This window comes from Balaenoptera physalus (genome assembly GCF_965194825.1).
Source record: "Balaenoptera physalus genome assembly, chromosome: 15".
Classification (NCBI taxonomy): domain Eukaryota; kingdom Metazoa; phylum Chordata; class Mammalia; order Artiodactyla; family Balaenopteridae; genus Balaenoptera; species Balaenoptera physalus.
The window spans coordinates 45,020,699-45,309,056 of NC_138894.1; the positions used below are offsets into that span (position 1 = coordinate 45,020,699).

General features: G+C 41.4%; 2 protein-coding genes, 3 long non-coding RNA genes and 1 pseudogene across 7 annotated transcripts in view; 4 read left to right on the top strand and 2 right to left on the bottom strand.

Annotated features, from left to right (window-relative positions):
* Nucleotides 1-7,656: 7,656 nt before the first annotated feature.
* Nucleotides 7,657-113,955, bottom strand: LOC309643728. Its single transcript, XR_014254035.1, has 2 exons — nt 113,422-113,955; nt 7,657-15,187 (listed from the first exon to the last, which is right to left on the bottom strand). It is a non-coding gene; the product is annotated as an uncharacterized lncRNA (long non-coding RNA).
* LOC309643717 lies at nt 24,674-59,578 on the top strand. The gene is made up of 2 exons (XR_014254024.1): nt 24,674-25,232; nt 25,536-59,578. It is a non-coding gene; the product is annotated as an uncharacterized lncRNA (long non-coding RNA).
* LOC309643721 lies at nt 72,808-87,360 on the top strand. Its single transcript, XR_014254028.1, has 2 exons — nt 72,808-84,374; nt 84,413-87,360. It is a non-coding gene; the product is annotated as an uncharacterized lncRNA (long non-coding RNA).
* Nucleotides 113,956-114,053: 98 nt separating the features above from the next.
* Nucleotides 114,054-122,280, top strand: LOC309643684 (hypoxanthine-guanine phosphoribosyltransferase pseudogene; annotated as a pseudogene). The gene has a single exon. The product of its transcript is annotated as a hypoxanthine-guanine phosphoribosyltransferase pseudogene (transcript).
* Nucleotides 122,281-126,981: 4,701 nt separating this feature from the next.
* TMEM17 (transmembrane protein 17) lies at nt 126,982-133,466 on the top strand. Its single transcript, XM_082426664.1, has 4 exons — nt 126,982-127,162; nt 130,787-130,890; nt 131,049-131,162; nt 132,111-133,466. Exons 1-4 carry the CDS (start codon nt 127,063-127,065, stop codon nt 132,387-132,389), a joined length of 597 nt encoding a protein of 198 aa, XP_082282790.1. The 5' UTR covers nt 126,982-127,062; the 3' UTR covers nt 132,390-133,466.
* Nucleotides 133,467-186,417: 52,951 nt separating this feature from the next.
* The window catches only part of LOC309643692 (uncharacterized protein), a 104,534-nt gene continuing 2,593 nt past the window's right edge, over nt 186,418-288,358 (bottom strand). Inside the window, exons 1-8 of one of the 2 annotated variants that reach the window (XR_014253969.1) lie at nt 282,376-288,358; nt 260,626-264,160; nt 249,451-249,642; nt 210,328-210,464; nt 206,421-209,533; nt 205,998-206,177; nt 191,445-205,373; nt 186,418-189,807 (exon numbers count right to left, since the gene is read on the bottom strand). The exon at nt 282,376-288,358 is cut by the window's right edge and continues 2,593 nt beyond it. Coding sequence is in view for 1 of the 2 variants with exons in the window: in XM_082426673.1 (XP_082282799.1) it covers nt 189,530-189,807; nt 191,445-191,538; nt 193,506-193,517 (384 nt within the window). In the remaining variant the exon portion in view is untranslated. Of the gene's footprint in view, nt 189,808-191,444; nt 205,374-205,997; nt 206,178-206,420; nt 209,534-210,327; nt 210,465-249,450; nt 249,643-260,625; nt 264,161-282,375 lie in introns of those variants that run through there. The other variant, XM_082426673.1, reaches the window with a different exon arrangement.

Here is a 288,358-nt window from a genome sequence, read left to right on the forward strand (position 1 = left end):
AGACGTTCCCCACTAGCTATCTATTTTACATTTGGTAGTGTATATATGTCATTGCTACTCTCTCACTTCATCCCAGTATACCCTTTCCCCTCCCCATATCCTCAAGTCCATTCTCTACATCTGCGTCTTTATTCCTGTCCTGCCCCTAGGTTCATCAGAACCACTTTTTAAAGATTCCATATATACGTGTTAGCATACAGTATTTGTTTTTCTCTTTCTGACTTACTTCACTGTGTATGACAGCCTCTAGGTCCATGCACCTCACTACGAATAACTCAATTTCGTTTCTTTTTATGGCTGAGTAATATTCCATTGTATATATGTGCCACATCTTCTTTATCCATTCATCTGTCAATGGACACTTAGGTTGCTTCCATGTCCTGGCTATTGTAAATAGTGCTTTGCAGAGCATTTTGAAAGAAAACAAAGTCTTCTATAGAAAACTACTGGTAAAAACTGCCCTTTGAGGAATGCATATGCAAAGCCTCTAAGCCTGCCATTAGAAATAAGGGCCCTGAAAGAGAAGCGGAATCCCAACCTAAGGAGCTGAGGCAAGAGGATTTCTAAAACCTAGAAGAAGCAGAACAGTTCTTGGGCCACACTAATTAGGGGTTTCCTCACTTCCTTAGTCAGTGAAAAAGGGCAATAGACAGCAGAATCCACAATAAACAATATATTAAATACAAAATACTCTTTACTGTATTCAGTTATATATGATAGACTATTTTAATATTAAAATTCTCATTTCAGAATGAGGATTCAGTTTTCTCATCAAATCCATTGGTTGCCTTTGTAAATTCCAAAATAAAAGGGCCCTCTCAGGTTTTAGTTATTTAGTACATGAGTTGAATGCATACTAATTGAGTATTATGGTCAAAACTCTTGTGTCTAGAATGGACAAAATCCTTCACAATTCTTCCCTCCAAGGTTTATTTATCTCTGGACCCACCACATGTTGCCTTAAGATATCCATGAGGATGATGGAAAAAGAGGCCAGCATAGTCTGATACTCAGTTTGGGCTCTATGAGTTACCCTCTCTACCCACAGCTGGACTAACTAGTTTGAACATATCTGTAGGCCAGTATGGATTAGAAAAATAGGTTCAATATATTTTATTACCTAGCAAAAATATCTCTTAGAAATTGCTCAACTTATTATTGGCAAAATCTGCTATTACCAGGGCAGGATTTTCAGAGAATGGTTCTCAAAGAGAAGAAGTCTAGTCTGTCTTGATGGGATTACATTGTAAGGTTGCCCATATCCTAAACTTTCAAAAACAACTCCAGTGGGCATGAAATATCATGCAGATTTGTGTGTGTGTGTGTGTGTGTGTGTGTGTGTGTGTGTGTGTGTGTGGAGGGCATGGTTGGTGGTGAGTTATTGATGAGGAGAGAATCAGTGATTCCCAAGAGAAGAAGGAAGAAAACTGTTGCGCTTTGAAAAATAAACCCATGAGTACTTTTAAATTTATTTGAGTTTCTAGTGTGTAGGGGTTTTACACATAAAACTTATTTTTGAATGTGATAGTAGTTTTCTATGATCAGTTTATTGCAACATGATTCTTCACGGTCAGTCTTCTGCCCCCTGTCCAGTTTTTCGCACTAAACTCCACCTTACCAACCCCCACTCCATGCTGAAGGTAAGTGGGATGACATTCACTTCTTCAGATATGCCATATTCTGTCACACTTCTGTGTCTCTGTGCCTCGAGTGCCCTTTCTTTCTTTGAGTACCAGGCAAACACCTACTCATCTTTTAAGAGTCAGTTCAAATATCACCTCCCCTATGCAGTTCAATATATTTTATTACCTAGCAAAAGTAGGTAAGGTTCCTTACCTTGAACATTATTCCTAACCCTTGCCAGGAACAATTGACCATTCCCTCCTTGGTAATCCTTATTAATCTGAGTGTATTTCTATAGTAAAGTTACATACTTTATTGCTTCTTTTTATTTAACTGTCTGTTTCCTTTCCTCCCACCAAGAGGTAAGCATTCTGAGGGCAGCTGCATGGATCCTTTTAGAGACCTAGGACTTCAGTTTTTCATTCAATTGGGTAGAAGTTCTCAGCTCTCTCCAATAAATTCCACTCTTGTGCTCAAGTTAGTGGAAGTCAGTTTCTATTTTGTGCAACCACAGAACCCTAACGGTTGCAGAAATATACTGAAACTGAACCAACTGTCTGAGTAGAAGGGTCTCAGGAAGCTTAGAGCACAGAGAAAGGAAATCCAGAGAGTCAGCAATTGGCAGTGTCTGCCCAGTGCCCTTCAGAGGAGGGTGTGCCTCCCCTGGGAACTCACTCAGTCTGGTGACTAGAAAGGTATTCTCTATGTGGGTGAAGGATAATTCTTCGAACCTCTTTGTGGCCTGGAGGATATTCTTAGACACTCCTCCACTTTTTTCTCTGATTCCATGCCTACCAGCTAACCTTATAATCACAAATTCAATTCTTGGGGTATTATGAGATCAGGAAGGAAGTAACTTTGGTAATTGGAAAAGAATATTCCCACCATAAACACGTGTATAACGTCCGTAAGTGAATAATATTGTACAGCAGTCCCTTGACAGTTTGGACAGTCCCAATCAGTTGTCTCAGTCTGACAAACATCAGAGTCCTAGCAAAGTTGTTTCTCAACCTGCAAGATTAAGACTGGCCTGAGGTGACCTCATCAAGGTGGTGTCACACTTTGAGGCTCCACTGTTTCTCCAGATTATATTCCTCTTTCCTACCACGTCTCCTCATTTCACTGCAATGTTCAATAATACACTAGTGGTGGGTAAATCTCCAAGGCCCACATTCTTTGCTACATATAGGTTTAGACAGCAAGTAAAACATAATTAATTCTAACCATCAGCTATAATTAGAAAGGCAAGGGCATCGACAGTTGAATGGATAAAGAAGATGTGGTATATATACACAATGGAATACTACTCAGCCACAAAAAGAGAATGAAATAATGCCATTTGCAGCAACATGGATGGACCTAGAGATTATCATACTAAGTGAAGTCAGAAAGAGAAAGACAAATGCCATATGACATCAGTTATATGTGGAATCTAAAATATGACACAAATGAACTTATTCATGAAACAGAAACAGACTTTCAGACATAGAAAACAAACTTATGGTTACCAAAGAGGAAAGGAGTAGAGGAGTGATAAATTGGGAGTTTGGAATTAACAGATACAAGCTCCTATATATAAAATAGATAAACAACAAGGTCCTACTGTATAGCATAGGGAACTATATTCAATATCCTCTAATAAACCATAATGAAAAGAATATGAAAAAGAATACATGTATATATATGTATAACAATCACTTTGCTGTATACCAGAAACTAACACTACATTGTAAATCAACTATAGTTCAATTTAAAAAAAAGGCAAGCAAGCAAGGTTTAGTTCTACCTCTGTATGAGAAAAGGGTTAAGAAAATTGACCATGTAAAGCAGTAGTTTCTCTGTTTTTTTCTGTGAAATACAAGAACGGTGTTGGCATGAGCAACACAGCCCCATGTGCAGTTCCTGGCTTCATCTCTGTAACCCCACCCTTGCTTTTTCTCTCAAGAAAGCATATTAAAATGCAAATGTGTGACCATGATATTATTGGGATAACCTTAAGTCTTCTCTGATTTATTTTTAAAAGTCAATCATGTGCAAACTTTCATATTTTTACTATGATTGGTATTAGGTTGCTTTCAACACAGCAGTGTGTTCTGTTGAGACCTGCTGATGTACATATTAAAGGGAGAATGTTTCAGCTAATTATTAACTAAGTTGTTTATAAAACTTTTCTAGTGTTTGTAGAATTAACATGCCAATTTCACTCTTTCTTGTCAGTGCCAACAGGATGAACAGAAAATAAACAAGATTTTACTGAATATTAAAAGTTTTGAGAAAGCCCAAGTCACTTGACACTGATGCTCTTTTCATTCTGAGATTGTTGGTTTAGATTCCTCAGCTCCACAGTGCTTAATCCCTGGCTGCAGGTTGAACACTATGAATGCTGGGTAATACCTTCCTTAGGCCACTTAGGGATTTATCTAGTACTTGACCTGCAATTTTTGCCTCTAGAATGATAGACCTATCTGATAGAACTTAGAGAAGCAAGTGATACTTAATGAAAGGTCATAATGAAGTATTTCTCATGACAATATCACACAGAATACATGTGAGTTAGACCCTAAAGTTTGGAGTAATATGCTGTACTGCTTATACGTTGCATTGATGGTTCTAACTGCAGAGTCTTTTAAAAAACGCTGCTGTGAGCCTGCATCCTGCATACGTGGAATTGCCTGGGAACAGAACAATGAATTAAAGATGGCACAGCTCCCTTTGCTTAACATTTCTTATTTTTCAGGGGTTTGTTTTGCAACTTTAATATTATTAATCTACACAACCTTTTACTTTTCATTCAGAATTTATATCAAAATCAAGCTAATAAATTAAAGATGAGTTAGTTCATTGTTGGGTGGTTTAACATAGACCTAGTATGTTAATCCTGACGTGCTTGTTACTAGGATTTTAAATTTTTTATTATTATTATTTTTTCTGCCTCGTAGCTGTGGTTAGGCAGCAGCAATAAATCAGAACAAAGGAATGAAGGTATTGGGGCTTTAGGGAAAACATGTATTAGAAAAAATTGGTTTGGCACTAAGGGCTGTATTGCATTAAGATGGATTTAAGAGATACAGAGGTAAGAGAATGTAGACAAATAAATTGTATAAATAATCTGAGAAATAGCAAGTCTGTACAGACCCTGAGTAACCCTGTAAGCTACCATCAACAGGACTTCCTAATTCCTGTTCAAGCAGACCAAACAGGTACACTCTACTAAAATAGCCAGGAGAAATGGGCACATGGCTAATGCTAGGGAAAGTGGAAGGAACAGATAAAGCTCTTTAGAATGGCTCAAAGGATTGGAATAATAGAAGTCAGTGTAGAAGTCTGACATAGCATCTTCTGTGAATAGGGCTTTATTGCCACTCCAGGCAGTGATATTGCAAACACTCGCTGAGACAACCAGAAACTGGGAGCCTCACAGGGCAACTTGCGCCTGAGAATGCAGTTCTCTGCAGTAGGGAAATCACATTGGCAGCCCGAATACAGAAGAGACAGGAAAGAGCATTTAGATAAGGCTGAGCATATGAATAAAAGACATGGTGTGGAAGGTGGAGTTGATGGGAATAAGATAGGACCATTCCAGGGCCCCAAGGAAGTGCAAGGATGCCTGAAAATACCTAAAGAACTAAAGGAACAAAAGAGACTTCTCCTAGCAGCCTAAATGGTACCTGAACTGAGAGATCCATATGTTCTGGAACAGATTATTTTCAACTAAAGCATAAAAGCTCTGTAGATGTGGAGAGACAGCTTGTTTGAAGCCCTGAACTTGTTTTGTGGCTCAGATATATCTGCTTTGTCTCTGGCTCTTTAATCTAAGTTGATCCAGGCATGCATCACGGTGCAGGGAGTAGACTTCGTCCCCATTCTTATCTTTGATGTTTGCCTAGAGCCCTTTCCCTGACCCTGAATCCATCCCCTGCAACTGCTTCAGGCCCTGCTCCTCACTGGGCCTCTCTAGTCTACCTTTCTTTCTCTTACCCTTTTTAACTCACCTTCCTCAGCTTCCCCCACAAGGTGTATCTGACAGGATGTGACTAGTAAACCACTGGAGGTTATCTCCAAGATAATAGTAATAAATAGTAACCACACTATCCCATGCAGCCTGGCTGAGTTCTGTACATTGTCATTAAAAATGGGTATATTTCTTTGGCTTCACGTGTTTGCAATAGCTGAGAGCCCCAGTTCAAGTAGAGGTTACCACTTTTTTGACCCTTTTCCTTTCCCTCTTATTCAAATAAGAATAACACATGGACTCTGACTTCAAGGAACTTAAAAACTAATATAAATGATTAAAAATAAATGTTGAAAGTTCAATAACAGGAAAGAAGTAAAGAATTGCTTAAAAAGCAGTAAAGGAAAAAGTAACAAGTCAGCACATGGCTATTTGGCAAATGAACGGGTACTAATTGGTACAAAAATTCAAAAGCAGGAAGAAAGACTCCTTCAAGCTGGCGAGGTCAGGGGGACCTGATAGGCTTGTCAAGGAAAGTTGAAGGTTTAGACTTGAGCTCTTGTGGAGTCTCCAGGGTTGTAGCTGAGACAAAGGAAAAGGAAGAAAGGGCATTTTATAACTTGGGAACCAATGAGCAACTGACAAGAAAGGACATGGACAGATAAGTCTCATCCTTTACATTAAACTTTGACCGTAACCTTTTATATATCTTCCTGTGAAGACATGTGTATCCCCATGATCTTGAACCAAGATCTTGGCATATCTAAAATTTGACAACATGTTTCTTGGGAAAGCCTGTGAAGTGTGAATTGACAGGAAAATTCTGCTTGCAGGTCAGCATACGCAGCCTAAGAAGTTTGTGCTCTTCAACCAGCCTGAGGCTAAAACCAGGCTATTTTCACTCTTTGGTTAAATGCTAGCTAAATTCATTTTAATACTGCACTGTCAGTATTTTATTTATTTGTCTGGATGCCACATTTCCTCTCCCAAATCTCTCTTGCGTAAATGATTTACTATTTGTTCCTACAGCCGAAGATTTTATGCCTTTTCTCTTTTTTCTGATAAGAGGATATTGCAGCAGCTTTCTTTTTATGCTGCTGATGGTTTTTATTTTGTTAATTCATAGTTCAGCAGAGTAACTAGTTTAGTAAGGCATAGAAAACCAAGAGGTTCAGCCCTCGAAATGACTAAGACAGTAAATCTTCACTGGCCCATTATTGCATAGAACCCTGTTGAATTTACTTTCCTAAAAAGTAAGTTAGCAAAGAGTGGTTCTTAAATAGGTTTTACATTTTCTTAACTCTCCCAACTAAGCATATTTAACTACAGGACACTTAAGGTCCTTAAGATAAAGTTATGAAAAAGCAGTTTTACAATGGAAACACATAAATCTTGGAAAAAAATGGGAGCAATTCTTTCTGAGTGTACCCTCGATAGGTCTTCACATCGGAATGTAGAGTGTGCTGCATTTAAGACAGGGATTATGTGATTTAAAAAAAAAAAAAATTCTCCATTTCTTTTAAGGCAGCATTTGGGATGTTACACTAAGAAAGTTATATGCCATAGTTCTTCATGATGGTGGTCACTAGACTAAGCTAAAAGATTTAAACTAAAAACAAACTCACAAAACTAATTCATCGAGTCAGTACTGAGCTACTTTCCAAACTCTAATTTTACAAAATGCAAATAAAGAGAAGGTCTATTCCATATTAAAAATGCTGCAAGCAGAGCAGAGACCTGACTCCTGGAAACTGCCCTGTCTCCCAACTTCCCTCCCTTGGGATTTGGGGACTAAATTGGTTATAAAACCCCAAATTCCTCTCAGAATGCTTCACCAGTTTCTTGAATTGCCCTATTCTTTCAAACTTTCTAGACTGTAGATCCTGGGAAGCAAAAAATTCTCCACGTTCAAGAAAATGGTGAGCATTAAAGAACAAAGTTAGTGGTGGGGTACCAGTGGGGTCAGTGCATTAAATGCAAGAAGAAGAAATGGCAAAAACTCATTAGGATGCTTTTGTGATACTATGTAAACAGATTTCTCCAGTTTTAATTAGTTATATTTCTATTCAGGATCATTGGTTATATATAACATGATTTAGGTCTATATAGTGCTTTTTCTCTCCCAGAAAATTGTAGAATAATTCACAATCCAAAATAGAATGTACACTTTAGTACATCTCTCTAAAAAATGGCAGATCAAGGCAATGAAAATAAATGAGGATATAGAGAATTTGGTTAACACAGTTACAAACTAAATCTTATAGATATATAGAACTTTATACCAAATAAACAGAAAATACATGTTTTTCTCAAATGTCTGTGGAACTTTTACAAAAATTGGTCATGTATTAGGTCACAAAGACAATATCAACAAAATTCCCAAAGTTGAAAACATAAATGTTACATTCTCTGACCATATTGCAATACACACACACACGCGCGCATACACACACACTAGCCCCAAGTCCAAAGAGTTGGTAATTTTAGAACAGGCTTCTAAGTGACTCTGGGAATAAAAAGAAAGAAAAATAATGAGATTATAGACCCTTTGGAAATGAGTGACTATGGCAACTTTCCATATCAAAAGCTATGGAAGTTAGAGAGATGTGATGTGACAAACTGATTTTGCAGGCTTTGTAGAGAAATGGGGCTATGCACCAAGGAGTGCAGTGGTCTCTAGAAGCTTGGAACAACCTCGTGTTACAGCCAAGAAGCAAATGGGGACCTTAGTCCTACAGACACAAGGAATTGAATTCTGCCAACAATCTGAGTGAGCAGAAAACAGATTCTCCTCTAGAGCCTCCAGAAAGGAAAACAGCCCTGCAGATTTTAACTCAGTGAGTGTCAGACTTCCAATCTACAGGACTGTAAAATAATACATTTGTGCTGTTTTAAACCAATAGATTTGCAGTTATTTGTTATGGCAACAATAGAAAACTAATACAGATTTTGGTACCTGGAAGTGAGATGCTGCTGTAACAGATAACTAAACATGTGAAAGTGGCTTTGGAATTGGGCAGTAGACATAGGCTAGAAGATTGCTAGAGAAGCATGATAGAAAAAAGTCTAGATTGCATTGAATAGACCTTTAGTAGAAATAGGTACTTCAAGGATTTGTATTCTGCAGTTCTGTGGAAAACAGAATTTAAAAATGATGAAACTGGACATTCAGCTGAGGAGATTTTCAAGCGAAGTGTTGAAGATGCAAATGGTTTTCTTCTAGCTGCTTATAGTAAAATGTGAAAGAAAAGAAATAAATTGAGGAAAGAACTGTTAAACAAATAGGATTCAGAATTTGATGTTTTGGGAAATTCTCAGCCTATCCAGATTAGAAAGGACACTAAAATTGAGAGGTTCACTGTCAGGGAAGTGTACTCTAGAGAAAAAAACTGAGGATGTGGCTGGACAAACTTCTGCTAATAGCTCAGAAAGATCAAAAGTTCAGAGTATTCAGTCACACAAAAGGTTCTTTGAAAGGGGTATGACTCACAGATTCCCTCAATCAAACCAGAGAGTTTCTAAGAAGTTTAAAGACTTTGTCCCTCAGCTATCTCAGCAAAATCCAAGAATAGAGATGGGATTATCTAGGAAAGACCTATGGATGAGCCTCTTATCTAATAGAGCAAATTCTTGTGACATACATGGGAGACCCACAAAGTTCTTGAGAATTTTACATCAGCAGAAACACTGTCAGCTTGGAGTAAAAGAAAGAGAGAGCATGAAAAGAAAGAATGCTGTGAGACTGTCATGATTCTACAGGCAGAAAACAGGCTGATAAATTTCATAGCTGCCAACACATACTTTTTCATGAAAAAGAAAGAATGACTCATTCCACACACCATAGAGGATAATTCCAGAACTTGAAACTTAATGGAGTTTCCCCAGCTTAATTTCAAAGTTCTTGGGATCAGCCACTTCTTTTTTACCTTCTTCTATTTTCTCCTTTTTGAGCTGGAATATCAATAAGTGTTATCCTATGCTTGTCCCAACAGTGTATCTGGGAGCAGAAAAACTTGTTTTCTAGTTTCACAGGTCCACAGATAGAGACAAACTGTGCACCAGGATGGATAACACCCTTACCTGATTTAGATGAAAAGCAAAAGAAAGCTAATACAACATGTAAGGAAAATGTAATACACCATACAATTTAAAATTACTTTTTTATTTAATAGGAATTCAACAAACTTTCTTGCATGCTAACTTACTTCAAAACACTGTACTTAAAAATAGAGTTATGCTATTTATTTATAGGTAATAGTTACTACCTTGATTTTTAAAGATCAGTATAAATGCAAATCCAAAAATTACCATCTTTATGAAGTTTTACTTTCTTTTCAGAATAAAAATGAGGATCTCAATAATCTTTTCCCATAAAAAGATTTTGCTGTAATTTCACTAAAGTTATTCTTATCACCAATTAGCACAAAGTAATTTACATACACATAAAACATAAAGAGATAAAACCTTAAAACTTTTGAGAGATAAAATTATTCTAGAAAAGTTATCCCATTTCACAGAAGGGAAAACAGGTACTTGGTGGAGAAAAAAAAGCTTGTCTAAGGAAACACTGCAAATTAGTGACTGTCCTGGAGTAGAACACAAGTTTGCTGAGTTTGAACTTTTGCCTAGTGTATCAGCTATTACCATATTTTTCTCTCATGAGTTTGATTAAGATTGTGGCTGGCCCTCACCCTCAGGAAATTTGTGTTAAAATACTGGAAACCTGTCATCTCATTAGGCACTAAAACAATAAAATTTTGAGTTAAATGGTGAGAAACAGAAAACTTTCCCCTTAAGATTAGGAACAATGTAAAGATGCTCACTCTCACCACTTCTATTCAACATAGTACTGGAACTCCTAGCCAGAGAAATCAGGTAAGAAAAAGAAATAAAGACATACAAACAGGAAAGGAAGAAGTAAAATTAGCTCTGTTTGCAGATGACATATCTTTTGTGTAGCAAATCCTAAAGATTCCACATACAAAAGAAACCCTGCTGGAACTAATAAATGAATTCAGCAAAGTTCAGGATACAAAATAAACACACAAAAATCAGTTGCAATTCAATACATGAACAATCTGAAAAGGAAATTAAGAAAGCAATCTCATTTATAATAGCATCAAAATGAATAAAATCCTTAGGAATAAACTTAACCAAGGAGGCAAAAGACTTATACACAGAAAACTACAAAACATTGCTGAAAGAAATTAAAGAAGAAACAAATAAATGGAAAGACATTCCATGTTCATGGATTGGAAGGCTTAATATTATTAAAATGTCCATATTACATAAAGCAATACACAGATTCAATGCAATCCCTATCAAAATCCCAATGATACTTTTTTGGGCAAAAATATAAAAATATCATGTTAAAATTCATATGGAATCTCAAAGGACCCACAATGGCCAAAACAATCTTGAGAGAGAAAAACAAAGTTGGAGGCCTCAAACGTCCTGGTTTAAAAACATACTACAAAGCTACAGTAATCAAAACAGTATGGTACTGGCATAAAAACAGACATATAAACCAATGGAACAGAATAGAGAACACAGAAATAAGACCTTATATGTATGATCATATGGCGAAAGAATAGTCTCTCCAACAAATGGTGCCTGGAAAACTGGAGAGTCACATGAAAAAGAATGAAGTTTGATGTTCAACTTACATCATACAAAAATTAACTCAAAGTGGATTAAAGACCTAAACATAAGACCTGAAGCTCTAAAACTCCTAGAGAAAATATAGGGGGAAAGATTCATGACATTTGATTTGGCAATGATGCCATGGATGTGACAAGAAAAACACAGGCAACAAAAGCAAAAATAGACAAATGGGACTACATCAAACTTTAAAACTTCTGTGCAGCAAAAGAAATGATCAACAGAGTGAAAAGACAACCTATGGAATGGGAGAAAATATTTTCAAACCATATATCTGATAAGGGGTTAATATCCAGAAGATATAGAGGACTTGTACAACTCAACAGTAAAACACAGCCTCATTCAGAAATGGGCAGAGGACTTCAATAGACATTTCTCTAAAGAAGATATACAAATAGCCAACAAGCATACAGAAAGATGCTCAATATCACTAATTATCAGGGAAATACGAATCAAAACCACAATGATATATCACCTCATACCTTTAGGATGGCCACTATCAAAAAAACCCAGGAAATAACAAGTGTTGGGGAAGGTGTGGAGAAATTGGAACACTTGTGCACTGTTGGTGGGAATGTAAAATGGGTAAATGTAAAATGGGTCCAGGCTATAGAAAACAATAGAAAGTTTCAAATTACCATATGATCCAGCTACTCCACTTCTGTGTATATCCAAAAGAATTTGGGATTGACACATACACACTGCTCTATTTAAAATAAAGTGCCTTTCCATGAAAATAAAATAAAATAAAATAATTTTAAAAACAAACAAAACAAAACAAATTACCTGGAAAAAAAAAAAAAAAGAATTGAAAACAGGGTCTCAAAGTGGTATTTGCAGACCTATGTCCATTGCAGCATAATTTACAATAGCCAAGAGGTAGAAGCAACCTAAATGTCCATCAACAGATGAATGGATAAAGAAAATATGGTATACACATACAGTGGAATATTATTCAGCCTTAAAAGAAAGGAAATCCTGCCCTATGCTACAACATGGATGGACCTTGAGGACAAGATGCTAAGTGAAATAAGCCACAAGTAAGACACAAACACACAAAATCTGCATGATTCCACTTTTATGAGGTATGTAAAATAGTCAAAGTCTTAGAAACAAAAAGTAGAATGATGTTTGTCAGGGGCTGGGGGAAGTGGGCAAAGGGGAGTTGTTGTTCAATGCGTATCGTTTCAGTTTTGCAGGATGAAAAAGTTCTAGAGCTCTGTAGTATAACAATGTGCATGTACTTAACACTATTGTAGTGTACAGTTAAAAATGGTTAAGATGGTAAATTTTACATTATGTATCCTTACCTCAATAAAAGAGCTTTATAGTTATTATATTGCACTATATCCACAAATGGCATAATTACAAACCAATCCCTAATTTGAGAATTCCAGAGAGTTCAAATGTTTAATTTAAATGGAATATTTTAACTAAATTGCAAGAGCATGACTTCAATATTATTGAAGTACTAATAAATACATTAAAAAACTGTTGAAAAAGAGTACTTCCTTCTGAAGAATAATTATCCAAAGAATAACATTGGTTCATTTTGTAATATATAGAAAATGCTGGTTCAAGCTAATTAAATCCAATGCATTTGTATAGTAATTAACAATATGTGGTTAATTATTGTTATGCAGGATTTGCTATACAGCGTTAATTGTGATGGACTCGTTTGGCTTTCTAAAAAAGAGGAAATGTGTTGTTTTGGGAAATAAAATGCTTTCAATGTTTTATTATAAGTTAGACTTTAATAAAGTTTAGAATTGTATATGAAAAACAAAGTGTTTTCTAAAAAAGTTTTAAAGTTGAGTGAAAAATATCTCTTAGGGAATAATATTTGTAGATTTGACACCCTGTATAAATAAAGTCCGTTCTACTTTAAAACATACATTTGAAGCATTGCCTTTACGTTAATCACTATACTTAGCATTGTGAGAAATATAAAAATGAATTGATTAAATCCCTGAATGCAAGAATCCCGTGTTACCAAGGTAATTTAAAGAATTTGATTCCTTAAACTGTGTTCCAGTGAATTATTTAACTTCCTAACTCTTCTTGATTCCTCTCTAACCAAGCAGTTTAAATACTTTCTTTTCACATCAAGGTGATTCTCAAACCTGGGTCAAAGTTGAATCACCTGAATATCTTTTAGGATATACACATGTGAGGAGCACATCCCCAGAGGCTGACTCACATAGGAGTTTACAGTGCGATTTGGACATCTGTGTTTTTAAAAATGACCAAGTGCCTGGGGACTGGGGAATGACTGCAAAAGGGTGGAAGGTTTCTTTTTAGGGTGGTGGAAATATTCTAAAATTAGGCTGTGATGATAGCTGCACAACTCTGTACATTTACTAGAAATGAATGAATTCTGCACTTTAAATGAATGAGTTTTAGGATATATAAATTTTACCTCAATAAAGTAGACAAGAAGAAAAAAAAGCTTTGGGATATGACCACAATGTTATTCAGAGATGTGTATAGTCTTTTCAGATCCAACTATTGGTAAGAAAAAGACTAAAAAAATAAATAAACTGAGCATTCAACATAAGAAACTGGAGAAGGAATGAGAGTTTGGGACTAGCAGAGGCAAACTATTATTGAATATATACAGGATGGATAAACAGCAAGGTCCTATTGTATAGCACAGGGAACTATATTCAATATCCTGTGACAAACCATAATGGAAAAGAATATGAAAAAATATATACATATATGTATGACTGAGTCACTTTGCTGTACAGTTGAAATTAACACAACATTGTAAATCAACTAGACTTCAATAATTTGTTTTAAATTAAAAAAAGAAATTGGAAAAGAACAAAAACAACAAAAATAGAAGGGAGGAAATAAGAAAAATAAAAACAGAAATTTGATGAAAATAAAATCTGCAACTCCAAAACTGTTTCTTTAAAAAGAGCAATTTAATGAGCAAGGCTCTACCAAACTCTAATAAATAAAGAGAAAAACCACAATAGTAGCACCACCAATAATAATAATAAAAGAGTATAACCATATATACAGATGTTTAAAGGATTAGAATAATATATGAAACATAATAAAACACTAAGAAACTAGATGAAATGGAAGAATTTCTAGGAAAATATAAATTTGCCAAACAATATACAAGAAAAGGTAAAAAATAGATCAATATCCTTAAAATATTTTTAAGTTAGTCAAAGATATTCTCCCTTCAAAAGTTCCAGACTCAGGTGATTCTGTGAGTAAATTTTCTCAAACCTCCAAGGTACAGATGACTTCTATGTCATTTAAACTGTTTCAGAGAATGGAAAGAGATGGAAATCTGTCAAATTCCTTCTATAAGTTTAACATAACATTTACACCAATGCCAACAAAAATTATACAAAAGAAAAATAGAAAGAAAATATTGGAACCTAATCTCATTCATAATTATAAGTACAAAGAACTTAAATTAAATATTAGCAAACTAAATACAGCAGTATATTTAAAAAACAACACATCACTACCAAGTAGAATTTAGAAATGGAAGGATGGTTCAACATCAGAAATAGTACATTAATTCATGACATTAATTTAGTAAAGGTTACTTACTCGTTTTGATAGATTCAGAAAAGGCATAACAATTCTTGACAAAAATTTTAGTAAGCTAGGAATAGAACAAACATTTAATCTAGTAAAGAGTACCTAGACATTCAAAGAAAGACAGACAAGATGAAAAGGCAGAGGGCTATGTACCAGATGAAGGAAAAAGATAAAACCCCAGAAAAACAACTAAATGCAGTGGAGATAGGCAACCTTCCAGAAAAAGAATTCAGAATAATGATAGTGAAGATGATCCAGGGCCTCGGAAAAAGAATGGAGGCAAAGATCGAGAAGATGCAAGAAATGTTTAATAAAGACCTAGAAAAATTAAAGAACAAACAAACAGAGATGAACAATACAATAACTGAAATGAAAACTACACTAGAAGGAATCAATAGCAGAATAACTGAGGCAGAACAGATAAGTGACCTGGAAGACAGAATGGTGGAATTCACTGCTGCAGAACAGAACAAAGAAAAAAGAATGAAAAGAAATGAAGACAGGGAGGAGCTTCAAGATGGCAGAAGAGTAAGACGTGGATATCACCTTCTTCTCCACAAATACATCAGAAATACATCTACATGTGGAACAATTCCTACAGAACACCTACTGAACGCTGGCAGAAGACCTCAGACCTCCCAAAAAGCAAGAAACTCCCCACGTACCTGGGTAGGACAAAAGAAAAAAAGAAAAACAGAGACAAAAGAATAGGGACAGGACCTGCACCACTGGGAGGGAGCTGCAAAGGAGGAAAGGTTTCCACACACTAGGAAGCCCCTTCGCGGGCAGAGACTGCGGGTGGCGGCGGGGGGAAGCTTCGGAGCCACGGAGGAGAGTGCAGCAACAGGGGTGCGGAGGGCAAAGCGGAGAGATTCCCGCACAGAGGATCGGTGCCGACCTGCACTCACCAGCCTGAGAGGCTTGTCTGCTCACCCGCCGGGGCAGGCGGGGGCTGGGAGCTGAGGCTCGGGCTTCGGTCGGACCCCAGGGAGAGGACTGGGTTTGGCTGCATGAACACAGCCTGAAGGGAGCTAGTGCGTCACAGCTAGCCGGGAAGGAGCCCGGGAAAAAGTCTGGAGCTGCTGAAGAGACAAGAGACTTTTTCTTGCCTATTTTTTTCCTGGTGCGCGAGGAGAGGGGATTAAGAGCGCCACTTAAAGGAGCTCCAGAGATGGGCACCAGCCGCGGCTATCAGCGTGGACCCCAGAGACGGGCGTGAGACGCTAAGGCTGCTGCTGCTGCCACCAAGAAGCCTGTGTGCGAGCACAGGTCACTATCCACACTGCCCCTCCCGGGAGCCTGTGCAGCCCGCCACTGCCAGGGTCCCGTGATCCAGAGACAACTTCCCCAAGAGAACACACGGCGTGCCTCAGGCTGGTGCAACGTCATGCTGGCCTCTGCAGCCGCAGGCTCGCCCTGCATCCGTACCCTTCCCTCCCCCCTGGTCTGAGTGAGCCAGAGCCCACGAATCAGCTGCTCTTTTAACCCCGACCTGTCTGAGCAAAGAACAGACGCCCTCAGGTGACCTACACGCAGAGGCGGGTCCAAATCCAAAGCTGAACCCCGGGAGCTGTACGACCAAGGAACAGAAAGGGAAATCTGTCCCAGCAGTCTCAGGAGCAGCTGATTAAATCTCCATAATCAACTTGATGTACCCTGCATCTATGGAATACCTGAATAGACAATGAATCATCCCAAATTGAGGAGGTAGACTTTGGGAGCAAAGATATATATATATATATTTTAACCTTTTTCTCTTTTTGTGAGTGTGGATGTTTATGCTGCTGTGTGTGATTTTGTCTGTATAGCTTTGCTTTTACCATTTGTCCTAGGGTTCTGTCTGTCCATTTTTTTTTAATTACTTAAAAATATTCTTTTCTTAATAATTATTTTTTATTTTAATAACTTTATTTTATTTTATTTTACTTTATTTTCTTCTATTTTATCTTCTTCTTTCTTTCTTTTTCTTCTCTCTTTTATTCTGAGCCATGTGGAGGACAGGCTCTTGGGGCTCCAGCCAGGCATCAGGGCTGTGCCACTGAGGTGGGAGAGCCAAGTTCAGGACACTGGTCCACAAGAGACCTCCCAGCTCCACGTAATACCAAATGGAAAAAATCTCTCAGAGATCTCCATCTCAATGCCAAGACCCAGTTCCACTCAACGACCAGCAAGCTACAGTGCAGGACACCCTATGCCAAACAACTAGCAAGACAGGAACACAACCCCAACCATTAGCACAGAGGCTGCCTAAAATCATAATAAGGCCACAGACACCCCAAACACACCACAAGACGTGGACCTGACCACCAGAAAGACAAGCTCCAGCTTCATCCACCAGAACACAAACACTAGTCCCCTCCACCAGGAAGCCTACACAACCCACTGAACCAACCTTAGCCACTGGGGACAGACACCAAAAACAACGGAAACTACAAACCTGCAGACTGCGAAAGGAGACCACAAACACAGTAAGTTAAGCAAAATGAGAAGACAGAGAAACACACAGCAGATGAAGGAGCAAAGCCAAAACCCACCAGACCTAACAAATGAAGATGAAATAGGCAGTCTACCTGAAAAAGAATTCAGAATAATGATAGTAAAGATGATCCAAAATCTTGGAAATAGAATGGAGAAAATACGAGAAATGTTTAACAAGGACCTAGAAGAACTAAAGAGCAAACAAACAGAGATGAACAACAAAATAAATGAAATTAAAAATTCTCTAGAAGGGATCAATAGCAGAATAACTGAGGCAGAAGAACGGATAAGTGACCTGGAAGATAAAATAGTGGAAATAACTACTGCAGAGCAGAATAAAGAAAAAAGAATGAAAAGAATTGAGGACAGTCTCAGAGACCTCAGGGACAACATTAAACACACCAACATTCGAATTATAGGGGTTCCAGAAGAAGAAGAGAAAAAGAAAGGGACTGAGAAAATATTTGAAGAGATTATAGTTGAAAACTACCTTAATATTGGAAAGGAAATAGTTAATCAAGTCCAGGAAGCACAGAGAGTCCCATACAGGATAAATCCAAGGAGAAACACACCAACACACATATTAATCAAACTGTCAAAAATTAAATACAAAGAAAAAATATTAAAAGCAGCAAGGGAAAAACAACAAGTAACACATAAGGGAATCCCCATAAGGTTAACAGCTGATCTTTCAGCAGAAACTCTGCAAGCCAGAAGGGAGTGGCAGGACATATTAAAAGTGATGAAAGGGAAAAACCTACAGCCAAGATTATTCTACCCAGCAAGGATCTCATTCAGATTTGACAGAGAAATTAAAAGCTTTACAGACAAGCAAAAGCTAAGAGAATTCAGCACCACGAAACCAGCTTTACAACAAATGTTAAAGGAACTTCCCTAGGCAGGAAACACAAGAGAAGGAAAAGACCTACAATAATAAACTAAAACAATTAAGAAAATGGTAATAGGAACATACATATCAATAATTACCTTTAATGTAAATGGATTAAATGCGCCAACCAAAAGACATAGACTGGCTGAATGGATACAAAAAAGAGACCCGTATATATGCTGTCTACAAGAGACCCACTTCAGACCTAGGGACACATACAGACTGAAAGTGAGGGGATGGAAAAAGATATTCCACGCAAATGGAAATCAAAAGAAAGCTAGAGTAGCAATTCTCATATCAGACAAAAAAGACTTTAAAACAAAGGCTATTACAAGAGACAAAGAAGGACACTACATAATGATCAAGGGATCGATCCAGAAGAAGATGTAACAATTGTAAATATTTATGCACCCAACATAGGAGCACCTCAATACATAAGGCAAATACTAACAGCCATAAAAGGGGAAATCGACAGTAACACAATCATAGTAGGGGACTTTAACACCCCACTTTCACCAATGGACAGATCATCCAAAATGAAAATAAATAAGGAAACACAAGCTTTAAATGATATATTAAACAAGATGGACTTCATTGATATTTATAGGACATTCCATCCAAAACCAACAGAATACACATTCTTCTCAAGTGCTCATGAAACATTCTCCAGGATAGACCATATCTTGGGTCACAAATCAAGCCTTGGTAAATTTAAGAAAATTGAAATCGTATCAAGATCTTTTCCGACCACAATGCTATGAGACTAGATATCAATTACAGGAAAAAAATCTGTGAGAAATACAAACACAGGAAGACTAAACAACACACTACTTAACAACCAAGAGATCACTGAAGAAATCAAAGAGGAAATCAAAAAATACCTAGAAAAAAATGACAATGAAAACACGACGACCCAAAACCTATGGGATGCAGCAAAAGCAGTTCTAAGAGGGAAGTTTATAAGTATACAAGCCTACCTTAAGAAACAAGAAACATCTCAAATAAACAACCTAACCTTACACCTAAAGAAATTAGAGAAAGAAGAACAAAAAACCCCCAAAGTTAGCAGAAGGAAAGAAATCATAAACATCAGAAATAAATGAAAAAGAAATGAAGGAAACAATAGCAAAGATCAATAAAACTAAAAGCTGGTTCTTTGAGAAGATTAACAAAATTGATAAACCATTAGCCAGACTCATCAAGAAAAGAAGGGAGAAGACTCAAATCAATAGAATTAGAAATGAAAAAGGAGAAGTAACAACTGACACTGCAGAAAAACAAAGGATCATGAGAGATTACTACAAGCAACTATATGCCAATAAAATGGACAACCTGCAAGAACTGGACAAATTCTTAGAAATGTACAACCTTACGAGACTGAACCAGGAAGAAATAGAAAATATGAACAGACCAATCACAAGCACTGAAATTGAAATTGTGATTAAAAATCTTCCAACAAACAAAAGCCCACGACCAGATGGCTTCACAGGTGAATTCTATCAAACATTTAGAGACGAGCTAACACCTATCCTTCTCAAACTCTTCCAAAATATAGCAGAGGGAGGAACACTCCCAAACTCATTCTACAAGGCCACCATCACTCTGATAACAAAACCAGACAAAGATGTCACAAAGAAAGAAAACTACAGGCCAATATCACTGATGAACATAGATGCAAACATCCTCAACAAAATACTAGCAAAAAGAATCCAACAGCACATTAAAAGGATCATACACCATGATCAAGTGGGGTTTATGCCAGGAATGCAAGGATTCTTCAATATACACAAATCAATCAACATGATACACCATATTAACAAATTGAAGGAGAAAAACCATATGATCATCTCAATAGATGCAGAGAAAGCTTTCGACAAAATTCAACACCCATTTATGAAAAAAACCCTCCAGAAAGTAGGCATAGAGGGAACTTTCCTCAACATAATATAGGCCATATATGACAAACTCACAGCCAACATCGTCCTCAATGGTGAAAAACTGAAACCATTTCCACTAAGATCAGGAACAAGACAAGGTTGCCCACTCTCACCACTATTATTCAACATAGTTTTGGAAGTCTGAGCCACAGCAATCAGAGAAGAAAAAGAAACAAAGGGAATCCAAATCAGAAAAGAAGAAATAAAGCTGTCACTGTTTGCAGATGCTATGATACTATACATAGAGAATCCTAAAGATGCTACCAAAAAACTACTAGAGCTAATCAATGAACTTGGTAAAGTAGCAGGATACAAAATTAATGCACATAAATCTCTAGCATTCCTATACACTAATGATGAAAAATCTGAAAGTGAAATTAAGAAAACACTCCCATTTACCATTGCAACAAAAAGAATAAAATATCTAGGAATAAACCTACCTAAGGAGACAAAAGACCTGTACGCAGAAAATTATGACACTGATGAAAGAAATTAAAGATGATACAAATAGTTGGAGAGATATACCATGTTCTTGGATTGGAAGAATCAGCATTGTGAAAATGACTCTATTACCTAAAGCAATGTACAGATTCAATGCAATCCCAATCAAACTACTATTGGCATTTTTCACAGAACTAGAACAAAAAATTTCACAATTTGTATGGAAACACAAAAGACTCCGAATAGCCCCAGCAATCTTAAGAAAGAAAAACGGAGCTGGAGGAATCAGGCTCCCTGACTTCAGACTATACTACAAAGCTACAGTAATCAAGACAGTATGGTACTGGCACAAAAACAGAAATATAGATCAATGGAACAGGATAGAAAGCCCAGAGATAAACCCACGCACATATGGTCACCTTATCTTTGATAAAGGAGGCAAGAATATACGGTGGAGAAAAGATAGCCTCTTCAATAAGTGGTGCTGGTAAAGCTGGACAGCTACATGTAAAAGAATGAAATTAGAACACTCCCTAACATCATACACAAAAATAAACTCAAAATGGATTCAAGACCTAAATGTAAGGCCAGACACCATCAAACTCTTAGAGGAAAACATAGGCAGAACACTCTAAGATATAAATCACAGCAAGAGCCTTTCTGACCCACCTCCTAGAGTAATGGAAATGAAAACAAAAATAAACAAATGGGACCTAAGGAAACTTAAAAGCTTTTGCACAGCAGAGGAAACCATAAACAAGACGAAAAGACAACCCTCAGAATGGGAGAAAATATTTGCAAACCAATCAATGGACGAAGTATTAATCTCCAAAATATATAAACAGCTCATGCAGCTCAATATTAAAAGAACAAACAACCCAATCCAAAAATGGGCAGAAGACCTAAATAGATTTCTCCAAAGAAGACATACAGATGGCCAAGAAGCACATGAAAAGCTGCTCAACATCACTAATTATTAGAGAAATGCAAATCAACACTACAGTGAGTTATCACCTCACACCAGTCAGAATGGCCATCATCAGAAAATCTACAAACAAATGCTGGAGAGTGTGTGGAGAAAAGGGAACCCTCTTGTACTGCTGGTGGGAATGTAAATTGATACAGCCACTATGGAGAACAGTATGCAGGTTCCTTAAAAAACTAAAAATAGAATTACCATATGATCCAGCAATCCCACTACTGGGCATATACCCAGAGAAAACCACAATTCAAAAAGACACATGCACCCCAATGTTCATTGCAGCACTATTTACAATAGCCAGGTCATGGAAGCAACCTAAATGCCCATCGACAGATGAATGGATAAAGAAGTTGTGGTACATATATACAATGGAATATTAGTCAGCCATAAAAAGGAACGAAATTGGGTCATTTGTTGAGGCGTGGATGGATATAGAGACTGTCATACAGAGTGAAGTAAGTCAAAAAGAGAAAAACAAATATCACATATTACGGCATATATGTGGAACCTAGAAAAATGGTACAGATGAACTGGTTTGCAGGGCAGAAATTGAGACACAGATGTAGAGAACAAACGTATGGACACCAGGCGGGAAAGCCACTGGGGGGTGGGGGTGGGGTGTGATGAATTGGGCGATTGGGATTGACATGTATACACTAATGTGTATAAAATTGATGACTAATAAGAACCTGCTGTATATTTTTTAAAAATCCTATTAAAAAAAAAGATTATCTATCAGAAGTCAATAGTAGGGACTTTCCTGGTGGCACAGTGGCTAAGAATCCGCCTCTCTATGCAGGGGACACAGGTTCGAGCCCTGATCCGGGAAGATCCCACATGTCGTGGAGCAACTAAGCCCATGCACCACAACTACTGAGCCTGTGCTCTAGAGCCCACGAGCCACAACTACTGAGCCCGTGTGCCACATTTACTGAGGCCCATGTGCCTAGGGCCTGTGTTCCGCAACAAGGGAAGCTACTGCAATGTGAAGCTCACGCACTGCAACAAAGAGTAGCCCCAGCTCGCTGCAACTAGAGAAAGCCCGCGTGCAGCAACAAAGACCCAATGCAGCCAAATAAGTAAATTTATGAAAAAGAAATAGAATTCAATAGTAAACCTAATATGAAATCTTAAAGCACTAGAGAGATATTCCCATTGGACTCAGAAACAAAACAAAAACACTTGTGATAATGAATACTGTTCAGCAATGTTCTGGAGATCCTAACCAATGCAGTAAGCCAAACAAACTTATTTCATTCTCCTTCTCTGCAGATAGATACATACACACATACACAGATAACACATAAAAAGAGAGAAAATTAAAAAAGGTTAAACAAAATGCCATGTTTATGTACCTAAAAAAAAAGATACAAAAGAATTTATTTTAAAAAGCTATTAGGGACTTCCCTGGTGGTGCAGTGGGTAAGAATCCGTCTGCCAATGCAGGGGACCCGGGTTTGAGCCCTGGTCCCAGAGGATCCCACATGCCGCAGAGCAACTAAGCCTGTGCGCCACAATTACTGAGCCTGTGCTCTAGAGCCCGCAGGCCACAACTACTGAGCGCATGTGCCATAACTACTGAAGCCTGTGTGCCTAGAGCCCGTGCTCTGCAACAAGAGAAGCCACAGCAATGAGAAACCCATGCACCGCAACAAAGAGTAGCCCACGCTCGCCACAACTAGAGAAAGGCCTCGCACAGTAATGAAGACCCAACGCAGCCAAATATTAAATAAATAAATAAATAGCTATAAAATAAGAGATTGTAGTAGGGAAGACAGGTATAAGATCAATACATACCTTACTAATAGTTTTTGCAGATACCAACAGTAACTAGTTAGAAATAATGAATAAAAGACCCCATTTATATTACCAATAAAAACTATCAACTACAATGGAACAACCATACTCAAAAATACACAAGATGAAGAAAACCATAGAACTTTCTAGAAAGTACTTAAGAAGATCCAGAAAAAGAGAAAACCATACTATGATTCTAGATGGGAAGACGTAATGTTGTAAAGATGAATCACTTCAAATTTGAAAGCTCCAATGGAATTTTTTAATGGAACTTGGCAAACTAATTCTAAATTCATTTGGTTAGTAAATTAGCAACAATTACAAAGCAAATTATAAGAATAGAAATGAGAAGGAACTAATCCTTTAAGTAACAAAGCTTACTATAAAGCTATAGTGGGGGGTGCCTTCAAGATGGCAGAGGAGTAAGATGCAGAGATCACCTTCCTCCCCACAAATACATCAAAACTACCTCTACATGTGGAATAATTCCTACAGAACACCTACTGAACGCTGGCAGAAGACCTCAGACTTCCCAAAAGGCAAGAAACTCCCACGTACCTGGGTAGGGTAAAAGAAAAAAGAAAAAACAGAGACAAAAGAATAGGGGTGGGACCTGCACCTCGGGGAGGGAGCTGTGAAGGAGGAAAGGTTTCCACACACTAGAAGGGCCCTTCACTGGCAGAGACGGGGGGTGGGTGCGGGGAAATCTTCAGAGCCACGGAGGAGAGCACAGCAACAGAGGTGCTGAGGGCAAAGCGGAGAGATTCCCGCACAGAGGATTGGTGCCAACCAGCACTCACCAGCCTGAGAGGCTTGTCTGCTCACCCACCGGGGTGGGTGGGGGCTGGGAGCTGAGGCTCGGGCTTTGGAGGTCAGACCCCAGGGAGAGGACTGAGGTTGGCTGCGTGAAGACAGCCTGAAGGGGGCTAGTGCACCACAGCTAGCCGGGAGGGAGTCTGGGAAAAACTCTGGACCTGCCTAAGAGGCAAGACACCATTGTTTCTGGGTGCGCAAGGAGAGGGGATCCACAGCACCACCTAAACGAGCTGCAGAGATGGGTGCGAGCCACGGCTATTAGCGCGGTCACCAGAGACAGGCATGAGACACTAATGCTGCTGCTACAGCCACCAAGAAGCCTGTGTGCAAGCACAGGTCACTATCCACACCCCCTTCCCGGGAGCCTGTGCAGCCTGCCACTGTCAGGGTCCCGTGATCCAGGGACAACTTCCCCAGGAGAACACACATTGTGCCTCAGGCTGTTGCAATGTCATGCTGGCCTCTGCCGCCACAGCCTCGCCCCGCATTCCGTACCCCTCCCTCCCCCCCCCCCCGGCCTGAGTGAGCCAGAGCCCCCTAATCAGCTGCTCCTTTAACCCTGTCCTGTCTGGGTGGGGAACAGATGCCCTCAGGCGACCTACACGCAGAGGCGGGGCCAAGTCCAAAGCTGAACCCCAGGAGCTGTGCGAACAAAGAAGAGAAAGGGAAATTTCTCCCAGCAGCCTCAGGAGCAGTGGATTAAATCTCCACAATCAACTTGATGTACCCTGCATCTGTGGAATACCTGAATAGACAATGAATCATCCCAAAATTGAGGTGGTGGACTTTGGGAGCAACTGTAGACTTGGGGTTTGCTTTCTGCATCTAATTTGTTTCTGGTTTTATGTTTATCTTAGTTCAGTATTTAGAGCTTATTATCATTGGTAGATTTGTTTATTGATTTGGTTGCTCTCCTCCTTTTTAAATTTTTTTTATAAATATGTATATATTTTTTTCCTTTTTCTCTTTTTGTGAATGTGTATGTGCATGCTTCTTTGTGTGATTTTGTCTGTATAGCTTTGCTTTTGCCATTTGTCCTAGGGTTCTGACAGTCTGCTTTTTGGTTTTTTTTGTTTTTTTAGTATAGTTTTTTTTTTTTTTTAATTTTTATTTATTTATTTTTGGCTGTGTTGGGTCTTCGTTTCTGAGCGAGGGCTTTCTCCAGTTGTGGCAAGCGGGGGCCACTCTTCATCGCGGTGCACGGGCCTCTCACTATCGCGGCCTCTCCCGTTGCGGAGCACAGGCTCCAGACGCGCAGGCTCAGTAGCTGTGGCTCAGGGGCCCAGCTGCTCCGCGGCATGTGGGATCCTCCCAGACCAGGGCTCGAACCCGTGTCCCCTGCATTGGCAGGCAGATTCTCAACCGCTGCGCCACCAGGGAAGCCCTTAGTATAGTTTTAAGCCCTTGTTATCATTGGAGGATTTTTTTTTTTTTTGGTTTGGTTACTCTCGTTTCTTTCTCTCTTCTTTTTTTTTTTATTACTTTTTTATTTTTTTATTTTTAATATTTTTTTCTATTTTAATAACTTTCTTCTCTCTCTTTTTCTTTCCTTCCTTCCTTCCTTCTTTCTTTCTTTCTTTCTTTCTTTCTTTCTTTCTTTCTTTCTTTCTTTCTTTCTTTCTTTCTTTCTTTCTTTCTTTCTTTCTTTCTGTCTTTCTTTCTTTCTTTCTTTCTTTTTCTTTCTTTCTTTCTTTTCTCACTTTACTTCTGAGCCGTGTGGCTGACAGGGTCTTGGTGCTCTGGCTGCATGTCAGGCCTGAGCCTCTGAGATGGGAGAGTTAAGTTCAGGACATTGGTCTACCAGGGACCTCCCGGCCCCACATAATATCAAATGGTGAAAGCTCTCCCAGAGGATCTCCATCTCAATGTGAAGACCCAGCTCCACACCCTATGCCTAACAACTAGCAAGACAGGAACACAACCCCACCCATTAGCAGAGAGGCTGCCTAAAATCATAATAAGTTCACAGACACCCCAAAACACACCGCTGGTCATGGTCCTGCCCACCAGAAAGACAAGATCCAGCCTCATCCACCAGAACACAGGCACCAGTCCCCTCCACCAGGAAGCCTACACAACCCACTGAACCAACCTTACCCACTAGGAGCAGACACCAAAAACAACGGGAACTACAAACCTGCAGCCTGTGAAATGGAGACCACAAACACAGTAAGCTAAGCAAAATGAGAAGACAGAGAAATACACAGCAGATGAAGGAGTAAGGTAAAAACCCGCCAGACCAAACAAATGAAGAGGAAATAGGCAGTCTACTTGAAAAAGAATTCAGAGTAATGATAGTAAAGATGATACAAAATCTTGGAAATAGAATGGAGAAAGTACAAGAAACATTTAACAAGGACGTAGAAGGACTAAAGAGAAAACAAACAATGATGAACAACAAAATAAATGAAATTAAAAATTCTCTAGAAGGAATCAATAGCAGAATAAGTGAAGCAGAAGAATGGATAAGTGACCTGGAAGATAAAATAGTGGAAATAACTACCACAGAGCAGAATAAAGAAAAAAGAATGAAAAGAATTGAGGACAATCTCGGAGACCTCTGGGACAACATTAAACGCACCAACATTTGAATTACAGGGGTCCCAGAAGAAGAAGAGAAAAAAAAGGGACTGAGAAAATATTTGAAGAGATTATAGTTGAAAACTTCCCTAATATAGGTAAGGAAATAGTCAATCAAGTTCAGGTAGCACAGAGAGTCCCATACAGGATAAATCCAAGGAGAAACACACCAACACACATATTAATCAAACTATCAAAAATTAAATACAAAGAAAAAATATTAAAAGCAGCAAGGGAAAAGCAACAAATAACATACAAGGGAATCCCCATAAGGTTAACAGCTGATCTTTCAGCAGAAACTCTGCAAGCCAGAAGGGAGTAGCAGGACATATTTAAAGTGATGAAAGCGGAAAACCTAAAGCTATAGTGATTAAAATAGTGTAATATTGGAATAGAAATAGATCAGTTGACTAAAAAGGATTCAGAAACAAATCCATATAAATTTGAAATTTAGTGTATAAAAAATATGTCATTTCAAACCATTGTGGAAAGACTGGCCTAATCAATAAATAGTTTGGGGTCAACTGGCTGTCCATTTAGCAAAAAAAATTAGAGTTCTCTTCATATCACACATTTTAAAAACTAAATTCCAGAGGGATTAATAAGCAAAATGTAAAATGGCAAAAGCTCTAGAATACAGGAAATATTTTTATAATCTTGGGGAAAGATCTTTCTAAGACACAAAACTCAGAAGCCACAAAGGAAAGGAAGGACAGATTACTGCACAAAAATGTAAAATTTCTGTATAAGACATTTTTAACAGAGAAAGTATTAATATCCCTAGTATAAAAACAACTCATATAAATAAATAAAAAAACAAAAGGCAAACACCCAATAAGGCAAAAAATATGAACACGTAGTCCACAAAAGAACAAAATACTAATACATAATAAACATATGAAAAGATGTTCAACTTCACTGGCAATTAGGAAAATACAAATTCAAAATGAGATGCCACAAACGACCTGATTAAAAAATGGGCAGAGGCTCTGAATAGGCATTTTCCAAAGAAGACGTGCAGATGGCCAACAGGCACATGAAAAGATGTTCAACATCACTAATTATTAGGGAAATGCAGATCAAAACACAAGATACCACCTCACACCTGTTAGAATGGTGATTATCAAAAAGACAAGAAATATCAATAACAGTGTTGGAGAGGATGTGGAGAAAAGGGAAGCCTTGTGTACTGTTGGGAACATTAAATTGGTAGAGCTACTATGGAAAACAGTATGGAGATCCCTCAAAAAATTAAGAATAGAACTACCATATGATTGAGCTATTCCAATTCTGGGTATTTTTCCAAAGAATACAAAAACACTAATTTGAAAAGATATGTGCACCCCTATGTTCATTGCAGCATTATTTACAATAACCAAGATGTGGAAACAACTTAGGTTGGTTGTATTCATGATGGATAAAGAATATATGGTACACATATATACAGTGGAATGCTACACAGCCATTAAAAAAGAATGAGATCTTTCCATATGTGACAACATGGATGGACCTTGAAGGTATTACACTAAGTGAAATAAGTCAGATGGAGACCAACAAATACAGTATGATTTCACTCATATCTGGAATCTAAAAAAGCAAAATAAAACAAAAAACAAACTCATAGATATAGAGAACAGATTGCTGGTTACTGGAGGGAAGTTGGCTAAGGGGTAGGAGAAATGGGTGAAGGGGGTCAATGGTCTGGTGAAGAATGGTAACTAGACTTGTGGTGGTGATCATTTTGTAGTGTATACAGATGTAGAATTCTAATGCTGTACACCTGAAACTTACATAATAATAAAAAAATGAGATCCCATTTTTGTTCACCAAAATTACAAAAAATTAAACATAGTGATGAAGTCCAGGGTTGTCTAGGGTATAGGGAAAAGAAAATTCACCTTCTTTTGGTGTAGGGTGAGTTGTGACAACCTATTTAGAGTGACAAATAACTGTCAGTAAATATCATCACAATATGACAATAACTATCAAAATTAAAAATATTTTTAACTCATACTTTCAGATTTACATTCTATAGGAATACTTGCACAAGTGTGCAAGGATATATATAGGGAAAATTATTTCTAATAGCTAAAAATATGAGACAACCTAATGTCAACAGTAATAGAATGGTTGAATGGATACTGAAATAGTCATAAAATGGAAGCCTCTGTAGCCATTTAAAAATTAGAGGTAAGTCTGATAAATTATATATTTTAATTGAAGTACAGTTGATTTACAATGTCGTGTTAGCTTCTGCTGTACAGCAAAGTGATCCAGTTATACATATGTATACATTCTTTTTTATATTCTTTTCCATTAAGTCTGATGAATTATTAAGTGAAAATTATGTAACAATATGCAGTGTATGATTTCATTTTTGTGAAAACAAATGTGTTCTTGAATTTTCTTCAAAAATGTCTGGAAAGATATCAGAAGTTTGACTGTGTTTACTTCTTGGGGATGGGTATGGAAAGGGTTTGGGGGAATATGTGAGTGGTTGGAGTTTTTTACTTTTTCTACTTTACAAATTATTTATATATGTATATGAGATCCACAAATAATTCTATATTAATTGAGTTACAATAAAATGGTAAAAATTAAATGAACATGTACAAAGGGATATAAGAGACAATCAATTGTACAAAACATATTTCATAGAAATTTACAATTTAAAGCTGGGTAGAATAGAAATAAACTGTGACTCCCTTAAATCCTAAACAAGAAGGAATTTGATCCCCAACTCCATTTTTATGCACCTGTGTGAATTGAAAAAACAATCACAAAATTTAGGGATTTAATTGACACTAGACCCAAACCTGCATATTTTCTAGAACAAAACAATAGTGGAGCATTCAAATATTCGTGCATTCTGTTTTGGATCTGGGCCTACCCACACAAATGGACCACCCCACAGACACTGGTGCCTTACTTCTGGAGCTCATTCAGATTATCATCTACCTTTTCACTCCAGGAAATCTACTCCTCACTCTCAGCTTACTTGGAGGAGGAAGAGGAGAAGAAGGAGAAGAAGGAAAAATGAAGGAGGAAGATGAGGAAGAGGGGGAGAAGGAAGGAGAAAGCAGTTTTGACCTGTAATACAAGTACAGATTTAAAGCTGAATAATCACTTAACTCCAGAAGCACACAGGCATAAGCTACAGACCTAGCCTGCAAATAAATTTGGTCTCAATTTGGACTCCGGTTTAAGACCAAATTAGGTGACTTTTTCCCTTTATATCAGTAGTTTCTTTAAAAGTGGATATACTTTTGCACAACTAGGTAGATCCAAACAATAGCCAGAATTGACTACATAGCCATAAAATTTAGTACAATGCCTCTAAAATAGCAGAGATTGGGCATTGCTTTCAGTTCAACAAGTTTTTCTTAAAACTGAGCAACTTGGCTAGAGAAGATTTATTAATTCAGAGTCTGTAATCTAAGGGCAATTGAAGAAACAGCATGAGCCATGTTCATCAAAATTTATGAATCCCTTTTGTAATTGTGACTTTATTTCTACTGCATAGTAATATAGTGTTTCAAACTCTGTGATTCCACTGAGCCAAAGACAGCTCTTCAACGTAAAATAAATGAGAGCTTCGGGTAATATCTTGCAAAATCCACATGGTCAGTTTGAATCTTAATACCTGTACTTCCTGAACAAATAAGTGATGCATTTGTTTTTTCTTTCCCAGATTTAAGTTCAATTTCCTCACCTTCTGGTGTCTCACATCAGTAAGAAAATACAATCTTGTGAGCCACGATGGAGATTCTCACGTTGCATCTCTTAGAGGCATTTAATTTCCAAAGACCAAGAGTCATGAAAACTTCAATTAAAAACAAATCAGGGCTTCCCTGGTGGCGCAGTGGTTGAGAATCTGCCTGCTAATGCAGGGGACACGGGTTCGAGCCCTGGTCTGGGAAGATCCCACATGCCGCGGAGCAACTGGGCCCGTGAGCCACAATTACTGAGCCTGCGCGTCTGGAGCCTGTGCTCCGCAATAACAGAGGCCGCGAGAGCGAGAGGCCCGCGCACTGCGATGAAGAGTGGCCCCCGCTTGCCACAACTAGAGAAAGCCCTCGCACAGAAACGAAGACCCAACACAGCCATTAAAAAACAAAACAAAACAAAACAAATCAAATATTAAGTCAAATATACTTCAATAAAAAATAAATAAAATCTAAATAAAATAAAAATTATAGCCATCGCAGTAGGTAAAAAAATTAAATGTTTCCTTGACTTAGCTATTCAACTGCTTTAAGATAAACAAATGTTGCTTCAAGTTCTTTCAAATGTCCCATACCTTGGCAACAATGAAAGGCATTAACATTCACAGTCCTCCGTCACATGGGACAATATTTCATACTTGACAAGTTCACAGCATGAATTTCCAGTAACTGAAACAAAGGAAAGACTTTCTTTGGATTCAAATAAACTGATGATGGACCCTATTTTCCCTTTTCTTACAGGTGTCCCATCTGTGCCAAATAAGCTTATCTTTATTTGAGGAACGTGTAGAACTAAGATGAAATAATAGAGATGGGAAGAAAATGGGACAAGAGAGTGTCCTATAAAGTAACAGGTTTCATACTTGCTTATGACTGGTGGTGATCTCTACAGGCAGTTACAAAGGAGGATTTCTAAAACATTTTATCTGCAATCTGCCCAAAACATTTGTATAAGTGGTCCAACTTCCAAGATGACTACCTTAAAAGATAATACTCCTTTTGGATAAGATTGTTTTTTTAAATAACAACATCAGCATCTTTGCCTGATAAGTCCAATTCTTTATACCCTTTAAAATAGCTGATGAAAAAAATATCAGAGCCTTAGTATTGATTACAATTCAATTTTTAAACTTTTTGTTTTGAAATAATTATAGATTCACAGGAAGTTCAACGGTGGTATAAAGAGTCCCACGTACCCTTCATGGTATCATCTTACAGCTATAGTATATAATCAAAACTTGGAAATTGGCATTGGTACATTACTGTTAACATACCAATCCCAGTTGGTATGTTACTCAGTTCTAACCTTTTTTAACCAGCATTTATTTGTGTGTGTGTGTATAATTTTATACAGTTTAATCTCATGTATAGATTCATGTAACCACCACTACAATCAGGATTCAGCTGTCACATTATTGCAAAAGAATTCCCTCCTGCTACCACTGCGAATTAGCACTCACCACCTCATCCCCTCCTTGTCATCTGGCTACCATGAACCTCTTCTCAATCTCTGTAGTTTTGTTTTCTCAAAAATGTGATATAAATGGAATCTTACTGCATTTAACATTTAAGATTGATTTTTTTTCACTAAGCATAATGTCCTTGAGGTGCATCCAGGGTGTTTCATTTATCAGTAGTTCATTCCTTTTTACTGCTGAGTAGTATTCCATTGTGTGGATGTAGAGTTTGTTCAACCATTCACCTACTGAAGGGCATCTGGGCTGTTTCCAGTATTTTGCTAGTAGGAATAAAGCTGCAATGAGTATCACTGTATGGGTTTTACATAAACATATATTTTAATTTTTCTGTGATAAATGTCCAAGAGTTGATTGCTGAGTTGCATGTTTAGCTTTGCAAGAAAATACCAAACTGTTTTCCAGAGTGGCTGTACCATTTTACATTCCCACCTGCAATGCATGACAGATCCAGTTTCTCTGCATCCTCACAAACACTTGTGTAGTAATGTCTCATTGTTGTTTTAACTTGTATTTCCCTAATGACTAATGATGCTGAACATCTTTTCATATCATTATTTTCCATCTATACATTATCTTCTGTGAAATCTCTCCATGTCTTTTGCCCATTTTATAATTGGATTGTTTCTTTTTCACTGTTGAGTTTTGAGGATTTTTTTTTAAAACTACGTATTCCAAATGTAAGGTTTTGTCAGATAGGTGCTTTGCAAATATTTTCTCCTACCAATTCATTTTCGTAAGACAAAAATCAGAACTGGGTCTTAGGTGAGAGGACATTTGATTTTGTAGATACAGGATTACACTCAAGGCTATGTGACTTTGATTTCAGCCATTATTTAAACCCAAACTTTGAGGCTTCTTGATACAGTGATGTCCCAGTATGATAAACAAGATCAAAAGATGAGAAGTCACCTCCACTGGTCAGGATTAGTTCATATGTTTAAAAGGCAGGTGTATTCTGCATAACATCATATTGCAAGGGAAAGCTCTTACTGTTGATGAAATGTGTAGTTCAAGAAAGCAAAAAAAATCTATTTTCAAGGCAGCAGAATGATAGGCAACCTGATCTTTAAGTCTTATTCTAGGTAATATTCTAAAAATATGTGCTATAAAGTACTATAAAATAATCTGATTTCAGATCCTATGTTTTTTTCTAGTGTACCTTGCTTACTCTAGAAATGGTGACTATACAGCTCTAAATTTGAGGGGACAGTTCAAATTTCAAATATTCCAAACCATTGCCTCCATAAACCATTAAAATTACTTCCAAGTATTAGACCATCAAAATTATACCTAGTAGACTTCTCTTTACATCTGACAAAGATCCCTGTTTAGAATATTCCAAATATGGCTACCTTGTCATATACCCTTCCCTGCTCACACCCCTTATGGTCTAATGGTCATACTCTACACGACATGATCCTGCCCCCTTGCTATAGCTAATCAGACAAAGGAGGTACCCAAAGCACCCATCCATAGGCTGTTCAGTGACCTCTGCTTTGGATTTACTGGTTCAAAAGAAGATGAGCTGGGTCAGTTATACTCCTTATTCAGGAACTTGGAATTAAAAAGCTGAAGTGAGGGTAAACAACCATAAGAGCTGGACTGAAAGGTCACGACATGACCACTATGGGCCATGTGCAAGCTGGAAGCCAGCCTCTGGAGGGTGGCGTCAGCTGATGCACAGAGAGAAGCAGAGATGCCGTGAGTTTGTTGATGATGTTCCTGAGAGGCAGGCAGAAGGAGTAACTACTTGGGGGACCTGATGGCTTTCTGACTCTAGCTCAGGTTCCCATTCACACATAGCTTTAGAAGATACTCTGCTTTTGAAATACCTTAAGTGGGTTCTTAGCAGCCGAAAGATTTATAATTATGACATGCACCTAGTGGTCTTATTTTTTTATTTGGAAGTTATAGTTGATAGCTATAGAAAAATTTGCATGACCTAATGAGAGCAGCATTCTCTCAAAAAGTTTTCAGTTGATGTAAAATCTCCCCAGAAAGAGACAGAACTACCACATACGACTGGTGGGAGTACACAGTTCAGCCTTTTTGGGGGGCAATTGGGCAAAATTGATCTCAAAATAAAAGTATGTGTTATAGATGCTCTTTTTAGAAAGAAATATATGCATAGATAACCCTGGAAGCATATATTAAAATGGTAATAATGGTTATCTCTAGATGATAAGATTGTGGATGATTTCAACGTTCTCCTTTTTTACGTTTTTATTTCTTACAATTCTTTTCAAAAGCAGATGTTTAAAATATGAAAATCAGCTACCAGTTCTTACATGTGCTAGGTGCATTACAGACATTACATAATTTAATTTTAAAAATGACCCTTTAAGGTAGGTGCTGTTATTCTTACTTTATGAATGAGGAAGTTGAACCCTAAAGATGTTTAAAAAAATGTCTTATGTCATGACCAGCGAGTGGTACTAAAATGTAAAATCCATGAGATTGGGGATGTTGTCTGTTTCATTCACTGTGGGATCTGTGGCACCTAGAACTCACTAAATATTTTTAAATGAATGATAGGCAGAAGCAGGCTTTGTGCCCAAGTATGCCTCACTCCAAAACCTCTGCTCCAAATTCTTTCTCTAAACCAACACTCCAAACAAGCCTTTCTGCAATTTATGACCTTAATTCACCTTTTAATTTACTTTGTTTAAAATAGGAAGAAATCTCAACAACCAAAAACCAAACTACCCAATTTTTTAAATGAGCAAAAGTTGTGAATAGACATTTTTCCAAAGAAGACATATAGATAGCCAACAGGCATATGACAAGATATTCAACATCACAAATTATTAGGGAAATACAGATCAAAACCACAATGAGATGCCACCTCACACCTGTTAGAATGGCAGTTATCAAAAAGACAGGAAATAACAGTGTTGGTGAGGATGTGGAGAAAAGGGAACGCTTATGCACTGTTGGTGGGAATGTAAATTAGTGCAGCTACTATGGAAAACAGTATGGAGATCCCTCAAAAAATTAAGAATAGAACTACCATATGATTGAGCTATTCCAGTTCTGGGTATTTTCCCAAAGAACACAAAAATACTAATTTGAAAAAATATGTGCACCCCTACGTTCATTGCAGCATTATTTATAATAGCCAAGATATGGAAGCAACTTAAGTGCCCACTGATGGATGAATGGATAAAGAAGATATGGTATATAGATAGACAATGGAATACTACTCAGTCATAAAAAAGAATGAGATCTTGCCATTTGCAACAACATGGATATCCAACCTTGAGGATATTATGTTAAGTGAAATAAGTCAGAGAAATAAAAATACTGTATGATTTCACTTTTATGTGGAATCTAAAACAAAACAAAACAAAACAAACTCATAGATGCAGAAAACAGATTGGTGGTTATTGGAGGGGAAGGGGGTTGGGGGGTGGATGACATGGGTGAAGGGGATCAACTGTCTGGTGAAGGATGGTAACTAGACCTTTGGTGGTGGTCACAGTGTACACAGATGTCAAATTATAATGTTGTATACCTAAAACATATAATGTTATATACCAATTTTACTTCAATTTTTTTTAAAAAATTAAAATGAAATAGGAAGAAAAGACCAAAAAATATTTACAGAACATGATGATACTCTAGGAAATATAAAGGCACATGATGGGTAACTGAATTGCCCTAGTCAATAAATTAACAAGTTATAGATAAACTCAACAAAGCTTTATATTATATAACCTTTACATTTTATTTAATATGGTGTTTGTAATCATTGCTAAGAAAATTTGGATATGTGACCCTTCGTTTTGAATTCAATTCTGGATTTATTATACCATTATTTCTATGGAAAAACTCGGCTTCTCTTACATAATTTTGACTTCCAGAAGATTTTCTAGGAGTGTAGTACAATGGAAGAATGAACATTCTTGGTATTATTATTCAAAATCATAATTTATTCCTTAGTAGCTACATAGCCTTTTAAATCAGCATGAAATACTATTTTTGGAGGAAACCTGATGTTCAAACTATAATTTTGCAATAGTTGTAGCAATGTCAACCCAGAGCATTAGAATAAAGTTTCAACTCATGACAAACATCATATTTCCAGTTCTTGATTCCATTTTAATTATAGCACCACAATATCATAATTACTAGACCTTAGCCAAAAGACCAAGATGCATAAGTCCGTCATAGTTATTAAATTTATGAAAGGCTAAGTTTTCCATACGGCAATGTTTAATCCCAAATTTACTGCCGTTCCTCTTCCCCCACTCAGTGATGCTGATTAGCTTAAGGTATGAGGAGAAATATTTAAGATGATATTACTAGAGATGTGTTCTCTATCATCATTTTGATTTAATATTGTTTGGGGAGTTCAGGATGATGTAAGAAGAGAGACTGAACAAATCCAAGAGAAATACGTAATGGAAGAAACAAAACATCGCTATTTGACGACAATTGATTATGCATCTAAAAACATGTCCAAGGAATCAGCTAAAATTTTAAACTTACTACAATAGTAAATGGCCAGATAAAATATAAAATATAGAAAAGCCATTAAGATTCTTGAATACCAACAATTACAAACTAGAAAAACCTAGTTTTAAAAAAGAGATCCAATTTATAATAGCAATAAAATATATATAAAGAAGAGTAGACTTAATAAGAAGTGTTTGGCTATATAAACAAAATAATGAAATTTATCGGGCAATAACATCTAGGAAGAACAAAATATTTTAAAGATGTCAATTCTTAATATGATCTTTTTAAATTTAATGCAATCCCAATCAAAATAAAAACGGAATTTCTTTAGGATTTAAAAAGAATGTCGTATGTTCATTTAGAAAAGTAAAAGGTGAGAATAACAAAAACATTCTGAAAAAGAGAAAGGACAATGAGCAAACAAAACAGAAACATAAGTCAGTGAAACAGAAGAGAAACCTCAGAAATAGGCCCCATTATATATAAGGATTAAAAAATGACCAGGTATAATGCAAAACAATAGGAAAGATTTGAAAGTACATATCTGTGGGAATCATTCATTAGAAATTCAAATTATTTTAGGTCAAATACTTCATACCACCCTTCAAAATATATTCCAGAAGTCTTACATAACTAAATACCTGTAAACTCAAAACTAAGCAAATAAACAAGAGTGAGTGAATGTTAGATCACTAGAAAGATGATAATATTTTTGAGTTTGAAGCAAAGAAGAGATTACAAAAGAAAGGATCATGGTTTCATGCTTAATTGAAAAAACCCATTTATTCAACTTAAAAATAGGAAAACTAGGTATAAATTAGAGACATGCATTAATTTTTTGGTCTACTGGAACTTGTGTGGCCTGTTTTATCCTTTGCACCTTGCACAGTGCTGGGCACACTGTAAATGTTCACTAGTTATTTGTTGAACAAATATTGCAATAATTAACTAAGTAGACTTTGATTAATTGCATAAGACAAAGAAGTGACCCCAGAGTCCAATTAGCCAGCTGCAACTAAGAATGATGAGTGAAAATTAATTTCTTTGGCCCACATGCAAAAGAACCACACAGGAGGCTGTCTACTCAGCTGTGGAATGGGCAAGTGATGGCAACCATAGGTGGGCTGTGGAAGTGCTATCAGGCCAAATCATGTCACACTATAAGCATCAGCTGTGGGAGGGTGATAGCCAACAGGCCACACTGGCCAGGGTCAGTCAGCAAATGAATGGCTTGACTCAATCAAGAAATCTTGTTCAACCTGGGAGGCCCAGACATCAGGGTGCTGAATGACAGGGCTTATAAACAAGCCATCTCAGCTGCTAAACAAAGGGCATGATTGTGTTCGAGGAGGAGAGAGACAGAGGACCAAATACTTCTTGTCAGTCTTTTTCTAGGATAATTACTCAGTGGAGTGAAGCATCTTTAACCACTTTGACTTGATGGTTGCTGTATTTTCCATCTGAGACGATCCTCTGACTAGAGGGATTTTAACATCAGTGTATGACTGTTTGAGATTATAGTAAGGAATACATTCATTCAAAATCATTTAGTAGTTGGGGAGTCTATGCAGCAAGATGTTTTGCTTTGTTTTCAGTCTACTTTGTGCTGATGGCTCACAGCATTCAGTACGATTTTGCCGAATCAGTAAACGAATTGGGCATTATTTGGATAAGGCTAAAAAATAATCATTTTGGTTTTGTCAACGTCTTGTTTTCCAATTTGGTGCTGGAAACATGGGGAACTAGTCTAATGTTTGCTAATAATATGCATATATGTGTTTCCATCTCTTTAGCCCTGTTTCCCCAGGGTGATGAAAATAAACACATTAAGAGAAATTGGGAGCATCTTCACTGCATGCCTGGATCCAGTGTTCTCTCTGCTATAATGATGCCCCCATACATTATTTCCCACTTGTCACCTAGATTGGAGGACAGATCCTTCAAATGAGTAGAACTTTTTAGTTGTTGTTGCTATTATTACTTAACCAGCAGACAGGTTACCGGCTGGAATGGGCCGGAACACTTTGGCAAAATATTCATTTCCTGGCTATGCCTATGGCAACTTGGTATGTACAATGAGGAAAGGAGAGCAGACTTTTTTAAAATTCAAGGTTCATTCTTTTATTCAAGGTCGAGACTACAAAATTCTGAGCTATCGGATCCTGAAGTGCTTGCTTCCCTGTAATCCATTCCAATAGAAGAGCAGATTTTTAAAAAATTATTTGTGAAATAGCTGGTAATGATAGGACCAGTGCTAAGCACATGTAAAGTAGATATTTCCACATAGTGGCAGGATGAAAGAGACTGATAGGTCAAATATTTTAAACTCCATGATCAAATTGGAATAATATCAAAAGTGATTGTAATCTGAAGCAGTAGAATTCAATTTTCCTTGCATTATGGATATTTCTCTTAGCAGACCCAGGTTAAATGACTGCTTTGAGGTTGATGACATACAGATTCCTATTGCCAACAATGACTTCAGCCTGATGGCAACCTTTACAAATTGCTTCCTGTAAATTCTTTGTGAGAATAACAAGCAATTCATTTTGCTTGAGAGTGACTTTTAGCTAAGGGACTCCACCCAACAGTCTGGATTTAATAAAACAAAAAACACTTTGGTATTACAAACATCTTTTTTGAGATGCAAGTTCCCCACATAAGGTTTTGTAAAAGCAAAGCATTTTCATTTTCTATTCAGCGAAAACCAGACAGATCCTTATGCACGGCCAACGATTACTTAGTTTTTCTGATGAGTTGGTGGGGAAGAGCAGAAAGGGAGAGAAGGTCACTGAAGAGCCACATGTGTGTGTGTATGTATGTAAGATATTCAGGGTAATATTTACAAAAGACTTTTAAGTCACAGCCAGTGGCTTGGTAATTCAATCATTTATCCATTCAATTATTTGGCACTCAGTATTTACTAAGTACAAGGTACTGTTGTAAGCTCTGGGGATACCATAGTTGAACAAAACAGACAGTACTTTTGCTCTCACGGACCTTACATTCGAGTGAGAAAAGACAGATCATAAGCCAAACACTACACAAAGAAAAATCTCCTTAAAGAGGACTCTGGATTTAATGGGCAAGGTAGAGGAATTATCTGCTTACAGAGATTAGGTACTGGGAACATTTATGTCTCTGTGATTGGTAGTAGATAAAATCACACTAGTAAATATTTAAGCTTGGCATTGCTCAGATATATATAATTTATGACCTAGTTCCTGAACTCATAGAGCTTACAATTCCAACGTGCAAGGTGTTCCTGCACATCATGCAGGCAGAGAGGGAAGGAAGAACCACCAGATATTTTGCATCCTATCTGAATCAGAGCTGAATCATTGTGTTCAAGCTTATAACAGGGGTGAAGGAGGTTTAGAATCCTTGAGTCTTTAGGAATTCAAATAGGAATAGGAATTCTTTGACACTGTGTGTCCTTTCCTATTTGGTAAAAAAAACAAAAACAAAAACAATGAAGTCATTGGCATGACAGAGAAATTGTGTGTGTGTGTGTGTGTGTGTGTGTGTGTGTGTGTGTGTGTGTGTGTTAGAAAGAATGTCCAATCCACTTTGCTCATTCCAATGAACTTACTAGGATTAAAGGAGGTAGAAACAGAAAATCTGACAGTATTTAAAAAATAACTGTAAAAAAAGGACCTTGGGCCTTATGAAGGTAAAACCATAAGACTTCTTTGGGATAACACCTCTGAAACTTCTCTGATTTCCATTCCCGCTTACTCATTTTTTCAACTTTTCTCTTTTCGTTGTTCTCTGCTAGCTGCTATCATCAATCAGGGCTTATGATTGTCTTCATCATCTCCAGATGTATTGGCCTCAGAGCTCATGAAATCAAAATCACCTTATGCTTCTGCTACTCTTGTGGAGTCCCTCAGAACTATACCACTCACCTCCTCAATCTGGGAAAAGAAATAAGTTTCTTAAGAACAACCCTTCTAATATCCCCAGTCACAGTTGCTTGTTCAAAACTGAGCCTTCCAAGTCTTTTTCTCCTTACTCTTACAAGAATACTTATTCATCTAACAAACACATATTGAACACCCACCGTATGGCATTATGTGGGGCTACTTGGGCCTACAAAGATGTTGAAGATACATGGTTGCTACCTTTATAGAGCTTATGGTTAAGAAAGGGGCCAAGTGCACAGATAACTATAAAACAAGGTGGAAAAAGGGCAAGCACCACAAGAAAGAGACGAATGAAGTACCCTGTCTGCTCTGAGGAAGTTTCTGATTGGGGGCCTCAGGATGGCAGCACTGGAGCAAAAGAGGGATAGTTAGGATTGCAACAGATCAGGAACAAACGAGCAGATGCAAGTTTACCTTTTTTGTTTATACTTTTTCTCTTAGTACATTATACACTCCGTCCCATCTTTATTTATATTCTTCAAATGAGGCTTTCCCAATAAAAAATCTTTTCTTAATCTCACAAGCCTCTCTTCCTTATTTTTCCACTAATATTACTTTAAATCTTTAATAAGTTTGCTTTTAATTGGGTATTTAATCAACTTTACAATGAAAGTTAAATAGAAATATCTAAGTACCAAGAGCAACAGACATGAACTTACTAAAAAACTCCTCAAATTTCCATGCTTTCATAAACCCTGAAGACTTTTTCCGTTCTGCTGCTTGCATAAAAACAAATATGTGTAATTGTTAGGAACCAGTATTTATCATTCTGAATTATACTTTTTCTCATTTGCTATTGTTTTCTATAATCCTTTACCCATTTTTATATGTCTCTCATTTTTATCATTCCAACCAGCAATGTCATGTTTTATTGTACCAATGTATCATATTTGCTGTCTTCTTATTTGCTGTAGGTGTGCATGTGGGCTTTTTCTAGTTTTTAGATATGCTAATAATTGCTTCTATACACATTTATATGCCTTCTCTTTCTTTTGAATTATCTCCTTGGTATATGTTACATTTTCCAGAGTTAAATAAATTAATATATAATGTGTGACTAAAGGCATGAGTGCTGGCAGACTGGCTGTGTTTGAATTCTGGCTCTACCACTTATCTGTGTGAACTTGGGTAAATTTCTTGACCTCTCTGATGCACTTTCCTCAACTAAAAAACAGGCATAATGATAGTACCCACCTCATATTATTAGTATGAAAATTACATGAGATAATATACACATATTGTAAAGAATGTTAAAGGTTTAGTCTCTGATTCATGTCATGTGTATCCAAGATGCTTTCCAGAAAAAGAGCATCAGCTTACAGGATCATCAGATGCATCCAAACTTTCACGTTCATGTATTGTTGCTCTTATTTTACTGGTACAAGAATCCTACCTTACACTTATTTACATTTGTATTTTTGCATTGTAATAGATGGAGCCCTTGGTTTCAAGTAAAAATCCACAACCTTTTACAGGAAGGAAAGGTAGGAATATGGCTAAGTGCTTATTTTTTCCCTCTGTCTCTGGCCTCTGCTTTTCTCAATCTGGCTTCCTTCACATAGTTGGAAACCTGGCCACCAGGAGTTCCCATGCTTCATATTTATGGTGACTGCATGTCTTTACCAACTCCACATTCCCAGGGAAGGAGTCTTATTGGCATGGGTCAGTCAATCACTCCTAAACCAATCAACTGTGGGCAGGGAGTTGGGTACTATAACTGGTGGTCCCTATCAGAACCATTTGTCTGGAGTGGAAGGAAGAGCATTAATCTAAAGACAGGGTGCCACATTAAAAGGATCATACAGCATGATCAAGTGGGATTTATCCCAGGAATGCAAGGATTCTTCAAATATGCAAATCAATCAATGTGATAAACCATATTAACATATTGAAGGAGAAAAACCATATGATCATCTCAGTAGATGCAGAAAAAGCTTTTGACAAAATTCAACACCCATTTATGATAAAAACCCTCCAGAAAGTAGGCATAGAGGGAACTTTCCTCGACATAATAAAGGCATATATGACAAACCCACATAGGACAAACCCACAGCCAACATCGTTCTCAATGGTGAAAAACTGAAACCATTTCCTCTAAGATAAGGAAAAAGACAAGGTTGTCCACTCTCACCACTATTATTCAACATAGTTTTGGAAGTTTTAATCACAGCAATCAGAGAAGCAAAAGAAATAAAAGGAATCCAAATCAGAAAAGAAGTAAAGCTGTCACTGTTTGCAGATGACATGATACTATACATAGAGAACCCTAAAGATGCTACCAGAAGACTACTAGAGCTAATCAATGAATTTGATAAAGTAGCAGGATACAAAATTAATGCACAGAAGTCTCTTGCATTCCTATACACTAATAATGAAAAATCTGAAAGAGAAATTAAGGAAACACTTCCATTTACCACTGCAACAAAAAGAATAAAATACCTAGGAATAAACCTACCTAAGGAGACAAAATACCTGTATGCAGAAAACTATAAGACACTGATGAAAGAAATTAAAGATGATACAAACAGATGGAGAGATATACCATGTTCTTGGATTGGAAGAGTCAACATTGTGAAAATGACTCTACTACCCAAAGCAATCTACAGATTCAATGCAATCCCTATCAAACTACCAATGGCATTTTTCACAGAACTAGAACAAAAAAATTCACAATTTGTATGGAAACACAAAAGACCCCGAATAGCAAAAGCAATCTAGAGAAAGAAAAATGGAGCTGGAGGAATCAGGCTCCCAGACTTCAGACTATACTATAAAGCTACAGTAATCAAGACAGTATGGTACTGGCACAAAAACAGAAATATAGATCAATGGAACAGGATAGAAAGCCCAGAGATAAACCAAAGCACATATGGTCACCTTATTTTTGATAAAGGAGGCAAGAATATACAATGGAGAGACCTAAATATAAGGCCAGACACTATCAAACTCTTAGAGGAAAACATAGGCAGAACACTCTATGACATAAATCACAGCAAGATCCTTTTTGACCCACCTCCTAGAGAAATGGAAATAAAAACAAAAATAAACAAATGGGACCTAATGAAACTTAAAAGCTTTTACACAGCAAAGGAAACCATAAACAAGACGAAAAGACAACCCTCAGAGTGGGAGAAAATATTTGCAAATGAAGCAACTGACAAAGGATTAATCTCCAAAATTTACAGGTAGCTCATGCAGCTCAATATCAAAAAAACAAACAACCCAATCCAAAAATGTGCAGAAGACCTAAACAGACATTTCTCCAAAGAAGATATACAGATTGCCAACAAACACATGAAAGAATGCTCAACATCACTAATCATTAGAGAAATGCATATCAACACTACAAGGAGGTATCACGTCACACCAGTCAGAATGGCCATCATCAAAAAATCTACAAACAATAAATGCTGGAGAGGGTGTGGAGACAAGGGAACCCTCTTGCACTGTTGGTGGGAATGTAAATTGATACAGCCACTATGGAGAACAGTATGGAGATTCCTTTGAAAACTAAAAATAGAACTACCATATGACCCAGCAACCCCACTACTGGGCATATACCCTGAGAAAACCATAATTCAAAAAGAGTCATGTACCACAATATTCATTGCAGCTCTATTTACAATAGCCAGGGCATGGAAGCAACGTAAGTATCCATCGACAGATGAATGGATAAAGAAGATGTGGCACATATATACAGTGGAATATTACTCAGCCATAAAAAAAACCAAAACTGAGTTATTTGTAGTGAGGTGGATGGACCTAGAGTCTGTCATACACAGTGAAGTAAGTCAGAAAGAGAAAAACAAATACCATATGCTAACACATATATATGGAATCTAAAAAAATTAAAAAATGGTTCTGAAGAGCCTAGGGGCAGGACAGGAATAAAGACGCAGACGTAGAGAATGGACTTGAGGACATGGGGAGGGGGGAAGGGTAAGCTGGGACGAAGTGAGAGAGTGGCATGGACATATATATACTACCAAATGTAAAATAGATAGCTAGTGGGAAGCAGCCACCTAGCACAGGGAGATCAGCTAGGTGCTTTGTGACCACCAAGAGGGGTGGGATAGGCAGGGTGGGAGGGACACACAAGAGGGAGGAGATATGGGGATATATGTATATGTATAGCTGATTCACTTTGTTATAAAGCAGAAACTAACACACCATTGTAAAGCAATTATACTCCAATAAAGATGTTTAAAAAATAAATAAATAAATAAAAAATAAAGACAGGGTGCCAAATAGAAGGGCTCTGGCCAGATCAAATGATAGATTCCACCAAATGGAGTTACTAGAGGAGTTCGATATGGTTCACATCTGTTGACTGTTCTCGTGTGAATCTCCTCCACTTGTGCGAACTATTCATATCTTTGATCATTTGTCAAGACGTATTTTTCATTATAAATTTATACATTTTCCTAATGGTTTTAGAAATACAACCTTGTAACTATTTTAAAATTTTAGGATGGCATCAACAAGAGTATTGGAGAACTACTATGTTCAAGGAGTTGTTCTGGGTGCTATGAAAAGTTCAGAGGGCTGCATCACTATACAGAATTCAGTTTCTAATGGGGTTGAACAACATAAATAAGAAATGAAATAATAAAAGGCTGGACAATAGCAGCTCCTCAACTATGCAGACCACATTCTTAAGAACGCTGACGCAGGAGGACTTGTGGTTCAAGAACTTAAATCCTTATGGTGGAAACCATGTTAGGGGAAATGTTTGGAGTAAACCTCTGCAAGCTGTTAGAACTATGTTTTCTTGTACTAAAATAAATATAACTTTTATACATCTTACCTTAGTAATCATGACTACTCTATGGATAGTCAACAATTTACCATTTCATACTCACTAGCAAGATACCTTTCAGGACCTTCTTTTCTGCATTTTCAATAAGATATTTATAAACCATTTTACAGAATTGATAAAAGTATCCATAGTGAGAAGAATTATTTCTGGAGTTGGTCCTCCTCTGAATGTTCACGTCCTTTCTTATTTTGTGACTTGGTGGTTTCTATCAGACACACTATTGCCCTGTCCATATTGCTTACATGCCAAGGGCTTTCTACTATAAGTATCTGAGACTCTGCCTGAGGCTTTTTCCAGCTGCAGGGGCAGACTTGGTCCGGAGCATGCTGGAAGTGCTGGGGACTTAATGTCTCCTGGAGAAAAAGAGAGTTGGTGGGAAAAGCACCAGTTCTCACCCCTCAGGTGGGACAACTCAGAGGCAGGGGCTGCAAGTGTCCCAGAGGTCTCTAGAGGCAGGGGGCCCCCACTGACCACAGCAGTAATATGTTCATTAACACTTTGTATTGACTTCCTAGGATAACATCTAAGCAAACAACTTGCATTAAAATCCTCGTTTTAGGGAGAACCAAGCCTAACATGAAATTTGACTTCTATCTCCTGGATTCTGCCTCCTAAATACCTGGATCCCACAGCAATGTTGGAGGCTTTAGATGGAAAAACCTTTGAGAATTGATCACCCATAATACCCAGAGTTTTGCAGCCCTGCATCTGCCTATGGTAACTTCATGCCAGCACATGCATTTCTCCCCTTGTCCTCCTGAAGAAAACCACGGGAGGTACTTCCAAAGCCCAGGATTATTACCTCTTGTCTCCCTTGGTCTGCCTCAGTCTTCATTTCAAAAATCTCTCCTTTAGTTTCTCTGCTTAAGTTTCTTTGCAAGTTTCAACCTTCATTTCTCTCTTTCCCAGCTACCCATGGAAGGAGTGATCTGCAATTTACATATACCAGGACTAAAATTCTATAGTCACTGATAAAATATAAATCTGTATGTACTGAATAAGAATTATGCCAATTGAACATCAATATATATCAATATATCAATAACTTTATCAATAACTTTTTAATATATCAATAACTTCTTTAAAAAGTCAGTATAAAAAAAAAAAGAATTATGCCTAAGAGAATGTCATGGTTAGGGAATTTAAAATGGTATATCATCCTCACCAGTCAGAATGGCCATCATTAAAAAGTCTACAAATAACAAATGCTGGAAAGGGTGTGGAGAAAAGGGCACACTCCTACACTGTTGGTGGGAATGTAAATTGGTACAACTGCTATGGAAAACAGTATGGAGGTTCCTCAAAAAACTAAAACTAGAGTTGCCATATGATCCAGCAATCCCAGTCCTGGGCATATATCCAGAGAAAACCATACTTTGAAAAGATACATGCACCCGAATGTTCATAGCAGCACTATTCACAATAGTCAAGACATGGAAATAACCTAAATGTCCATCGACAGAGGAATGGGTAAAGATGATATGGTACGTATACTCAGCCATAAAAAAGAATGAAATAATGCCATTTACAGCAACATGGATGGACCTAGAGATTATCATACTAAGTGAAGTAAGTCAGAAAGAAAAAGACAAATACCAAATGATATCACTTATATGTGGAATCTAAAATATGACGCAAATGAACTTATCTATGAAACAGACTCACAGACATAGAGAACAGACTTGTGGTTGCCAAGGGGGAGGAGGGTGGGGGAGAGATGGATTGGGAGTTTGGGGTTAGCAGATGCAAACTACTATATATAGAATGGATAAACAACAGGGTCCTACTGTATAGCACAGGGAACTATAGTCAATATCTTAAAATAACCTACAGTGGAAAAGAATCTGAAAAAGAATGTATGTATATGTATAACTGAATCACTCTGCTGCATTGCAGAAATTAACACAACATTGTAAATCAACTATACTTGAATAGAATAAATTTTAAATATGGTATATTGAAAAGGAACTAGAAATACAACCTGAGTAATCAGGGAAGGCTTCGCAGAGAAGGTTGGGACTGCTGATCTAGTCCTGTCACCCATTTCACAGATGAAGAGACTAAGATCCAAGAGATTAAGTGACTGACTCAGGGGTTTTATTACAGTTTACGAGTGGTGAGCTGCCCCCCATTTTCAACGCTTCAATTCCCTCTGTGTTCCACCCCATGCTGCCCCACTCATCATTTGTCCAGGGGCAGCCTCTGCCTTTGTCTTTTGTTGGTCTTGAAATTTGCCACGAGGATGAACAAGTCCTGGAAAAGGATGAGAACAAATAGCATATTCTCCTAAGCACTCTCCACACTGCACAGTTGTCCTAAGAGGGTTTTGATATGGATTGAACATTTTGTTTGTTTTAAATCTTGGAAAAAATTCTAGTTGCATGGAATTTTTTCTCCAGAATTAATCATGAGTAGCGTATTCTTTAGCCTCGTTCTTTGGGGAAGCAGAAAACAAAATACCCATTGTAGGCCCCCTTTGTTTAAACCCAGGGACTAATGACACTGTTCACCCCTCCCACTGAGCAGCCTTCAGGCATTGGTCTCTCTGGAGAGCCCTGAGTACCCGGGGTGCTGAGTAAGCCCTTCCTCAACCCAAACTTGATTGCAAGGAGACAATTCCTCTGACTGTTTATCCTTGAGCTTAGTCGTATCAAATATTCTCAACAAGTTCTTCCAATTTCTGTTTTTAGAATAAAAATAAAAAGACCAGCACATTCCTTTTATGTTTGTGCAAATGAAGCAGAGGCAAGAAGATGGGGAAACTCTAGCAAAAGCCTTTAGTTGTGTAACTTGAGTAATTTCCTACTGAAGTCCTAAAAGATGAATTAAAGTAATATATTTACTTTGTTTCACATTTCAAGATTGTATTTTTAGTATTTTCTACAGGCTGTGGAATCAATATTCTAAGAACCAGTCTGTCTTTATCAACCTCTGTTAATAGTGACGCAGACATAATTTGGGGATCCATTAAAAATACAACTTTCTCTTCCTATTATGCTTTGTTTTAAAGGGGCCATCATTAGCTCACTTACTGTTCACTATAGAACATGTTATTCACCATAAAGTCATTTAATTAAAAAGATAATTTCCCATAATGTGAAATTTCAGGCAACTCAACGTCAGCTGAGAGATACCCTGACAGTAATATTACGCACACTGCACTGCACTGATTCATGTTTGACTCAGATCTAATTGGGCATGTCTCACTACAGAAAACACTCTTTTTCTGCAAAGATTTTTAGGACCTGGAGTGTGTACTGCTGCAGGGTGTGGATGTATGATATCTACATAAGGCCCCCAGCCTGCCTCTGAATCCGCTTAGTACCTAGTATATGTGTCCCCAACTAAAAAATGAATGTAATCTCTATTCCATTCCCCCCCCTCCTTAAGATTTCCCCACCACCAGGGTCCCTGCTACTTCTCCAGCAAGAGAATCACTGTAGAAAAATATTAGAGCCTCTAGAAAACCACGGGTACCTAAAGGAAAAGAGGGAAGGAAATATATGAAGCAGGAACAGCTTGGGGGAGCTGTTTCCAGGAGCAAACATCCAGCCAGAGATGGGCCTTCATTTTGGTAACCAACCCCTTGAAAGCAAATCGCAAATATAAAAAAGAGGGGGGAGGGGGGAAACTTGTAGGAAAGTACAGTGATCATCTGTTATTCTTATCTTAGTGTGGTTTGGTTCAGTCAGAGCGCTTTCCTTCTTATAAACGAGCAGCACCAAGAAGATGGACTTTGTTTGCTGGGGAAAGAAAAGTAGATAATTCTGAAACATGGTACCCTTCTGGAAGTGGGTCAGGGGTGTGTGTGGATACAGTGAGGGCACAGGACACTCTAGGAGAGGTAGAAAGGAGGTAGAAAAATTGCCCAAAGCGAACATCACTAATTTCAACATGTGGCCTAAGAAAAGTCAATTCTTTCCTTCTCTTCCTGCTCCTTTATCTCCTTCTCCTCCTGTTCTCCTTTCTCCTCCCATCTGAGATTTGAGCCAGTAGCCCTTGCTCCAGGAACAAGAACTTAAACCAATATTATTAGTAGGAGAATTTAGCAGCATTATTTGTTAAGTCTGGCTTTTCTGGGAGTATGCTATGAAACCTGATTGCCATAATAGCTCATTATAATAATAATATTATTAATGACTAACAATTAATAATTATAATAACTATTATTGTCATTCTCTTCTTCTCCCCCATCATCAAAGCTTCTTTGGGGAATTTCGTGCTAAGTTCCAAATTTTGTACACTACAGCTCCCAGGCTGGACAACGAACGAATTCGAGGATAGTGGGCAAACAGGCAGGGTGTTGGATATAGGTGTTAGGCTGGGCCCTGTACCTCAGGGTCAGGCCAAGAAGGTGAGTGGATGCTGAAATCTGGTCTGTGCTCTGCTCTCCAGGCTGAACATCTTGGCTCATAGCAGCATCTGCAAGGAAGATGGGACCTCTTTTCTCATCTGCACACAGCCTATTGGCTGGGCATGGCCCTGAGCCTAAGACAAGCCTAGCGTTGATCACCAGAGTCAAGAAGAGCATGCACAGGAAATGCTAAGCCTCCTTAAAGGAGTTCCAAAACCATAATTTGGGGCTGTTAAGGCCAAGCATTTGGGGAATGGTAATGAGGAGATGCACAATCAAGTGTTTAGGTTAAAGACTGTGACTTCCTTTCTTGCTGCTCTCAGGCAATTTTCACTACCTTACCTTCATCTCTGGCGTCTTCAAAGTACTCCTTGGCTTGCGCCATTAATACTTTTCGTAAGATTTTTAGAAATTCAGTTTGGTCGTCTGCTGTGTCCTATCTGTATTGAATAAGCTCTTAGAATTTCCTCTTTATCTCCATATACCTCTTTAATTTTCTTATCTTTAATAACTAAAGTAAAATTTGGTCTTTTAACAAGTAATCAGATTTGCTTGATTCTTGATTTGACCTGAGACCTCTTTAAGCAAAACTTGTTAGAAAGTGAGTTAGAGTGTGGCTCATTAGTCTGGAGACTGTGAGGGATGTTACAGCTGCTGTAGCGAGACAAGCAGGCTTTGTCTGCATTGAATCGCAGCAGAGTCTCATGCTCTTCCTTGCTCTCTATTTAGCACTTCATCTTTATCTAATCTTTAACAAAGCAGAGTCTGTGCAGGCAGTCTGTGGTAAGCATAGTGAATCAGCCTATCCTTCTGGAGGGGGGCAGCGGTGAAGAATGTCTAAATATTTATTTCAAATATAATCTATCCTATAGTCCTCCACATCCAAAAATTTTCCAGTTTAAAATATCTGTGACCCTATAAATCATATGGCTTTTGTTATAAGAGACCAAGTTATTGGGCTCAAGTGTCACGATCACTGCCAATCTGGTGCAAACCACACAGCTGGCCCTCCTCGGGATAACACAGAGACGGAAGACTGCTGTGAGCAGGATTGTCACATATGATTGTGCATAGTGGCGGGGGTCCCCTGTGGAGTGGATGGCTATGAATGGAGGTGCAGTAGACAGAAGGGACTAAGTTTTCTACAGTAACAAATAGTCCCAAAGTCTAAGTAAGTGGCTCAACACAACAAAAGTCGTTTGCTTGTGCCAAATGTCCAGCGTGGGTCAGCAGGGGGACCCAGGGGGAGCTAATCCATCTCATCATGTGCTTTTACAATTTCCTCAGCAGGGAGAAGAAAATATAGGGAATCATGCACTGGCCCTTAAAGCCTCTGATTGCAAGTGACATGTCATTTATGTTTCTATTTCCTTGGCCAAAGCAAGTCACATGTTCACACCTAATTACAAAGGAGGCAAAGAAGTGCAATCTTACCACATATCCAGAAGGAGAAGAGAATGGGAATACTTGGAACAATCCTCATGGCTACCACCACGGTCCCATTTGGAAGGGCTCAGTGCCACCTTTGTGTTCTAGTAGCTCTCAACTGAGATCAGGAAAAATGATTTTCACATTTATATGTCTGGTAACCACCTCTTAACTCAAGCACCTTATTTCCAGACATAGGTTTTATGGACAATTATCTAGAAAGAAAAGCAGTAAGTTCTAACTCTTCCAGCAGGTTCACTATATTTTCATGTTTAAACTAAAGAATTCCATAAAACACAGACACCATCATTGAGAAATAGCATAAGGGAGAGACTGATTCTCAGAGGCTTCAGAAATAAAACATGCCTCCAGGTAGTGGACACTAACTAATTGTCTGAAGGGCCTCCTCTTTCTGAGTACTGCCCTTCCTTCCCACATTCGAGTCACATATTGAAGGTAGTGAGAATCTGGCAGCCATTCTGTTCAACATGACCCTCTCTCCAAGACAGAGCATACCGAGTCAGAATGGACATCTGACCAAAGCTGGGCCACAGTCTCTTTCCTAGAAATTTGGTGTTTGGACTAATATAACACTAACAGGAAACAAGAACTTTGGCTAATTGTTCTGGGTTATCTGTTGATTGGAGAGATAACTGAGACAGTTAGTGCTCACTAACTATCCATGTGATCCTCTCCATTTCCCAGTTTCCCCTGCAGTTAGATTGAGGCCATGGGACTAAGTTCTGGCCAATGGGAAATGGACAGAAGTGATATAAGCCATTTTGGGGGCTTCACTGTTGAAAACAACCCTCGTATCACTCCACTTCGTTTCCCCACCACAGTGACCTTGGAGGCCACATGTTAAAGATGATGCAGCTGTAAGATGGAGAAAGGCTACCCACCCCATAGAAAATTATGCCATGAGTGAGGAAAAAAAATCTTTATGGCTTAGGATTTCTTTCTTTCTTCAGCAAAGCCTAGACTATCCTGACTAACATAGAACCGACACAGGAGTGGTCTCATTCGGCCAGGAAGTAAAGAAAAGCTGACCTGCGAAGGGGGAGAAAAATGATGTACACAAGTAGAGGGGAGCAGAGTTGAGAAAAAGAGTCACTGGGTCATTCTAATTCCTGGTTCCAATCCCTTCTTGAGGGTAAATCACAATTTTATCCTTGGCTTCTGTGATCCCCTTGTCTCCTTATTACAGTCAATCTTCTGCTTTTATTAAGCTTCTACCAAAGAGTTTCTGTCCTTTGCAACCAAAAACAGTTATAACTAATACCTCTCATATCTCATTGCTTCAGGTTATGCTTTACTCATTCTACAGTGAAAACAACTAATGTAGTATAGATAACAGAGAGGTCTTGTGTTTGAAGCACTACACTGTTATGAATAAAAGATTTTATTCAAGTTAACAAGTTAATAGGTATTGTTCTGACTTAGATTTCTAATTCTTTCATTCCAGAAATGCCAAGAACTACAGCATTAATCTTGTCCAGATGTAATCCACAGTATAGTCAACCCTTAAGACACAATTCCAAAACTACAGATCTTGTTTATTGATCCAAAATTTAAACAGTGGTGGGCAATCTCTTCAGTTTTATTGGTTACAAATGGCCAGCTGACAAGTTACTCAACTTCTGCAATTAGAGTAAAATTCTAGGGCTATCAAGAAAGGGTTGCTTGTTCAAGAAGAACAGCTAAGGAATTGATTGGCTCTTCAGAACCTGTGCCAACTTCCTTTCTGCAGGTGGGCTGGATAGTAGATACTTTTTATAAAAGGAAAGCCATCATCTTAGGAAGAAAAACTCTTTCTCTGCCATGAACAAGCTGAATGCAATCACAGAAACTGCAGACAAAAGAGCTTTTGATGACAGATACTGCTGATGCCTGATGCCTTCAAAGGCATTCCAGGAAAGGTGAAGGAATAATTATGATTAACAATAACTCATGCTTCTTCCAGGATGTTACTCATTGGACCAATGGATCACTTGAGAAATATGTCAGTGAGTTAAGCTCATATTTAATTTGGCAAAAAGATCCCAGGTCCCCAGGTTCTTTGCACTGAACTGAGTAAACCCCAAATGGATACATACTGGGGGAGAAGTAAAGGCAGGAGAGCTTGATAATAAAAAACAGAATTTGCTCCTTCAGTCTCCCCATCCACCACCTCGTGCCATATATCTGAGCAAAATGAAATTATCAAGGCCAATGAAGAAAATCTTAAGCACACCCTTCATAAGGATAAAGGACCCAGATGATAGAGAAAGGCAGGAACACCAGTAGGAAGTCTAATAACTCACCAAGTATCTGAAACAACATGAACTTATAAGTTTGTATTGCAACTTATACAATAATGGTGTCAAAAAAACGGAGGTTGGACTGAATGGTGTAAGATCTTTTATTTAAAATTCCATGATGAAAGGACTATGTGGACTGGTGTAGCTCAAGGGCCAAATGTGGCCATTGATTAAATTTATCCTATGATAATGGCATTGACATTCATTGTTTTATTTTATTTCTTACTGTATCACGTATTCAGAAGAGTTTATTAAAATATAGACCCAGTTTAAAGAAGAATAAAAACCCAATACCCATCTACTCACCACCTTGCCTAGTTTAAGAATAAAATATTAACAGTACCTTACCAGATCCCTGCACCTACCCCAGTTGCATCCTCCTCTGCCTACTCCCCCTCAGTAGCCACCCAGAGTTTACTACTACTTTGTACTTTGTGTTAGTCATTCCTGCTTTCTTTATGGTCTTACCACCAATATTTATATACCCAAACAACACACTGTTTAGTTTTGAAAATTCTGCAGCTACATAAAGACAGACCAAAGTTACACTATTAATCGAAAACTCAAGGATGCATGCAACAGAATCCCTTGATGTGAACTTCCTTGAGAGTTCATAAGAGCCCTTTCTGAGCAAGTCAGTGGGCAAGGTAGTAAGCTAGTCTTAGTAAACTCTGCAGAGTCAGGGCATCTGGCAAGGCCACCAGGTGAGCATGGTGTTGGAGTCAGGCAGAAATATGGTCAGAGGTGGACTATTTTCTACCTTATCCCCAGCTCTCAGATATAGGTTTAAGCAGAAGGTTTGATGAGATGAAATGAATGTCTTCAGCTGATTCAGGCAGCAGGGCATGGAAAACAGAGCAGGAACTTCATCAACAAATGGTCATGGCACAGATAAGAATCTGGGCAAGGTTCATTCAAGCCTTCTGTCCTCAGGTTGAAAAAGAGGGTTAAACAGCAGTGGAAACTTTTATGACAGCCACCAGCATGTCTGTCTCTTGAATTGCATGCTCCTGTCTGGGAGAATTGTCCTCTATGTCTGTTGACAGCTATCCTGGAATCTCCCTTCTCTGTCCTCATGGGAATTCCCTTTGCCTTTCTCCTGAGTTGGATCAACTGTTTCCTGTATCCAGGACTGGAATGCTTAATTTGTGGGGCCTGGTGAAAAATGAAAATGCAGAGTCTCTTGTTTGAAAAATTATTAAGAATTTCAAGATGGCAACAGCAGAGCATTAAACCAAGTATGGGGCTCTTGGGACTTCTCTGGTGGTCCAGTGGTTAAGACCTCTCCTTCCAATGCAGGGGGTGTGGGTTTGATTCCTGGTGAGGAGGCTAAGATCCCACATGCCTTGTGGCCAAAAAACCAAAACATAAAACAGAAGCAATATTGTAACAAATTCAATAAAGACTTTAAAAATGGTCCACATCAAAAAAATCTTAAAAAACACAAAAGTATGGGGTCCTTCTCGCTCTCTTTTTTTTTTTTTTTTTTGCTGTGCCACGCAGCTTGTGGGATCATAGTTCCCTGACCAGGAATTGAACCTGGGCCGCAGCAGTGAAAGCCTGAAATCCTAACCACTAGGCCACCAGGGAACTTCCATGAGGCCCTTCTCTTTGTGGGACCTTGTGCAACTGTATGGGTTGATGCCCAGAAGGCCAGCCCTGCCTATATCCCATGTCTTCCTCTTTCCTGGTTTACTCTCTTGTTTTAGTAGAGCACATTCCCCAGGAATCTTTTGAGAGAGTGTGTATGGGAAATAAGTTTTCGAGATTGCAGTGTCTGAAAATGTCTTTGTTCTATCCTCATACTTGAATGTAAGCCACTTTATCGTGCAACACTGTACTCTGAACGTTGCTCCTTGGAGTTGAGCAACGCAGTAGCCCTGCATGATTGATGGTTTGGCTGTGTATAAAATTCTAGGTTGGAAACAATTTTCCTTCCAGAACTTTAAAGGTATTGCTCCATTGCCTTATTTATAGTGGTACTGTGAGGAGGTCCGAAGGTATTTAGATTCTTAATTTATGTGACCTGTTTATTCCTCTCTAGAAACTGATGTAAATTCTCTTAGCTCCAGAGTTCTGAAATTTTAGTGTACCCTTGTGAGGTTCTACCTTCATCCACTGTGTTTAGGACTCCATAGGCCCTTTTGATCTGACAACTCATGTTCTTCAGTTCTGAGAAATTTTCTTGAATTATTTCATTGGTGATTTTCTCTGTTCCATTTATTTACATTGTTCTTTCTTTCTGGACCTCTTATTATATATATATGTATATATATATATATATTTAATTTCATGATTATGTTTTTAATTTCTAATATATCTTTTTTGTTCTGTAAGTGATCCTTTCTTATAGCAGCCTATTCTTGTTTCATGTATGCAGTGTTGTCTATTCTCTGAGGATAAAGGAAGTCTTGTTTGTTTGTTTGTTTTTCTCCCTGCTTAGCTGCTGTTGCTCCATGTTGCCTTTTTCTTGTATTTATTGGGTCTCTATCATTTTCTTTGGGGACTGTCCTCAGTTATTTGGTAATCCTTATTTTTCTGCTCTTGATTAATATTGGAGAACTAAAAAACTGATTAAAAGCACTGAACAAGTCAGCAGGGCTTGCTGGCTTTGAATTTTAAGGTGACCTGGGTGAGCTGTTTCTTGGGGGACCTTTGAAGTCAGCATTCTTACATTTTCTTTGTGTTTTGGTCAGATTCGCAGAGAAGAATTTTTCAATCTCCTGCCTGATGGATGAAAGTCTGGCTGAGAAACAGGTGAGGGAAGAGGTCTGGAGAATCAGAACATATGAGTTCATTGTCCCCCCGCGTAAGAAGCACTGCTCTCAACTGTGCCTGGCATCCCTCAATCCAGGACCATTTACTTAACTTTCTACAGAGACAAAACCTCCAGCTTTCTCTCAGGATATGGAAGGGACAATTACTTGATGCCATGAAGAGGGGGAAAGGCAGCTAGAAATCTAATTGCTTCTCAAGTAGTTTTTCTTCCTTATTTAAGATCTCTCCTTTATCCCAGTCCTAGGTGTACCTGATGCTGCCAATTCTTGAACATTTTGAGGATCCTGTGGTTTGAAGCCAGTTTTCTCGGACGTGTTACCACTTGTCCATATGCTTTCCAGCTTCCAAAATGTCATTGCTGTTACCAACTTTCCTATTTTCCCTGTATTTGTGTCTATGTCTTTTGTAAAAACTCTCTTTAATGTGGTTTTAGGGTAGGTACTTCATGAGGAGGTGAGGTTAGATACATTCAGTCCTCCCTAACTGCAAGCTCTACATCCATGGATTCAACCAACTGTGGATCAAAAATATTTGAAAAAAAATTCCAGAAAGTCCCAAAAAGCAAAACGAATTTGCTGCGCAGTGGCAATTATTTATATAGCATTTACTTTGTATTTACAACTATTTATGTAGCATTTACATTGTATGAGGTATTATAAGTAATCTAGAGATGATTTAAAGTATACAGAAGGATTGTGTAGGTTATATGCAAATACTACGCCATTTTATATAAGAGATTTAAACATCCAAGGGTTTTGGTATCTGCAGGGGTCCAGGACCAATCCTCCACTGATAGTGAGGGATGCCTATACACACATTCAGTCCACCATCTAAACTCAGAACCCCACTGGCTTTCTTTAAACAGCTTTTTTAGAACTTGTGTACCTTTTTTTACTTACTCAAATGTACTGATGATGGAGCCAGTGCATTGGCATGGCAGTGAGATCTAACCTTCAAATCCTAGCCATGGCTTCTGCTAATGGCTTGATGTGGGAAACATCTACAGAATTATCTGCTCAGTACTCCCTCCTCTTCTCTAGCAGCCCCTCAGCTTGGCCACCTCAGGAGTTGACATGTGCTAACATGATCTCACACGCAGGCTAGAGTTGATTGGCTTAGGGAAAGCCATTATCCAAGTTGGACCAATGACTCTTTTCTCTGGGATTCTTGGATATCAGCCAGAGAAAACATTGTTGGTGACAAACTCTAAGATGTAAATTCCTTCTCTCCTGCCTCCCAAGTTTTGTTATGGGTCAAGGTTACCTGCATCATTCTTTCTTCAAGGTGTATCTCTTTGAGTGTTCCTCAAGACCCCCTCTCCCCACCTGACAATAGATATGCAACCCAACCTGTTCATCAGACAGATCTAAATTCTAGCTTTTGAGTTTAGATTAAAACGGAAATCTCCTCCCACTACATCCATTTTCTCATAACCATATAAATACTTCCTCAAAAATACTTAACAAAAATAATTTGGTTTTTCCCTCAGCCCCTTCCAGAGAACTGACATACATCAAGGCTAAGGTGACAGAAGGGGGCCTTTGATAACGCAATTCAAGCATATACACAAGGGGATATACTAAAAGGAGGTTAATCTGAGCACTGTGAGAAGTCAAATTGCTTTGCTTTCCACCATTGCAATCCAAAGCCCCTTCCTCCTGCATATCCTCCCATAGCTCCAGCATGCAGCAGGATCCCACTGAAGAAAGGGAACTCCGGAGAGAGATTAGTCAGGGGGCAAGTGGGAGTTCAGAGCTCTCATATTCTATAATGCTGATGATTTAGGAGATAACGTACATTTCCCCCCCGAAGGAAGTAGGGTTTAAAAGTATTTTAATATTAAAATGCAAATTTCACCAGTGATAAAACTTTTCCCTCTGGAAACTCTTAGTGGAGTAGAAAAGGTATTGACTTTGGATCCAAAGACTTTTGAGATCTATATTCAAATGCTGTAACTTGGGCAAGTTATTTGATCTCTCTTGCCTCAGTTTCTTCATATGAGAAACAGGGATTGAAGGTGTGGGGATTTAAAAGGACACAGTTGAAAAGGTGCCTGGCGTGTGGTTACACTCTCTAAATGTACATTCTTCCCCATTTTCCTCATTTGCTACCAAGAGCACTAAGATAGCAGAGCTTGTCCTGTACAGTAAATATTCCCAAGAGTGTTTAAGGAGGAAACATCAGCAAAGGCAAAAATGCTCTAACAGAAAGAGGCCTGGGGGAATCTTTGAGAAGGGGACTCCTTACAGATTTGTATTTGAAAAGGGAAAAGTAACTAATAAGCCCCATATTTGTCAGGCATGGTGGAGGGAAGTTTAACTTGGACTTTTTTTCCCCAACACATTTATTTTAACCATTAAGCTCCTGATCCCAATGCATTTGAAAAACAACACGCACATAATACCAATATTAGTTTGGTAACACTTTCTGAGTCATTGATTCCTTTGATACTTTTCCCCCCAAAAATGCACGTGTGTATTTGTACTCACACAACTACACTTTGGGGTAGTCACTCCATTCTCTGAAACAATAAACTCTGACCTACAAAAGTACTTTGACTTCATTGTGGTCCTTCCCCTCCTCTACACCCCACACCACCTGCTGCCAAGAGGAGACTGGCAAGTGGCACTGGGCTCCGGGAAGGCTGGATGTCAGCAGGACGCCTGGGGATGGAGTCGGCGGCGGGGATGGGCGGAGGTGTCAGGGCAGCGCGCCATCCGGCTGTTCCTGTTCCGATGTGTCAGGAGAGCGGCGGCAGCAGAAGCGGAGAGGAGAGCAGAAGCAGAGCGGCAGCAGCAGAAGCCCACGACAGTCAGCGCTCAGCGACTCCCTCACAAGGCGTGGGCGGTGCCTCCCAGCAGGCGGCGCCCACGTGGGAGAGGAGCGGAGAGGGAGCAGGGTGAACCCTGCCCTTTAGGAGCACTGCCAGAGAACAGTCACTGTAAGTCCCAGGCGCGGCGACAAGAATTTTCGCTAGAATCTGGGTGATCTTCTCCCTCCTCAGTGAGAAGCGTCCTGCCACGCCCAGCCTAGGGGCGTCAAGGGGTGAGCAGGGACAGAAAAGCAGCTGAGACTCCGCGTGTTTGTCAGGCATGATGGAGGGAGGTTTAATATGGGCTTTATTTTAAACCAGGAAGTCCCTGATCCCAGTGCATTTGAAATATAACCGTCACAAAACACCGATATTAATTTAGTAACATTCTTTGAGTCACTGATTTCTTTGACATCTGCTCCATGGTGGGCAGGACCCACAGAGCCAGCGGACCAGCTGCAGGGGATGGGACTCTCCTTAACCAAGCGACCTGGAATTACTGTAAACTGCGCACCCGCAGGGCGGGGCCGATTGGCAGGCTGGGCCAGCAACTCCGAAGCCTTTGAGGGTAGGTTGGAGGTCTAGATGCCGCCCTCCCAGAGTCAGGAGCTGAGCTCGGCTTCTGGGCTCCAGGGTGGGGACGGGTGGCGAGGGGCCTGCCGCACTCCCTGCGACGTGGGTGTTGAGGGCCAGGTGGGGCATCCCTCCGCGCGGTAACCCCCATCCCCAGATCTAAAGGGAGAACGCAAAACAAACAGACCAAAACAAAACCGGGGAGAACACAGCTAATAATTCTGTAAACTATTCAATGTACAAAGGCCTAAAACAGACACCTCAGGCTGCCTGCACTAATAAATAACAACTGCATCCCTAAGTCCTGTTGGGGGTACAGAGTGTAATATTTAAAAACAAGATAAAAAGAAAGCCACACTTGGTCCTTAACATTAACTTGCCTTCCCTCATTTTACCCTCCCACCCATGGAAGTGGGTGTTTTTACCTCCACTTTTACTTACAATGGAAGAAACTGGCGCTGTGGGGTTGCTCAAGGTCACACAGTTAATAATTGACAGAATCAAGATCTAAACTAGGGACTTCCCTGGTGGCACAGTGGTTAAGAATCCACCTGCCAGTGCAGGGACACAGGTTCGAGCCCTGGTCTGGGAAGATTCCACATGCCGCGAAGCAACTAAGCCCGTGCGCCACAACTCCTGAGCCTGCGCTCTAGAGCCCGCGAGCCACAACTACTGAAGCCCGTGCACCCTGGAGCCCGAGTGCCGCAACTACTCAAGCACGAGTGCCTAGAGCCTGTGCTCCTCAACAAGAGAAGCCACTACACTGAGAAGCCCACGCACCACAACCAGAGAAAGCCCACGCACAGCAACGAAGACCCAACACAGCCAAAAACCCCCACAAGATCTGAACTAGGTCTGACCCCAAAAGAGTGTCCTTAGTCGGTGCTGCATTCCCTCCTCAGAGATGAGGCAGATATACTTCATCACCCTTAGCGAAAAGAATGAGCCCCTCTCCAAATAAAGATGCCACTGCCAAGGTACCTGGGAAAACTATTGCCTTTCCTTATTTTCTGACCAAAGGATGTCTTTGCTTTGAGCTACTTACACCCTCCCCCTTATGAGATGGCTTGCTGGATTAAACATTGCAGTCTATGATACTCAATTTTCTTTTTCTTTTTTGAATCTAAATGGACCTATGATATGGACCTAACTAAGCCCGTGTTCAGACCAAATGATCCAGCCTGGCATTACTGACAAATGATGCACAGTCTCTTCCAATAAATACAGGATTTTAAACTACCTTGGTCATTTAACCATTAATTATCCAACCAGTCTACAGATATTTAATGAGTATCTCTGCCTTTCCCCATGCCAATCGACTTTTTCCTCTGCCAACTATTTTTTTTTTTTCAAACACGGTTAAGATCCAGTTTCTCCTTTGCTTAAAAACCCTCAGTGATTTCCCACCATCTACAGGATGAAGACAAGTCTTGTCTCAAGAGCCTCCTGACTGTCCCTGCAGCTCTTAAGTTTGGAGTAGAGACAAAGTAAAACTCCAAAGTAGAGCCAAGTGTTTTTTATAGCCGCAAGAGTACTAATTCTTGTCCTCAGATCCTATGTGAGAATAATCAGAGTATAAAGTATAAATAGTAAATCAAATCCTTCACTCCTCAGCCCTAGAGAGTTTCTAACAGGGAAATGTGGGCTGCTCAGAGTGAGGGATTCAGAATTTGTCTCTTTCTTTATAACCTATTCCTATCGCTTTTGAAAAATAAGCCCAGGAAGCTTTGGAAAAAAGTTAACTGGAAATAGAAAAAACAGGACCAAAGCAAAAAGGAAATGTAAATATTCTAGGTTTAAAGGTCAATGTCATTGCTGGGTTCATGCTTCAAAGTTTACTCTGGATTTCCTGGTAGCCAGGGAAAGAAGGAAAGAAGGGTACATTACTTGAATTTTGTTGATATAAAAGAGAAAACTTACCAGGTCTTGAAACAAGCAATTATTTTTTGTTGCTGTTTTTATCTTTGTCTTCATTGCTTTTTTAATTATAAAATTAGTGCATGTCTTTTGTAAACAATCCAAATAACACAAACAATAAAAAGTGTATGCCCCCTTACTTCCATTACCCTTCTCAAGAAATAAACCCTAAACCCTGAAACTAACCATTTATTTCTGGAGTTCTTTTGTTTTTGCAATCAGAAGTACTTACACAGCTTTCATAGAATATGGGGGGTTTTGTTTGCTTGCTTTAAAAATATACACGTATCATATTAACTATGTTCTTTTGTAACTTACATTTTCACTTAGTGTATGAGGGACATCCTTCTATATCTATATCTATCTATATATATCTACCTCTTTCATTTTAATGAGAATAATATTCCATTATATGAAGGTAGCATAATTTATTTAACCATTCCTCTATTTAACTTGTTTCTGATTTGATAGTCTTATAAATAATGAGCATCCTTGTACATACACTTTTGGGCAGATGTATAAGTATTTCTGTAGGAAAGATTTCCTTAGTGGAACCTGAGGGATCACCTGGCTCATACATTTAAAATTTTGATGAATTGTCTTAAAAAAAAGACTGTACCAATCTATACTCTCAGCAACAGTGTTTGAGAGTGCCCATTTCCCTGTTCCCTTGCCAATACTAGTATACTATAGATAGTATCGACGTTTTTCACTTTCTGGCACAAACTTCTAAATGGAATTTCTTCTGGCAAGGTCAGTATAATTTAATCAAGAAAGGAGACCAATGATACAGTCTCATTTCTCTTGTTCTAGGGTGTTGGTTTTCAGGCTGTGCTCTGTGGATACCCACGAATTCTAAGGGATGGGCGTGGGAGAGCACAAAAGGAAAAGACTGCTACCCTCTCAACCAGGGCAACTGAGTTTTTTGTTTACCTGTTGCACTTTGGGATAAGACTTTATTTGAAGATAAGATTCCATTGTTAAAAACAAGTTTGCAAACCACAGGTCTGGGCCTTGTTTCTTATTGAACCATTAGCAACTTGAAGAAGAATTGAAAGTGGGTTCCTTCAAACCCACAGTGAATCTCCAACTGTAGCCAAAATATTGTCATTTATAAATTATGTGCACGTGTGAGTGTCTGCTAATGGCTTTGTTCATGCTGGGTGTCACCCTATAATGCCCAGCTGCTATCCTACAACCAATCCTAAAACACCATTCCTTCCAAGATTTGGATTAAAATTTCCCTTCTCTAACTACCCACCCCACCTCGAAACACACACATGCACCACTTGTGTGATCATATCCCTGTTTGTCTGTGGAAACTAGATGTCAGCTGAGGCTTCATTCCCTGGAGACCCGGGTACAAGTCCATGGCCCACAATCCTCTATGATTTCTGTGAGCTCTTCTGAGCCTTGGGTTCTCAGGCCTACTCTGCCTCCCTTCCAGGTGCTCTCTGAGATCCATACTGTGAAACTTAGCTCCTTCTTCGGCAGTCACACACACACAAACAACAACAATAAACTACTCCTTTGCACACAGCATTCCTGAGAAGAGTCATATTTACTGTAGATAGCACCCTGGGAAGGAAGGTCAGAGAAAGAGGGCTTTGAGTCACAAGGATACAAACAATTTCAAAATGACATGTTGAGCATCCTGTGACCTTTCATGGCCTGACAACAGCCTGTCTTTCTCTTACTGGCTCCTCTCTTCTCTCTTTCCATTCTTTATCTTCCCCTACTTCCCTCCCCTACCCCCAGACTGAATCAAGAACCTTGAAGTATTTTCCTCTATGAAGCATTGCAATTCAGCTTTTTCCAGCTTTTACCCTCAAACTCCCATGACCAATCTCTTCCTAGTGCTCATCTCACTAAATTATTCCATTGGGTAGAATGGCAGTTTTCTTTAAAAACAGCAATAGAAATATTGTTGTTTTTTTCTCTACACCCCTGCTATTTCTTCCTAACTGAAACACTGTCATTGTATTGCTTTTGTCCTCTTATTATTTTATATATCTGGGCCTTCCAACCAAATGTTAAGCAGTCCACAGACAAGAACTCTGCTTTTTGTACTTTTTAAATGCCCAGTCTCTGACATCTGCCTCACAAGTGCATGATGAATGAAACAACCACTAATTACATAATTAAAAGAAGAGTAAATGATAAATGAATATAAGAAGACCCCTGGATATTTTGAAAGATGTGGCAGATATCTCCTTGCAAAGGCCATAAAATTAGTAATTCTTAGAAAGTTCAGTTAAAACATTTAGACATATTTTCAACTTTTATTTATCTTTTAGGAGATCCATAATGTAAGCTTATCCTACTCAAAATATCCACTACTTCACATTTCTTTTTTATGTTGGCCTTTTCTCTTCTAAACTTTCTTTCCTACTTCTCCTATGAGCTAGATGTTATTTTTGTTTATTCCCTTCCCACCTGGCCAGATAGGAAGGAAGCAGAGATGATTATCTATATCAATACAATATCTCCTCTTGCTGGGATCCCAAGAATAAAGAATACTATATAAAGTAGCATGCTATGTAAACCAAGGCTTAGAACATCCTGTAGTGAACCATCGTAAAATATCACTTGAAATTCCTACAGGATCTTCTGCCTGCTGTGTTTAATTCCTAAATCTCATGTTATTAAAAAAAAAAGTCTGTTTGCTCTTTCATCAACACTCACATTACAGAATTTTTTTCATCAAAACTGGCTTAGTTTGGAGTGAGGAAGCAGGAACATATGACAAGTTAGAATTTCTTATATTTGACCCTTTGCTATAAATTTAAGCCCGTGAATAGCTCAAAGCTCAGACACTGGGACCAATTCCATTGTGGATATATATAATTTTATACAGAAAGCATAGACTCTGTCCTATTCTGTTTGTCTGTATAACAGAATTTTTGACAATACATTCAAGTGAAAGAAGTTTTGCCCAATTATATGCTGCCTACAAGATGCAGATTTAAGGACACACATAGGCTCAAAGTGAAGGGATATAAGAAGTTAGTCCATTTAAGTAGAAGTCAAAAGAAAGCAGGTGAACTATATTTATATCAGACAAAATAGACTTTAAGCCAAAAATGGTAACAAGAGACAAAGAAGGTCATTATATAATTATAAGTGGTCATTCATTAAGAAGATATAATAATTGTAAATATATACACATCCAACATTGGAGCACCTCAATATATTAAGCAAATAATAACAGCTCTGAAGGGAGAAATTGACAACAATACAATAATAGTAGGGGACTTCAATAACCTCACTTTCAGCAATGGATAGATCCTCCAGACAAAAGCAACAAGGAAATGTTGGACTTCAACCATACATTAGACCAAATGGACCTTATAGACATTTATAGAACATTCCATTCAACAGCAGCAGAATACACATTCTTCTCAAGTGCATGTGGAACATTCTCTAGGATAGATTATATGATAGGCCACAAAACAAGTCTTAGCAAATTTAAGAATACTGAAATCATACCAAGTATCTTTTCCTATCACAGTGGTATAAGACTAGAAATCAACAACAAAAGGAAAGTTCAAAAGTTTACAAATATGTGGAAACTAAACAACACACTCCTGAAAAACCAATGGGTCAAAGAAGAAATCGAAAGAGAAATTTTAAAAATCTTAAAACAAATGAAAATGGAAGCACACACACCAAAACCTCTGGATGCTGCAAAAGCAGTTCTGAGACGGAATTTATAGCAATAAATACATATATTAAGAAAATAGAAAGATCTCAAATAAACAACCTAACTTTACATTTCTAGGAACTAGACAAAGAAGAACAAACAAAGCTCAAAGTTAGCAGAAGGAAGGAAATTACAAAAATCAGAGCAGAAATAAATGAAATGGAGACCAGAAAAACAATAGAAAATATTAATAAAACTAGGAGCTGGTTTTTGGAAAAGATAAACAAAAAGCCTTTAGCTAGACTGACTAATAAAGAGAACTCAAATTACTAAAATCAGAAATGAAAGAGGAGACATTACAACTGATACCACAGAAATACATAGGATCATACAAGACTACCATGAACAACAATATGCCAACAAATTAGATAACCTAGAAGAAATGGATAAATTCCTAGAAACATACAACCAACCAAGGCTGAATCAGGAAGAAATAGAAAATCTGAGCAGACCAATAATGAGTAAGGAGATAGAATCCATAATCAAAAATCTTCCAACACAGAGAAGCCCAGTACCAGATGGCTTCACTGATGAATTCTGCCAAACATTTAAAGAATTAATACCAATCCGTCTCAAACTCTTCCAAAAAATTGAAGAGGAGGGAACAATTTCAAATTCATTTTAAGAGGCCAGCATTACCCTGATACCAAAGCCAGATAAGGACACCACAAGAAAAGAAAACTATAGACTGAAATCCCTGATGAATATAGATGCAAAATTTCTCAACAAAATATTAGCAAACTAAATTTAACAACACATTAAAAGGATCATACACCATGACCAAATGAGATTTATCCCTGGGATGCAAGAATGGTTCAGTATACACAAATCAAGAAATGTGATATACCACATTAATAGAATAAAATATAAAAGTCATGTGATTATCTCAATAGATGCAGAAAAAGCATTTGACAAAATAAAACATCCTTTTGTGATAACAGCCCTCAAAAAATTGGACATAGAAGGAACATATATCAACATAGTAAAGCTACATACAACAAACCCATAGTTATCATCCTATTCAACAGTGGAAGATTGAAATATTTTTCTCTAAGATCAGAAACAAAACAAGGTTGCCCACTCTGACCACTCTTCATCAACATGGCACTGGAAGTTCTAGCTAGAGCAATTAGGCAAGACAAAGAAATAAAAGCCATCTAAATCGCAAAGGAAGAAGTAAAATTGCCATTATTTGCAGATGATATGACCTTATATATAGAAAATCCTAAAGACTCAATCAAAAACTGTTGGATCTGATCAGTGAATTCATTAAATTTTCAGGATATAAAATCAACATATAGAAATCAGTTGTGTTTCTATACACTAACAACAAAATATCTGCAAAAAAATAAAGCTATCCCATTCACAATAGCATCAAATCAAGAAAATATTTATGAATAATTTAACCAAAAAAGTGAAAGAGCTATACAATGAAAACTGCAAGACTTCAATGAAAGAAATTGAAGAAGACCCAAACAAATGGAAAGATATCCCTTGTTCATGGATCAGAAGAATACTGTTAAAATGTCCATGCTACTCAAAGCACTCTATAGATTCAACACAATCCATATCAAAATTCCAAGAGCATTCTTTACAGAAATAGAAAAAATAACCCTAAAATTTCTATAGAACCACATAAGACCCTGAATAGCCAAAGCAATCCTGAGACAGAATAAAACTGGAGGCATCATATGTCCTGTGTTCAAACTATACTACAAAGCTACAGTAATTAATACAGTATGGTACTGGCATAAAAATAGACACAGAGACCAATGGAATAGAACAGAGAGCCCAGAAATACACCCCAGCATATATGGCCAACTAATATTTGACAAGGGAGCCAAGAACACTCAGTGGAGAAAGGATAGTCTCTTCAACAAATGGTCTTGAGAAAACTGGATAACCATATTCAGAACAATGAAATTGGACCCATATTTTACACCACTCACAAAAATTAACTTGAAATGAATTAAAGAGTTAACCATAAGACCTGGTACTATAAAACTCCTAGAAGAAAACATAGGGAAGAAAGCTCCTTGACATTGGTCTTGGCAATGATTTTTTTAGATATAACACCAAAACATCAAGCAATAAAAGCAAAAATCAATAAGTGGCACTACGTCAAATTAAAAAGCTTCTGCACAGCAGAAGAAACAAACAACAAATCAAAAGGCAACTTAATGAATGGAAGAAAATATTTGCAAACCATATATTGGATAAGGGGTTAATAACCAAAATATATAAAGAACACATACATTTCAATAACGAAAACAAATAATCTGACTTTAAAATGGGCAGAGGAACTGAGTAGACATTTTTCCAAAGAAGAATGCAAATGGCCAAAAGGTACACAAAAGGATGCTCAGTATCACTAATCTTCAGCAAAATGCAAATAAAACCACAATGAAATATCACCTCACACCTGTTAGAATGGCTATCACCAAGAAGAAAATAGCAAGTGCTGATGAGGTTGTTGAGAAAAAAGAACGCTTGTGCACTGTTGGTGGGAATGTAAATTGGTTCATCCACTATGGAAAACAGTATGGCACTACCTCAAGAAATTAAAAATAGAACTATCATATGATCCAGCAATCCCATTTCTGGGTATATAGCTAAAGGAAATGAAAACAGGATATTGAAAAGATGTCTGCAGTCCCATGATCAATACAGCATTATTCATAATAGCCAAGTTACGGAAACAACCTAAGTGTTGGTCAACAGATGAATGGATAAAGAAGATGTGATCTGTTTGTCACATATCATACACACACACACACACACACACACACACACACACACACACAATGGAATATTATTCAGTCATGAGAAAGAAGGAAACCCTGCCATTTGAGACAACATGGATGGACCTTGAGGGCATTATGCTAAGTGAGATAAGTCAGACAGAGAAAGACAAATACTGTATGATATCACTCATATGTGGAATCTAAAAAAGCTGAACTCGTTAAAAAAGAGAGTAGAATGGTATTTATCAGGAGGTGGGGGGTTGGGGAAATCGGGGAGATGTTGTTTAAGGATACAAACTTGAAACTAGTAGATAAATAAGTTCTGGGGATCTAATGCACAGCATAGTGATTATAGCCAACAAGAGTGTATTATAAACTTCAAGGTTGCCAAGAGAATAGATCTTAATTGTTCTCACCACAAAAAAGAAATGATAATTACGTGATGTGATAGAGGTGTTAGCTAATGCTAAGATAGTAATCACATTGCTATATATAAATGTATCAAATCAACATCTTGTACACCTTACATTTACACAATACTATATGCCAATCATATCTCAATTTAAAAAAGAAAGAAAAAAGTTTCTATAATTCAGCAAACTTATTTGGTATCATATAAATAACAAAGAATGATCAAACCCAGAAAATATTATCCAATTGCTCCTAAGTCTGGTGAAAAAGGCTGACCTGCTTACTTGTTGACATTCAGCTCTTATCTGCTATCATTCCAGCTGTCCATATAACTCAGTTATAGCAGAAAAAAAAAGTTTTATAAACCGAAAACAACACACAAAAGAAAAAGAAGGCAAGCTTATAAATTATATGTGTGGGCAAAATGAGTTATTACTTTAAGTACTTACATTTTCTGTGGTTCTCACAATAAATGTGACAAAGAGAAAAAGATTGAAGATGTAAGTGGAGTGACTTAAGCTATGGCTTAAGAGTCAGCCACACCTGGATTTAAATCCTGGTTCTGCAACTAAGCAACTGTGACCTTGGGAAAGTTGCTTAACTTCTTTAAGTTTGTTTGCTCAGCTCTGAATTGAAAGTCATAATATCTTTCTCATAATTGCTACTGTGAAGACAAAATGCAAAATATGTGCTTAATAAGTGTAGCTATTTTGTTGTAATTATTATCACAGAAGCTTTGCTATGTAGCACCTTGCCATCTAAATTAATTTTTGTATTTGTGTCTCCCTTTGAGCTTCTTCAAAACACTTTATATGCATCATTTTATTTGAATCTCATAACAACTTGTAAGCTAGATATGACAGACATAATTAACCTCATTAGGAAACCAAGATCAATGCATTGCCTCAGTCATCCAGCATCTGATAGCGTCGGGACAAGAATCCACGTCTTATTCTTATCTTCAAGAACAATTCTCCAGTCTGTTCTCACACAGCAACCAGGGGAAGCTCTTTTTTAAAAAAGCATCATCTGATGATAATGTTATCCCCTGCCTTTTTGTCCCCTTCCCCTCCCCTTCTTCTCTCCCTCTCCCTCTTTTCTCCACCTCTATCTCTCTCTCCTTTTAAGTTTCTAGTTTGAGATTGGTCCAGAAAAAGAAAATCCTGACTCCAGCTCAACTGGGTGAATCTCTATACAGGACAGGAAAGCCTATAGTTCTATGACTCAGTCTAGATAAACACCAGAAAGAAAAAAGAACAGGTCAACAGTAACCTAACTGAACAAGTGAATACTCATGAGTTTCTCTTGCCTCCTTCCTTCTACCTCATTCTCATTCTGCTCTGGAAAGATCAGAGGGCACTCCAATTAGAATGCCTCTGCTAGAAAACAGAAAGAGAAATACTGGGAGGGAATTTTTTGTGCAAGAACATTTATATTCACTTTCTTCTGAAAAGTGTCATGGGCAGAAAGTATGAGAAGAAAATATAGAAATACATGAGGCATTGCAAATATACATCTAATATCCTAATATCAATTTGCTGTAGGTCAGTGATTCCTCAACTTTTTCAGAGTTGGAACATCATCCTTTAAAAGTTTCATAATGTTTTTAAAATTAAATGCAATTAAAATCAATTCAAATAACAATGACAGCCTTTTAACTGATGTTGCAAGACCATCATTGCTCTATACTGCAATGGAAAAATTCAGATTTCAAAGTTTTTCCATTTCAGTGTATAGTCAGAAAACATAATTGTTTGTGACTGAGGACAGCATTTATCAGATCACTTTTATCCACAGAAGAAGCATGTAAGCATTTGTATTATGAGATACATTGTGATGCTGAGGGGGAGAATTTCCCCTCAAAACCCATCTCCTCCTCTCCTCCTAACTTTGCCACTAATCCTAAATTTCATTATTAAAGGTTAATTCCTTTAGGGAGGCAATATTGTTTTATACCAAGTTTTATCAGAACAAAGATATAATCAATTGTAAGATGTACCACTATTTTATGTGCCACTAAGAAAGAAAAACCAATGCCAATTATAATAAGACATCACCAATTGTAAGAGGCATCCCAATTTCGGAGACACTAAAATGTGAAAAATGTGAGTCTTAAACTCTATGAAATGAAGTAATTAAGAGCATGGACCTTAATATCAAACACATCTGGATGGACATCCTGTTTCTGCCATTGGATAGATGGCTTGCCTTGGGGAAATCACTTAACTTCTTTGAACCTCTTTCTTCTCCTCTGTGAAATTAAAATATTAATATACTCCTCTGTGGTTAGCAAGAATTACCTACAGCGAGATATAGAAATGTGCTTAGTGCAGAACCCAGCCCTTAGTTAGGGCTCCAAAATGAAAACTATTATTGTTATTAAGGAATTATCCTTTTAAATTAATTACCACTAGGGATAGTGGGGTATTAAGTCCCCACTGCCTCTGATTCCTGACTTTCAATGAGTTTGTGAGATCTGAGATAAAACAGATCTTCACAGATTGAAGCTTTTGACAAGACATTTGTTTGTGGGAGAGGAGATAAGTCCAGAATTGCAAAACGACTTAGGGAGGGAAGGCCGGGGGGTTGGGGAGCTAGATCACCAAGCCAAATAGTACTGTGTCTTCAAACTTTGGCTCAGGATTGCTTTTGGTTTCAATTTGATTCTACATTAAGAATATACTCATACCCTTGAAAACAATGTTAAGTGAAAGAAGCCAGTCAATAAAAGACCACATATTGTATATGATTCCATTTATATGAAATGTCCAAGAATAGGCAAATCCATAGAAATAGAAGTAGATTAGTGGTTTCCAGTGGCTGAGGGAAGGGGGATGGGGCGTGGTAGCTAAGGAGGATGGGTATTTAGGGTGATAAAATTAGATTGTAATGATGGTTGCATAACTCTTGAATATGCTACAAACCATTGAACAGTACACTTTAAATGGGTGGATTTTATGGTATGTGACTGAAACCTCAATAAAGACATTCAAAAAATAAAAAAAGAATACATTCCTATATCCTGCTATTTTGAAGTCTAAACTAAACTTTAAAAAATCACTTTACTTTTTAAACAATAGAAACAACTGAATACACTTAGAAAAAGAAATGTATCAACTTTACCTTAATTACACATAAATCGATAAAACTCACAAAGTTCAGTTAAGGTTTTCACTTTATTTCCACCCACTACATGTAAAAATGGTCAATTCTAAACATAGTCTCCAATTTTGTGAACTTCAGAAGATTTAGTCACAGGGATAATGATTTAGCCTCTGTCATGAGCCAGCATGCATTGTGCACTGGGCATGCAAAGGAGCTTCTTATAATCAGGAGAGTTATTCAAAATATTTAAAAACTGGATGGAGTCAGAAACTGAGTAACGAGAATGGATGCCAGCTGGAGGCCCCTTAGTTGGTGGAATTTGGAGGCGGCTGAGGGTCCAGGAGGAAGGGCCAGGGACATTGAAAGTGGTGGGACTGCAGAATGGGGGCACTTGGAAGCTCTAGCCGGGGGAATTTTAATAAGTGATGCAAAAGATTTCAATATTTTATCAACTAGTTAGAGCTGTTCCAGGGCATTTCTGATATGCCAACAGGATGCTCACCTGGTTCTCCAAATGTGGCCTTAAAATCTTAGAAGTTTAGAGATGATCTCTTTTCCTCCTGACATTTTACAGATGAGAAAACCAAGGTTGAGGAAAGGTGAGTGGCTTGCTTACAATGCACGAATAGTAACAGAGTCAGAAAGAGGGTCCATGCCTCCAAAATCTCAATCCAGATTAGATAAGGTAGGGAAAGTGGGCAAAACATCCTCATACCAAATTAACTTGCCCATTCATCATCTTTAACCATTTCCAAATCAAAGTTGTAATTTATTTCCTAGTTGTGTGCATAGCAAAAGCATATATATTCTTCATGAGAGTAAAAGACCTTGAACGTGGAAAACAAAGGGACAGTGGGTCCAGACTTGCAGGTAATTATTGTTAAATTATGTTAATGTGAAGCATCATGGTACACATGTAGCATTTCTCAACAGAAGCCATGCATCATTGCCAAAGCAAATTTGAAGAGAATAAATCAAAGGCATTTAAAATAAAATATATTGGCACATAATCTCATTTTGTAACTTTTGTCTTCCTAGTTATTAGAAAGAAAAGATTAGAAAAGAAATAACAAAAGCTAGGCAAAAATTATTGCACTCACCTTAAGTTTTATTTAGAGAATTGCCAATAGAATGATGCAGGAAAACTTTCTGGATGCATAGGGTTTTGTGTATATTGGGGAAGAGATGAGGATATTCATTCATTTATTCATATTTTAATAATAACTACTGATATATGAATGGCCCTTCACAGTTTTAAAAGGGCTTTACTGGGAATTCCCTGGAGGTCCAGTGGTAAAAACTCGGGGCTTTCACTGCTGTGGGCCGGGGTTCAATCCCTGGTTGGGGAAATAAGATCCCGCAAGACATGCGGTGTGACCACACACACACACACAAAAATTGCTTTCCTAAACACGTAGTAGAAGACTATTGACACAGGAAATATTTCGCAATATATTGCTAAGTAGAAACGCAGGCTACAAAAACATATGCAGTTAAAATGTTATTTTTGTTTAAAAGGAAGAGTGTGTGCGTGTGTGTGTGTGTGTGTGTGTGTGTACTCATACATATAAAAAAAGATTGAAGACACTGAAATACTATCTATTCTCCTTGGTTGATAAAATGATGGGTACTTCTTTGGTATCTTCCTTTTTCTTTTTCTGTTTTCCAAGCTTCTTGTGTTAAACATGTATTAGTTTTTAAATTTAAAAAAATTTCTTTTAGGGCTTCCCTGGTGGCACAGTGGTTAAGAATCTGCCTGCTAATGCAGGGGACACAGGCTCAAGCCCTGGTCTGGGAAGATCCCACATACTGCAGAGCAACTAAGCCCGTGTGCCACAACTACTGAGCCTGCGCTCTAGAGCCTGTGAGCCACAACTACTGAGACCGCATGCCACAACTATTGAAGCCCGTGCTCCTAGAGCCTGTGCTCTGCAACAAGAGAAGCCACCGCAGTGAGAAGCCTGCGCACCGCAACGAAGAGTAGCCCCCACTCGCTGCAACTAGAGAAAGCCTGCATGCAGCAATGAAGACCCAGCGCAGCCAAAAATGAATAAATAAATAAATAAATAAATAAATAAATTTAAAAAATAAAATTTTAATTGCTTCCATCTAGGCCAACAGGCACTTGAAAAGATGTTCAACATCGCCAATATTAGAGAAATGCAGATCAAAACCACAATGAGATATCACCTCACACCAGTCAGAATGGCTATCATCAAAAAGTCTACAAAAAATAAAAGCTGGAGGGGGTGTAGAGAAAAGGGAACCCTCCTACACTGTTGGTGGGAATGTAAATTGATGCAGACACTATGGAAAACAGTATCAAGTTCCTTAAAAAACTAAAAATAGAGCTACCATGTGATCCAGCAATCCCACTCCCGGGCATATATCCAGAAAAGACAAAAACTCCAATTTGAAATACAATATATAGAATGGATAAATAACAAGGTCCTACTGTATAGCACAGGAAACTATATTCAATAGCCTGTGACAAACCACAATGGAAAAGAATATGAAAAAGAATGTATATATATGTATAACTTTGCTGTACAGCGGTAATTAACACAGTATTGTAATTCAACTATACTTCAATAAAAAATAAATTAAAAAAATAAAAACACTTTGTTAGATTTTAAAAAAAAAGAAAAGAAAAGATACATGCACCCCAATGTTCATGGCCGCACTATTTACAATAGGCAAGACATGGAAGCAACCCAGGTGTCCATCAACAGATAACTGGCTTAAGAAGGTGCACATATACAATGGTATATTACTCAGCCATAAAAAAAGAATGAAATATTGCCATTTGCAGCAACATGGATGGACCTAGAGGATATCATAGTAAGTGAAGTAAATCAGAGAAAGACAAATATAGTATTATATCACTTATATGTGGAATCTAAAAAATAATACAAATGAATCTATATACAAAAACAGAAACAGACTCACAGACATAGAAAACAAACTTACAGTTGCCAAAGGGGTAATGTGGAGGGGATAAATTAGTAGTATGGGATTAATAGATAGAAGCTACTACATATAAAACAGATAAGCAACAGAGATTTACTGTATAGCACAGGGAACTATATTCAATATCTTGTAATAAGCTATAAGTGCTTCCATCTATACTTTATATCCATTGAGCCTCATGACAATCATGTGACATATAACAGCTCATTTGATAGAAGAGCATATTGAGTCTCAGAAGAACTGAGTGACCTGCTACTTGACAGGTAGCAAATATTAGAGCTTGGGTTTTCATCTTGGTCATTTGACTCTAAATCTTATGCTCTTTCCTCGACATCACAATGCTCAGTTCTCAGAGCTGGCTTATGTGATGGCTCAGGGTGGCACATTCAGAGCTATCTTTATGTTATCTTTGCAGCAGAGCATCTTCCACTCATTTGTACCTGTTAGTCATTCTGTAGAAACCAATTTTCCAATTAAACGAGTAGCTGTTCTGGAAGTGGCACCAAAGTCTTGAAGCAATTAAGCTCCCACAACAAATCCCTGCAGCTTATTCATTTGAGTAGCCTTTGTTCCAAAGCAGTACGCTACGCACCACTCTCAAATCTTAAAAGCTTCCTGGATTCTCTCCTGGACTTTGTCATCTATATTACATGCAATTTTCACTCCTATCAGTTTTTATGAGGTATGTGTTTTTCTGAGACCTTTTTCTTAAAAGCTACTTCTTGCTTCCTAATAGACACAGTTCCACTGTGAAAAAGCAAGGAGAGTTATGAGCAGGTAGAGCTATAGAGCTAAATGTGACCACAAGCTCTGCTGGAAGCTCTGAAAATTACCGCATTCCCTCAATACGTCACAAATGAGCTGGGAAGGCTGCTGCTGTTTGTTTTCTGGGCATAGAAAGAGTTCTCAGTCAACTGAGAGTCCCTGCCTTAGGATTTACTGAATACTGTTTTATTCCTTGACTTTTCACACAAATTTTACAGCATCAGGTAAATGTTCTGAACGAGTAACACTGTCCAGATCAGAAAGATTTGGAGTGGAAGCTCTATAACCATTTTGTGAGGCACAAAGGGAAGATGTAGGTTAAGCCAAAATCTTCTGGATTTTGTGTTCCTTTGCCAGATGAAACTATCTTCATCCTTCAGAGATTCGATGTGTGGTTCTGGGCCTAATAATGATGGTTTCTATGTGTTTATTTCTTTATTCTGCTTTTTAAAAACAACGCATATCTTTGGCCGGAGGAGAGGATGCTGATATCTAAGTAATATGACCCAGATATGTCTGGACTTCATAGGCAGCCCTGTCCTGGACTCACAGACACCTTGAAGTAGGACTCAGCACTTCTATACTTCTCAACAAGAACAAATTCGACTCCCCTGAGACATTATGAGAAACACAGGTTTTATTATAGATTTTATAGAGAGATGCATGAAAGGGTTATATCAAGCACCAGATGGCAAACTTTCACAGAAACTCCTATTAAACATCTCCATGTGCCCCACAAAGTTCCCCTCGGCTACCTCTTCACCCTTTAATCTTGTCCACACATAGGCTTCAGTTTTCCCTGGTTCTGGATCTCACTGCCTTGTCCCTTGGCCCTGCCCTCCCCTTCTACCTCCTGCAAAATATAAATAAATAAAAAGTTTCCAATGCAGAACAAGTTAGTGAACTTTCTTAATCTTGCATCCTCATACCTATCACACTGTTCAGCAAAGAAGTTCTTTTGGAATCAGTTGGGTATTATAAATTGCAAGCAATTTTTCTCTGTCACAAATAGTGTTGGCCATCACTAATTATTAGGAAAATGCAACTCAAAACCACTCTATTACCTCACATCTGTAAGAATGACTATCACGAAAAAGACAAGAAATAACAAATGCTGGCAAAAACATGGAGAAAAGGGAACTATTGAGCACTCTCAGTAGAAATGTAAATTGGTAAAGACATTATGGAAAACAGTATGGAGGTTCCTCAAAAAAAAAAAAAAATAGAATTACCATATGATCCAGCAATTTCACTCCTGGGTTATATCCAAAGGAAACAAAATCAGTATCTCGAAGAAATATCTGCACCTCATGTTCACTGCAGCATTATTTACAATAGACAAAACACGGAAACAACCTAAGTGTCCATCGACAGATGAATGGATAAAGAAATTGTGGTATATATACACCCAATAGAATACTATTCTGCCATGAGAAAAAAGGAAGTCTTGCTATTTGCAACAACATGGATGAAGCTTGAGGGCATTATGCTAAATGAAACAAGTCAGAGAAAGACAAATACTGTATAATCTCACATATAGGTAGAATCCAAAAAACCAAACCCATAGAAACAAAGATAAGATTTGTAATTGTCAAAGGTAGGGGGTGGGGAGTAGGTGGGGGGTGTAGTAGCAGGGGATGATGGAATTAGGTGAAGGTGGTCAAAAGGTACAAACTTCTAGTTATAGGATAAATAAGTTCTGAGGATATAATGTACAACGTGATGACGATAGTTAACAATACTGTATTGTATATTTGAAAGTTGCTAAGAGAGTGGATATTAAAAGTTCTCACCATAAGGAAAAAAGTTGTAACTATTTGAGTTGATGGATGTTAACTAATCTTATTGTGGTGATAATTTTGCAACATGTACATAAATCGAATAATTATGTTGTATACCTTAAACTTATACAATGATATATGTCAGTTATATCTCAATAAAACTGGGGGGGAAAAGCAATAGTGTTGGCTTACCGTGCCAATTCCTTCTGAATATGTGGGTCCAAGTTCCGAGGAGGTTTTCTTCAAGGGTATTTCAGTAAAAACTCGAGTCTCTCTTTAGCAGAGCCATCTAGTTGGGATGTGAAGAGACAGGGCTTGAGATGGGAGGAGCCTAAGGAATTTAAAGTGAAGAAAAGAGAAATTAAAATTTATTAACTATTGTGCTGGGTTCTTAACAGTCTTTATTTCACTGCATCTTCACAACTAAATTTTACAGATGAAGAAACTAAGGGCTTAGAGATATTAAAATAAATTTGTAAAGTCTCATTGCTTCTAAGAAGCACAGCTAGGATGCTAAGCCAAGTCCATTTACTCCAAAGTCCAAGGTCTTTCCTTATACTCCATCACCTACCATGGGTTTTGGATTTCCAATATTTAGAAAGCTACCTCCTCTACCATCCCGTCAAGATCCTTGGCAGCTCAGGGGTGCATCTGTCCACAGAAAGCCATTTCCTCTCTTACACTGACCTGGCCCAGGGACAGTTGGATTTAACAGCCTCTCCTGGCCCAGTCTCTCCTTGTCCCATTGCCAGTTCTATCCAAGCAGGCACATGAATCCCTGACATCTCATAAGAAGGTCAAAGTATTGGCATTGTTGGGAAAGGGATGATGGATGAACTTGAGTGCTGTAATGGGAAGGACCCTGAAACAAGATGTAGGCTACACAGACTATCACAGAATAAATCAGTGTGTTCTCCTATCTTTGATCTCTTTGGAAACAATGTCTGCATAAAATGAAGTGAAACAGGAAATAAAAGAGAATTCATGTTTGTGGACTGTTTCTCATAATGTCTCTCAAACATACAAAAGTAAACCTTTTTCTTTATTTTATATTGAATGATTTAGCAACTTGACATGAACAGATTTAGTCTTGCAGTATAAAATAGGACAGAACATATTTTAGTTCTTTCTGTCTTCTGCAAGATGCATTATATTTATATATCCAGGGCAGGCTGTATGTAGACCTACTTCAGCTGCCCACTCAATGCCTGATGTGTCATTGCTCAAGTTACTTCTTTTCTTTCTATCCTAATTTCGTTGACTATAAAAGGAAGAATGTAGACTAGATAACCCCCAGGTTTCCTTCCAGCCATGTGGTTTACAGAGTGGTGAACTCTGCAAAGAATGACTTCCCTTGTGGGAAACACTACCTCGCATTCTGTGAAGAATCTCAAACTCAACATATTTACCCACAATCATAGCTCCCTTAAGGTTAACCCCAAAAGTACAGGTAGAAAGGGGAATAAGGGACAGAATGTAAAGAAAGCTGAGTGGAAGGTGAAACTAAGCCTGAGGAAAATGTAATTGTGGGTTAACATGACTTTGCAGTTTTTTAGGTATGTGTGTGGATTCCACTTGCTCTAGTTATTTATCTCCAAGTTATATTTATTATATATTATACATAATACTAACATTATACTACCTTAAAGAGTAGACCATGTGGAATTCTTGATTTTGGTTTTTGGATTTTCAGAGAAATCACTTCAGAGATAGCCTTAGCGATTTGCCCACATGTATGTGGGTAGGGATTTTTCAATCATTAGCTGTTTGGATTTTAAACTTCTTCAGATATTTACAAAAATTACACATTGATATAGAAATCCACTGAGAATTAAAGGAGCCCTGTCTCCTGGTTATTTTTGTACAGTTACACATGAGATTTATTCCTGGATTAGTACAGAGAACTTTTTGACTAGACTGAGATAATCCCAGACAGCTTGTGAATATTGTCACTGACAGAAGGCAGGCCTGCATTTTGAAGACACTTGTCAGACTGTGACCTGTGCAGCATTTAACACTGTATCTCACTCGCTCATCCTTGAACCATTCTCTTCTCTTGATTTCTATGACACCAGATTCTCTTATTTTCCTTCTCTTTGTCCTCTTTTTCTTGGCCACCTTTCTAGGCCACCCTTCTTTTCACAACCTACTAGTCTACCTAGGAGCTGTTATTCACTCTGTTCTCAAGATGTTGATCACCACCTCTACCCTGATAAGTCCCACAGCTATATCTCTAGCCCAGACTGTGTCTTGACCTATACACCTAAACACCCAACTGCCTACTCAACATCTACACATGGATGGCCCATGGGGATCTCCAACTCATGTCCAGAATGAATCTCATCACCTTCCCTCTAAACCTGACCCTCTCCTCTGAGTTCCCTGTCTCCACAAATGACTCCACTATCCACTCAGTTGCCTGAGCCAGAAAATTGAATAGCATCCTTGATACTTCTTCTTCCTTCCATACGCAACACCCATCCCATCGATCATCAGACTCAGCGGAATCTAACTCTGCATCATCTCTGGAATCTGGCCACAGCTCTCCTCCTGCACTTGTGCTCCCTTAACCCAGGGGACCCCCATCTCTCACTTGGAACACTCTAATAGCTTCTCCTCTGATTCCCCACTCTGCTCCTCTTCATTCCATTCTCCATTTTACAGCCAGAGTGAGCTTTTAAAAGAAGAAATCTGATCATTTTGCCCCACTGCTTCCCATAGCTCTTACGTTTAAGTCCATACTCCTTAAGATAGCTTACAAGCCTTCCCTATATTGAACTCCACACCCCAGAGTTAACACATTTTTTTTTTCAGTTCTTCCAGAGAGCCACAATGTCTCTCCCCCACAGGCTTTTACAAGTCCCATCTCCTGAACACTCCTACTTCCCTACTTTTGCTTCATTAATACTCAGAAGCCTTTCTTGACTCCTTCCCGCCAACACACATACCTAGTTATCACAGTGCATTAACTGCCCATCTTTCTGCTAGACTACATGGTCCATGAGGGTAGGTATGCTGCCTATTCTTAGTTATATCCCAGCACCTAGCACACTGCCTAGCATATAGGAGACGTTCAATAGATATTTGTAGAATAAATGAATAAAAAATAAATGTGTCACTGCTTTGTACTAGCAGCAATATCAGTATCTTAAGCCTACTTTATTTGCATGCAGTGTAAGCTCACTATTGAATCCAAAAAAAAGGATTCTAGTTCTGTTTTCTTTTTTTAAACTTATCTTTAAGCAGTAGAACCCTTTTTTTTTTTTCCAAATGAAATGTGTGTTAGAGCCCAATTTATATAAAGTGGATAAAAATAGAGCTGCATATATTGAAACTGGGCTGGGGAAGCATCATCTACTCACCCCTTTTGATCCTGAGGGATTTCTGCAGGACCCATTAGGACACTCAGAACTTAGTTTAAAAACCACTGATCGAACCAAATCCTACTGCAACTAGGCAGGGACATTAATATCACTTGAGACTTTGGTTTTTAAAATCTTCTGAGAAGCATCCACTAATAGAAGAAGGTGCTTGTTTATCTAAAGAAATGAGGAATCTAATATGAGACCAACAAGTAACTCTAGCTCAGCTTTTCTGATGATGCTTTTCTAACCCGGAATGAAAGGGTAAAGTACACTTTGAAAGATTTAGAGGCTCAAAGTACTTCAGGACATAGATTGACCACACTTTACCATGAACCTTGACATCTGGGGGGTGGTTCAGAGTGAGTGCAAACATAAGAGGATTTCCCTGATGGTGTTTTTGCTTTGGTTGGAGGCTGAGGTCAATCACACGTGTAAAGTTCTAATCCTCATATGCAGGTGTGCTTTTCCTTATGTTGCTGATACTCAACATTGAAATCTAGGATTCTTTTCATTAGGAAATTTTTTCTCACAAACAGTGTTTTCTGCCAAAGGGAACCAACTTGCTCCAGACAGAAAAGCATTTAGAAAAGCACAAGAAGGACATTTTTCAATAGGAAATCACATAGAATCATTTCAATAGGAAATGTTGCTTGGGCAGATGAGCCACAGCTGGAAGTGGCTGAGAGGAAACACTAGTCAAGGGCCCACACAATACACTGGGGGAGGCTGTGGAATCAGCTATTATCAGAGGGCCATCAACACTTAGTGTACCAATGGAAGCCTTGGCCTTAAAACCAGCAAGAGATAATTTCCTCTAAATTTCTTGGGGGGAAAAATGGGAACACTTTCATGCCTATAAATACGGTTTACTTTGACTGTAGGCAAAACTTGAAGCACGAATAAAAATCTGAGTAACTTAATGACTGTACGATCAGGAAGCGTGGAACAACCTCTATTAGACAAAAGTATGATAAAAATTTATTTTCTTTCACTGACTATAACATTAAGAAGAAATCAAGAAAAATGCTCTACATAATAATGGATAAATTTAGGAGCAAGGGCCATTGGAAAGAGGCTACCTCTAACTTTGCTTATGCTTAAAACACTGTTGACAGTCACTAAATTTGACACAATTATACTACAAAAATTTATTCTTTGCTGAGGCAGATGAGGCAAATAGATCATTTTCTTAACAGTACAGTCAAAACCTAAGTACTTAAGAGATGTTCAGTTCAGTTCCTGGCTAAAGAGCTTACAATCTACTTTTAGCCTCAGAAACAGGCAAGCAAATGAAGAATTGTAGAGGGTACGGCAAGTGTTGCAATAGCTGGAAGCACAGGGAGAACACAGGAGAGGAATACCTAACCCAGCATGCATTCTGACCAGGGGAGGCTTTGACGGGAGGTGATAGCTGGGCGGTCTTGAAGGTAAATAATGCAGAAAGGAGGGAAATGGGGAAAGGGTAGTGGAGGTGAGATGGGGGAGGAGTTCTAGATGAGAGAGCAGCATGTACAAAGAGGAGAAAGTGTTGCTTGTTTAGTAGTGTCATATGGTTAGAACATAAAGTGTTTGTGAGGGGATGGCAAGAGATTTAGCTAGAAAAGTAGGGAGGACTAAAGCCATAAAGGACATGAAAGTGTCAAGCTAAGGAGGGTGAACATCAGTCCTTAAGGTTACAGGGAGCCATTAAGGGAAATAAACAGAGAAATAACATGATCAGATAAGCAATTTGGAAAGAATTTATTAGTAGCAGCATGGTGTCAAAGTATAATTTTCAAAAAGTTTTTAAAATGAGCCTCATGTTAATATAGAATGGACACTGGTCAAGAATTTTATTTAACTCATTAAATAATGAGGGAACCAGTAATTTAGGTAAGCTGGTTCCAAGACATTTGAAGAATGGGGGTTTACATAGGCTATCAGGAGAGGAATCAAAATTAGTTTCTTATTCTTTTAAGTTAGAGACAGTTATGGTTAGCGTTAGATCAATAAAATCTTGGGATTATCTCCTTTAGGGACAAAACTGTTTGCATCTCTACCAGGCAAAAATCTACAAGTTAACATGTAACTGCCTAAGGTGTGAGCCCTTACCTTACAAATTCCAATAATAATAATAATAATAATAATAATAATAAAACAACTCCAATGGTGGTACATTCCATAATGAAATAATTACTTGGTAGACCTGTTAAATAACACATCAGATTGAAAGGATCTACTGCACAGCCTTGGCCTTTATTTCCAAGCACTGTATGCTTTTTCTTAACAGTAGAAGGAAGAGGGGATAAGATGGAAGCTTGGGAAAAAAAAAAACACAGTTAAAAGCCAGTGTAATAATTTTAGGAAAAGTTGGAAGATGACAAGTATAAACTAAGGCAATAGCAGTGGGATGGACAGCTAGAGAAAGGGTTTGAGCAACTTTAAGAGAATAGTGGGAATATGACTTGGCTGTTAATGGAATGTGGATACTAAGGGAAAGAAAAGATCCATGGACAATTCTCAGGTATTTTGGCTTGTGTGATTGAACAAAAGTATTATTCTTCCAGGTAGGAGTAGAGAAGGGGGAGTAGTTGGGGAGTATCGTGTAAGGGCAGGGGAGAAAGGCTGAGTTCTGTCTAGAGAGTGTTAATATGAAGGGATAATCTGTCTATAAAGGGAATCTCCAGCATGTGAGCCTGAGCTCAGAAGACCAAGCTGGAGATACAGACAGAAGAGTTATTTGCATGCAGGTAGCAGAGTGCACATGCACATTTCACTTATGCAAATCCAAATATACACCTTTGGCAAAGCAAAGGAAGAACAAAAGGGATAGAGAAAATCAATAGTTACAATGATTCTTCCCACCATTCCTCTCATACAGCTTACGCCCCAAAATTGCCTCGTCCCAAGACGAGAGGCAATACTCTTAGCAAGTTTCCATTTCCCCGGTCTAAACATTCCCTCCTGCTGAGTGTTGGTCTTATATTTAAAGATACTGTGCCTATTTTTTTTTAATAGTTTTGGTCCTAAACCCAAGTCAAATATATATAACCTGGTGCTCAGTTGAAATTCAATAATCTCTTCCAACACTGAAGGAAAAACCATGGGGGCTTATGGAACATTGTGTTCTACTGTGTTCATAGACTATTAAAAGGATCTCTAAGGCTAAGTTATATTATACCTCACACTTGACTTTAGAACATTCCTTCTTCATCTCCACCCCCAAAACTCCATGTCTCAAAATGTGACCCCATTATAGGTAAAGCCGAACGTTTCAACTATGTCACCGAAGCAAACTTGAAAAAAGAGGAGGATAGAGTCTAGGATGTAACCCCAGAGAACACTGACCACTAAGTAGGGCTCAGACAACCAAAGATCTTGAAGGAAACTGAGAGCTGGCTAGCGAGGTAAGAGGAAGGAAAAATCAGAAGAGGATGGAAGTTAAAGAAATCTCAAGAAAGGGATGGTCTGTAACTTCAAATAACCACTGGGTAAGGTAAAGGTAGAAAAATGTCCATTAGATTTGGTAATAAGAAACTGTTGGCCTTAGCACCAAATCTTACAGAGAGGTAGAGAGGGTGCAGAAGCAGTTAAGGAGTGAGGAGACGATAAGGAAGAAGAAACAGCAAGTGTAACTTACAGCTTTTTTTTTCCGGGAAGAGTAACTATAAAGGGAAGGAGACAATTTGAAGAGGGTCACTACATATAATTGCTCAGGTTGTGTAATGGTCAGTCCCAGAAAACCTGGTCACCATGTTGATTCTGTGAATGCTCCCTGCTGGGCACATGCAGTTCACAATAGGATGTGGTAGCCTGTTTTGAGGGGGACGCTGGATTGAGGAAGAGCTGTTTGTTTGTTCATTTGTTTAGTATTAAAAAATTAACTTTATATATTTATATATATTTTATATATTTATATATATATATTGGGAGGAATTTATATATCGGGAGGAAAGAGGTATCAGAGAGGAGGAAGTTGTGGTCTGTGTGTGCAAATGTGTGTGTGACAGAGAGAGAGAGGGAGACAGAGAGAGACGGCGGGGGGACAGTTGAGAGCATATGGTTCTGAATAGGCAGGAGGGGGTTTAATCAGAACACACTGGAGTATTTAACCTTGGATAGAATGAAGAATACTGCTTACAGTGAAATGGAGGAAAGAGTGAGAGAAGATAATTTGATGGTGGTACAAGTTGGGGATTTATCAGGAAGTTGAGGTGTGTGTGTGTGTGTGTGTGTGTGTGTGTGTGTGTGTGTGTGTGTGTGTGTGTGTGTGTGTATGTGTGTGTGTATAGGAGAAAAATGCCTTTACTGAGAGTAAGGGCATGGAGAAAGGGAATTACTTTTAGCCAAATGATGGGGAAGACATCTTGAAGTTTGGACTAGCCACTGAAGAAAAGGAGACGAGGGATAACTCAGCACCGAAAAAGATTACTGTGGTATTGAGGGTCCAGCTGATAGAAGAGACCACAATTTTATAGTGGAAACAACCCTTGGCAAAGCTTGAAAACAAATCCTGAACTAGTAACAAGGAGTAAATGATGGAAAGATTCCATTTAAGCCTTTTTATTTTGCATTTTAAAAAAAGAGAGAGATGAATAGGGTTTATAATCTACTGAAGAGGCAAAAGAGTATAGGAAAAATATTATAGTCATTCACTGAGTATATCCATATGCAGACTATTAAACAGTCAACTATAAAACTAAAAGAGATGATGTTACGTGGACATCAAGTACACAGGACCACCCCTAGGGTGTGCGGGGCCATAATCGAATATATTTTTGCTCAGTTAACTGACTATAAATACAATTTGATTTAAAAATTGCATTACAAAATTTATGGGCCAATCTGAGAAATAGTGGTTTATCAATGAAGATTTAAAATAGTTAATAGAAAAGATATAAAGAATTTGTTTATTGTCCAATCAGTACAGATGAATATTCTTCATAGAGTCCAGGTACCATCTCTTCCTGTTCTTTAGTGTCAAATGAGTTGTTCCGGGCTAATTTCATATGTCCCACAGCTGGAAAAAGGTAGCAACACCATTACTACTCACAATGCCATGGCTCTTTGGAAACTGCTTGAATTTAAACAATATAGATTTCTTACTTCTGCAGTTCCCTAATACCATTTACTGTCTTTAATACTGGTTATAGCATTACTCATGAGGCTGCACCATCTATCATGCCAATCACTCTCTCAAAGTTTGTCCTGTGCTTCCATGATGATGACCACAAACATGAGGCCAGAGTATGCAGAAACATGTGAACAGTAATTTGTTTTCTAGTCATGTTAAGCTTACTGATAGAAATTTTATAGTGAAGGCATAGAGAAACATCTTCTGATCTTGCCTTCTCTTAAACCCATTAGGACTAATCACTGCATTCCATATATATATACACCAATATGTATAAAATAGATAACTGATAAGAACCTGCTGCATAAAAAATAAATAAATAAAATAAAATTCAAAAAATAAATAAAGGGAACTATATTCAATATCTTGTAATAACCTATAATGGAAAATAGTCTGGAAATAACTGAATCACTGTGCTGTACACCTGAAACTAACACAATATTGTAAATCAACTATACTTCAATTAAAAAGTCTAATAGTTTAAAAAAAAGAGAGAGAAGGCACCATTGCCTTCCAAACACTTCACCAGCAGGGAGGATAAGTGAGGGACCCAGGGGCGGAGCCAGAAGATGGATCCCATTAGCTTAAGGTCAGTCCCTGATCGAGAAAGGCTTAAGACCCCCTGGGACAGCATGACTGTCATCGATCAAAAAGATTCATTAGTATTGCAGAACAATGGCCTTTAAAAATTCCTGGAGGAGACAAGCAAGGCCACCCCTGGGGGCTGTCTGACACAAGGCCGGGAGCCTGTGGTAGAGGTGGGGTGACAGTGATGAGGGGAGGAGGGTGTGCCATAGAGAATGGGACACCCACTGCCACCCTGCCACCCTTGGGTGCTTACACTGGGAGTGACTCCACAGTGGGAACACACGTGGGTGAGAGTCAGAGCATGGCCAATACACGTTGCTCAAGCCCAAGTCAGTGCAGGGTCACCAGTACTCCAAAGCCCTGACCTTGTCCTTAGTCCTACATGAGTGAGAATCTCCCAAAACCAGCGTGTCCACACCATCCCAGTGGCCCTGCCACCTTGCAAAAGAAATATCTTGCTGGCAATGGGAGCGATCTGTCACCAGGTCACCCCTGCAGCCAGGCCCTGGCACCAGACCCCAGGCTCCACTTCATAGGCATGAGTCTAAAAGCTCCACCGGGCATCTGGCCAACCTGGTGGGGGAGATGCGGTGAGGTGATAAAGAGTCAGAGATTGCCCTAAAGGAGAAATGGACCCCTGAGAGAAATAAGTACCTGGGACCAGTGGGTCCTGGTTAAAGCAGGGTACTTTGCCCAGACAGTATTGCCAGCTGCAGTGATCCTAGTCACTGGAGGAAGACTTAAAAACTTTTGAGGAAAGCAGTTCCCTCCATTGGGACCCACGTGGGATCAGGTCTGGGCTCAGGTGCAGGATGGCACTGCACATCTCAGTCCTTTCAAGCACTGAAGAGGGACCTACAAAATTCCAAGGAAGGCACTCCAAAGCTGGGGCCCAGGGCAGAGACCCAGAATGTCTAGCCTAAGGGAGGCACAGCATGTACCCACTTTATGAAAAGAAACTCTTATATTTTTTAAAGTTCCGTGTAAGCCCCTCTCTGATACTACCTCTCTCCCTCCATACTCAGAGATAAACAAAATCTTAAAATTTTCCTTTTTTTTTCTTTACGGTTTTACCACATATATTTGTATTATTTTTTAAAAAAAAAGATAGTTTGGTTTTTCATTGTTTGAACCTCACATAAATAGAACAAACTTGTATATATTCTTGCTTCTTCCTTGAATCCATGGATCAATTAGGAGAAAATAAAAATCTTTATAATATTGTCTTCCAATCCATGAAAATGGTTTATCTCTTCATTTAAGTCTTCTTTAATCTTTAATATAATTTTACACTTAACTCCATAAAGGTTTTGTACTTATTTTGCTAGATTTATTTCTAGGTACTTGATATCATTAATGCTGTTTAAGTGGTATATTTTTAATTTTATATTTTAAAATTACAATGTTGGTAGTGGATAAAAATGCAATTGATTTTTGTCCATTGATTTTGTAATCAATAATCTGGCTAAAAATGTTCAATTCTCATAATTTGTATTATGGGATTTTGTATGTAAATGATCATATATCATCTGCAAGTAATGAGAGTTTTGTTCCTTTGTAGCCATGTGTATACTTTCATTTCTTTTTATTCTTGTTTTATTGAACTAGCTGGGTTCTCCAGTATAATATTAAATAGAAGTAGTAATAGTAGTATTGTCTTTTTCCTAATCTTATAGGGAATATTTCCAATGTTTCATTATTAAGTATGATGTTTGCTGTATATTGTGGCAGATATACTTTAATAGATTATGAAAGTTTCCTTCTATTCTTAGTTTAAGAAACATTAATAGCCAAGATACGGAAAAAATGTAAGTGTTCATCAGTGGATGAATGGATAAAGAAAATGTGGTATATATATATAATGGAATATTATTCAGCCATTAAAAAAAGAAATTTTGCCGTTTGCGACAACATGGATGAACCTTGATGGCATTATGCTAAGTGAAAAGTGAAATGTCAGACAAAGACAAATACCATATGATCTCATTTACATGTGGACTCTTAAAAAAAAAAAGAGTTCATAGATAAAGAGAACAGATTGGTTGTTGCCAGAGGGCAGGGGTGGGGTGTGGGCAAAATGGGTGATGGGGGTCAAAATGTACTAACTTCTGGTTATAAAATAAATAAGTCCTGGGGATGTCATGTACAGCATGGTGACTATAGTTAATAATATTGTACTGCATATTTCAAAGTTGCTAAGAGAGTCAATCAAAAGTTCTCAACAAAAGAAAAATAACTGCGTAACTATGTGTGGTGATGGAGGTTAACTAGACTTGTGATGGTCATTTCACAACATATACAAATAGGGAATTATTATGTTGTACCCCTGAAACTGATATGTGGTATGTCAATTTTACCTCAATTTAAAAAAATTATCAAGAATGTATGTGGAATTTTATCATTTTTTGCATCTATTGAGATGATCATATGATTTTTTTTTGCTTTTAACATATTAATTTATTTAATTAACTGATTATCTAATGGTAATACAACTTTGCGTCCCTGGAGTAAATCCACCCTGGTCATGATTTATTAATTTTCCATATACTTCAGTGTTTGATTTGCTAATAGTTTATCTGGATTTTTTGCATCAGTGTTCATAAGTGAGATTGACCTCAATTATCAGTTTTGCTAACTTTAGAAAACAAGCTAAGGAGTGTTCCCTCTTTTCTGTCTTTGGAATAGTTTGTGAAAGATTGGAATTATTTGTCTCCTGAGTATCTGTTAGAACTCACCAGTGAAACTACCTGGTCTTGAGGAACTACTGAAGACTGGAGGAGACTTCTGATTGTAACCTGGATGAAAAAAAAACATTAATGGGAAAACTTGTGATATTCAAATATAGTCTGAAGATTAGTTAACACTACTGTATCAAAGTTTACTTAGCTTTGATTAGTTGTATTAAGATTATGCAAAATGTTAACAACAGGGGAAGCTGGGTGGAAGATATATGGGAATTTTGGTACTGTTTTTGGAACATTTCAGTAAGTCTAAAATTATTTCAAAATAAAAAGGTTTTTTTTTAAGTAGAGAGGGAAGAGTTTGAATGAAAAGGAAAGGCAAATGCAGACAATCATTGAAGCTGAGTCATGGGTATAGAGGAGTTTATTTTATGATTCTCTCTCCTTTTTTTGTATGATTGAAAATTATTACCAAAAAAAATTTTTTTTAAGGAAAACAATCACAACAAAAAAAATTTATCTGGTCTGGGTTTTCACTTTGTGGGACAATTTTAAACAACTGATTTATTTTCTTTAAATTTTTTTGGACTATTATTTTCTATTTCCTCTTGAAGAAGTTTTAGTAGGTTATATTTTTCTAGGAATTTATCCATTTCTCTAAATTTTCCAATCCATAGCCTTAAAGCTGTTAATAATCCTCCTTATTAATCATTTAATTATCTGCTTCAACTGTAGTTATCTCTTTTGTTCTAATATTTATCTGTAAGAGGCTTTTCAAAGAAAGAATTTTGGGCCTTGTTAATTTTCTTTTATATTTTTTTCTATTTCATTGATTTCTGCTGTTATCTTTATTATTTCCACACTTTTATTTATTTTTATTTCATTATTATTTTTCTAACTTCTTAGTTCATTGTTAACTTTTCATGTTTCCTAATAAAAGCATTTAAGGATGTAATTTCTCACTAGATCTTACTTTATCTGCGTTGAATACATCCTGCTTTATAGCACTTTTGTTGCCACGCATTCTAGTATTTTCTAATTTCTACCATAATTTCCTCTTCAGGCCACAGGTTATTTAGAAGAGGATATCTTAATTTTCCACATATGGGCTTTTTCTAGTTATCCTTTTGTTATTGATTTCTAACTTAATTGCATTATGGCCATAAACTGTGGTCTGTATGATTTCAAACTTTTGAAAATTGTTGATATTTGCTTTATAACTCAGCGTATAATCAATTTTCAAAAATGCTCCATGTTGGTTGAAAAGAATGTGAATCCTGTAGTTGTTAGGTACAGTGTCATCAATGCTTATTCAATCAGAGCCAGCTTATTAATTGTGTTGTTCTAAACTTCTATCTCCTTACTGATTTTGTCAGCTTGATCTAAGTACTTACAAGGTTAGAGAACTCTTAAATTTTCCTGGAGAACTGAACCTTTTATCCTTACAAAATGGTTGTCTTTAGAGTTTTCTGTCTTAAGGACTGTTTTGTCTGATACTAATATAGCAAGACCAACTTTCTTGTGGTTAGTGTCTGCATGGTATAATTTTTTCACACTCCTAGTCTCAATTTTTCTGAATCCTTATGTTTTAAACATGACAGATAAACAGAATATAGCGGAACACTTTAAAACAGAACATATATGTATGTATACACACACACACACACACACACACACACACCATCTGTAAATCTTTGCCTAATATGTTGGGCATTGAGTCTATTTTTGCTTATTTTAACTCCTGAAATATTTAAATTTATTTCCACCATCTTATTTTGTGCTTTTTAATGTGACTTGAGCCTTCAATATTTCTTTTTTCTCTGTTTTCATGCACTTTTGTATTGAATATTTTTCTCTTTCCCCTTTTTTCCTTTTTAATTAAGAAGTTATACACCCTTTTGGTAGTTTTTCTGGAAATTTTTACTTGGATACTTAATATCGTTACCATTCTCCCAAACAATAAAAAGGACAGAACACTTGAATTTTGATCATTCCTCTCCCAATTTACCTGCTATTCATGGCTGTGTATTTTATTTCTAGCTAGCTTTTAAAAATCTCTTAAGAGATTATTATTATTGTTGTTCTTTTTAGCCCATATTTATTTACAGTTAAACACGTATTTAGCACTTTCCTTGCTCCTCACTCCTTTGTTCATTTCTGACCTTCCATCTGTGTTCACTTTCTTCAGGAAGAAAGTGAGAGCAGCCTATAGAATTACCTTTTGAGGGTCTAATTGGTGGCAAGCTCTCAGTTTTTGTTTGCTTGTTTGAAGATGTTTGACCTTTTCCATTGCTCTTGAAAGATAATATACAAATTTAGGTTGACAGTAATCTTTTAGTACACTGGCTTCCGTGGTTGTTAGGTTTAATTGTTGTCCTGTTGAAAGTAATCTGTCTTTACTCTCTTTGGCTGCTTTTACATTTTTTCTCTTTGTTTATGGTATTCTGCATTTCTACTGGAATGTGCCTAAGTGTAAATTTCCTTTTATTTATCCTTATTGGGATTGTTGGGCTTTTTGAATCTGTGGTTTGTCATTTCTTGGAAATTCTCAGTCCTTATTCTTTCAATTATTGCTTTCACTCCTTCCTTCCTCTACTGTCTGCCTGGAACTCTGATTAGATAATTGTTATATTTCTTATAATATCTCCATGATTTATAACCACTCTTTTATGTTTCCATTTCTTTGGGTTACATTATGTAAAATTTTTCAGTTCTATATTTCTTAATCCGTTCTCTAGCTGTGGTTATTCTGGTATTAAATCCATCCATTGTGTTTTTAATTTCAAATATTACATTTTAAAGTTCTAGTAGTTCTTTTGAGTCTTTTTCAAATCTGCTGGGTCATGTTTTATGTATATTTTCAATCCCTTCTCTTATTTCTTTAAATACATGTAAAATACTCATATTATAGGCTGTGCCTGGTAATTCCAATGGCTAATGCTTTGAAGTCCGATTCTGTTGTTTGTTGTTTCTGCTGGCCCTTGTTCGTGGTCTATTATTTCCCTTTGTATTTTGTGATTTTTGACCATAAGCTCATATTTCTTTAGAACTTATTGATGGGAATTCTTTAAGGCCTGTGTTGAAGATGGGTACCCCCAGAACAGATTTGTATTTGTTACTGCTAGGTGCCTTGGAACTACACATTGAGGTTTACTTTAAACTTAATTCTTGAGTTTTTTGGACTCCCAGGTATAGTGTGGATTTGGGCTGCAAGCCTGTGTGTTGGCTGTGTTACAAATCCTCAGGGAATTTCTTGTTTTTTCTCTCCCTCTATTTAGAGTCATCCTCAAGGCAGGCAATTTTCCTTGCAATTTTCTGGGGGTGGAGGAAATGCGGTAGATTTATATGTAGTTCATCCTTACACAAAGGGGTAGTCTTTTGGGCACCCAGGTTTAAGAAGTGGTGGATGGGTCTATACTTAGACTTCTAACTTTGTGCACACCTTAACCAATGCGTTCACTCATCTGGCAAAAGCCCTCAAGGCAAAAGACTCTCTTGGTTTTTGCTTATTTCCTGGGTTCCCACTTGCATTTCATTCTTGGCCTCTAAGTGTTTCTTACTTTGCTGCGAGCATAAAATGCATTTCAAGAGATTTAAAAAATACTTTGTTAACTCTTTTTAGTTGCTTTCAATGAGAGGATTATTCCAGATATCTAGTCCAGCATATTGCCAGAAATGGAAGTCCGTCTGCCTCTGCCTGAGGGTTGAGAGTTGACCTCAAGTGTTCTTTCCTGGGTCCTCTTCTTTTCTTATTCTACATACTTAGATAATTTTATTCATTCCCGCTCTTTTGGTACTCCTTACCAATTAGTCCCTGAACTGTACCTCTGTATTAGTTTCCTATGGCTGCTGAAACAACTTTACCACAAATTTGGTGTAAATCAACACATTTATTTTCTTACAGTTCTGGAACCCAGAAGTCTGAAATAAGTTTCACTGGGATAAAATCAAGATGTCATCAGGGCTAATTTCCCCTGGAGGCTGTAGGGGAGAAGTCTTTCCTTGCTTCTTCCAGCTTCTGGGAGGCTTCCTGCATTCCTTGGATTATTACTCGTTCCTTGCACCCTCCAGCATCTTGCTTCCATCATACATCTCCCATTCCCTCTTCTGTAGTCAAATCTCCCTCTGCTTCCTTCATATAAGGACAATTGTGATTACATTTAGGGTCCACCTGGATACTCCAGGATAATCTCCCTATCTCAAGATTCCTAACTTAATCACATCTACAAAGTCACTTTTGCCATATAGGGTGACATTCACAGATTCCAGGAAGTAGAATCTAGACATCTTTGGGGACCATTATTCAGCCTACCACAACTTCTAATCCTGATCTCCAGACTCAAATTTTCAGTTTCCTTTTGAATATCTATTAGACATCCCCTAGGCACTTCAAACTCATTTTATCTAAAACTGAATTATATTCACCAGCTCAGCCAGTGACATCATCATCCTCCCAAGCATACAATTTCAAAGTCAGTATACACTGCTTCTTCTTCACTCTTTACATCCAGCTGGTCACTTAACTCCTGTCTAATCTACCTCTAAAAGGTCTCTCAAACCCAGTCCTTTTCTTTATCCCAAGTGCCACTACTTTTCAGACCTTGGTATTTACGGTAATTATGACCTAACTGAACTCCTTACTTCTGTTTTTCTCCCGCCTAAAATTACCCTGTTGCTTTGAGTTATTTTTCTAAAACTCAAATGACTATGTTGCTGTCCTATTAAAATCTCCTTAATGGTTCTACCTTTGCCTACTCATTAAAATCCAAATCATTCAAGGCCCGTTGCCATCTGGCCACAATGTGTGAGACCAGCCTCATTGTTGCCATGCCTTACCAAGTACCACTGTGTTCTAGCCACCCAAACTGTACCGTGTTTCCTGAACAAGCCATTCTGCTCCTGCCTCAGGGCCTTTATACATTCTGTTCCTTCTGTCTTGTGAAGTTATTTCAATCTAAAATGGAACTGGAAAATCTCACACATGCGCCCTCAGGAAAATGAAACTTAAGGATTGAGAGACTGATTTCCGGTAAATGCCTGATTTACAGAAACCTGAAAGTTATCCCTCAACCAATGAACATCTGCCAAGAACCTGTCCCCATCCTCAAGCTAAAGAACTTGCTACTTGGACTTTAGCTAAACTCCTTGCTCTTTTGAATTCCTTGACCATAAATAGGGCCCTAAACCCTCAAGAGACTCGCCTATAGCTTGCTACAGTTTGCATGTCCCAAATTTCAATTCCTCTACTATTCCCAAATAAACTCAATTTTTGGTGATTCAAGCTTGCCACAGTTTACCTCTTTTATTTAGGTTGACAGCCTGGAAAATCTTTCCTTATCACCAACCTAAAAAAGTCTTTCCAATCCTTCAAGAACCAGTTGAATTCTTAATTTTTCTAAGTATTGCAGGAGTCTACCACAAAGTGAGGATTAAGGCTCTGTTAACGCATTAGATATTGATTCAATTATTTAACAATACTTATTGAGAGTCAAATATGTCAAGGACACTATGGAAAACAGTGGGTGTATAAAATGGTGAACAAGGTGTAAATAGATCTTTCCTTTACAGGGCTCATAGTCTACAGATGGATATAGACCAGTAAACAGGCAGTTATGATATTATACAAGCCCTCTGGTAGCAAAAGCATAAGATGATGTAGGAATAGACAGGAGGGGAAACAAGTCCAGATGTGGAGGATCATCAAGAGATGACAACTAATCTGAAACTAAGTCATGGGTAAGAATTGATGAGGGAAAGGGGGATCAGACAGAGAAAGTGGTCCATGATGAAGATAGCATTCTATGGTCTGAATGCTTGCATCCCCCCCTTCCCCTAAATTCATGTGTTGAAATCTTAACCCCCAAAGGTGACAGTATTAGTTGGTGGGACTTTTGAAAGGTGATTAGGTCATGAGGGTTGAGACCTCATGAACAGGATTGGTGCTCTTATGAAAGAGACCCCACAGAGCTCCCTAGCCTATTCTACCATGTGAGGATACAAGGAGAAGTCTGAGACCCTCACATAACCATGCTGGAACACTGACCTTGGACTTCCAATGTCCAAAACTGTGAGCAATAAATTTCTGTTGTTTATAAGCTACCAGTCTGTGGGATTTTGTTATAGCAGCCCGCAGGAAGTAAGACACAACATGTTTGAAAACCTAGACATAAAGAAAACATAGTGTGCCCACAGAGCTGAAAAAGGGTCAGCAAGGATGGAACGTAGACAATGGGGCGGGGAATGTCAACAGATGAAGATGGTGTATGAGCAGGAGTCCAATCATACAGGGCCCTGAAGGCCGTATTCAGAACTTGGGTCTTTTTTTTTAATATATAAAAATTTATTTATTTATTTAATTTTGGCTGCATTGGGTCTTCGTTGCTGCACACGGGCTTTCTCTAGTTGCGCTAAGCAGGGGCTACTCTTCGTTGTGGTGCGCGGGCTTCTCACTGAGGTGGCTTCTCTTGTTGCGCATCATGGGCTCTAGGTGTGCGAGCTTCAGCAGTTGTGGCGCAAGGGCTCAGCAGTTGTGGCTCGCAGGCTGTAGAGCGCAGGCTCAGTAGTCGTGGCACACGGGCTTAGTTGCTCTGCAGCATGTGGGATCTTCCCGGACCAGGGCTCCGAACCCATGTCCCCTGCATTGGCAGGCGGATTCTTAACCACTGCACCACCAGGGAAGTCCAGAACTTGGGTCTTTATTCTAAGAGTAAAGGAGGGCCACTGAAGAGTTTTAAGCATGTGAGTGACATAATCTAATGAATGTTTTAAAAGATTATTCTGGTTGCAGCAAGGGTAACATATGTAAATATGGCAAAAATATCAATTAGGAGGTTGCTGCAAAAAGTCAAGTGAGAGCTCACAAATAGCTAAACTACAGCAGGGGCAGTGTGCGTGAGCACAGTCAGATGGATTTCGAAAATATACAGGACATTATGAAGAAGAGAGTCAAATATGCTGCTCGGGTGACTGGTTTGAGCTGCTGAGAGAACGATGGAGCCAGTCCCTAAGAAAGGGAGACTGAAAGAGGGTCAGCCAACGGGGGGTGAGTTCAGTTTTAGAATGTTGTGGAGCAAGGCTCTTTGTGCCCTGCTTTCTACCCTACTGGCTCATCTCTGATTTCCATGCAGCTGTGGGGAACAAGTCCCTGTACTCTGAGTTTCCTACTTATGCTTTTCTGCCACACAGCTTTCTCCAGAGCTGGGGAAATTCATTCAACCTGGCAAAGATGCAGCCTGGAAATGCCTCAAGTTACCATTTCCTGGGGGCAGTCTCCATCTGATGGGTGCTGGGAGCTGATGGACAATGTCCCAGCCTCCCTCATTCGGAGAGAAAATTCTGAGCCTCATAGACAGTGATGGTCAGTCTATGGCCATAATGATTACAGCTCAGCAATGTATCCTTTATGGACTTTTCCTCCTTCTCTGTTTTACTATTCTTGTTCCCTCACTCTTGCTTCCTGGAATTGTCTTTCCAAATAAACTTCATGCATCTAAGCCCTTGTCCTAGGCTCTATTTGAGGGAGGGAGGTCCAAACTGAGATAAATTTCTGGAGGACTTCAAAGTGAAGACCCACTTTAGACCTTCAGAAGAAGAAATTTGGGGTAGAAGCATAAAGTTGTGCTTTCTTTCCAGTAGAGGCTGAAAACAAAGAAGTAGATTAAATCATCCAGTGAGAAGAGAAAGGAGCTTATGAGGGAAACCTGAGGGACAGTAACATTTTAGGCACTGGCAGAAGAAGAGACAGGAGACTGACAAAGAGATGACCAGAGAGGTAGGAAAAGAACCAAGAGAGTTAGCAGACATGGAAGCCCAGGGAAAAGGAAGCTTCAGGAAAGAGGGAGTGATTGGTAGTGTTAAATGCTATTGAGAAGTCAACAAAAGTATAGATAAGTAGCCATTAGATTTAGCAAATAGAGTTCATTTGTGACTTGGTGAGAAAACAACTCTAAAAGCATGATGAGGCTGAAGCTAGGAAACAAAGAATTGAGTGTTTTGGGGAGAAGTGAGAATATGAACAGAGTAAATACAGGAAACTCTTTTAGGAAGTTTGGTTTTAAGGGGAGGAGAAAGATGAGAAGATATCTGGTTGAATGAAGTAGGGGTGTGTGTGTGTGTTAAGATGGGAGAGACTTGGGTCTGTTCAGACTGTTTAGTTCATGAGAAGATTGGCACAGAAAAAACGTTGAAGGTAGGGGAGAGTGAGGAACAGCGAAGATAATGAGCTTCTAAAAAGAAAGAAAAGGATGAATTCCAGGTAGGTAGTTCAATTCAGTCTGAGGGAGGGACTTGTCTTCCATTGAAATAACAACCTGGTTCCCTGCCTGTTTCAAAGATGATACAGGTGGATAATTCCAAAACATGGCTGCATATTTCTTTTGCACTAAATTGTCTTTATCTGATAAATTTTAGTTGAATTTAACCATTGGTAGTACTTGATAATAAATATATATGTCCATCAACTAGTTTACTTGATGTTACCATAATATTAAGATTATAATCCCTCAGATGTTACATGGGTATTTGCTTGACAGTCAGTGAAAAATATGTGTTCCTCAAGTAACAGAGAAAAAGGGAAGCATCATTAAACTTTAGTCTAGTGATGTGGCATTATGTGACCTCATCTGCCTTTTTTAGGGGAAGTCAGCAAGTCACTTGCTGCTTTGTGGTCTGTTCCTCGTTTATAAACTGAGACTCATATAATTGGTATTTATGATTTGATTTATTCCTGGATATTGGTCACAAATTGAGTTTCCATAAGTTAAACATTTAATATCTGTGAAGATAGTGTTCCTGAAGACACATTTTATACTCTAAAATACCAAAATCGATCATGGAAAGACAAATACATGATTTTACAATGATTTTCTAAGTTTGTAAAGAAAAAGTCAAAGTTTTAGATGCTCTTAGAGAATTCTTTTTTATCACCTGGTTGAGGCTTCTTAAAAATGCCTGTCCAAAGAAGTTCTAACTAAAGAAATTTTATTTTTCTGATAAATCTCCCTGAAGCAAGAAAATGCTTCAGTGCTCTAAAGACCTTCAAACTGTGATGAAAATTAGGGCCATCTGTCTAAAAACTACCATTGCAGATTCAGTGCGTAGAAATTTCTTTGAATGTTAAAGTTTTCCTTACTACTGTGTTCTCTTCTTTTTCTCCTCCTCCTGCACCCCCTCATCCTCTTCCCATCTCCACACCTGATTTCATCATCATTAAACACCCAGAGCACATAGTAGATGTTATCTTTAGCAGACTCTGTGGATAAATTATCTGATGCTATTCTACTGGTTCTTATGGCTTCTTCCCTGAATAGTTAATGTTTTGCCAACTATCTTCTAAAAGTGATCCACCCAACTTTTGCTTGCAATAAAAACTTCTCCCTTTGATGTCTTGGGGTAGCTCTTTATCGACATAAATGGACAACGCCTTTGCAAGAGCATTGTCTAATTCAGATGCTTATGGATTTGCTTCATGTACACCTGCATCCATCAAATCAAAAGTTGTTCTTTACTTCTGGCACCAATTCACATAAAAGCAGCTTCAGTTCTCCTGTCACTTATGATGACAGTCATAGGCAGTCGCATCGTGAGATTTGACCAATACTGGGAGAGTCATATTTACAATAATAAAGGTCATAACAGCAGGGGTCTAAAGTGAAGCAGTTGTGAGTCAGGAACCATCTGTACCCTTCTATCAGTGTTTATTGTGAGGATTAAGAGCATAAAGTGCTTCAAAAACTGCAAAACCTTATACAAGTGGGAGGAATTATTGTAATCCAAACCTGTATAATATATACAAAACCACACAAACCAAACAGCACTAATGCGTTGCTCATACAGGTCTGTGTAGCTAGAATTTGAAGCATTTCTTTTCCCTAAAAATCACAGGCTTCTTCTTGCTGAGTTTCAGAAGGATTTTGGTCACCGTAGAAAAGTAACAGCCAGTGAACAATCCACCCATGACTAGGAAAGGAGCCATTCTTTCTCCAGCCTCCTCCCTGGTCCCCTCCATCCCTGTGCATCACCCCTGGTCTTTCTCCCTGGCCTTGGGCAGGGCCCACTGTCTGCCACTCAGGAATGACATCTCTCACCTTGGAGTTTTCAGGCTTGAAAAATTCTTACGTAGATGAAAGCACAAAACACCACTGTACCATTCAGATCTGAAACAGTCTTCCACCTCAGTGACAGACTGCTAAATAAAAAAGTTTGCCCCTCCCCAAAGCTTTTAAAGGATCAGCGTTTCTTTTATTTAAGGACAAAAAGAAGAAAGAAAGACCCAACTAACTTGTTATAAACAAAGCAATTTGAAATTCTACTCACATTCTAGAAAAATGTCAGAAGATTGTTTTTCCATAGAACCCCCCCCCCCCCCATTAATGCCTCGTGTGACTTTCAGGAAGGCTTCAGGTAGTAGAATGCATGAGAAATTCACTCTGGCTTTTGCTGTCCCACATCCTCCTGTAGTGCTGAAGTACCCTATTGGCTCTGAGAAACGAAGCCTCAAAGCAATTGCCCAGCCATTTCCCCCTTAAATTTCTAAAATTAACGAAACATGGAGGTGTTGGTTACATTCATATGTATTAATTCAATAATGTTGATTAAGTCCCAACCACACCCACACATGTTGTCCCTTTCTCTTAGCTGCCCACAACTTGCTTCTAGTGTTTCTTACATCCCTAGAACAACAGCTACAATAACAACCACAGGAATTTTCGCTAGAATAAACATGATCAATAGCCCTTGTAATTCTCCATGAAAGCTAAAAAAATGAAAAATAGAAAAGAGTTACATGAAATATGTTTCCCTTGAGTCTACCATGATTCATTTCCATGCTTATTTCCAATGTTAGTTACTTGAAAGATAGTTTATAGATCTTTTAAGTCTCCTTCAAAGATTAAGCTGGGAGAAATGGACCTTTGGACCTGACCTTGGTATGATGCTTCATAGTTTACAGAACACCTCTGTGTTCATGATTTCCTTTCATCTGCACAACAATGGTTGGGTAGGTATTACTGTAGATGGAGAAACTGAATCTCAGAGAATTCAACTGTTACAGCTAGGATGCTCAAAACCAGACCATCTGACACTCTCCACTGCCCCATGTTTCCTTAGGTAGATGAATACAAAGATAACAAGACATAGGAAATGATAGTATGAGAAATCTTCAACTATAAAGAATACAGAAAAAGTTTTAAACTGAGAGGATCAGGAAAAAACACATTAAAAAGACAATCCTGGGCTTCCCTGGTGGCGCAGTGGTTGGGAATCCGCCTGCCAATGCAGGGGACACGGGTTCGAGCCCTGGTCTGGGAAGATCCCACATGTCGCGGAGCAACTAGGCCCGTGAGCCACAATTACTGAGCCTGCGCATCTGGAGCCTGTGCTCCGCAACAAGAGAGGCCACGATAGTGAGAGGCCCGCGCACCACGATGAAGAGTGGCCCCCGCTTGCCACAACTAGAGAAAGCCCTCGCACAGAAACGAAGACCCAACACAGCCATAAATAAATAAATAAATAAATAAATAAATAAATATTAAAAAAAAAAAGACAATCCTGATTTTTTTTTGTATACACACATGCAAACACACATATATCACTGTTTACAATTTTTTAAAATGATAATCTATTTTTCTTCTAACAAGCCTGGTGGTGTTAATAAATTGGAAAAATAAACAAAAACCATTTTAACTAACATGTGTTTCTATTGATTTATTTGTGGTGGTAACACTGGGGCCGCTCGTAGGCTATCTTCTCTCACATAATAATTATTATTTACTGATGGCAAAGCTCTGTGGATGTGACTAAAGTGTCAGTGACATAAAGAAAAGCCTGTTTAAATGATCTGCAAAGCAGGGCCACAGCTGTAACTTTGCCCTGGCAGAGCCTGTCAAGTAAATAGCATGATCTTTTCAAACACAGCCATATTATTTTCTTCCCAGCATTTGTAATTTGTTAAAACTCTCAGTGTGCATGCCTTTCTTCCTATTAACAATGGCAAATGGCCAACCTCTGTATTTATCTCTTGCACACACATTATTTCTATGTATATTTGATCTGGTTTCTATATTTTAAGAAGTTATATATAGATATTGAAGAATGTACCTAGCTGCAAATTTTAAACAGCATTCTGTGATCGGTATGATATAACCTATAACTCCATGACATAACACTCAAAAATGCTGAATAAAACAATTTTGTTTTAGGTGCTATCAAAGTAGCCCAAGATCAATTGCTGGATCTACTTAGAAGAAAAAAAACCACAAAACACACAAAACAACATGACACTTCAAAACTGCTGATATTTGGTTTTGTAAGACATACTACATTTGATATTTATAGGCTTAGTCTTATTGCCAGAGCCCAAGAGCATCTGTCTGGGATCCCAGCCATTGTCTACCAACTTACTTGTACCTTGGTAGATATATGAATATCCAACAGCTTTCTAATTTAGAAATGATGGGTGGATTTTCAGCGACTTTGATTTTATTCATAACTTAAAGATTAGATACTAAAGCAGGAGCCACCTAACATCACTGCCAACAAAATTAATCTTTAATATAAATCCCTTAAGGGATGACTTTCCTCTCTGCACAATTATACAATCTCAGGATTTGATGAAATCTTGAAGGTTATGGAAGCCAACCACTCTTTGCAAACAATGTGGTACATTGATTCAGAGTTGAGGCTCTGGAAACAAACTGCCTGGGCAGTTCATACTTACCTTCTATGTGATACCAGGCAGGCCTTTAGATTCCCTCTGCTTCTGTTGCATTTGTTAAATGGGAATACGATAGAACGTCCCTCACTGGGTTGCCATGATTAAATGAGATAGTGCATGGCGAGGCACATGCACACATTGGGTGCTCAAGAAATGTGAGCTTTTTCGTTCTTACAGCATTCCTGCCACATGGTCACTCAGCCTTTGGTTGAAAACCTCTAGTGACAAAGCACTTTTCACCTCCTAAGGCATCCTTCTAAGAATTTTGAATCACTAACTCTTAAAAGTTCTGCCAGAGCTTATGTCTCTCTTCCTCTTGCCTCTTGATGATCCTGACTACACTTCCTTGGGCCTTTCAGGAAAAAAAAAAAAATCACTATTACACATAACAATTTTTTCTTTAAGTAGCTAATTTGGCTCTTTTTTTTTCCCTCCTGTGAGTCTTTTCCCCATGTAAAATATTTTCAAATCTTTTCCTCATATGCCATGTTTTCAAAGTCCCCGCCTTGTCACCACTATGATTATTTCCCTACAAATCTGTTTTGGTTTATGTCCACACAGTAGTCTTAAAATGTGATACACACAGCTAATGAAATAGTCCAGGTGAGGACTAAGAAGTTAAAAGCATATGAAATTCTGATTCTGAATAATGACAATTTTGTTTCTACTTTTCCAATCCTTACACCTTTTGTTTCTTTCTTTCTTCGTCTCCTTTTTTCTTTTTCTTGCCTGGTTTAGTTTAAATAAAATGTGGGGAGTGGAAGGGGCAGTAGTAGGTATCACTGTCTCCTTGATTTTAAAAGGAAGCCTCACTATGTCAAGCAAATTTTGTCAGAACTTGTACTAAGGTTTTGGAAATTGAGGTGCGGTTAAAAGAAGCAAGGAGGTTTCTAAGTTTTAATAGAGGTTAATGCCTGTGATGTCTGTATCAGACAGTCTGAAAGAAAAACAAACTATTGAAGCTGTACTTTTTATACCTTGTTTTCTGTGAAAATTATTTGCCTTACCTTGAGAATGAGGAAGTGTTTTTGATTACACAGATTCCCCAACAACTGTTAAAATATTAGCCAATAAAACAATCTCAACCACATTTAAATCAAACATACTCTGAAGTTTTGGCAGTGTTATAGGACTATAGCTTTCCTGATTCTGGACCTTAAGCTTTTACTAATGAAGTCCAAGATCCCAAGAGATTTTTGGCAGCCAAAGCACCCTGATGCTGGCAACCTCAAAGCGCCCCCAACCAGAGGTTATGTAATTGGTATTCTGAACCCAAGAGCTGGTCTTCACTCTATTCATATTAAATATTATATGATAGAAGGCATAGGTAAACAGTTATATAATATGAGGATCTCTTTCTGAGTAGGATATGAAAGGCAAGAACAATTAAAAACAATTAAACGGGAACTTCCCTGGTGGTGCAGTGGTTAAGAATCCACCTGCCAGTGCAGGGGATATGGGTTCAATCCCTGGCCAAGGAAGATCCCACATGTCGCAGAGCAACTAAGCCCATGTGCCACAACTACTGAAGCCCGCGCGCCCTAGAGCCTGCGCACTGCAACTACTGAGCCCACGTGCCACAACTACTGAGCCCGCGTGTTGCAACTACTGAAGCCTGTGCACCTCGAGCCCGTGCTCCAGAACAAGAGAAGCCCGCGCACCACAACGAAGAGTGGCCCCCACTCGCCTCAAGTAGAGAAAAGCCTGCGCACAGCAACAAAGACTCAATGCAGCCAAAAATTAAAAAATTAAAAATTAAAAAAAATTAAATAATTATAGATTTAACTTCTTAAAGGTGAAAATCTTTTTGTCAAAAAGTAAACTTCAATAAGCAAAAGAAAAATGACAAACTTGGAAGAAATATTTGCAATATCTATTTCAAGAAAGGATTAATGTGCATAATATATAAATGCCCTTAAGAAACGTTAAGATATACACTCTAGTTAAAAAATGAACGAAAGACGTGAACATAGATGCTCCAAAACAAGAAACGCAAATAGTCAATATATTCATGAAACAATGTTCAGCTTCACTAGTATTCAAAGAAAAGCACAATAAAGCAAGACTCTAATTTGTGCTTTAAAAATGGCAGGAATTTTGAAAGTCATAATATTCAATGGTGAAGCAACAGAGAAATGAGCCAAGATTCTCATACATTGCTAGGAGTTTATCAGAAAGAAATAACTGCAACATTTTTCTAAAAATAATGCCATAGGAATATCATGGTAATCTTAAAGACAAAAAGGGGGCAACATACTCTAATTGTGTAAATAATAGTACAGTCATGCAATTGAGAAAATATTATTTAAGATTTGAAAACCATTTGATTTTGAAGCAAAAGAAAAAAGTTTAGAAAACAGTATTACAGCATTTTTTGAGAGGAGATTGATTAAATAAATTATGGTATATTAAAATAATATTGCAAAATAATATTTAATGATTTGGAAATGTTTATGATTTCAGTGTTAAAATGTTTAGAAAATCGTATTAAATTGTTATCTTAATTATATTTTTCACAAAAAAAGACTGTAAAAAAAGAGAATAATTTTCTCAATATTTGGCAATTGACATATATTATTATTTTATTTATTTATTTATTTTTTGGAGCAGAGAAAGGTTTATTGCAAGGCGATGCAAGGAGACGAGGTGGCTCATGCCCTAAAAAGCCTCGAGCTCCCAAGTATTATTTTTGAAATAAAAAAATTTTAATATTATCTTTTTGGACTTAGCCATTGTTCCAGTTTGTAGGATCCTGCTAAACAATGTGTTTTTCCTCAGTAAATTTGATAAGCATGTCCTCAACAAAAGGGGTGATAAAAATGTTGACTAGAACAAGGTCAAGGGAAGAACTTTATAGTAAAAACAAAAGCAAAAGCAAAAATAAAAACTAGATCAAAAAACAACCTCCCTCCAGACTGAAGCAATTTTTTAATTAGTGTCCTTTGGGTATGATCACTTAATAAGTTTCTAATTCACTGATTTACACTCAACATTTAGTGAAAATTTCTCAATCTTGTCTTAAGACATGGTATTACCTATCTTAATGAAGTACTTTGCTGAAGCTCAGATACACATTCAGCCGCATTTCCCTAGTATATTAGTCTCTTGATTGCAATGAAGACAGACTCATTTAGGTCACCTTAAGAAATTAAGGTTTTTAAATGTAAAACGGATGGCTAGTGGGAAGCTGCTGCATAGCACAGGTAGATCAACTCGATGCTTTGTGACAACGTAGAGGGGTGGGATAGGGAGCGTGGGAGGGAGGCTCAAGAGGGAGGGGATATAGGGATATATGTGTACATATAGCTGATTCACTTTGTTGTACAGCAGAAACTAACACAACACTGTAAAGCAATTATACTCCAATAAAGGTGTAAAAAAAGTAAAAATAAAAAATGAGTAATCCAAAAAAAAAAGAAATAAACAAATTAGGGTTTTTGTAAGATTACACATCCAGTACCTAAAACTAAATAAATCCCAAGAATCAAGGCAGTTCTGGAGAAAATATGCTCTTTCTATTCTCTCTTTTATGACCTACATGGTGCCTCCCTCAAGTACTGGCTTCTGTTTCAAGATCTGCTTTGCTCTTCTTTTGAAATTGACTAACAAGTTTCTTCTACATTGTCCCACTCCAAGTCATGGAGAGAGCTAATCTGATTAGCTACCACTGTGCAAAGAGTAGCCCAACTCTGCTTCTCCGAGCAGGAGGCTATGGGTAAGTCATTTTCATCTAGAAGTTAAACACTGTTATGGTAGGCACTGTGACTGATGTGTCGGATACTACTAATTTGCTAATTCTGGCAAAGAAGAAAATGAGGTTAGAGTGACATGGTATGCTCATAATAAACATACTCTGTCTAATAATCATAAATTTTACTTTTATATATATTCATAGACCAAAACATGGGGAGAAAAAAAAAAGATAGAGAAAATGGGAAGAAGCAATATTTGAATAAATAACACCCAATAATTTTCTAAAATTCCAAAATATATCAGCCACAAGAAGAGCTATAAACCTTGAGATATGAATTTTTAAAAATTAGAAATTCATATCTAAACACATCATAGTCAAACACTGAAAACCAAAGACAAAGTAAAATCTTCAAAGTAGCCAGAGAAAAAGATACAATATCTACAAAAGAACAAGAATAAGACTAATGGTTGCCTTATCATCAGAAATAATGGAAAAAGTGGCAATGGTATGTCTGTCATCTTTAAAGATTCTGCCAACCTACAATTTTACACCCAGTGAAATACCCTTCAAAAATGAAAGCAAAATAAAGACATTCCAGACCAACAAAATCTGAAAGGATTTATTGCTAGAAAACTGATATTGAAAGAAAGAGGGAATATAATCCCAGAGAGAAGCATAGACGTGCAAGAAGGAATAAAGAGCAATAGAGTAAAAGCCTGGGTAAATCTAAATGAATATTAACATAAAACAATAATAATAACATATTGTGGGGTTTCAACTGTATGTATAATTAAAATATGTGACAACATTAAGGCAAAAGGCAGGATAGAGGCAAGTAGAGTGTTCTAAAGTCCTTACATTGTCTGGGAGGTGGTAAAGTATTCATTTGTGTTAGATTCAAGGCTGCATTTTTCTCTAGGGTAACCACAAAAGAAGTAATAAAGAATGCATACCTAACAAGCTAGTAGAGGGAGCTATAACATAATTTAAAATAAATCCAAAGAAAGCAAGAAAGGAGATAAAAGGGAACACAGAAAAAGTGAGAGAAATAGAAAATTATATGGTAAAGCAAAAGCATTTCTAGAGCTACAAAAGACATTTCATAATGATAAAAAGATCAACTCACAAGGAAGGCATAACAATTCTAAATTTCTAAGCTCCTAATAACGTAGTTTCAAAATATCATAAAGAATATTAACAGAACTAAAAGGAGAAATGGACAAATTCGCAATCAGAATGAAGGTTTTTAACATACCTTCCTCAGTGACTGATAGAGCAAACAGACAAAAAAATCAAAATATAGAAGATTTAACTAACATTTAACAAACAAGACCTAACTGACCTACATAGAACACTTTCATTAGTCAGGGGTCTCTAGAGAAACAGAACTAATAGAAAGAAAGAAAGATAGATAGATAGATAGATAGATAGATAGAGTTTACCCTTGAACAATGCAGGCTTGAAGTTCATGGGTCCACTTACAGGTGGATTGCTTTCAGTAGTAAATATTACAGTGTCACACCATCCGTGGTTGGTTAAATCTGAGGATGCAGAATGAGGGATTCTGAGGAACTGCATACAAGAAAGGCAAACTGTAAGTTATATATGGATTTTTGACTTCGTGGGGAGCCGGTGCCCCTAACCCCCGTGTTGTTCAAGGGCCAACTTGTGTGCGTGTATATACATATATATGTATGTATGTTTGTATTTTTTTTTAATAGGAATTGGCTCACTCAGAGTTATGGAGGTAGAGAAGTCCCACAGTCTGCTATCTGTAAGCTGCAGAATCAGGAAATCCAGTGGTACAATTCAGTCTCAGCCTGAAGGCTTGAAAACCAGGAGCTCTGATGTCTGAGGACAAAAAGATGGATGTTCCAGCCCAAGAACAGAGAGAGTGAATTCACCCTTCCTTCCCCTTTTTGTTCCATTCAGGCCCCAGTGGATTGGTGAGGGGGGTTTCTTCTCTCAGCCTACTGAATCAAATGCTAATCTCTTCCAGGAACACCTTCACAGACATACCTAGAATTAATGTGTTACCAGCTATCTGGGTATCACCTAAGTGATGTGCAGTCAGGCTGACACATAAACTAACCATCCAAACATTGCATCCAACAACTGAAGGAAACATTGTCTTGTCAAGTGTACCTAGACATTTATTAAAATTGACCATATGCTGGGCAATAAAGCAAGTCTCAACAAATATTATAGGATTAGAATAATATTAAATTATTTGACTATGATGGAATAAAGCCAGAAATCAATTATAAAAAGATAACTAGAAGTTCCCTAGTGTTCAGAAATAAAAACAATGTACTTCTAAATATCCAATGGGTCAAAGAAGAGATCTCAATGGAAATTAGAACATATTTTCAACAAAATGGTAAGAAAAATACTACATATCAAAATTTGTAGAGTTTAGTAAAAGCCAAACTTAAAGGAAATTTTATAACTTCTAGTGTACATATTAAAAATAAGAAAACCTGAAAACCAATGATCTACATATCTATCTAAAAAATCATATTCAAAGAAAGTGAAAGCCACAGAAAGTAGAGGGAAATGATAAAGATTAGAAAAGAAATTAAGAAACAGAAGACAAATATGGAGAAAACCAAATGCCAAATATTGGTTCTTTGAAAAGACTAAAACAATTGCAAACCCCTGTCAACACTGATCAAGAAAAAAACAAAGAAGGTACAAATAACCAATACCAAGAAGAAAAGGAGAGACATCAGTATAGATCCTGTCAGCATTAAGAATACACAGCTCACACCTGTCAGAATAGCTATTATCAAAAAGACAAGAAATAACAGGTGTTGGTAAGGATGTGGAGAAAAGGGAACACTTGTGCACTGCTGGTGGGAATGTAAATTGGTGCAGCCACTATGGAAACCAGTATGGAGGTTCCTCAAAATATTAAAAATAGAACTATCATCTGATCCAGCAATTCCACTTCTATGTATTTATCCAAGAAAATATAAACACTAATTCAAAAAGATATATGCATCCCCATGTTTATTGCAGCATTATTTACAATAGCCAAGATGTGGAAACAACCTAAGTGTCCACTGATGGATGAATGAATAAGAAGATGTGATATATACACACACTGGAATATTACTCAGACATAAAAAAATAATGAAATCTTGCCATTTGTGAAAACAGGGATGGACCTTGACAGCATTATGCTAAGTGAAATAAGTCAGACAGAAAAAGATAAATAAATATGACCTTATTTATATATGGAATTTAAGAAATCAAGCAAACATAAAAAACAAGCTTATGGATATAAAGAACAGATTGGTGGTTACCTGAGGCAAGGGGTGGGGGAAGGGTGAAAAGGGGGAAGGGAATCAAAAGGTACAAATTTTCAGTTATAAAATGAATAAGTCATGGGGATATAATGTACAGCATGGTGACTATAGTTAGTGATACTGTATTGGATTTTTGAAAGCTGCTAAAAGAGTAAATCTTAAAAGTTCTCATCACAAGAAAATAATTTTGTAACTATGTGTGGTGATGGATGTTAACTGGACTTATTGTGGCGATCATTTTGCAATATACGCCAATATTAAATATATGAAACTATTATAATGTTGCATGCCAATTACAACTCAATTTTTAAAAAGGATATAATAATAAGATGAAATTATAAACAACTGCATGCCAATGAAATGGACAGATTGCTAGAAATATACAACTTAACGGAGTGGACAAAAAGGAAATAGCAAATATAAGTAGTTCTATCTATTAAAAAATTAAATTCATGGTGGGAAAGGGATGGAGTGGGAATTTGGGGTTAGCAGATACAAACTATTATATTATAGAATGTATAAACAACAAGGACCTGCTGTAGAGCACAGGGAATTATATTCAATATTCTATGATAAACCATAATGGAAAAGAATACAAAGAATGTATATATGTATATATGTGTATGTATATGTATGTATATAGGTATATACATATATATACATTCTTTGTATTCTTTTCCATTACATACACATATATGCATATATATAACTTAATCACTTTGCGGTACAGTAGAAATTAACACCTTGCAAATCAACTATATTTCAATTTAAAATTTATTTATTTATTTTTTAATGTTTTAAATAAAATATTTATTTATTTGTTTTTATTTTTGGCTGTGTTGGGTATTCGTTGCTGTGCGTGGTCTTTCTCTAGTTGAGGCAAGCGGGGCTACTCTTCACTGCGGTACGCGGGCTTCTCATTGTCATGGCTTCTCTTGTTGCAGAACACGGGCTCTAGAGCACAGGCTCAGTAGCTGTGGCACACGGGCTTAGTTGCTCCGTGGCACGTGGGATCTTCCCGGGCCAGGAACGAACCCATGTCCCCTGCATTGGCAGGTGGATTCCTAACCACTGTGCCACCAGGGAAGCCCCCCAAAATTTTTTAAATTAAATTTATAATTTTAAACCTTCCCACAAAGAAAACTTTAGTCACAGATGGCTTCTTTGGTGAATTTTTCAAAACACGATAGGAAAAACATGAATCTTACACAAAATCTTCCAGAAAACAGAAAAAGAAGGAATATTTCCAACCATTGTATGAGGTCAGTATAACTGTAGTACCAAAAGCTGGCAAGAACATCACAAGAAAGAAAAATTACAGGTTAATCTCTCTCAGGAACATAGATGTGAAAGTCCTAGATAAAATATTAGCAACTAAGTCCAGGAGCACTCTTTGTAATAGCTCCAAACTGGGGGAAAAAAACCCAAAGTACATTACCATTTGGATGAATAAAATTCATGGTGTATTCAAACAGCAAAATATTACACAGCAATGAAAATGGAAGATTTCCATTTACTTCTACACACAACAACGTAGATGAATCTCACAAATGTGACGTTGAATGAAAGAAGTAAACACAAAAGGTACATAATATAGGACTTCATTTATGTAAAAATAAAATCAGGCAAAATTAACTTACACATATAGAAATCAAGATAGCAGTGACTTGAGGAGGAGGAAGAGGAGGAGGATAATGACTGAAAGGGGACACGTGGGGGTGTTTCTGGCTCTTGATAGCATTCTATTTCCTGATCTGGTGCCGGTTACACAGATGGGTATACTTTGTCAAAATTCATGGAGCTCTACACTTATGATTTGTATACTTTTTTGTACGTATGTTATACTTCAATTAAGAGAAAAGAATAAAACCACTGTAATTTACCTGGATTTATATCACTCTCACCAGTCTGTGTTGTTCAGGATTGATCATCCCACTCCCCTGTAAAAATTAGAACTCTATCTGACTTTGTAACTACTTCCTTGAGGACTCGCAATTCATTGGGTTATAAATATGAAATGGCTTTATTTTTCCAATAATCTCCCCCACAAATTGTGCTCTGCCCCTGCAATCTTCTTGCTGGGTGTCAACTCTCTTCATCACACCTTGGCTCAATTCTATTTATCCACCTCTTCAAGTTATTAGGATCATCTCATTCTGGCAAGTAAGGTTCAATTCTGTTCATTTTCTACTAAGCTTCAAACTGAATTAAAACTATTTTTCTTCCCTTCCCTCCAGAGAAAGGCAGACAAGTCTGTTGCTAGTGGCTTGGAGTATGTGTGTGTGGGGGGGGGATGGGAGCGAGGGGCAGAGAGGCTTGAGGGCAGGAGCGCTCTGTTCTGTATATCCTCCCATCTCCTTCTTTCCAGTGCTTTGCTTCTAATGTCAGGGCAAGAGGAGAAATGAGGAAGTGGCTATCTTATGTGGTTCCCCAGTAGGAAGATGGTAATTCCCTCTCTTTCGGATGCTGCTGCTTCTCTAGTTAACCCTGCCAGATTTTCAGTGCTCTCTAAACTGGAGAGAATCCAAGTTCTGGCTCCTTCATTGTTGAAGGTCCTTGGGGTGCCTCCCTGCTGCCCAGTTCCTTGAGGCATATCTTGCATCTACTTGACCTCCTCCACAAGGGGTCCAGTGAGCAGCCTCTCTTGGAGGGGGCAATGTGGGTGACCGTGGTGCCCCTTCCTTCATCTAGATCATCTCTCTACTGCCCCCTCTCCTTTTCCTAGAACATTGAGCACTCTGCCGGTCCAGGAGAGATCAGAGGTGAGACAATCACCAGTCTCCAACCTAGGAGAGGGGGAAGGTTGGGCATCTCTAAACTTTATAAGCAATTCTCTTGAATGCTCTTCTCTAGATTTTGAGAGGAAGAAGTGCCTCCATCTCCTTTATTGCAGTGAGAATGGGGTGAAGAGAGGGAATAGAGTAACCTTATGAATATTCTACTTAACAAAAAGCTAACCTTCTCTCTACTCACCCTTTCCTTACACTTCAGGGAGTAGGGATGGGGTGGTGTGGGGGATGTTTGGTGTTTGGGCTGTTTCCCTGTATTTACATTTCTTGGCCTAACCATAGGTGGGCTGGCCTAACGACAGGTGGTCCCTGAACTTAGAATATGTGAGCTCATCTCCTTCTGTGCACAGCATTGGAACTTAGCCAGGGCCCAGGAAACATCCCTGCTGACATCCTATTACACTTGTCTCCAACGACCTGGAAGTTCGGTTAATCTTCACAGCATGTGTTGGAAGAAAAAAAAAAAAGAACAATTCTGTATTAACTAAAAATATAATAGGAAAAGGAATGGGATATAGGAAAAAATTGCAATGATTTTCTATTTTGCAAAGCAAATTTACCTTCAAGAAAATTTGGAGAGTTGTGTTATTTATCTATATAAATATAATAAATCATTTTAATTATTTGAACTCTTTTACCTATGTGTACACCCATCATTTTCATACTAAATTGTCCATTTATAAGATTTCTGCCCTTACAATTTTGATGTGACTGGGGATCATAATTGAACATGACTAAGCAATGTATAGTATGTTATTGAAGACAAAGTATACTATTTGTTAAAAGCACAAAACCACTGTTTAAAACAAGCAAGACAGGGGCTTCCATTGTGGTCCAGTGGTTAAGAATCCACCTGCCAATGCAGGGGACATGGGCTCGATCCCTGGTCTGGAAAGATCCCACATGCCGTGGGGCACTAAGCCCACGCACCATGACTACTGAGCCTGTGCCCTAGAGCCCACGAGCCACAACTACTGAGCCTGCGCACCACAACTACTAAGCCCATGCTCTACAGCCCACAAGCCGCAAATACTGAGCCTGTGCACAACTACTGAAGTCCACGCGCTCTGGGGCCCACGTGATGCAACTACTGAAGTCCGCGTGCCTAGAGCCCATGTTCCACAATGAGAAGCCACCACAACGAGAAGCCCACGCACTGCAACGAAGAGTAGTCCCTGCTTGCCGCAACTAGAGAAAGCCCGTGCGCAGCAACGAAGACCCAGCACAGCCAAAAATAAATAAATAAATAAAAATAAAACAAGCAAGAGGGTGTAAGATGTATCAATATTTAGTGGAGGGGAGGAACCAAGATGGCAGAGTAGAAGGACGTGCTCTCACTCCCTCTCGTGAGAACACCAGAATCACAACTAGCTGCTGGACAATCATTGACAGGAAGACACTGGATATCACCAAAAAAGATACCCCATATCCAAAGACAAAGCAGAAGTCACAATGAGATGGTAGGAGGGGTGCAATCACAGTAAAATCAAATCCCATAACTGCTGGGTGGGTGACTCATGGACTGGAGAACACTTATACCACAAAAGTCCACCCACTGGAGTGAAGGTTCTGAGCCCCACATCAGGCTTCCCAACCTGGAGGTCCGGCAATGGGTGGAGGAATTCCTAGAGAATCAGACGTTGAAGCCTAGTGGGATTTGATTGGAGGACTTCAACAGGACTGGGGGAAACAGAGACTCCACTCTTGGAGGGCACACACAAAGTAGTGTGTGCATCGGGACCCAGGGGAAGGAGGAGTGACCCCAGGGGAGACTGAACCAGACCTACCTGCTAGTGTTGGAGGGTCTCCTCCAGAGGCGGGGGGTGGCTGTGGCTCACTGTGGGGACAAGAACACTGGCAGCAGAAGTTCTGGGAAGTACTCCTTGGCTTGAGCCCTCCCAGAGTCTGGCATTAGCCCCACCAAAGAGCCCAGGTAGGCTCCAGGGGTGGGTTGCCTCAGGCCAAATAACCAACAGGGAAGGAACCCAGCCCCACCCATCAACAGTCAAGTGGATTAAAGTTTTACTGAGCTCTGCCCACCAGAGCAACAGTCAGCTCTACCCACCACCAGTCCCTCCCATCAGGAAACTTGCACAAGCCTCTTAGATAGCCTCATCCACCAGAGGGCAGACAGCAGAATCAAGAAGAACTACAATCCTGCAGCCTGTGGAACAAAAACCACATTCACAGAAAGATAGACAAGATGAAAAGGCAGAGGGCTATGTACCAGATGAAGGAACAAGATAAAACCCCAGAAAAACAACTAAATGAAGTGGAGATAGGCAACCTTCCAGGAAAAGAATTCAGAATAATGATAGTGAAGATGATCCAGGACCTCGGAAAAAGAATGGAGGCAAAGATCGAGAAGATGCAAGAAATGTTTAACAATGACCTAGAAGAATTAAAGAACAAACAAACAGAGATGAACAATACAATAACTGAAATGAAAACTACACTAGAAGGAATCAATAGCAGAATAACTGAGGCAGAAGAACGGATAAGTGACCTGGAAGACAGAATGGTGGAATTCACTGCTGCGGAACAGAATAAAGAAAAAAGAATGAAAAGAAATGAAGACAGCCTAAGAGACCTCTGGGACAACATTAAACACAACAACATTTGCATTATAGGGGTCCCAGAAGGAGAAGAGAGAGAGAAAGGACCAGAGAAAATATTTGAAGAGATTATAGTCAAAAACTTCCCTAATGTGGGAAAGGAAATAGCCACCCAAGTCCAGGAAGCACAGCAAGTCCCATACAGGATAAACACAAGGAGAAACACGCTGAGACACATAGTAATCAAATTGGCAAAAATTAAAGACAAAGAAAAATTATTGAAAGCAGCAAGGGAAAAATGACAAATAACATACAAGGGAACTCCCATAAGGTTAACAGCTGATTTCTCAGCAGAAACTCTATAAGCCAGAAGGCAGTGGCATGACATATTTAAAGTGATGAAAGGGAAGAACCTACAACCAAGATTACTCTACCCGTCCAGGATCTCATTCAGATTTGACAGAGAAATCAAAAGCTTTACAGACAAGCAAAAGCTAAGAGAATTCAGCACCACCAAACCAGCTCTACAACAAATGCTAAAGGAACTTCTCTAAGTGGGAAACACAAGAGAAGAAAAGGACCTACAAAAACAAACCCAAAACAATTAAGAAAATGGTCATAGGAACATACATATCGATAATTACCTTAAACGTGAATGGATTCAATGCTCCAACCAAAAGACACAGGCTAGCTGAATGGATACAAAAACAAGACCCATATATATGCTGTCTACAAGAGACCAACTTCAGACCTAGGGACACATACAGACTGAAAGTGAGGGGATGGAAAAAGATATTCCATGCAAATGGAAATCAAAAGAAAACTGGAGTAGCAATACTCATATCTGATAAAATAGATTTAAAATAAAGAATGTTACAAGAGACAAGGAAGGATGCTACATAATGATCAAGGGATCAATCCAAGAAGAAGATATAACAATTATAAATATATATGCACCCAACATAGGAGCACCTCAATACATAAGGCAACTGATAACAGATATAAAAGAGGAAATCGACAGTAACACAGTCATAGTGGGGGACTTTAACACCTCACTTACACCAATGGACAGATCATTCAAAATGAAAATAAATAAGGAAACAGAAGCTTTAAATGACACAATAGACCAGATAGATTTAATTGATATTTATAGGACATTCCCTCCAAAAACAGCAGATTACACTTTCTTCTCAAGTGCGCATGGAACATTCTCCAGGATAGATCACATCTTGGGTCACAAATCAAGCCTCAGTAAATTTAAGAAAATTGAAATCATATCAAGCATCTTTTCTGACCACAACGCTATGAGATTAGAAATAAATTACAGGGAAAAAAACGTAAAAAACGCAAACACATGGAGGCTAAACAATACGTTACTAAATAACCAAGAGATCACTGAAGAAATCAGAGGAAATCAAAAAATACCTACAGACAAATGACAATGACAACACGACGATCCAAAACCTATGGGTTGCAGCAAAAGCAGTTCCAAGAGGGAAGTTTATAGCTATACAAGCCTACCTCAAGAAATAAGAAAAGTCTCAAATAAACAATCTAACCTTACACCTAAAGGGACTAGAGAAAGAAGAACAAACAAAACCCAAAGTCAGCAGAAGGAAAGAAATCATAAAGATCAGAGCAGAAATAAATGAAATAGAAACAAAGAAAACAATAGCAAAGATCAATAAAACTAAAAGCTGGTTCTTTGAGAAGATAAACAAAATTGATAAACCATTAGCCAGACTCATCAAGAAAAAGAGGAAGAGGACTCAAATCAATAAAATTAGAAATGAAAAAGGAGAAGTTACAACAGACACCACAGAAATACAAAGCATCCTAGGAGACTACTACAAGCAACTCTATGCCAACAAAATGGACAACCTAGAAGAAATGGACAAATCCTTAGAAAGTTATAACCTTCCAAGACTGAACCAGGAAGAAATAGAAAATATGAACAGACCAATCACAAGTAATGAAATTGAAACTGTGATTTAAAATCTTCCAACAAACTAAAGTCCAGGACCAGATGGCTTCACAGGTGAATTCTATCAAACATTTAGAGAAGAGCTAACACCCATCCTTCTCAAACTCTTCCAAAAAATTGCAGAGGAAGGAACACTCCCAAACTCATTCTATGAGGCCACCATCACCCTGATACCAAAACCAGACAAAGATACTACAAAAAAAAAATTACAGACCAATATCACTGATGAATATAGATGCAAAAATCCTCAACAAAATACTAGCAAACAAAATCCAACAACACATTAAAAGGATCATATACCATGATCAAGTGGGATTTATCCCAGGGATGCAAGGATTCTTCACTATATGCAAATCAATCAATGTGATACACCATATTAACAAATTGAAGAAGAAAAACCATATGATCATCTCAATAGATGCAGAAAAAGCTTTTGACAAAATTCAACACCCATTTATGATAAAAACTCTCCAGAAAGTGGGCATAGAGGGAATCTACCTCAATATAATAAAGGCCATATACGACAAACCCACAGCAAACATCATTCTCAATGGTGAAAAACTGAAAGCATTTCCTCTAAGATCAGGAACAAGACAAGGATGTCCACTCTCACCACTACTATTCAACATAATTTTGGAAGTCCTAACCACGGCAACCAGAGAAGAAAAAGAAAGAAAAGGAATACAATTGGAAAAGAAGTAAAATTGTCACTGTTTGCAGATGACATGATACTATACATAGAGAATCCTAAAGATGCCACCAGAAAACTACTAGAGCTAATCAATGAATTTGGTAAAGTTGCAGGATACAGGATTAATGCACAGAAATCTCTTGCATTCCTATACACTAATGATGAAAAATCTGAAAGAGAAATTAAGGAAACACTCCCATTTACCATTGCAACAAAAAGAATAAAATACCTAGGAATAAACCTACCTAGGGAGACAAAAGACCTGTATGCAGAAAACTATAAGACATTGATGAAAGAAATTAAAGATGATACCAACAGATGAAGAGATATACCATGTTCTTAGATTGAAAGAATCAATATTGTGAAAATGACTCTACTACCCAAAGAAATCTATAGATTCAATGCAATCCCTATCAAATTACCAATGGCATTTTTTATGGAACTAGAACAAAAAATCTTAAAATTTGTATGGAGACACAAAAGGCCCCGAATAGCCAAAGCAGTCTTGAGGGAAAAAAACGGAGCTGGAGGAATCAGACTCCCTGACTTCAGACTATACTACAAAGCTACAGTAATCAAGACAATATGGTACTGGCACAAAAACAGAAACATAGATCAATGGAACAAGATAGAAAACCCAGAGATAAACCCACGCACCTATAGTCAACTAATCTATGACAAAGGAGGCAAGGATATACAATGGAGAAAAGACAGTCTCCTCAATAAGTGGTGCTGGGAAAACTGGACAGCTACATGTAAAAGAATGAAATTAGAACACTCCCTAACACCATACACAAAAATAAACTCAAAATGGATTCAAGACCTAAATGTAAGACCAGGTAGTATAAAACTCTTAGAGGAAAACATAGGAAGAACACTCTTTGACATAAATCACAGCAAGACCTTTTTTGATCCACCTCCTAGAGTAATGGAAATAAAAACAAAAATAAACAAATGGGACCTAATGAAATTTTAAAGCTTTTGCACAGCAAAGGAAACCATAAACAAGATGAAAAGACAACCCTCAGAATGGGAGAAAATATTTGCAGAACAATCAATGGACAAAGGATTAATCTCCAAAATATGTAAACAGCTCATGCAGCTCAGTATTAAAGAAACAAACAACCCAATCCAAAAATGGGCAGAAGACCTAAATAGACATCTCTCCAAAGAAGACATACAGATGGCCATGAAGCACATGAAAAGCTGCTCAACATCACTAATTATTAGAGAAATGCAAATCAAAACTACAATGAGGTATCACCTCACACCAGGTAGAATGGGCTTCATCAGAAAATCTACAAACAAGAAATGCTGGAGAGGGTGTGGAGAAAAGGGACCCCTCTTGCACTGTTGGTGGGAATGTAAACTGATACAGCCACTATGGAGAACAGTATGGAGGTTCCTTAAAAAACTAAAAATAGAATTACCATATGATTCAGCAATCCCACTACTGGACATATACCCAGAGAAAACCATAATTCAAAAAGACACATGCACCCCAATGTTCATTGCAGCACTATTTACAATAGCCAGGTCATGGAAGCAACCTAGATGCCCATCAACAGACGAATGGATAAAGAAGATGTGGTATATATATACAATGGAATATTACTCAGCCATAAAAAAGAACAAAATTGAGTCATTTGTTGAGACGTGGATGGATCTAGAGACTGTCATACAGAGTGAAGTAAGTCAGAAAGAGAAAAACAAATATCGTATATTAACGCATGTATGTGGAACCTAGAAGAATGGTACAGATGAACCAGTTTGCAGGGCAGAAGTTGAGACACAGATGGAGAGAACAAATGTATGGACACCAAGGGGGGAAAGCCATGGGGGGGTGGGGATAGTGGTGTGATGAGTTGGGCGATTGGGATTGACATGTATACACTGATGTGTATAAAATTGATGACTAATAAGAACCTGCTGTATAAAAAAATAAATTAAATAAAATTCAAGAATTAACAAAAAAAAAACTAATACTAAACTTTCTTTGGGTTATTTGTATGGAAATATGTTAATATAAATGTTTCAGACATTACATGAAATTCCTAAAAATCTTATATGTTCTGGTATAATGTTATAAGTCATAATTGTAGTTATTACTTTAAAATGTATACGTCAGAAATAACTAAATTTCCTTGTCAATTGCATTATTATGAACTTTCATCAAATCTTTAACCGTGGTCATTTTAAAGTCGTTTGTCATTTACAGACAGTTCTCGGTGTACTCTGATGCTTTTGCAAAAATGTTCCTATAAAAGGGTTTCATCTTCAAGGAATTCATGGAAAAGGCTCTGACAAGTACAGGTTTCTGGTAACTGACTATACTGCTGAACTGAATGAATAAGCATTTTCAGAACTCTAATGGAAAACTGATGAATTCATAAAAGTGCTAACAAAAGATCAAGATGAAAAAGAAATTAATTACATGGGACTGAGTGAACTGATGAGGATGATTACAATTTTTGTGACTTTCTGTTTGAATTAAAAAAATGTGATAAAAAAGATTAACTTACTGGTGAGGTATTATTTATAAAAATAAGTAAAACAAATCAAGAAAATGATAGAGACTTCATCTGTTTTCTTTTCTAATATCTGTATGTTGGAGGAAGATGTAATGATATTCCTGGCACATCATTTTGCCCTCCAGAACCATCAAACATTGTAGATCTGATTAGGTAGAATAATTTAAATATGATCGTGTATCTTTACCTTTCTGGTCAATCACAATTTCTGGTTGTTGTTTTTTTTAATAAAGAGTTTTTGTTTCTGTTTTAAAAAAAATATTTAGTGGAGGGGGAGAAATATTTTATTACAGTCACTAAAAGGTAAGGATTAATTTCCTTTTAGAAAGGGGGACATAATGCACATTTTACAGTGCAATATAAAAAGTATTATTAGCACAATAATACTATCACACTAAAAATGGAACTTATTACTTATTCAGTAAAATGGCCACTTGCTCCTAATCAGCAACATAATTCACTTGACAGATCTGAGGTTTCCTTAAAGGTTTTGCTTTACTGATCTTCCCTGGGTTTGTCATTCTCATTTCCCACATGGTTTGACGCATGGAGCAGCTGCTTGCTATAGCATATGAAGAGTGTGGGTAATCTAACACAAAGAAATGTCACAGAACCAAAAAACTATAATATACACAGTATTTTTAAAGGGAAAGAACTTTCTAGTAAGAATGCTCAATGGGTATGTCTTTGAAGACAAAATATTAAAGTCAGCCTTAAAATATCACTTAATATAGTAAGAAAAATTCCTTTCATGAGGTTTGACTTTCTATGCAATTCATAGCCTGGTTCTTTCTTTTAAACCTTTGAAAAGTGTTGTGAATAGAATATATTATATTTGGGATTCCAAAAGCTTTTTTATTATTCATTAGCAATTTGAGGATTATAAGATTACACTTCAGGTAATTTAGAATAAGATTTTTTAAAACTGAAGTATAGTTGATTTACAATATTGTGTTAGTTTCAGGTATACAGCAAAGTGATTCAATTATTTTTTTTAGATTATTTTCCATTATAGGTTATTAGAAGATATTGAATATAGTTCCCTGCGTTATACAGTAAAGCTTTGTTGCTTATCTATTTTATGTATAATAGTCTGTATCTGTTAATCCCATACTCCTAATTTATCCCTCCCTCCCTTTCCTCTTTGGTAACCATAAATTTGTTTTCTGTGAGCCTGTTTCTGTTCTATATATAGATTCATTTGTATTACTTTTTAGATTCCATATATAAGTGATATCATATAATATTTGTCTGATTTACTTCACTTAGTATGATATTCTCTAGGTCCATTCATGTTGCTGCAAATGGCAGTATTTCATTCTTTTTTATGGCTGAGTGTATCCCACATCTTCTTTATCCATTCATCTGTTGATGGACACTTAGTTTGTTTCCATGTCTTTGCTATTATAAACAGTGCTGCTATGAACATTGGGGTGCATGTCTTTTTGAATTAGAGTTTTCATCTTTTCCAGATATATGTCCAGATGTGGGATTGCTGGATCATATGGCAAATCTATTTTTAGTTTTTTTTGAGGAACCTCCATGCTGTTTTCCATAGTGGCTGCACCAATTTACATTCCCACCAGCAGTGTAGGAGGGTTCCCTTTTCTCCACACTTTCTCCAGCATTTATTATTTATAGACTTTTTGATGATGGCCATTCTGACTGGGGTGAGGTGATACCTCATTGTAGTTTTGATTTGCATTTCTCTAATAATTAGCGATGTTGAGCACCTTTTCATATGCCTGTTAGCCATCTGTGTGTCTTCTTTTGAGAAATGTCTATTTAGGTCTTTTGCCCATTTTTTGATTGGATTATTTGGTTTTTTGATATTGAGCCATATAAGTTGTCTGTATAGAATAAGATTTTTTAAATGTGGATGCTGATGTGGAATCATATCTAAGGATATTGTGCCCACATATAACTTACCTTTAAATTTTATCTAAATTCTTATAAATATCTCACAGTTTTTGTTTGCTTGTTTGGCCATGTGGCACGGCTTGTGGGATCTTATTTCCCTGATCAGGAATTGAACCCAGGCCCTCCTCAGTAAGAGCGCAGAGTCCTAACCGCCAGACCACCGGGGAATTCTCACAGTTCATTTTAAGGCAATAAATTGATTAACATGTTCACTTTAAAATATTGTTTCTAAACTCTTTATTAGTATCAAGTGGAAAGAATTTATACCTTTATTATAGTAAGAGGTAATTTTAAATTAAGTTATTTAATAACTCCCCAAATCAGTTTCTTGTCACATAGGGTAACATGTTACTACCAAACAACTTTGCCTCTGGTCAAAGAGAAACAAATCATTGCCCAAGGCTCAAAATTTTTGTGAAAATACATATTTAGGAAAGTAAACCATAGATGTAATTAAATCCCAATGAAATACAATAAGCAATTATTGGAGAAGTAGCTATTACTCTGACCATCAAGTTTGGTGTAAGAAGTAAACAGTTTAGCCCAAACTGCCCTCAGCCGGCGGGTCAGCCGGCTCTGTTATGGCGATCTGCAGCCCCAGCATCGTGATTAGCAATAACTAACCAGCTTATGACCTAGATTTATTTTATATACCTAATCATTATTCTGAGAATTTGGAAAAGGTGTTTAGTCCTCATGGACTAATTATGGACAGGACCGAACGTCTTGCTCAAGATGTGAAGAAGGAGATGGGAGGCCATCACACCGTGGCCCTCTGTGTGCTCAAAGAGGGCTACAAATTCTTTGCTGACCTGCTGGATTACATCAAACTACTGAAGAGAAATAGTGGTAGATCCATTCCTATGACTCTAGATTTTATCAGACTGAAGAGCTACTGTAATGACCAGTCAACAGGCGACATAAAAGTAATTGGTGAAGATGATCTCTCAACTTTCACTGGAAAGAATGTGTTGATTGTGGAAGGTATAATTGACACTGGCAAAACAATGAAAACCTTGCTTTCCTTGGTCAAGCAGCATAATCCAAAAATGATTAAGGTTGCAAGCTTGCTGGTGAAAAGGACCCCTCGAAGTGTTGGATACAGACCAGACTTTGTTGGATTTGAAATTCTAGCCAAGTTTGTTGTAGGATATGCCCTTGACTATAATGAATACTTCAGGGATTTGAATCACGTTTGTGTCATTAGTGAAGCTGGAAAAGCAAAATACAAAGCCTAAGATGAGAGTTCAAGTTGAGTTTGGAAACATCTGGAGTCCCACTGAAATCACCAGTAAAATTATCAAAAGTTCTAGTTCTGTGGCCAGATGCTTAGTTGAGCTTACTGCATGTAACTTCTTAGAATTTTATCTGTTTTGTATTTTAGAAATGTCAGTTGCTGCATTCCCAAACTCTTTATTTGCACTATGAGCCTATAGACTATCATTTCCCTTTGGGTGGATTGTTGTTTGACTCGTGAATGAAAAACCTCTTAAACCACACCACTATTGAACGAAAATATTAAAATTGTATATGTAAAAAACATTTAAAGAGAAGAATATATTAGTTTTTTAACTGGGAAAGAACAGAAGTGATTGAATATTGTTAATTATACCACTGTGTGTTCAGAAAAGTAAGAAGCAGTCAGTTTCATATCAGTCACAGCACTTAGAAGTATCGTTATGTTGGATAAACCATATGTCCTGGAATTATTTTAGTAGGTTTCAGTAGTATTAACTGTAATTTCCCACTCGTTCAAATTATTTTTGGTGAATCTTTGTCAACAGATTGATCTGTATCTTTTTTTTTTTTTTTTTTAATGCATGGTATAGTATGTTCCCATGTCTGTTTTTTTAAATTTATTTATTTATTATTTATTTTTGGCTGTGCTGGGTCCTCGCCTCCGCGCGAGGGCCCTCCCCAGCCGCGGCAAGCGGGGGCCACTCCCCACCGCGGCACGCGGGCCCCCCACCATCGCGGCCCCTCATTGCGGAGCACAGGCTCCAGACGCGCAGGCCCAGCAGCCGTGGCTCACGGGCCCAGTCGCTCCGCGGCACGCGGGATCCTCCCAGACCAGGGCTCGAACCCGCGCCCCCCGCACTGGCAGGCAGACTCCCAACCACTGCGCCACCAGGGAAGCCCCTGATCTGTATCTTTTAAATACAGATCAATAGGTTCCAAAAACCTACCACTTTTTGAATTCCTCAACATAAAAATCCTTAAAATAAAGGCTGTCTCTTTAAAAGAGAAAGAAAAGAAGTAAACAGTTTAACTTTATAGGGTTATTTATTAATTTTTTTTTACATCTTTATTGGAGTATAATTGCCTTACAATGGTGTTAGTTTCTGCTTTATAACAAAGTGAATCAGCTATACATATACATATATCCCCATACCTCCTCCCTCTTGTGTCTCCCTCCCACCCTCCCTATCCCATCCCTCTAGGTGGTCACAAAGCACTGAGTTGATCTCCCTATTCTATGTGGCTGCTTCTACAGGGTTATTTATTAATCTTGCTGGAAATGATTCCCATGATTTTGAGAATGGAGACTCCATACTTCTCTTTAGATCCTTAGTAATAGGTTTAGAATATGGGAAACCCAAATTATACTAATCTCTTGATTCCACAAAAGTAGATTCCCTTCTTTGTTCTGCAGTATTTCACCAGTGTGATTGTTTTTTATAAATATTGTGAGAATAAACTAACAAAGTAATATTTGGAAAGTTTTTCGAGCCCTTCGGACCACTTGTGACATCAATAATGGCAGGATTCTTTCCAAACCACAAGTTTTTCCTCTCAAAACTCTTCTCTATTTTTGTACCATCATTGCCTCTTCCTCTCTATTTTTAATAAGATTTATTTCAAACTATGAAATGCATGGTTATTGTAGGAAATTTGAATAATAAATAAAAGTAAAAATACCCATAATTCGATCAATTTTTCCTCCAGAATTTTGATGAAATAATTGCAGTCTGAACAAGATACGTTACTTTTTTTTTCAATGCTAGGAAAAAATCTTTAAAAGAATTCACGCATGCAAAAAAAAAAAAAAAAAAGAATTCACACAGGCTTTTGACAAATTTGGTTAACACTCATGGACCATTTTATGGTTAATTGCATCCACTGGGAAAGCAATAGAGGTATTGCCTCACAGATACAGTTGAATTCAGAAAATTAAATGCTAGCATGATTTCACTCCATTATAGGTATTTCTTCTTCACAAATATCATTTTAATAGATGTGTCAATGATAGCTATCACTTATAGAAAGCCTTACTTAATGATATAATCTTTACATCAACCATAACAGTAAATTAGCACTAGCCTCACTTTACAAAACAAAGGTTTGAAAGCAACCTCATAGCTCTTAGGTGGTGAAGTGAGAATTTGAGGGGATTTGAACACTGCTCTCTCTGCTTCCAAAGGCATCCTTTCCACTACAGTCCAACACCTCACCATGAATATCATAATCTGCTTAACTAGGTCCTGTGGTTGGGCATTTCAAAGGCTCCCCCCACCTTTTTTCTTTTTTTTTTTTTTTAACTAAAATCAATAATGTTAGAAGTAACATCTTGGAGTATGAAACTTTGTTTTTATGATTATTTCCCCAAAATAGAACTTAAAATCTGGATTAGTTTGTTAAAGGCAGGAGTATTTTTAAGGCAATTTGTACACATTGTTAATTGCTTTCCTCAGTGAGATTGTTCAAATTCTAATCCAGTCAGCAGAGCATGAGGCTTCCTGCTCCACTGTGCTCTTTATAAAAATCTTGGTTAATTTAATAGATCAAAATTGACTCTTTGTTGCTAAGTTTAAAATTGTTTTGGTTGCTATAGTTAACTGTGTTTTAATACATCAATTCTCCATTCTACAGAGTGAAGGCTGGCTAAGTCTTTGAACTAGAAATGGGAAGATAGGGGAATGGTCTTTAGACTTTTTATTCCCTTTATTCATTCAATGGTTATCTAGTCCCTATTCTAGGTCAGGCATTGTGCTAGTGTTCAGGATATAAAGATGAAAGCCCATCCCTGACCTCAAAGAGCTTGTGGACTAGCAAGAGAAACAGACATAAATAGACTGTAGTACAGCGTGACTGGCACTGTGACCAAAGTAACACAGAAGAATATGCTTTGAGAAACACAGAGGAGGGCACTTAAACCAGCTTCAGGGAGGTCCTAGAAGCCATTTTGGAGGTGCTGAGGGCTGAGCTCCACCTTGAAGAGAAGCAGAAGTTAGCCAGCTTTTTCTTGACACCCCCAACCAGAATTAATTGCTTCCTCATCTATGTTCCTTTACTAAAATATAGTGTACTTATTTGTTTCCACGTCTCTCGCTTGGCTGATCTTCTTGATGGGGAGGGACTATATCCTTAATTAGCCCAAGACAATGCCCCAAAATGAGTAGGAATGCAATTAACATTTGTTGAATTATTTTGAAATTCTACCCATATAGCGATTTCCTCCCATACCTTCCTCTTGACATTTATATAAATATGTGTGGTTTTTCTTTATATTGTAAAAATAATACTGTTCATCACATACCCATCAGAATGGCTAAGAGGAAAGCATGGAAAATGACAAGTGCTGGTGACGGATTTGGAGCAACAGAAATGCTCATATATCACTGGAGGCAGTAGAAATTGGTACAGCCACTTTGGAAAAGTGGCAGTATCTATTAAAGCTGGGTTGTACCTCATAAGCCAACAATTTCATTCCTAGAAACAAGTTCAACACAAATGCATGCATATGTTCACCACAAAGCATATTTTCACCAAAAGCAGCACTATTGATAGTAGCTCCAAACTAGAAAATACACAGAGGCTCATCAGCAGTAGAATGGATAAACTTATTGTGGTATGGCCACACCGCAAGGAAAAGGAATCTATGCTTAACAATATGAAGGAATTTCATAAGAATAATTTTGAGGGCAAAGAGCTAGTGTTTTTTTTAAAGCACTTACTGGATGATTACTTTTATATAAAGAATAAAAATAGGCAAAACTATTCTATGCTATAGAAGTCAGGAAAGGTCGGTTAGAAGTGGAGGGTTAGTCACTGTAAGGGAATAGGCATGGAGAGCTTCTGGGGGTGCTGGTAAGGTTCTGTTTCTTGATCTGGGTTTTGGTTACACCTGTATATTCGGTTTGTGCCCTTTTCTGTATATGTATTATACCTAAATAGTTTTTTTTAAAAATATGTCTTATTTGAGAGAAAGCCAGAAAATACATAATGTTTTAAAATTTTTAAATCATCCATAATCTACTACCTAGAAATTACTATTAACATTTTGGATTATTTCCTTCTAGTCTTTTTTTGAAGCCGCAGTGCTTGTGCCATCTCCTCCCCCTCTCTGCTTCCCACATATTTACACACACATTTTACTAAATTAGGTTCATTCCTATTTAGTTTTACTTCTGGTTTTTTATTTTTACTTAAAGTTAATCCATATTATCAAATATTCGGGGCTTCCCTGGTGGCGCAGTGGTTAAGAATCTGCCTGCCAGTGCAGGAGACTGGGTTCTATCCCTGGTCCGGGAAGATCCCACATGCCTCGGAGCAACTAAGCCTGTGTGCCACAACTACTGAGACTGTGCTCGAAAGCCCGCGAGCCACAACTACTGAAGCCTGTATGTCTAGAGCCCGTGCTCTGCAACAAGAGAAGCCACCGCAATGAGAAGCCTGTGTGCAGCAACGAAGACCCAACGCAGCCAAAAATAAATAAATTAAAAAAAAAAAAAATTCGTTGCAGGCGTGTTTTTAAACTGCTGCAATGTATTCCATCAAATATATATATGTAATATATGGTGTGTATATATAAAATATAATATCATAAATTCCTGGAAGAGAGTTGTGTGTGTGTGGCATGTATATATATGAAATATTCCTAGTATATAATAACATATATTCCTAGAAGAGAGTATGTGTGTGTATACACACACACACACACACACACACACACACACACAAACACGTATAAGCTACTGGGTCATGAACGTTCTATAAGCTCTGCCTTCATTCTGCATTTCCTTCCAGAAAGGTTGCATCCCACTGGCAAGGTTGTTAGAGCTCCTTGTATCACAGTCCAACCCCAGGTCATTTATTATTATTTTTATTCGTTGTTAAAATGGTGGAGCTTAAAACAGGACTAAGGAATCCGCGGTTTTGCACCTGGCTAGGCGCTCCGCAAGAATGGGCTCTCCCGCACTCCTCTCCCTTCCAGGGAGCCCCACGCCTCGGCCGTGCAGTGCGGCCGCGCGTGCGCCCGGGCCTCCAGCGCCCTCGCCTCCCGGTTGCCGTGGGAACCTCAGAGCACCACAGCGCCCGAAGACGCAGCAGTGAGCGGTACCAAGGCCAGAGCATGGAGCTGCCAGATCCGGTCCGCCAGAGGCTGGGAAACTTCAGCCGGACCGTGTTCAGCGACTCCAGCCGGACCGGGCCGGAGTATAACGAGGGTCCGGGTGAGTGGCGGAGGCCCAGCGCAGGGTGTGTGGCCCTCGGGAGACCTGGCGAGTTTTGGAGCAGCCGGATTTTGCCCAGACCTAAGATGGCGGTTTCGCCTTCAGCTGGTTCTCCGCAGTGCGGGAAGCTCCTTAGAGGAGGGGCCAGGCCGAGGGATGGGGCTGAGATGGGGACCAGATACCCCGGCCCAGTAACCCAGCCGGTTCCGGGTTGATAGCGCTGCGGCCTGGCCGGCTAATTGCAAGCGGGGCGGCTGAGGTGGCGCCGGCCTTCCTCAAAAAAGAATGTAAAAGCCGCCTTCGCAGCCCGCGTCCGGTCCCTTGCCCTCCGAGAAGGCTGAGAAGGCCGACTTTGCTTTTCCTCTACGGCATTCGCCCTGCCTTTTCTGGCCAGGGTGGAGTGGAAACAGCCCAGGCAATCTCCTCTTTCCATTTACTATCCCCTACCCCAGTAAAATATCTTTTCCTTTTCTCCTTTCCTAGCAGAACAAGTACTTTCCACCACAGGTCCATTTCCTGGCAGAAGACATGGAAAGAAGTTTTATTTTAAACGCTATCCAATCCAGAGTGGCAACTGCCACTCTAGCAACGCCTTCAACAAAACTCGCACTCTCCCTGCGTTCTCCTTCCCATCCCCTATTTATACCTCTTGCCCTAAATCAAGTAACAAAATACCACAATGCTACATTCAACATGACAAGTGACAACGCAAAACAGTTTTCTGCAAAACAGTTTCCCTCTCTTAAATCATGATAGACAACATACTGTCAACCAAACCCACGCAGCTTTTATCACTGAACTGTGCTGGGAAATAGAAATCTTTTCCTCTTGCTTGGTTTAGGGATTTTTTAAAGGGGGCAAAGAAAAGTCATTTCCCATCGTTTCAAATTTGCACCCTGATTACTTGCCTGTCCTCTCAATTTAGGCCTGGTCTTGATTTAGGATGTACAGAGAAAAACATAATGTGAAAAATTAGGTTATTACGTTTTTGATTCTAAAGTCAAGGCACTAAAATCTGATGATGTAAAGTATCAGGGGTTTTCTGTAAAGGGTCAGATAGTAAATATTTTAGAACTTGCAGGCCGTAGGTCTCTGTGGCAGTCATAGGTAATGGTAATTGCATAGACATGGCAGTGTTCCAATAAAGCTTTATTTATGGACACTAAAGTTTGAATTTCATGATTTTCAGTGTCACAAAATATTATTATTCTTTGATATTTTTTCCTCAACCATTTAAAAATGTGAAAAAACATATTTAGCTCACTTGCTATACAAAAACAGGCAGCTGGCTGGTAGTTTGCCCACCCCTGATTTATATTACATAATGTTTTAATTTAAATTCCGTTTACAGAAGTCAACTTGTACTTTTGCAGAATTTAGTAAATTCATGTCTTGCGCTTTCAAGGTTAATTTACGTATTAACTTGATTTTCAACTGCATGATGGTAAGTTTGATCTGCTGAAATATAGACATAGCATAACTCTTAAGATGCTCATGTACAAAATTCTTAACATAAAAACTGCTTTGCAAAATTTGACGACAGTGTTTGCTCTAAAGATATTAAAATTTTCAGCTTAACTAATTTACCACTATTTTTCCACATTTTCTTCCTTGTGGATCTGAATTAGGTTTGATTATTTGTACTGTAATTGCAAGCGTGTATTATGACCGCAGCTGACCAAGAGTTGTACTATTGTTATGAGAAAATCCTAGGCAAGTGAGTTACCTTCAGATTTAACAGACTGTAAGAATGCATTCCTTTATCAGTGGTAATTTAATAAATGGGTGCAAGCAAAAGTAGACATAATAATCAGGGATATTCTTGGAGCTAAAGGAAAAACCTTGCTGTGAGAGACCATGATTATCTTATATTTTAAAACTATTAAACAATAGATATAAAATACTCAGATGCGGAGAAAAAGACATAAAAATCTGTTTTTAAGAAATTTATTTTAGGGGCTTCCCTGGTGGCGCAGTGATTAAGAATCTGCCTGCCAATGCAGGGGACACAGGTTCGAGCCCTGGTCCGGGAAGATCCCACATGCCACGGAGCAGCTAAGCCCATGTGCCACAACTACTGAGCCTGCGCTCTAGAGCCCGCGAGCCACAACTACTGAGCCTGTGTGCCACAGCTACTGAAGCCCACGCGCCTAGAGTGAGAGCTCTGCAACAAGAGAAGCCACTGCAATCAGAAGCCTGCACACCGCAACCAAGAGTAGCCCCCGCTAGCCACAACTAGAGAAAGCCCACGCACAGCAACGAAGACCCAACACAGCCAAAAATACATAAATAAATAAATAAATTTTAAAAATATATTTATTTTAGAGCCTTTGTAAATTCTTTCATTTAGAGCAGTGGATTTCAAAATATATATCTGCTCTTAAATTGTTGGAATTTAGTCAAATTTAGGATGCATTTGTAGGGCCCAATTTTAAAATCAAATTCTTAATTTAGGACCCTTCTCCCTTATATGAGAGCAAAAGGTACTATGTAATCAGCCTTAGATAAGTGAAACTCATGTATCATGAATGGCTACACTGGTAATGCCCTTATAATAGTATGTTTTCATTCATTCGTTAATGAATTCATTAATTCATTCTTTCTGCTTATGCATATTTGGTATTTTCCATGTGTAAAGCAAGATGCTAGGTTCTGTGAGGGCCTCAAGTTTGGGTAGAATGTGGTCTGTGCTTACAATGAGCCTGTGTATAAGTAAAAGAGAAGGAAAAAGGACTCATATTTATTGAGTGCCTACTAAGTGCCAGGCATAGTGCTAGGGTGAAGTAATTTATATTGTCTTTAATCCTCACAAGTAACCTGTGAGGTAATTTTAATGTTACTGTTTTACAGGTGAATAAATTAAGGCTCAAAGAGGTTAAATAATTTATTCCAAGTCTGGCATCTAGAGTTCTGAGGGAGTTTGGGGAACTCCGGGTTTACTTGGACTCCAGAGCTCATTGTCTCTTCAGTAACCAGATTGTGTCTCAAGTGAGGGGAGTGTGGCTGTTTGCTAACACTTCTTACACACAGGTTAGAGTGATAAGTACCTAGAGGGGAAAGAGATTTCTGCTGGAGTGGGGGAATGGGCTCGAGAAAGGATTTATGGAAAAAGTGGCATTGAATTGGATATGAATGAACAGGTAGGATTAGGATATGCTGAAAAGGGGTGTCTGTTTAATTATAATTTGGGGAGATTAGATTTTGCATGAGATTAGTTTATATGTGAGAGATTAGTTGTTATGTATTTTATGTGTTCATTTCATAGGCTCTTTACACAGAACTCTACAAAAGAGGTAATGATTATTATTGTTATCTGCTCAGTAGGATTCATATTGATATTCCACATTCAATTTATACCAGTAGTATGCAAAAAAGTCAGCAGACTGTAATGGGAAAATGATAATGTAATTGAAAAATATGAAACATACCCCCCAAGTAGCCAACATAGGAACTAAATAGTATTATGATGACTATTTCCTTTCACTGTCAATGATTATAAATAGGCTTAAAATTTGGAGTTTCGTTAAGCTGATGCTATGGTTATTAATTCTAAGGAACTAAAGGACGTATAGGGCAGAGACCAGGGTTAAGCGTTTGTTCCTTTTCTCTCTCTTTCTTCTGTAGATAATGAAATGGTTTCCAGTTTGGCATTGCAGATGTCACTTTATTTTAACACTTATTTTTTCCCACTTTGGTGGGTGAGCAGCATTATGATGCTTCAGATGAAGGTAAATCTACACTTTACTACTTCTGCTGAGGTCTCTTGTGCCATCCCTGGCATTGTTACATTGTCAATAAAATTAAAGTTCTTCATATTTTTTTAAAATCTCAGGTCAGTCTTACTATATGTGAGATTTTATGTACATGTTTATTTTTGTTTTTTTAGTATTCAATCTTGCCTGATTACTACAAATTCATTGTGGTCACCGTTATCATCCTAATAACCTTAATTGAAGCTATCAGGTTGTATCTGGGCTACATGGGGAACCTGCAGGAGAAGGTAGGCTCTTCTTTCCTTTCTCTCAGTGCTACACATAAATGCAGTAAGATTTTCCTAACAAGGAAAAGGCAGTGAGATGTGGTGGAAGGAGCAAAGGCCTGTAGTTAAGGCCTAGCTCCAACTTCACCACATCTGTCACTGTGGTCTGTTTGCTTAATCTCTTGAGCCTTGGTTTCTTCACATATAAAATTGGGGAAATATTTACTTCACAGGTTTGTTAGGATTAAGTAATTTATGTAAAGTACCTGAACATAGTAAACACTTAAGAAGTGATAGTTTTCCCTCTTCTCACCAGTCTTGAAAATACTTGGTCAATTAAACATGATTATTTAGATCCTGAATAAGAGAATGGGGGAAAATGATAAACTCATTTCCTCTGCAAGGCTCATGTTTTCTGAATCATCATGCTGCCTAAGCATTTACAGTTACCAGAATTTAGGGATAATCCCTAAAGATTTCTGTGTTCTTTCAGGCCCTTCATAAGGGCCTGTCCGAGCCTGTCCCACTGTATTTCTTGCTTTTTCCTAATCCAAGCATCCATTCCAGGTGATGTGTTGTTTCCCAGTCATACTCATTCCACATCTTTGCTTACTTAAGTTCTTGCCTCTTCCTCCTTCTACCCAGCTTTAAAAGCCTACCTCCTTGAATTCTGTCTTTTACCTACCCTACTTACCCTCTTGTCTTATTTCTTGTAGCATTTAGTCTATAATGCTAAGTGGTGCATTTCATTATTCACTATAGTATTCTAGGACTGTCACATAAGTAAGTTTTCTCTTCCTGTCTAGACTGTAAGTTTTCTGAGGACAAGGACCATGTTGTACTCCTTTTGATTTACAGAGCTCAAAATGTATGTTCACAGTAGTGCCATCAAGTAGTATCATTTGCTTATGGATACAAACAGAAGACTGTACTTCACTGATCTGATACTCATCACGTGTGTCATTGCAGGTTCCTGAGTTGGCTGGCTTTTGGCTTTTGAGCCTTCTACTGCAGTTGCCTTTAATTCTGTTCTTGCTCTTTAACGAAGGCCTAACGAATCTGCCCTTGGAAAAAGCAGTACATATCATCTTCACTATATTCCTTACTTTCCAAGTTGTTTCAGCATTTCTTACCCTAAGGAAAATGGTAAATCAGTTGGCAACTCGTTTCCACCTCCAAGACTTTGACCGGCTCTCTGTGAGCAGAGGAGACATGAGAAGAGTGAGATCCTGTATAGAAGAGATTTGACCCAGTGCTGTTGAGTGAAAAATCTGAAAGATCATTCTAGAAAACTGCGGGAATTAGGAAAACACCAGAGGGCTAGCACGAGAAAAAGGATAAAGCAAGTGTTCTGAACTGTATGCTCTCTGGCTCTGAAATTCCAAGGTTGGGGGCAATGGTAAGACTATTTGTACATCACATGAAAGCAGTAAATCAACCCTAAAGCCTACGTGTTGTCTACCTGATGTCAAATATCTGAATTTTTTGTTGTTGTCGACTTTTTCAGGTGTGTAAAAACCTGTATTGGTGGCATTACATCTTTATTGTAATATTTCTAGTTAGTACCTATAACTAGAAATGTGTATATTTCTTTTAATCTTGTTGGCTATCTATGTGTTGGCAGTATGTCTGAAGCACGTGGAAATGCTTGTCAGTATTCTGATGTATTAGACTACATTTGTAAACTAAGACACCAGATTTTCATGTCTGCTAGGGTCTTAGCTGTTATACTGAGGTTAAGAAGAAACCAGGTGGATTATCATGCTATTTAAGAAATGTTTTTATTCTAAAATTGTTACTTTCATAAAACCGCGTTCAGGGACTTCCCTGGCAGTTTGGTGGTTAAGACTTCACCTTCTAGTGCAGGGGATGCAGGTTTGATCCCTGGTCGGGGAGCTAAGATCCCACATGCCTCACGGCCAAAAAACCAAAACATGAAACAGAAGCAATATTGTAACAAATTCAATAAAGACTTTAAAAGTGGTCCACATCAAAAAAATCTTTCAAAACAATAAATAAGTAGATAAATAAAACTGTGTTTGGTATTTATGGCGGTGGTGTGTAAAATGTCTTTACAATAAGGTATAAAATATTTATGTTAAAGTATCTGTAGGAATCATTCCTGTCTTGTACAGTTCTTTTGGGCTGTGGGTTTGTTATTTTTATTACAGAGTTTGCTTGGGTGTATCTGAACATTATTTTTAAGTGACTATTGGATTGTCTTAAGGGATATAATATTTTCTTTCCTATAGGGAAATGTGCCTTTATAAGTAATGTATTTTACTGAGAGATAGTTGTAGCTACCTTAAAAATCATTCTTTCTAATCTTCCTGTTCTGTAATTCATGCTTATTTTAGGATTTCCGTGCTATGCCTTATACATTCTTACATTGCTTAATTTTTGAAAATGTTTTTATTTCCCACTCTTTTTTTTTTTTAAGAATTTCACTTATGTATTTATTTATTTATTTATTTTTTGGCTGTGTTGGGTCTTCGTTTCTGTGCGAGGGCTTTCTCCAGTTGTGGCAAGTGGGGGCCACTCTTCATCGCGGTGCGCGGGCCTCTCACTATCGCGGCCTCTCTTGTTGCAGAGCACAGGCTCCAGACGCGCAGGCTCAGCAATTGTGGCTCACGGGCCTAGTCGCTCCGCGGCACGCGGGATCCTCCCAGACCAGGGCTCAAACCCGTGTCCCCTGCATTGGCAGGCAGATTCCCAACCGCTGCGCCACCAGGGAAGCCCCTATTTCCCACTCTTAATCACACCTGACCAGTCTATTTATGCTCTTTCTATTATTATATATAAAGTTCAGTCAAATTTTTCTACCCCCATGCACTGGCTGATTAGCCTTTCCCCTATACCAAAGCTGTCACTAGGTATATTCCAATAATTTGAAATTCAAAATAGAATTCTGTTTGGATAGTTTACTAAAACATATTTGTTGCGTTTGTTTCTAGATAGGAATAGATAGGTGAGTTTATAAGAAAATATAAAATAAGAACACTAAATCTACATAGCAGATAAATTAAGGGGATGATAAGAAAGACTTTTCTATCTAACAATTGTTTCCAGAGTTTTAAATATCAGAGCCTCTGAAACATTTAAACTTTAATTTAGGGTTAAAAGAGTAATCACTAAAATGTTAAGAGTGATAATCAAAAATTTTAACAACTATAAAAATTGGGGGAAAATGTATTCAAGTTATTAAAATTAAAAAAAATTTGCTCTAATAACCATATTGCTTAAAATACAGATATAATAAGGATGGGAAAAAAGAAACTAAGAGAATCCATTGAGAACATAACCAAGTTATTTGTTTTTTGTCTAAACAATAAAACCATGATTTTGTGTTAGTCTGAACCAATATTTTCTTTTGGAGTATAGCTGGTTCCCTATGTAAGCATACGAAAATCGAGATAGATATTTCCATGTCGGCACATTTGGAGTTTGGGCCGTCCTTATTTTTATTTTATTTGAATAAGTTTGCCCATCCTTAATTCCAATTACATCTCCCTCTTCAGGGTTCACAGCACTGTTCTGAAGTTTTCTAGTTAGGACGTTGAGCTTCACAAACACTTAACAAACACTTTGTCTTTCACATTTTTTTTCCCAGGGTTTTTTCCTAATTATAGACAAGGCGGATGTGAATTTCTGTAAATCAGAATGATTTTTAAAAATTGGGTTTTAATCAACATATGTTTGAATGCCTAGTATGTACAAGGAAGAGTGGAGAGTTCATAGACAAATAAATGTGCTCCCTGTTCTCAGGGGTACAACGTTGGAAGTAAAGTCTAACTTCATCAGGGAGGTGCACTGAATGAGTTTCTACCTAGTAAGTACCTGACAGCTGACAGTCCTTGGCTTCCGGTGCATCTCCTCTCTTTTTTCCTTCACTTGGTATCCAGGATTAGCGCACTGGCCCTTCATCAACACCATTTAGCAATCACTATTCCTCTCATTGTCAGAGCACAGGGAGGGGACGTGGGGCGGGAGGGGCAGGGAGTGCTGTTAAACACACTCGCTCATACACACTCACTTGCGCTTGCCCGTGCACACAATAACAAGACGTTTACTGTCTGGTGGAAAAAGCAGATGGGCAAATCAGGGATAGCACTGTAGGATTACAGAGAATACATAAAAGATGAGGAATCTGGGAAGGCTTCCCAAAGAAAGTAACACTTTGGGATTTCAAGACTGAGCTGGTATTAAGTGTTAGTTTCAGTATTAAGAGACAGAAGCGGGCTTCACTGGTGGCGCAGTGGTTGAGAGTCTGCCTGCCAATGCAGGGGACACGGGTTCGAGCCCTGGTCTGGGAAGATCCCACATGCCGCAGAGCAACTGGGCCGTGAGCCACAACTACTGAGCCTGCGCGTCTGGAGCTTGTGCTCCACAACAAGAGAGGCCGCGACGGTGAGAGGCTCGCTCACCGCGATGAAGAGTGGCCCCTGCTCGCCGCAACTAGAGAAAGCCCTCGCACAGAAACGAAGACCCAACACAGCCAAAAATAAATAAATAACATTTAAAAAAAAAAAAAAAGAGACAGAAGCAATAGTGACTCTGAGTACTGTTTCAGGTATTACATGTCGTTTGATAAAACTGGTGGGAAGGGTGCATGAGAAGAAAGGACACAGAATAAGATAGAGAAGCTTGGGAGGAGCTAGTATGCTAAAGACTCTAATATTCTGAATCCCTGAATAGTTTAAACAGTGAAATATCACATACATTTAAGTTTCAGAAAGATTTCTCTGAAAACAATGTGGGAAATGTACTATAACGGTTGGGCTATAGGTAGAACTTGATGAAGCAACTTTGGAGAGAACAAACTGGCCTGGATAAAGTCAGTGGCAGTAAAATAAACTTGAGTAGAACCTATTAAGATTTTTTTTAAATTATTTTATATTTTAAAATAGGTATTAAAATTTTTTTTCTAATGTATCTTTTTGGGGATTACACACAATGGTAAACAAAATGACGTACTCACTATCTTATCCACCCCCATCCCCTGGCCATTGTTAGATTATTAGACTTAAATAGAGCTCTATCTGAAATAGCCTTTTATAAATTTTGACATGACATATCTGAATAGTTCTTAATTTGCATCTGTGAAGACTATAGTTTTCAAAAACTTAAATTTTAAAAGAAATTGAATCTAGATTTTGAGAGTAAAGGAAAGAAAAATCATCTATAATTCCATACCCTAAAATAACAAGTATTAGCAAATGTCCTCTTTCCTTGCAGTTTTCCCGTTGTAAATGCTTTTTAAAACATAGCTGTGACCACCAGCACTTACGACTTTGCACCCTGCTTTTCTGAAAACATTATAAATTTTTACCTATCTTTCTACATAGTCAACACAACCATTATCTTAAATGATTGCACAATATTCCATCAAGTAGATAGACTAATTTATTAAACTTCTCTCCTATTGTTGCATATTTGGGTTGTTTTCTTCTTTTGCATGTATACTGTTGGGCCTCAGAGCAGGCTGCCCCAAGATATGCTACAATGACATATTGATTAGTTTGAATTTAAGCCAGTGGAGAAAAAATGATATGGAAAAACACTGTAACCCCCTCTTTCCCCATGAAAGCAGGAAATAATCTCCCATGTGAAAGTATCCTCCTTATACCAGGACGATAGAAAGCATCCTTATCACCAGAGTTAGGAAATTCAAGACTAAGAAAACTCTGTAGACAAACTTTGTTACCTCTTCATTAGTCTGCTACCCCAAGCACAAACCCCTTTAAATCTTCACAAATAATTGTTTCTTTGTCTAAAAATAATATATAAACAGCCTGCTTTGTTCACCTCGAGGATTCCATTTTTATGAGACCTCCGTGCATATGAATTAAATTGGGTTTTTTTCTTCCTATTAATCTGTTTGCATCCATTTAATTATTAGACCAAGCAAAAGAACTCCCCAATAATACATAACACTGTAATGAACATCTCATATATACAGCTTTTTTCCATATCTTAGATGATTCTTTTCAATTAGTAAGCTAGAGTCTCAGAAGTGAAACTGCTGGATCATAGGGTATGAACATTTTTGAGGACTCTTGATGCATATTGCCAAATTATAATATCCACTTTCTGTAATTCTGAAGATATTGCAATGAAAATTTTGACAAGGACAGACTTAGACACCTTAGTCACCCACTCATCTTTGTGTTTCTGAGTAGCTACCACAGGAACAGAGTCTCCTAAGGAGGAAAAAAACTAAAAGCTGTGAAAGGAGAAGTGCAAAGAATTAAAAAAAAAAAAATTTTTTTTTTGAATTAAGGGAAAACTGATAAGGGACAGGAAAAGGCTTAGGCAAGCTGGTCGCACTCAGCAACAGACAGATGTGACACAATAAAAACTGGGTCATTGAGTTGGGACAGCCCTAGGACATAAAAAGACTGAAATAAAGTAAAGCTCTGGATTACTTTGTTCTTGAATATTGAATTTTTTCAGAAGCATGGAGCATGAAATATTACAGTGATAAGCCGAGATTGGAAACATAGCCAAGGAAATGAGGTCTTTAAGGGATTGTTTAAAATGTTCTGAAGGAATAATTTGGTTTGGTCTTAAACGGCTCAAAAAGTAAATTGACATAAAGCTTTTGCATAGCAAAATAGGCATGGAGGCAGAAAACAATGAGGCAAGTGGAATGGTTTATCCTGTAAATTCGTTACAATGTAAAACGTTAGATTTTTGCTCCTACAAAAGGTTTGTCAGCAAACTTTAATGCTGTATTTTTTAAGTGCAATTAACACTAATTTGTTATGGGTATACATCTTATTCTAGTTTTAAAAGACTGTTAATTTGAGGGTTTTCAGTCAACAAAAAAACAAAACTAAACAGCTAATCATTCTAAAACTCATTCTAAGAATCATCCTAAAAACCTCCTGTCCACTGCATACCCCACTCCCTCCACAGTGTTTAAGCATTAAGCATTTAAAAACATTCAGGCCCTAGAAAAATGTGTTTAAAATCAGGTTTAACCACGATGTTTAAATTTATCCTGGTACTTACATAGATGTACATCTTTCTGAAAATGAGGCTAAGCATCGGTGCGTAATCATTTCAACCAAACTCAAGAAAGAATAAAACTCTTAAAAAGGCACAGACCAGAAGATAAATAAAACATATATTCTATGAAAAATTAAGACACTTGGAAATTTAGCTTATCAACATGCTCAATCTAAATAAGTTCCACAGCCACACCCTTGACTGGAAAGGGCTTTCTAAGCCAGTGAGGTCTGTACAATCACAGTGTATATATCACAGCTACTTATTCGTCCTTCATTGTTCCACAGGCCTAAGTGTTTAGCACTTGGCTACGTTAAAAATGTAGACTTTTAAAAACAATAATCAACCAAGAATGGTCTTCTCTTTCAATTTTTCAGAACTCTAATAGCACTATATTTGGCTGATAGGAAAGTGGTATTATCAATTCATCTCTAAAGGGTTTTAGTTCCTGATCTTGAGTTATTTAAATTCTAATCGAAAACACATTGGAGACACTGCTCAATATTATAGCTCAAAAGAGAAAAATGTTTGATATTCAAATTCAAATTCAAAATGCAAATTCAAAAAATGTTTGTTATGTATATTTAATAATTATTTTATAAATGCTTGATTCATTAGTACCTAGAAGAACTAAAATCATCACTAAAGAGAGTGGAAGTTTAGGACTTTGCTTCAATAGCTTTCCTAAAAAGAATAAAAGCTGCTAAGAGTTAAATTTTTTGCTATCCTAAAAACTAGAGCTCCTGATGCCCAATAAGCCCTTGCTAAGGAAGGCAGGAGAGCAGTTCACTGTTGATTATTTGGTAATTTACAAAGCAGAGCAGCAAAGGATATATTCATGCTTTTTATTTTTAGTATGCTATAATTTTGTTCTGCAAAGTAAACTTAATTTACTTAGCTCCAACAGTATGCCATCCACTATGCTTTGGTACTCCAGGACAAAAAGATAAATAGGATTGAGTCCCTGCCCTTCCAGCCAAGGGCTCGCAGAGGAGACAAATTTAAGGTGATCATCATGGCTTAGGAAAATATTGTAATAGAGCTATGTAAAATATGAAGAAAAGTGAGGAATCCTGACTAGGAGGCAAGATAGTCTTTCAGACAGATGGAACAGCATAGACAAAAGCACAGACATTTGAAAATATAAGGCCTGAACAGAACCAAAAGTAGTTTGATATGATTAAAATATAAGGTATGTTGAGAAGGGCCTGAGATGAGCTGGAAAGACTGGCATCAGGATGTTATCAGTGTTTCATATAATAAAGAGTTTGAACTTTATACTGTAGGCAATGAATGGTGTATCTATATTGAAACAGAAGACAATGCTGCCATATTTGAAAATGATACAAAGCTGAGAGGGAGAGCTAATTTGATAGATAATGATCACATTTCAAAAGAATCTCATAAGAGGCTGAAATGCTGGCACAAATACATTTTACACACACATACACACACACATCTTCCAACCCACACCTCTCAAAAAATCAGTTCACTAATAATTAAGGAGCTCATTATGTGCTATTTTTCAAGGGAAAACATCTGGGTGGTCTTAGGCGAGGACAAGCATATCTTAATAGAAGTATAATGACCAGATCATGGAAAGGAACAATCTCACTGTTCTCTTCCATGTTGCACTAGTAAATGTCTCGTCTTTATTGTACCTTCCCTACAGTTATTGAGAAATCTAAAAATAAATCTAATCATGCCACTACTCTCCTTAAAATTCCACCAGACTCTCCACTTCCTGTCTTCCAGGCCTCTTCCCGCCTGTCTGGCTCATCTTGCCACCCCTCCAATCCTACACGTGCAGCTCCTCCAGTGCACCATTCTGGATTTTGCCTCCGGACCTTTTCCCTCCATTCAGCTCTCAGCCTGAAGTAACTTTATCCACGTGGTGAAATTCTGCTTGTCTTATAATGCTTGGCTCAACTGTCATGTCCTCCATGGAAATGTTCCATCGTCTCCTACCTACTTCCAGGTAACACTTGCACGCTTTTCTTTGTATCTCTGCTGCTCATCTTTTATGACTGCATCTAAAATGATTAATTATATGTATTTTTATATATGAGATTCCTACTACTTAATTGTAAGGTCTTCATGGTAAATGTCTTATTCATCCTTGTATTTCCAGTGCTTACCACACTGTAAGTGTTCAATAAATATTTGGTGATGTTGGGGAGCAAAATTTGCTGCCCCAAAATGTCTCTGGCATGTAGATGATCTCAAGCTGAAAACAAACAAGGCCCAAAAGCCTCAGGAAGAAACTCTGACCTTCCGCCGCCAACTGCCTAAAAAGAATTTAGATGGAGGGCCTGTTTCCAGAATGGAGCTATCACCAGAGATACCTGCAGCGGATACGGGCCAGGTGCGGTGAGGGAAACTCTTAGAGATAGAGTCCACTCTGTGTCCCCTTGTCTCTGCACGGCCCAGCAAACATTCATTTAACAAACATTTGCCTTCCATCTTCATGTTAATTGCCTTCCTCCCCTATGATGTCCCAGACCCTTAACCCCCAACATCCCCTTTTTTTCTTTAACTGAAAATGGTATTTAAGGTGAAGGTTTCAGCCATTTTGGTGATTACTCAGTTTTCCTGGGTCTCTCCCGTGTACACGTTATTAAACTTTTGTTTGGATTTCTCCTGTTAATCTGTCTCATGTCAATTTAATTCTTAGACCAGCCAGAAAGAAAATTTCCTCCTCCATGACAGTGAACAAATGAATGAATGGACTTAGTTAAGGGGAATCAGTGTTGCACGGTGGTTAAAACCACGGGTTTTGGAAGCAGACTTATGCTCAAACCCTTGCTCCATTTATCAGTTTGGTCGAGTTATTTAACTTAACCTAATCCTTAGTTTATTCATCTTTAAAATGAGTGCTTATAGGACTTTTGCAAGAATTAAATGAGATAAACATAGTAGAATAAGCATTCATATATGGAAAATATTCTTATAATTTTATATTCTGAATTTCCTGGGCACTTTAATTCCTTCTAGATCTTTAAACTCACTTTATTTCTTTATGGGCCCAGCAACTTGACCCTCAGGCTTGATCAGGCAGGGGTTTTGATTACCTCAATCTAAACTGATAAGACACTTACTGATAATGTATAATAGGAGCTATATCGGCTCTGAGTTCCCTGCACACTGAACGCAGGCATAAGGCTTGCCCTCCCTGAGGGTCCAGGTCCATTTGGGGGATCAAGTTATAACTGCAGAGACTGCTTGGAAAGCAAAGCTTTAAGAGAAGGAAATCAGATATTATTACAAGGATGTTTTTAACAAGCTAATGTATATCCATTGGGGACATTTCCACTACAATAGGGCACATCTAAGATTTTTTTTTTTGTTACACCTTTCTCTTGAGGCAGTATGATCTTAGAGTTGTAAGGGTCTTTAGAAGTCATTGCTGATGTAGGGAGATGATATAGATACATTGTCTCAGGTGGCCAGCTAATTACTTTGGTGTTGTCCATGTGGGTTTAGAAGTTTGATCCTTGGCTTTCCCAAACAGAAACTCGATTTTGTTAGTATATCCCAAATTAAGCAGATTCAAAAGGAGTGACCACAGTAACTAAACTTATAAAAGACTGATGTACAAACCAGGGTACGAATTTATTCATTTATAATGCAAAATACAACTGCAAGTATATTTTCTTCCTATAGGAAATCTATTTAAAAAGCCAAATTATAATCATTAAAGTTGCTTGGTAATCATGAGATCAAAGAAATTGATGTTTGTGTCATCTAGCTATGATAACTTGAGGCACTCATCTCTGCTCTACAGATGTGTCTGCCAAGGAACTGACTACTTGAATCGAGGCTGATCAGGGTTCCCTCTCCCCAGGCCTGGGGGATGCCATGAGCAAAGTCAGGGAAGGCAAAAATTTCATTTCATGTTGTGTGTAGGGAATCCCATTCAGTGTATGTAATGTTCAAGCGTGAGCTGAGAGGAAGAAAGCAGAAAGATGAGGCTGAAGAGACCAGATCATTGGATGTAGAAAATGGTAGAAGGATTGACCAGGGCAGGGCAAAGAATTATTAAGTGGTATTTGAGAGCTCACCTGGGGGTGGACACGATGGATGTGTGCAGCTATTCCAACCTATGCAATTGGGTCATTTTCTAGAACTTTCTGGGTGCTCTTGGGCAGAAGGTAGATGGTTAAGTTGATCCAGAGTTAGGAGTATATGGAGCATATGCAGTGGAAAAACAACAGTAAGAAGATTTTCAAGTATTGTTTGTAGTGGCAAGAGGAATGAGCCCTGAGATTTCTACTAAGTGAAACCATGAAGGATAATCAGCAGAAAAGGATGGGGCAGAGGTCCTGATGAGGTAGAAAGCAAGTTTGAATATCTGTCTCCACTACAGTTAATGAGCATCTTGTGGACAGGGACTAGGTCTTATTCACTGTATCCCCAGTACCTAAGACCATGCTCGGCACATCATAGGCATTTAAGAACGTTAACTGAATGTACAGATGAATAAACAAACAAGCCATGTTAGAACTCAGCTCCTGCCTCCTGTTCTTAATATACAGTAATTTCTCTAACAGGTAATAGATAATAGATAATTTCTACCCTAGAGGGTAGAAATGCCACATTTACTCATACCTAAATCTTTTTGGCATAAAAAAAAAAAATCTTAATTTTAAAACCAGTAACCACTCTTAACTAAGTGTAAGCTTTCAAATTTTGACGAGACTCCCAAAACTAATACAAGTAATAGCCACCACCATTTAATTGAAGGTCTGCCATGTACCAGATGCTGTGCTAGGACTTTATCTCATTTGATTTGCATGACAACTCTGTAAGGCAGGAATTATTCCCATTTTACAGAAGCTAAAATTGGGACTCAGGAGAGGTTAAAGAACTTATTCAGAGTCACACAAGTAAACAGAAGACAAGATTTAAACCTAAGCCTGGGACTTCCCTGGTGGTGCAGTGGTTAAGAATCTGCCTGCCAGCTCTATTTACAATAGCCAGGACATGGAAGCAACCTAAGTGTCCATCGACAGATGAATGGGTAAAGAAGATGTGGCACATAGATACAAAGGAATATTACTCAGCCATAAAAAAGAAAAGAAACTGAGTTATTTGTAGTGAGGTGGATGGACCTAGAGACTGTCATACAGAGCGAAGTAAGTCAGAAAAAGAAAAATAAACACCGTATGCTAACACATATATATGGAATCTAAAAAAAAAAAAAAAAAGGTTCTGAAGAATCTAGAACAGGACAGGAATAAAGACGCAGACGTAGAGAATGGACTTGAGGACAAAGGGAGGGGGAATGGTAAGCTGGGACGAAGTGAGAGAGTGGCATGGACATATATACACTACCAAATGTAAAATAGATAGCTAGTAGGAAGCAGCCGCATAGCACAGGGAGATCAGCTCGGTGCTTTGTGACCACCTAGAGGGGTGGGATAAGGAGGGTGGGAGGGAGACGCAAGAGGGAGGAGATATGGGGATACATGTATATGTATAGCTGATTCACTTTGTTATAAAGCAGAAACTAACACACCATTGTAAAGCAATTATACTTCAATAAAGATGTTAAAATAAAAAAAAAAAAGAATCCGCCTGCCAATGCAGGGGACACAGGTTTGAGCCCTGGTCTGGGAAGATCCCACATGCCATGGAGCAACAAAGCCCGTGTGCCACAACTACTGAGCCTGCACTCTAGAACCCGTGAGCCACAACTACTGAGCCCGCGTGCCACAACTACTGAAGCCCGCGCGCCTAGAGCTTGGGCTCTGCAACAAGAGAAGCTATCGCAACAAGAAGCCCACGCACCGCAACAAAGAGTAGCCCCTGCTCGCCACAACTAGAGAAAGCCTGTGCACAGCAACGAAGACCCAATGCAGTCCAAAATTAATTAATTAATTAATTAATTTAAAAATAAATAAATAAACCTAAGCCTGCTGGGCTCTAAAGACCATGCATTTTCACTAAGCAGTGTTACTTGTCCCCAGACATATGCTCCAAAAATATTTTTGGGGGGTTGATTTAGACCTGTCCAATCTGGAAGCCAAAGCAGGAAAAATGACACTATTTCTCCTCTTTGGACCCCAGATCTTCAGGGGTCAAGACAAATAGTAAAAAAGGGGTACACAAGCTATTATCATTTTTTTAAATAGAATAGTATGTTTACCTATGGAAAGGCTGAGCAATTTTTAGCAAACTAGAAATCTGGGGGGTTTTGCTTTTGGTTGGAATTGTACTAACTCAGAGCATTGGCCTTGGTCATTTCAGGTTCATCCAAGCTGGCTGGCAGTTAAAGAGATACGTATTTGATTAATTTTTTAAATGGGAACGCTTTTGATAAACTAATTAAAAGGACTGCTATTTTCTGATGTAGTTCCTTGTGGAAAGCTAAATGTTTTTCCTGTATTATTTACTCCTCCAAGGAATTCTAATAATTGTATTATTTTACATTAGTATAATACAGATCTTCCTCTACTGACAATGGGGTTATGTCCCGATAAACCCATGATAACTTGAAAATATCATAAATTGAGTATGCATTTAATGCACCTAACCTACTGAACATCATAGCTCAGCCTAGCCTATGTTAAACGTGCTCAGAAGACTTCTATTAGCCTGCAGTTGGGCAAAATCATCTAACACAAAGCCTCTTTAAAATAAAGTGTTGACTGTCTCATGTAATTTATTGGATACTATACTGAAAGGGAAAAGCAGGGTGGTTGTAAGTGTATTCGTTGTTTTCCCTTGTGATCACGTGGCTGGCTGAGTCACGGCTGCCCCTGCCCAGCATCACAAGAGAGCATAAAGCAGCATATTGTTAGCCCAGGAAAAGGTCCAAATTCAAAATCTGAAGTATGGTTTCTACTGAATGCGTATGACTTTTGCACCATCATAAAGTCCAAACGTTGTAAGTAAAACCATCATAAGCCAGGGACATCTGTAATCATTATAATAATACCATTTTCCATTTTGCCAGTGAGAAAAACCGAGCAACAGAGAGCTCTAGTAAGTTTATCAAGATCACATAGCGTGTAGCTGGCAGAACTGGGATTCAAACTGAGGTCCATCCAAAGCTTTACCACACAGTTCAGTTCTACAGATTAACGAAGTCCTATTGTTTGGGGGGCACGTGGGATTCTAGGATGAGTTAAGATACTGTTCAAGAGACTTATAGTCTAGTAGCACCTTTCCAAACTTGGGGTGTCAGAGAGAGTAATAAAGGGGTGCTTGTGGGGGGACTCTGGGCCCCACTGCATGGGGTTCTGTCCCATTTCAAATAGCCAAGGCATACAGAGCACGAACCCACTGTTGGAGGTAGGAAGCAGCAGTGCTTTTAAAGCAGTTTGGCACGTAGAGCTGATTCACTTTGTGATACAGCAGAAACAAACATACCACTGTAAAGCAAGTACACTCCCATAAAGATGTTAAAGATAAAATAAAATATATTTATTAGGACAGGAACATCCACTAGTTACCAATTAAAAGAATCAGGGCAGAAAGGGTGACTGAATGGGAAATTCAGGGTGTTTACCAAAGCTAAATAGCATTTTCGGGGATAATATTTTGCATCTACATGGGAATATATTATTTTCAAAATATTTTGTAAATGCTAACTCAAGTAATTTCTAACATTCAATTTTATAGATAATTAGAGAATATTTAATAATAAAAATAATAAAACAAGAAAATAAATAAATAAAGCAGTTTGGCATGCACACTCACTTCCTTCTCTTCTTGAAAGAAAACCCAAAGCCACATTTTATTAAGCAAAATTCCTGCAAATGCAAATTAATGAAGTACAAACTGAGAGCTCACACAGAAGCTGACAAAGGAGAAAAACGAACAGTCATATGGGGTGGTCAGAAAACGATTCTGAGAGGCAATTTAAATCATGGGGGCTTCTGTGCCAGTTAAGATACCATGCTTTTCTGTTTCTTTTAGTAAAGGGCCTGGTATTAAAATTTAAAAATAAGAAAACCTTTCCACAAATGCATAACTTCTTGAGTCCTATGAATCTATAACTGAGATGTTTCTAAACTGTATTCTTTAAAATATGAGTTGCCAGATCTTTCTCAATATTTATACCTCAGCGTTTATAGTAAGTTTTTTTTTTTTAAATATCGAGTTAAATATTTTCTGAAATCCATTTTTGGTCTTACAGAAACAAAAAGGAACTGATTCTGGATTTCGTAGATATAAGACCGTGGAGCTTAAATGTCCAAACTTACCTAATAACATTTTAATGGAAGGTTTTTATCTTGTTTTGCTTTGCTTTTTAAACTTTAAAAAAAAAATAGAGTTAAGGCTGATGCCCATGTGCACTAGGGGTGTTACTGTGCGGCTCCCTATCACACAAAATCTTAATAACACACCTATGGCTTGCCAAATTTCTTTTGAAAACTTCAGTCTTCTAGGTTATAAAAACAGCCCCCAGTAAGCTGCTGCCTTTACTGTGTGAAATGGAATGAGCCAAACACTTCTTCCCTTTGCAAACAAGCCCGATCAGCACATGGACTGAAGAGTGAAAAAGACACAACGAAAATACAAGAATAACCAAGCCCCCCACAAAAATCGATGCCCACGCCGATCGATCACAGGACAATCACAAGGCAACATGATCCTCACCAAAGACAAAAGCAATTTGCTTGTAGCAAACACAGCTGCAGTTAATAGCATGAGTGACATCAAGAGCAGATAGGAGTGCACACATGCCAGATTTTCATGATTTCAGTAGAGAAAACTCCACCTTCTACTTCATTCAGGGCCAAGAGTAAAGACAGGCAAATGGAAAATATGCTGGAAACTGTTGGGACTCTCCAATGAAAACATTCCTTCCCTTTTCATTTTAACTATTTGAGACAGCCAAGCTCCAGAGCTAGAAGAAGAAGAATCAGTCACCACTTACCCCTGGGGTAAACCCACCCTAGGAGTGTTTTACTATAATTACTTTCTGAGATGCTGGGCCACTCCAGAATATGGTTACCCTTTCCAAAGCCTCGGGGTGTCCATGTGGTGTATGCTGCCAACCTCGAGTTACCTGGTAAAGGTGTCCATTTGTAGAAGGCATGCTGTTTTCAAGTTTAATTCCTGGCTTAACAGTATAAGCCCCTGTATTATTGACAAAAACATAGCCAAATACCCACACACAATAGTGTGTGTTTGTGTGGTTTTGTTGTTTTTAAATCTGGCCCCTGAGCAGAGAAATTGTGCTAAGGATGGGGAAGTCTTTAATTCCACCCAAAAAAGAACAGAATAAAACAGAGGAGTGTCAGCAAGCAGGAGCTCAGTATAAGCCTTTTAAATCCAGCCTCTTAGTAGGTTAGGGACTGTTTCTTTCTTCATTGATTTCCCTAGATTCTGGATTCAATTCCTGACCTTCCCAGTCGAACTACAAAGGAAATTTAGCTTTTAGGAGAACTGCATAAATGGGTCCTATGTGTTTGAATGGCAATCTTGGAATGGCAGTCAGAGTTGCTCCTTGCTAGTTGCTTTTAGGATTGCCCTAAATATCACAGGTTTTCTAATTCTTTTTCAAAAAGCTCATTCGTTATTTAAAAAAAAAAAGTTTGTCCATATCTTGATTGCTTGATAAAAATAGTCTATTCCTCCTTCATGTAAAATTCAGCAAGGTCAGTACCAAGGCCGTGGCTTTTATTGTCCACGTGGCATCTTTCTATGGCATTCACCTTAATAAATACAAATAGCTTTGCATTTGGGTCATACCTTTCCACAGTAAGTATCTGTGTTTAAACTATCATCTTTTTTAAAAAAAATATTTATTTATTTACTTACCTATTTGACCGCACTGGGTCTTAGTTGCGGCACGCGGGATCTTTGTTGCCACTTGCCGGATCTTTAGTTGCGGCATGCAGGATCTTTTAGTTGCAGCATGCGGGCTCTTAGTTGTGGCATGCGGGCTCTAGTTCCCTGAACAGGGATCGAACCCGGACCCCCTACACTGGGAGTGCAGAGTCTTAACCATTGGACCACTAGGGAAGTCCCTAAGCTATCATTTTGGTTACTTTCAAAGCCAATTGGGAAGGCAAAAACAGGGAATCACAGACTGTGGAAGAGGAAATGACATACTCAGATCAAGTTCATGTGAGCACACAACTTGGATCCAGGTCTGACCACTGGTCCTGAGGCAGGAGATAGATGGGCCCCAGGCTGAGCAGCTGGAGTTCATCCCCTGTGGACAGATACTCCAAAATAGCAGGAGGGAGGAGAAGCTGAGCCCTGCCCAGATAAGAGATAGAGACCACGTATTCCTCATTCTCAAAGTCAAGGTGACCTTCCCAGCTACACACGCACAGAAAGGTTCCTTGAAGGTCAAAAAGGGAGGGAGCGTCACCTCATAGTAAGTGATGTCAACCTACCCCTAGGTCTCTTCCCTAGAATCCATCTTAGCTGAGAGATCCACGCACATACATGGGAGGACCCTGACATAAACCAAATACAGGCTCAGAACCAGGCAAAGCAAGATGATTGGCCAAAGGAAACCCAGAAGAAATGTCCTATTAAAGTGACTCAAACTACCATGAGGGCGTGACTCTCTCTCTGAGCCCTCCCGTGTTTCTATCCACATGTACCCTTTTCCTCCTAATAAACACTTTACTTGTTTCACTACTTTCCATCTCTCTGCGGAAATTCATTTCTACACGGCTGACGGGCCAGGGCCTTGTCACTGGCCACTGGCCCCTGGTGGTCTAGTGGGTAGGATTCAGCACTCTCACTGCCACAGCCTGACTACAGTCTCTGGCCGGGGAACCAAAATCCTGCTTCAAGTTGCTGCAGGCCAAGGCCAACGGAGATCAGTCCTACAAGGTCATACTTTCCCTACACTCCTTCTCTTTTATATGCGTTGTTACCTAGAGTTATAGCCTGGACATGAACTGAATACCATGACCTGTATCTTAACTATTCTCTATTTCAAAGTAAACTCAGGGTGAGATCTATGCAAGTTTTGTTTGCTTACTTTTTTTTTTTTAACTTCAGTTTTCTTATTATTAAGAAACACTAATCCCACCCACTCACCTATCTCAGAGGCATTTTAGAGTCAAATGAGGTCTATAAAGAGAAAGGAGAAAGGTAAGGGTTTATGATTAAGGTGAGCAGAACAACAGTCCCCCAAAGATGTCCACATCCTAATCTCTAGAACCTGTGAACATGTTAGGTTACATGGCAAAAGGGAATTAAGTTTGCAGATGGAATTTGGGTTGCTAGGCAACTGGCTTTGAAGGAGGGAAATGATCCTGGTTTATTCAGGTGGGTCCAATGTGATCACAAGGGTTCTTAAATGTGGAAGAGGAAAGCAGAAGAGTGAATGTCAAAGGGATGGGATGTGTGAAAGACTCTCCTGGCCATTGCTGACTTTGAAGATGGAAGGAGTCATAAGCCAAGGAATGAGGGCAGCCTCTAGAAGATGCAAAAGGTAAGAAAATGGATTCTCTCCTAGCGCCTCCAGAAGGGAACACAGCCCTGCTCACACCTCGGTGTCAGCCCAGTGAGATCCATTTGTGTTGTTTTAAGGCACTAAATTTGTGGTAATTTGTTATGTAGCCATAGGAAACTAATGCAATTATTAAAATGTTTGAACTTCCAAGGACTGAAATAAATTCTCAATGGATTATAAGAGCTGAGTGAAATACAGTGAGTTGTTCCCCAGTGTCTGCCTGGCAGGTCACCCAAACACTAGAAAGATCTCAGGGCTGGCAGGAGCACACAGCCAACCAGGAGTGGTAAAGCCCTGACTGGGGCTGTCCCCAGGATACCCTGAGTAGGGGCATGTGCTAAAAATGACAAGAGTTTGACATCCTTCCCCACTGTTAGGTGGGAACACCCTTTCCCATCTGCACCCCCCCTACCAACCCTGCTGTCACCAAGGTGTGGGCAGGTGACCCTCCTCTTGCTGTTGTCCCTCCACTGGAGCTGCATCCACTTTGTCTCTCTCTTTCGGTTCCCCCACTATGCTTTTCAATCCCTTCCAGGCTGCTCTCAGCTCATTTCCCAGGCAGCAGGAGTCGGAGCTCTGTGATCCTCCCTGGGGCCTAATCCCCAGGGACACCTCTGCCATCAGGTTCCAGATTCAGGAACGGGGCAGAGTAACTGAGCAACTGCATCCTTACTCTCTTCTTTTTTTTTTCTTACATCTTTATTGGAGTATAATTGCTTTACAATGTTATGTTAGTTTCTGCTGTATAACAAAGTGAATCAGCCATACGTATACATATATCCCCATATCTCCTCCCTCTTGCGTCTCCCTCCCAACCTCCCTATCCCACCCCTCTAGGTGGTCACAAAGCACCAAGCTGATTTCCCTGTGCTACGCGGCTGTTCCCACTAGCTATCTATCTTACATTTGGTAGTGTATATATGTCAATGCTGCTCTCTCACGTCATCCCAGCTTCCCCGTCCCCCCCCTCCACCGTGTCCTCAAGTCCATTCTCTACGTCTGCATCTTTATTCCTGGCCTGCCCCAGGTTCATCAGAACCATTTTTTTTTTTTAGATTCCATACATACGTGTTAGCATAAAGTATTTGTTTTTCTCTTTCTGACTTACTTCACTCTGTATGACAGACTCTAGGTCCATCCACCTCTACCTCAAGAAACAAGAAAAATCTCAAATAACCTAACCTTACATCTAAAGCAATCAGAGAAAGAAGAACAAAAAAACCCCCTAAGTTAGCAGAAGGAAAGAAATCATAAAGATCAGAGCAGAAATAAATGAATAAGAAATGAAGGAAACAATAGCAAAGATCAATAAAACTAAAAGCTGGTTCTTTGAGAAGATTAACAAAATTGATAAACCTTTAGCCAGACTGATCAAGAAAAAAAGGGAGAAGACTCAAATCAGAAGAATTAGAAATGAAAAAGGAGAAGTAACAACTGACACTGCAGAAATACAAAGGATCATGAGAGATTACTACAAGCAACTATATGCCAATAAAATGGACAACCTGGAAGAAATGGACAAATTCTTAGAAAAGTACAACCTTCCAAGACTGAACTAGGAAGAAATAGAAAATATGAACAGACCAATCTCAAGCACTGAAATTGAAACTGTGATTAAAAATCTTGCAACAAACAAAAGCCCAGGACCAGATGGCTTCACAGGCGAATTCTACCATTCAGAGAAGAGCTAACACCTATCCTTCTCAAACTCTTCCAAAATATAGCAGAGGGAGGAACACGCCCAAACTCATTCTGCGAGGCCACCATCACCCTGATACCAAAACCAGACAAAGATGTCATAAAAAAAGAAAACTACAGGCCAATATCACTGATGAACACAGATGCAAAAATCCTCAACAAAATACTAGCTTACTCTATTCTTGTTGGAAGATCACACCTGTTTCACATACATCTCATCAGAGGGCCTCCAGGGACAGAGGCAGAGCAAATGCCAGATTTGAAAATTATTTTCCTCCAGCTTTGCATTAATATTTTATTCCAATCTTGCCCCAAAGTCTGTTCAAGATGAAAAGCTTGAGGGGGTTCCAAAGGCGGATCAGAGCCAAAGTGATTTCTGTCCATGTCTCCAGCCGCACCCCACCCCACCACCAGCAGCCTTATCATTAAAATGACAATCCTGCCCCGAAGAGTCCTCTATCCCTGCAGATTTACACACACCCAGCACCCCAGCCAGGCTTCTGAGGCTCTTTCCTGGTCAGTTCAGCTTCCACAGGAGCGTCCACTCTGACCCACATTCCTGGAACCGTTTCTTTTGCAAATCAGCAGGTTTTAAGCAAACAAGGGCACATTTCAGGACATGGAACTACACAATTAGCTGAGAGTAAATCTGGCAAAGCATCTGGTCTGCTCACCAAAATAGAAATACAAAAAAAAGAGAAAAGAAAAAAAGCAGCTTTTAAAATTAAACATTAACTGTGTAAGGTTAATTCTGTGCAAGTCTACTTGAAATGGAACAGAGCGGCACTGGCTCTGTACAGGGGGTGGAGGGCCTGGGGTTCCTGGGCCTGCTCAGGAGAATCATCGTTTGATTGGGGCAGATGCTGAACACAGAGACAAATATAATTCAGCAGTGCCAGAAAATGACAGTACATAGCTGGTCATCTGCTGCCATCTCCTAAAATCAACTTTCAGTAGGTTTTAGCACTTTACTAACTGTAAAATTAGAATTGTACATTAGAATTGCTAAAAGGACACACTGGATTAACAAATTAAAGAAACACTCCCTGATCTCTTGGATCTTGGAACACATATCCTATGTAAAATCCTTGTACCACTCTTCTCTGGCATAATGCAAGGTCAAAAGCGCAGGTCAGTGGAACAATAATAGGGCAATGAAGAGAAGAAAGCAGTGGCAAACATATTCACTATCAGACCCTTGGAGCTGAGAGACCCTTCCATTTCATGAATATTTTTCTTGAAGTTTTGTAACCTCCCCCCTCTGAGAATCAGAAAGACCAGTTTGACGTAATATTTGCAAACATTAGAGTAAAATAACACAAAAGCAAAAAAAAAAAAAAGCAAAAAGCAAAAAGATCAGGCAAGGTTTTCAGGGGAAGAAGCAGGGAAACATGGAAGTCAATATTGTCTTTTCCCCACTTCTGCAGCAATAGGAAGCCCCTATAATAGAAATTATGAATCAGTTAGGAAAGTCATGACTGCTCTTCTCCTATCCCTCATTCTGCTCATCTGAGGAATTCTTATATAATTATCCACCAGCTGACTTTACAGTATGACCATCCTTTTTGGTCAAAGCCAAACTATTCCAAACAATATGAGAAACAGGTAGAAATAGATTTCAGTAGAGATAAATACAGACTTGGTGACATGAAAAAATATCAAAGCACTCAAATGGAAGCTGGAAACTAAAAGGTCACACAGAGTAGAGGGTCCTAGTAGATCACAAACTGAACAAAAGTCAGCAGGTCTTTAAAGGGCAAGGATAATACTCGGGAGGCCAGAAACAAGATCAGAACATGTATGTGCTATACACAATGGGGTGAGTTAGCTACATGTGGCTATTTAAATTCAAATAAATTAAAACTAAATAAAATTTGAAATTCAGTTCTTCAGTCAGCCTAGCCACATTTCAAGTGCTCAATAGCCACACATGGCTAGTGGCTACTTATTGGACAACACAGATCTAGAACATTCCCATTGTTGCAGAAAGTCCTATTGGATGCTGCTACCCTAGAGATAGAGGAGCCTAGAAATAGTCTGGACAAGCACCACCAAGGTCACTGAAAAATAGAGCCTTTGAAAGAGGCATTAAGATTAAATTAAGTTTCTTAAACTTTGAAAGGAAAAAGGTGAGGATTGACTTTGGGCTTTCAAACTATGTTAACTGCTGAGCAAAGACCAGATGTTTTCCACTTGTTTGAAGAGCTCCAACAGGAAGCTTATAAATTAGTCATAAAGAACCTCTAATTGTGAGGTGACTGGACACCGGAAGTGAATAGGAAGGAACACTGTCAAATTTGTATCCAGGGAAAAATTTAAAAATACAGTAGCAACACGACATCTGGATTGACTAGAAGGAACTTTCTCTTAATCACCAATTTGATCAGTTCAAGTCCAGGACATAGAACACTCAAGTGACAGGCACAGAGGTGGGTGGCTGCATGAATCCAGAAGGCTTTTGTTTTGTTTTGATCCCTTGTACATATGGGGACTGCAATCCCAAATCACGGCCTTAGATCTTGACCTCAAAGCCTGGCTACCTTTGTTTCACCCTACAGACTCCCTTTGTCTCCAAAGGGAATTAGAAAAGCTCAACTCGTGGTTCAAGGGTACAGCAAACTTTAGACAGTTGAATGTAGAGACCCAAATGATATCTTTCTCTCCATCCTCAGATAAGCTTGTTCTATATGGTAAGATGACTACCAGAAGCCAAGCCCCACACTTAATCTAACAAGCCCCCAAGAGAAAAAGATCATATCTTCCCTAATAGAAAATTCCAAGGAAAGGTTCTGATTGGTCCATTCTGGGTCAATGCCCATTTATGGGTCAGTCACTGCCCAAGAGGATGGGGCTCTCTGATTGGTCAGGTCTGGGTCACATGTTCATCCCTTTGCCTAAGGGCGGATTGTAAACCCAAACCCAAACTGCACGGGATGAGTTCCTCACAGGAAAGAAGAGTCTTGTGTACTGTATGGTCCATAACAATGTGCTCACTGCAACTTCTCAGACTTGGTTTCCCCATCTGTGAAAAGGGGATAGAATATTTTTCTCATAGGACTATTATGAGATTAAATGAAGCAATTTATGTAAAGGATCTGGCATATTGCTCAGAAGATGGCAGCTAATATTTTTGCCAAACAATAATTTACTATTATTTTGTTTAGGACACTTGGTGGCTTTGTAATCTGTCAGCTTGGCCAGTCTGAACTACATCTTCCAGAATTCCCTTTCCTGTGTGTCTCTGGTTAGATTGAGCTGCAAGAGAGATTCACAAGGTAGAAATGAGGTAGCAGCCATTTTGTAGCTCACACACATTGTCACTTAATCTGCTGGCTCACTTTGTCAAGCCTACAACAGTTCCACCTTCCCCTGGAACCTTCTTCAGCTTCTCTGACTCTTGGGCCAGGCGTGTGTTTGGTTCTGAGACAAAGGGCACCATCTTCTCCTGCAGGATACTCACACCGTCAAGTCAGAGGCGGTGAGGCCTGACATGGGTTTCAATCCTTCTTGGGCTCCACCTCATGTTTGTGGGTTTCAGCTTGTCCTTGTTTTCTACTTCACACCCACCTTCCCTTCCCAACTATCTTCTCTGAAGACCAAACTCAAGCATTAGACATGAAAGAAAATAGCCTTACAGAAACTCTTTAACCAGCCCGCATAACTGTATAAGGTCAAATTCTCTCTCTCTCTCTCTCTCCCACACACACACACACACACACATCTCTAAGTGGTTCTGCCTCTCTCATTGGACCCTGATTGATGATACCAGAACCTATTTTTTATAAACTCCCCATAATGTCCGTTTGGGGCTTAAAGGAAAGAAGAATCTTTGGAAATTGTTTCAAAAGAAGCACAAATTAGGAAAAAACTAGAGCTAACCGTTAAGGTAAACTTCAAAATACTAATTTAAAAAAGAGAGAGAGCTAGAAAATAAATAAATACCATAGCACCAACCACATTCTGACCCCCCCACCAGATGCACAGTAAATGAAATAAATGGGACCAGCACTCTTTGTTATTGATCCTGCATTGGCTTGTACTTGCCCGAGGTCAGTAGCAAAGCCCATGCAAGAGGCAATGGAATGTAGGGCCAAGGGGATGAGTTCGATTACTTAAATCAAGCAGGAATTCTCTTCTGTCTACAGTTACATATAAGCTTAAGACCAATGAATGCGGGTATCCATGACACCTGTGTATATGCACCATGGGAATTTCTTGCCATGTACCTTTCTGCACTTGGAGACTTGGCTGGGTCCCCAGTGGCAGCTGCCCAGGACAGTGTTCTCTGGACTTCCTCATCCCTGCTCTCTCCATACAGGAAGCAACAAAGCAGTACACGCTGCTCCCTTCTCTGCTCTGTAGGGAACTCATAACAGGCAACACTGGCTAAGAAAGGAAGTATTCCCATCCCGTCACATGAACCCCTGAGGTGGATTTAGGAAAAAGTGATTTCACTTTGGATCTCCATCAAGGCATCTCTCAGGATAGGGAAGCTCATTGGCTTCTCGACCTTCCCTCCCAACTCTGTCTTCAAATCTCTCTTGTTTAGATGCGCCCACCTGAAATTTACCACTAGTGTCATTTATTGTGGACCCAAGTCACACCATATGAGAGAGCTTAATCATCTTTTTGCCTTGTAACAGTAAGTAGAGATGTTTCCAGCCAGGAGCTGGGAGGTTTAATGGCAGCTGATGGGGCTTTGCAGGGCGAGGGTATAGGGTCCAGGCAGTAGGGCAAGGGAGCTCTGAGACAGGGGGCGATGAGAGGGAGTTCCAGGAGCTGCCACAGCACAAATGCCTTGCGTTGCTCCGGTGGTGTGCGGGGCTGTCAGTCACGGGGCCCATCAAGGTGGGAGAGGGCACATTAAGGAATGTAGAAGGGCCCTGAGCTTCCCTCTGCCACAGCTTGGCTTAAAGCCACATATTCTTCCTGCTTTGCATCTCAGTCGTTTCATGCGTTATGTCAGGGGCGTGGCCCATGTCTCCTGTGATGGTAGGTCAGATGCCTCTGGCTTCCTGACCCCAATCCTTGACCTCATCTCTGATTCTAACCACAGTCTGTGCTGGCCTCACCCTGATAGCATCTTGTCTCAAGAGCAGGCCCGTGTCTCTAGCTTCCTCTACTTGAGGATTTCTGTGACGCTGCGGACACTAGTGGGAGCCCCCTTGAACCCATATATGCACAGCCCTGACACGCAGGCGAGCTAATGCCTCGAAAAGAACCCTCAGACAACGGGCAACGGGAGCTGATGATGAATGTCTCTCTGGCTGATCATCAGGTGGACCATCCTGAGAGACAGTCCCAGGTGGGATTAAGCTCCACTTACAGAGCGATGACCTTGATAACACACCTATATTGGCTTTTTTTCCCCTTCCCTCCCTTTCCCCAGTGCCTCACTTCTGCTCCCTGGGATCATGTCCCATATAAACTACCTGCACACACAATCTCTTATCTTGGGCTCAGCCTTCTAGAGGGGTGGACCCAGGAGAGGAAACATAACATTTCTGTGTAATCTCAACAAACCCCAAGGCCACAAGAGGCTCAGTCTTGGCAGGAAGTCCAGCAAACAACAACGGCATCATGCAAAAAAAGGAATTTGAACCTTTAGTGTTTATAAAGATACATCAAAGAGGAGTCAGCACTTTCTAAACTCCCCCTGTCCGGGCCCCAAACCATCTCACAGCTACTCCAGACCCCTTCGCATGCCATTCTTGCTCTTCTTTTCCATCTCTTTTATTGTATGAATACATTTAGCTTCTCTGGCTTAAATCTCTCTCTCACACACACACACACACACACACACACACACACACACACACACACACACACACAATAGTTCCATCTCTCTGTTGTCCTCCTGACTCAGTTTCCCTGAAGAGCCAGCAGCAATCTTTTGCTGGTGGTGGCAGAATGGGGGACTCCTGCTCCCTCCCAATGTCCTCCTCCTTTGGTTCTGGAATAAAAGTTAGACTGCAAGCTTCTAGGGCACAAACACAGAGCCTGGCTTGCATAATCGCTACAGCAAACCTAAAGGGAGACCTTTTTCCTGTCACGACACACATAGAAAGAGGCATTTTTGTAGCACAGGCTCACGTAAATAGCTAAAACTGCCATCCCAAGGGCCAAGGGGCTCCCTATCCTGCTTAGCAGAGTGTCCCCGTTTGCTGCACCCCGGCGTGTCAGACCACCCCAGTTGGGAAGGCGGGGGGACGTGCAAGCAGAGACTAGGGCTCCCACGCTGTGGTAGGTCCTGAGAACACGTGGACAGCTGGCTCTCTCTCGGCTCCTAATGAACACGAGCCCCGCTTGACATTTTCCTGCACATTCTTATATTTCCCAGCTGCCTCCCTGCCCCCAGCCACACGTTCCCCGACACGGCAATTAATTGTTCTCTGCTGTTCGGCGGCGCTGGTGTACGCAGCCAGGCCTGCAGTCTTGCTTTGTTCCCAGTTTAATCAGTGGCTGTCCCTGGCTGTCCCTCAAAAAGCAGACAAAACCAGCCAGCTGCAGAGCCAGCTGTCAGCGAACCCCGACACTGGCATTCAAGTGGCCACAAGAGAGCCTACAGAGCGCCCGGGCAGGGCCCGTTCTTCGCCTTTCTCCTCCTCACAACGGACAGGCCCTGAGGACGGGAATGTGCGCGCTGGGCTTGGCAGTGGGCAGGAGGCTCTTGTTAACAGCTTGCCTTCCTGTTTACACGGGGTCTGGCAAAACTGTTAATTTCTCTCACGGAGGTGACAAATGGGAAAACCAGAACGCCAGGGAGTAGCAGCCTGGAAAACAGCCTCAGAACGACTTCTTGAATCAAAGCAGGAGGCTGTGGGTCAGGGGGAGGACAATCTTGGGTTCCCAGGCCTGCCAAAGAGGACCTGGTGTGCTTAGCTGTCTCTCCAAGAAGATGCAGTGAGCCCCACCGTGTGGGCATGCCTCTCCTGCTGTTCTACTTCCCACCAAAGTGGCCCACGACAGAAACTGTAAAGTCCCTGTGGAGTGAGCATCTGCATTAGGACCTGCGGAGTCTGTCCCCATCATCCACGAGTAACCCCTGATCTGGGTCTGAAGCTGAAACCACTCCAGGAAATATACCAGGATTTGGTGGTCCCTGCCCACCGCTTCCCCCTGGCATCCTAAATCCTGGACAGCATTCCTCACCCTAGCTATACATTGAAAGCACCTGGGGAGAGTCTGATTTATTATTCTGGGGAGGGACCTGGGTGCTGATCTGTTTTAAAAGCTCCTCAAGGGATTCTAATGAGCAGCCAAGGTTGAGAATGTCAGGGAGGAAAAATGTCTCCTCTACCCTCTTAGGTTCTGTATTGAGGGGCTGCAAATTTAACTGACAAATACAGATTAACGGGAGAAAAGGCATAAAAACTTCTTAATATTTTGCATGCACGGGAGCTCACAAAAAAGAAGTGACACTTAAAGGACACTAACAAAGGAAAGAGGGTTTGGGCTTCAAGGGACAATAAATTATGGGGATGTGACAAGGAAATATATGTGGAAAACCAGTGGAAGATAAGGGTAATTTTAGTAAGGTTTGCTTATGCAGACTCATCTCGCTGGGGACTCTTGGTGATAAGAGTTGCTCTCCTCCTCCTGGTATGGGAATGGGTATCTCTTCAAAAGAGAAATTTATGCCCCACTTTTAGGTAGATATGGGGAGGGCAGAGAACTCTTCCTGCAACTATTGCTTCTCAATTGCCTTCAACTTAAAATAATCCTTATTCCAAAATGGCATCTTTGGGGGTGGCATATCCTGATCCCCTTCAAGAACTACTAGTAAAGGATAAATTATTGTTGTTGTTTTCATTATCAATTATTATTATTATTTTAAGTGCAATGCTAGCTTATCTCAAAAGGCTGTTTGTAGAGGTGAGGATGGAGGCAAGGAATGAGTTGAGGAGGAAGTGAATTCCAACAGTCACAGCCCCCCGCTAGTGTGAACCACAGCCCTATTTGAGTGGGGTTGGGGCGTGGGTTTTCCTGGGATATGGGACTTTGGATGCTAAAACTGGAAAAGTCAGTCCCCCGCCCCCGACTAGCTCTGAGGGTGCCATGGGATGTCTTTTACCATGTGGGTTCCCTGGGCCCCTGAGCCTCTTGAAGAAAGGAGTTGGAGCTATTCATGCCTGTATTTCCCAGTATCTGCCATGCAGTAGGTGCTCAGTATCCAGTTCCCAAATTTGCTGCCTCCTGTTTAATTCAACTAAGGTCCCTAGTGGCTGATATTTTATGTAGAAATGTTACCATGCTTTCATGGCCTGGAGAGAGACATAGTGTTGTTTGTTCTAGAGAGGGAAGCAGCTTCAGAGTGGGTGGGCGAGCAGGTTGTAGGCTGAGCTTTGGGAGAGTATTTGCAAGCCTGTGGATACAGAACACCATGGCTGCAAGCATCACAGAGGAATGGAGCTATTCTCACCACAGATATAGAGCTCATTTAAATATCCCTGTGCACACAATTCCTATCAAAGGAGCTGGATTGCAAAAAGTAGCTATTTTGGAAGTTTTGTCTCTTATGGAAGGAAAATCAAAATTTTCTCTCTCTCTCTCTGCTTCAGTTTTACATGGAGAGAGTGAATGAGGATTTGTGGAGAGCACTGCAGCTCTCTACTTGGGCTCTTGGAGGACTCTCAAAGCCTGACAGGCAGGCCCTCCCAAAGCTGACAATGAAGGCCTCCCCATCCCCCCACACTGCCCCCTCCTATCCTCAGTGTGGCCACCCCAGGTCCCTGCACAGCCCTGGGGACCTGCCAGGATCCTGGCCATCACTTGTCTGGGAGGCTCCTACCCTGCCCCCTTACTTCTACTCCTTTTGTAATGGCCAACTCAAGCCTATGCTCCTCCAGGAAGTCCTACCTGCCTCTCTCTCTTCTGGAAGTTTCCAAAGGAAGCAGAGTCCATATCACACTGCCCAGCATCCCTTTGTAATCCCTCCTGGAAGTAACCAGGTAATTCGTTCTGTCAACATTTTCTTTGCTGACATATTCTCTGCCCCGCCTCCACTACTCCCCACCCCCGACCATCAGTCCTGGTATTCCTGGATCTGTGTGAAAACCTGTGTGGCAATGGTGTGCCAACCTGTTAGCCATGATGTATAATCAGTAAGAAAGAAGTTGGGGGTGAGGGTGGGGGAGCATCGTGTTGGCTCTGCTGCCGTGAGGCCCTGGGTGTGAGTTGTCTGTGCTGGGCATCCCTCCAGAACGTCCAGGGCCACAGGCTATCTACCACCTCTGCTGCCATCCCACTATGTTCTCAACTCCCAAATCTTGGCCAGATCCTCAGCTCAGCCCCACAGGGAGCAGCAGAGCAAATGATCAAGAGCCAGACTCTGGAGTCAGCTACCCACGTTCTGGCTGTGTGGCTAGCTCCTCCTGGTGCCTTAAGTTTCCTCATCTATAAAATAGGGATAATAACAGTACCCACTTCACTGCATTAGTGGGAGGATCAAGTGCCCTACTTTTGTTAAAGCAGAACGGTGTCTGAGACATAAGAAATGCTGGTTATTATTATTTAACATTCTTTGAATAGAAGGGAGAGAGGCCACCTGATTTGTAGGAGTCCTGTGCCCTGAACTTTTCCCATCTCGGGGTTTGGTTCTTATTGTTAGAGGCAGTTCTGACCTCTCCAGGAACTTTTTACCCTAGCCGCTCCTGGGTTTCCTTCTGTGTCGTACTTTGCCTCCCCAAGAGGCCAGCCAGGGCCAAGATCTAAAAGGTTGTCTTCAACTGCCACCCTGATATAGTCTATTTGTAATTGTTTTGAATGTGTTAGTCTTGATCTCCTAAACCTCTGTGTGCTTTCTTGAGGGAAGCAATTCCATCGTGTGCATTTTCTTTATCTCCCAACTATGCCTAACATAGTTCTAGGCACTGGCTGAGGGACACATTAGCACCTGGGAGAACTCAAAAGCAATTTTCCACCCCCCACTGCCTAACGTCCATAATACCAGAAGTAACACTGGAGAGACCCCCTTGACTTTGGCCATCTGGGTCTGGAACAGGCGGATTGGCAAACACGCCTGCCTTGGATTTGGTAAGTTGGGATTGTAGAGTGATAACCCACAGGACTTACAGCCCTAGCCTCTGTCCACTCCCTGAGGTCTGGAGTAAGCTCTAATAGCTTTATTGGGAGGCAGACAGGGCAGACGCCAGCCAGAGCCAATAAATAGATATCCTCTCTCCCTTGGCTTGATTTCCTCAGCAGTGCACCGAAATAATGCTGAGCCTAAAGCCTGTAGTAATAAAATAGACACAGGCAATGAAGGAGCTATAATTCCAGGCTATAGGGAAAGTCCCCTGGCTCTGCTGTGGTTCTCCATGGCCACCCTTATTTTACTGGAAAGGGAGCTGTTTGTGGCATCTCTAGGGTCCTCCTGGCATTTTAGAGCCTTTGCTGGAAAATGCTTTTAGATCAGCATTAAGTCTGTGTTGCAAGACTGGCTGAGTAATAAGTGAGCTAACCTATCCTATTTTCCACAAAGAACTCTAAATTCCTCCTACTTCTCTGAACAAAATATCTGTATTCCCACCCACACTCTCAGCTACCTGCTGCGGAGGATGAAACCCCACCAAGTTCTGCTGTAGTATTGCCACTCCTGGGGCTGTGGGCTGGTCCTCCCTTCTGGCCAGGGTCTTCCACTCTGTGTCTGAGTTCTTGCTCTGCTGCAGTAGGGATAAAGGCATGTTAATGGGGCCAAGAGTCCCTCTGCCAGATGGGCTGAAACACCACAGCCTTACTGCAGTCAGCAGCCCTTGGAGGAGAGTCCAGACGTTAAATGCTTTGCTGTGCAGAAATTGTCAGCAAACAGCAAGGCAGACCGGCCCCCACCTGCCATGCACACCATATTCCTGCCTGGGCAGCTGGGCTCAGCCTGTCCCTTAGCTAAAAGGCCCTCTATTCTCCTAGGCACCTGTCAATCCTACTATCTTTCAACACTCAGCCCTAGTTCCTTCCTCTCCTGTATCTATCCTTTCAGAATGTATTTACTGAGAACCTGCTGAATTCCAGGGAGTGGACTAGGGATGAGGATACAAAGATGGAACTCACAGGCCCTACCTGCAAGGAGCTTCCAATCTAGGAAGACTTCTCTGACCACTGAAGCCCACTGCCTTTTTTGAACTCCTTTCAACATCACCTGGTTGGTCCAGCCTTGGCTTTCGCTAATATTATCCCCAACTTACAGATGAGGTAACTGAGCCCCTGAGAGGTTAAGAGCATTGTCCATGGTCACTCAGTCAGTTGGTAGCCCTTAAGTGCTCAATAAGTTGGTCTTATTTCCCCAACTCATCTCTAAGCTTCCTGGGAGGGGACCAGACACTTCAGCTCCTCTACCCACAGCTTTCCAGCCACTCCTTTGCAGACATTAAGTCCCCAGTAAAAGCTGATAACTTGCTGATTGCTCTTGGGCTGGCCCAAGGTCAGGGGGTTGCTCCACTTGGGACCCAGGCCATCCCTGCGTCTTGAGAGGCTGAGTTTCTTCCCTAGTGCTCTGGCCTCACACTCACCTCGGTGTGGCCTCCTCTTGAGAAGCAGCAGCTTTCAGCCTCCAGAAGGGGACACACTGCTCCCTGTGGCAGACTTTGCTTGCTCCAAAGGCCCTATTCTCAGGATAGGCCCAGGTGAGAAGCCCTTAGGATGGGAGACACTTACTTAAATAGGGGTCTTGGTTGCAGTCTTCTTCCTCAAAGAAAATCAAGTTACCCTGATTTCTTTTTTTCCCATGAACCATTTGTAGGGAACAGGAGATAATAAAGAAAGCTGACTTTTCCTCCAGAGGAAACTTCTCAGGCAGCTTCTTACAAATGACTGTGGTCTTGTCAGGAGGATGCAGTGTGAGGGAGGAACCGGTAGATCTGTGCTGGGAGCTCAAGTGGACCCAGCCCCCAACGGTGAGCGGGCCACAGGGAAGTCACCAAGGACCCTGGGTGCCTAGGCCTCTGGCCAAGAAGGTCAGGCCTGGTTGTCAGCCAGCCAAAAGCTGCTGTGCCCATGGAAGTGTTCATCCATAGACACAGCCTCACCTGAAATGCCACAGTCCAAAGTCTACCTGTGGGTGTTTGCTCTGTAAGGGCAGATGTACCAGGCAGGGGAATTTAGGAAGCAGGAAGTGAGGACTCTGCATGGGAACGTTTAGATCTCAGGATTCAAGTCAGAACCTTATTGAGGATTTGTTTGTCGTCTTTGCGGCAATTTAAACGTCCATTTAAATCTCTCTCCAGAGCCGTCTGCAGTATCTGGTGAGTTGGGAGAGAAGCCTCAGGGCCTTGGAATTAAATCCTGGGGGTGGAGGAGCAGGGAGGGAAGTGCTCAGAATAGAGAGAGAAAAGGTGCCCCCCCAACCCCCGCACCGCCAGCACACACAGAGATGCACAGACAGGCAGAGGTGGTCAGCGCCCTGGGGGAAGCTGACTAATGAGGCCTAATCATGCCAAAGGGAAACCAGCCAACTGTCAGGCTATCTTCCCAGAGCTTGAAGACCTGAAGGAAGGAGCAGCTCACCGGCCTCAGAGGTGACCTTGCTTTCAGGGGCCAGGGAAAGGAGAGGACACCCTCTGGAGGAGTATTCAAGGCCAGGAGGACGTCAGGATACGAAGGTGGAGGTCCTAGGGCTAGGGTGGGGATGGGCTTCCTCAAGGGCAGGGGAAGGGAGAGAGACAGGACAACTTGAGACAAACTGGCAGCCAGTCAGCAGGACCCAGGCTGGCCGGGCAGTGACGGCCAGGAGACAGCCTGCTTCTGGGGCACCAGACACAGCCTCTTCCCAAACACCACAAAGCTCCAGCCAACAGAAAAGCCACCTGGGCCTCCTTGCACACTTTCCTGCTCAGGAGCCAGGAATGTGCTGCCTCCTTCCCTGACCTCACAGACTATACTCAGCAAAACAGCCGGATGTTCTCCAGATGCTATTTGCCTGCCATCATCTGGCAACAGGCAACAGGCAGAATGAGTAACTCTCACCCTTATTTTCATTTTTGTTTTCTTGAAATAAAATTCCTTAGAAAGAACTCTGCAAGCGAGGAGAAGAAATCCTAACTTGGTAACACCATTGAATCTTTCCATTTTTCAGGGCAAATCAATGGATTTTTTATTTTTAATTTTAATTTTTTTAATTAAAAAAATAAAATTTTTATTTTTAATTTATTGATTTTTGGCCACGTGGCATGCAAGATCTTATTTCCCCGACCAGGGATTGAACCCACACCCCTTGCAGTCAAAGCAGGGAGTCTTAACCACTGGACCGCCAGGGAAGTCCCCCTCTGAATTTTTAATTTAAAAAACAAAAAAGGGGGGGGGGAGATAAAAAGAATTAACTAAGGAAACTATAAACAAAATGAAAAGATAACCTACAGAATGGGAGAAAATATTTGCAAACGATGTGATCAACAAGGGCTTAATTTCCAAAAAGCTCATACAATTCAACAACAAAAAAAAACAAACAACTCAATCGAAAAATGGGCAGAAGAACAGACATTTCTCCAAATAAGAAATACAAATGGCCAACAGGCACATGAAAAGATGCTCAGTACTGTTAATTATTAGCGAAATGCAAATCAAAACTACAATGAGGTACCACCTCACACCGGTCAGAATGGCCATCATTAAAAAGTCTACAAATAACAAATGCTGGAGAGGGTGTGGAGAAAAGGGAACCCTCCTACACTGTTGGTGGGAATATAAGTTGGTACAGCCACCGTGGAAAACAGTATGGAGGTTCCTCAGAAAACTAAAAATAGAATTACCATATGATCCAGCAATGCCACTCCTGGGCATATATCCAGAAAAAATTCTAATTCAAAACAATACATACACCCCTATGTTCATAGCAGCACTATTCACAATAGCCAAGCCATGGAAACAACCTAAGTGTCCATCGACAGATGAATGGATAAATAAGATGTGATACATATATACAATGGAATACTACTCAGCCATAAAAACGAATGAAATAATGCCATTTGCAGCAACATGGATGCAACTAGAGATTATCATACTAAGTGAAGTAAGCCAGAAAGACATACCATATGATATCACTTATACGTGGAATCTAAAATATGACACAAATGAACTTATCTATGGAACAAAAACAGACTCACAGACATAAAGAACAGACTTGTGGTTGCCAAGGAGGAGAGGGTTGGCGGAGGGATGGAGTGGGAGGTGGGGGTTACTGGATGTAAGCTATTATATATAGAATGGACAAACAACAAGGTCCTACCATACAGCACAAAGAACTATATTTAATATCCAATGATAAGCCGTAATGGAAAAGAATATTTTAAAAAAAGAATGTATATACGTGTATAACTGAATCACTTTGCTATACAGCAGAAATTAACATAACATTGTAAATAACTGTACTTCAATTAAAAAAAAAAAAAAGAATTAACTGGAAATGACAGTGGCAAGAAGCTAAATTAACCCATACAGTTTGAAAATGAAGATAAAGGTCTTAGTGAAGTTCATACTTCCCCCAGATGACACATGGGACAGGGCCAGGTGACCTCCCAGCCTTGCTCACCACATCACACCACCCCGGGCCCGTTTTGAGGGAAGAGCTTAGCCCAACCACTCCTACCAGGTCTAACCTGAGGCTGGAATATGCCACTAGCCATGTTAGGGAAGTACATTCATGTATACTAAGAGTTGCATAGATAGCATATAAGTTTATACAAAACAAAAATTACATGTGTGCCTGAAATAACATAAAGTGCATTTGTACATTTTCTGGAAAAATAAAGATGGTGTTCAGCTTGGCCCTCTGGGACGCCCTGACAGAAGGTAAAAGAGATGGCTACCTGCCATGGCTGGGCCTGACGTGACATAGAACTGAGCTGAGCCCATCGTGCGTGTTCGGAGATGGGGTGTGGGGCTCATAGGTTACCTTCCCCGTTCCAAAGGCAACACTCAGCTCGGTCAAGCTCTCCTCACCGCCTCTAGCGAGTCTCCCCACAACCCCTGAAGTCTCCTTTACTCACTTCTGCAGCAGAGATACTACGTGAACACCCGTCTTTGAGGTCAGACCTGCTGGCACACAGAATCCAAGCATCTTTGGGGCTCTCCCATATGCCTGCTCTGCCCTATTAGCTGGACCATACGGTTCTGGCAGTGAGGGGTCTTACTCTCCCTTTTGCTCGTGTTTCAGAGGTGTGTCTGTGATGAAGACCCAGTTTCCACTCTGACAGCCCCACACCCCCCCCAACACCCACATACACACTAGTTCTCTCCAGCGGTCTGGAGATTACAGAGGCAGGTGACGAATGCAGGAACAGCTGGAGTCAGGGCCCCAGTTGTAACTCTCCTGGCAGCTACTGCTTTTTTAAGGTGACGAATATGACTGTCCCTAGGACTTCAGGCTAAACATCAGATGAAGATGTGGAGTCCCTGACCCTTTCATTCTGGGGTGTGGGCCAGTGAAGCAGTGTGCTGACCTACCCCTCACCTCCTCGCCCCACGCACAGCCCTGGTCCCACAATAGACTCTTTGGTAGAGCAGGAAGGAGGTAGTGCTGGCTGCTTCCACAGAGCGGTGTGGAAGAGTGCCAGGATTAGGGCCCAGCCCGGCCGGGGATGAAACGGAAGGGAACTGTAAAAGCAGGAGAGGAAACAACTCCAGCCTCTGCACATTGACCACAGCCGCTCCAAGCCCGGGCTCCCCCCAGCTCCGGGGCTGCCGTTACCACTGGGGACCCCCAGCCTTAGGAGCCAGACCCACGCGACCATCACACTGAGGGCGCCGAGGATTCAACAGCACCTGTTGCACGGTGAGGACCTGCACTCTGACTAGGAAAGAAAGCAGACAGACATGGTGTGTGAGAGGCCAGCAGGCCAGCCCCTGGGGAAGCTCACCCACCGATGGGACCTGCCACCTGGTCCTCAGAGAGCGGGAACCTCTGTGAACATTTGCCTCCGCCTCTGGAGCTTGGAGGAGCCCCGCGGGCCACAGAGTCCTGGCTGTTCCAGCCCTCAGTCATCACAGACCCAGCTGGTCCTGCAGCCAGAAAACCAAACCACTGAACTTCAACCAAAGGGCCTGAGAGCTTGAGAGGATTCAAACAGGGCCACTAGTGGGCAGTCCTGCAGTGAGCCTAAGCAGAACAAAGCAGGATAGAGCTCTGCCAGGAACCAGAAGAAAAGAAACCCTCCACTGGCACCTGGGCTGAGGCCCACTCTGCCTCCGGAGACCTTGGCTTGGCACCAGGGTGAGGCGTCCCAGAAGTGCTTGACAAAGATACTCCGGAAGTCTCTATGGTGCTTCCAAGTTCATAGAATGTTAAAGTAGGAAGGGACATTTTGTGGGATTTTCGCAACTCCTTTCTCTTCCCTGGGCCACAGTTTGCATATCTGTGTGAAGAAGAGATTGGACCAGATCTGCAGACCTCAACCGTGTCTGCACATGGGAACCGCCTGTGGATGCCCCATTCCACAGGTGAACATCACGAGCCCCTGATGCTTCAAAGTAATCCAGGGGGTCAGGTGTGGGGAGTTGTGGAGGAAGAGGAAGCCACCAGACTGGCCAAGAGTTGGAAATTGTTTAAGTGGGCTGATGGGCAAATGGACCGGGGGAGGAAGTATTGTTCTGTTCACTCTTTTTTTTTTAGAATAAAAAGTTAAGAAACCAAAACTACTGATACCCTAAAACTAGCTACGCCTGGGTGTCACCTGGAACCTATTAAATTGGAACATCTAGGGGCTGGGACCCTGGCACTGAGGTTTTCACAAAGGAGTCCCCAGGTGATTCTCCTGTGCAGCCAGGATTGAGAACCCTGGGCTAGACACTCTCCATGGTCCCCACATGCACCTGAGCGGCTGAGCCACCTGCACCTTCCACCAGACACAGCAAGTCACACTCGGGTCCCATTTGCTCTAACTTCCTGCTGCAGGAGCCCTTCCTCTCAGAGGGGAATGATGGGAGCTGCACTTAGAGCAGGAGGTCCCTGCCAGGCCTTCACCCGGGTCCTCTAGTCAGTCCAGTCTGCCCCACCCCCTGGTTATGGTGGCCCCTCAAATTGGATGCTCCCCAAGGCCTCCAGGGGAGGGAGCTCAGCACAAGCTCAGGGAGGGTGCAGGCTGCTCCTCCAGGTGCACCAGGAAGCTCAGGGCAGGACCATCCCCTCTCACCCACACAGTGAACCTGAACTTGAGCCTCAGTTTCAGTCTCCTCATGTGGCCAGGTGCTGTCAGGCCTCCCACCTCTCAGAACACAGCGAGTCACATTCCTATTGCATTTGGGTTGACCTCCCAGCAGACACTGAACGTTCCTGGACTGCTTCCCAGCATCCCTTTTTTCCCTGTTGCATTTCAGCGTCTGGGACCAGGAAGGAGCAAACAGGCTCAGTTTGGATTTCCACACAGGATGCTCAGCTTGCCGGGGCCCCTGAGAGTTTCCACCTGCTTTCCCTGCCCCCTCAGCCCAGAACACCAACTGCTGCAGCACGTCCCCACCTGCAACATCACCCTCCGCGATCCTCGATATTGATACATGCCGGATTTCCCTGCTCTCTCCCCTCAACTGGTGCAGCCGTTTGCATTCCACACTCCTGGCAAACTTCTCAGAACGTTCCCTCCCCATCCGAACCCTTTGTCAGTAACTAACCAGCTCTGCAAGGCAGTGTGGACCTTTCGGAAATTAAGGAACTTCTTAGGTGAAGTTGCCACTTTCTCACATAGGTACTTCCTACTGCCTTTCTGGAGCTGAAGTTGGTTCTCCAGTTTGCCATTGGAGGCCTTTCCTGTCTCATTTCCCATTACTTCCCTATTAAAAACAAAAACAAAAACAAAACTTAAGCCTTCTGCTTCAGTCAGTCTGGTCTGCTTATATCCCCACAATGTACCTTTAGGTCTCTGCTCAGGCTAATTCTCCTGCTTCGAAGAATGGATTGCCCTTCTCTCTACCTGCCGTCCTCAGGGTTTGTCAGACCACTTTAACAACACTAATAGAGGGTACACCTTCTTGAGCACTTACTGTGCCAGCAGTGCTAAGCGCCTCAGATGCGTCATCTCATTTACTCCCCACAAAACCCTGAGTCACTTAAAAAAAAAAATAGACAACACTTTACGTTTACAGAGAAGTTGCAAAAACAGTACAGAGAGCTCTGTGTACCTCTCACCCTGCTTCCCCTAATGTTAACATCTTATACAACCACAGTACAATTATCTTTTTCTCTCAAATGTCCTTTTTCTGGTCGAGGATCCCACATTTGAGTTGTTGTGTCTCCTTGTTCTCCTCCAGTCTGTGAACGGTTCTTCTGTCTTTCATGATTTTGACTCTTTGGATGAGTGCTGATGAGTTGCTTTGTAGAAAGTCTCTCAATCTGCGTTTGTCTGATGTTTTTCTCGTGATTAGATTGAGGTTATGTACTTTTGGCAAGAAGACCACCCAAGAGATGTGGTGCCCTTCTCAGTGCATCATACCGGGAGCCACATGATGTTAATTTGTCCTATTTTTGTAAATTTGTCATGTTAACCTTGATCACTTAAGATGGAGTCTGCCAGGTTTCCCCATAGTAAAGTTCCTTTTTCTCTTCATAATTGGTAAGTACCTTGGGGGAGACACTTTGAGATTCTGCAATATCCTGTTTCCCTTCCAACTTCGGCCCACTGAGTTTGGAACCATCCGTGGATCTTGCCTACAGTAGTTATTACTGTGATACAGGCCTAAAGGTGATTTTGTATTTCAGGAGGGTCCCTGTTTTCCCCACTTTATAGACGAGGACACTATGTCTCAGATCTGTAATGTAGCCCAAGGTCCTCATGCCAGTAAGTTAGAACTCGGGCACCAAAGCACTGCCTCTGATGCTAAGCTTTTTATTCTCCTCCTCAGGGAGTGAACCACATGCTGTTGGGTGGTCCCTCTTGTAGTCACCTGATCTTCCACGTGGTCTCCTCCCACAGACACACAGTTGGTTTCTGGAGGGCAGGAACTGGGTCTCCTATTTAATTGCCCCAGATGCTCAGGGCGGGGCCTGGTGTCCAGCATTTGTGGACTGAGTGGTCCTGGAGGATTGAAGAGGTCACGCATGACAAGGGGAGAGGGTGGAACCAAAAGAAAGTCCAGCTTCTTTCCTTTCCGCCAGCCCACAAGGTATTATGGCCACAGATACGCCCAGGTCTGTGAACCAGGGGAGAATGGTGGGCAGGGGACTCAGGAGAGCAGACACCAGCAGGGGTGTGTGAGCCAGAGGCTGACCGGTGGGAGGAGGTGGGAGAAAGTTCGAAAGAAAAGGCAGAGGGAGGAAGAGGGACCATCTTACCCAGCCCATCATTTTACAGATGAGGTGGCCAAAGCCATTGTTTTAGGGCATTATTGATTATAATCGGATCCTCAAGAGCAAAGTGGGGCTTATTGAAAGGATTCAGAGAAGGAGTTTACTGAACTCATTGGCAGGAAGTACACCCTGGAGGGGGCTTTTCAACTGAAGTGCCCACACTGATTACTAGCATCTCTGTGCCTCTACATTCACATGTATCTGTAATTCCACAAATACTTATTGAGCACCTTTATGTGGCAGCAGCGTGCTAACTATGGGGAAGAAAACTGTGAGCAAAACCAGGGGTCCCCTTGGCACACTGGAGAGGGGTTGGTTTTGTCTGACTTGTCTTCTCAGGTCGTGGGTGGGGTGATCTAAGCCAGAAGGAAAAGCCAAAGTGACAAACATACTGAGTGATATCCTGCATAGGCCAGCGAGGGCTGGTGACGTGCTCAAGGTGGCATGGGGCTGCAACTTGGGTCTTTCGATGCTGATTTCAGGGCACATTCATATTTGCTCACTTTCTGATGCAGGGGGCACACAGTGGAGGGGCTTGAGTGTGATGCCGGGGTTTATGAAGATGTGCATGCATGTAGGACCAGGGCTGAGGGAAGGTAGCTGGGCGTGTGGGAGGACTGGGGGCTGGATAGAGGAGGGGACTGTTCGTAAGGAAACCACAGGCTGAAAACACTGAGAATCAGCCTTCGGGGGCCAGTTTCAGGCTTCAGTTTCCAGCTCCTGGCTTCTCTGCTCCTACGGCAACCGTCAGCTCACTGACCTGGCAGCCAAGGCTGAACGCTCAGGACCTGAACTCCAGGTTTGCACAGTGAGAGGAAGGTGGAAGTGAAGAACAGGCGTGCTGAGTGCAGTGACCAGCACTGGACCAGAAGCGGCCTTGGGCTCTCGTCCTAGTACTCAGGACAAATCCCTTCACCCATCAGACCCCCGTCCACTCACTGGATGCAAAATGAGGGCTGGCTCAGAGGTTTTCAGTCTGAATCACCCAGAGACCTTGTGACCCGGTAGATCCCAGACCCACGCCAGAGATGGGATTCCGGGGGCCTGGAAGGAGATTCAGGGACATGCCTGGCTAACCGGTGCTCTCAGGTGGCCCTGGGCCATCCTCAATCCTGGACCACACTTTGACCAACAGTGGACTTGGTCATCTCTGGGGTTCTTCACAGCATTTCCCTGAAAAAGCCAAGTTTCTTTGGGCCACATAGAGGGAAGGCCACTATCTTCCAGATGCCCCTGCCTATTGGTGTGGGGTGGTCCAGCAGAAGAAGTGGCTGGGTGGCCAAGCAAGATGCCTGCCTACAGGGAACCAGCAGTCAAGCTTGGGGGAGCTGAAGTGGAGCCACAGAACCTCCATGCTGTCTGTTCAGGACTCTGAGATCACGCTGACCTCCATCTCCCATTCCCCGGGCTGGCCTGGCCACTTCAGATCCTAATCAGGCCAAAGCTCATTTGAACATATTTGTATGCCAGAGAGCAGAGTTCAGGGCCGAGTCCTGGAAGCACTTTGTGTTTTCCCAAATTCCGGGAGATCAACATGTTGACGAGACCTAATAGGAGCACAGGGGGCTGGCCGGAGACCCCAGGACCCAGTACCTCAGTGGAAAATCCATACTCACCAGTTTATACCTTTGAATCTCAATTTTCCCACTCTGTATGCACCATCAAAAGCTCCATCTTCAAAGCTTCCTTATGCCATAAAGCTGTCCCCATCCCCCCAGCCAAAATTACCTGCTTTTTCTTCTACAACTTTGTTAACCATTTTAGTGCTCATCTCCTACCCCAGTTGAAAGTAGGCATTGTCCCATTTTTGTTTTCCTGGGAGTCTGGCACATAGCAGGTGTTCATCAAATTGAAAATAGCATTGAATGAGACAAGGGGGTTAGTCTCCCAGTTCAAAAAATGAAGAAATTATTGTGGTTTGTTATTATATTAGATCAATCATTGATCTAACGTTATAGGTGCCAGAGTTTATTAAGATAACCATTTTGCAAAGAATATGCTACAACACTTCCTGGCAATAATAACTATTCATAATTTATATTAGGGGTATCTACAGGAGCCCCAAAGATGAAATGCACAAAGTAGGAATGGCAAGTGACAATACTTAGCATCTATTGTTTTTCTGAGCTTCAAATTGAGTGAATGGTATTCTACCTTATAAAACCAAAAAGGACGATAAACGGGGAAGGAATTTTTCCCAGGAAGACACACAAGCCCACAAGAACTGCACGCACAGCTAGCAATTATGTTGGAAGCATGGCCTAAGAATGAGAGAGTTCCTCTTGACTCTATGGATTCATATTTATCCCACAAAAGACACCGAGACAGTTAGGATCCTTGGTGCAGGTATACTGGTGGAAGGGCAAAACCTGTTTCACATCTGGGTCTGAGGTGGCCCCGGTAAGGGAGGTTTGGGACACCAAGTTCTCCAGGTTAATGGTGGTGCCTGGAGTCAACAGGGCTGAGGAGGAGGCATCTGCAGCCCATTCTGAAAGAACTATTTTTCCTCAGAGAAAGCACTATTCACCGAAATAACTGAAAAAAAAAAATGCAACCTTTGGGACAATATTTGTTTTGGGGTCTATCTGATAGGCTCTGAGCAACTACTTCTGTGGAAAGTGGATGAAAATGAAAGAAGATGCTGATATGGTCTAGGACTCAGGTGGGATACACAGGCCTGATAACCAACTTCCAGAAGAGGGGATGTAAAGGTGAAATCTTTTATTTAAAAAAAAAGGGGGGGTAAGGCGTTTGTAAGAGTAACCAAAGGCCCAGAGACATTTATGACAAAAATGTGGGAACAGTGTGGCAGAAAGAAACCCTGAGGCTCAATGACTGAGTCACACTCTGGGGACATCCTGCCCGATGGCTCCCCATGATCAGCTCAACCACTAAATTGCAGCAAAGGGAGGAAGGACAACTAGTCTACTTCATGGAGCCTCAATTTTGTCACCTAGAAGATGTGTACAACAATCATTTCTACCCACAGATTTGTTTACGAGGATTAAATAAGATCACAGCAGGACTAGTAGATGCTTTTCCTGAGACCAGAGCCAATAATAGTACCTTGGCCTGGCTAAGTAACACGTAATGGTCTGCATTCTAGTATAGAAAACACACGTGCTCTGCAGCTATTCCTGTAACTGAATGGGACATGAGCTCCATGCCCCCCCCGAATTTTTAGCGTTTTTTTGGTTTTATGATTTGTCCTCATTGCTTGCTTACTTAAGGAAACCCATTTCATCAGGGCCTGAGAAAAATGTAGTACTCAAAAATGTTTATAGCAACACAACACTTTTTATAATGCGACAATGACATTTGGGCTGGTGTGAATGTCCTCTTTTCCCCTCTGGTTAGGAACACATGAAAAGTCAATTAAGCAGCAGTTTGTTCTGTAAGTTAAGTTAGTGTGTAAGGCAGTTTGGGCACTGTTGATGGAAATGAAAAGTCTTCGCCCGGTTTTGACTCCTTTACAGAAGCCTCTTGCTGTGACAGGCTGCAAAATGAACTAGAGGAGAATGCAGGTGCTCCATGTAGGGACTTGCTCAAGAAACCGGGCCAGGAAGCAGAAACATGGCGCTGCATAAGCGCCATGTGCCGGGACCGAGGGCCAGCCTTCAGTAGAAGGTCTCTTAATTCTGAGTGACTTTGCCTTGAACCAAGCTGACAATAAAGAAATTCCGAAGAAACAGCCCCTTAAGCCCAAACGAATGCAGATTTCAGTGACATACAAGAATGGGCCCCTGAGGGACCAGGCCAAGGCCCTGCCTCTCTGCACCTTCAGTAGAAGCCCTACGAGCAGGTATGCCCCGGCTTCCCCGAGACAGCGTAGAAGGCAGCCTCCCTGCTGCCCCTGGCAAGCGCACGCGCACGCGCAGACACACACATGCTGCTTGTTATTCACAAAAACAACCCACTGATTTCCAATAATATCTGTGGTATTCTCCCTACTGTCACATCTGATTGAAATCTCTCCCACGAGGGCAGCAATTCTCCAACTATCTCACAATTTTCAATCAGAAGTTCTACAAGCATAGAAACCACATGACCCCCAAATCGTACTTCTAAATATTCGCCCAAGAGAAGTGAAGTTGTACATGAACGTTCATAGCAGCTTTATTCATAACAGATTGTAAATCCTCTTTAAAAACTGAAGCTAGTTTACTTCAAAACCAGAATTAAGTTTTTCTTTCAACTGTCTATGGGAATACATATTGGCAGAGTGTCTGAAGGTGCTTCTGGGGTCAGCTGTCATGCTCACAAATGTCCAGGAACCCTAAAGCACTGCCCTGGCCTGGGTTTGCTGTAGAAACAAGCAAGTTGACCAGCAGTTGCAAGAGCCTCTCCAGAAGGCCCAACTTATCTTCGGTTTTCTACTCAAGATATTCTTCTGTCTTTAGTATCAAAATCCATGCGTTCCCCATCTGGGTCATCAGTGCCAGGTTGCTGAGGGGCAGGTGCCCAGCTCAGCAGCATCATGTGCATTACCTCTTGATCTTTGTGATGTAATGAGACAGTGGCTTATGTTATACGGATTTTGCAGATGAGAAAACCAATCCCCACAAAGGAGAAGTAACTTGCTCAAGGCCACACAGCTGGTGAGTCTTGGGCTGGGATTGAACCCACGTGGTCCAGCTCCTGTAGTCACTACGGTTGCCGCCTCACAGGCGGAATGAACTACTGAGGATGATCTCTGAGCTGCACCGAAGGGGAGCATGAAGGCCTCCTCCCAAGAGGGTATACACTGCAGAGTACTGCTCTGCCAGCTTGGCTAGGCTGTATTTCCTGCCCTGCAGTGTGTGTGCCACCCGGCCTCCACACACAGGAACGGCCTCACCCATCAGCTGGCCTTAGTGCCCTCCTGGGATGCCCAGACCAAGAGACGGGGTTTTAAAAGCCTGGAGCTCTAACCTTTACAAGTACTGGGTAATTCCTCATAATAGCCCTATGCAATAGGTTCTGTTAGCAGCCCTCACGTAACAGGCAAGAAGATGGAGACATAAAGGGGTAAAGAAACTTCCGCATCATCTCCAGCTAGTAAGGGGCAAAATCAGATCTAACATCCAGATCTTTTTCTGACACCAGATCTAAGCTCTAATCTGTCTTCTCGGAGGTTAGAGAAATAAGCCAGGGGGGAAATGCTGGTGCAAGAAAATAAGGTGTTAGCTCCTTTGCAGTAGAAGAGCCACTTCCGGGTTCAGTGGCAAAGCAGTGGTGGGACCAGAGGCTGCTGGCAGCAACCCCTCAGGTCAGGCCACAAACAAGAAGGGGAGCAGCCAATTCGATGAAGGCTTTAATCACAGTCCTGGCTCAGAGCCTATAGCAAAGCTAGCAGCAGGTCCCTACTCTGCCCCAGGGCTAAGAAATTCCCACTGGGCTAGCCCAGCCCTCTGCATGCCGGCAGCACATCTCCACCCCCATCTTCTGGAGATGGGCACTCTCCCACTCGGAACCATGGGGACTTCCTAATCAGATTAATTTTGGTCAAGAATCTGGTGGGGAAGCTCTGATGAGTTTAGTGAGAAACTCATTCCAAATCTAATACAGATCTTCCTCCACTTACGATGGGGTTGTTAGGTCCTGATAAACCTGTCCTAAGTTGAAAATATCTTAAGTGGAAAATGCATTTAATACACCTAACCTACCCAACATCACAGCTTAGCCTAGACTACCTTGCCTTACACTTACGTTAGCATGCAGTTGGCCAAAATCATCTACTACGAAGCCTATTTTACAACAAAATGTTAATTATCTCATGTAACTTATTGAATATTCTATTAAAGGTGAAAAGCAAACGGTTATCCGGGTCCAGAATGATTTGTAAAACTGATGGCTTGTTCACCCTCCATGATGGGTCAGCTGACGGCGAGCTGGGGCTGCGCTGCCCGTGCCCAGCATCACAAAGGAATACCCGCACATCCCTAGTCCGGGGAAAAGGCCCAAAGTCAAAATGCAAGGTCCAGTTTCTACTGAATGAATATCACTTCCGCACCATCATAAGGTCAAAACATCCTAAGTTGCATCATCCTACATCAGTCAGAACCATCTGCGGTTCATTGCTAACAGGAAGTCCTCCCTTGGGCTTTCAGGGCACAGAGAAACTGCTGCCTCCCATCCTTGCGCCCATTATTCCTCACAGCACGACCACACCCAGGCACACACGCCTTCCTCTTGCCTTTGGGGACAAGGCCGCTTTTCCTCCAGGCCCAGGGGAGGAGGAAGCCCCCTCCCCCCAGCCCTCCACCAGCCCACTCACGGGCTACTGTCTGAAGAGACAACCAGGCGGCTGTCTGCCTGGTCTAGGGGGAGACGCCGAGGGGGCCGGGAGAGACCCGTTAGGGTAAGAAAGAAAAAAGACGCAAAAAGCCTTCTGGCTAAGACGGTGACGCAGCAACAGAAACAAAACTGACGGCGGCTGGAAGAAAGGCGGCGAAGCGTCCCACCCCTCGGAGGCAGCCTTTTGCGCGGAGGATGCTGACCCCTGCTGGCCGCGCGCGGGGACGCAGCGTGGCTGCCGCCGACACTGTGACAGTGAGTCACCTCGGGAGGTGCTGAGCGGGGGAGGACCCTGCCTGGGGGCAGGGGGCCTGGAGGGGAGGGGAGGGAAAGGCAGGGACGCGGGCAGAGGCCCTGAGTTCTAGTCCTGCCCCCCACATTGTCATCCAGTAACAGGGCTGGCAGCCCCTCCCAGCTCTCAGACGCCATCAACTCCTCCTGTTTTAGGAGGATATAAGCAAAGAGGAAGAGATAAGACATCTGCAGTATAAATGGCGCTAGTATCCCTCCAGGGCCTACCTGTGCCTCCAAAAGGCTTCCCGCATCAGGGTCTTTCCCGGACCAGCCAATTCCAAGTCCAGAGCTAGTGAAGCCGCGCTGGCTTAACGGATGGTTACTGAGTGGTGGGCTGCGTAATGGCTCCCAAAGATAATCAGGTCCTAATCCCTGGAACCTGTGAATGTTACCTTATAAAGCAAAAGGGACTTAACAGGTGTGATTAAATTAAAGGGTGTTGAGATGGGGAGAGTACCCTGGATTCCTCAGGTGGGTCTTAAATGTTATCACAAGCATCCTTAAGGAGGGAGAAGGAGATTTTACTACAGCAGAGAAAGAAAACCATATTACAAAGGAAGCAGAGAGAGAGATTTAAGACGGTACTCAGCTCATTTTGAAGATGGAGTCATGGACCAAAGAATGCAAAAAAGGCAGCTCTAAAAACTGGAAAAGACAAGGAAATGGATTCTCCCCCGGCGGTTCTGCTGACACTTCGATTTTGGCTCCATGAAACTGATGGCAGATTTCTGGTCTCCAGAACTGTAAGAGAATAAATGTGTGTTGTTTTTAAGCCACCAAGTTTGTGGTAATTGGTTACAGCAGCCATCAGAAACGAATACATGACCTTCTCCTCTCAAACTCTTGTGCTGGGTGCTTGGGATAAAGCAGTTAATGAGCAGGACAGAAAATCCACTTCCACCCCTAGAAATGTTTATAATCTCCCTCTCTTGGGATTTTAAAAAGCAACAGCCAAAAAGTCATTAATCTTCTGCGGTGCAATATATAACCAATAAGCACATGGAAGATGCTCAAGATCATTAGCATTAGGGAGGGCAGGGATCATTAAAACCATGGTGAGATACCACTGCTATGATGGTAGGAGAGCTATGATGGGAGAGACAGAATAATAAGCTTTGGGAAGGATGTGGAAAAACTGGAATCCTCATGTGTTACTGATGGGATTGTAAAATGGTGTAACCACTTTGGAAAATAGCTTGCCAGTTTCTTAAAAAGTTAGACATAAATTACCAGTTGACCCAGCAATTCCAGTCCCAGAAATCTGCCCAGGAAAAATGAACATTCATATCCAAAGACATGGACATGAATGTTCACAGCTGCATTACTGATGATAATAGCCAAAACCTGGAAATAACTCTAAGAAGTTCAACAGTGAATGAAAATGTGGTATACACGATGAAATATTATTCTGTAAGTGCCAACCAACTCTGTTGACACATCTGCTCCATCACCACAGAGCTCCAGGCCAGTTTTACACTCGTTCACATCAAAAACCAGGAGAAATAGACTGTTCTGTTTAGCCTCACTATCTAGTCCCTTTTGCCACACTATCTTCCAGACTATTCCAATGACTCTTCCTCTGTCCTTCCCTCTCTTGCTGGTCTCCATGCTGCTCTCTGAACACATCAAGCACAACCCTGCCTCAGGGCCTCAACGCCATCTGGAATCCTCTTACCCCAATGGCTAGCTTCATGGCTCATTCCTACGTCTTCTCAGTGAGGCTTTCCCTTACCACCTTTTAAAGACCATAATAACACCATCCCTTCTCTATCCTCCTTTCCCTGATTTTTCTCCATGAAACTTATCAACCAATAAACTCCATAGTTTTGTCTGTCTCCTGGCTAGACTGTAAAGTCCATAAGGAAAGGGATTAGTCTTTTAGGTTTACTACTGAATCCCCAGGACCCAGGACAATGCCTGATTCACAGAGGGAATGGGATAAAATATATGACATAAATGGATGAATTCATAGCCAACTCTTCCTTGGGCTGGGGTACAAGCATAACCTTTCCATGATGAAGACTGAGAGGGGGCCTGCTCTCCACAGTAAATGACATAGACTAGCACTAGGGGCTTGCAGTTCACTCGATTCTGGCTGAAGCACGCCTAATCCTCCACGCACAGTAAGTACCGACTGCCACCAACAGCCAAAAGACTCATCCATACCTTTGAGGAAGGGCCATCTTTTCTCTGCCTCATGGGTTCCTAGGGCATCCTGGATGAGGGTCCTTAGCTGGTAAGACAGGAAATTAGTCACACCTACCCTTTGAGACTGTAAGTGTCGCCAGAAAACCTATGTGACATTCACAGCATCTCTTCTAGGAATATTTTAGAAGGGAGAAAAAGAAAACACAACCTAAATACCTCTTGGTAGAGAAATGTTAGCTTTTAAAGAGTCTAAGGCTAAACAATTTAGTTATGAAACTATATTGTAGACTGTTGAATTCATTTAGTTTCTTATTTAAACTCACATCTTTTCCATCAAGTAAGAAGTCTTGGTTCATGTCTGTATGAAAATTCCTCTCTCTCATGAAAATTTAGCACAAGGAGGTGGTTTTTAACCACACTCTTCCTGGGACATTAGTGATATCAGTGGTTCTGGCCACGGTTCATTGTGTTTTACCAGGTTGTTCCCCCGATTACTACAAGGGAAGGGAAAGCTTCGTGAAGGTCTCGGTTGACACTCTGGTTTTAACCCTTGATGGGGTTTTTCCCTTTAATTTGGGCACTTGGACATAATAGAAATGAATTAGGCTTTTTCCCTTGCAAATGGAGTAACCACACATTAACACATCTTGAATAAAACAACTAAACTTCCAGAACATGTACTGTTCCATTCCAGTCAGCCTGCCTTCATCATTTGGGGCTGAATAGAGTCTTTTCTTCCTAAGAGCTGTAAACAAAAGTAGAGATTGTGTGAGACCACCTATGCTCTTTATTGCAGCTGGTCAAGACTCAACACATTCCTACCACCTGATTATGGAGGCTGCCTTCAGCCCCAGAACACAAGGGAATGATGCCAAAAAAAATGACCCGGTGCACCGCAGCATTAGGTAGATAGCTGTTGCTTATCTCTAACAGGATTGTCCTTTTCTGAGCAAACTTTCTTCAAAAATAAAAATGAAAGGCAACTAGTTTCAGGAAAAACTGCTAAGTGACAATTATCATTAAAGTCAAGTCTTCCTGAAAAAAACCCATTGTCTTCTGTTCCCACTTTTGGTTTGATTTGACTATCTTTAGCATGTGCTGCAGATCTCCTCTCTAGTTATGAAAGAAAAAAGGAAAACTCACAAGGCCACAGCCCACACCCTCCTGTGCACACACCCATTTTTCACATGGAGTGTTCATCACTATACTTATGTGCACACAGGTTTGTAGATTTGTTTTAACTTGTATTGCTATAGTCTTTTAGCAGCTATAAAGGAGTCCATCATGTACAGGGTACCATGATTTATTTGACCCATATGATTTCAACATTCATATTTCTAACTTTTATTATAATAATCCTGTGAGAAATATATTGGTATATGAGTTTAACAAGTAATATCTTTCTGGGATTTCTAGAAGTTGGGTATGTGGGTTTGAGAGCCATTTGTTTTGGGTTCTTGATATGTCTGTTACCCTGTTTTCCAGAAGGTACATGGCAATTTATAGCCCTATAAGTAACGTCTTATAACCACTGACACTTTGTAACTTGTATTACATGCCATGCACTGTTCTAAGCTCTTCATAGGAACTCATTTAATCTTTATAACAATCTTATGAGGTAGGTGCTATTATTGTTCCCATTTTATAGAAGAGGAAACTGAGGCACAGAAGTTATGCCAGATCTTTTTACAGGAGGAAAATTCGTTTGAGGAAGCATAAGTTTTGTCAACTGAAGGTGAACAATGAGGGGCACCAGAGTTGCCACAATCACTGATGTCTGTTACAGCAAAAGACTGCATCCACCTGAACTGTGAGGAGATAAGGAGTGTGGGATGGGGGGGTCCTTTGTACCATCTAAGTAGTTATGGTCCTTCCCCGAAACCAGCTCAGAGATTTGGCAATAATGCAGGTGGTAGTAGTAGTATTCCTAGTCAATTAGGTCTCAGCAAGTGAGTTACATTTAGAACTAGAACCTTTGTTAAACTCACATGTGGATTTTACAGAGCTAAGAAAGCAGATTTGGAATGGAGACTTTGTCCAAAAACCTAGGAGGGTCTCATCTGGGACTAGAGCCTAATCACCTAAACGGTCTGACACCTCCCCGCCATGCCTGGTGCCCTCAGTTGTGTTCCCTGATCCCAGCCAGAAGGTGGGCCAGCAAGTCAGGATGTAGGAGAAAGTTTCCCACCTGGGTAAGAGCCAAAAGCCAGGAGCAGGGGAGAAGGGGGGGAGTAAAGGAGGGAGGGGGAGAGGGAGAAAATGAGAATGTGCAGGGGGTGGAGATTCCTACCAGGGACTGTTGACCTTGTCACCAGAACAAGAAGGGTCGACAGGCACACAGCCACTTAGTTCAATCCTCAGTTACCTCCGGCTTAATTTCTCTCCCCACAGATTCTATTACATTGGAAGAGTCCCCACTCAAAGGCTCTTTCAGGTGCTCTGACTTAACCATCACCTTAACCAAGACATCTGCTGGAGTGGGGAGGGAGGGAACATATCAACAAAACATACCAACAGTGCTTCAATCTCACAAGCCCCTTTGGGACTTTTACCCCCCGAACTGACCTAAAGCACGTTTTCATTGCTTGCATTGATGTTTGAGTTTACACTAGACTTGGGAATGGATTCTGAGACAATGGCCCTGGGTGATGTTGCTATTCAGGTTAAGCCTGTTAAAGAAAACCTTAGACATTATGCTAAATATACTAAATATATTTAAAATATATATATTATAAATACTAAAATATACTTTAAAAAATGTATTGTTTGTGTACTTGTAAAGGTTGGGAAGGCACATAGCCTGAAGTCCAGATCAGAAAGACTGATTTTGTCAATTTCCTGTCATGACTAGTACAGTACTTCGTGGCCTGAATACACAGACTCTCCTCTGCTATCGGCTTACAGGATGAGTTTAGAGAATTCAGGTCTCTAAACATGATTAATCGATTTGGAATATATCTAGTGCTCTCCAGCTATGAAATCTTACTTCTCCAACTGTGAAATCTTACCTATGACTATGTTGAAATGCTAGAACAGAGCCATTTCTGGGAAACGAAGAAAATATTGTTACACCTACATGGGTAACAGGAGAAAGTGAAAGAGAAATTAGTTTTGCTTTCCTACTTGTATGAATCAAATTCCTATAGTGTTTCAAACTTAGTTCAAACATTGATAATGATTTTAATAATAGATGAACTTATTTAGCTCACATTCTGTGCCAAGTTATTCATGTTCGGTATGCTCTCTATAATTAATTAAATTGGTTAATCCTCACAACCTTAAGAGGTACTATCATTTCCACTTTACAGAGGATAAAACAGAGAGGTTAAATGACTTACCTAAGGTCACACAGCTAGAAAACTGCACAACCAGGATTCAAACCCAAGCTGTCTGACTCCAGACTCTACACTTAAACCAAAACACCTTGTAAGACTGTATGTGTGCCTGACTTCCTTCATCCTCAGCCTCAGTTACCTCACCTGTAAAATGGAGTGTCTACCACCAATTTCAAGATTCTTGAGGGATTAGCAGAGGAACATTTGTGAGCAGTAGTGTTTTATATAGTGGAGTCTCAACTGGCCTTCACCCCCTCTCCCGTGAGGAAAGATTTATTTTCATTTCTGAGAAAAAACTGAATCAGGGCCTTCCCCAGTGGTCCAGTGGTTAAGACTCCACACTTCCAATGCAGGGGGCTCAGGTTCGATCCCTGGTCAGGGAACTAAGATCCCACGTGCCACAGGGTGTGACAAAAGAAAACAAAAACAAAAACTGAATCAGAGAATTATCATGACAGAGTGGAAAGGACCCAAGAAGCTGCCTCTTACAGCCACCCTTTGTTTGGAGGGTCAAACTCCCTTCCCCGGCTTTCTTTGGTCACTTATAGTAATGAACTCCCTTCCCCGGCTTTCTTTGGTCACTTATAGTAATGAACCCGAGCCTCCTCCAATGCAGGGGGCTCGGGTTCAATCACTGGTCAGGGAACTGAGATCCCACATGCCACAGAGCGTGACAAAAGAAAACAAAAACAAAAACTGAATCAGAGAATTATCATGACAGGGTGGAAAGGACCCAAGAAGCTGCCTCTTACAGACACCCTTTGTTTGGAGGGTCAAACTCCCTTCCCCGGCTTTCTTTGGTCACTTATAGTAGTGAGCATGCCATTTACCATGCAGTCCAATCCACCTCAATACAGGGAGGTAAGTTCCTCACCAGTAAAAGGAAAACTTCTGACAGCTCTTCCAAAACACCAGCTGCCAAGTTACCCCTATCAATAACCTTCAAGACTCCCGACTCCCCTGATAACACTTCCTGGGTCCCAGCCTGACAAGGCTTGTCAGAACTGCCTTCAAAGTATGATACCCAGAACAGAACTGTGTCAGGCCGGGTATAACTACAGTAGAATAAAGGAACACCATCCCCTCCCTTGATCTGCCTCTTCTACTTCTATTAATGTGACCCAAGTTTGTGTTCTCCAAACAGCATTAAAATAGCCACACCTGTGATACCAGATCTCATCTCCTAATCCCAATTACCTTCCATCCTCCAAAGCTGCCTCTTCATACTGACTACAAAGCGGCGAGAAAATAAACACCGTGATAGCTCTCGAGGCCAGAGCAGGAGAACAAGGCCATGAGACCAAGTTTTTGTGGCCCTCAAGCCCACTAAATGGTTAAAACAATCTCGAGTCAAAGTCTTGGAGCTCCGCAGTGTCAACCATTCTGAAGCCTGAAAGGCCAACTCAGTCAACTCCCGTTACTGACTTTGGGGCGGCTCCCTGTTTCCAGCTCTTCCCCCTCCAGACACTGTAGGATTATCCTTCCTGACCCTCTTGTGTTGGGGCATGCCTGTGTGACTACTCCCAGCCTGTGAGTTCACTACTGGGCCACAGCATTTAACTGCCAGTGCAAAGACAGACCCTCCGGAGCTCTTCCCCTCTGGCGAGGCATCCAAAGACCACCAGCTGGGTACCCCAGGGCCTACTGTGAGCAGAGCCCACCTGCCAAATGGGATGGACTGTAGCCTGGGAGAGAAAAAAAATCTTCCTTTGTTTTTAAGCCACTGGGATGGTGGTGGCGTTTGTTACCGCAGTGTAACTTCCTGTACTCTGACAGATACAACTCCATTATTAAGTTCCTGAAAAGAATGGAGTTTCCCCCTCAACATTTCCTAGATCCTTCTCACACCACCTGGCATTGCCTTAGAGCTGACACCATCCCAACCCTTTTTCTTCCCTCTCTTTTTCTGATTGGGCTTAACAGCTTTATTTGAAATGAAAATGCCATAGAAGCCCAGCAGTTACTGAGAAACCAGCAGTAAGACCTCCTCCCAAGCTCTTAGACAACAGCTATTCCAGCAGCTGTAGCAAGAATCCAGTCTATGACCACCCTCAGTGAGCCACTGCCCTCTACCTTCAGAGGTGCAGGGGGCCACCCGCCCCGTGAGCCCAGAGCGGGGAAGAGCAGTTGGAGGGAGAAAGATATCATCAAGAACAAACTGAGATTTTGTGCAGCCCTGTAGTTCAGTTCAAGGTCTCCCTAGGAACGGCCCTCTGCTTGGTGAAACTGGTTCATTCCAGGCAGAGCGGACGCGGGGAATGAAATTCCATAAACAGCCTCCTGGAACAAGCACCTCTAGCTACAGATGCGCAGTCACTGCTCCCGACAGGTCCCGACGGGAAATGGACGGTGCTGTCTCATCTTAAAGGTTAACAAGTTGCTGCAATTTTGTTTTTTGCTCTGTGAGTCATGGGGAAGCGACACTCTGCAGCGCACCCAGCAGATCCAGAACGTCTAAGTCATAGGGCTGTCGGCCACTTGCCAGGCTTCCTTTCCATATGCTACACAATCGCTTCACTGGAGGGAACCCGCCTTCGCCCCCGTACTCGGGGGGCCCCAGGGTACCCAGCACTTGCTCTTTTAGAGTAGAATCAGCCTCCCGGGCTCAGCGCCAGGAACCCACCAACTTCAGACCGTGGGCTTTGGGGGAAGGAAGTGTAACTTAAATCTGATAGGATTCTAAAACCTAATGATTTGGCAGAGTTGGGTAGAGGGGATTCAAAAGATGGAATAAATACCATCTATTTTCCTGTAAGGTATTTGAGAAGGAATAACTGGTACTCATTCAACTCACTGGATCCCCATTGATGTAAATAAACAAGGCCCCCCAGAACTGAGAAAATGCCTCTAGAGCATTCATTAAGACCCTTCCCCTCACTCAAAGCCCTCCCTCATTAGGATTCCATAAAGTCTAAAAGCATTGAGTTTATCATTGTATTTCCTGAGGTTCCTAAAAAGATACTGCAAGGAGAGGTAGCATTCATCCACCAGTTATAAGCTATGTGCCAAGAACTTGCTGGGCCCTGGGGATACACGAGTGAACAAGTCAGGGGACGTGCCTTCATGACACTGGCATTCCACTGAGAGAGGCAGACAGTACACAAGAAAACTGCCTATAGCAATAAGTGCTCTGAAAGAATTGAATGGGGTGATGTGACAGTAACTGTTGATGGCATCTGAGCTGAGACCTAGAGGATGAAAAGGAGTTGGACAGGTAAGGAGCTATAGCCAGTGACAGAAGGCAGGTGATCCGGGAAGCTGGACTTGGTGAGGGACACAGGACAGGTAAGTTTTGACCAACAGGGCAAACCTCAGGCCCAGTTCTCTTAGGCCTGCCTCGCTGCAGGACAGCACTTAAAACCACCCCACTTGTAAAGCAATTATACTCCAATAAAGATGTAAAAAAAAAGAAAAACCTCCCCACAGCTCGAGGTGTTGGTCCCTGGGTCACCCTTCCACGTGTACGTGCAGAGGATGCCAGCCCCTCGTGGTCCGTCCTCCCCACCGGCCTCTGTCCACACCCAAGGTTGAGATGGACAAGCCATCGATGGTCGAGTTCTTCACCCTGGCAGGGGAGGAAGCCTGTGGGTTTGTGCCTTGTGTCCTGGCCTTTGTGGAACTCTGGGTGGGACAAGGGTATGGTCTTCAGCAGTACCTGCTGAGCGATTAGCCGTGAACCTACTGAGCAGGCTGCGGGGCCAGGTGACAACCTTGTGTTCTGCACTCTTGCCCTTCAAACCCGAAGGCTTGGCCAGCAGGGGCTATTGAGAACATGAAATGTGGCTCGTGTGACTGAGGAACTAAATTTCTAACTTCACATTTTAATTAACTTTAATTTAGGTAGCCACACGTGGCTAGCAGTTACCATATTAGATAATGCAACATAGATTAAGATCAAGTACTTTTAGCAAAAGACAACAAAAGCCAATTGACACCCGAAGAATTACTGGAATTGTCAGATAAGCATAGTTGTGCAGGAAAATGGTAAAAGAAATAACATAATCAAAGCAAAAAGACACTATTAGGAATAAATGGGCAGATTAGAAAATAAGGGAACTTCTAGAAATGATGAATGGAAATAAAACTCCATGGCTACTGATACATTTCAAGTAAATTGCAGATATCAAAAAATAAGATGAACAGATGGATAGACAGATATGATAAACTGAATAAAATGTCAAGGGTAGAATATAGGTAGTAGGTATATGAACATTTATTGTAAAGGTCTTTTAACTTGGTCATATGTTTGAATATTTATAATAAATGTCAGAAGAAGAAAAAACCTTCATGAACCAAATAAATCCCCCATGAATGCAGCACAGAGACAAGGAGATGAAACTATGAGAGAAGTTAAGAGATTTGGAGGATTGAATAAGAAAGTCTTAGCTCTATAATTGGAGTCCCAGAAGAAATGAGTGGAAAATTGAGTTAAAGAAATACCTGAGGAAGAAATGCAAGTTTTCTCAAACGGATAAAAAACATGCATCCACAAGTCCAAGATGCACAAAGTAGTAATTAAAGGTGGCCATAAAAACTCTGCTACTCCACCCACTGAAAGGGAGAGTCTTGCTCTTCTCCCCTTGAGTCTGCACTGGCTTCAGCAACTGGCTTGATCCACAGGCCACAGCAGAAGTCACACGGCATGACACCCAAGGCAACATCAAGACCATTCAGCTTCTATCTTGGTTTCTTGGAAAGTTTTTCCGGGGAAATCCAGCCACCTTGTAGAAATGTGACTAAAGAGTTCTCAAAACTATATAAAGAGGGACACACAGTGCCCAGCCTTCCAGCTGTCCCCACAACATTCGTATTATGAACGCCTATGAGCAAAGCCATCCTGGACCCTCCAGACCAGCCCAAGTTTCAGCTAAATACCAGCAAGAAACTCCAGTCAATCCCACGTGGAATGGGAGAATCACTCTGCTGAGACCTGCCTAAATTTCTGACCCACAAAAGAGAGATGAAACAATGGCTGTTTCTTTAAGCCACTAAGTTTTGGGGCAGTTTGCCATGCAACAAAACCAGGAAATTAACTCAGAAGCAAAAGGACGCAGAGCACCATCTAGTGTTCTTCCTTTAAGCACTCCTGCTACTTCTGTGCTCTCTCTTCTAGGATGTAGTTGGAAGCAAGTTCCCACTCCTCAAATAGTGAGGATAAGCCATTGCCCCAGTAGGAACTGCTTCCTTGGGCTCAGGCCAGGGAAGCACTCACTGAACTTCTAGATGCCATCTCTGCTCAGGCCAGACTTGGAGAGGGAACTGGAAAAACCAGTGAGCTCTGCAGAAGGAAAGCGTTAATCACAGAAAGCTTGAATTGCAGCTCCCAGGGAACACAGCAGAGAGGCCAGCAGCCACTGTGCTCTTTCCTTGACTGGACAAGCCCTGGGGCATGGCTGGACTTAGGGAGCTGAGGGGGAGGTATCGCTGTCTGAGACCTGCCCTCCAGTCTCAGACAGGGCAACCGAAGGCAACTGTAAACCTGACACCAGCCATGAAGCTGGTGTAGACGTCCCTGTGGCCCCCTCTGGTATCCCAGGACCTCTGTGGTAGGCGAGGGCGGGACTACCAGTGAGGGCTGGGGAGCGTACTCAGGGCCAGCGGTGGTGGAGGAACTCAGCAGGAGGCCGTTGTCGGCATCACTCTGGCCGGGCCCTCCAGTGGCTCTGTGCGCAGCGCCTCTGGACTCCAGGAAGTGTGTATTGGGTCTCTTTCTGGGAGATGCCCATGATACCACGAGGAGACGCACTCAGAGGTCACACTCCGGGGCAGGCTGTCTGTCCTGGCTCTGGAAGTGGTGAGGACAAGCCCATCCAAGGGACAAGCTATGACTCTGCCTCGGAGGGAGCCACTTGAAGGCCATGGAGAGAGTAGGTGGTGACAACACTTCACCACCCAGAGGTGCAGCCACCAAGGTGACCCCTGCCTCACTGGAGATGAGCCCAGCGCTTAGCCAAGCAAACCCTGATGCAGAAGTTAGGGTGTCCGCAGGAGCAGCAAGAATTCCCCGAAGAGAGCTCTCAGCCTGGGACACAAGGAAAAAGGACTTGGAGATGTGAGAAAGCTGTGTGATGACAGGGAAAGGATACGGCCTGCCCTCCAGGGACAGCTGGGCCTCAGTGGCCAGGCCTGCCCTTCATCCCATAGCAGCATCGTGTTTCACCAGGCAAGACTCTTGTCTGGACAGGCGTTTGCTGGCCTCCTCCAGGAATGCTCTCCACCACCTGAGAAGGACTGGGAGAAAGCAGCTCCCCTTCCTGGGGTGCAGTCCTTTCCCATAATCCCAAATCTGAGCGGTTGGCTGATCTCCGCGAGTCCACAGGGGTGGGCCTCATGGCTGGCACATCCTCTGAAGTGCCCTCCAGCCTTCCCCATTCTACAGGCGAGGACCAAGCTGCCGGTGAGCGGCTGCCACAGAGCTTGTTACAGGAATCACGGCGCTGGAAGGGGCTTCTCCACTGACTGAGGGCCCGGCAAAGATACTTTTTTCTGGGATCTCTGGCCACCTGGGATCAGAGACTGCTGTTCCCCTGGGGCTGGAGAAGAGGCTATTTTTCAAAGATCCTTCCCACTTATTTCCAGATTTAGTGGCCAGGATGCCGTCTGCTGCAGGCTTGGTGAGGAACACGAGGAAGCCTGGCTGAACCAGATGGGGCATAGAAATTCCAGAGACCCCAGGTTTCTTCTCTGCTTGAGTCTTTGGCCCAGTGGTGCTAGCAGTGGGTTTGGAGAAAGGTCTTTGAAATTAGATGGGAGCCTGTGTAACCTGGGGTTTCATGATCTTTTCTCCTGAATCTGCTCTGGGATCTCGGAAGACATAACACTTCCCCCTGAAAGGCCTGTATCTCCCTCCTCGAGCATAGTTCTGAGATAGCAGGACCACGTGCACAGCCAGAGCTTGGGTGGCATAAACGTGCACCCTTTTCTTTCAATAGTCATGGACCATACTGCTTTCTGCCACAGGGGAGACCCCCTGGAACACAATCTTGTCAGGGTTTGGCCCACAGTCATCATTTCCTGTGACCTTAAACACACTGACATAGACAACAGCATGGCTTTGGGGGCCAGCCCGTATGGTCCAGCTGCACCAGATATTCTGAGGAAACTGACTTTGAATCATAGGGATGGAGAATTCACCCATCTTGCCTTTCAGGATGGCACGGCGTTTTGTGAGGATGTAGATTTCTGTCCAAGAAGGTCCAAGTCCTGCAGGAGAAAAAGAACTGGGTAGAGGCTTTGGGAAGAAACCCTGTTCAGATGAGTGCGCTACAGAGCAAAGCTCATATTTTTCTTTTTCACGCCTTTCCTGTGCCTGGCCCAGGAGACTAGCGCCTTCAAGCTGTTGAGGGGAAGGTGTGAGGAGAGCTTGTTTAAGAAATAAGAGCAAAAAAAAAATCACATCCAACTTGTAGGAGATGGTGTTCCCCTCAGCTGGCATTTAAGACTGATTCCCTCAAAGGGGAGGGACGTGGGGAGACGAGGGGTGAAGTCACTCACAGAGGAAAAGCATCCTCATAGAAGACATTGCAAAGGCAGCTCTGGCACCTGCTGAGACCAGATGGGTGGGGACAGGGGGCCAGTGAGGCTGAGCACGAAGACAACCTGAGAAGCTGTAAGGCCCACACCTAGCTCAGCCATTGCCACCTGTGACACTGTGATTTATAATTGTATGTTTGGTCTTTGCCGCTCCTGGCACAGAGCTCCTACAACCCTGGAATTTCCTAAGTGAGGACACTGATACATGCCGATACATGTGTCTTTTATGTTAATGAGGTGACTTTTGGAAAGCACCTAGTTCACCTAACGATGGGGGCTGGTTTCTAGGGGAAACAACCAGGTGATTAGAAGGTTGGAAATCCCAGTCCCTCCGCAGGACCTCTGGGGAGGAAAAAAGGGGCTGGAAATTGAGTTCAGTCACCAATGGCCAGTGACTTAATCATTCAAGCCTATGTAAAGAAGCCTCCATGAACACTCAGAAGGATGGGATGCAGAGAGCTTCCAGGTGGGGAACGCATGGAGGTGCTGGGAGAGTGGTACCCTCAGAGCTGCAAGCTCTGTGCCCCTTCCCCATACCTTGCCCTATGCATCTCTCCCTTCTGGCTGTTCCTGAGTTACATATAACCGGTAATCTAATAAGTAAACTGTTTTTCTGAGTTCTGAAAGTCACTCCAGCAAATTAATCAAACCTGAGGAGGGGGTCATGGGAACCTCTGATTCACAGCCAGTGAGTCAGAGGCACAAGTAACAACCTGGACTTGTGACTGGCATCTGAAGTGAGGGCAGACCTGTGGGACTGAGCCCTTAACCAGTGGAATCTGATGCTATCTCTAGGTAGTTTGAATTGTAGGACACCTAGCTGGTGTTGGATAATTGCTTGGTGGTGGAGAAAACACACACACACACACACACACACACACACACACACACACACACACACACACACACACACACACACACACACACACACACACACACACACACACACACACACACACACACACACACACACACACACACACACACACACACACACACACACACACACACACACACACCCCCAAAGCTCCCTAGCAGGAAGGAAGCTCTCTTAATGGGTAGCTGTTATCAGGCTAGTAGCTTTACTCCCTGAATCTCAGTTTTCTTGTCTTTAAGACTGCCATTTTTACTTCAAAGGGTTTTAGCCAACGTTTAATCCATAGCATGCTTTTCTGTGTTCTCACAACTGTTTTTATTCTATTGGGAATGGATGGGGTGGGGAGATTCAGGGAAGCTTAGCTATAGCCCTTGAGAACACAGTTCAGTTATGGGAAAAGAATGACATTTATAAAGAAAAAAAAGCTTACGAGGCAGCCTCCGATGGCCAGTGCAGAGTTTAGAGGAAGGGAGAGATCCTCTGAATGCCTCCAGGTTGTCCCCATCCCTCCTGCAGGTGTAGAACTGTGGGAAGACAGAGGCCTTTATTTTGTTAATAAGATTTTATTTATTTACTGTTTTTGGCCACACCACGTGCCTTGTGGGATCTTAGTTTCCTGACCAGGAATCAAACCTGGGCCCACCGCAGTGAAAGCGCGGAGTCCTAACCACTGGACCGCCAGGGAAATCCTCAGGGGCCTTTAGACCAGAGAAGAAGGCAGGTCCAGTCGCCTAAACCCAGAAGCCACTGTCCAGTCTTCTCTGCCCCAAAGGAATACATCCGCATGGACTTTGGGCTCCTCCTTTGACATACCTAGACTCCAACTACTTTTCATTCCCATCTCTATACCACATCTCTCACTTGGATTATTCTAGTGCCTTCCTAACTCACCTCCCTGCTTCTACTCTTATGGAATGGTCCATTCTTCAGCGTGATTTTTGTTCAGAGAGATACCACATCATTCACACCCTCAACACCCTCCAGCAGCCTGCCCTCACTCACAGGGAAGTCACCTGAACAGGATCACTAAGGTCTTTCGTGATCTAGCCATTGCCTCCCGGGCCTGTCTCTCTCCACCTTGTACTGACTTCCTTTCTCTTCTTAGAACATTCTGTTCCTACCTCAGGGACTCAGCACTTCTGTTCTCCCTGCCTGGGTGCTCTCCCTCAAATTCATGTGGTTTCTCCCTCATTTCAACCAGGTTTCTGCTCGAATATCACCTCAGATAAATATTCTCTAACCACAGTCGAGAAAACACCCCTCCCCATCACTCATATTTTTCTTCTCCAAATCTAGAAATTACAGATATTTTTATGTTTAATTGATGGATCGTCCCCTGACTAGAACATAAGCTGCATGGAAGAACACACTTTGATTTGTGCACTGTTGCATTCCCAGGGCTTAGCACAGAATAGCACCTAGCAAACGGCAGCTGTTCCATAAAGGCTGGCTGAGTATGTGAATAAGAGTCTGTCAACTATTTGATTCTGTGTCACTTGGACAGGACAAAAGGTCAGTAATAATATGACCATAGACCAGTGGGAGGGCAGTGACATATCCCAGAATAAACATGTCCCTTGTCTCTGACAATAATAACCAGAATCCACTTAGCAGATAAGGGTGCAGAGTAGGACAGTGGCCTTCAAACAAATGAGCTTCAGGAGGGCTTGGAAAGGCAGCGATTACTGGACCCCACCTCCAGAGTTTGATTCAGTAGGTTGGGGCCTGAGAGTTTGCATATCTAATAAGCTCCCAGGTGATGCTAATGATTCTGGTCTGGGGATCTCATTTTGAGAACTATAAAAAAAAAAAAAAAAAATTGAAAATCTTTTTCATTTCTGCCCAAAGAATCCCAGGGTGAGACTTATTTGAAGAAAGCCAACATGCTTGCCCCTCCTTTCACCACATGGATCCTAATAGCTGATCTTTGTTTATAATTTTGTCATCTCCTCTTTCAACATCTTCACTCACCTTTGCTAAAGTGTCTCCTCCCCTGATCCTCAAAACTAAGTTCTTCCAGATTCAAGTCTCACCTCCTCTGCGGAGCCTTCCGTGACTGCACGGGTCCCTGATGCCCTCCCTCTTCTTCATACCTGTGGAACTGCTCCCACAGGTTAGACACTAGATCATCTTTCTAATCACTAGTTTTCCTAGTCACTCCACAGGCTTGTTTCACCTCATCTCAGACCAGAAGAAGAAGAGCAAATCCAAGTTGTGAATATCCACTTTAAGGGCTCAGAACTATGGCAGGAACAAGAGTCCACAGAGCCCGCTATGTGCCCCTGCCACCTGGAGATGACCCCCAGCCTCGGGAACTCACCACCCACTGGGCGACCTTTAGGGGTATCTAGTGAGCACCAGGACATGACTTCATCCTGGGTCATTAAGACCCCCGATACAGCTGGAGACAGAAGGCGGCAGCAGAAAATTCATTCTTCACCCAAAGCTTCTAAATTCTGGCCTGCCAGAAATACACCACCCAGAAACATACCAAGAGCAGCATTCTCCTCTGTCCTTTCTCCTCGGACCAACACAACAGACGTCAAAGACAGAGAGTGCACCAGAAGCCGTGCGGATGGGCTTCAATCCCGACAGAGACGCCAGTTGGCCAGCCAGGTGTTAACGTGGCTCTCAGTGCTGATGGCTGCATATTAGAGTCACCTGGCCCAACTCAAAACCAATTTAGTCAGAATCTCTGGGGGTGGGACCTGGGCCTTGATATTTTTTAAGCTGCCCAGGTAATTCCCATATTTCAGCCAAAACTGAGAAAAGCTGCTGTACTCTCTCCTAACTCAGGAATGTCAGTGCCGACATGGCGAGTTCTCTGTTTTACTTGGATCATTCATTTGGGCCCTCTGATGGCCCTGGTGCTTGGCAGTCCCGTGTTGCTCAGCTCTGAGAAATGACTCTATACAGGGACAAGGAACACTTAAGCAGAGATCAAGTACCAGGCCAATGGGCTTCTCCCCAGGCCCGACCTCAGGATTTTATTGCTACGCCAAATGGTGTTAGCTTTGAGATCCTAAGAAGGTTACAAGCCATCCCGTGGCCCTAACTCTAATGCCAGTGTTTGGTTACAGGCAACACTGTGTAGAGGCTGGTGGGAGCTCCTTCAGGGAAGGATCAACCAGCATCAGCTGCTTGCGGCAGACTTGGCCCCAGGGCTGACTCTGACCTTGTCTCCTCTTGATTTCCTGGAGTTTGGGAGTAAAGATAGAGGTAGATACCAGAAAAAAAGAATTCGTCCTGGTCTTAAGGGTCACGATTTGATGACCACCTCGCTCATTTCCTCGAAGGCCAAAGTCCCCAAATGTTGATGACAAAGGAGACTTTATACCCATTCTGGGAACCTACCTGACTTGTGTCATCCACCTCTTCTTTGAGAGTTTTTTCACCTGGGTCACTATTGTTTCTCTGCCCGAGGTGGTGGCCTGGCCTCCCTCACAGATGACAGGTGTCCTGAGGTCAGCAGCTCAGCCTTACCGTGCGGGGTCATAACCATGCAGGGTCTCTGGGGCATTGATGTTTTGGCAGAAATGTTGGAAGAGGAAGGGTGTTCTTCCCCCCTGCAGGGCTCTTTCAAGAATTAAACATGATTAAAGGCACAGGGGCGGCCTGCAGCAACAGCAGGCAGTAGATGTCACAAGTGTCACTCTCTACTATCCAGAGGCCTGAAGTCCAGCAGGACATGTGCTTCCTGGCAGGAACAGGAAGCACCTGTTTTCCAGAGGCCTTTCTCACCCCCTTACTTCCTCCTCACCTTCCCCGCTTATTCATCTAGCAAATGGCCCCAAGAACCTAACCCCCTGCTTCACTCCCTTGTCCGGGGGCCCCCAAAGGGCTCTGAACAAGATGCTGGTGTGCAATGTGGGGGGATGAGGCTGGCCCCATCCCCACAGGGGTACAGCCATGTGCCACCCACTCCTGGGTGGACCCCTCAACCTGGGGCACCCTGAGAGCAAGAGGGTGGCAGGCCGGGCTCTCCCTGCACGAGGAGCTGGACAGTCCCTCCATACTCACCACCTTTTCCCAGGGCCTGGGAGCCAGGCCAGACGTGGAGCTGGACCTGAGACCTGATTGTGGACAAGGGCTGGGGCCTGGCCTCTGAGGAGCTTCTCTTCCAGCCATCAGGCAAGAGAGGGAGACCAAGAGGAAGAAAGGCCGTGTGGAGGCCCATTCCGACCGGGGCTGCCTTCCCTTTCCAAGTAGCAGAGGTCTGAGGCCAGACAAAGCCTCCACTGATGCCTCCTTTAGGGCAGCCCTGGCCTGAGGGCTGATTCACCAATGGGGCAGCTGTTCTGCATCGTCCAGTGAAGGGCAGGATGCCTCAGCACAGCTGGGATGTGATCACTACTGGGAGAATGGAAATCAAGAACTCCTGAGGAGAATAGGCATTCTTTCCAAAGAAGACATACAGATGGCTAACAGGCACATGAAGAGATGCTCATCAGGAAAATGCAAACCAAAACCACAATGAGACATGACCTCACACCTGTCAGGATGGCTATCATCAAAAATATAACCAAGTGTTGTCGAGGTCATGGAGAAACGAGAACTCTCATGCACTGTTGGTGGGAAGACAGCATGGAGGTTTCTTAAAAAACTAAAAATAGAACTACCATATGACCCGGCAATGCCACTCCTTGGTTTTTATCTGAAGAAAACGAAAACACTGATTTGAAAAGATCTGTGCACTCCTATGTTCATTGCATTGTTTATCCATTCATCTGTTAAAAATCTTCCTTTAGCTTTTAAGTTCTTAAAATATTTTTTCCCTATTTATAAATTTAGTAAACAAAACTATAACAAACATCTTTAAGGATTTCTTTGGCTAGTAGTTACTTGGTTAATATTTGGTCCACTTTATAAGCGTCATTAATTTAACACATTCAAACATTTATAAATTTAACATATGCAATTTTTTCTTAAGTACCTCAATTGCTCAAACAAAATCTTACCAAGAACTTTTGAAAAACATATAAATCTAATAAGTTAAATGGATAAATATAGTAACAATTTAGGTTTTCCTAACTTTCAACACCATACATAAATTTATTAAACTTTCAACTCAAAATCATAAGTCTAACTCATTTACTCAATTACACTTCAAAATCTGAATTATAAGTCTCACCCTTCCTCTAATAGAGCAAATTCTCGTCAACGTTACAAGTACTTAAAATGCCAAATATGCATAGGGTATTCTTAGAACAAAAGAATCAATACTATAGGTTTATCTTTAAGTCATTTCTATACTTGGTTATAAATCTTCCTGGGCTGAAAGAAGTTTTCCCAGACGGTGGGATTTTCCAGACTTCCCAGAAAATAAGAACCATGTGGGGCATTTCTTAAATATACAGATTCCTAGGCTCCAACCCAGATCCAATGAATCTGCATTTCCATGGAGAAGACTAGGTAATCTGCATGATCATAAAAGCCCCAGGTTTATCTTAGAAGTTTGGAAACACTTTACTTAGGGAAAAATTTCTTCTCAGACATCTATAGACCAGATTTCGGCCAGGCTCTGACTAGATTCTTGTGAGTAACTCTGAAAGGACACCTCAGCCCTATGTATCTTCCTCTGCAGGGTCACTGTAAGCTAGGAGAGGTGGCCTTCCTGCCTTAGAGGTGTGTCACCGCTGCTTAGGATTTCAAGTTAGATTACAGCCAGTGGGCTTTGTCACTGGATTGGACTTTGCATTTCCCTGGCTCTCTAGATAGTATAAATGTCTTCTCCTATCTCTAGAACTTTGAGTGTCATTCTTAACATATTTCTCCAGGTTCTCAGGACCATACATCCTTATAGACACTAAAATGCTGCCCCATTGAACCCTGGTGTCTCCCTCAGCTTTGTCTGACTTGTCAGTCATGACTTCAAGGTCATTTTCCGGACAGGTTCCTAACTGGTGCCCTGATTCCAGCCCTAACCCCTCCACACAGCAACTAGATGATCTTCCCAAGATGCAGGACCAGGGCACACACTGCTAAACCCTCCCTTGGCATGGCATGAAAGGCCTGGCTCAAGAACACCTGCCTGCCTCTCCCCGGGTCCATCTCAGGCTGCTCCCAGTGGGCCCCACGCCCACAGAACGCCCCCCCGCCCCGCAGGGCTAGTCAAGCACCCCTGATTCTGGCTGGCACAGGGGCCAGTGTTTGCCAAAGGAGTGGCCAAAGATAGTCTGCATCAGAATTGCTGGGCAGAGAGAGGCATGTTTACTAACATGCAGATTCCTGGGCCCCACCCCAGATAATCGGGCTCTGAACCTCTAGGGAACGGGGTCCAGAAATACTCCTCGTTAACAAGCCCCCATCCCCACCCCCAGGAAATTCTTGTGCTCACTAACATTTGCAAAGCATGGCCTGCGTAGTCCAAGAGCAGTAAAAGCAAGCTTCACTTTCCTAAAATAGGAAGAAAAACGTATTTCTGTTGCCAGCGTCCAGACTTCAGCAAAGTAAAAGAGTCACAATCATTAAACCCCCTCCATGTGAGCGTTATGGTTGTGTATTTGTCACAAAGGCACAAAAACCCTGTGTGTGGGTGCACATGCCTGGGTGTGTGGGTGGGGATGGTCTTTGCACTTGAAGGAGGTTACGGTGGAAGACGGCAAGGAGGAGGCAAGAGGAGGGTAATTAGAAAGAAAGGGGGTCTCCAATGGGACTACCGGACAAAGACAAACCCAGAGCCCATGGCCCTTCAGGCTGCAGGGTCATGGGAAAGATGAAGGCTAAGGAGGGGCTGCCTGAGAGGTAAGATGACACACCACAGCAGGGCTGCTTACCAAAAACACAATATTGAGTGAAAAGAAAGCATCACAGAAGAATACAGTGCATTCCATTTGCATGAATTTTTTAAAACTAGCAAAAGCAAATAGCATATTTGGTATAGGAATGCATATAAAGGTGGTAACACTGTAAAGAAAACCAAAGAATGACGCACTGAAATTCAAGACTGTGATCCCCGGGGCTACCTCTGGGAGAGAGGGGACCACAGGGGACTTCAAAGGTACCAGTAAGTTTCCTAAGAGGTGGGGGGGTACTCAAGCGTGGTTATATATACGTAACACGTATCATTTTGCATGTATGATATATTAAGGTTTTTAAACATATATATGAAATAGTGAACAGCATGAATAAAATAAACCACTTGCTCATCAAATTCTGAAATACTAGGAAAAGGCGTCACCTGGAATTTGTGGCAGGCATGGCTTGAGCAAATAAAATGAAGCCCCATTGACCAAGTGGATTATGAATGTTGAGCACTTGTGCTGGCTGACCGAGCCTCCGGGACAGCCATGGGCAGGTGAAGAAGGCCTGGGGACCCGACTCGGAGAGGAAGTACCACGTCTCATGTCCAGGGCTGAGAGCCACGCAGCAGAGGCAGTGTCCTGTGGAGCGTGTGGGCCCAGCTCAGCACCCACCTCCACGGAGTCCTATCTGTTCCAGAAAGGGAGGTGGTTTTGGACCCACTAACAAAGAAAAAAAAAATGCTGTTTCTATTTACAGATGCCTTCTTCACTGCAGCCTTTACTAAGGGTCTGGCGTTTCCTTAAAAGTTCCTTTAAAGCAAACAGGAAAGGATTTTATCTAAGAGAGAATCCTCTGCAACTCCCCACTGTGAGCATGCTTCAGTGAACAGTCCAGAATGGGCAAGACTGCAAACACGCGCCCCTGGGTGGGGCTGGAAAACCTCCCCATGAGCCGTGCCCATCACGCCTCTTCTGTCCCTTGGTGCCAGAATGGGATTTGCCAGCACAAACCAGCAGAACCACCTGGCAATTTCCACTCACTTGAAAAGGGTTTCCTTTCAAGTCTGTTTCCTTGCTTAGTCCCAGAGTTCTCAAAAGCAGCAGCTCCCTGGTTCTCCCTCTCCGGACCCCTAGTACTTGTTGCTCTTCCCCGATTTTGTGCAATTCACTGTGCCCTGCTGTAGGACAATTCCCAGGCTGCTGGCCCTTCAGGTTATCTAGTTATCCCTTGCATTATTATTTTCTACTAATAACAAAACAACAGCCTGCTGTGCCTATGGGCACCTCCTGCAGATTTTTTGTAGGAAGAAGACTGTGCCAGGCCTCCTCCTAGCTCCTCCTCCTTGGATGTCTGTTGGGTTAAATTACAAGGAGCGATTTCTAATCCTTTCTTCTAAAATGACTTTTATTATCATCATCTCTTTTTTTCTGACTAAAAGAGAAATTTGTTGTATTAATTTCCTATTGCTGCTGTAACCAACTTCCACAAACCTAAAAGATTAAAACAACACAAGTTTATCATCTGAAAGTTTTGGGTGTCAGAAGTCCAAAATGAGTCTCACTGGGCTCAAAGCAAGGTGTCAGCAGGGCCAAGTTCCTTTTCTGGAGGCTCTAGGAGAGAACCGGTTCTCTTGCCTTTTCCAGCTTCTAGGGGTCGCTGGCTTTTCTGGGCTTCTGGCTCCCTCCCATCTTCAATAGCTGGTGGAGACTTTCTCCCAGGGCATCAATGTTCTGCCTCCCTCTTCCACATGTAAAGACCCCTGTGATGACATTGGGCCACCTGGGTTATCCCAGCTGCTCTCACCTTCTCCAGGTCAGCTGATTAGCAGTGACAGTTCCATATGCAAATTTAATTCCCTTTTGTCATGTAACCTAACATAGTCACAGACTCTGAGGATTAGGATGTAGACATCTCTGGTCATTATTCTGCTACAACATATATGCTCATTGTAGAAAATTTAGACGCACAGGAAAAGCATAAGGGAGAATATAGAAGCCACTTCTAACCCCACTTCCCAGAGATAACCACCATCAATTTATTGTGTATTCATCCAGTCCTTATTTTATTTTATTTTTATTTTTTAACATCGTTATTGGAGTATAATTGCTTTACTGTGTTGTGTATCCAGTCCTTTTAAGTGCATATGTTTCCTTTTCTTTGTAAACTAGGTTTGAATAATACCATATATATATGTTTATATAGACATATATATAGTGTTTAGTAATTTTCCTTAATAGTATGCATGTACTTCTATGCTATTTACTATTTTGTTACATTCCATTTTTTAATGGCTACCTAGCATTCCACTATGTGGATGTACTATAATTTATTTAACTAATTTAGTTAATCCTTTATTGTAGGACACATAATGTATCTCTAACTTTTCTTCGTGCCTAGTAGCCCTATGATAAACATCTCTGGAAGCTACATCTTTGTACACATTCTTAGGATACATTCCCCAAAGGTACCCCAAATATTGGGTGGCCACATCATTTATCCCCCAAAGCAGGACATTTTTAAGTATGAAAAAGGGTAATCTTAAAATTTAACAGTAACTGATAACTAACAGTAAGCCAGGACGGACCTGGGCACGATACATTCGGCAAACTGGCTTCATGAAACATTGCCGTGGTTTAGTCCTGTGGGCAGCACCCAAGAATCCTGCTCTAAGCCCTTGTCAAAATTGCCAGGCCTCCCCGTGCCCCCAGCTCCCAACCTCCATCTTCCTAAAACTGAAAACCACACGGAGGCAAATGTCATCCTCACTGTCACTGGAGAGGTAGCAGCGGCAGGCCTGTTTCTTGTGGCAGGAAGAAGACAGCTAAGTCCTGCTTTGCCCTGGTAGCCAGTGATTTTACTCTAGGTGAGTCTATTATAGCTCCTGATCCAGGTAAGGCTGGGTTAGCTTCGAGGCAGCAGTGACCAACCTGCCTTCCCTACACACAGGCCCAGGTACAGGCTCCGAGAGGAAGCTTCTCCCAGGGCCTTTACCCAGACCCAGGCAGGTGCCCCCTGGGTAGCCCTGTAACAAGACAGTATTACCTGAGCAAACTTACCTGCCAAACTTACCTGAGCAGGAGACACTGACCCTGAAGAGCCCAGAGCAAGAGCTTGGAGCTGCAGTCAGCCCATGTTCCCTAACACGGGGAATGTTACAAGGAACAACTTACACTCTCTCATCAGAGGACTTCCACTTGGACAGAACCCTCTGAAACCATCAACCGTCAAGAACATACCCAAATAAAGCAGTCGCCGAAACCACAAAAATGAAAAGACTAAATTCACTGTTTTGTAACATTCCCGTGGGTCTTGTTTTGTTTTTTTATTTTGGTAGCGGTCATTTGACCTGGCCACCCAGGCTACCGAATGCTCTCAGGGAAAAGACTGGGGCCCCTGCACAGGATTGTGAATGCAAACACTGAAGAAAAGCTATCAAGCCCTCGGGTTTCTTGTTGCAGGCATTTCTGACCTTCTGAGTCAAGTAACCTGACGAAACAGTCACCTCATCTACCCAGAGGCCACTCAGGAAGCATCTGACTCATTCTTGTTGACTCATATGCTGGAAAAGCAAAACCAAATGGGCTCTGATAGCAATCTAGTTTGGAGCAGTTTTACTTGTAAGCAACTGGCTCCCTGCCTACAGAGAACATAAACCTACAGAAATAAAGAAAAAAGCTTAGCAAACCACTCCCTACCCCCAAATAATGTTCCAGGTGATATTTTGTAAGCACAGCTGCAAACTGTGCTCTGTTAACATGGAAATGGAGCAAAACACACCTGGACACTGTGCATCATTTGTGAAATGAGCAAGGGGCAGAGCAGGCCAGCCCGGAACACGAACTGGCCAGTAGGCAGGTCTCGAACACTTGGGTGTTCTCTCTCTCAGAAAGAGCTGCTCTTTTTTTATTTCACCTTTGCGTTCTTAGTGGACATGTCATTCAGCTGGAGATCTGGACTGTCTGATATAAGCAAAGGCAGAGTCGTGGGATCACCACTGGCCACATAAGGGAGTCCAAAAATTTGGGGAAAGAAAACACCGGCCCAGACAGTGAAGCGTGTTGGATTTCTCACATCAAAAGTCAGCTTCTCAAATAGGGGAAGACACAGCCAAAAGTACTAGACGTGCATGCCTCTGGAGAAAGGGACTAGGAGGTAGAAAGGATGCTCTTTTTTATTATGAACATCGCAATACTATTGACTTTTAAAGTACGAATATATATTACTTTGTTTTAAAAAAAATTAAATGTTTCTAAAAAAAAAAGGAAGCAGAACAGAAGCCCTAAGAAATGGGGTCAGTTCCATTTTTATGGAGTTTTAGGGGCATCTTTTGAGGCTCTAGAAATTGTAATTTTCTTGTTGTATGTTAATTAAGCTTCTCCACCTGGGGGGAGAAAGTCAGCTTCTGGATTTGGAAGGATGGCAGCCAGAAAAGGTCCTGACTGTGGACCTAGAGCATGGCCTCCCCACGTCTCTGTGGGCCCTGGGCAGGTGGATTTCTCTACAGGTATCTTTGGATGCTGACAACAGGGCTGGCCAGAGAAGGGATACATGTCAGATCTATGCTTAGCCCCTAGACTCTAGACCCCTAGATCACTTCGTGTGTCATCTCCTACGGCTGCTTCTGGTAGAACCACAGCCCTGAGGAGATCCACACAGAGGCTTCAGGCCTTTGCATCCTTTACACTGGCGATTCCTTCTTCCCTCGGATATGCACTCGGCCTGCTCCCTCGCCCCCTTCAGGCCTCTGAGCAAATGTCAGCCGCTTAATAAAAGTTGTGCCTGGTCAGTTACTACCTGAAATGGCCTTACAATTCGCCTGCTAGATTTCTCTTCCTTACACTTATTACTACTTCCTATTATGTGATCTATTTATGTATCCAATAGAGAGAGACAGAGGTGGGGAGGGAGGGAGGTGGGGGGAGGGAGAGAGAGACTGGTTGTAATTCCTCCTCATGACCACAAGATGGCACCATTGCTCAGAGTCTTTACTCTGAAAAGCAAATCAGGCAAGCAAAATCTAAGGCTGCTTTGGGATTCCGGGCTTCCCTCCCTCCCTCTCTGTCCGTCTATCTGTTTTAGTCTTTCTTCTTCCTCCACTCCCCCTCCCTCTGCCCCACCCCCCTTCTTCAATACCGACTTACTGAGCTTCTGGTGGCGTTGGGCAATATGATAGCAGAGGCCCTTTTGTGACGCTCAGAGCAACAAAGATTCCTGAGACTGATTGATGTTTGTCTACACAAAGTGCAGTGGTTGGCTCATGGGGTACGACTGGAAAGGCTCAGTCCACCTGCTTTTTCTTCTCTTTGGACCCTGCTGGTACTGCCCTGGCCCTTGGCAGCTTCAGGGACAATCTGTTCTCTTACCCTTCCTCTTACTACGTTCGCCCCACCTCCCAGCACGCACATCTTGGAAGCTTTTGCCCTGAGATCCGGTTCTAGGGGGTCATCGGAATGACTCTAGAGAAACTATAAACACGTACAAAATGTCTCCTGGTGGCGGTTCTGAGGTCTCCTTTGTATTTTAGCCTGAGGAAAAAGCAGCCAGTGGCTTGGGGATGGTGGGTGGAGCTTGCAGTATTTTTCTAAGATTTTTGTAGTTGGGGAATAAATCACCAGGGATGGGCAGGGCTGCAGGCTAATTCCAGTACAGCAGGATCAGGGCTATGAAAACATGCACACAAAGGAAACTTCAAAGCTCTTCCTCGAATCTGAATGGGAAGGGGCCTACGGAAGGTCCTGTTAACTTTGCACCAAACGACCTCTTGCTTTCAGATGGCCCTGCAGCTCTGCACACACTTCTGGTCCAACCCTCTCAGTGGGGTCAGGATTCAACAGGGTCCTGAAGGCAAAGAAGAAGGCAGAGCCCAGAAGTTGGGGTCTGGGTCTAACTGTTCTCTGGCCTGAAGAGCTGAGGCTGATTTCCTCTTTGCAAACTGAGCCCAATCACCGAAGGAACTCTCCCCACTTCAGTCCCGGCCTCTTCCCCAACCCTGGTCAAACCCCGACACAGCTACTTTGCAGGGAGTGGTGAGAATTACTACTGCTGGAAGGTCACTTAAGGTAATAATCAGAACACTCATTAATTTCTGAGGCCTAAGTGACTCATTTATCTCTGATATGCACAGGGATCAAAGGAGGGCATTTATGGCTTAGGAACAAGCTTCCCATACTTTCCCCTGCTATAGTAAATAATAAAGAGCTCCCAAGCCTGCCTTCTTCACCCTTCTCTTCCTGGAGGATTTTCTGTCTTTACTGTCCCTGTACAAAACCAACCCACCTCTGCCTTCTCCACTCCTCCCTCTTTAAGAACCCTGGCAGGTCAAGCTGCTCTCTGCCCAGCTCGGAGAGTCTTGGTTGTAGCTGTGCAGTGGAGTGAGTGGTGCTGATCCCTCCGTCCCAGGGGAGGGCACCAAGCCCCTGACCTCCAGCAGCCCCAGGGTGGGCATCAGGCGGGCTCTCCCTGTTAATTTGCTGTCTTTACTTTGCCTGGGTATGTACATCTGTGCCATCAGTCTGCCTGGGTCAGCTGGAAACCTGGCCCTGTCACCTATTAGCTGTGTGACCTTGGGTGAGTTCCTTAACCTTTTTCAGCCTCAGTTTTCCAATCTTTGAAATAGGGATAATAATAGCATCTGACTGGTTTATGAAGATTTCCTAAGATAAAATATGTGAAATGCTTACTTAGCACAGAGCCTGATACAAAATAACATCAGCTACATTTGTCAGTGCCTCAAAATTCTTATTTCCAAAAACTTGTAGCTGCAGTGCAAACTGAGTCTCTCATGTTCTGATGTGGCCTCTAAGAGATGCTGAGGTGAGGATGCATGTTGCCCCCACCCCCAGGACCCTGGACCACCACCGTAACAGAAATCAGATCGTGTGTGTGTACGTGTGTGTGGTGGAGGGTCCTCAGCCTCAAGGAGGCTGTGAGATGGGCCCAGGTCAGTTTCTCAACCTCGGCATTACTGACCTTTTGGACCAGGTAATCCCTTTGTTGTGAGGCCTGATCCTGTGCATTTCAGAACGTTTAGCACCATCTTTGGCCTCTACTTACTAGGTGCCAGTAGCAGCCTTCTGGTCACAACAATCAAAAATGTCTCTAGACATCACCACATGTCCTTTGGGGGGCAAAACTGCTCTTGGTTGAGAACCACTGGTGTAGGCAGACGGGGAAGTGTGAGGGTCTCTCCGCAGGTGCCTGGCTGAGCTAAGGGGAGAAGGCAAGAATGAACGTGGTCAGAGAGGATATCCTCCTGCCCCAGGCAGGCCTCAGGCAGACCCTCAGGACTGAGTACAGAGGTTGACCTCAGAAGGTAAACCCCCGTGGTTTTCCCTAGTAAGGATGTAGCCTGGCTTCCTCAGGAGGCCATGCCCAGCTTGGATGTGGACCTCTGCATTCCCTGTAGCCAGAACTCAAATACATAACCCTGTCCAGCCCCAGGAGCCCTGGCCAAGAAACAGTGCCCCAGTGGCACAGAATGATCACCGAATGGACAATTCTTACCTCAGGACAGAATGCACAGCCAGGCTGCCCAGGTGCGAATTCCTACGCTGCTACTACTTGCTGTGTGACCTTGAGCAAATTGCTTAACCTCTCTGTGCCTTAGGATTCTTATCTGTAAAATGAAGACAACAATAGCATTGACCTCATAGGGTTGTTATAAGGATTAAATGACTTAATGTACTTAGAACAGAGCCTAGCACACAGCAAGCACTAAGTGTTTGCTAAATAAGCCAAAATCTGAAAAGAAGCTGCTACAGACCAGGAGATGCAGCTTCTGTAAGTCAGAGTTTGCCCCTGCTATGACCTCAGGTCCAGCAGTTGTGTTTCTGGGGGCCCCTGGCTACCTGTGCTGGGGTGTGGGGTTGAGACTCCCTGGGGCAGCTGCCCTGCTGAGGTGGTTGTTCTTAAGGAAAGTTCACGTGACCAGAGAGCAAACTCAGTGCAAAGGGCTCCAGAACTTCTTAGCTAATAGCCCCTGGGGATTCCTTTGATTAGAGAGTATCGGGAGGAAAAACTTTTTTCTCTACCAATTTAGGTTCGGGGGTTGGAGGTAGGGGCTAGATTAGCGGGAGAAAAGACAAAGTTTGTGCACACACTGAGTGCAGGAGCACTGTGTAATGAGTAACTCACTGAGTAACCAGAAGCAAAGGTTCGTATACCAACTTAACAAAGGCGGGCGGGGGAGGGGGAGGGGGAGGGCTTCAAAGGATGGAAGGCTCTGATCAGGCTTGTTTACACAATTTCTTTGGGAATGTCCTGGTGCCCAAGGTCGGTGCCTCCCTGACTGGAGAGCAGCTGGAGGGTGGAGGTGGCGGGTGGCTGCTGATTCTCCATGCTCTGTGCCAGGCAGATAAGGAAAGTTCAGAGGAGAGTTCTGCATCTGCTGCTGGGCTATTGGTCCCATCAAGGGAAGCACCTGTGGAAGGAAGGAACGGGGTGAGTGGCTGTGACCTTTGGGAGCCCTAATATTTCTGCTGTCAGAGGAGGCAAAACCCCAGCCAGGAAACCCCCAAACCCATAGCAGGAAAAGCCACACAGTGTTGCCAAGGGCTTTGTGTTAGTTATCTATCACTGTGTAACAAATTACCCCAAACTTCAGGACTTAAATGATAAACATTTATCATCTCTAACAGTCTAAGAGTCAGGAATTTGGAAGCACCTGAGCTGGGTTGTTCTGGCTCAAGGTCTCAAGATGTTGAACGGGGCTGCTGTCATCCGAAGGCTTGACTGGAGCTGGGGGTCCACATGCAAGCTGTGGGGCTCCTCTCATGGCTGTCGGCAGGAGGCCTTGGTTCCGTACCACATGGACCTCTGATCGGGCTGCTTGTGTGTCCTGACAACATGGCAGCTGGCTTCTTCCAGAGTGAGCAGTCCAAGACAGAAACTAATGCAGAAGTCATAGTGTCTTTTATTGAGCTAGCCTCAAAGGCATATGCCATCAATCTGCTGTGTTCTGTTGGTCATACCGATCAATCCTGACACAACGTGGGAGGAGACTGCACAAGACCATGAAAACCAGGAGGTGGGGCTCACTGGGCACCATCTGAGAGGCTGAATACCAGGGCTTTCAGTTCTCCCTCTGAGAAGAACATTCACCTGGGCATTGGCCCAGATGACAGCCCGGTCAGGCATATCCTTTACAGAAGCCGCTAAGATTGAAAACCCAATGCACTATGTGGGATTTGGTGCCGCTACCCACCACCTCAGTCTGCTTCCCCACCGAACAGTACACCCACTCGGAACTGGGTGAGCCACCCCCTTGGTGGAGTGAAGGCTGGATGCAAGGCACTGGGTGGGAGAAACCCTGGGCTTGTGGGCCCCTCTCTAACTTGAGACTGGGAAACAAAACCTTCACACTCACACACACACACACACACACACACACACACACACCATAACAGTAGGGGAACATGCAATTATAAAAGGTTGGTCCAAGATTTCAGAGGAGGGGGATCTGGCAGGACTGGGGCAGTTCTGCAGGCTTCAGGGAGGAGATAGAACATGAGCGAAGTCCTAGCACCCAAGGCTCTTCCGGAGCCCCAAATCCAGACATGATGAACTGCTGACAGCTCCCTCTGTGTCCTGCTGTTTCATGCCTCCCCGCTATTGCAATAGAATACCTTTCCCCCATTATTCCCCTTCTTGTTACCTCTATTTACCCTTTCAGACTCAGCTCAAGGAGGACCACCTCCAAGAAGCCTCCCATGTGATAAAGCTTCCCACCTCTGTGGTCTCAAAGCTCCCTCGCCCCTCACAAATCCCTACCATGCTTGACCACACTCACCGCTTGCTCCCCCCTAGACTCGACTCTCCTTGAGGGCAGGGGACAATGCCAGATTCAATGGGGGCTGCCACGTGCCTTGTGCACACTCAGCACTGAATATATGTTTCTAAGGAAAGGACGGAGGGGAAGAGGAAGAGAGAGAAGGATGGATTCGGGAGACAGAAAATAACTCATCGTCTCTCTTTCTCCCCCTCACTCCCCAAGAGTGGGGCTTCGAACGGAAGCAGAGCTGCTGGCCAGAACCGCTCACCTCTGTCCTCCACACCCCAAGCCAAAAAGCTGGACATCATATAACACTCTGTCTGAGAAAGTTTTTGGTACTGAAGGCACATAAAAAAGGAGGGCTCAGGGGCTGGAGGAGTACTTGTTCCCAGGCTATCCTGACTTTGCTGGAGGAACTCGAGGCTAATAGCAGGTTGAAAATACCCCAGGGTGACGATCTCTGTGGGAAAATCTCGTGATCCAACAGGTTTCCTGAGAGCACTCAGCGGTGCTGGGAGGAGGTTGAAAGTCTGTGGATAAAAGCAACTCAAGGCCAAGCTATGGAGTGACCCCAGCAGGAGATCAGTGGGAGGGAATCACAGGGACTGCAGAACTGCTCTGTCACCTCTGGGCACACATCAGACCTCTGGTTATTCACAGAGTTCTCTTTCCACAGGCATCAGGTTAATATTTTAAACATTAACGGATGTTTTGTTTTGCTTCAGTTTTCTGTTTGCTGAGACCTCCTTTGCTCAGGATCAATTAGCCACATGCATGCCATCTTTATTAGCACATGCAGGGCTCACTTTTATTTTACTTTATTTTTTTGACCCCTTCACCCCATCCCCAATCTCATTTTTCTCCTCTTACGTCCTTGTGATTCTTTGTGTCTGGCCAATCTATATTTCTATTTGCATCTAGGCCCAATATTGGTATTATTTTGTGCATATTTTTAAAAATATGCTTAAGTAGTCTTTGGTAAACATGTCATTCTTTTATCGCTTTTTTCTAGTCAAGACTATGAGATTTTTGAGATGGCTCCAAGTTAATATAAGTAAATATGGACCAGAGCATTCCTTTCATCTGCTGAATGGTACTCAGCATTTTCATATAACCTTTTATTTATCTACTTTACTATGAATAAACTTCTAGGTGTTTCCAAATCTTCATTATTACAAACAATTCTACGAGAATAAATCCACACGTTTCTTTGGGGGCCTGGGCAAGAACGTCTCTGGGCTCAGCGTCCCCAAGTACTGGGTTGTAGGACTGGCCCATATTCCATTTCACTTAACACTTTCAATCTGCTTCCCAGAAAGATTAGTTAACATTCCTATGAGATATTCTGCTTTCCTCCACCTTTGGTGGCACTTGATATCATCCAACTTTTTAATATTTGCCAATCTGATATGTCTAAGACCCATATCTCCTGCTTAACCAAATTTCCCCCCTGGTTTCCTTCCCATCCTGTTCTGCTGTTCCCCCTTTTAAAACCTCAGGTTGTTCTTTCTCACTCCCTCAGGGAAGGGATGTGATATGAAGCACTGCCCCGGAGGGGATGGAGGAGGGAGAAGTGTCTCCTTCTGGCTTTTGAGTTTCAAAATCTTCCACTCTTGGAGGACCAAAAAGGTTTCAGAGCACAGAAAAAAGATTTGGGAGAAAAACATCATGAAAAGGAGGGGAAAGTCAAGCACCCACTTTGGCCCAGCCCGACCTGACCCGTGATGGCTGGGCCCAGTGGAGGAGAGTGAAGGCCCAGAAGGAAGGAAAGGAAAGTTCCTATGGGTTGCAAACCAGAGGCTGATGTTGAGGCTGGAGCATAGATACAGGAAGTGGGCTTTAAGGGCACCACGGAGTGGTGAGGTCTGTGGTTCCCTGGACGGCACCTTCCTGTAACACTTCTCAATTCGGCTGGTTGTTACACGGTGGAGGTCTGGGCTAGTGTTACCAGGTATTTCCATTTTTCCAAAAGAATACAAAATCAGAATTTTTATGTGGAAGGTCTCCTTCAAAAAAAAGAAAAAAGAAAGTCACTCGGGACTTCCCTGGTGGCTCAGTGGTTAAGAATCCGCCTGCCAATGCAGGGGGCACGGGTTCGAGTCCTGGTCCGGGAAGATCCCACATGCCGCGGAGCAACTAAGCCCGTGCGCCACAGCTACTGAGCCTGCGCTCTAGAGCCCGCGTGCCACAACTACTGAAGCCCGTGCGCCTAGTGCCCGTGCTCTGCAACAAGAGAAGCCACCGCAATGAGAAGCCTGCACGCCACAACGAAGAGTAGCCCCCGCTCGCCGCAACTAGAGAAAGCCCGCGTGCAGCAATAAAGACCCAATGCAGCCAAAAATAAATAAATAAATAAATTTATAAAAAAAAAAAAGAAAGTCACTATGGCAAATTTCAAAACATATGTAAAATTAGGCAAACTAGTATAATGAACTTCCTTGTACCCATGACTAAGTTTCAACAATTGTCAACTCATGGCTAATGTCGTTTCTTCTATAACCCCTCCCTTTCCCAGTCCTGAATGATTTTGAAGTAAATCCCAGACTCATCGTTTTCTTTGTAAAGGTAAGAACTCATGTTTTTTTAAACCATAACACAATATCATCACTAAATAAACTCCAATAACTTCCAATCAATTAGCCTGTCAGTGTTAAAATTTACAGTTTTCTCGTGGTGGTCATAAGTGTTTTATTTTATATTATTTTATTTTTATAGTTTGTTTGAAATAGGACCCAAAGTCCACACTGTGCAAGTGATTGATGTTTTTAAGTTCCCTTTCATCTCTAGGTTTGCTCCCCACCTTTTTGACTCTTGCGATGTATCTGTTAATGAAGCCAGGTCCTTTATCGTGTAGAGGGTTCCACAGTCTGGATTTTGTTGGTGTCATTTAACATACTTCCTCTGTCTTCTGCATTTCCTGTAAATTGGTAGCTGGATCTAAAAGCCAAAACTCTCATTTAAAAAGATGTTCATAATCTTTTCAAAAGAATCTTTAAATACTGTCTGAGCCAGAAAAAAACCTCCTGGACTGGATCTAGACTGTTTGCTACCCCCGTCTTAGATGTTAGTGGATCATGGGCAAGAGGGTTTGGGGACCTGTGTCCTGAGCAGAGCCCCAGGGAGAGGGCAAAATCCTGAATGAACATGTAGGATCTGAGAACAGGGGGCCTGTGCCTCATTGTCCACATAGAATCCCATTCAGAGAGGTGCCAAGACCCCACAGAAGGGAGGGGGTGTGCAGTGTGTCAAGGCAGACAGAGCCTGGCATGGCCTGGCAGGGTGACCTGCAGGCACTCAAGAGCAGCACAGCAGTGGAGGGGCGCCCAGTCCCCAGGGACCCTGCGTCCCCATAGCAACCAAGGAGCACCTGCTGTGCCATCCTCATGCCACAGGAAGTCCTCCAGAACTAGACACCCGGAGGAAAAGGGGGCGGACCGCATGTGGCTGGGATGAATCGGGACACCTTGATGGTCTGGGAGACTATACTAGAAGTTGAGCTGCGTCAAGGAAAACAGAGAAGCTTCTGTTTCTTTTTCACTTGAGTTGGTGGACTGAGGTTTGTACCCACTACAAGGGGAGCCTCCAGGGACCCCTGACAGCACACCTTAGAGCCGAGGCATTTGGGGTCAGTGGCCCCCTCTCCGTGGGAGAACCGGATTGAGGAGATGAGGGGCCCTCAAATGCCACTCATGATTCTAGAAATCCTCCTTTCCCTTCTTTCTGTTTGATTTTGATAGAAATAGTCATCTAACTTACCAGGTTTTTTCTTTTAAAAAAACCTTTGAGTGTACCTCATAATTTACTAATGGATTCTGTTTTTCGATCTGAACTGGGGTGCTTTGTATACAGTAGAAGAATTTTGACTGTATTCATTTACTATCATGTTTAGTCATTTCCTGGGTTCATATTTTATTTTAATTTTTATATTTCCTTATCTCTTTTCCTTATTTGTATCTTGCAAATAAGTATGTGTGGTAAGTCATATTTTTTTTTTAGCAGTAATGGGCAATTAACTTAAAACAAACAATAAACATTTTCTTTTCTACATTTGGTCCTAACTAACAACAATCAGAACTTTTAACTCTCTCCTATGAGAAAAATTTTTTTTTGCTTTTCACTGCCTACCAAATAAAAGGAAAAAGTATTCAAAAGAATGAAAAGATCATCATATAATGGAAAAGACATGTTTAATAATAAAATATTAAGAACATTGAATATATATGACCCTAAAATACAGTTATAAAATGCAGAAAGCAAATATGGGCATAAATACAAGAAAATTTCATTTTAGAAAAACAATTATAGTAAGAGATTTTACTGTCCTATCCTCAGTGAGGCTTGAATTCAACTGCATAATAATAGAAATGCAGGTATGGCAGATTAATCAAATGGAGTATTTTTCCTAAGTAAGGTAAAGTCCGGCAGGCCTCCAGGGCCAGTGCAGAGGTTGTGGAAGTTATCAAGTGTTCCGGCTCCTCCTAACTTCAGGCTCTCCTACAGTGTGCTGTTCTTGACCTTGAAGGGTAGCAGAAAATACCATCCCAAAATATGCCAGAGAGATCCACCCCTCACTCTTTATCTCCTCTTTGACTTCTTTGCTTGTCTACTGTTGGACCTGCCTCACTGTGCGTGTGACACATTATTTCTCCACCTCTCTGGCCTGTCGTACCAGCTATTCTCTTAACTATTCCCCCTCTATTTCAGCAACACACTCCTAGGCTACTTGAGTGGTGCCCTTCCCAGCTCAGCCTGGAACCAGAGTCCCCCTGCTAATACAGTTTTAGATATTCCTCAACTCTCACTTTAGTTCCTGAGACTGTCCCAGCCCCTGAGAAAAAAATCTCTTAGAGATGGAATTAATGGATATCTTGTACTATGTATAATTTCCAACTGTCCATGGCAATTGCCCATATGGTGTCATACATCACATGCTAGACCACAGACATAATCTCTACTAGTTCAAAAAGAACAGAAATGAAATGTGCTATGTTCTCTGGCCAAAATAGAATGAAATATAAAGTAACAACCAAAACAAATAAAAATAAACCAACTACTTGGAAAAGTAAAAATACTTACTGAGTCAACAGTTGAATTGGAAGGGAAATAAAGAACACAAAAGGAGTTTATTCAGAAAACAATGCTGGTTAAAACATGCCACAGTAATCTCTGTGGAATGTAGTCAAAGCAGTACTTTTAGGAAATTTTATGATTTAAAATTTTCTCTTTTTTGGTGGTTGATAAAAGGGAATATTTTAGAAAGAATTCAGTTTACAATAGGAGAAAAGGAAGGAAAAGACAAGCCAGACTAAAGAGGAAGAAGAAAATATGACCATAAAAGCAGAAGGAGATCATTTTGAAAGTAAAAAATAATTTCTCTGGACTCAGTAAATAAAACCAAAAGCTAAGTATTTGAAAAGTAAAGGCATTTCAATAAAATCTGAATTGAGAAAGGAGATACCAACCAATATATAAAATTTAAAAATAAGAATAGAACACAAAAGCATTTGCTAATAAGATTTGAACATATGAGTGAAAAGAACAATTTTTTTTTCTTTACAATATGGAAGTCCATACTTAACCTAGTAAATATTAAACCAATAACTTGTGAGGGAGAAGGAAATTTAGAAAGCTACTCAACCAGAAGTGTCCAGGTATTTAGATATAGATCTAATATATATATATATATATATATATATATATATATATATATATATACACACACATATATATGTATATATATATGTATATATATATATATATATATATATATATATATATATATACACATACACACACACACACATACATGGCAAGTGTTCTGTTGCTGCCTAACAAATTACCACAAATCCAGCGGCTTAAAATAATACGTATTTATTATCTTACAGTTTCCCTGGCTCAGGAGTCCAGGTACAGCTTAGCTGGGTTCCTGGCTCAGAGTTTCACAGGTGGTAATCAAGGTGCTAACTGTACAGTGTTCTCATCTGGTGCCTTGATGGGAAAAATCTGCTTCCAAGCTCATTGGCTGTTGGCAGAATCCATTTCCTTATGGCTGTTTGCCTAAGGCCCCAGCTTCTTACTAACTGTTGGCTATCCTCAGGTCCTAAGGCCACCTGTAGCTCCTTGCCATGTGACCCTCTCCACAGGCAGTTCACAACACGGCATTATGCTTCCTCAAGGTCAACAGGAGAATCTCTCCAGTCAGTCAGTCTGTCTGTCTGTCTAGCTAGCTAGCTAGCTATATCTATATCTATCATATGTAATTAAGGAGTGACACCCCATCACCTTTGCCATGATACACTAGTTAGAAGCAAGTCACAAGGTTCCACTTACATCTAACGGGAGGGGATTATTATACAGGAGTGTTATTTATTGGAGGTCACCTTAGGGTGTGTCCACCACAATATGGGTGAATACTAAATCCTCCCAAACTTTCCCAGACTAATTACCTCCTGTGAAAAATGGAAATCAAGGAGTTCTAGCCCTTTAAGACAGGACTGAAGCTCCAAAAGAGGCATGTGCTACAGGCAATATAAGCCTTTGAGAACAGAGCCTGGGGCTCTCACCCTTGTGTACTTTAATACCTATTGCAACATCCCAATCTACAGCTCAGCTGGTGACTCCAACCTCTGACCTCCACTTCTTCTCTCTGGGTTCAAACCCAGCTACTGTACTGTCAATCCTTGGCTTCACTTCTTGGCTTTACAAGCAGCTGCCCCAGTGGAGTCTTGTTCTCCATGGCTGCCATGTTCTCCTGCTAAGCAATGCATACAGCTTTAGGGGTCTAGTGACATTCTAGGCCCTCACCCCTTGGTTTCCTCTCCTGTCCTATAACCTGTCTTATCCACTAAGTATTGCAAATACTCTGATCCACATGCTGAAGGGCCTGAGATTGATGCTGTGAAGAAAAGAGCTTGTGGGCTACAATTTACAAAGTCTTGCCTGGCAAAGTCTCTCTAGGGACGGACTGAACCAGAATTGGAAGGCCCTGGGGCTGACTTTGTTAGTGATGACAAAGGTCAAATGTATTTCTTGGTCTGTTTTTATTAGGATGGTCAGAGAGGAGCTGATGAATAGACTTGGTCTTTACTTAAAGCAGCTCTGCTATTCCATACATTGTTTCTGAACCTTGAAAAGTGTGACCTATTGCATAGTTCATTCCAAGATGTGAAGATACACAGGGCTTGATCCTGAAATCTAATAAAGGTAATGTACAAACAAAGAATACAATAGGCCATGTATTCACAATGGGGTGACAGCTCCATGCATTCCAATGGAGCAATTTGGTTCTTGAAGGGGCTAAAGAATCTTACTCTTTTTTATGTAGGAAGTGCAGATATACAAACAGTACAAACACAGATAGTGTATCTGTGGAATTAAAATTACATGGGGGACAACTAAGGAAAAAAATTCTTATTAGGGGGACAATAGTGATAAAAAGAGTAAGAAGCACGGTCTAGGGAATCTTCACCTATAGATCAAAGCCACCCACAAATCTCACATTAAAATATACATAAATTTCATTAATATTTATTTATGGCCAAAGAGGCTTTATCCCAAGAATGACTGAAGGGTTTGACACAAAGGCAACTATTATTAATAATAACAATAAAATATCATCCAATTCACTAGATTAAATAATGAAAATGTGATGATTTCAACAGATGCTGAAACAGCACTTGATAAAATTCAATAGACACTTTTCATTTTAAAAAAGAGGAATAGAAATATATTACAATAACATAATACGGAGCTATTTAAAACAGAGCTGGTTTTATCTTTAATGCAAAGCAGACATTGTTATTAAAAATAGTAGCAAAACAGGAAGCCCTATGAGTCCCACCTTCACCCCAGCCACCTAAAATGATCGTCTGGCCACTGTAGCCATGCGGAAGCTTTATATGAATTAATAAAACAGTTGAGTAAAGTGGATGAATATAAGATGCAGTGTATATTCAAAACACAGCTTAATTCCTTTGAACTGATTAGAAATATTAATTAAAAATGAGATCCTATTCACAATAATAACAAAGAAGAAAATACCGAATTTAGAATTTCAGTCATATTCAGTATGATCTAATTCATGTTTTCAAAAATCATGTATGTTTCATGTGTTTATAAATGTATGTAAGTGAATAATAGAGAGAGGCCTGAAGTCTGAGACAAGTGCTTTTCCCAAGAGAGGGGAAGAGGATGGAGAGAGTAAGGAGGAGCTTTCTGCTTCCTTTGAATTTCTTCCATTGATAATGTATTAACACAGAACTTTTATAATCTTAAAACTTTACAAAACAGCATTTATGACCTCATTTTGTCAAATTACAGAAACATTTATGTACACTTAGAAAATGTCTCAAAAGATGATTACACAAATTTTATAGTAGTTATGTATAGATGGTGGGATTTTAGGTGATTTTCACTGTGATTTTTCTTTTTAGTATTGTTTAATATTTAACAATGAGCATGTGCTATTTTTATAACAAAAAGTCATGAAGATATCTTCATTTTGAAAGCAAACAAAGAGAATCTAAGGAGTGCTATTCATGACATAAACAAGGACACTTTTAAAACTAAGATAGCAGAAGAATATAAACAAATGGAAAAATAGATCATGTTCCTATTTACAATTTATAGTATATTCAGATATAAATATAATACAGATAAATCTTCCCAAGCTATAAATAGATTCTATTATCAATTAGCATTTCAAGACCAGAAGCTTCCTGTAAAATATTTATTCCACTCTCCTCTTATGAAGCCAAATGAACAAAGCAAAAGAAATGAAAAATAGAGGGAGGAGGCCTCTGTTTTCAATGAGACAAGGAAGGACCAAACCTGTCAATGAAAAACCATGAGTAAACCTGCTGATTACTGTGGGATCAGAACCAGAAGAGGGAAGAGAGATTCCAGGTGCCTCCTTGGACCCACGGTAGGACCCATATCTTTCCAAAGGTCCATGGTGGAAGGTTGGCTGATGACATCTTTATTCCATCTTTGAGATGTGGTAGCACAGGCTGCCTCCAGAGACTGGGGAATGTCCTGTAGAGAGTGGGATTCATCCTGCAGAGTGGCAGGGGAGGTAGGGCTGCAGGAATCACCTTGCTGACCTTGCCTCCAGAGAGACATGTGACAACAGTGCATGGGGTGATGCAAGGGGATGGCGCAAGTGAGGCAGGGACCACTGGATTGCACCACAGGAAGCTTATGAGTCTAAGTCACATGGCTTTCCAGAACACTAAAAGCTAAGAGGAGATGGTCCCCAAAGAAAAGGAAATAACTGAAAGGGTGTGTGAGACAATAAGACCTGTTAAAGTTGAAGGACTTTAATTCCCCCACCAACTTCTCTACTTGTCATACTATTATTCAGCCAGTAGTAGACCTCATTCAATGACAAGTAATAATCAAAAAGAAACCATAATGGGATTTACACATAGAAATTGTAGAGAAAGGGAATGTACACAAAAGCTGCTTAAAAAAATAAATATCACAAGAAGAATTACCCAAGGAAACAGAAAAGATGTTCAGATAAATTTTCTATATTCTCAAAGAAATTTCAGATAACACTATCTTTCTAGAAAAAGACCCTAAAGAAAAGACATAAGAATTCAAAGAAGTGATTTTAAAAATGAAAGAAAAAGATAAAAAGCAAGCTAGTATATTCAGGATAAAAATGGAAGAGTAAACCTTGATAAAGATGGAATCTACATTAGATGCAAAAGAAAATAGGATACAAATAACTGACTATAGTTTGAACTATAGTGGAAAGAATCTGGGAAATCACACAAAATGAACAGCAACAACGAAACCAAGATTTGTTAATGTTTCTAGAGAAAACTGCCATTGTTATAGAAGACCAATGGGATCCTTGGCATTTCTGAAGGAACATGTGCGTTTCTGAAGAAGGAGAATACAAGGAATTAAATATAAATTATTTTCAAAAATAAAATTGAAGAAGAGAACTTTCTTAAAACAAAGATGACTTGAACCTACAAATCACAAAGGGCATATACGTTCCAAGAAAAATTGATATAGACTCTTCAATGTCAGAATATATCCTACTGAAGTTATAAAACATCAAGGATAAAGAAAATCTCACATGGATAGTAAGATAGTTAATAAACCATATAAAGAGAGAAAAATCAAGTTTCTTCAGGCTTCTTCCCAATGCCAAAAGACAGAGGACCAACATCTAAAAAGGTCTGAAGGAAAGTAAATTCAAGGGTTGTGTACATGCCAAGTTATCCTTCAAGTATAAAGACAAACATTCTCAGGCATGCAAAACCTTAGGGAATAAAGCATCCAGGAGCCTTATCAAAAAACAACTTTTGAATGAAATCTATCCAACCAAGGAAGGAGTCAAAATAAATTCTAGAATAGAGAACCTAGGTGCATTAGTTTCCTAGGGCTGCCATAACAAAGCACCACAAATTGGATGGCTTAGAAAAATATTGTCTCACAGTTCTGGAGTCTAGAATTCTGAAATCAAGGTGAGGGCAAGTCCATGCTCCCTCTGAAGGAGCTAAGGAAGGATCCTTCCTTGCCTCTTCCAGCTTTTGTAGCCCCAGATGTTCTTTGGTTTGTGGCAGCATAACTCCAATCTTCACATGGTGGTCTCCCTATGTCTCTTTATATGGTCTTCCCTCTGTGCATATCTGTGTCCAAATTTCCCCTTTTATAAGAACACCAGTCATGCTGGATTAGGGCCCACTCTAATAACGTCATTTTAACTTGATCACACTTGTAAACACTATTTTCAAATAAGGCCATGCTGAGGTACTTGGGAATTAGGACTCCAGCATACCTTTTTTGGGGAGAATACAATTGAACTTGTAACACTGAGGTAACATGAAGGGGTGAGCACTGAGTTCATTAAATACAGAGCTAAAACTAAACAACAGCAAGAAGTACAGTCAGAGAACAAAATGAAGTGAGCTAAACAGTAACAATGGAATATAATAAAAGTCAAGAGACAGAGTTGGGCATGGGATAAAATGTAAGAGTGGGTAATTCCTCATCATTCACAGCAGAAGATCAATAGATATTACTTAAAATTGAAAATTGTCTTTTTTTTTTAAAGCATAGCAAATTCAATCTTCTAATGTTTTTCATTCTTTTTTTTTAATTCTAAAAGACTCTTTTAAGAACTTGTGGTGAAGAAACAACCAATTTAGTCATTTCTAAGTTTTGCTTCAATTCTTCTAACATTATATACAAGTAAAACAATATTAATTTTTTTTTCATCTAAAATGGTGTGCAGAGTATAATCCTATTTTTATAAAATTTTTTCAGTCATTCTATCTATTTATTCACATACCAATAGAGTCTCTAATGATGCTTTATAAATGTTGGGAATGGTTGTCTCTGGGCAGTAGGATTCATAGTGAGTTGGTTTTTTTACTTTTTTTACTGTACTTTTCTATATTACTTGAATTTTTATAATAAATATGTTATTTTAAACAAAAACAATAAAATCATTGTTTCACATTATTTTCCAAAAAACTTTCTTGGTAGGCATTAGGGGTGGGGCTCCACTTCAGGTCCCAGGAGGTGGTGGGTCCAGAAGGCAGGATATAGGATCTCAGGGTCCTGTGACAGCTGACACAAGGTGACAGGGTTGTTAGGAGGCCCTTTCCCAACTGGGGGTCTGTTTTCGCAACCACTGTGTCAGAAAACTCCTCAACGGCAAATGCCACTACAGGCATTAAGGACTTTCCACAGTCAGACTCTGTCCCCAAAGAAGCCACATGGCTTTAAGTTCAGCAAAGTGAGTCAGGCCTGCCTTCTAATTTTTGACAAAGTCCAACATTTGCTTTATTGTGACATCAAAGAAGCCAACGCTCCCAGAAATCAACCCGGAGGCTGGCTCTGTTCTTCTGGACCCCCAAGCAAGAGAGCTGCCCCTGTGACTGTCCTGCGCTCACAGCTGTGTGACCAAGTTCCCCACTCCATCCTCCAAGCTGGACTTTTTCGACAGGAAGGGCATCTGGGAGCATAACAGTCGTCATCATTTTCATATTTTATTGTTCCTCTCCTTATACCTGGTTGTCACCAAATGTTCGACAGGAAAATTTTCTTTGATTACTTCTCTTCTTGTATTTTAATGGAGGTGGTGGAGCTTTCTGTGGATACAGCAGGCAGTCAGCTGAGGTTTTGCGAGGCTGAGCACATCACAAAAAAGTTGTGGGCTTCCAGCCTTACTTCCTGCAAGTTGGTGCTGGCCCTCACATTCGATCTTTCTAGCCTGCATAACACAGCTGGTGTGTCCCAACAGGAGACACCAGCTCAGGGGCAGCAGTGGGTGCAGGAACAAGCTTGGGAGCAGCGGCAGGGCAGTCTGCAGTAGGAACAGGGTCCTGACCTAGGCCAGCGAGTCCTGTGGGGCCTGAGGCCCTAGGAGTGTTACCTAAACCTGAACACAGGCCGAGAGTGTGGCCCGGAGGACCTGCAGACTGGGCTCTGCCAAAGGGCTGGGGATCACATGCAACCGGTGTCTCCAAGGGACAGAACCACTGGACAGGTTGTCATAGTAACACAGTCATAGAGGGAGGGATAGGCCTTCAGGGAACACAGAGAAACACAGCAAGAGTCTGAGGGCAGCCCCTACCAGCGGTCTGGGGAAACTTCTTAGAAAATGTTGTCTGTACTCAATTTTTAAAACCAGAAAGATTATAACATTATTGATACTTGTTAAAACACACAGAAAATCAATGTATTTGAAATAAAATAATACTACAAGTCCCATGTTCTCTGTGTTCTGAATCTAAGTCTTAGGATTGTCTGTTGCAATTTGTTCATCTCCTCTTTGCTCTCTAGATCATCTAAGACCGGTGCTGATTATTCAGAGAGGCCGAGTGTCTCAGAGCTTATTGCATTTAGACAAGGCAGCAGAGACCACCTTATCTCCCTCCCTGACCTTTGGATTACTTGCAGCTCCCTCACCACATTTTACCCTTTAGTTCTTTGATTCCTGATCAGCTTCTTGTGTGTCACTGTGCCTGGCAAGACTTTTTTCTTCTGATAGTTCTAATTTGGGCAGATGGCTTTTGCTCACTTAGCTGCAACTTCTCCATACCAAAGTTTATATCTCTAGAGAGCTCCCTCAGTTTATTAAAGATATGATTTTATTCATTCAGCGAAAGTAGGTTATGAACAAACAGCAAAGTGAATATGGTCCTTTCGCCACAGCCTTCCAGCTGCCTCTCACACTCCTGCCCACGATAGTGTTGAAAGAAGTCTGCCTCATCTGGTTTCAAATCTTGGGTGACTCTGTTTAGCCATATTCATGTGAGCCACTTCCTCAGCTCATTCACTCGTCAGCCTGCTCGAATTGGCTTCTGTCTCCTCTATGCCACTGATATATGCTCTTTCCAAGACCATCAGTGAACCTTACTCATGCTAAATACAATTGACGTGCTTCAACTGTCACTTCCCTAATCCATCCTCTCACATTTGAAACTACTTTCTCTCCATCTTTAAACTCCTTTGGCCATTGATTTCTCTCACATCCTTCTCTCTCTTGGTTCTTCTCACCAGCTTCCCAACCATTCCTCCCACACTTCAATGGGCTTCTCTTCCTCCTCTACCCATAAGCTTTCAGGGTTCCATTCTCCGCGAGCAGGCTCTTTTATCCTCGTGTTTTAACTACCAAAAATCTCCCAACCCAGACCTCTCCAAAATTCCAGTCGCATATATCCAACCCCTATAGGATGTCTTAATTTGCCCCAAATTAACACACCATGGTACCCCCAAAGCTCTCTCTCTCTCTTCCTGGGTTACATTTCCTGCATCGCATTACATACATTTCTGCAGCCCAGAGAAACGTGCCCATGAATAGAACTGAAAACCATTCTGGGTCCCTAAAGCAGAAGTAACTCAGAGCCGCAGTTACTGTTTGATCAGAAATCATGGCCTCCAGGGATTCAGGAGGTACTGACCTCAGAGAGGAAGTTTCATTGCTCTTCCTCCTGTGTCTGTGTTCCTTTTGACATCTTTATCTTCCCAAGTAGAAAATGGAGAGGAATAACTCTGCTTCTCCTTTGCACCAGTGATGTCAGCCTGGAAATGGGTATATGTGAAAACATGGTCTGGGGGCCTCAAGTGGATGAAAAGTGAGCTCAGTAGGATTTCCCCCAAAGCGCCAATGTTTCCCGAGAATACAAACCAGGCCAACTCATTTAGCTCTGAACTCTGGAGCTTTAATCTTTCAAGAACATACTTCCTTCCTGTATTTCTAGTAATTACTGTTTGACTTTTCTGGAAATCCCACGAGTTACCCTCTCTCTTCCAAAAGAATTGAATCACAAAAATAGAACCATGAGAAAAGTGAGCTTGACCCCTTTGCTCTTTGAAATGTGCTGGGTGGAAAGAGCCTGGGGGAATCGGGTGGGGGCGAGGGGTAGAGGTGAGGGGCGGGGAGAGTTCTTCTTTAACTGATTCTTCTATCTCAAGGAAAAATAAACTGAGGGAAAGAATTTTTTAAAAATGCTTTAAATTAGTCATCCACAGGAAAAGGATTCTGTGGGAAACAATTTATACTTGGACTATTCTAGTTTTAGAGAAGGCATTTTTAACCTGAGATCCATGAATGGGCTGTACCAGAATATACGATCCTCGAGAAACTGTGAGCTACATGTTTTTGTGTCTGTGCATTTTTCTAAGAGGGTTCATAGCTCTTATGAGATTCTCAAAGGGGTTCCTGATACCTCACCAAAGGTTAAGAACTGCTTACTTAGAGGTTAACTTAGTTGCATTGGTTATCTATTGGTATATAACAAATTACCCCAAAACTTAGCAGTGTTAATACAGCTGACATTTATTATCTCACAGGTTGAATGGGTAAGGAATTGAGCAGTGGTTTAGCCAAGTGACTTGGCTCAGGGTCTCTCGTGACATTGCAGTCAAGAAGTCAGCTGGGGTTGCTATCATCTGAAGGCTCGACTAGGGCTGGAGAATCTGCTTCCAAGATGGTTTGCTCATGTGGCTGTTGGCAGAAGGCCTCATTCCTTGCTACATGGACCTCTCCACTGGGCTGCTTGAGTGAGTATCCTCACAACATGGCAGTTGGCTTCGCCCAGAGTGAGTGACCAGGATAGAAAGCAAGGAGGAAGCCACAGTGCCTTTTATAACCTAGTCTCAGGAGTCAAACATTGTCACTCCTGCCACACGCTATCCTATAAGCAAGCCAGCCCACACTCAAGGGGAGGTAATTTGGCTTCACTTCTTGAAGGGAGAAGTATCAAAGAATTTGTGAATATATGTTTGAACTACCAAAATAGCTAAGAGGCCTTACTTGATAGTCTTGCTGAGAAGCAAATCCGCGCCCCCCCCCGTACAACCCTTCCCCTTCTTCTACCAGATCATTTTGCAGTGCTTGGGACTCCCCTCAGTTAGGGCTCCCCCATGACCTTGGACAAATTACTAAACTTTATGGTGTTGCAATTTTTTCATTGGTTACTGGGGATAATAATAGTACCTACTTCATAGGATTGTTCTATGACGATGAAGTGAAATGCTAGATTAATAGATGTTAAAAAATGTTAGTTATAATAATGGTGCCCCCCACTCAAATCTAGAGCTTTCCATTTCCATTACATAGAACTGTACACTTATGGATTATCAGTCTTCCAGATGGGGTAAGAAGTGATTGTCTTCTGAGAATTTATTTGTAGAGCAGGTGCTATAAGGCAGGGAGATACAAAAGAAGCTAAAATTAGACCCTGTCCTTGATAGGTCTAAAATGAAGTTGGGGAGAAAAGATATCTATACATGAAGCAGAGGAATGCTTTGGAAATCCATTGACACTCACCTCTGTTGAGAACAGGGGAGAGTCCCTGCTTTGAGTGTAATTTTGAAGGTTAATATTCAGGCCAGAGGGACTTCCCTGGTGGTCCAGTGGATAAGACTCTGCAGTCCCAATGCAGGGGGCCTAGGTTCTAGATGCTGCATGCCACAACTAAGAGTTCGCATGTCACAAATAAGAAGCTCGCATGCCACAATTGAGACCCAACGCAGCCAAAATCAATAAATAAATATTTTTTTAAATGATTTAAAAAAAAAGATTCATGCCAGGGAATGAGTAAAACTTTAAGGAGCAATGGATGCTGAAGTTTGAAGGGGGACCACAGAAAGCTTTTTAGGGACCATAGCAGGCAAAAATAAAGGGGACAAGAGAAAGATTTATGAAGTCAAGATCTCACAAAGAAAGGAATGGACTTAAAGAAAAAGGAAAACCACAGGGGTTTCTCCGAGGGAAGAACTGGTTTGTGCTGTGGTAATCTCTGAAGGAGAGCTTTATTATATTTATCAATCTATTTATTGAAACAGAAAGATATCCTGTTAATCTTTTAAGGGCAAGGAACATGTCTGTAAGTTTCTGTAATCTAGCACAGTGTGGAGGATACTTTCCAAAAATACACACACTGAAAAACTACTTCTTTGACTAATTCAGAATTTAGATTAAAATGTTTGCTGGCGAGCATTCCACTGGGCTGGTTCTCTGCAGCCCAGCTTTTCTGTGTGTTTCTTATTGTGGGAGGGGCCAGACTTACAGGAGCTGCCTGATTCTACTGGGCACGTGCACATTTTCAGACCTCACAAGCAACCTCCAAGGCTGGAGGAGGGAAGAGAAGAGAGGGGTCTCGAGTCTAGTCTCAAAGGCCCATCTGCAGCGTGGAGGGCCCGGGAAGCGAGGATGGTGGCGTGCAGACTCCTGAGGCCTGCAGTTACCACCTCTCGTGGCTATGGTCTGGCTTCTCCATTTTCTTGTGGTTGGGAACCGGCCTAAGATCATTTTCGTCTATAAGTAGCCCAAACAGTTTGAAGTGGGTGAGAGTCAGCTGCTCACTCACCACCTGGCTATTAAGTTATAATGAAAGTAAATCTCAGACCAAAATGTTCCCCCTATATAGACATTTTTTTTTTTGGCCACGCCATGTAGCATGTGGGATCTTATTTCCCTGACCAGGGGTCGAACCCACACACCCTGCAGTGGAAGCGCGGAGTCTTAACCACTGGACCGCCAGGGAAGTCCCCCCTATATAGACATTTTGTTAAAATTAGTTATCTATTTTGTACATATTAGTGCATATATGTCAATCCCAATCTCCCAATTCATCCCACCACCACCACCCACCCCCGCTTTCCCCCCTTGGTGTCCATATGTTTGTTCTCCACATCTGTGTCTCTATTTCTGCCCTGCAAACTGGTTCAGCTGTAACATTTTTCTAGATTCCACATATATGCGTTAATAGACGATATTTGTTTTTCTCTTTCTGACTTACTTCACTCTGTATGACAGTCTCTAGGTCCATCCACGTATATAGACATTTTTTTAAACAAATATTAACAAGCAATTAGGCACAGAACACTTCATGCAACTGGCTCCATAGGTTCCATGCAGTCCCAGCTCTTGTCCCTTTAAGGGATCCAACCACTACCTGGCATGAACAGTCCACTGGAGGCATAACCAACAACATTTCAGAGGCAGGATTTCATTATCCTTGTGGTAGCAACATCAGACAACCAGAACCCTCCCAAAGCTACGTCTGGAGACAGGAGTGGCTCAGGATCAAGTGTCTGGCACCATCCTCACAGGTTCATGCTAAAGGTCTTGCTAGGCTCTGATACTCTGTCCAAACAAACACGAGGAGTGCCTTTACAATATTTTAGCCTATTCACATACTTGACTACCTTTAACTTTGTCAGTGAGAGCCCTTTTCTATCATTCCTCATGCTAATTACCAAGCCACTAATTCCATCACATAAAGTCCGTTTAGGATATTCATTGTGCTGATCGGCAGTGTCTGCTGTGGATCAAAATATAAATTAATTTATATTAATTTCTTTCTGATACAATGCTAGCTGATGCCCTGGGGTGTAGACTGCTCCTAGAATTGAAGCTTAATCTAACTAGTGAGTACCCAGCATTACACCATCTATGCTGCAGTATTTTCCAGTAAATTACTGACATCAAGACACTTGCTTTGACCTGGGAGGAAGAAAACAATCATTTTCATAAGTTTCAGTAAAAAGCTAGTCAATACCAGGACCATCAGTCCCAGGTTCTAGGACTATTTCATCAGTTGTAACTTCTGTCTGGAAAGAAGATGATGAATACGAGATATGACTGAAGTCTGTGAGATTGTACTGGGGACTCCAAATTCCTAAGCATTATGATACAGGGAGATACTTGTTATTTCAAAGAGGTTATTTTAGTGCAAGTAGAAGGAAATATTATTTCATGATTCTTATGAAAGTGGTTACTCCCAAAGGTAGTTCAGGCTGTAAACAAATAGTTTATTCTGGGCTAAATCAAAGGTCTTAGAGTGGCAGCCCCAAAAATGTTTTATTTGTTCGGAGCAATAGTGTAAAAGTATTGAATTTGATAGCCAGTACTTAAAAATTAGTTGCCATTCCCATAAAAATCGAGATTTCTAGGTTTTCTTGGGGAAAAAAAAAAATCCGGCAACACTTGATCTGCATTCCGTGCTGACATCAGGAAGCTGGAATCGAGGACCCACGTTACAGGCATTTTCTCTCCAGCTTGCTACAGTCCTCACTGTGCCCTAGTAGTTCCCAACACTATTTGCCACTTATACTCTCACCTGCACTGCCATGTTTCTTATCATAGAGTTAAGAGAAACGTGAACTATTTCTTATACCCTGAGCAGCATTTTAGCATCATAGTTAAGAATATGGGCCCTAAAGGCAGACGGCCCTAGGGTTCTTTTGAATCTTGGTTCTTTTACTTTCCAGTTATGTGACTTTGGGCAAGCTGCTTAACTTCTCCAAGCCTAAGATTTCCTTATCTGTAAGACGAGCGTAATTCTGGAATCTACTTCATAGGGTTGGGAGGATTAAACCGCTTAGGGCAGCCTCAAATAAGTGCCTCTGAGAGGGCTACACATCCTACCCAGCCTACTTTAATCTTTTATGTCACCCACCTGGCCCCCTGCAGGCGTTGAGTTCGTAACCTCTGGTTTTCATAAATATGCGTGCATCATTTCATAATGAATTATGTTAATAATTCAGAGCATGTCCGGAAGATTCTCTTCACCTTTGAAAATCATTTTATGGAGCACCCCTTAACGATCTGCACCAGCTGAGCCTTGAGACTAAGTAACAGACCAGGATCCTGAGGGGACGGTGGAACTTAATTTCTGCTCAAATGCTGCCTTGGAGTAAGATGATATCCCTGCCTCAACAGACAGAATGTCTTCATGAAAAGCAAACCACAAAGTGCGAGGAGATATTTACAACATATGTTGCTGCAGAGGATTTAGTATCCAAAATAATAATAAAGAATTTCTACGTACTAATACTAAAGAGCTCTATAGAAAAATGGGCAAAAAGATGAACAGGCAATTCACAGAGGAAGAAACAGGGACGGTCTATAAACATAGGAAAAGATACTCAATTCCATAAGAATCTAGAAAATAAGTGTTAAAACCAGAAATAAAATATCATTTTATACCCATCATATCAGCAAAAACTTTACAGTCTACCAATACTACCATCACTACCAAGTCTATGCATTGCCAGTTGAGTATAGATTGGCCTGGCCTTTCTGAAGAGCATTTGGAACTCTCTGGAAAATCCATTTATCTAAGATCCCAGGGGTTTCACTCCTAGGAATCAACCCTAGAGAAACCCTTGCAGAGGCGCACCAAAAGGCAGGCACAAAAATGTTTACAGGGCTTCCATGGTGGCGCTGTGGTTCAGAATCTGCCTGCCAATGCAGGAGACACAGGTTCGAGCCCTGGTCTGGGAAGATCCCACATGCCGCGGAGCAACTAAGCCCGTGAGCCACACTACTGAGCCTGCACTCTAGAGTCCTCAAGCCACAACTACTGAGCCCACACACCACAACTACCGAAGCCCACGTGCCCTAGAGCCCGTGCTCCACAACAAGAGAAGCCACCGCAATGAGAAGCCTGCGCACCACAACGAAGAGTAGCCCCCGCTCACCGCAACTAAAGAAAGTCTGGGGCTTCCCTGGTGGCGCAGTGGTTGGGAATCTGCCTGCCAATGCAGGGAACACGGGTTTGAGCCCTGGTCCGGAAGGATCCCACATACCACGGAGCCACTAAGCCCGTGTGCCACAACTACTGAGCCTGCGCTCTAGAGCCCATGAGCCACAACTACTGAAGCCCTTGCGCCTATAGCCCATGCTCCGCAACAAGAGAAGCCACAGCAATGAGAAGCCCGTGCACCGCAACGAAGAGTAGCTCCCGCTCACCGCAACTAGAGAAAGCCCCCGCACAGCAATGAAGACCCAACACAGCCAAAAGTAAATAAATAAATTAATTTTACAAAAATGTATGGAAATAATAAATACCAAATTTAGGATATTGATTACCTCTGGAAGGAAGAGAGGGAAATGAGATCCGGGGTGGGTCTGCAAGGGGCTTCAGGTGTATGAGAACTGCTTGATTTCTTGAGTCAGGTAAGTATATCTGGCTGTGTGTTGAATTCATCTTTGTACCTTTTTGTATGTATTAAATATTATAAAACAAATTTTTAAATAAATGACATTTCTTAATTTCTATAGTGCAGTTTTCCTTTTTTATTTCAGAATTAATTAAAACTTTTTCCAGGCTGTATTAGTTTCCTGTTGCTGTTTTAACAAATCACTAGAAATTTAGTGGCACACACATTCATTATTTTACTGCTCTGGCCCCTTCCTCCACCTTCAAGGCCAGCAGCATAGCCTCTTCAGATCTCTTTCTGGACTCTGTCTCTGTTACCACATGTCTGAATCTGACTCTCTTGCTCCCTTTTTAGGACCCTTGTATTACACTGGTCCACTCAGATAATCCAGGTTAATCCTCCCATTACAAGTGCCTTAACTTGATCACATCTGCAAAATCTCTTTTGCCATGTACAGTGACATATTCACAGGTTTGGGAATTAGAACACAAACATCTCTGGGGACATTTTCTGTCCGCCACACGGGCCTTAAACATTTTATAGGCTCTAGTGCAGGGCCTATTGTGCCCAGTGGAAAGCCCCTGGCCTGCTCAGCGTCTAAATATCTGAATTGGTTTCCTTGCCCTAGTAGAGACCCAGACAGCCACAGAGCAATTAAAGGGAAGCCCCCAAGGCAGGGAATCACAGAGGCTGGAAATTCCCAAGCTGGAGAATGAATGGGTCCAGAACTACCTTCCTAGGAGCAGCCCGAGTGATCACCTTAAAACATAAACTTGATCATGTCCTTCTCCTGTGCGAAACCCCATCATGGCTTCCCCTCGGCTTTAGAATAAGGAACTAAGCCCTTAAAGTGGGGTCCCACACAAAGGTTTCTCAACCTCAGCACTACTGACATTTTGGGCGGGGCCATTCTTTGTTGCCGGGCCAGGCGTCCTGGACACTGTGGTTTGTTTAGCAGCATCCGGGCCTCCACCCACTAGATGCTAGTGGCTCCCCCACCCCGGGCCCCGCCACACACACTTGTGACAAGCAAGTTGTGACAACCGTGTTAAATGTCCCTGGGGCACAAAGTCGCCCTGTCCCCCACTCCTGTCCAAAGAGATCCTACAGGATCTGGGCCCTGCCCATCTCCCCACCCTGGTCTCTCTTCTTTAGCCACCTAAAGGGCATCTCCCAGCTGAACACAGCAGGGTCCAGATTTCTGCATACACTGTTCCCTCTTCCTGGATCGCCCCTTCCCACATCTCCTCACCTGGCAAGCTCTGTCTATATGTCTCAGTCTAACCATCCCCTTCTCAAATGACTGCTGAGTTCCACGGCAGCCCACCCCCTCTCCTGCAAACCCTCTTCATACCTGCCATCATTTGTCTGCCTTCTCCATCAGACTGCCACCTCCAGGAGGGCAGGGCCTGTGACTGTCTTGTCCCACTGACTACAGTGCTTATTGATTAGTGGCCACATGGTCTATCCCATAATCAGAGGCCCAGGAATCAGACCTTGAAGCCAGATAAATCCTCAAGGAAGATCTGGGATTAATTATCTGCTCTGTGTTGTGTCTGGACTCTGTTGACCCCATTAAAGATTAAACAGTAACTTGGGGTGTGATCTGGAAAAAGCCTTTTCCTAAGGGCAGTGAACTGAGGATTCAGAGGGCTACGCATCAGGAATCCTTTGCCCCAGGGGCTCCTGTTAATTTATGCCCCCACCCCGGGGAAGGGCCGGCACCGTGGACTGGCACCAGCTGCCAGAACTCTTTGGGAAGAGAGCCAGACAGCGGTCACCTGCAGACGGGGAACAGCCCAGCAGGGAGAAAGCTGTCACTTGTCAGCTCTGGCACAACAGACCTCTGAAAGAACAGCACTCTCAAATAAGAGATATCTAGACCCCAGCCAGGTTCCCTTTGTGCACCCCAACCTGGGGCATGTAAATGCAGGCAAGGCAAAGATCTAACACACCACAGAAACTTGGCCACATCTCGCCAAAGGATCCACGTGATTCAAAACTTGTAACTGAGACTCTAAAACAGAATCCTCTGAACAATGCTGAAGGGACAAAGCCCAACCTCTGGGCAGTAGGTGCCTGAATTTCCCACGACAGGAAAGCTGTCTTTGCCCTTTGCCTGGGTTCAGCCTGCTCTTCCCCCTTCCTCAGTCTCCCAGAGGGAGCCCTGCCCCTGGCTGTCAACTATGTCACCAAAGCCATAGTCCTTGTGTTATTCTATACTTAATGTGTTCCTTTAAACATACTTTATGTAAACATACATCCTTTCTCCTTAACAAAAATAGTTATTTTCTGATTATGTAAATAACGTATGCTCACTGTAAAAAAAAAAAAAAAAAATGCAAACAACACGAAAAAATATAAGGCAAAAAACCATGAGATCACCACCATCAACATACCTCTCTTTATCCAAATGCACACATAAATGTGATTTTACATACATAAAGTGAACTTCTTTGATCAAAAAGGAAACTTCCTATTAGCATCACTAACAGCAAACTGCCATCACTTGCCAGAATAGAAGGCAACTCCCCTAAAATAAATACAGTGAAAACAAAATAATGTGATTAACTATCTAGTCAGATACCATAGCTCCCAAGGCTGCAAAGACTGAGGTCCAATCTCTAGGAGTTAAAAGAAGGGATTAGCAAGTATTAGACAAATCAGACCAAAGGGAGACTTTCTCCCAGATACAATTAGAAGGATTGAAAGAGAATTAAAAGAAAAAAAATCTTTATCTACTCTGTTATCTGTTCCAAGTCTATGCAGTAGCTTAAACTTCTGGGGTGCCCTCAAGACCTCCCACATTCTGTGGAGAAGGCAGGGGCAGAACCCACAAGTACCAGACCCTGCAGGGTTTGCTCAAGGCCTCGTGGAGGGGAAAGTCCCCCTAGGCACCAGCCACTTGCCCCCAGAAGCCTCAGAAAATAGCACTTCAGGGGCATTAGTCCCAGTCTGCCCTTCTCCCCCGACCCAGTCCCGGGCACCCCTCCTTCCTTAGCCCAAGCCGGGGCTGACAGGAGATTCCAGGGCTCCTTTTCCTCCTTCTTCACAAAGATTCTTCTGTCTCAGGAACCAACATTCCTGGGCAGGAGACCCAAAGTCCATGTGCGTCGTTTATCAGGACGAGCCTTCCTGCCACAGTCTGGGTCCCCTGAAGGGAAGGGGACAGCGAGCTCAGGGCCCAAATAGGATGAGGCAAGCAAGGCACCCAGGGCACAAAACTGAAGGAAGCACTCACTCTCTGCTGCAGACCCTCACGCCCCTGAGAGTGGGCACCTCACTTATCTCACCCTCTCCTGGGCCCTGGGCACCAGAGCCGAGCCTTGAACCACGCAATATGTGGTGCTGGGACAATTGGGTATCCGCGTGAAAAAGATAAAACCAGAGCCAATCTGATCCTTCCTTACCCTACACCATACCCAAAAATAAATTCAGTGTGCAAAGGCCTAAAGATGAAAAAGAAAACATGAAAACTTTTAGACAACATAGGAGAAATCAAACATAGCTTTATGATTTGAGAGCAAGAATTTCTTAAAGAGATATCAAAGAACAAACCATAAGTTAAAATGTTGATAAATTCAACTATGTTAACGATTATCTGATTGCTTTTCTAAAGTCACCATTAACAAAGTTAAAAGACCAACTACAAGCTGGGAAAATACATGTGCACTGCATGTAACTGACAAAAGATTAGTAACCAGAATCTATGGGTTTTTTTTTTTTTTAACAACATAAGAAAAAATAGACAAAAGACTGAACAGCAAACTCACAGAAAAGCATTAGAAAAAATAGACAAAAGACTGAACAGCAAACTCACAGAAGAGGGAACATCCAATAAATATACAGAGAGATGTTCAACCACACTACTAACCAGGGAAATGCAAGTTAAAATTGCAGTGAAATGCCAATTCACACCCATTTGGTTGGCAAAAATGCAGACGTCTGATAATGCCAAGTAATAGTGAGATTATGAGGAAACAAGAACTCAGTCTGCTGGTGGGCGTGTGAATTAGGACCATCCTTAGGAAGGCAGTGGTGCCGTCCTGTAAGGGCAAAGATGTGTGTGCGTAGCCCCTTAACTGGCTTCTTTTGTCCTCAGTTCTTCTGAAACTTGGCATCCTACTTCATCTTTCTAGGGTTCAGCTCTGAACATAACCCTTTCCTCTTAAGATGCCTTCAGTGGTCCCCCACGGCCTACAAACAAGCATCAAATTCTTTAATGACATTTTTGTGATGTAACCAACTCACCCTCCGGTTTGTATCCCACTCTGCCCTACGTTCTTAATGCCCCTCCTGTAAAACTAACTGCACAGGCTGAAATATCTCTTAATCCTTAATCATATGAATCATATGAAATGTATAAATATGGGAGAGGTGGAGTTGGGAGTTAATCTCATTGAATACCTTTATGTTACAGATGGGAACACTGAGGCCAGGCAGGCTGAATGTCTACCCAAGGCCACCCCGTGAGACGGAGAATCAGAAGAGACCCCAGCTTTTCCGAGTCCCTGATCAGGCATCTTATCACTGTACATCTCCTCCCGGGCTGACACATCGCAGGCCTGGCTATGGGGGTACGAGGAGCCCAATCCCCTTGGCTCCCTCCACATCACCCTACTTGACACAGCCGAGCAGTGACAGCCACCGTTTGTCACGAAGTAAAAATATGCCAGAGAGCTGGACAGGCAAGTACTTTCTGTGTTGGCAGCTCGCCGGTCCTGAAGCATTATATCTCTGAACTGAGACGCCCTTGTGTTCCCCTTGTCAGCAGGGAGCAGCCAGATTTCTCTTTTGCTGTAACTGGGTTAGTCTTGTGGGTTTGCCCTCCTCCCAGCTATCAAAAGAGATTATACAGAAATGTACTGCTGCATCGACCACAGTTCAGGTGCCGGCTGAGGCTGAAGCAGGAGGAAGTTTCCAAACGCATTCATTAATCACCCTAAGTACCCGGTGGCTGCTGGCTGCACTGCTTTCCTCCAGCTGCAATCACTTCTGCTCCAGCCGGAGCTCAGAGGTCTCCCTGTCAGCTGCAGCGCCCTCAGCAGGGGCCCGGGCACAAGCTCAGGAAGTGTGGGGATTGGGGCAGAACCCCAGAAGCCTGTGAGGGTCTGTACTCACCCCGCAAGTATCCCCTGCCTGAGAGGGCGTAACATTAAATAGCAAATTTTAAAACAACAAGACATGAGGGAGACCACAGACCAAAGAAAAAGGCTCTCCTCCTGCTTTTTGAACAAGGCGCCCTGCATTTTCCTTTCGCACTGGGCGGCCCTGCTCCTAGCCCAGCAGTATCTTAGTCCATTCAGGCTGCTATAACAAAATAGCACACGCTGGGCTGCTTAAGAACAATAGCAATTTATATCTCACAGTTCTGGAGGCTGGAAGTCCGAGATCATGGTGCTGGCATGGGTGGGTGAGGGTCACAGACTTCTCATTGCAGCTTCTCCAGGTGAAGAGGGCAGGGAGCTCTCCGGAGCCTCTTGTAACCACTAATCTAACTCCCGAGGGCTCCACCCTCAAGATTTAAGCACCTCTCCAAAGCCCCACCTCTTAATACCATCACGTTGTGGGGGTTAGGATTTCAACATACAAATTTGGGGAGACACAAACATTCAGACCATAACAAGCAGTTTCTAAACTGTAACAGGTAGAAGCGGAACATCTGATTCCTCCAAACCCCATCGGTGCCTATACAAGTGGAGCTGCTCTGGTGAGGCCCAGCCCTTAGGCCTCCTGCATCAGTACCTGGGAGGGGGTCTGTGGAGCCAGGTCTGTGAAGACCTCTGGCAGTCCACACCAGTGATCCTCAAACTTCAGTGGGCAAAAAATCACCTAGAGAATGTGTTAGAAAGGCAAATTCTCAGGCCCCAGACCCAGAGATTCTGACTCAGTAGGTCTGGGGCGGGGCCTGAGATTTCGCCCTTCAAACAGGCTCCAGGTGATGCCTAGGCTGCAGCCCCGTGGTCCACACTTGGAGGGACACTGGTAACCGCTCCACTTCACAGAGGAAGCAGCAGAGACTGGGTGTCTTGCCCGACAGCACACTCGTTAAGGGCAGGCACCACGGAACCCAGATCTCCACACTCCCGACACCTCTTCATGGCTCTGGTAGTTTGAGGAAGGATGGCGTAACTTAGGACCAGACTGAAAGCATCCATCCATGCTTGTTAAGCAGATGAGTATTTTAGCAATTGTATAAACCGCTCCTCACTTCTCCCTCCGATCTATGAGACAAGGCAAGCAGCACTGGGGAGCAGAGATATCACCCTTCATCTGCTCTAAGCCTCACTTTCCTTAGTGATAGCCAGAATTCACGAAGTACTTCCCAGGCATTTTACATGCGCTGATCCTCTCCAGGAACCTAGGGAGTAGGTGCCATTATTGTCTCCATTTTATAGGTGATGATACTCAGGGGTGTGGTAATTTGATTAAAGTCACACAACCAGGGGGCAGAGGCAGGATTTTAACAGATGCACTCTGACTCCAGAGCCCAAACTTCTCACCACCCTGCCCTAAAGAAACTACCTTGTTGGGAACCCACAACTCAGTGCTGGCTGCCTTGCTGGAGGCCTTCCCATTTCCCTGCTCTCTAAGCCCTCCCACCTTTAGGGTCCAGCTCAACCCACAGCTTGCTTTGAAGACTGCCCTCAGATGTGGGGCAGCTCTGCTCATTTACGCTCCTCGGGCAGCTCTCTGGGTGTGATCCAATCCACCTGGCCCTCAACCAGCACTTCTCATGAGGGCGTTGCTGGCCTTAGAGTGGGTGAGAGGAGTCCCTAGCCTTGGCCCTGTGCTTCAGAGGGCCTTGCTCTGCCCCTTCTCTAGCCATGTCCTTTCCAGTGGGGTGGGAGTCGGGAGGGAGGGGGCAAGGACTTGAATCCCCTCTTCTAAAATGTTCTGAGTACCCGGGACCCTGGAATTCCCTGCATGAATGGCCGTGAAATCGTCCCCTAGCCCACCCTTCCAAGGGCAGCATTGTTCTTAAGCTGGTTATACCAGCTTAAGATGTGCCCCCTCTAGGCCTGAAGGGCATCTAGGAGTAGGGAGTGGGGGAGGCAGAACTGACATGGAAGCTGGGGTGTCTATAAAGATGAGCATGAAGCCCCTCAAGATTCTAGATGAAGAGGGGGTCAGAAGAGAAAGTGAGTAGCTAACTGGGGGCCGTGACTGAAGGACAACTCTTCCAGCAGTGCCATTATATTAGTTTCCTATTGTTGTGTAACAAATTACTGCAAACTTAGTGACTTAAAACAACACATATTTATTGTCTCACAGTTTCTGTGAGTTAGGAATCTAGGCAGGGAATAGCTGGGTCCTCTGTTTCATGGCCTCTCATGAGACCAAGGTGTTGTCCAGGGCTGAGGTCTCACCTGAAGGCTTGTTTGGGGAAGCATCTGCTTCTAAACTCATGTAGCTATTGGAAGAATTTCAGTTCCTCAAGGGTCATTGGACTGCAGGCCTCAGTTCCTTGCTGCCTGTTGGACAGAGACCACCCTCATGTACTTGCCACAGAGGCCTCTCCAACGTGGCAACTTGCTTCATCAAAACCAGGAAGGGAAAGAGTCAGCTAGCAAGAGAGAAATCACTATCCTGTATAACCTAGCCATAGATGTGACATCCCATCGCATTTAACACATTCTATTGGTTAGAAGCAAGTCATGGAAAACAACTATACTTAAATTAAAAAAGAAAGAAAGAAAGAAGCAAGTTGTGGGTCACGTCCACACTCAAGAGGAGAGGATTCCACAAGAGTGTAAGAGGTGGAGATCAGTGGACACCATCTTAGCAGCTACCTGACACAGCCTTATCCAAGCACAGAACTCCAAAGAATCACAGAGGGAATTCTACATTCAAACCTGGCCTTCTCTGGTGCTTTAAAGTTATATTTATTAAGGGAGGAGAATAAATATTTTAGTCAACAGTGTGTTAGCCTGAGTTACAGCTTTTAAGTATTTGACATATGGGATGTGGGACTCTTTTGATACTCTCATCCTGGCCCCATAAATATTAGGACAGGCCTGCTTCTGTGCATTTGTCCTGGCTGCCACTTCAGACAGGCAAGGCCTTGTTGGAAGGGTCCTGTCTCCTGATTGTTTGCCCTACACACAGCCTAGCATGCCATCATGTGAGAAGCAATCAGTAAAGTCTGCCTGGGCATCTGCTGGCAGCTACCCAGCTCCAGTGGTAGCCTTCTTCCAGCCGCTGCCATGAGGCAGCTGGGCTGATTTGAAACCTCAGTGGTTGGGCTTCCTCATGAGCAAGAAAAGAGGATCCCACATGGCACAGAAAGAAAATGAGAAGAGCAAAATCCACCACATCAGCAAGGCAAAGCTGACTCCTTCCAGGGGAGCAAAACTCTGCCTTTAGATAGGGTTTCCCTGGAGACGCAGTAGTTAAGAATCCCCCTACCAATGCAGGGGACACGGGTTCGAGCCCTGGTCCGGGAAGATCCCACGTGCCACGGAGCAGCTGCCCACGTGCCAGAACTACTGAACCTGCGCTCTAGGGCCTGCGAGCCACAACTACTGAGCCCACGCCACAACTACTGAAGCCCGTGCGCCTAGAGCTCATGCTCCACAATAAGAGAAGCCACCACAATGGGAAGCCCGCAACAAAGAGTAGCCCCTGCTCGCCGCAACTAGAGAAAGCCTGCATGAAGCAACGAAGACCCAACATAGCCAAAAAAAAAAAAAAACACTCTGCCTTTAGATGAAAACATGATTATTAGGTTTCTTTCTATTTTTTATTTTATATTTATTATAAAAATAATGAATATGGTTTATTTTTTTAATCTATAAGAAACAAAAGAGCTAGTTTCACCATTAAACTCCCTTTGTTGTATGCGTGTGTACACAGCATATATATGTACATGTATACTCATATATACTTATATATGTATTTTAATTTTGTAATGTAATAGGTTACATTAATGTAGTTTTGTATGTAGTATATTTTAAATTTCCTTCCCCAGAAAATGTTTTTTATGCTTAGCTGTTGCTGGTGGTCTTGTTGTTAAATTTGTGTGGTTTGGGGGCTTTAAAAAAAATAAAAGATCATACTGTCTATTCAGTTATATATCTACTTTTTCAGGACAGTGAATATTTTTTCTAAGTTAAAGAGGTAGAATTTAAAAATAACTTAAAAATAGATGATAGATTCACAAAGTCAAAAAAGTACTCAGTGAAAAGTCTCCCTCCCTATCCCCAGTTCACATCCCCAGCAGTAACCAATGTTAACAGATCCTTCTACGTTCTTCCAAAGATAATTTTATATACATAAGCAAATATATAAATATCTTCTCTTCTTTTCCACCTTCTACATAGTGGTAGTATATTATGCACACCATCCTGCACTCAATATATCTTGGAGATAGTTCCATATCTTTATATACCAGTGGTTCTCCACCTTGGCTGAATATTAGAATTATGTGAGTAGCTTTAAAAAATTCTGGATGCCCAAGCCACACCCCAAACCAATTAAATTAGAATCTATGGGGGTGGGGGGCACAGGCATCAGGATATTTTAACCTCCTTTAGGTACAGCCAAGGTTGTGTACTACTTATATAAAGAGCTTCCTGAGAAAGGAAATGAAAGGAAGAGGAAATATGATAATTCCATTATTGCTTATAAAAGAAAATTAGGGTGACCAACTGTCCTGGCTTTCCAGGGACTGAGGGGTTTCCAAGGACATGGGACTTTCAGTGCTAAAGCCAGGATGAGCTGCTCACCTGACAAAGAAAATTTGTAAAACTTCAATTTAATGTAGTACTAGATGTCTTTAGCCAGAGCAATTAGGCAAGAAAAAGAAATAAAATGCATTCAAACCAAATTGGAAAAAAGGAAGTAAAGTTATCTCTGATTACAGATGACATGATCTTATATATAGAAAAGGCTGGTGAGGGGTATGGTAAATAAGACTGTATTGTTATGTGGTTAAGAGTCTCTCAGGTGATAAGCAATTGTCTCCAAAGTAGCTCTCTTCTTGGTATGGAGACATCTTTGCAAATGGAAATTTCCTTCATAAATGTAAATTTCCTTTACAAAAGGGGAAATCCTTTATTTTTAGGCAAGTGGAGGAGGTAAAGAGCTTTTCCTGAGTCTTCTGGTCCTCAATTGCCTTTAAATCAGCTCAAAATAATCTGTATGTGCCAAAGTGGCATATTTTTGGGTGATATTCTGGTACTCTCCATAATTCTTCAATAAGAATTTATTAAAATTTTCAATAAATTCCAAAAAGACTATAGATACCATTCTCTAATCATAATGTAACAAAACTAGAAATTGATTATAGAACCAGAAAATAAAAAGACCTTACTGCTTGGTTATCTATAACTATCTGTCAACCCCAAAGCCCAAAACCCTCTTTCCTTTGTGTATATATTTGTGTACATGTGTGTATATTCCTAAAATGGAATATGAGCCTCATCATCTGGCCTCCTTCTTGAGTCTCATGTCTTTGTGAAACGCCTTCTGCATATCGAACCTAGGAGGGTAAAAGAAAAAAGTTTCTTTTTTCTACTACAGTTACATTACTTTTGAGTTCATTGAAGTTTTTTTGGTGAACTAATTACTGTAAAGTCAATTTAATTTCATGTAACCAGAGATACATGAAAATAGAATAAATTTTTAGTTTTCAGATTATGTTTAATATATATCAAGCAGCTCTATTTAAAAAATTATATTATTTAGGTCTTACCTTAGCATGGCCTAAAAGAGAGGTAAATGATCTCCCTTACTGATGTTTCTATTTTTTCCTTGTATTTCCTCTAGCTTTTGCTTTATTAACGTGTATTATTTGTTACATAGATGTTAAATGTTATATATCATGTAGATTAAAAAGAGTTATATCATGAATTTCACAACCTTATTATCCTAGAACTCATCCAAGTCTAGTATTAAGATAATGATCTCTGCTAAACTTTTACACTTACTTGGTAAAAACACATTTTCTCATCCTTTCATTTTCAATCTTTCTTAATCATTTTATCATTAGGTTTTACTTTGTGATCTAATATTGAGAGTCTCTTTTAACAGGTCAATTTGGCCTAATTACACTTATTGCTATGACAATTACATTTGGTTCTATAGGTTTTGTTTCATTATTGTGTTTGGGTTTTCAGTGATAATTTGGAAAGTTGGTGTTTCTTATCTAGTAATTACCTTCAGGGGCTTGTTAAAAAATAACTATCCCTTAATTAATACTTGGTTCAAAAAAGAAAAAGAAAGGAACTGTAGACTATCTAGAAAAAAATGTTAATAAAAACTATGTATCAAAACCCATAAGATATAGCTAAAACAGTTCTCAGAGGAAAAATATATACTAAAAAATACTTTAGTTAAAAAAATTTAAAAATAAATAAATTAAGCCTAAAACTCAAGAAAGTCGGGGGGAAAAAGAAAATTATCCCTAAGGAAAGTAAAAGGAAGGAATTAATAAAGGAGAAGTGAATTCGAAAACATAAAAATTATAGCACTAATAGATAAATTTATTAGCTAGTTCTTTGAAAAATCCAAGAAAGAAAGAAAACAAAAGAAAGAAAGACAACATCCCCAAAGAAAAGCAAACAAAGGACATAAACAATTCATAGAAAAGAACATACAAAGGGTTCTTAAACATATATAAAGATGCCTAACCTTACTCATAAAAAAGTGATATGCAATTTAAAACTATACTAAGATAAACAGGCACATGAAAAGATGCTCAACATCATTAGTCATCAGAGAAATGCCAATCAAAACCACAATGAGATCCAACTTCATGTCCACTAGGATAGCTGTAAAAAAAAAAACAAGTGTTGGCAAGGCTGTGGAGAAATTGGAACCCTCCTACATTGTTGGTAGGGATGTAAAAATGGTGCAACCACTGTGGTAAGCGGTTTGGCAGTTCTGCAAAAGATTAAACATAGAGTTACCAGCAGACCCAGCAATTCCACTCTTAGGTATAGAGCCAAAAGAATTGAAAACATATGCTCACACAAATACTTGTACCCAAATGTTCATAGCAGCATTATTCATAATAGCCAAAAAATGGAAACAATCTAAATGATTAATGGGTAAATAAAATGTGTTATACAATTGAATATTATTAGGCAATAAAAAGAAATGAAGTACTAATGCATGCTACAACATGAACCTTGAAAACATTATGCTAAATGAAAGAAGCCAGTCACAAAAGACCACATATTGTATGATTCCATTTATATGAAATTTCCAGAATAGGCAAATCTATAGAGGCAGGAAGTAAATTAAAGGTCGCCTAGGACTGGGCAGTGTGGGAAATGGGGTGTGACTGCTAATGGGTACGGGGTTTCTTTTTGGAGTGATGAAAATGTTCTAAAATTGATTGTGATGATGGCTGCACAACTTTGCTAATATACCAAAAACCAGTGAACTGTACACTGGAAGTGACGGTACAGTTCCAAGATAAGAGCTGCCTCTGCTCTTCCTCAATGACTCCTTTGTTTTAGAAAACTGAAAGTTTTCTTCCCCTTCTTTGAGACCTCTGTCATTCATGAATGTTTCCCCTATTGCCCTAGCCTGAAAAAAATGATCTCCTTAATCGCCAGGTGCATTTTGCCCTAGATGGTACTTAGTCATAGGGTACTCTTTGCAAGGATCAGTTAGATTTTGTAAACTAGAGAATTAATGGAAGTGCCAGTGGTCTTATCTTGGAATTCTAGTCTGAACAAACTGGTGTTGCAGATTTGAGTTTCGATAGTATGTGAAGCCTATCATGGCTCGGTCTGGCACAGTATATCTGTTCTGTGAGTCAGGATATGTTTGACAAGTTGGGGTTTCTGTTTCAATTCTCAGTCCTTTACATTTACTTGGTTCCTGGTAGGTGCTCAATAAATATTTGTTGAATGACTAAAAAAATCAATATGTTGTTGGCAGTGGGACAAAAATAGTACAACTTCTTTGTTGGTTACAGTTTGGCAAAATCTATAAAAAATACAAATACACACCTCCTTGACCTCCTAGTAGTTCCACTTCTAGGAAATAATCCTACAGATAACTTCAACATGTGCAAAGGGCCACCTGATAAGGTTAGTCATTGCAATCACAAGAGACCAAAAGTCTCTGAAATTTGCATAATAGGAGACTGCTTAATTAAACTATGATACACACACACAATGGAATAAAATGCAGATGTAAAAAATAATGAGAAAGTTCTCATGATACAGAATATCTGAGATGTATTCACTCAGTTCCAACTACAATCTTGCTGTCTTGTTGATCCTCACAGCAAGTCTTTTCCTCCCTCAGGGCCTCAGCATGGGAAGTTCCCTCTGCTTTGACTGTTCAACTCCAGATACATGCATGGCTCACTCCCTCATTTCTTCAGGCCTTGGCTCAAATACCACTTAAGCTGCAAGGCTTCTGCTGACCATGCCATGTAAAATAGCAACAATTCCCCCACAAACACACACACACACGCACACACACACACTACCTGTCCCCTTATCCTGCTTTTTTCCATAGCACTTACCACTTATCACTATATATTTACTTGTTTATTTATGTCCCACAAAAATGCAAGCTTCATGAAGGGAAGAAATGTTTTGGTCACTACCAAATTCCAAATGACTAAAAGAGTGCTTGGCACATAGTAGGTACTCAGTAAATATTTATTGAATAAATGAATGTATTATGTGAAAAAAAAAGATGCTGGGTAGTGTTTTTCAATATGTTTCTATTTGTGTTTTTTTAAAAGACTATCCATGTAAATGCTTCTATGTGCATGAAATGTCTTTTAAAGTGTTACAGAAGGAGTAGGACATGCTGGTGGCCTGCAGGAAAGAGAACTTGATGCCTGGGAGACAGAGTGGGAAGCCGGCTTTTCACGATATTCTATTTGCAGATTATTAATTAGCCAAAGACTTTAGAAGTAAAAAGGAAAGCTCTCATGTCATTTCTTTCTTTTTATGGCTCCATAGTAGGCTGCTGTGTGTTTGTAGGATAAGCCATTTCATCAGTCCTCTTTTGATGGACAATTATTTCCAAACTTCTGCTATCAAAAATCAGGGGGTCTAAAAAAAAAAAAAAAATCAGGGGGTCTAGATATTTACTTTTCACATGTCATAACAAAAAGGATGTTGAGGTCTTTTTATGACTCCCTAACTTTGGTTCTAAATCTATGCAGTTGAAAGTATAACCCACACCCCAGACTAAACAAAAGTCTCCTACAGGATTTGATGGCTGGAAGCGGGGCTGCCTCAGCAAGCAGAGGGTCCTAGAAAAGGGAGAATGTCATTATCTTTATTTAAGATTTTTATATTCTCATTCATAAATTCACCCAATCCCTGAGCCTGTGGACATCTACTAATTACCAGGATAGTAGGGCTGTCTTACAAAAGGGGGAAAAACCAAAACAACAAGCTTCTACCAAGATGTGAAGACAGCTCAGTAGTCCTAATTCTCACAACGAAAGAGTCTAAACTGGACATTGAGAGTCTTGGTTCTGCTACTGAGGAGCTGTGTGATCTTGAAGAAATCACTTCCCCTCTCTGGGCCTCCACTGCCTCAATCCAGGGATAAGGAACCTGTTCTATTTCCTCCCATTCTACACTGAGTGACTTGTGGCAGCTACTAGACGTACAGATCTGACGGGGCTGTCACTTTGCAGTGGTTCCTGTAGGTAAATAGGGCTCTGGGCTGTGTTGGGAGGGAAGTGCAAACAGAAAAGCAGCTGCCTTCATTTCCAGAAGTGACACCTGTACCTACTCAGGGGGACGGGCGAGCAAAGGCCCAGGTGACTCCAGGGGTGCAGAGTAAGGGGCAAGAGCATCAGCCACGGGGGCATCAGGGCCCAGGCCCCATGGAGTCGCTCTGGCAGGAGTCTGTGTGGCTCTTTCTCCAGCCCCATCAGGGCCCCAGAGTGTCCCGGGGGTCTCATCCCTCCTGAAGAGTCTGACAAGCACAGACTTCTGGAAATGACTCTGCACTGTTCTGCTGCCTAATCTGAAAACAGACGCTGGAGAGAGGCTGACAGGCACATTTTCACCACCCCTAAGTCTCTCAAGTGCAAATGAAGGCCACGTACATTCTTATTCTTTGGATCTGTAATTAAATCCTCATTTAGTAAAAAAATATAAAGTTGCAGGGATTTCATTTAACCTGTTCAAGTCATGAATTGGATGAGAATACTTTTCTTGCTCATTTTCAGTTTTTAATCAGCAATTAAAAGTTCATTAGATAATTTTTGAAGTTCTCTGCTCACATATTTTATGAGAAACCTACTCAACAGAAGATTGCACTTTCAGTGTTTCTGGTTTTTAAAATTTAAGCAGATCATCTTTTTGAATACCTTTCCTTTTCTGGCTTTTTTCTTTTCTGGGCTACACAGTCATATTTTCTAAACCAATCCCAACTCAGCTTGTACTCATTCCCAATGATCTAAGAGTTTACAAAATAAAGTTCTTCTAAAACATTCAAACTTATTGATATTACAAAGCAAAACAAAAGAACTTTAATTAATAAATATAAAATTTTAAAATCAAAAGTATTTAAATAAAGCTGAATTTTTTATTTATATATTTTACTTTTCAATATTGCTTCTGTTTTATGTTTTGGTTTTTTGACCCAGAGGCATGGGGGATCTTAGCTCCCCGACCAGGGATCAAACCCGCACCCCCTGTATTGGAAGGCGAAGCCTTAACCACTGGACTGCCAGGGAAGTCCCTTACTTTTCAATTAAATCTTATTAAATATTATTATAAAAATAAAACTTCAGAATTCTCCGGCGGCGGCTGATTGAGCAGGACGAGATGGGCCTGATGGGGCTCATCGGGAAACTCGGTCATCAGCTGGCCGAGATCAGGGAGCGCACTCTCAAGAATATTCTCTGCAAGACGGAGCACAGCTTAATCTGCTGTGCTGATCTGTTTCAGGAGAGGCTACTTTTTCTCCATTTGCTGGAATTGTTCAATTTTCTGTCTGTTCCAATGAAAGAAGAGGCTCTGAGTCTGTCGAACAGATTGGTTAAGTATCCCCAGCAGTCCAGCATTTGGTTGATCTTGGTGCAGTCGAATTCTTATCTAAACTTCATTCTAATGTGGAGTCAAATCTACAGGCCAAAACTGATGGCATTTTGGATGGACTTTTTATTCTTCCTTCAGAAGCTCCTGAACTACATTCTGCATCTTACCAAACCAGTCAGACTGGTAACTCTTTGAAATCAATCTGTTGAAATCAATCAATCAATGTGTTAAAATATATGGGTTCTACTGGTTAAGTCTAAGGAAAGGGACCTTAGATTTAAAAAAAAACACAAAAAACAAAAACCTCCCCCTTGTCCCCCCCCCCCCCCGCAACTTGTGTTAATTTACATGAATTTGACCTTAATTCCCCTCCTCTAATGTTATACAGAGGAGGATACTTGTGTATTTTTGCCTTTTTGGTCAAGGAGCATAAAAGATGCAAGTGACTTTCTTTTTGTGAGACTAGTCTGACAGATTTTTTTTTTTTGAAGAATAACAGCAAATGTTTATTGAGCACTCATTACTGTGTGTGGGATGTTGTTTTAAATGTTTTATACTTGCATTTTGGAACTGTGTTCTTCATATAGTGACGATGTTGGCCCTGCTCATGATTTTGTTATGGGGTCCAATCAAAATGCGCTACACAAGGTATACTGGCCAAAATCAGAGTCAAAGAGACATGGATTTAAGTCCCAGTTCCGCCACTAGTTGTGTGACCTTGGCTAAGGTACTTAATCCCTCCAGGCTTTAGTTTTCTCATCCAAAAACTGGAACAATAATCGAGAACATCTTATAGGATTTTTGTGAGGATTAAGTGAGACAGCGTCTGGACGGTGCTCAGCATAGCGCCCAGCGTATATTAAGCACAGAATCCTTGTCTGCTACGGTTACTTGTTGTTATTTGATGTCCAGTATAGTGCCTTGCTCATGGAAAGCATTTAAATTGATTTGAAGAAAAGAAAATGCTCTTGAAATGTATGTGATTCAGTAGTAAAAGTATTTTAAAAAATGTGTTTTTGCTCATTTAATCTGTTAGACCCTGTTTTTTTCCACGCCAGTGCTGTACTGCTACTGCTGTGACCCTCGGTCCTGCTGTTAACAAGAACAACAATAGCAGCTGCCACTTACTGAATTCTGTGATTGTGATTTTTAACAATGTATTTTACAATTTCTGTCTAAGCCATAACAAAGTAGAATCTCAAATCATGGAAAAAAAAAAAAAACAACTTCACAATTCTGGGGGTTTAATGTGCACTTAATAAACAAAGCAAGGAATCTGTATTACACTTCAAATATCTTACAACTACAACTACGTGTATACAAATGTAAGAAAAATAGAATTCTCTAATATGGCAAAATGTTCCTCAGACACCATGGTATATTTTTACATAATGGTACCCAACACATCACACCTCCCTGCGTCCAGCTCCTTTGCAATAAGATCAGGAGATAGAGTCTATTACCGCTGCTACCTCCTACCTTGGATCTGGGTGTTCCTTAAGGCTTCATTTGGTCAACAGAATGAGACAGAAGTAACACTGTACAACTCCCAAGGCCAGGCCTTAAGAAGTTTTTGCTTTTGCTCTCTTGGAACATTTCTACCATTATGTGAAAAAGCCCATTCTAGCCCAGAGGATGAAAGGCCATTTGGAGAACTGAGGTATCCCAGTCAACAGCCAGCATAACTGCCAAACATGTGAACAAAGCCATCCCTGACCGTCCAGTCCCAGTTGAGCTGAGCAGCTGCCTAAGTGACCTCAGTGGAGATCAGAAGAAAAATTGCCCAGCTGCTCCCAGCCCAGAATTGCGAGCAAATAAATTGCTGTTGTTTTAATCCACCAAGTTTCACTGTGGTTTGTTACACAGCAATAGATAACTGACATAGACACCATGTACAACAGTTGTGAATATTCAGCTAACTTGTGACTGCCTCCAGAATCACAACTTAGACCAAAAAAAGAAGAAAATAGACTCTTGGCACTATTGAAAAATAATACTTGGTTATGCCAGGACCTGCTGAACTCATGCTCTCTGAGAGGAGGGATGCAACAAAGGAGTATTTTATCTACAAATATCAGCCCAATAAATTCTTTCTCCCTCCAAAGCTGTGACTGTCTACTAGGTCAGCAGGGGGTCAACCCACAAGCCTTCACAGCATTTGGATTCAGCTGTTTTCTGTTTCGAGAAAATAGGAGGAAAGGTGGAGACGGTGTTAATCACGAGCTTTCACGTTCAGGGTTGCAGGTCACACTGTGCCAGCCCAGTGCTGAATGCAAGATCCCAAGCGAGAAAAAGTCCCGTGTGGCCTTTAATAAATTTAATTTTTTGACACGCAAAGCCCTCTAAAGTGTAAGGGCCCAGGACAGAGGCCCCCTTGCCTGACCTAAGGGTAATCTTACCCTGGCCTCAGTTTGGGGAAATGGTTGAGACCTTGTTTCAGGATTTGCCTGTGAACTGTGATAGGAAAATTTGGGAATGGCCATTAAATGTAAAATATGCCTAGCTCTTGATACGTCAACCCAGCTTTAGGGAAAACATCCTACAGAAATAAAAGAACCAGCATATTAAAGTAGCTATGCAAAAATGCTTATCACAAACATTGTTTAAAGTAAGAAAAAGTAGAAACAACATCATTAATAGGGGCTGGTTAAGTCAATCATGGTCCATCCATATTAGCAAATGTTATGCAACCTGTTAAAAGGTTGTTACATCTATTGACTTGGAGAGATTTATTCATGTTTTCATTCACTAAACATTTACCAAGCATCAGTTATGAACCTGGCAGTCTTCTAAGTACTAGGGATACAGCAGGGAAGAGGACAAGGTTTGTTGCTTATGAAATTCACACCTTAATGGGGAAAGACAGACCATAAATAAACAAATAAATAGGTAGTATGTCAGATGGCGTTAAGTGCTATGAAGAAGAATGAAGGTGGGTGGGGAGATAGAGTCTGGAAGGAAGTGAGGGAAGGAGCTCTGTGGCTACCAGGAGGAAGGGCAGTTAAGGCTGAGGAGACAGCAAGCGCAAAGGCCCTGATTTGGAAGTGTGCTTGGTAGGATTAGAAACCTCAAGGAGGCCAGGGTGGTGGAGGGCAGGGCTCAGAGGTGAGATGAGAGAGGAGAGCATTAGACTGGTGGTGGTGGGGGGGGGGGGGGCGGTGCGCACGCGCACGTCCACACGCAGATCATGTAGGGTCTTGTAGCCCCTGGTGAGGACTTTGGTTTTACTCTGCACTGGGGGGAGAAGCCACTGGGGGGGTTTTGAGCTGAGGAACAACACGACCTGACTTAGGTTTTTAAAGGATCCCAGCAGCTGCTGTGAGGAGAGTAGACCGAAGGGGGCAAGAGTGAGAGCAGAGGGCTTCCTTGGTGGCACAGTGGTTAAGAATCCACCTGCCAATGCAGGGGACACGGGTTCGAGCTCTGGTCCGGGAAGATCCCACATGCCGCGGAGCAACTAGGCCCGTGCACCACAACTACTGAGTCTGTGCTCTAGAGCCCGGGAGCCACAGCTACTGAAGCCCACGAGCCACAACTACTGAAGCCCGCACGCCTAGAGCCTGTGCTCCGCAACGAGAAGCCACCGCAATGAGAAGCCCGCACACTGCAACGAAGACCCAACGCAGCCAAAAATAAAAATAAAAAATAAATAAATTTATTTTAAAAAAAAGAGTGGAAGCAGAGAAGAATGAAGAGGTTGCTGCCATGAGAGAGACAGAGGATGGCGCTTACACAAAGGTGGAAGCAGCAAGGTGGGGAGAAGCGATGGGATTCTGGATAGGTTTTGAAGGGTTCGGGGGCTGTGGGATGCCCTAATGGAATTGGAGGTGGGTGTGAGCAAGGAGCCAGATGGCCTTTATTTATTTATTTTTGGCCATGCCGCGTGACATGAGGGATCGTAGTACCCCGACCAGGGATCGAACCCATGCCCCCTGCAGTGGAAGCATGGAGTCTTCACCACTAGACTGCCAGGGAAACCCCTAGATGGCCTTTAAATCGTATTAATGAGAAAAGCTAGTTCCACAGTAATGTGAGTATAACATGATCCCATTTTTGTTCAAATAAACAACAAATAAAACACCCTCTCCTCTTTGTGCCTGCATCTTTGCATAGGGGTTATATGAATGTATTCAATATTAGTCTTCTAAGGCTGCCGTAACAAATTGCTACAGCCTGGATGGCTTAAACAACAGAAATGCATTTTCTCACAGTTCTGGAGGCCAGAAGTCCAAGACAAAGATGCCATCAGCGTTATTTGTAGTGAGGCCTCTCTTCCTGGCTTGTAGACAGCTGTCTTCTCACTGTGTCTTCACATGGCCTCTGCTTTGGAAGGCTCTATTCTCACAACCTCACTTAACCTTTATTACCTCCTTATAGGCCCCATCTCCAAATAGTCACACTGGGGGTTAGGGCTTCAACATTTGAATTGGGGGGCACAATTCAGTCCATAACAATGAGTATAGGGTAAGTTGTGAAAGGTGACCCACAAGCAGGTAACATTGATCACCTGAGGGACTGTGGACCAGCTGAGGGTGGTTTGTTTTGTTTTTTCCCTTTGAATAGTTTCATTGGTTGCAGTGGGTACATGTCAATTTTTAAAATTTTTGAGAAGCCACCTTGGCTCAGAATTCATTCCCACACACATTTTTAAAGCCACCACTAGCCTCTGGCTCTGAGCTCCTGTTCTTGGTCCCTGGTTAGCTCCTGGCCTTGGCAGGGAAGCAGGGGTGTTCAGGCAAGCTCGGCACTTGGTAAGAAGGTCAAGAGGCCCAGAAGAAAGGAAGAGGGCATGACTGCCCTACCTGAGCCAGGTGTGGGGTGTCCATGACAGGACCCCTTCCCAGCCCTGCAGGTACCTTAGGGGAGAGGGTCTGAGATGGAAGTGACTGGAAGGCAGTCTTAGTGAGGTCAGTGTAACATTCCCTCCCCTGAAGCCTTAGGTGGTCCTGCCGCCCCTCCCCAAAGGTGATTCAGAGCTGGCTCCAGCTGACACCTTCTGTGCTCAGTGACCTAAGCCAAGCGGCTTGCCTTCGCTCATCCTCAGCTGACTGTTGGTGGTGAACATTCAGTGAGAGAACGTGGACCATTTGCCTGTTTCTTCCTCTATCGAATGGGACCTGTCCCCCAGCACATTCCAGCAGCCGCAACACCGCAGCTCATAGCAGAACCTACTGTGTGCTGGCGCCCCATACGGTACTCCACACACAGGCTCTCTGGAGCCTCACGGAGACCAGATCCCATTTTACAGCTGAAGAAAACTAAGGCTCAGAGAAGGGAGGTAACGTGTACAAGATCACACAGCTCAGGGGGAGTTCAGGCCCAGCTCTCCCCACCCCAAGGCCCGAGCTCTTTCACCCCACCGTGCAGCCCTCGCGGGGCTGCTGAGAAGCCCACATGATTTAATCTGTATGAAATCACCTTGAGAAGCACAGAGCCCTGGGTAAACATGAGGTATTGGTGTCTCTAACAGCTCAGAGCCAGGCCCAGGGCGCCCTGTGACTGCTCATGAATTCACCAGATACCTGCTTTTATGCCCGTCACTGAGCTGAGAGTCTAGCCGCCCGGCTTGGTCGGTGAAGGCATATGCGGGCCTTTGCTTCTGTGTCCCGGGTGTGCTTTGAGGATGCTCCACGGTGAGGAGGGCTGCAGGGCCCCTCAGGGGAGGCTGAGCCCCATCCACACGCTGGGAGTCACCTTGGGCCTTGGCGGCACAGCTGTAAAATAAAGATGGGAACCTGTCATGGCTCAGGGTCCTTCCAGCTGTAAAGCTTTGTGATCCCACAGAGAGGCTGCCTCGGGCTTCCTCATCTGAGAGTGGAGACCTCATGGAAAATCATGAGCCTCGTGGCTTCTAGAAAGCTCACTCCAAAATCCCAGAGATCACAAATCCGTGCCAGGAACCCCCAGACCCAGCTCATGGTCTGGCCCTGCCTTCCTGTTCCAGCTCTTCTCTTACTTCTCTTCCTGTGGCTTACATTCTAGGAAGAAAGCCCTTTCTGCTCCAGGGACTCTACGCACACAGTCCCTCTGACTAGAAAACCCTCTTCTGACTCTTGGGGTGTGTAGCTAGCTCCTCCTCATCCTTTAAGAGTCCACCTTCATAGTGAAGGGGTCCGGAATATACCACAGTGAAAAGGTTTTTTTCCTGAACTCCCTTTTTCTGCCTAAAAGCAGAGTCTCCCCAAAGAATTCAACTGTCATAAATCCCCTCCCTAAGACTTTTGCACCAGGAAACATTGACTCCTATCACCGAGGGAGAAGTTGCAAGGGGATGAGAAATCACCCAGACATTGTCACAAAACTATCACATCTCCCATCTATTCTCCTAAGGGCCATCTTAGGAGAATCATTTCTACAAGTCATTTATTTTCCCATAAGTGCCTTTCTCCCCCTTTCCTTCCCCTATTAAGATGGCATATAAGCCCCAAATTGTACTAGCCTCTTTCAGTCACATTTTTCTGTGAACTCCTGCATACGTACATGAATAAAATTCTGTCTCTTCTCTTGCTAACTTCTTTTGTCACTTTAATTCACAGGCCCCTATCACTAAACCCAAGAGGGTAGAGGAAAAGTTTTTCCTCCCTCACAGTTGTCACCACCTAAGAGGGATCTTCCCTAATCATTTTATCTCAGTTAGGTCTCTGCCCCCTTTCATAGCATTTATCATAACTTATTATGACTTTATTTATTTGTCTGCTTATTAGGTTTGTGTCTGAACTTCCATTACAGCATAAGCTGTGTGGAGGCAGGGACAGTACCTACCTCATTCATCACTGAATACTCACGGCCTAGCATAGTACTTGGCATATAATAGTTCATTAAATACTCGGTGAATGAATGGATGAAGAACTCCATCCATAGCTCAGATATTTACTGTTGAGTCTAAAGCTCATCTCCATTCAACACTCACTCATTGAGAACTTATTAGGTGTCATGATAGTGCTCAGTGTTAGCAAGCCACAAAGACCTGCTCCCTGTTGTTGAGGAGCTTACAGGAGAATAAGCACGCTGCTGGGCCCTGTGAGGGGCAAATATGAGAAAGGAGACATAATTCCTCCCTGGAGAAGTCTACTGATGCAGTAGGGAGAGGAGAAAATGGAAAACATGTGAAAAGGAGCTTGGAAACAAAAACACCTCCAAGTACAGTTAATTAGCACACAGATAAAACAGATCGTTAAACTATTCTCTTGGCCTTTGTTTAGGAAATAATTCATGTCATTCTGCTGATTACGTTGGATGGAGTTCGTGTTACTTCTGCTTCATTTATACACCTGAGCCTGAGGAGCACCTGTTCCCTGGGCACTCGGACCGGCTGACTGGCACGGCTGGTCCCCTCTTGGCAGCACCTAGGACAGACATATAGACTCTAAAAAGCCTTGCGCACAGCCTCCCTGACTCAGTCAGGGCCCCTTAAGCCAGAAGGGCCAAAGATGTACTGAAGTTAACTCCTTCACCCCCCAAAAAGTAAATAAATAAGAGGGAGAGTTTACTGTAATTTTTCAATGCACAGGAACCCAAGAGAACCTGACAGCCAGGCCAGATCTAGTGTTCTCAGAGCATGGCCTCGGTTCTTTAGATTCCCGAGTCCAGATTTCCATATTCTCCCATCCTTCCGCATTAGACCTCAAGTCCTAGGTGCTGGCTGACCTGTGGGCAGAAAGCCCCGGGTCAGGTGTCCACAGAGTGGTGCAATTAGCCTCCCCCTGGGTAGGGATGCATGGTAGCAGACAAGGCCCCTAGGCCAGAGAAGATGACCCCAGAAGAGGACTGAGTTAGGTAGAGTGGTCAAACTTTGTCCAGGACTGACAGATTTCACTGGAAGTGTGACTTTTACGGCTAAAACTAGGAAAAGTTCCTGGCAAATCCGGGTGAGTTGATCACCAGTGCAGCCAATAGCACATCTGTTTCATGCCCATATATATTATTAATTCTGAGGAACACATTTCTTCACATTTAACATCACTGAAATCAGGATGTGTCTAAAAATTGGTGGTATCCTATGATGGCTGTCAGCGGGGAATGAAGCCCAGGTCTCTGGAAGAGGATGTGTGTTTGGCAGTCACTTCTGGGGCACTACCAACCTGAGACCACCTTAATTTTCTGCTTGACTTTTCTAGAACATACTGACAGTGCAAATTCAATTAACTTGGGCCTGGCATACCTTTATCAACTGCTAGATGGCAAGCTGAGGCAACTGAGAGATAGGAGCAGACCAATAGTTCAAGTAAACTTTGTTCTTCTAGCAGATGAAAGAAAATTAAGTTCAGATTTTACATAAGTAAACTTGATATTAAAGCTTACTTTTAAAACCCTTATAATAAATTATTTAATCTTAGTCCGCTTGATCACACATAAAATTCCTTTTCCAACATTCCTTTTTTTTTTAATTTTATTTATTTATTTTTGGCTGCATTGGGTCTTCATTGCTGCACATGGGCTTTCTCTAGTTGTGGCGAGCGGAGGCTACTCTTCACTGCGGTGTGTGGGCTTCTTATTGCAGTGGCTTCTCTTGTTGCGGAGCACGGGCTCTAGGCGCAAGGACTTCAGTAGTTGTGGCATGCGGGTTCAGTAGTTGTGGCTCATAGACTTAGTTGCTCCGTGGCATGTGGGATCTTCCCGGACGAGGGCTTGAACCCGTGTCCCCTGCATTGGCAGGTGGATTCTTAACCACTGCACCACCAGGGAAGTCCCCAAGACTCCTTTTTTACAAAACTTCTATACCTTTTTAAAATTTTTTAATTTTATATTGGACTATAGTTGATTTACAATGCTGTGTTAGTTTCAGGTGTACAGCAAAGTGATTCAGTTTTACATATATATATTTTACATACATATATATATATATTCTTTTTCAGATTCTTTTCCCATATAGGTTATCACAGAATACTGAGTAGAGTTCCCTGTGCTATACAGTAGGTCCTTGTTGATTACCTATTTTATATATAGTAGTGTGTATATGTTATTCCCAACCTCCTAATTTATCCCTCCCCCCTGCCACCTTTCTCCTTTTGTAACCATAAGTTTGCTTTCTAAGTCTGTGAGTCTGTTTCTGTTTTGTAAATAAGTTCATTTGTATCATTTTTTTAGATTCCTCGTATAAGTGATATCATATGGTATTTGTGTTTCTCTATCTGACTTACTTCACTTAGTATGATAATCTCTAGGTCCATCCATGTTGCTGCAAATGGCATTATTTAATTCTTTTTTATGGCTGAGTAATATTCCATTGTATATATGTACCACATCTTCTTTATCCATTCCTCTGTCAATGGACATTTAGGTGGCTTCCCTGTCGTGGCTATTACATAGTACTGCAATGAACATTGGGGTGCATGTTTCTTTTTGAAGTATGGTTTTCTCTGGATATTTGCCCAGGAGTGGAATTGCTGGATCATATGGTAGCTCTATTTTTAGCTTTTTAAGGTGCCTCCATACTGTTCTCCATAGTGGCTGTACCAATTTATATTCCCACCAACAGTGTAGGAGGGTTCCCTTTTCTCCACACTCTCTGGCCATTCTAACGGTGTGAGGTAATACCTCCTTGTAGTTTTGATTTGCATTTCTCTAATAATTAGCGATGTTGAGCATCTTTTCATGTGCTTTTTAGCCATCTGTATGTCTTCTTTGGAGAAATGTCTATTTAGATCTTCTGCCCATTTTTTTGATTGGGTTGTTTTTGCTTTGTTTGTTTCTTTTGATATTGGCTGCATAAGCTGTTTGTATATTTTGGAGATTAGTCCTTTGTTGGTCTCATCATTTGCAAATATTTTCTCCCATTCTGTGAGTTGTCTTTTCATTTTGTTTATGGTTTCCTTTGCTGTGCAAAAGCTTTTAAGTTTAATTAGGTCCCATTTGTTTATTTTTGTTTTTATTTTCATTACTCTAGGAGGTGGATTCAAAAAGATATTGTTGCAATTTATGTCAAAGAGTGTTCTGCCTATGTTTTCCTCTAAGAATTTCATAGTATCCGGTCTTACATTTAGGTCTTTAATAACCCATTTTCAGTTTATTTTTTGTGTATCATGTTAGAGAATGTTCTAATTTCATTCTTTTACATGTGACTGGCCAGTTTCCCCAGAACCACTTACTGAAGAGACTGTCTTTTCTCCATTGTATATTCTTGCCTCCTTTGTCATAGATGTGTGGCTTTATTTCTGGGCTTTCTATCCTGTTCCACTGATCTATAAGTCTGTCTTTGTGCCAGTACCATACTGTTTTGATTACTGTTGTAGCTTTATAGTATAATCTGAAGTCAAGGAGCCTGATTCCTCTAGCTCTGTTTTTCTTTCTGAAGATTGCTTTGGCTATTCAGGGTCTTTTGTGTTTCCATACAAATTTTAAGATTTTTTTTGTTCTAGATCTGCAAAAAATGCCATTGGTGATTTGATAGGGATTGCACTGAATCTATAGATTGCCTTGGGTAATATAGTCATTTTGACAATATTGATTCTTCCTAAAACTTCTATAACTTTTAATGTCTATTTTAGTTTGTCAGTTGCTCTCTTTCCCATTCAGAAATAATCAGCTTTACTTTAGGACAAAATTACTTCCTTTTCCTTCAACAAAAATGTATCTCCATCCCTCATACCTTTTTTTTTTAACCAAAAACACATATCCTAATTTCCTTCCATACAGAGTTGTTTCCCTTATTATTTTTAGAAGCTTTAATTACATATACAGGCCTACCTCATTTTATTGCACTTCACAGATATTGCATTTTTTATAAATTGAAGGTTTGTGGCAACTCCACATCAAGCCAATCTATCAGTGCCATTTTTCCAACATAAATTGCTCAGTTCATGACTTCATGTCTCTGTGTCACATTTTGGTGATTCTCACATTTCAAACTTTTTTATTTAATAAATATTTCTTATGATGATCTGTGATCAGCAATCTTTGACGTTACTATTGTAATTGTTTTGGGGCACCACAAACCAAGCCCATATAAGACATGAACTTAATTGATAAATACTGCGTGTGTTCTGACTGCTCCACTAACCAGCTGTTCCCCTATCTCTCTCCCTCTCCTCAGGCCTCCCTACTCTCCAAGACACAACAATATTGAAATTAGGCCAATTAATAACCCTACAATGGCCTCTAAGTGTTCAAGTGAAAAGAAGAATCACGTCTCTCACTTTAAATCAAAAGCTAGAAATGATTATACTTAGTGAGGAAGGCATATTGAAAGCCAAGATAAGCTAAAAGCGAGACCTCTTGTGCCAGTTAGCCAAGTTGTGAATGCAAAAGAAAGGTTTTTGAAGGAAATTAACAGTGCTACTCCAGTGAACACATGAATGATAAGAAAGATAATCAGCCTCATTGCTGCTATGGAGAAAGTTTTAGTGGTCTGGATAAAAGATCATGCCAGCCACAATGTTCCCTTAAGCCAGAGCCTAATACAGAGCAAACCCCCAATTCTCTTCAATTCTGTGAAGGCTGAAAGTAGTGAGAAAGATGCAGAAGAAAAGTTTGAAGTTAGCAGAGGTTGTTCATGAGGTTTAATGAAAGAAGCCATCTCCATAACATAAAAGTGCAGGGTGAAAGAGCAAGTGATGATGTGGAAGCTGCAGAAAGTTATCCAGAAGATCTAGCTAAGATAATTAATGAAGGTGGCTATGCTAAACCACAGATTTTCAATGTAGATGAAACAGCTCTCTATTGGAAGAAGATGCCATCTAGGACTTTCACAGCTAGAGAGGAGAAGCCAGCGCCTGCTTCAAAGCTTCAAAGGATAGGCTGACCCTCTTGTTAGGAGCTAATGCAGCTAGTGACTTTAAATTTGAAGTCAGTGCTCATTTACCATTCAAAAACTCCTAGGGCCCTTAAGGATTCTGCTAAATCTACTTTGCCTATGGTCTATAAATGGAACAACAAAGCCTGGATAACAGCACATCTGTTTACCGCACAGTTCACTGAATATTTTAAGACTACTGTTGAGACCTACTGCTCAGAAAAAGAAATTCCTTTTTAAATGCTACCCTGGCAATGTACCTGGTCACCCAAGAGCTCTGAAGGAGATGTACAATGAGGTTAATGTTGTTTTCATGCCTGCTAACACAACATCCATTCTGCAGCCCATGGATCAAGGAGTCATTTCAACTTTCATGTCTTATTACTTAAGGAATACACTTCATAACACGATAGCTGCCATAGATAGTAATTCCTCTGATGGATCTGGGCAAAGTAAACAGAAAAACTTCTGAAAAGGATTCACCACTCTTGATGTCATTAAAAACACTCATGATTCATGGGAAGAGTCAAAATATCAACATTAACAGGAGTTTGCAAGAAGTTTGTTCCAACTCTTGAGGGGATTCAAGACTTCAGTGGAGGAAGGAAGGACAGACGTGGTAGAAACAGCAAGAGAACTAGAATTAGAAGTGGAATCTAAAGATGTGACTGAATTGCTGTAATCTCATGATAAAACATTAAAAGTTGAAGGGTTGCTTCTTATGGATAGCAAAGAAAGTGGTTTCTTGAGATGGACTCTACTCCTGGCGAAGATGCTGTGAAGATTGTTGAAATCATTTGAAGGCAAATGTTGCAGACATTTGAAGGCAACAAAGGATTGAGAAAATTACATACACAGCGGCAGGGTTTGAGATTCGACTCCAATTTTGAAAAAAGTTCTACTCTGGGTAAAATGCTATCAAACAGCATTGCATGCTACAGAGAAATGGTTTGTGAAAAGAAGAGTCCATCAATGTGGCAAGCTTTATTGCTGTCTTATTTTAAGAAACTGCCACAGGCACCCCAGCCTTCAGCAACCACCTCCCTGATCAGTCAGCAGCATCAACACTGAGGCAAGACCCTCCACCAGTAAAAAGATTATGATTTGCTAAAGGCTCAGATGATAGGTAGCATTTTTTAGCAATAAAGTATTTTTAATTAAGGTATATACATTTTTTCTTTAGACATAATGCTATTGCATACTTAATAGACTACAGTATAGTGTAATTATAACTTTTATATGCCCTGAGAAACCAAAAAATTCTTGTGACTCACTTTATTGCAATATTTGCTCTATTGCAGTGGTCTGGAACCAAACTCCGAGGTATGCCTGTACTAATTAGAATTCTCAATCCTTAAAAACCTTAATTTCTAGTGAAAAATAAGAAGTAAGCAATTGTGAATTGTCTGTTATACCAACATACTTTAGTTAGGCAAATTTATGAATACATTTCATAATTTCTTAAAACACATTTCCTCATAGCTCAGTTTTTCAATGTGGTACAAAACATGTTTTCTAAGAGACTCAAGTATCTTTAGCCTCCAAAATAAAAGGTCAAAAGTAGGTAAACTTTGGGCTTTCCTGGTGGCACAGAGGTTAAGAATCCACCTGTCAATGCAGGGGACACGGGTTCGAGCCCTGCTCTGGGAAGATCCCACATGCTGCAGAGTAACTAAGCCCGTGTGCCACAACTACTGAGCCTGTGCTCTAGAGCCTGCGAGCCACAAATACTGAGCCCATGTGCCACAACTACTGAAGCCCACGCGCCTAGAGCCCGTGCTTCACAACAAGAGAAGCCACAGCAATGAGAAGCCTGCGCACCGCAACGAAGAGTAGCCCCCGCTCACCGCAACTAGAGAAAAGCCCGCACACAGCAATGAAGACCCAATGCAGCCAAAAGTAAAAAAAAAATAAAAAATAAAAAATAAAGTAGGTGAACTTAGATTGGTTTTGCAATTAATGTTTCAGTATTTTATCTTATTTGGAAATGATATAGACATTCAATGAATTCCCATTATTTAATTTAACTTAGCAAAATTTTAAGGGTAGAAGTTACCAAAGAGACTTGGGAAACTAAGTAGACATCATAAAACAGCCATGGCTAAAACGTTTACCTGAAACATCTCATTTACATCTATTTAATTCATTTGTTCTTAACAACCATACTCATGAAAATCTCATGATACATTAAAACAGGTAACAATACATTGCTATTTTTCTTGCTGAAAAATTTTGTAACAGAGATAACATGGTCTTATTTGACCTAGGTAAGTTAAAAGTATTATACTTAATGCTGATTACTCTAAAAACATGCCTGTATTAATTAAACCAACAAACTTAAACTACCTTTTATTTACTGAAAATTATCCTAGATCATGTAGATTTGAAAAATATTTGGGTTAGTTTCTATTATATTTCTGAGACTTAGAAATAATTACTAAGCACATATTTTAAGCCAATTAAATAGAGCTCTTTTACAAATTAAGTTTGGCAATGCCATCCAAAAGTAGAAAAATACTATACCTATAACGCACATACATAGACATACATAAAAACAAACACAGAGATCTTCATCTTAAAATTTTAGTCATGAATCAAGTATATTGATTCAGATAACAACAGTATATTCTAGTGAGTTTATAAATAACAGTTGGAAAAAGTTGAGTTTATCCGTCAGATGGCTAAAGCTTTTTACTATTTGTGGACATAACTTTTAATATTTGTATTTGTCTTTGACAAGTAATCTTAAAGAGGCTGTGGTCTAGAGTTTGGGCAAGAGAGCTCTTTTATCAGTTTTTATTTTTAAAAGACCTCTTTCCTCCTTTTATTTTTTCCTTCAGTCTCAGGCAATTGAGGGCTGTATTTACTTTTCAAAGACATGATAAGATTTACAACTTTAAGAGCCAGAGAAAGAATGTAAATTGTCTCCTAGGAATTTTGGGTTTATTTTTCTATTACCAGAAGTTTAGAGTATTTACTATTTAAAAATTTCCTTCCTTTCCTTAAGTGCAAAACAATTGTACTTCCAATGTCCTGGAATATCTGCTATATATATATATAGCAGATATATATATATATATATCTGCTATATATATAGTAGATATATATGTATATTTTTTAATATATATAAAATAAAAATAAATATATATATTATTTTACAATATCTGCAAACATTTGAAGGCAATTAGGACGAGGTATGAATGGATTTTGAGTTGCTTTTTGAGTTTTGCTTTTGTTTTTGTAAAGAGTCAAGTTGTAAATTAAGAATTGTTGATTTTAACTCTTTTTTTCATCTGTATTCCTGCAAGGTACCTTCAAAGAATTGGGTAGCCTTTTCCATTATAATGTTTAGAGGTTGGTTTGCCCACTCAATCACACTGTTTTGAATTTGCCTTTTTTATACCATGGAGAAATTTTCCAACTAAATGGAAATCAAAAGATCTCTATGTTTTGTGGCCCAGGAGAAATAAATTCTTTGGGTGGAGATCTAGGATATATCTGCAAAGGACATTGCATAGGAAGGCCTGAAGCTGGCAAAGCCTGATTATAGAGCCCAGCAAAACGAGACTTACTGTCCATTCCAGACGCTTCTGCTAAATTTATTTCCTGGCTTTTAGCATTTATATGAGTTACTTATAAACCCTGGGCCTAGAGATTAGGCTGGAGTGCTCTCTGTAAATCTTGTAAGGAAAGGGAAGTTAAAACAAGCAGCTGAGCGTTTAAGGGATTTTCTGAGGAAGGTAGAGGAGTTTTGGGATTTAAGGGAATTTGCTGAGGAGATGGGGTCAGATTTTTAAGAAGGGGAACCTATGTTGAATGGGACAATTTTTTTCTACGTTTAATTTCTATTCTTTCATCTTGTTATGGGAGTCCCTAAACTAGGTGTTATGTTTCTTTGTATCCACTTTTTAATTTGGTCTTTTCTTTAATAGGTACAAAGAAGACAATTGTTTAAGATAAGAGTTCTCCCCACCGCCAAATTTTTTTCAAATATAGAAGCTTTTCCACTTTAAAAAGGTTCATCATCCTGGTCATTGATGAGTAGGATCTATTAATCTCAATAGCGACTCAGTCTGACAAGGCTTTTTATAGCTTAACCAAGAACGCAAGAGACCTCCACAAAAGACTGCAAGAGATGCAACCCTCACAAGATCCAGAAAGTTCACTCCCAGATAGCCTAAGAAAGCAAAGGCCTTTTTTGCACAGGGTAAGGATGGTGTAGTGAAAATGGTGTCTCTGGTCTCTCACAGGAATGTGAGACACCTCCAGTGACAGACCCACTAACCTGTGACACCAGGCAGGCACTACTGGAATGGGACTTTTCCAGCACTAACAAAGCAAGGAAGGTTGAGACGACAAAGGCCCCTTATAGATCGGGACCCTTTATGACAAAGTTCCCTGAATGCTAGCATGGCTGCTTTTGAGTTCGTGTTTTGGAACCCCAGTCTATTCAAATGGCCACCAAGGGGCACCCCAGACCGAATGGCAAAGACCAGACAGAATATTCTCACTGGTTACAAAGCCAAGCTCTCAGAACATAGAACAAAACAAAAGGAAAAACCTCATCTGGTTTTTACATAAGGGGCCCGCAGCATGGTTGGTCTAAACAGACACCAGTCTGGTGAGAACCATGAACTTAGCCGTCTTTGAGGTCCGCTCAAACAGCAGGCTTATAAGGCCTCTTTCTGTGTTCTGCCCTAAGGCTTTTTTTTCTCCTTATAACACACAGCACAGCAGAGACAAAGCAAAACAGTGACCATCTCCGGGAGGAAAAGGATCAGTTAAACCAAGAGTGCCCATTTACCAAATCTTTACCAGGGTCACTGTACACAAGGAACTAATTCCACAAATATTTTCTCCTGCTAATTTAAGTTTAGAAAAGGAGAAAAAGGACTCTTACTACTTTCACTTCCATCAGACCCCCAGAGTCAGAGATCCAGGAGGCCGATGTGGTAAGAATTCTCACCTTCTGCCAGGTTTTTTTCAGAGGTTCCAGGGTCTCTTTATCTGCAACAGTCCCAGGAGCAAGCAGTACCCAAGCAGTATCCAGCCAACTTCACCAAAACTGTCGGGGAGGGGAAAATTTCCCCCTAGCCCTCTTGGTTCTTTTGGCTGATCTAAAAATTAAATTGACACAAAACAGATTAACAGGAGGAAAAAAAATTCAATTTTGTACATTCAGAGGTCTCATAGCTATAGGACCCAAGAAGTAGCCAAAGCAGGCTGTTTATATACCTTTTAGATAAGGAAACAATAAATCTGTAAAGAAATGACAAGACAAACAAACTTAGGTTTATGTACTAATTAGTGAAGAAACTAAGCAAAGTTTGTTTATAAGCCTTCTTGGCCCTGAATTCCCTGTCTCTTGTAATAAGGATGTCTCTCTACCTCCTGGTGCAAGGAGGATACCTTTCACATGGGAGATTTATTTTCTGTTTTCAAGGGGACAGAGGAAGGTCAGAGTGTGCTCCTTGCACAGGCTGTTTCTCAAGTAACTTTAATTCTAAATAACCAATATGCCAAAGTGGCATATTTTGAGGTGGCCTGCCCTGAGCCCTATTACCTACAAACACAGAGCCCACGTGTTTGAAATGCTGGTAAACCCCTCCCAACTGCTGCCCTATGTAGAAAACCCAAGGAAGCAGAATTGTCAAAGAGAGAAAGAGAGAGAGGCGGTATTTAAACTTGGAAACCAGTATCCACGTCTTCTACCCACAGATTTTCTTTCATTTACCCAGGCCTGCTCAGCATTTCCTGGATGTGTGATGTCTGGTTTATTTTGTCTGTTGAGTGGACATTTCCTGAGGTGCCCCTCCACCCAAAGCACCTTGTCCTCAGGGTCAGCTCACCCCTCCTCTGGGGTTGTCTTTCCTGCTATCATTTCCCAGCTTCCTGCGCTAAGCCACTCCCACCCCAGCCCAGGGCAGGGACTATGCCCTCCTGCTCTGCTCGGAGGCCACGTGAAGGCCTGAGGCAGGTGCTGGGGCCTCGCGCCCTGGGGGCAGGTGCACCTGCACCCTGCAAAGGCCTTGCTAGCTCTGCCCAGCCACCTGGGGAGGTATGGACCGGTACGCTGACAAAGGGGGAGAAGTGTGAGATTTTTGTGAGCACTAAGAATCCAGCATATGCAAAAAGGCTTACATTGTTTAGCTTAACCTAAACCATACCATAAGAGTTGGGAGTGTTGTATACAGTGGGACTAATGTTAGGGCACCATTGACCGAAACTGCCCGCCCTGGCCAGGCACGATAAGAACCACTCGCATGAGTCGTCTCACTACAGGAGGTCCCCCCAGTAAGGAACACGGTGGTGCCACTGAAAACTAACCAGGAGAATTCAGGAGGGACCAAAAGAGGGAGGAGACACCGGCACGTAATATGTCCTGCCAACCTCCCAGAAACCCTCGCACTAGAATCCGTCATGGCTGAGAGTGTGCCTGCCGCCAGGAAGGACCCTGAGTCAGACCAAATACGGGCACAAGCAAGATGACTGGCCAGAGACGACCCGGAAACTAACCCCATTACCATAAAACCTGAGACAGAGAGCCAAGTGGCAGAGCAGTTCTCCTGGGTTCCCTTACCCTGCTGCTCTCCCCCTGGGAGCCCCTTCCCAATAAAGCCTCTTGCTTTGTCAGTACGTGTGTCTCCTCGGACAATTCATTTCTGCGGGTCAGACAGGAGCTCACTCACAAGCCCGGGAAGGGGTCCGCCTTCTGGTAACACTAGTAGGAGTCTGGTTTGGGTGAAAAGAACACTAGGTTTAGATTCAGAGCTTTGCATCCAAAATCTTCCCTTTCTGGTCGCGTGACTTTGGGCAAAGCTACTTCAACAGTTTAGACCTCAGTTCCCCCATTTGTGCAAAGGGAGTTATTATTTCCATTTTTGGGTCGTGTGAGGATTAAATGGGATAACCTATGCTTTAAAACCTGCTTCGTAGGCATTAAAGCATTACACAAACACTTATGCCTGGGAGGGGAGAGAAGGGGCTACTCTGTTTAGTACAGTGTTTTTCAAAGAGCAGGTTGTGAGTCATCAGCAGGTCACAGAAAAAAATTCAGTGGGTCCTGATCACCATTGGAAAATTTTAACAGAGTAGAAGATATCAACATGAATCCCAAGTAAGAAGAGTAGGTATTGTTTCTTTTATTTAAGTGGTGTGAGGGTGTGTGTTAATTAGTATGTGTTGTGATGTAAAATCCATGTCTTTTACAAAACAACACACATACTAGCACTTTACTTCTGTGGCAAATAATGGAACTAGAAATAAAGGGAGCTGTTTGTGCTTTGTTGTATTTTTTTAACTGCAGCATTTCCACATTCCAGGAGTGGGAGAAGAATTCCTCTTGGCAAAGAATCTTATCTTTTGTTTGGGAAACACTTTAATGGGCCCTTCGGTTATGCAAAGGTAGGGCCCTGAGGCCAGGTTGAAGTGAACCGTGGTTAAACTGCTCTCCACAATAAAAGTCGATATCGGAGGGCTTCTTTTTTTCTTTGGTGGTCCTAGAAGCAGCAGTTTGGAGCCTGGGGTCTCAGAGAAAAGGGGGGTTGAGCTGGGCCTGAGAGGAGCCCTGAATAAAGGCCTCAACACAGTATGACCAGAGGATGTGGGGACTCTCTGCACTGAGTACTAGATAGAGTTCTCCTGGCCTGTGTCATTAAGCCCTAACAGGGGTGATTAAGCATCCGAACCTGGTTCTCTCCAGACAGCCCTGCCTCCGGAATGATGGGGAGAGGGCAGTGTGTAGAGCCTGTGACGGGGGAGTTAGGAGGATTCAGGAGCAGCACGGAGTGGGAAACGACAGGCCATGAGTGTGGATGTGCATCCGAGGATACTTAGCAATATTTGGGAGGGGGCTGGAATTCCTCTGGCCTCCGAGCATGAGTTATTTCCTTTGAATATTTAAGTTAAAGGTAATTCTGAAAGGCTGGAAAATGTGGGAACACCAACCACATTAAGGGCTGATGAGGCTCAAACACAGCTGAAAATTGGAACGGTACTGACCTTTAGCTTCAAGCAAGACGCAGCTGGGCTGTGATCTTCACCACCGCTCTTAGTATGATTATTACCACCCTCTCCTACCGCAGGGCACAGACCCATGACCCTGGTAGGCAGAATAATGGCCTTTCCAAAGACGTCTGCGTCCTATGCCCAGAACCTGTGAATATGTTAGCATACTCAACAAGGGGGAATTAAGGTTGCAGGTGAAATTAAGGTTGGTGATCAGCTGACCTCAAAATGGGGGAGAGAATCCTGGATTATCCAGGTGGGCCCAATGCAATCACTAGAGTCCTTAAAGGTGGATGAGAGAGGCAGAAGTGATGTGACTTGAAAAAACTCAACCAGCCATTGCCGGTTTTGAAGATGGCCTTGACTCGAGGAATTCGGGCAGCGTCTAGAAGCTCCAAAAGTCAGGAAAACGTATTCTCTTCTGGAGTCCCCAGAAAGGAACGCAGCCCTGCTGACATCTTGATTTTAGTCCAATGAGGTTCTGATCTCCGGAACTGTTAGATTAAAAAAAAAAAAAAAGTATTGACTTCATTTTTTAAAGAACAGTTTTAGGTTCACAGCAAAATTGTCAGGAAGGTACAAGGAGTTCCCATATACCCCCTGCCCTCAGACAGGAAGATCCTCCCCCATTTCGACATCTTCCAGCAGAGGAGCGAGTTTGTTACAATTGATGAACCTACACCGACACATCATCATCACCCCAAGTCTGCAGTTTACATTAGGCTTCATTCTTGGTATTGTACATTCTTTGGGTTTTGACACATGTATAATGACATGATCCATCGTTATAGTCTCACACAGGGTATTTTCACTGCCCTAAAAATCCTCTGTGCTCTGCCTATTCACGTCCCTGCCCAACCCCCTGGGAACCAATTTATCTTTTTAGTGTCTCCATAATTTTTCCTTTTCCTTTTCCAGAACGTCATATCGTTGGAATTTCACAGTATGTAGCCGTATCTGATTGGCTTCTTTCACCTAGTAATATGCATTTAAGGTCCCTCCCTTGCTTTTTTATGGCTTGATAGCTCATTTCTTTTTAGTGCTTAAAAATATTCCATTGTCTAGCTGTATCACATTTTATTCATCCATTCATCTACTGAGGACATCTTGGTTGCTTCCAAGTTTGGGCAATTATGAATAAAGCTGCTATAAACATCTGTGTGCAGGTTTTTGTGTAGACATAAGTTTTCAAGTCCTTTGGGTGAATACCAAGGAGTATGATCGCTGGATTGTATGGTAAGGGTACATTTAGTTTTATAAGAAACTGCCAAACTATCTTCCAAAGTGGCTGTACCATTTTGCATTCCCACCAGCAATGAATGAGAGTTCCTGTTGCTCCATATCCTCACCTGCATTTGGTGCTGTCAGTGTTTTCAGATTTTGGTAGTGGTATCTCATTATCTCATTGCTGTTTTAATTAATTTGTGTTGTTTTAAGCTACTAAATTTGTGGTAATTTGTTACAACAGCAATAGAAAACTAATACATTGACACTGTGCAATGAGGTGACAAGGGACCAGGAGATAGGAGGCCCGACTCAGTGCTGCCACAAGCTCATTGTGTTTCCTTGTGTAGGTCACCTTACTCTTCTGGACTTCAGGCACCTCTAGACTAAACTAGGAGCAGTAATTCCTGCCCTAGCTACAGCAGGAAGTGGTGAGTCAATCTGGGGTATGATGCCTGTAGTAGCAGTAACATGGGAAGCTGCCAGTGAAGAAAGCTGGAAAGGCCTAGGGGATGGTTTTGTGGCTCCATCAGTAATTGGTGCTTTTGGTGGGTTCAGCCTCTTGGGGAGGCCATCAGCCCATGTCGTGACTTAGCCCATGATGACTCAGCGCCTGCCAAGAGGAGCGAGCAGGGGCAGGAGCTGGTCCTGTTGGGGAGACCAGGCAAGGCATGAGTCAGGCATGGTATGTACATGGATGAGGTTGGGCAAGGCTTCCACCCAGACTTCCTTTCTATAGTAGGAACTGCCTTAGGGCAAGGCCTTGCTGCCATCTGGATTTGGTACAACTTGAATTCCTGGCAGACCATGCTTACTCACTGAAAATATGCAGTGCTCAGCAGGACTTGAGCCAGACATAGACTCATAGGAAGCATCATTTAATAATAATGGCCAGGTGTTCTCCACTCACGGTCCCTAATCCTCCCAAGAAGTCTGCATAGGTTTTCACCTTTGGCGGATGTGTGAACAGGTTCTAGAACTGGCACAAGGGCATACAATCATTAAGAGGTAGAGCCAGATGTAAATTCAAATCTGCTTGGCCACAAAGTATCCTGCACCTTGTGTACCTAGCTGAAAGAGAGCATGATATAAGTGAGTCCTGGCCCTCATTTTACAAATGAAGAAGAGAAATGACTTGTCCAAGTTTACTCAGCTAGTTAGAGCCAGCCAGGGTTAGGACTCAGCTCTTGACTCCTGCTCCATTATTCTTTCCATTAACCTTCGGGGGTCATGGACTTCTTTGAGAAGCTAGTACAAACTGGACACATCCTCTCCCAAAATGAACATCTACACAGATTATTTAGGCTACAATTTTCGGGTGAGTTTGTGACTCCTCTCCCTCTATCTATGGACCCCAAGTTAAGAGCCCCTGCATTGTCCCCTCTGCCTCTCTTGAGTACAGGGCTATGAATGGGGTGGGAACTCCAGGGTGCCTGTATATTAACCAACCTTGTAAAAGAGAGGCTTTATTTTCCCTGTAAGTCGTATACCACCACCCCCCTTCTTTCACCAACCTTTAGTTTTTTATAATAGCTTCGCAAGACGTGATTCACATACTATATTGTAACCGAGCAGGACCCTACGGGGCCTTCCCAGGACAGGCCTTCCCCCCATCCTCTGCTTTAGCTTCTCTCTGAAGTACCTAGATAACTGTATTTGATGCACATTTCCTGAGTTGTTTTACAGATGTGAAAACCCCTCACCAAATGGAAGATGTTAACTACTTGATGACCATGAGCACATAGCCCCAGGCCTCCTGGAGCCTAAGGACTGATAATGTTAACCCCTATGACTCCGCCCTGTTACCTCACCATCAGCCAATCAGAGAATTGTGCACGAGCTGATCATATACCCTGTAACTCCCTCCCTCACCTGACCTTTGAAAACGCTTTGCCAAAACTCAAAACTTAGGGGTTTTTTTGGCCTGAGCCACCAGTCTTCTTGCATGGCCCTGCAATAAACCTTTCTCTGCTCCAAACTCTGACTTTTCGGTTTGTTTGGCCTCACTGTGCGTCGGGCACACGGACTTGCGCTAACAATATAACAAGCTCTTCTGCCATTGCTGCCTCCTCAATGCATCCGGAAAATGAGGATAATTCCACAACTCCTTGCATCACTGAATTGCTAAGAAAACCTTTAAGGTCATATTTATCTGTAGTAATCGTTAGTGCTTTTTCCAAATAGTTATTTCAGTTTTTTTCCCTTCTGGGCACATTTTAGGATTATATTTCTTGGTGCCCTTGTGGCCAGTTCCAGCCAATGATTTCCTTTGGCTAATGAATTTTGAGCAGAAGGGATACATGTCATGTGGGGGCCAAAGGTTTAACTTCTGAGTGAGACCTCCTGTGACATTACCGTGACCACTAGCAATGTTCTGGCTAATGGCTGCCCCATTGCCCTGGGTCTTAAGAGCGAGGAGGCAAAAGGTGAGGGAACAAAGTACCTAATGCATCTGTAGTAAACATGTGCTGTGAGTGAGAAATGAACCTTTGTTGTTTTAATATACGGGGATTTTTTTTTCTTTTTTTTGAAGTATAACCCAGTCTATCCTGACTGATAAAATACATAACTGTGCTTTAAAAGCTATAGGACACGTACAAATATAAGGGATGCTTATTACCTCTAATTGTACTCTCACTGCAGCTTTTCCGGACATCGCCAAAGTCCTCACATTGGGACAACGTACATTCTGTCTAAATGGCTGAGTACTCACCAACGTCCTAAGGATCAAGGGGCTGTTTGCCATGGTCCCCAGAGTACAGCTAAAAGGGAGACATTTTAGACTCCTTTGGGGAGGGCAGCAGTACTGACCAGTCACTAAAGAAACATCCTTTGATTTAAAGGACACTTGGGTGATTTCATCCTACAAATACAGCCCAAAAAGGAGTTTGGGGTAGCTGTGCTACTCATTTTACCTGGTTTCTTCCCTGTAAACTCAGCCAAGACACTGTTGATGCTGTCAGCAGCCTGGCAAAAATTAAAACAGGTCAACCTAGGGATAGTATTTGAGATGCTATACTAAAGAACCAAAATAACCAATCATGAGAAATAGAATGAGAAGGTGGGGAGGGGAATTAAAAAGAAAAAGAAATAGAATGATACAGAAAAATAAGTTTTGGGGTCAGATGGACCCCTTCCATTCAGACCTCAATTCTGTCACTTACTGGCAGTATAATCTTGGACACATTACATAACCCATCAAAGCCTTGATTTCCTAGTCTACAAAGACATCCTCCACCTCACAGTGAACCCTGCCTCCTCACAATATCACATTCTTCTGTGGTTCTCATCTTGGAGAGGCAGCAGTGAGTGAGTGGTGGCGTGAAGCGAGATCTTAGTTCCCTGCCCAGGAATTGAACCTGGGTAGCCTGGATGAAAACCAGGAATCCTGGCCACCATACCCCCTGGCTCTCGCCCCCAGTGAAAAATGCATTTCTCACGGAGGCAAAAACTGTAAAAAGAGGTACAAAGTTTATTATTAGAGACCTAGCACGACAACAAGTGGGAGAGCACACAGAGCAACAGTTTGTATAGTTAAGACAGAAGCAAGGCAGAGATGCCCACCTGGACAGAGAGGGTGTGGGCGTCCCCCCAGGGAGGAGGAGCGCAGCAGAGAGGCGGTTAAATCATTCATCTAGGGCAGGTCTTCCGGGTCTTGGTTTACCTCTGGCCAATTATCTGGTTTCTTTTTCCACAACTGCCCTGCCCTAGGACCCGCCCCAACTTGTGTGGGCAACTTTTTTCTAAGATGGATTTCAGCCCAGAGGCCTATGGGACGGCCTTAGTATCACATATTATGGGGTAGTGCCCCCTCCTTTTTGACCCCCAAGGAGCCTTTCTGCGCATGTGCAATGTCTCCCTTGTCCCAAGGATGGGAAATATGTGACCTGTTGATCCTTTACTCAAGCAAGGGTTAGCCCCTCTCTGTTCGTGCCATGACTGTTATCTTAAGGTGCCCACAGGAGACAAAGCCTGGCTATCTGCCCTGTTTCTGTTGTTACTTCCATTTCGGAGAGCAAACAGGAGGCTGATTTTTAAATGTCTAACCTGGAGCCCATCTATCTCCTGTCTCAGGAAATGTAAACAGGAGGCTAGCTGTAAGTGTCCAGCCTGAAGCCCACTTTTTCCTGCTCCATGAAATGTAAACGGGAGGCCAGTTGTAAATGCCTAACTTGGAGCCCATCTACCTCCTGCCTCAGTTCCCTCCCACATTGAACTGGGCTGCATATAATGAGCAATGGGATGCAGCAGAAGTGATGCTGGGTCATAAGAAGCCTTGGTCTCTTGGAACACTAGCTCTGGGGAAGCCAGTGGTCACGTAAGTCCGACTACCTGGACACTAAGATGCTGGGAGAAAGCCCAACAAGGAGAGACTGTGTGGAGACAGAGATGCTCAGCCAGCCTCCCGCTCTGCTCCCGTCATCCCAGCTGAGGCATCAGACAGGTGAGTGAAGACGCCACATTAGACGTCCAGCCTCATTGACTCCAGGTCGGGACACACAGTCTTGAGGGCATTAGGTCCTCTGTGACCCCCTTCGCCTGGCAAAGCAGTAAAGCTGTTCTTTTCTCCTTCACCCAAAACTCTGTCTCCAAGTTTCAATTTAGTACCGATGTACAGAGGCTGAACTTCGGGTACAGTCGCAACCACATGTGAGAGTCCAAGAGAGAACCACCCAGCTGAACCCAGCCGACCAACACAAGTGTAAGCATATGATTATAAATAGTTTTAATCCATCAGATTTGGGGATGATTGTTATAGATAACCAGAATGTCATCTGAGAAATGGGAATAATAATCCCAAACTAATTGGGTGAGAATAGAGAAAACGTGCCTAAAATGCCTAACATGATGCTTTTGCACTTTATAGTAGCTATTTGTAATAAAAATGGTATGTCTGCGTAAACACAGCCAAATGGAGCAATTTTTATGACTGAAAACCACTGACACCCACAGTGAGGTCATTCTTGTAATACATAACACATGTGGCAGGGGAAGAAGCTAGAAACAGGTAAGCTGGGTAAACACTGAGGCTGTTTGCTGTCACGGCAGAGCAGAGGAGCCACGGGACAAGATATATTCGGAGATGGAGAGTCAGACACCTGAGGGAACTCTGAGTCCCAGGCTTATGTTCCCTGCATATCAATAATAAGAGGAAACTAACATAAGAAAAAAATGCAATATTTATTTTACTATATTCTGTGTAGAACATGGTCATTTAAACTTAAAGTTGGGGCTCCCCTGTTGGCGCAGTGTTTAAGAATCCGCCTGCCAATGCAGGGGACACAGGTTTGATCCCTGGTCCGGGAAGATCCCACATGCCGCGGAGCAACTAAGCCTGTGAGCCACAACTACTGAGCCTGCGCTCTAGAGCCCGTGAGCCACAACTACCGAGCCCATGTGCCACAACTACTGAAGCCCGTGAGCCTAGAGTCTGTGCTCCGCAACAAGAGAAGCCACCACAATGAGAAGCCGGCACCACAATGAAGAGTAGCCCCTGCTCGCCGCAACTAGAGAAAGCCCGCGCACAGCAATGAAAACCCGATGCAGCCAAAAATAAATAAATAAATAAATAAATTTTTAAAAATAAAATAACATAAAGTAGGCTCTCTGGATTAATTAAAAAAGCTTTTATATTCTAAGTGAACCTTCTGCTGCTGTGTAATTGAAGAATAGAAATGAGAAATAACCCTACAATGGGTTCTAAATGGCTCAAGTTCAACAAGTTCTCTCAGCTTCCAAGAGCTGCTCCAGATAAGGTTCACGCTTTCAAATGTCAAGGACACTGCTCACCCAGGAGCTCCCCAGTTAAAATTCAGATTGCTTTTCAGGGCTAAAAGTCGCATTTCACTGCGCTCTGAGCTTGAGAAATGTCATCAGAGGCAGCTGCTTGTCTCAGGAGTTAGGCTGAAAGAAAACCGGAATGCTTTGTCCCATCACCCATGATACCACAATTTAAATGTAGGTGTGGAGACAGGATGGGAGAGGATGGGCGGAAAGGAGGGGAAGAGAAGCTGGGGGTGAGGCCGACAAGCGGGCCTGAGGAGCAGAACTAGCCCCCTGAAAACCCCCCAAGTCCTTCCTCCACCTCTCTTACTCCCTCCTGCACCCTTCCTTTGAATTCATGCTCTGCCCTGTGCTTTCCCTATTAAAGCTCTTCTCAGGATGGAATGTAACAAGCAAACTTGTACTCAGGGGAAATGATTGCCATAGTTTAAAATAAAGATTTCTTCAAGACCTAGGAGAACTTTGAGCAGAGAACAAAGCCTCAAAGCAAAGCACTCATTTCTCATCTTGATTTAAAGGTCAGTGAGCAGACAGAAGAAGAATGTTTTCAGAGGGGCCTTCGGTGTCCCTGAAAGGGTGGCTCCCTTTCTACCCACCAAGAGCTGGTCTTATTCTCACTCGCTCTCTCTATTCATAGGTTGCCTAGTTACATTACTGTAATTGAGTTTGTTAATAAAATCATCCATTCCTCTAGGATTTTACTTTTTTTTTTGGCCTGCTAGATCTTAGTATTAAGGAGTGTTTTTAAATCTCCCACCAAAATTGTAAATCTAAACTTAGAGGATAAATTCCCGGTAGCTCTATCATTATTCATTTAGATTTAGGTATACAAAGGCATAGTAGGCTTATTTCTCACCATTACTATTTCCTCTCTTCTTCATCTTCCCCTATCCTGAGATTTTTGTTTAATTCATTTGTTGCTTGGAAAGGGGCTCTTCGTTTGAATAAATCCCTCAAATGATGTGTGTGGATGATATACTCTCTGCAGCCCATCATATCCACCCTGATAGGTGAGATCCTCAGGTGAGGTTATAAAATTCTTAGGTCAAGGTCCTCTTCTTTCATTAGATGTTATTCATAGCCTTCTGACATCCAGTGTTGCAGATGAAAAGCCTGATGACATCTGATTCTCCTTTATAAGTTATTTGTTCTTTCTGTCTAGAAGCTTATAGAAATTTCTTTTTATCCTGGGAGTTGAGGAATTTCACAGGATATTACAAGATGTGTGCCTTTTTCCTCAATCCCAGCCTGGAATCCACTGAGCCCTTTTAAATTGCAAGTCTTTCTTAAACTCAGAGGTGTTTTCTTGCATCACTTATTTAATTCCTACACCTCCTCCAACAATTACTTTCCTCCTTCTTGAATTTCTGTTTCTCACATTAGGTGTCCTGACTCTGTCCCCCTACTTGTTTATCATGGCAGAATAGCATGGGCATTAAGAAGCAGAAAATGTGATTAAGAACAGTACTGAATACCTGGGACTGAATACCAGCCCTGCCACAGCTGAGTGACCTTGGGATAGCTCCTTAACCTTTCTGGGCCTCTGTGTCTTCAGCTGTACAATGGGTTGAAGAACAACAGTAGCCAACGCACTCTTTTTCCACTTTGCCCATGCACTCTTTGAATTAATCCACTGATTTTTTAATTAGATTATCACGGTTCAGTTCCAGAAAAAAAATATTAATGCTCTTAAGTCTTAAATGCTCTGAGGTAGATCTTATCACTGTTCCCAATTATTCTGCTTCCTCTGCGAGATGCTTGTTATTTTCTACCCCGTTGACAGTGCATTTGGAAGACGACTTGCTTTAACTTCTGAAAAGAAGTTTTAAGAGACTTCATATGGTTCTGTCATCTCTCTTTCCTTCCTCCACAAGCTGGAACATTCTAGATAGGGGCTGTTCCTTTACCTTGAGTCCAAAATGAAAAAGGCATGGGGCCTAGCCAAAGCCAGCTCATGGAGGAGAGGTATTATGACTGAGAAGTAAACCTTTGTTTTTGTATGCCATGGAGCTTCTGGAGTTGGTTGTTATCACGGCATCACCCAGCAAAAGCCTACAAATACGGTGAAGGTTAATTTTTTCTTCAAATCGTTCCATGTTTCCTACAGCAGTTACGCTTTGCTCAGAGTCACTTATTCTGAGTCCTCTCCTAGTTTTCATTTGCCTGGTTGCTGGGTCTCCCTGCATGCATTATTTTCATTTGCTTACATGGCTCTAGTCACCTTTAGGGCTCAGGTCCAGTTGGCTAGGATTCCTTAGGTGTAGCAGACCCGCAGTCTCCACCCATAAACTAGTAATATAACCACGAGCAAGTGGTAGTCCCCTGTCCAGGTAACAGGTTCAGACGCTAGGAGGTAGATTTTCTCCCCCTTTTCTTTTTATATATTTATTTTATTTATTTATTTTTGGCTGTGTTGGGTCTTCATTGCTGTGCACGGGCTTTCTCTAGATGCGGCGAGCGGGGGCTACTCTTCATCGTGGTGCGCAGGCTTCTCATTGCGGTGGCTTCTCCCGTTGCGGAACACTGGCTGTAGGCTGGTGGGCTTCAGTAGCTGTGGCTCACGGGCTTAGTTGCTCCGCGGCATGTGGGATCTTCCCGGACCAGGGCTTGAACCTGTGTCCCCTGCACTGGCAGGCGGATTCTTAACCACCACGCCACCAGAGATGCCCCCCTCCCTTTTCTTTTCTACTACAAAGCCCAGCCTCACAGGTAAGGAGGATTCAGCCTCCTATTTAGCTTCACGCATACAGTCTGGTACCACAATCTCTTTTCCTCTGGATTCCAGTCATTTGCATATTAGACCATTTGACATTGTCCTACAACTCTTTATTCACTCTTTATTCTGTGTTTCATTTTGGATAATTTATACTGACCTATATTCAAGTTCACTGTTTTCTATCCTCAGCTATGTCCAGTTTACTTCTCAGAGGGGTTTGTCACTCTTTGGAATTTAGTTCATTTTGGTTGCCTTGTGACCTTCGTTCTCTGGTGGATTCAGGAAAAATTATGACTTACAGACTTTTTTCTCATTGTTTGGGTGGGAGCTATGTTCTTTATTCTCTTACAGCTTTCTACATCCTAAGTAGAAACATAACTTTTTCTGTTAGAATTTATTTGGGGCCTCGAAGGGAGGTAAGAATGCTGTTTGGCTACAGATTCCCTGCCAGGGGGTAAGCTGGTGGTGGACAAGTGATTATCTCTGGATGGTGTGACTCTTTTGTCCTCCTTTTAATTTGACTATAATTTCCCAAATTATTTTTACAATGAGCCTATTTGATAAAAACAACCAGAACACCAAATTTTGCACCATTTCTTTTAAACAGTTGTTTTAAATGACAGTGAAACAATTCCTGAGAGCTCCTTCTCTGGACTCACCAGAGAAAACAGCATATTTAGAGGCACCAAGGGGTGCTGTGCAGAAGGTACAGGCACCAAATGAACAGAGGTCCGCTGCTCTAGGACGAGGCTCCCTCGGCCCCCGCCTTGGCTCAGGTGGCAGGAAGGCCACTGTCTGCATATTTCCTTTCAGAGCCACCACTTCCCCGCAGCTGGGGAGGGCCAGGATGCCGTCCCATTCTGCCCTGGTGGGAAAGGGCCGGATGCCAGCCCAGGGGGTAGGTGGTCGTTCCATGCTTTCCTAGCATCCCTCTGGGAACTGCCAAGATCTTAGTGAAAAATAAACAGCATGGTGTAAGAACACTGGTCAGGGAGTCGGAAGTCTTACTGCCGGCTCTGCCACTGAGTCTATGACCTTAGACCAGACACAGCCAATATGAGCATCAGTTTCCTCACTTGTAAAATAAAGGTCACAATCACAACTACCTCAAAGGACATTTTTAGGAGGACAAAATGATGATGTTATACAGAACATTTTATAAACTGTAAAGAAACATCATCATTCATCTTGTTAAGTAAATTAGGCCTGGGAGCGGAATAGGATGGGGGAAAATAGGCCCCCAGAGTCACTTGCAAATCTCATAGTTTGGGGCACAGTTTGGAGATGAAAACAATATCTCTCTGTTCTCGTCTCTTAACCACCCCGCTCCCCACCCTCCTGTGGAATCTCGGTGTGTGTGTGTGTGGTTGCAGGTGCAGGTGCCCTTGTAATCACAATACTCAGGGGGCCTCCTTCCTTCCTGTCACCTTCTACCCTGGCTTAGTGGGCATGTGTGTTGCAGGGCATGTATGTAAGATCAAGAGGAAATGATTAAGTACCTGGCAAGTGCTTCTCTGCTGGCCCATCACTAATCCTTTAATTGAAAAGGAGGGCCCCCTTAGTAACAATGGCTGTGACATCTCCTCTGTCCCTGCCATTGTGTTCAGTGAAGATGCAATGAAGATGCTGCCTAGCTGATCTCTCTGGAAGGGAGGGAGCTCCTCCCTCAAACAGGAGGTACGCTCCAGTCTCCGGGCCACAGAAACACACCTCCCTCAGCAGCTGGACTCCCAGATGCCGTATGGACTCCCAGATGGCACTACCCAAGACTGGGAGGAAGCATAGCCACATTTCCCATGATGGGAGCTGTCTAGGGGAGGATTGGGCCAGAGATGGATTTGGCACTACCAGCTGGTGGGTGATAGAGCACATTTTAATAGGTGCTTCCCCTTGATTAATTGTTCTTGGTGTCATAGAGCCTGACCACCTGACCATTGATAGCTATTTCCTTTTTTTTTTTTAGCGTGAGAAAAGGCTTTCTTTTATCTTATTTTATTAATTCATTTCAAAACTACACGTATTTGAACATCTGTGAATATATCTCAACCCAAGATCTAAAATATTAACAGGGACTTCCCTGGTGGCGCAGTGGTTAAGAATCCACCTGCCAATGCAGGGGACATGGGTTCAAGCCCTGGTCTGGGAAGATCCCACATGCTGCAGAGCAACTAAGCCTGTGCGCCAAACTACTGACCCTGCGCTCTAGAGCCCGTGAGCCACAACTAGTGAGCCCACGTGCTGCAACTATTGAAGCCTGCGCGCCTAGAGCCCGTGCTCTGAGACAAGAGAAGCCATCGTAGTGAGAAGCCTGTGCACCGCAACGAAGACCCAATGCAGCCAAAAATATATGTATATTAATAAGTTATTTTACCTATGTTTCTCTCCACCCCTTTGCCTTCATTTTGTATTTAGAATTTCCTTCCTTTTCAAAATAGTTTAATGCTATGCTTAATTAATTTTTCATTAATGTTAAATTATATTTAATTAGTGTAAGGCTGATTTAATGTTTAGTTTTCACTGTTTTTAAACTTTATAGAAAAGTTATGTTATACGTAGTCTTCTGGGTTTGCTTTTGTCACTCAGCATATATAATAAATTACACTGTAAGAGCTATGTTGCATGCAGTTGTATGTAGTTCATTGTTTTCATTGTTGTATAATATCCCACTGTGTGAATATATCAGTTTATTTATCCATTTACCTGTCAGTGGGCATTTTAGATATTTCTGGGGTTTTTATTTTTATTATTATGTAAGGAGCTGCTAAGAATATTCTCATATGTGTATCCTGATGCAAATGTTGAATCATGGAGAATGTGAATATTCAATTTTACAATATATTTAACATGATCAAATTTATCAATCTTTTCTCTTTTTGGCTGGTGCTTTTTTGCACTTTATTAAGGAAATTCCTCCCTTCTCTAGTGCAAGAAAGATAGTCATTTATCTTTTCTACTCAGATGAACTGATGAAGACGTGCTTTGACACTGTCTGTAATCCATTTAGGGTTGATTGCATGTGTGTGGTGTTAGGTGGGTATCCTGTTTCATTTTTATCCACGTGGATGCTTTTCTAGCATCAGTTATTGAATAGTTACTCTTTTTCCCACTGATATGACATAACTATTAATATCGTATTTCACTCTGATTCTTCATAGGAGAAACATTTTTTACTCATAGTCTTAGGAAAACATTATATTGACATATAACCTTTAAAACATTATGTCAACCTATTACTATTTTTAAAAACTGTTGAAAAGTTGTCACTTCCGGAAAATGTATTCGCACTGGCTATGCCTCCAGTCCTTCCCTCACAGCATCAGGCAAGTACCTGCTTGGTCCATTACTCTCCAGTGAGGCTCTGAAGGCATGAAGCCAGAGGGAGGTTCTGCTATCTGTTGGCAGGGGACTCACAGGTTCTTGTGTACAAAAGTCAGAGACAACTTTACAGGCCTGAGGGAACCAGGTCTGGGGATAGGAATGGGCTAGCTCAGAATAAGGCACTGTTATGGGCTGGACATATCCCCAAAAGATATGTCCTAGCCTCTGAAACTGAGAATATGAACCTATTTAGAAATAGGGTCTTTGCAGATGTAATCAAATTAAGACGAGGTCATACTGGATCAGGGTGGACCCTAATCCAGTGACTGGTGTCCTTATAAGAAGGAAGTCTGAGCACAGATACACATGGGAGAAGGCCATGTGAAGACGGAGTTTGACACTGGAGTGCTGCATCTACAAGCCAAGAAATGCCGAAGGTTGCCAGCCACCATAAGAAGCTGGGAAGAGGCAAGGAAGGGTACTCCCCTACAGCCTTCAGACAGAACATGGCCCTGCCAACACCTTGATTTCTGACTTCTAGCTTCCAGAACCGTGAGAGAATACATTTCTGCTGTTTTAAGCCACCCAGTTTGTGGTATTTTGTCAGAGCAGCCCTCGGAAACGAACACAGGTACCTTGTCGCTTACCAAACAATGGCCAGGATTGGTGTGAGGGGATAGAAATGGCTGGCGAGTTCCCAGCCTTTCCCATCCCCAGAGTGTCCTTGCTCCGCACTTCTCCATCTCTCCTGGACCCCAACCTCCGAGGGAAGGAGACCTGCTTTGCCAGCCATTCTTAAGATAAAAAATCAGGGGAAGGAAGGAAATAGCCAGGGGAGGAAGGATCTGAGAGCCAGACAGAGGGCAGGGGCACCTGCAGTGAGATCAACGGGGGAGAGGCCAGGAGGGAAATGGAAGAAGCACTGAGGGTCTCCCAACCGCGGGGAGAAATCAGAAGTGCTGCTAAAGGCCGTGGGTTCACTTGGTGGTATGGGAGAAATGCAAGTGAAAGACAAGTTATTTTTAAATGACTTTTGGTTTCATGGTCTCTTGGCCGCGCTGGGGTTCCTAGCACAGAGCTAAGCCCTGTGGCAGAGGCCCCGAGAGCTTTGCTGCTGAGAGCTCGACAGATGCATCTCCTCTCCTGCTCCAGCAGCCCTCTGAGGAGAACACTGACCTCAGTGATAAAACTGAGGCTGATGAGCATCTGCTCAACGGCCAAGTTCAAAGAGCTCAGATTGCCTTGTGCCTAGCTCAGACCTAGAAGTGGCCTGGAGTCTCAGGGCAGCTCCTGGAAGCTGGCGGCCAGTCCTACAACTGGTTTGCACCCTCAGGACCGCCTTGCCTCCTAGGATGATGGCAGCTTTGTTTCCCTCGAGGAGGTTGAACGAGGGTGTGTTTCTGGCACTGAGGCCTGACCAGGCAAGGCAGGCAGAGGTGGAGGCCACAGAACAGGTTCTGGAGCCAAACTGCCAGGGCTCCCCCCAGCTCTGCCTCTTTCTAGCTGTATGAGCGTGGTATCCAACTGCCCGGGCCTCTGTTTCCTTATCTGTAAAATGGACGTGATAATAGTTCTCACTTCAGGAAATACTTGTGATGATTGAGTTAATACAGCAAATGATGCACTGGGACTAGCCCTGGCACAGAGTAAACATTCAATAAAAATTAGCTCTCATAATTGTGAAAAACATGATGCTCTCATCAGATCTGACCACACCTTAGCTACAAATAATAGATATCATCAAGAAGGAGACTCTGATAGGTAGATTACATTCAATGTAAGAATAAATTTCACTCTAATTATATATTGTACCTTAAAATATTAGTTAATTATAACGTTACATGTCTATTTTAACATACAAGTATTGACAAATCTCTCCATGCAGGAGAATTCCAAATAATTTATGTAGATACATCACCCTGGAGGGGAACATAACTCCTTAGTCTTTAAAGTATGGGCTGCGCATAGCGACTTCCTTCCAAAGAATACAGTATGGAAGGGGGTGGGGGTAATTTCACGGTGGAAAAACCTGCCTAGCACTACCTCAACCAGAGGTCAACCCAAGGTCAACATCAACAGCAATAAGTCACATTGACAGAATGTACCCTTGATGTATGTGATGAGGTAACACTTTACCTCTGCGTTTTTTCTCCCCAGAACCTAAAACATCAGTTTACAATAAGAAAAACCTCAGACAAATCCCAGTTAAGGAGCGGGATCATTCTACAAAATACCTGACCAGTATTCCTCAAAACTGCCAAGGTCATCAAAAACAAAGCCTGAGAAACTGGCACAGCCAAGAGAAGCCTAAGGAGACACGACAACTAAATGTAATATGGTGTCCAGATGGGATCCCAGAACAGAGAAAGGACATTTGGTAAAAATCAAGGAACTATGAATAAAGTATGCACTGTAGTTAATAGTAATGTATCAATATTGGCTCGTTAATTGGGACAAACGTATCATACTAATGTAAGATGTTAGTAAAAAGGGAAACTGGGTATGGGCTATATGGGAACTGTGCTGTGTTCACAATAATTCTGTAAATCTAAAACTGCTCTAAAAACCAAAGTTTATTTAATAAAAATATTGAGAACACATGCTTTTGATGATTGATAGGATGTTCAAAAGTCTACACCACTCATTTGTAACCCATACCGCACGGTCTTTCTTATGGTTTTGTCATGCGACCATTTAATATGGGAAAGCAGGCACGGAATTGGCTATTTGGAGCTGACAGGGCTTTGGGCATGTTTCTAATCCCGAACTTCCCCTTCCACCTGTGTGAAGTAAAGGAGGTATGCAAGACAACAATGGTAATATTAACAATAGCTAATAACATTTACTCAGCGCTTCCTATGTGCCAGGCACTGTTGAAAATGCTTCACCTTAATTAACTCATGGAAGCCTCACAATGACCCTATGAGGAAGGTACTAGCATGTTTCCCATTTTTCAGAGGAGGAAATAGTTCATATCTAAGTCCTTCCAGCTCCTAAGTGTATGAACCACAAGGCTTCTGTCCCTTTCTCTGAAGGCATCTCTCAAGGTGAATCACATGAGTTCTGGAGTCCGGCCAGCACCAGCTGTGGGACAATCGGCAAAATCTCGACCCCTCCAGTCTCAGTTCCTGCTTCCATTGACTGGGGATTGCATTCCACCTACAATCTACAGAGATTTTGTGAGCATGAGACTACAACACAGGACTCACAGCAGGTGATGAATAAGTTTACCTCCTTGGTTTAAAATGGCCAAGCTCATATACCCTCAAAATAGGTTCAGGGGTGAGGAGACTAGTAGTAAATATGGTAGGAACAGGTGGCCTAGGTCAGGGGCCAGTCAGGAGAGGGTTACGGCCCTCCAGCAGCATGACGGTCTGGGATGGTCATGGGGACCCTGTGGCTGATTCCTAACCAGCTTTCTAACCAGTCAAAGAGCTGGCGCAACCCCAGCTCTATTGCAGCGGCAGAATGGTACAGTGGGGTCAGACAGAGAGATGCACTCACATCCTGGGCTTGTTCCTTTCTGGGAAACTAAATGATTCTGGTCACCAATTCCTATGTGTGTGTGTTGGCGTGGGGGGTTTTCTCCACACTAACAAGCAATTTTCTGACACCAGCTGGGTGTCCTACAATTAAACTCCGTTCTGACACTATCTACCTGAAGATAGCATCAGATCCCACAGGTTAAGGGCTCAGTCTCACAAGACTACCCGCGCCACAACCCCCCAAATTCAGAGGCCAAATGCAAGTCCAGGTTGTCACCTGTGCTTCTGACCAACAGGCCATAGATTAGAGGTTCAATGACAGCCCCCTTTGGGTTTGATTAATTTGCTAGAGTGATTCACAGAACTCGGGAAATCCATTTACTCACTAGATTACAGGTTTATTTTAAGAGGACATAACTGAGGAACAGCCAGATGGAAGAGATGCATAGGACAAGGTACGGGGAAGGGGTCCTCTCCGAGGGCCCACTCTCCTCAAATCTCCACATGTTCACCAGAAGCTCTCAGGTCATTTTTGTTGTATGAGTTTCACAGCTAATAAATATAGGAAACATGAGATGGTAAAAATAGCAAACCTGGGGAAGTTACAAAGTCCTCCCAGGCTAGACCTTGACTTTCTGGGAATAGGAATTGTCACTTCTGCAGACCGTGGGAACTCTCAGGAACTTTGCATTGAACACAGGACCCAGACACAGAGGAGCAGGTCACTGACAGAAACTTCATCCAGTGCCAATTGCCTGCAAGGAGAGGCAGAGGGGAGGCAAGTGGCCTCCACTCTTCACGAAGGACACAGAATGAATTCCACTGTTATAGAAATGCCCAAACCCTCTCAGGTCCTGGCTGAAGACAGCCCAGGCACCCCAGCCTGTTCCCTGGGGATGTTGGGCTGGACAAAGAAGGAAGACTCGTCAGTCTGGTGCGGAGAAAATGGGGGAGCAGAAAACTAAGCCAAGAAGTATCTTCCCCAAAAGTTTTTACTTGAAATATTCACAAAAATGAGTCACAAAAAGAAAACAGAGAAACCAGTGAGATGTGTGACCAGGTTCTCTTTTCTGTTCCACAGAGCAGGGCGAAGTGATGGCAAGCAGTACCAGCGAAGAGAGCATACTCTGCAGAGGGCCCCTGCTTGAGAAGTCCACGCGCCTCCGCACTTCCGGCCTTGGACTGAGATTAAGAGAGGAAACTGAAACTGCACAAGCAGAAAAGCCCCTGCAGGAAGCCAGCCACTGGTCCAGGTTACCACAGCCACCAGCCGGCAGATGCTCTCCTCCCTTGAGAGAGGATGGGTCTGTGGAGGCTAAGATGTGTCCTGCCCCCAAATAAGAGGACTTTACCTTTGACAGCATCAAATAACAGCACTTCCTGTGCATTCCCATCTCATTTAATCCACCTCTTGAGGGAGTTAGGTCCAGGGTGTTTATACCTGTTTGACAGGTGAGGAAACTGAAGCCTTGAGACATTAAGTACCTTGCCTAAGTTTACATGACCAAGAAGTAGCTCAGATCCAACCTGAGTCTTTAAACACCGAGTCCAGGGTGTATTCCCCTAGGCAGCCTGCCTGTCAAATCAATAGCCAGTGGTTTTTTCAAGTGCTTTCACATCCATGAGCGCACGCATTCTAGGTGAGAAATACCAGGCGTGGATCACTTCCATCTCCCACATCACAGCTGAGAAACACCCCGTGCAGTGAGGCGGGGCTGCCAGCAGCTGCAGTCTGTGTGGTTAGCCAGCCTCTGACCGAGACTCGAATCCAGTTTTTTTCCGTGATACCAGCTGGCTGCCTCCCTCCAGCCCCCAACACCACATCTGGAAAAAGTGACTCAGGTGACAGTGGGCTACTCATGTCATCCCCGTGTACAGAAGATGCCATGTCATTTATGAGGCATTCAAAGTGGGAACACTTGCCCTGGCTTTTCCCCAGGCCTGTATTAAGTAAAGGTCATGATGTTTGTTAAAATGTGAGTACACGGGTGCCTGGCTCACAGGACAGGGTTTCAGAGGCTGTGCCCGAGATAAGGCTGACTTCTGGAAGCCTCTCCGCAGACAGGCACGACTCCCCCGGGCTCCCACCCCTCGCTGGAGAGTAAGCCTCAGAAGCTCCAGCTCGGCCCTTCCTGCCGCCTTTGGCGAGCCCTGTGTCTGACGGGACTGCCCCTTTTCTCACCTGCCTGAGGTCTGTGCTGCAGAACATTCCAACCGCTCAAGAAAGGCAGGACCGAAGAGGGGTTCAGGCCCAAAGACAATCTCCAGTCTCCTCTGGAATAGCAATTTTTCTGGCTGTGAAGAAAAGTTCTCAGTCTTTCTCCACAGAGGGCCCCTGTTCCTCATTCTCTGCGGCTCTTGATTCCAGATTCAGGACCCCAGGGAGGCCCAAAGCCCTCACGTGGTCATTGCACTAAGATGGGGCTCGTGTATTTGGCCTCCTTCTCTGCCCAGCACAGAGGTCAGGACAGCCGCAGCAGCCCCTCCAAGGCAGGAACAGGAAATAATCCTTCTAGCAACTCCCTCCCTCCACCCCGGTCCCGTCAGGTGAAAACTGTAGAGGTGGTAACAGGTAAGGCGGTGGGGAGCTGAGCTGAAACTTTAACTGGCCTTGAATAACCCATTGGTCCTGCCTTTCTTGAGCGGTTGGAATGTTCTGCAGCACAGACCTCAGGCAGGTGAGAAAAGGGGCAGTCCCGTCAGACACAGGGCTCGCCAAAGCCGGGCAGGAAGGGCCGAGCTGGAGCTTCTGAGGCTTACTCTCCAGCGAGGGGTGGGAGCCCGGGGGAGTCGTGCCTGTCTACGGAGAGGCTTCCAGAAGTCAGCCTTATCTCGGGCACAGCCTCCGAAACTCTCTCCTGTGAGCCAGACACCAGTATGCTCAAAAATAAATTTTTTAAATTAAGACAATTTTTAAGAGCAGTTTTAGGTTCAGAGCAAAATTGAGGGGCAGATATAGAGATGTGCCATATACCTCCTGCCTCCACACATGCGTGGCCTCCCCGATTATCAACATCTGCCACCAGAGGGGTACGTTTGTTACAAGTAATGAACCTACTCTGATCTATCATAATTACCCAAAGTCCGGAGTTTACTTTAGGGTTCATTCTTTGTTGTCAAGTTTTAATCATGTCAAACAGCACTTGCAGTCAATCAGATGTGAGGCAAGCAGCCAGCGTTGTTCTGGAGGAAGCCCAGATAGGGTGCTTCTGATCTAAGAAGTGATATGTCCTGTCTGGGAACACAAATTGAGTATAGGAGCAGAACTGGCCCCCCAAAAATTAGGCATATGTTTTAGGTGTTCTCTTTCCTTACATCTGGGTGTAGGATGCTCTATGGCTAAAAATAATTGTTGGTTCCTGGGAGATGTAGGTATTGAATTGTTCAAGATTCATTCATGGGAGATGAGGTGACCAGATGATGGCAGACTGACCCTCTCCTCATTCCAGGTTAGAGGAAAGGCTGTGACAATGCACTGGGCAGAGAATATTGCTACTTGGACTGGCCCCTGGCTAAGACCAAAACCTTCAGACTGGAGACGATGATGGTTCTCTTCTCTGAGCCAAGGGGATGAGGCCACACCTTTGGGTATGTGGTGGGAGGGGTGTTGGGGGGCATGGGGAGACTCTCCTTAACATAAAGGGTGTTCTTACTGTCAGTCATCCTGTGGCAGGCAAGGGAGAATGCCTTGGGCTGGAAGAGGAAAGGATTTCTCCTCCTCTCCGTGCAGTAAGTGGGCCTGGAGACTGCTGTTGGTAGGGGTTGAAGTGGCCTTTGCTGGATGGAGGCCTGTGGGTACCAGACACGTCTCTTCTAAGGCAGGTGGAAATTACTCTCAGGAGCCTGTTGTCACAGGGGCGATGGGGCTGGGAGCAGGGCAGTGTCCTCTCCCCAAGGCCTGGTGGAGTCACTGTGGGACCAGTCTCATGAGCTACAGAGGCATAATCATGGTAGCAAGGTGAGAAGGCTGGATGGAGAGACTTTCTGGAGCTCACATCAGGCCGTGCCTCAGGAAACGCTCAGAAATCATCGAGAAGGAAACTCTACATTTTGGGTGTAGGAAGGAAGTATAATTTCATTTTAGACACAGTGAACTTTCAACATAAGTTACTTGCATATACAGCACACTCATTTCACAGATGAGGAAACCAGGGGTCGGAGGGCCTGAGAAAGAGACTGAGAGGGTCTACTGTCTGAGGAGCATGAACCAGCCCCTGGAGGTAGCGATAACCTAGGAGTCCCTGGGATCCTATGAGGTGTTGTCGATGGCTACATCTGCTTAGACTTTGAGTAAAGGTGGTACAGTGATGCCAGATCACACAACTGTCTTCTATTGGGTTGGCCAAAAAGTTCGTTCGGTTTTTTCCATAAGATGGTTCTAGTAGCAATTAGTTGTCTTTTTTTTTTTTTTTTAAAGGAACTCCTTTATTTTTACTATTTATTTATTTATAGCTGTGTTGGGTCTTCGTTTCTGTGCAAGGGCTTTCTCCAGTTGCGGCAAGCGGTGGCCACTCTTCATCGTGGTGCGCGGGCCTCTCTCTATCACGGCCTCTGTTGTTGCAGAGCACAGGCTCCAGACGCGCAGAGCTCAGTAGTTGTGGCTCACGGACCTAGTTGCTCCGCGGCATGTGGGATCTTCCCAGAGCAGGGCTTGAACCCGCGTCCCCTGCATTGGCAAGCTGACACTCAACCACTGCGCCACCAGGGAAGCCCCCACTTAGTTGTCTTTAACTTCATTCGAAACAACTTTGTTAGATTGTGTGTGACAGCTGTCATAGTAGCATGCATTTAAAAAAACAGACTTATCAAATTTGGTGACTTTTTGTGTAGCCATTTTAATATTGAAGATGGAAGAAAAAAGCAACATTTTCGGCATATTATGCTTTATTATTTCAAGAGGTAAAAACGCAACTCAAATGCAAAAAAAGAGGGCTTCCCTGGTGGTGCAGTGGTTGAGAATCCGCCTGCCAACGCAGGGGACACGGGTTCGATCCCTGGTCCAGGAATATCCCACATGCCGTGGAGCAACGAAGCCCATGCGCCACAACTACTGAGCCTGTGCTCTAGGGCCCATGTGCCACAACTACTGAGCCCGTGTGCTGCAACTACTGAAGCCCGCGTGCCTAGAACCCGTGCTCCGCAACAAGAGAAGCCACCACAATGAGGAGCACGCGCACCACGATGAAGAGTAGCTCCTGCTCGCCACAACTAGAGAAAGCCTGCATACAGCAACAAAGACCCAATGCAGGCTAAATTAATTAATTAATTAATTAAATTTTTTTAAAAAAGACATTAATTGAGAACAATCAATGTTATACCACGCGGGAGATAGCCGACATACTCAAAATATCCAAATCAAGGTTGAAAATCATTTGCACCAGCTTGGTTATGTTAATCACTTTGATGTTTGGGTTCCACATAATTTAAGGGAAAAAAATCTTCTTGACCGTATTTCCGCATACGATTCTCTACTTATACGTTTTTAAAACGTTCCGTTTTTAAAACAGATTGTGACGGGCAATGAAAAGTGGATACTGTACAATAATGTGGAACAGAAGAGATCATGGGGCAAGTGAAATGAATCACCACCAACCACACCAAAGGCCGGTCTTCATCCAAAGAAGGTGATGTTGTGCATATGGTGGGATTGGAAGGGAATCCTCTATTATGAGCTCCTTCTGGAAAACCAAACGATTAATTCCAACAAGTACGGCTCCCAATTAGACCAACTGAAAGCAGCACTCGACAAAAAGCATCCAGAATTAGTCAACAGAAAATGCATAATATTCCATCTGGATAATGCAAGACCACATGTTTCTTTGATGACCAGGCATAAACTGTTACAGCTTGGCTGGGAAGTTCTGATTCATTTGCTGTATTCAACAGACATTGCACCTTTGGATTTCCATTTATTTCGGTCTTTACAAAATTCTCTTAATGGAAAACATTTCAATTCACTGAAAGACTGTAAAAGGCACCTGGAACAGGTCTTTGCTCAAAAAGATAAAAAGTTTTGGGAAGGTGGAATTATGAAGTTGCCTGAAAAAATGGCAGAAGGTAGTGGAACAAAAGGGTGAATACGTTGTTCAATGAAGTTCTTGATGAAAATGAAAAATGTGTCTTTTATTTTTACTTAAAAACCAAAGGCACTTTTTGACCAACCCAATATTTTACTCATCTTTAAGTGATTGAAAAGTAACTTTTTTAGAAAAAAGCCAAACGTTAACCAGAGTCAACCAAATATGGAAAATAGAACAACCTCATAAGACTGAAAATGTGTCAAGAGAAAAGAAACAGAGAATTCCAGAATGGAATGTTAGTTGTCTCTCCCCCTCCACACACCTGGAGCTGAATGAGAAGAGAAGGTTAGAGAATAAGACCTCAAGGAGTGTCATCAGTTCGTCACAATTTGGCAGAGAGAGGGCTGAGAGGTTGAATAGGCAGCCTGGGGAAAGTCGAGGAGAAATCCCAGGGAGAAATCCATCAGGGAGGCCAACAGGGGCTGGAGGAGCAGCTGCACTTGTTTTTTCAGGGCTCTAAGGTGCCTTCCAGGAACAAGCCAAAGCTCCAGGAGGAGGTCACATCCCTGTTAGGTAAAGAGGATCCTGGTGTGGGGCACTGAATGGATTTCAGGAGAGACAGCAGAGCCCAGATCTGTCCTTCATCTGTCCCTGTAACCCTCAGACCTCAGTGAAGCAGGAAGTACTCCCATCCCCCAAACTCTAGTGTCAAGGGAATGACAGGTAGGTAGAAAGGGTGTCAAGGGGAACTCGCTCTCACACTTTCAGAGCATTAGATTGTCTGGCCAGACTTACCCATGCAAAATTAAAAGAAATGTTAGGGAAGCTAAGCCAACATGCTAGATTTTTAAAAAGAAGAACAAGAAGGAGAAGGCAGAGGAGGGGAACAGAAGGAAAATAAGCAAGAAACAGAATATGAAAAAGATAAACAAAGCCAGTCTAGAAGTAATCACTGTCCCAGTTACAGAAGAAAACTCCTGAGTGCTTCACACTATAGAACCAATATGAATATTTAATTAATTATATTAATTTAATAGTTAATTATATTAATTTAACATTTAGTAAATTATATCCGTTTAGTGTATAATTAATTTAAACATATTTAGTATGTTTATGAAACTTAATTAAAAAAGAGCCCAAGGATGAGTTGATAAATCAACTAAATAAAATAAAAAGGAAATCTAGAGTGAAGGCAAAAAATTAAGGACAAACACAAGAGATTTATAGATCTATTAGATAAGTTAGAAACATCAAAGAAGCTAACAAATTTTCTGGCTCAGAGGAAAAGCTTGAGATAATTATAGTGAACATGGAGGAAAATGACAAAACAACTAAAGCAATTAAGAACATGTTGCTCTATGGAAGACAAGCACAAATCACCCAACATAGGGATAACTGGTATTGAATTTCAGGTCGAGATGATGAGCGCTAGGTGAACCTCCCCTACTGCCCTAACTTCCTATTGCAAATACATAGAAAAGCTTGATAAAATATGAAAACACATTTTAAAATGTCATCTCCAAGCTCCAAACAAAAAAGGCAAATCTCTAGGGACAGAGTAGGAATATTACAAAACGGAACTTGGGTCTGCTTGCCTGACACACAGCAAAGCCAATCTACTGACACTGGGTTCTGGTGAAAGAAATTATAGCATTTATTATAGGGCACCAAACAAAGAGAACCGGCAGCTCATGCTCAAAAGACCCAAACTCCTCGATGGCTTCCAGGAAAGGGTTTTTAAAGACAGTATGAGGGAGAGGGTTGTGGGGTGTATGATCAGCCCGTGCACAATTCTCTGACTGGTTGATGGTGAGGTAAACGGGTGAATGTTTTGGGAATCTCAATTATCAGTTTTCTGGCTCCAACCGGTCTGGTGGTCCTTGTACTGGTGGTCACCATGCAGTTAACTTCTTCCACCTGGTGGGGATTTTAGTACCTACAGAAACACTCAAAGATATGGCTTAGGATATTATCTATAGCCCTTGAGGAGGAACTGAAGGTCCTTGACTTTGTTTTATGGTTAAACTATTATTTCGTCTTGCATGACTGTTTTTATTTCTTTCTGCATTTTCTTACTTCTTTAATTAAATTTGCTCTTTGGAACTCAGGGAAGGCCTAGGAGGCTAACACTTTTCTACAAACAAC

Bases quoted from the DNA above. Each gene is read 5' to 3' on its own strand.
- TMEM17 (XM_082426664.1), top strand. From the start codon at position 127,063: ATGGAGCTGCCAGATCCGGTCCGCCAGAGGCTGGGAAACTTCAGCCGG. The intron at 130,891-131,048 runs GTAAATCTACAC...TTGTTTTTTTAG, and splicing joins TTATGATGCTTCAGATGAAG to TATTCAATCTTGCCTGATTA. The intron at 131,163-132,110 runs GTAGGCTCTTCT...GTGTCATTGCAG, and splicing joins TGGGGAACCTGCAGGAGAAG to GTTCCTGAGTTGGCTGGCTT.